The 288,358-nt window shown below is 41.7% G+C and overlaps 3 protein-coding genes across 4 annotated transcripts in view; 2 read left to right on the forward strand and 1 right to left on the reverse strand.

Moving 5' to 3' along the window:
• Window positions 1-23,723: 23,723 nt before the first annotated feature.
• On the reverse strand, window positions 23,724-157,298 carry LOC126236055 (protein O-mannosyl-transferase TMTC4-like). Its single transcript, XM_049945095.1, has 13 exons — window positions 156,707-157,298; window positions 144,541-144,772; window positions 141,714-141,897; window positions 138,467-138,646; window positions 132,562-132,867; window positions 115,189-115,397; window positions 101,623-101,800; window positions 80,011-80,210; window positions 79,601-79,708; window positions 72,310-72,451; window positions 44,725-44,839; window positions 26,190-26,372; window positions 23,724-24,247 (listed from the first exon to the last, which is right to left on the reverse strand). Exons 1-13 carry the CDS (start codon window positions 156,834-156,836, stop codon window positions 24,054-24,056), a joined length of 2,361 nt encoding a protein of 786 aa, XP_049801052.1. The 5' UTR covers window positions 156,837-157,298; the 3' UTR covers window positions 23,724-24,053.
• Window positions 157,299-158,219: 921 nt separating this feature from the next.
• Window positions 158,220-165,820, forward strand: LOC126236056 (uncharacterized). Of its 2 annotated transcripts, none has more exons than XM_049945097.1 (2): window positions 158,220-159,591; window positions 159,836-165,820. In XM_049945097.1, the coding sequence occupies exon 2, from the start codon at window positions 160,516-160,518 to the stop codon at window positions 162,490-162,492; it is 1,977 nt and encodes a 658-aa protein (XP_049801054.1). In that variant the 5' UTR covers window positions 158,220-159,591; window positions 159,836-160,515; the 3' UTR covers window positions 162,493-165,820. The 2 variants fall into 2 exon arrangements, with proteins under 2 accessions (XP_049801054.1, XP_049801053.1); XM_049945096.1 differs by having other exon boundaries at window positions 158,220-158,504.
• A 76,911-nt stretch (window positions 165,821-242,731) lies between these two features.
• The window catches only part of LOC126234996 (uncharacterized), a 557,903-nt gene continuing 512,276 nt past the window's right edge, over window positions 242,732-288,358 (forward strand). Inside the window, exons 1-2 of the mRNA XM_049943733.1 lie at window positions 242,732-242,881; window positions 263,369-263,670. Coding sequence (XP_049799690.1) covers window positions 242,732-242,881; window positions 263,369-263,670 — 452 coding nt within the window. The remainder of the gene's footprint in view (window positions 242,882-263,368; window positions 263,671-288,358) is intronic.

The raw sequence follows: 288,358 nt of genomic DNA on the forward strand, positions 1-288,358 counted from the left end.
GCTGTTCCACTCGCGGATGGTGCATGGGAAGAACTATTGTCGGTAAGCCTCTGTATTGGTTCTAATTTGTCGAATTTTCTCGTCGTGGTCATTACGCGAGATGTATGTGGGAGAAAGTAATATGTTGTTAGACTCTTCCCGGAAAGTACTCTCTCGAAATTTCACTAGTAAACCTCTACGTTACACACAATGCCTCTGGAGGACGATGGTTCAAGCCCGGGTCCGGCCATCCAGAATTAGGTTTTCCGCGGTTTCCGTAAATCGCTCCAAGCCATTGCCAGAATGGTTCCATTGAAACGGCATGGCCGATTTCATATTAATGACCTCGTTGTCGACGGGATGTTAAACCCAATCTTCCCTCCTTTCTTCCTTCCTTCCTTCCTTCCATAACGCCTCTCTTGTTCCGTCTGCCACTGGAGTTTGTTGAGCACCTTGGTAACGCTCTCGTGCCGACTAATCGATCCCGTGACGAAACGCGCCGATCATCGTTGGCTCTTCTCTGTCTCATCTATCAGTCCTACCTGGTAAGGATGGCAGATAGATGAACACTACTGAAGAATCGGTCGAATACGAGCCTTATACACTACTTCCTTCGTGGTGAGCTACATTTGTTATTCCAAAGTCACAGTTCACACAGAAAATTCGGAATTTCGCGCATTCGTCTTTATCACTCGACCGCGATTACTTTACGGTGCCGCGCGGCCTCGTTCCAAGAGGCAGTGACCTCGAAGGACCAGCAGATGCCCGATCAGCAACAGCTGATTGAGGGGGAGGGGGAGGGGGGGGAGGTGAACACGCACACAGACACACGCTCCACACACCAACGCCTGCCGCAAACACGAGAGATATGCCATTGCTCTCACCTCTGGCGGTTCAGGCACCGACCGAAACGGAGCCAGAGTCGACAGAAGACACTAACAACTCCGAAGACGGACTGTGGCAGCAAGTCGGTCCACGACGCAAACCGCTTCAAAACACACAAACAAGTGAGTCCACAAACTCACGAGGCAACCGCCGAGTGCTGCTGCCAACTCCATCTACATAGCTAAATAGCAGCACCAGCAACACAGGGAACAATACGAACAACCCTGCAACTGCAGCACACACAAACACACAAGCAGCTAAGCAGATTCCGAACAAGTCCTCAGCTGGCTTCCCGCCAGTCATTATACACAACTACGGAGACCTTAGTCTCCTAAACAAAGAATTTAATAAGAAAACCAAGCCCACAACATTCTACTCCAAACTCACCATGGACCACGCCACACCGTACGTGGCGAACAAATCACACTACACGAATCTGCTGGACTTTCTGAAAGAAAGAAAGGTAGAACATTTCACGTCAGTCCTGGAAAAGACACAGCAGTACTTGATCAAGGGGATAGACTCACGAACCCCGATAAAGACAGTACACGAGGAACTCACTGCCCTCGGATTGGAGTGCATTTGTGTAAACCAAATGACAGAGTTCGGCACAGCGAGACCAGCTCATAACTACATGGCGGAGATGGCCGACAAGGCCAAGACCGCCGACCTGCTGAAGTTAAAATTTTATTTCTTCACATGGTCATCAATGTAGAAATTTGCAACACGCCGTGCATCCCCCTACAATGCCACAACTGCCAGCGTTTTGCACACGCAGGTATCCGATGCGGTCTCGCTCCCCACTGCCGCAAATGTGCTGGTCGTCACACGACACAACAGTGCCAACTCCCCAACACAGCACAACGCAAATGTGCCAACTGTGGTGTGGCCCATTCGGCCAACTACAGGGGGTGTACTGCGTACAAAGAAGCTTTGAGGCGCAAAATAGCGAAACATACCAAAACTACCGCCATCACAGCTCCGAAACCGCCCCCGCGTCCAGTAAGGATTGGAATATCCTTTGCTGGAGTGGTTGCTGGCAGCACCAGCAGCGCGGGACGATCAGAGGAGCCTCAGAGCTCAGTACACGCATAAGAAACACCCCGAGCAACAGACACACAACCAATACACACGACACCCAACACCACACCCGCACCGGATACACCACACAATACCAATGACAACAACACCCTACCCCCTGAGATGGCGGACTGCAGCCCACCACAGGCTACAGAAGACACACCAACACAGGGACAACCACAACGCCAGAGAAGGAGAAACAACCAAAACAGGAAGTACACGAGCACACCACCACAAGCACGCAAACAACAGGACACCAATCCCCACGAACACAATTCGGACACCAGCACTACGTCCCACACAACACGCCCACTCACCACAGAGAACACACAGGCGCCCACAACCGTCACTCAAACAGCTGACACACAAGCCAGCCGTCACCAGATGCCAATACAAGTACCAGCGGCCGCCAACACAACCAACAACACACAGAACAACACGTCCAGCATTACCTCAACATTCCGAAGAATAATGGAGATATTATTCCCCAGACTCACGACAACCGAAGTAGTCATGAAGATTATGAAGTGTGTCTCACAACTCTTCACGCAGTTGATGTCGGGCTCGCTCAACTGGACTAGCTTACAAGCCACCATCACGCCACTATTTTACACCAATCCATGAGTAACACGCCACACCAGCCCCGAAACGCAGTCGCCAACACAAACTCACAGATCCTGTTTCGGAATGCCAACGGGATCGCAAATAAAAGAGCTGAAATGGTTGCGTTCATGGAGCGAAAGGGTATCCGAATTGCCCTAGCGAACGAAACCCTGCTCACGCCTCGCAAACAGCTAAACATCCCAGGCTATTGCGTTTATCGTACCGACCGAGCGGATGGCAGGAGGGGAGACTGCACTGCAATCATCATACACAAAGACATAGAACACACGAACATTGAGCTTCAAATGGTTCAAATGGCTCTGAGCACTATGGGACTCAACTGCTGAGGTCATTAGTCCCCTAGAACTTAGAACTAGTTAAACCTAACTAACCTAAGGACATCACACACATCCATGCCCGAGGCAGGATTCGAACCTGCGACCGTAGCGGTCTCGCGGCTCCAGACTGCAGCGCCAGAACCGCGCGGCCACTTCGGTCGGCGAACATTGAGCTCCCGGCGCTCGAGAGACGAGACGCCACGGCCGTCAGGGTCAAGTTCAATGGAGCCAACACTGCACTGGTATCGCTGTACAATCCTCCTAGAAACATAGTAACACGCGGTATCAGCACAAACATAGCACCGCGGGTAATTACCACTGGAGATCTAAAAGCAAAACACCCCGACTGGAACTCACGAATACGTACCTCCAACGGCAAGAAACTATACGAACACGCACTAAGCCGAAACTACATTATACTTGGGCCGGACGTCCCCACGTTCGTGCCTACACACGCCAGACGTGCTAGACATAGTCCTTATCAAGGGCATCACATGCATTCTCAACCTTATGGTTGAAAACGATCTGGACCACATGCCTGTAATACTGCACACGGAAGAAACACTGCAGGACACAGAACCACGCAGGATACTGAATTACAAACGCGCGAATTGGACACTGTTCAAGGAAAGGATTGATAGTCGTATTCTGGACATCCATGAAATTAACAACACGCAACAAATTGATGAAGCTGTGGAGGCTCTTACTATTGCCGTCCAAGAAGTAATGACTGACGCCATTCCACGTACAACACCAAAACAACACTCGATGGCCCTGCCCCAGGAAATCTTGGGCCTTATCTCAATGAGGAACCGCCTCAGGAGATACTGGCAGCGTACCAAGGGCCCATTCTATAAACTGCACCTCAACAGACTCCAGGGTATAATACAGGACAAAATACAAACATTTCGAAACGAACAATGGGGACAGAAACTTGCAGGGCTAGATACCACACGTCCTGGCGTATGGAAGCTAGCCAGACACTTCACCAGGGAGAAACATTACATTCCCACTCTACAAGGACCAGACGGCTCAGCTTACTCCACGATGGAGAAGGCGGAAATTATGACCACAACACTTGCAGCGCCTTTCATGCCGAATATAGCTCCTTCAGATCCAGTATTCACACTTGAAACAGACCTGGAGGTTACACGACTTTAGCCCAGCCCACGCGTGACGAAATTAGACGCCTTAGTACAAATGAAATTTCATGGGTTATCAAGCATACCAGCGCTAGGAAAGCCCCTGGGACTGATGACATTCAAAACCGTGCCCTCCAGGAGTTCACGGTTAGAGCCATAGAATAACTTGCACACATAACGAATTCCATCCTAAAACACCAACACTTCCCTGACTTTTGGAAGGCGGCCAAGGTCCTGATGTTCAGGAAGCCAGGGAAAGACCACTCCATCTCACAAAATTACCGACCCATCAGTCTGCTGTGCTCTCTCAGCAAGATTTTTGAGAAGGTAATATTAAAACGCATCACTAGGCACTGCACCGCCAATGGCACCCTAAGACCGGAGCAATTCGGTTTTAGGGATCACCACTCAACAACACAACAACTCCTTCACGTAATCGAACATATAACACACGGCTACATCATGAAGAAAGCCATAGGGACCGTGTTCCTGGACATCGAAAAAGCTTTTTGACGATCTTTGGCACAACGGCCTTATACACAAACTAGGCGAAGCTGGTTTCTCGGACGGACTCGTACGTCTGATACACTCATATCTCATGAACAGATGTTTCAACACTGACGTGCAGGGCAAACAATCGACACAACAGGGTATCCAAGCTGGAGTACCCCAGGGAAGCATCCTACGGCCTATCTTGTTCAACCTGTACATTAACGACTTCCCAACAACACAAAACACGACGTTAGCCATCTACGCAGATGACACAGCCATCCTTGCGCAAGACTGGAAACTATCGAACATTAATTCAAGAATGCAGACGGCACTCAGAACTGCCAAGCCTTGGTTGGAACGTTGGCTTATTAAAGTAAACGTCGGCAATTGCGAAGCAGTTCTGTTCACACGCAGACCGAAACTACTGTGCAAACATCAGTACTGTAGACAGATAACACTACATACACGCCCAATTCGTTTCTGAGAGAAAGCCAGATATCTCGGTGTCTGGCTGGACCGGAAACTTACATGGGGAGACCACATCGAATACATTGCCAACAGAGTGCATGCAAGGCTCAAACAACACTACCCATGCTCAACAGAGAAAGTACACTGAATAGGAGGGTGTCAAGGTCCATATACATGACTCTGATTAGACCTCTGATGACGTATGCAACTCCCGTCTGGGGATATGCAACTCCTATACGCCTGCGCCACCTGCAGATCATACAGACAAAGTGCTACGCGTAATTAGCAACGCCCCACGCTACACGTGTACCGTGGATCTTTACAATGAGTACCGCCTTGAAACCCTCAAGGAAGTATTCAAAAAACACGCCACATGACTGTAGAGAAACTCGAGACACTCAAACAAACCTTTCATCCTTACTCTGGGAAACTATGATCACAACCATAGATGGAAGCACAAGCGGCCAAAGACACTACTAGCTAGGGCATAACCACCTATGGCAAGCTAACATACACAAACAAGCGACTAACGTCGGCAAGCCCCTGCATATCAGCAATGTTGACTGGATATGCCACGTGCTATAAAAGCCGACCGACAGAGCCATGAGCTCGCCCACTAACACACAAACAAATTGCAAACATCACCCTTCACTGTGCATCTGATATATGACCTATCAGACACAAAACGATGGTGAACCTATTAGAGATATGCTGACACTGACCGAGAAATCAACACCGGCACCCAGCGACAGCCGCCAAGTAACAGCACTGCACAACGTCGAAGGTATCGACATGCATGATACCCACTACTAACAAAGCCTGCCCTTGCATGACCTGTCGCAGGCAGCAAGACATTTACTAATTCTCTTACTACCCGACCTAATTATCGCAGAGGTTTATTTTCCCTTGGCTCTTGCCTTGGCACTTTTTTTCCTCTGCCCTTCAAACCGCTACCCTTCGTTCGACTTTCGACCCAATATATCTCCAGATGAGCGCTTATTAATGGTTAACCTTAACCAGACATACGCAACATCGCAGTACCCATGTCGTACAACACCTCACATTAGTGAAAACCAACCCTTATGCAGAGATGGCAGCAGACCTTTTGAGTTGGCCATCATGCCGGTGTCGGTGTGGAGGGGCTCCACCTCTATCTAAAGGTGCCGCGCGGTTTGAGGCGCCACGCCATGGATTGCGCAGCCCCACCCACTGGAGGTTCGAGTCCTCCCTCGGGCATGGGTGTGTATGTTATTCTTAGCGTAAGTTGGTTTAAGATAGCTTAAGTAGTGTGTAAGTCTAGTGACCGATGACCTCAGCAGTTTGGTTCCACAGGAATTCACACACATTTGAATATTTTTGAACTCCACGGTCAAGTTTAACTCCTAATCCCGCAAATTTACAACCACATTGGAGAACTCTTACTAGACCTACATGTATGTGAACATTATGATGGTGGAGTTCTGAATCTTTTCTAGAGTTCACAAAGCAATTCTCCTAGCTCGAAAAATACGCGTGAAACTTCTGACTGACTGAGAAACATCATACCAGTGATCATTATTAAGCGGCGAGAGAGCTGTGATACACAAGTAAAGACTGTTCTCCAATAGCTAACACAATCGATGTTCCTGATCCCAAAATAAAATTATTAAGCTCCTTCCTCAACACTTGAAAATAATCACAACACCCTCCACAGCGAGAAAATCTTGAGAGCTTAAATAACGGTAAATTTAACCTAAAGTAAATTCTGCAGTTCTGGGCGTTGAAAACGAAGTTGCATTGAAGTTTTATTAACGAAAACAAAAACTTTTAAAGTATCTTATAGCTGGACTACACAGGAAAGTACCAGATGATCAAACGCACAGAAAAATTTCTAATCCTGACAAGGATACAGTGATGTGGCATGACTCATGGTATAGCGAGATGCACATATACAGATGGCGATAGTACCATGTGCACAAGGTATAAAAGGGCAGTACACTGGCGGAGTTGTCATTCGTACTCACATGAGTCAAGTGAAAAGGCTTCTGCCGGCCGGGGTAGCCGAGCGGTTCTAGGCGCTACAGTCCGGAACCGCGCGACCGCTACGGTCGCAAAATGGCTCTGAGCACTATGCGACTTAACTTCTGAGGTCATCAGTCGCCTAGAACTTAGAACTAATTAAACCTAACTAACCTAAGGACATCACACACATCCATGCTCGAGGCAGGATTCGAACCTGCGACCGTAGCGGTGACGCGGTTCCAGACTGAAGCGCCTTTAACCGCACGGCCACATCGGCCGGCTCTACGGTCGCAGGTTCGAATCCTGCCTCGGGCATGGGTGTGCGTGATGTCCTTAGGTTGGTTAGGTTTAAGTAGTTCTAAGTTCTAGGGGACTGATGACCTCAGAAGTTAAGTCCCATAGTGCTCAGAGCCATTTGAACCATTTTGAAAAGGCTTCCGACGTGATTATGGCCGCACGAGGAGAATTAACAGACTCTGAACACGGAATGATAATTGGAGTTAGACACTTTGGACGTTCCATTTCGGAAATAATTTAGGAATTGAATATTCCGAGATCCATAGAAACAAGAGTGTTCTGAGATTATACATCGAAGCGTCAAAGAAACTGTGTAGGCATACGTATTCAAATACAGAGGTATGTAAACAGGCAGAATACGACGCTGTGGTCGGCAATGCCCACATAAGACGACAAGTGTCAGGTCCAGTTATTAGATCGGTTACTGCTTCTACAATAATAAGTTATCAAGATTTAAGTGAGTTTGAACGTGGTGTTATAGTCAGCGCATGAGCGATGGGACACAGCATCTTCGAGGAAGAGATGAAATGGGGATTTTCTCATACGACCATTTCACGAGTGTATCGTTGATATCACGAATCCAGTAAAACATCAAATCTTGCGGCCGGAAAAAGATCCTGCAAGAACGAGACCAACGACGTCTGAAGAGAATCGTTCAGCATGTCAGAAGTGCAAATTCAAATGGTTCAAATGGCTCTGAGCACTATGCGACTTAACTTTCTGAGGTCATCAGTCGCCTAGAACTTAGAACTAATTAAACCTAACTAACCTAAGGACATCACACACATCCATGCCCGAGGCAGGATTCGAACCTGCGACCGTAGCAGCAGCGCGGTTCCAGACTGTAGCGCCTAGAACCGCACGGCCACTCCGGCCGGCGTGTCAGAAGTGCAACCCTTCCGCAAATTGCTGCAGATTTCAATGCTGGACCATCAACGAGTGTCAGTGTGTGAACCATTTAACGAAAAAACATCGATATCGGCTTTCGGAGCCGAAGGCCCAATCGTGTACCCTTGATCACTGCATGACACAAAGCTTTACACCTCGCTGGGCCCATCAGCACCGACATTGGGCTGGAAACATGTTGCCTAGTCGGACGAGTTTCGTTTCAAATTGTATCAGGCGGATGGACGTGTATGGGTATCGAGACAACCTCATGAATCCATGGACGTTGCATTTCAGCAAGGGACTGTTCCAGCTGGTGGAGGCTCTGTAACAGTGTGGGACGTGTAAGCAGGGGACTGTTCAAGCTCGTGGAGGCTCAGTAACGTTATGGGGCGTGTGTAGTTAGAGTGATGTGGGTCGCCTGACACGTCTAGATACGACTCTGACATGTGACACATACGTGAGCATCCTTTCTGATCACCTGCATCCATTCATGTCCCTTGTGCATTCCGACGGACTTGGGCAATTACAGCAGAACAATGCAACACTCCACACGTCCAGAATTGCTACAGAGTGGCTCAAGAAACACTCTTCTGAGTTTAAACACTTCCGCTGGCCACCAAATTCCCCAGACATGAACATTATTGAGCATATCTGGGATGCCTTGTAACGAACTGATCAGATGAGATCTCCACCCTCTCGCGCTCTCACGAACTTATGGACAGCCCTGCAGGACTGATGGTATCATTTCCCTCCAGCACTACTTCAGACATTAGTCGGGTCCATGCCACGTCCTGTTGCGGCACGGCAGGTGTGCCAGTTTCTTTGGCTCTTCAGTGTAAAATTTCAGGCAATACCTCTCAAAACGGACAACACAGTGGCCGAAGACCTTACGTAACGACGGTTACATGAAGCGGTGTACCGTAGGTATCTAGAAGAGCGCAGCGTTCCAAAGGATTGGAAAATGGCACGGGTCATCCCCGTTTTCAAGAAGGGACGTCGAACAGATGTGCAGAACTATAGACCTATATCTCTAACGTCGATCAGTTGTAGAATTTTGGAACACGTATTATGTTCGAGTATAATGACTTTTCTGGAGACTAGAAATCTACTCTGTAGGAATCAGCATGGGTTTCGAAAAAGACGATCGTGTGAAACCCAGCTCGCGCTATTCGTCCACGAGACTCAGAGGGCCATAGGCACGGGTTCCCAGGTAGATGTCGCGTTTCTTGACTTCCGCAAGGCGTTCGATACAGTTCCCCACATTCGTTTAATGAACAAAGTAAGAGCATATGGACTATCAGACCAATTATGTGATTGGATTGAAAAGTTGCTAGATAACAGAACGCAGCATGTCATTCTCAATGGAGAGAAGTCCTCCGAAGTAAGAGTGATTTCAGGTGTGCCGCAGGGGAGTGTCATAGGACCGTTGCTATTCACAATATACATAAATGACCTTGTGGATGACATCGGAAGTTCACTGAGGCTTTTTGCGGATGATGCTGTGGTATGTCGAGAGGTTATAACAATGGAAAATTGTACTGAAATGCAGGAGGATCTGCAGCGAATTGACGCATGGTGCAGGGAATGGCAACTGAATCTCAACGTAGACAACTGTAATGTGCTGCGAATACATAGAAAGAAAGATCCTTTATCATTTAGCTACAATATAGCAGGTCAGCAACTGGAAGCAGTTAATTCCATATATTATCTGGGAGTACGCATTAGGAGTGATTTAAAATGGAATGATCATAAAAGTTGATCGTCGGTAAAGCAGATGCCAGACTGAGATTCATTGGAAGAATCCTAAGGAAATGCAATCCGAAAACAAAGGAAGTAGGTCACAGTACACTTGTTCGCCCACTGCTTGAGTATTGCTCACCAGTGTGGGATCTGTACCAGATAGGGTTGATAGAAGAGATAGAGAAGATTTAACGGAGAGCAGCACGCTTCGTAACAGGATCATTTAGTAATCACGAAAGTGTTATGGAGATGATAGATAAACTCCAGTGCAAGACTTTGCAGGAGAGACGCTCAGTAGCTCGGTACGGACTTTTGTTGAAGTTTCGAGAACATACCTTCACCGAGGAGTCAAGCAGTATATTGCTCCCTCCTGAGTATATCTCGCGAAGAGACCATGAGGATAAAATCAGAGAGATTAGAGCCCACACAGAGGCATACCGACAATCCTTCTTTCCACGAACAATACGAGACTGGGATAGAAGGGAGAACCGATAGAGGTACTCAAGGTACCCTCCGCCACACACCGTCAGGTGGCTGGCGGAGTATGAATGTAGATGTAGATGTAGGAGGGGCGTTTGTGCAGAGTTGACAGTGCTATCAGAGAGGCAACATTGCGTGAAATAACGGCAGAAATCAATGTGGGACGTATGACGAACGTATCTGTTAGGACAGTGCGGCGAAATTTGGTGTTAATAGGCTATGGGGGCAGACCAACTCGAGTGCCTTTGTTAACAGCACGACACTGCCGGCAGTGCCTCTTCTGGGCTCGTGAGCATATCGGTTGGACCCTAGACGACTGAAAAACCGTGGCCTGGTCAGATAAGTCCAGATTTCAGTTGGTAAGAGCTGATGGTAGGGTTCGAGCGTGGCGCAGACCCCACGAAGCCGTGCACCCATGTTGTCAACAAGGCACGGTGCAAGCTGGTGGTGGTTCCATAATGGTGTGGGCTGTGTTTACATGGAAGGGACTGGGTCCTCTAGTCCAACTGAACCAACCCATTGACTCGAAATGAGTATGTTTAGCTACTTGGAGACTTAATGTTCCCAAACAAGAACGGAATTTTTATGGATAACAATGCTACATGTCACCAGGCCACAATTGTTCATGACTGGTTTGAAGATGTTCTGGACAATTCGAGCGAATGATTTGGCTGCATAGATCGCCAGACATAAATCCTGTCACACACCTATAGGACATAATCGAGATGTCAGTTTGCACACAAAATCCTGCACTGGCAACACTTTCACAATTATGAATGGCTGTAGAGGCTGCATGGGTTAACGTTTCTGCAGGGGACTTTCAACAACTTGTGGAGTCCATGCCATACCGAGTTGCTGCACTACGCCAGGCAAAAGGTCTGATATGGTATCAGGATGTATCCCATGACTTTTTTCATCTCAGTGTAAAAGCACCATGTAAAGTCTTGGCATAATCTTGTTAGTGAGGGAAACAGAACAGTAAAATTATACCAAGTCCCAGTGCCAGCAAACACATCACCGATCACTCTGAATCCCAGCAAAGGAGGTGGCGGACTTTAGTGGACGATGGTGACTGTGTCCATGATGCAGTGTGGTGGAGACCTTCTGCTCGTTTGTTCACTGTGACAGAAGTGCTGTCTGGAGCTCATGTAATGGCCTAAATAGCTGCCTTGCAGACATTATATAGGTCTTATTTTCGGCACGTGACCTATGGATTCAGGAAATGGTGCTGTCTATCAACATCCTGCATTGCCGCCATGTGTGCTGCATTGTGGCCCGGCCGGAATGATGTTGTCACCCTCTGTTGGTCTAGCTTCGGTGTTGCGGCATTCTGAGGTCCTGTGGCGTCTGCTTCAAAGGGTTTTAAAAATGAATTAAAACAGTCTTGACTTCAATAAAATATTTATTGGCAATGTTACAGATTTAGGGCAGAATGTGACCATTTTCAGATCATTTATACCATGATGGTAGGCAGTTGACGTTCGTGGGGCCATAATGCTTGCTCTATTCACCACCACAGTCTACCGTCATGGTGACAAAAACTGGTAACCATTCGAAATAAATATTTTATTGTGATCAAGACTTTTTAACCCATTTTAAACTATTTTAGCCATACTGCTGTTTTCGTCCATGAGAAATGTTCTCAAAAGTTACTGCTTCAAAGGGGCTGAACTTGCAGCAACACAAATGACACAGAAGGTGTGCATGATGCTATTGGTTCATCATTTCTAGGGTAGCAAGGTATTCTCCTGGCCCCCTCCTCAACCCCCCCCCCCACCAATGCCCCAGGCAATGGAAGACGGGAGGAGGAAGATGTCGATGCCCAACATCTTGCTGATGTATGTCAGTCAGCAGAGACACTGGGGAGGTGGCGCCTGTGGGAGGGTCCGCGTTGGGATGCATTTCTGGAACAGACTGTGGTGTATGATTTCCAGCAGGAGACGTGAGACCTCGATGTGACCAAACCCAATTGCCATGTTTTCTGGACTGGGTGCCATCCTATAAACCAATTTCGAGCATGGCGCGGCCAGAGAGACGTGTGATGGTAGCAGGGAGCTACGGGGGATGACCCTGGGAGAAGATGAGCGCCCTAAAGAAATTTTGTAAGGAAAAACGGTGTCAGGAAGCATGCTGGGGCTGTGGTGAGGCCGACTGACGACAGAGCACGACCTAACGAACAACACGCAAATAGCAACGGGGTCACAAGCAAAACCTTATGAGTTCACAACGTTCACTTGCACATGGAAACCAAGTAAACACACTGTCTGTAGGCGAGATGCCGATAGACTAACGCGAATATCAGACTGCCTGCTGAGCGCGAGGCAGGCACTTAAATATCTGATAAGAGTACATTGCTATTGGCCGCTGGGACCATGTGCTCCACTGTGGCGCCCTCACATTATACGAGGGCCAGGAGTACTATAGCGCCCCCAGCCGTTTCGAACACGCGTTACTTTAAAGCAGGGTGTAAGGATGAGCATGGGATACTGCACCCATTTATTGTTTGTGCAGGCGAAACTGGAAGGGAGATAATTTGTCGGCGCTGGCAAGTGTTCAGCGCGACCTGCCAAAAATAATTAAATACGGCCCGGAAGCTCCGTGGCCGGCTGCAAAGAGTAATGTAGCTTTGTATTGTTGAAAAACAAATGGAGTGACTCGAGATGTTGTTGTTGTGGTCTTCAGTGCTGAGACTGGTTTGATGCAGCTCTCCATGCTACTCTATCCTGTGCAAGCTTCTTCATCTCCCAGTACGTACTGCAGCCTACATCCTTCTGAATCTGCTTAGTGTATTCATCTCTTGGTCTCCCTCTACGATTTTTACCCTCCACGCTGCCCTCCAATACTAAATTGGTGATCCCTCGATGTCTCAGAACATGTCCTACCAACCGATCCCTTCTTCTAGTCAAGTTGTGCCACAAGCTCCTCTTCTCCCCAATTCTATTCAATACCTCCTCATTAGTTATGTGATCTACCCATCTAATCTTCAGCATTCTTCTGTAGCACCACATTTCGAAAGCTTCTATTCTCTACTTGTCTAAACTATTTATCGTCCACGTTTCACTTCCATACATGGCTACACTGCATACAAATACTTTCAGAAACGACTTCCTGACATTTAAATCTATACTCGATGTTAACAAATTTTTCTTCTTCAGAAACGATTTCCTTGCCATTGCCAGTCTACATTTTATATCCTCTCTACTTCGACCATCATCAGTTATTTTGCTTCCCAAATAGCAAAATTCCTTTACTACTTTAAGTGTCTCATTTCCTAATCTAATCCCCTCAGCATCACCCGATTTAATTTGACTACATTCCATTATCCTCGTTTTGCTTTTGTTGATGTTCATCTTATACCCTCTTTTCAAGACACTGTCCATTCCGTTCAACTGCTCTTCCAAGTCCTTTGCTGTCTCTGACAGAATTACAATGTCATCGACGAACCTCAAAGTTTTTATTTCTTCTCCATGGATTTTAATACCTACTCCGAATTTTTCTTTTGTTTCCATTATTGCTTGCTCAATATATAGATTGAATAACATCAGGGAGAGGCTACAACCCTGTCTCACTCCCTTCCCAATGACTGCTTCCCTTTCATACCCCTCGACTCTTATAACTGCCATCTGGTTTCTGTACAAATTGTAAATAGCCTTTCGCTCCCTGTATTTTACCCAGCCACCTTCAGAATTTGAAAGAGAGTATTCCAATCAACATTCTCAAAAGCTTTCTCTAAGTCTACAAATGCTAGAAACGTAGGTTTGTCTTTCCTTAATCTTTCTTCTAAGATAAGTCGTAGGGTCAGTATAGTGACTGTTTATTAGACGTTGAACTGCTGTTGAGAGTACGTGCGTGGACTGGACGTGGATAGTCAGCCACGATAAAAGCTTATGTATTAATTGTGTTCAAAAATGTGTAATTAACTGATTCTGGGTGCCCGGCAATGTGTGGGCTTACGTCATAAACTTTAGTTGTTTTTTTTGTACATTGTGGAAATAATCATGTTCTGGTGCATTGAATATTCCCAGAGTAGCGTATCTTTTAAATAAAAACAGAGAGGGCGAGAGAGTGAAAATTTCCCCTTCCTAGCAGTGAAACCTTCGGAGAAGCGTCCGGTGCTAGCAGAAGACAATAAAGCAGAACCAGCATTCTTCAACAAGTAAGTCCACGAAAACGCTTAACATTACACCGGGCCACCGCAGTACGCGCGCAGCATCAAGGTCCTTGCTGTCTGGCGCGGATTAGAAACCCGCGGCACTCGGCACCAGAGCTTCCTCCTCTACTATCAAATTGGCAATTATCTCTCGTCAGCCAAATTCTCGAACAACTCTAACAATTCCGGGTTGAAAATTACCTAACTACCAACCCAAAGAACCTTCAAGCAATCTGTCATGAAGCGACAGTTCGCACATATGCTCAACTTCTGTCCATTCAGCACGAAATTCGAGGAGCTCAACTTCTCCGCCATTTAACCTTTAGGGTTGTCCATGTTGCTTATCTCCATCAAATTTGAACAAAAAAACGTCACTCTCTCGCTCTTCACTGCTGACACCTTCCTCTAATGGTTCTGCTATTGCAACATTAACATTTCTATCCGTACTGCCAGATTCCACATTTACTCTTGGATGCCATCGCTCCCACACTCTTGACTAAACGAGATATTACTATTTTTATTGCCCTCAGGTCTTCAAACAATCAAGCTATTCCATAAGTTCGCTCGCCTCCTGCACTTAACATGGTGTTTTCATTATCTCTGGCATGCTCCTGGTGCTGCTGATGGCCTGTCCGCTGCTTGTATTCTTCCCTGTGCAAGGGACCCCCTATTACTGTTCTTCTCTCACTCTCTCCTCCTGTATTCGCTGCGCACGCATCCACTGTCACCTGTGTCCAGCCAGCACCAGCTGACTCTCGCCCCTCCAGTGCACCTTGCCAAGTGTCGAGGTCATCTCTTACAGCCTCAAAAATGGCTCTGAGCACTATGGGACTTAACTTCTAAGGTCATCAGTCCCCTAGAACTTAGAACTACTTAAACCTTACTACCCTAAGGACATCACACACATTCATGGTCGAGGCAGGATTCGAACCTGCGACCGTAGCGGTCACGCGGTTCCAGACTGTAGCGCCTAGAACCGCACGGCCACCCTGGCCGTGCTCTTACAGCCTCCTTTGTCTTTCCTTCCACTTCTCCCCCCACCAGCTCGCATAAGAACACCCGTTTCTGTATGGGCCCTTCTTGTGAGCTGTCTCCAGTCGGCCCACCACTGAGACACTATTTAGTTTAAACTCTCTCCTCTCTCTTCCCTGTGCCTGTCTCTCGCATTCTGAGCATGAACACCTCTCCTAACAAATCTTATCATTTGTACATCTTCTTGCATCGAAAGCCACTGCGACTGAGCTGATTACCGTTGCACAAATGTAAATGCTCGAGTCTGTCTAAGAAACTCACATATTTTTCATAGCTGACCTGTGGTGCTGCTACCGGTTCCTTCCTCACATAAAAAGGCAGCATCCGCTCTATCCCTGCGGCAAACAACTCGACTGCCATACCTCCATCTATGTGCTTTATGCGGCGCCACCGCCAGTCACAAAACTGTTTCATAGTAGCACACTTTGCTTGGTACATCCTGCCTCACCAAAACTCCACTAACAATTGTTGCTCAATTTCTCCAGACCAATATTCTTCTAAAAACCTTTTCTTAAAATCTGTGAGATCTTTGCAGTCCAGAACTACCTCATCAGCCCACTGAAAGGCATCACCCTTTAAGTGACCCACTAAATACGAAATTTGCTCTCATTCTGTCCAGTACTCTGGCACTACCCCATCAAATTCCTTAAGGAATACTTTAGGATTAATGGTTCCCTGTGGCTCAAAGGCACTAAACTTATGACACTGAATACAAGCTGCTTCCGCTGAATTGCTCGACGAAACCTGGTCTTCCCTTGTGTCCAGTTTAGCAATTGCTTGCTCATTTTGCATTATTCGAGCATCCATCTGCTGATTATGTACCTCTTGATGTTTCCCAAATGAGTCACATGTTGCTCGACTAGCTGCCAACGCCTGAATCATATCCTTAACATGCAACTTAAAACTAGTATCTTATTCAGATCTTATCTTACCACTTATATTACCCACTTCCATATTCATTTTCGTTTTAAAATCCCCCTGTTTAACTCCCGACTCAGTTGTAAAGTTTTGATATGCAGTAGCATGCTCAACCAATGTTTTGATTACTTGATCTAACCCTGCTTGTGCCCTTTAGCACATTCCTTCTTCACTTGGTCCAGTTCAGTACCCACTTTAGATACTATTTGTTGTAGTTTAATGTCTACTTGCTGCTCCAATTTCAATTTACACCGGGTGAACTGCTCCGCGATGTATTTCTTCACCTCCTTATGCAAATTCGACACTTCCAATGCAATACTGGAGTTTACTTGTTCATTACCTTGCTTAATATCTTTACTGATTTCTTCCTGAAATTGCGTCAAGGCTGCAAGAAGTGACAGCAAGAAGACATTTTTCTCTTCCCTTGGTACTGCCGAAATCATCTGGTCTACTACTGATTTTGACCTGCCTTGAGTCGCCTCAACCCCTTCAGAGATTGAATCACTGAAGTTAATAACGGCACCTCTTTTCTCTGTTCGGTCTCTACTTTCCTATCAACCACCAATAAAATTCTCGTTCAATGCAGATCGGGGCTAAACACCTCTGCACTGTCTAATTCCCTAATTTTAACAACCTCCTCAGTATCACCTTTGGCTTTCCCTGCTATGCTACTTTTATCCTGCACAGCCATTCTCTTTTCTAAAGTGAACACGCTGTTCAACAGTTGGTATAGCTTTTGGTTTCTTAGCTTTCGACAATTTTTCCGACGTACTGCCTGTTTGCTGCATGCCCCGCCGTCCTCTTTGTGCGGAGCTTCTGCACCGTCTTCACCCTCATGTGGTCTGTTGTCCACTGGTCTTCTGCTTCCACCATGCGCTGGCGCCATTCCTCTTTGCGCGGCTGTTCATCATTCCCAGCAAAGCTTAACAGACTGCGGGCGCCTGCTTACGCAAAGTGCGCCCAATTCAAGGCTACTACGCAACCCTTTTCGACCGGTATTGTCACCATGTACTAAGCGCGCAAGCCAAACTACCGAGCCACTCTGCTGCTGCAATTACTTACAGTGCAATATCCTCCTATAACGCTTATACTTTTGCATAAAATACTTCGTACTAGTAGGTGATGCATCTCCGTTTACTCGTTTCAAGGCCGATCACACAATTTTGTAACACTTCCCTAGGCCTATGCACCACTTTGTAACATCCTCTGGAGAATGACAAGCCCTAACTTCTACATCTACATCTACATCCATACTCCGCAAGCGACCTGATGGTGTGTGGCGGAGGGTACCCTGAGTACCTCTATCGGTTCTCCCTTCTATTCCAGTCTCGTATTGTTCGTGGAAAGAAGGATTGTCGGTATGCCTCTGTGTGGGCTCTAATCTCTCTGCTTTTATCCTCATGGTCTCTTCGTGAGATATACGTAGGAGGGAGCAATATACTGCTTGACTCCTCGGTGAAGGTATGTTCTCGGAACTTCAACAAAAGTCCGTACCGAGCTACTGAGCGTCTCTCCTGCAAACTAAATGATCCTGTAACGAAGCGTGCTGCTCTCCATTGGATCTTCTCTATCTCTTCTATCAACCCTATCTGGTACGGATCCCACACTGGTAAGCAATACTCAAGCAGTGGGCGAACAAGTGTACTGTAACCTACTTCCTTTGTTTTCGGATTGCATTTCCTTAGGGTTCTTCCAGTGAATCTCAGTTTGGCATCTGCTTTACAGACGATCAACTTTTATGATCATTCCATTTTAAATCACTCCTAATGGCTACTCCCAGTCCCAGATAATTTATGGAATTAACTGCTTCCAGTTGCTGACCTGCTATATTGTAGCTAAATGATAAAGGATCTTTCTTCCTATGTATTCGCAGCACATTACACTTGTCTACGTTGAGATTCAATTGCCATTCCCTGCACCAAGCGTCAATTCGTTGCAGATCCTCCTGCATTTCAGTACAATTTTCCATTGTTGCAATTTTTCGATATACCACAGCATCATCCGCAAAAAGCCTCAGTGAACTTCCGATGTTATCCACAAGGTCATTTTCGTATATTGTGAATAGCAACGGTCCTACGATACTCCACTGCAGCACATCTGAAATCACTCTTACTTCGGAGGACTTCTCTCCATTGAGAATGACATGCTGCGTTCTGTTATCTAGCAACTCTTCAATCCAATCACATAATTGGTCTGATAGTCCATATGCTCTTACTTTGTTCATTAAACGACTGTGGAGAACTGTATCGAACGCCTTGCAGAAGTCAAGAAACACGGCATCTACCTGGGAACCCGTGTCTATGGCCCTCTGAGTCTCGTGGACGAATAGCGCGAGCTGGGTTTCACATGATCGTCTTTTCCGAAACCCATGCTGATTCCTACAGAGTAGATTTCTAGTTTCCAGAAAAGTCATTATACTCGAAGTGTGTTCCAAAATTCTACAACTGATCGACGTTAGAGATATAGGTCTATAGTTCTGCACATCTGTTCGACGTCCCTTCTTGAAAACGGGGATGACCTGTGCCCTTTTCCAATCCTTTGATACGTTACGCTCTTCTAGAGACCTACGGTACACCGCTGCAAGAAGGGGGGCCAAGTTCCTTCGTGTATTCTGTGTAAAATCATATATCGTACTGGACCTCTTGGACTGTCTGTTATGGTAAGTAGTAGATTTACAGGGGTGTGTGGCAGGTCCTCTTTTTGACTTACCTGTGCGGTGGCAGCGTAGTCAGTCTCCGCACTTTCTCGACCTGTAATCTTACCTGCACTTACCTGCAGTTCAGCCGCTCATACGTTATTCAGCACCCAGTAGATTCTGGACTTAGCAAATTCACTACTGGCCATTAAAATTGCTACAACACGAAGATGATGTGTTACAGACGCGAAATTTAACCGACAGGATGAAGACGCCGTGATATGCAAATGATTAGCTTTTCAGAGCATTCACACAAGGTTGGCGCCGATGGCGACACATACAACATGCTGACATGACGAAAGTTTCCTACCGATTTCTCATACACAAACAGCAGTTGACCAGCGTTGCCTGGTGAAACGTTGTTGTGATTCCTCGTGTAAGGAGGAGACGTGCGTACCATCATGTTTCCGACTTTGATAAAGGTCGAATTGTAGCCTATCGCGATTGCAGTTTATCGTATCACGACACTGCTGCTCGCGTTGGTCGAGATCCAATGACTGGCAGCAGAATATGGAATCGGTGGGTTCAGGAGGGTAATACGGAATGCCGTGCTGGATCCCAATGGCCTCGTATCACTAGCAGTCGAGATGACAGGCATCTTATCCACATGGCTGTAATGGATCGTGCAGCCACGTCTCGATCCCTGAGTCAACAGATGGGGACGTTTGCAAGACAACAACCATCTGCACGAACAGTTCGACGACGTTTGCAGCAGCATGGACTATCAGCTCGGAGACCATGGCCGCGGTTACCCTTGACGCTGCATCACAGACAGAAGCACCTGCGATGGTGTACTCAACGACAAACCTGGGTGCACGAATGGCAAAACGTCATTTTTTCGGATGAATCCAGGTTCTGTTTACAGCATCATGATGGTCGCATCCGTGTTTGGTGACCTCGCGGTGAACGCACATTGAAAGTGTGTATTCGTCATCGCAATCCTGGCGTATCACCAGGCGTGATGGTATGGGGTGCCATTGGTTACACGTCTTGGTCAGTCACCTCTTGTTCGTATTGACGGCACTTTGAACAGTGGATGTTACATTTCAGATGTGTTACGACCCGTGGCTCTACCCTTCATTCAATCCCTGCGAAACCCTGCATTTCAGTAGGATAATGATGACCGCATGTTGCAGTTCCTGTACGGGCTTTCTGAATACAGAAAATGTTCGACTGCTGCCCTAGCGAGCACATTCTCCAGATCTCTCACCAATTGAAAACGTCTGGTCAATGGTGGCCGAGCAACTGGCTCATCACAATACGCCAGTCACTACTCTTGATGAACTGTAGTATCGTGTTGAAGCTGCATGGGCAGCTGTACCTGTACACGCCATACAACCTCTGTTTGACTCAATGCCCAGGCGTATAAAGGCCGTTATTACGGCCAGAGGTGGTTGTTCTGGGTACTGATTTCTCAGGATCTATGCACCCAAATTGCGTGAAAATGTAATCACACGTCAGTTCTAGTATAATATATTTGTCCAATGAATACCCGTTTTTCACCTGCATTTCTTCTTGGTGTAGCAATTTTAATGGCCTGTATTGTATGTACAATTAGGATTTTGGAGAGGAATTCCAGTGCTACTAAAGAATGCAATGCAGCTCTGATAAAAGCAATTTTATTCGAGAGACTCGATGGTCTCAAAATCCTTTGATACAATTTATTACAAACTAGTTGCAAAATCTTAGAGTGCATGCCAGAACCAACCAGATAGCAGTCAGATGGATATGCCCCTCAAAGTGGGTTTAAGACCATTGTCAGATACTGATTGCCTTTGGTTGTTGTCTCAGTCAGGCTAATCCCAATTTTGATCTTTTTAATATCATTCATTCAGCTGCCACACAGGTCTTTTAGTGTACAAGGCTAGGATCTTATATTATTAGATGCCATGGAACTCAGTCTTTACTTACACTTTATACCCCACATAAAAATAAGCATGATCATGACCGACTGGTCATAATGATCATTGGCAGAAAACAAAAACAGAATTTGCAACAGCAGGAGTGAGCACAGCAGTTGACTTACTGTGTTCAATGACTGTTGTGTTGTTGCATGCAATAAGCTTTGCTCTATTAACTATTTGCGTCTATACCTCAGTAACTGTCACATATCACATCATTCACAGTCAAAATAACAGCACCACCTATGCCAACATTACATTGTCACGGTCTTACGCAGATTTTGCCAAAAAGCAAAGCTTTGTTGGTAATCTTGCGGGAGTGCAGCTACCAGCCATCTGTACTGCTCCCCGGTCTAACCGCTAGTCCTCAACCATGGCGAGCTGTGCGCTCCTTCTCCCCCACTAAACCACTCGTGATGTCAGCCACCATCTCTGCCCTTAAAACAGACACCTTATACTTTCCCTATTACTTTCTGCAGAAATACACTTTTGATTTACACTCTTCTGCAAATTTTACTCAGGTCCTCTGCTCTAATTTAAAGTTTTCTCAAATGAAATACTTTTTTACCCTTTGGCAGCCTCTGGTTGGACCAGTCCACCTTCTCCATCCACAAGGAGATGGCTTTTCTGTGTCCTTCCACCTTCATGTTGTTGCTGGCCTACCATGCCCGTATCGACTCTTATTGTAACTCTTCAGCACGCTACCTCCGCTCTAGCTGTCCGTCTATCTGCCATCCTGCTGCATTCTAATCGGTGCTTGCTTAATTAAAAACTCCAGAACTTTAGTTCTTGTTTATTATTATTAAAACTATTGCTTATCTGGAGTGTGGTCATTCTTGCACAGCACATTGCCACGTTTCAATCTGAGTCGGAGGGTTGGTAAAAGGAACCAATTATTAATTTATTCCAGTTGTCAAGTAAAAATTCCACCCATACTAACTGACAGGAACTGTCTAATTTGATTTCACTACAAGGTAAACTACTACTGACAGCAGTAAACACTCCAGCACCAACTGTATTTAAAATCTATCTTTTATGAACATGGTTAGGTCCTTTGTAAAAATATCATCTGAATTTAGTTTTAGCTTCAGCCACCTTTCTGCATGTGTAACACCTATCAGCCATCTAAATTTCCATAGTGTTAATTTTTTGGGCTGCCAATTTCAGCAATATACAATGCCGTCTTCAGGCCCCCTGACTGACATGAAGGAAGACTCCCACCTTTGGTCCAGAATTCAACAACTGGTATCCATAGATTTCTACTTGAGGCAGTGATCAAGTGATTTTGGAAGTGAGCACTGTCTCAAGTAGAAATCTATAGATACCAGTCATTGAATGCTGACCCCCATTTTTGACTGGACCAAACGTGGGAATCTTCCTACACATTGGTCAGGGGGCCTGAAGATAGTATATTGTCAAAAACTGGTAGCCAAAAAAATAACAATATGGAAATTTAGATGGCAGATAGGTGTTTGATTTGACATTCTGTTTCACAAGATGGCCAAAAGCAACACTGGTAGCAGATGTCTCAGTGGAAACTGTGGGAAAAGTGTTAGCTGGTGACTGGTTCACACATTTCTGATTTCCACAATTGATCACGACAGATAACTTTATCACTTCGAGTCACAACTCTTCATGGAAGTAATGAATATCTGTGGCTGCAACCATCTACCTGCAACCAGTTACCATCTGTCAAGTAACGGGGTGCAGGAAAGGTTTCACTGTATGTTAAGGGCAGCAGTTACGTACTACAAGGTGACATGAACCAAGGCATTACCACTCGTAGTATTAGGCTTGCATGCAGCAGTGAAGGAAGATATACTAAATTCACTGGTACAATTGCTTTATGGTGAATGGTTGTGAATTCCTGGAAAACTAATAGCACCAGCGACACCCTCAGCTGCGCAAGAGCTGAGAACAGAATTTGAGCACATGAGACAGTTATAGGAAGTGTCACCCATAAGGCATGGGGACAGAAGGGACTTACAAACATGCCCCTTTGTCTGGCTGCCTGATGACACTGTGTGACTGCCACTACAACTGCCTTTTGTGGTTCATCATACAGTAAAAAGAAGGACACATTTTTACAGTAGACATAAATGGGAAGCAAGAGACATGGTTGAAACCATGTTACCAGTGTACGGATGGAACATTATGATGTGAACAGGCAAACACACCTACTGGCAACAACTTGCCGACAGCGCCAAGTGGAGGAGACAGTCACTTGGCAGAGAAAACCTCAGAACAGGAAGAAGACACTCTGGTGCAGCAACCACAGGTTTTTATCACCAGGGCAGGCTGTTGTATCAGCTCCAGTACCCCTACATACCTGTGGCACCAAGTATTTGTTTGTTTTTTTCATTTTTTTTAAAAGGGTGTAGAGGGCAGAGGGGGGAGAGGAGGGGTGTAATGATAGAAGCATATAAATGGCAAGTGTGTGATGCAGTAGATGATGATAGCTGGTTGCAGTATGGAATTATTATTGTCATTATTATGGAACTTTTGTCCTTGTTATTTTTTTTATGATGGAACTTTTGTCAAAATTTATGTGCCACTTTTTGGGTTGTTAGCTCTGAGTGAGTGTTAAAATATACAATATTAGGATGAATGGAAGGGGAAATACATTACAACTGGTTAACACAATCCCAGCCTTTATTTCTAGTAACCAAACACTCGTTCTCCAGGAAGATTTGGATCCACAGCACAACAAAGCAAGCCACAGCTGTAACTATTTATAAAAACAGATAAAAAAGACTAATACTATCACTGACAATCTTGTATTATCACATTTGGTTACTGCATGAAACATCTACAAGGGCAGTGACAACAGATATGTTTCATTGTTATAACAAACTGTGAGGACTCCAGTAATAATCACTTTTCTGATTCCACAAATAATTCAGTTACAATGAGAACATAATTAATTAATCCAGTCTTTTCTTGATATTAAAAAAAATGACATTGTCAAGCATTACAGGTATTTACCTCTTTCTTTCCCTTTTTTGTCTGTTTAGCAAGTGAATAATCTTGTTTTGAACGAAATGTACGGACCACATTCAGATTATCTATTGTACTTTGCATTGTAGGGTCTATGGCCAGCGCTATTTTATACAACGTTTCTGCCTTTGGGTACTTCTTCCAGCGATGGTATAAAACTCCTGAGGAGAAATATGTATGTGAATACAAAATGAAAATGAATTCATGGAGTACATTCAAGTATCACAGTTTCATAATGGAATAAATTAGCATCAAATAACATGGAAATATATTAAACACAACTGTCAAATATAGCTACAAAGCTACACTTAAAAGTTTGTGAGCAAAAATATTTCGTTCCCTCTCCTACCACTGCCACGCTACACTGTTGTTGTTGTTGTCATCACTGTGGTCTTCAGTCCAAATATTAGTTTGATGCAACTCTCCATACTGATCTATTCTGTGCAAGCCTCTTCATCTCCAAATTACCACTGCAACCTACATCCATTTGAACTTGATTATTGTGCTCCTCCTAACCACAATTTTTACCCCCCACACCTCCAACTATTACCATACTGATTAGTTCAAAAATGGCTCTGAGCACTATGGGACTTAACATCTGAGGTCATCAGTCCCCTAGAACTTAGAACTACTTAAACCTAACTAACCTAAGGACATCACGCACATCCATGCCCGAGGCAGGATTTGAACCTGCGACCGTAGCGGTCACGCAGTTCCAGACTGAAGCGCCTAGAACCGCACGGCCACACCGGTCGGCATACTGATTAGTCCTTGATACCTTATTTTTGATTATTTAATATTCCAGATTCTATTCAGTACCTCCTTTATTACACTATCCACCCATCTAATCTTCAGAATTCTTCAGTAGCAACATATTTCAAAGGCTTCTATATTGTTCTGGTGTAAACTGCTTATCATCCACATTTCACTTCTGTACAATGCTACACTCCAAATAAATACTTCCAGAAAAGGCTTCCTAACATTTACATTTATATTAGATGTTAACAAATTCCTGTTTTTCAGAAATGCTTTCCTTGCTATAGCCAGTCTGTGGTTTACATCTTTTCTGCTTTGGCCATCATTAGTTATTTTGTTGCCTAAATAGCAAAACTCATCTACTTCTTTTAGTGTCTCATTTGCTAATCTAAATCCTCAGCAATGCCCGATTTAATTAGACTACATTTCATTACCCCCCCCCCCCCCTTCTTTTTTACTTTTGTTCACCTTATAACCTTTCAAGACCCTATCCATTCTGTTCAGCTGCTCTTCCAAGTCCTTTGCTGTCTCTGGCAGAATTACAGTGCTATGAATATACAGATGAAAAGTAATGCAGCAGTGATTAAAAAAAAATGGATAAATAATCAGTTGACACATGTCAAGCTTGAACAGAAAATTTAAAAAATTTAAACAGAGCTACAGCATAATAATCTACAGATACCATGATGATGATACAAGTTCTGAAAACTGATAAAAGAAATTTTAAAAAAATATAGTTCTACTATTTCACCAAATTTTACTTCCAAGGCTCTTCTGGGTGTAAAATTGAAAAATCTTCTACATGTCAATCAACACTGCCAACTTAAAAGTGAGAGTTATATTAGCACAGATGATTCTCTATTTTATGCTTAACAATTTTGTTTCTAAAAAGATTCTCAAAATTATTCTCATTTTTTGTCATTTACAAAAGTGAGTCATTCTCAGTTTTATGATGAGATAAAAGACATCTTTTTTAATGCAGTGTCATATGGAATTTGTAACATCATTCTTTAACTTATAATCACCTTACAATCACTTTAATAAATTTGGCAAAATGTATAAGAATGAACTCTCTTTGAAACTATATTCAGAACACAATGTTTGTTGAACACATCAGATGTAGGGAATTTCTCACTTACTATATTTTTTCTAGCCTCTAAGAGACTTTTTACATCTTTATAAGTTTCACCTTGCTGTTGCTCATTTCTAAACCGTAAAACTGAACTAGAAAAACTGATGGAGTTAATGAATGAGGGCAAGTCCATGTAATAATTTAATAATAACAGATGGAACAAGTGTGAAAACTGTAGCAATGATTATATAATAAGGGAAGACATTAGCACTTACCTAAATTTGAGTAATATAAAGCATTAGTTGTATCAAAATGAATTGCCAGCTGGAAATGTTTTTCAGCTTCCTCATATTTGCCAGACTTGCCCAGGGTATTTGCCAGACTAAAATGCAAAGACGGCTCTTGTGGAAGATGTGAAAGGGCTGACTGCCCCACAACTTCAGCTTCAGTAATATTGCCTAGTAAAAGGAAACCACGAATGTAACCAGGCCATGAGTAATTCAGTCTCAACATTATTTTTAAAAAGTTCAATTTTCAGCTAATTATCAAGAATGGAAGTCAGTGGTGCAATTATTTTATCTCAGACAAACATTTGAATTCCATCCATATATTCCATTACAAACTGCATTTTTCTTTCAACTTCACAAACTAAAATTAGCCACAAACTGTTCTAATTAAACTTGACACAGGCACGCCTATGTATACAGAGCACCAACCGCAAATTACATTGCCTTGTACTGTTCCATTGTTATTTCACCATTGTGAGCAAGTACCTATTAATTCATTATTTCTTGAGCTAACATAGTGGTTAGTTGTATTGTCATACATCCAAACGATCAGCAGTAATATAAAATAAACAGCGAACTAGCTCAGAAAAAATTTGTGATCTGTGCTAGAAAATGACTCAGATTAGAAGGTAGCAGCACAATCCCACAATGAGGGTGTTGTCTACGAGATAATTAGTAAGCAAATAAACAGTTGACTGGGGTCTGAAACAAATGCTCTGTTTAATGCATTAGGTGGGTCACTACTGTGGGGTAACTCTCATACATGGGAACTGAGCGATATAATGAAGAATCATTTTATTATATTTGAATTAAACAGTGATTTAGCTCATATAATGTAAGTTTATTTTATCATTCTTTAATTAAACTAAGATTAAACTGTGATTTTGTTCAGATATTTACCTTGGTAACATAAAGACAGGTATTCTTTCTACGTGTAGAAAGTACGCCACACGCCCTTTCGTGTTATGAAAGAGGGTACCCGCTAGAGGACTCCCTGAAACTACTTGAGAGCCATTTCGATGAAGACACAGTGGGAATTGTTCCAGCATGTGCTCACAACCATGTATTCCCAGTGCGGGGGTAAGTTTTATGAACAGGTGGATGGAGTTGCTATGGGATCCCCACTGGCACCATGTATCGCTAACCTGTACACGGCATACTTCGCGGATATCATCTTGGAAACAGCACGCTTAAACCCAAGGTCTTTTATCAGTGCGTGGACAATACTTCCATGTTCTAGCCACACGGTGAGGACACTCTAAAAAAAATTCTCTACCATCTGAACAGCATACATGAGAACATCAAGTTCACAATGGAATTAGAAGAAAATGGGTGCTTACCCTTCCTCTATGTCATAATAAAGGAAAAAACATATGGAATACTGTGACACTCGACTACCGAAAGAAAACACACACAGTCCTGTACCTCAACACCAACAGCTGCCACTACCCAGCACAACAGAAATCTGTGTTCACAACACTTGTCTGCAGAGATCATGACATTCGCAACAAGGACAGTTTACCTACTGGTATGCAGCACCTGAACAAAACCTTGCAGAAAAATGGCTACACTGAAACACAGACTACATGCACTCTCAAGTTGGCCAAGAAGAAGAAGGAGGACCTTCAGGAAGGAAGAAGAGGACAATAAGGGCCTGGCATTCCACTTGTACGTGGGCCCACTCACGGCAAAGATTTCCAGGATACTGGAGAAGAACAAGCCAAAACCATCTTCCATCCTCCAGCAAAAATCAGGAATATGCTGGGTCTAAGAACACTGGCTTTCTACAGCATTTGATGTGATGTAGAAAACGATATATCGGACAGACACAGCGTTGCTTCGCACAACACTTCCCTGAACACATGAGAAGCGTTCGCCTTGGACAAAAGGCAAAATCTGTGGTAGCAGAGCACAGCTTTAGTGAAGAACACATGTTTCAGTTGGAACAAACCAGGATGATGTGTAGAGTGAATGGTTTCTAGGAGTCTATTATTACAGAGACAGTGCAGCTGTGAGTCAATGATAACTTGGTCAACTGGGATAGTGGCTTCCAATTTAGCACCGTGTGAGACACAACATTAGCAAGAATAGGAAAGAGTGCACCAGTGGAGGTAGCACAGTGGCAATTGATGGAATAAACAGGCTGCACCAAGATGAGATGCTGAGACAAGACACCAAGACCCACTGGCCACGAGCTCCCCCTCCTTCCCCCCCCCCCCCCCCCATCTGCTGCCGCACTGATTCCACTTGTGCTTGATTGGTCCGACTGGCATCATGTATGCAGAGAAACCTGTGGTCCAGCAGCTATAAAGACCTGGATGAGACGTGAACCTGACACTTCGCCTGAAAATGGCAAGTAAGAAACTTGCTGAAACGTTGCCAGAGAATGATGCATTGGCACAGCTGTCAACCTGAGAAGATTTTATCATCGAGATTCACTGAAAAAGCCTGCATTCTCATATGTGCACTGTTCTTTCAAGGCTTCTCTATACTCAAAATTAAAACACAAAACTTTAGGCATCACAAGTGCTTGTAAAGATTAAAGCTAATTTTTAGGGTTCCATACCTCAATCAGTATAAACGGAACCGTTATTGGATTGCTTTGTTGTCAGGGCATCAGTCTGTCTATCCGACTGTTAACAAACCTTGTCCTCACAAATGGGTACACGTATCAAGCTGAAATTTATGTCACACACTCTGGTCTATAGTACCTTGTTAGTGTAAAAAATTGAAGCTTCTAAACTAGTGCAATCAAAAGATTCAGTAATTAATGTCACATATTTTAATACTCCAAAAGTCAATCATCAAAACTTCTAGGGTACTTCCTGTTGGCCTAGAATCATGAAATTTGACAAAACAGAAGATTTCACAGTGCACCCAAAGGAAAAAAAGTCTGAAAACAGTAAATTTGTAATTATATCACACATTTTTTTTGTAATTTCTTATCTGACTCTTGTCTGTTAGTCTGCTTGTTAAGGCCCTTTTTCTCAGCAATGAGTACATGAATCGAGTTGACATTTATGCCACATACTAAGGTCTATAGGCTCTTTGTGGTGTGATAAATATAAGCTTCTAAGTCAGTACTATCAAAAGTTATGACCATTTAGGTCACATATTTAGATACAAACTCCCTCATCAAACCATATAGGGTGCTTCCCATTGGCCTGGATCATGAAATTTGGCAAAAAGTACGGTTTCACAGTACCACCAAAGGAAAAAAGTCCAAAAACTGTAAGTTTGTAATTATTTCACACGGAAAAAAAAAAATTTCTGGCATGTTGTGTTATCAGACTGACTTGACTGTTCATCTGTCAGTTAAGACACCCTTTTTCTCAAGAACAGTATCAAGTTGAAATTTATGTCACATTAAGGTCTATGATCCCTTGACAGTATAATAAACATAAGCTTTTAAGTCAATGTAATCAAAAGGTACAGTCATTCATGTCACATAATTTGATACTCATAAATTCAGTCATCAAAAGCTATAAGAGTCTTCCTGTTGATCAACAATGATGAAATTTGGCAAGAAGTACCTTTTTTTAACAGTATAAGTAAAGGAAAACATCTGAAAATTTTTAATTTGTAATTATATCACATGAAAAAAGTATTTCTTTTGTCATTTGTTGTCTGATGCCCAACTTGAAATTAAAACAGTCAGTAGTTCTGCATTCAGGCTGACTGTGTCATAATGGTGAAAGTCAAACATCAGGCAAGGAATGACTTTATTGCTCGTGTGATACACTTCAGAATCTGTCCATCATCAGATGTCCATGAACACAGTCTATGAATGTTTGTTTCACATACAACTTGAAATGCCATATCTACGTGCAGCAATCACTTCTGGATACCTAATGATGGATAAATTCTGAAATGCATCATATGAGCAATAAAGTCATTTCTTGCCTGGTGTTTGACTTTTACCTTCCTCAATGCAGTCAGCCTGAATGGAAAACTACTGATTATAATAATAATGGTCACCTGCCTTTTGCATGACATTATGTCACATTTATATTATTGAAATTAAAACATTTTCGAAGTCATGGAATCCCTGGATCTTGCCAGTATCAGTGTCAATAACAGGCAAAAATGGTTGAGACTGTGAATTCCCAGAATGGATGAACTTTCTATACACATAATTAAGTTTGTACAGAACCCTCAGTGCACGAGCCCTACTCACCCCACGCCAATTATTTAATATCTGCATAAGAAGTAAATATTTTATTACACTACTGGCCATTAAAATTGCTACACCAAGAAGAAATGCAGATGATAAATGGGTATTCATTGGACAAATATATTATACTAGAACTGACGTGTGATTACATTTTCACGCAATTTGAGTGCATAGATCCTGAGAAATCAGTACCCAGAACAACCACCTCTGGCCGTAATAACGGCCTTGATACACCTGGGCTTTGAGTCTGAGAGCTTGGATGGCGTGTACTGGTACAGCTGCCCATGCAGCTTCTACGCAATACCACAGTTCATCAAGAGTAAAGACTGGCGTATTGTGACGAGCCAGTTGCTCGGCCACCATTGACCAGATGTTTTCAATTGGTGAGAGATCTGAAGAATGTGCTGGCCAGGACAGCAGTCGAACATTTTCTGTATCCAGAAAAGCCCATACGGGGCCTGCAACGTGCAGTCGTGCATTATCCTGCTGAAATGTAGGGTTTCGCAGGGATCGAATGAAGGGTAGAGCCACGGGTCGTAACACATCTGAAATGTAACGTCCACTGTTCAAAGTGCTGTCAATTCGAACAAGAGGTGACCGAGACGTGTAAACAATGGCACCCCATACCATCACACCGGGTGATATGCCAGTATGGCAATGATGAATACACACTTCCAATGTGCGTTTATTGCAATGTCGCCAAACATGGATGCGAGCATCATGATGCTGTAAACAGAACCTGGAGTCATCCGAAAAAATGATGTTTTGCCATTTGTGCACCCAGGTTTGTCGTTGAGTACACCATCGCAGGTGCTCCTGTCTGTGATGCACTGTCAAGGGTAACTGCAGCCATGGTCTACGAGCTGATAGTCCATGCTGCTGCAAACATCATCGAACTGTTCGTGCAGATGGTTGTTGTCTTGCAAACATCCCCATCTGTTGACTCAGGGATTGAGACATGGCTGCAAAATCCGTTACAGCCATGTGGATAAAATGCCTGTCATCTCGAGTGCTAGTGATACGAGGCCATTGGGATCCAGCACGGCGTTCCGTATTACCCTCCTGAACCCACCGCTTCCATATTCTGCTACCAGTCATTGGATCTCGACCAACGCGAACAGTAGTGTCGCGATACGATAAACTGCAATCGCGATAGGCTACAATCCGACCTTTATCAAAGTCAGAAACGTGATGGTATGCATTTCTCCTCCTTACACGAGGCATCACAACAACGTTTCACCAGGCAAAGCCGTCCAACTGCTGTTTGTGTATGAGAAATCAGTTGGAAACTTTCGTCATGTCAGCACGTTGTAGGTGTCGCCACCGGCACCAACCTTGTGTGAATGCTCTGAAAAGCTAATCATTTGTATATCACAGCATCTTCTCCCTGTCTGTTAAATTTTGCATCTGTAACACATCATATTCATGGTGTAGCAATTTTAATGGCCAGTAGTGTACATTATTTACAGAACACGTGATCAATTGTGATATGTTCACATATCTCCAATGCAAATTACATTCAAAATCTTGTTATGCCTTGTACTGTTAAACATAAAAAAAGGTCACAATATTTCTCTAAATAACTAAAACCATCTTTCACTGAAGGAAAGATTACTTCATTGTCCAATATAACGGAGTGAAATAGTAAGCTAATGTAATGGGTGTATTACACAAAAAAGAGTAATTATGAACTATATTATTACTTTATATTATACTCTAATTGTTAATTATATTTGCCTGATAATGGATACATAAATGTATGCTAATATAAGTTCTACACTCATTGCACTACACAGGTTCTCTCACCAGTGTGGTGTAAAAAAATTTCTGGCCACATATCATTTTGTACCAAAACTTCCTATCACTATGAGCAAAATCACCTTTAGACTTCTGCACAAAATTGTAGTAATTATATTTTATCTCTGTTTACAATAGAGAACTTCCCACCACTCTCATCCTTTTAACTAACCAGCTAACCCCATCCAGACAGACCTCAGAAGGCCCAACAATACTGACCAACAGCTGTATCGTCCTCAGCCGGTAGGCATCACTGGAAGCGGATATGGAGAGACACAGGGTCAACGGAGTCAACACACCACTCTCCCGACCGTTCTCAGGTTTCATGACCGGAGACGCTACTTCTCAACCAAGTAGCTCCTCAACTGGCCTCACAAGGACTGAGTGTGCCCTGCTTGACAAAAGCTCTTGACAAACCAGACAGAAATCCAACCAAGTGCTAACCAAGCCTGACAGAGTTTAACTTCAGTGATCTGATGGGAACTGGTGTTTCCACTGTGGCAAGACTGTTGGTCCCTCATCCTCTTGTAACAGTTAAATTATTTTCCATGTATGGAAGAAAATAAAGCTACTAATTCATCATCTACCTGTATTAACACAACATGATGTGCTGTGATGTGATGTAATGTAATGTGTATCTCACTTTGCGAAGATGGGCAGAAGAAGATACAATTGCCGAAACTTAAAAAAACCACATTCTATTTAAACCTTTAAATGCAGAAAATGACTTAAGCAACAACCTTTACGCAATCACATAATGTCAAAATACTGTCTACCTCTATAGCCAATGGCTTTACACTGCAGCAATGTGATGGCATGTAATCAGTAACTGACAAATTTTATACTCATAAAACAAAAAGTTCTGGCAGAATGTAAATAATTTTGGAGTCTAGGAGACCATTCACCAAATAGTAGAAATGTGGAGTTGCTGTCAGGTGCACATAAAAATAATTAAAACTGGCTACATACATTGTGCTGGCTGAACACACAATGTCAGGATTGCAGTTTAGCAATAAGACCGATGTGAGGCATTGTGTCGGGTGGGGTGGGTAGAGGGAGGAAGAGGCAGCTAGCAGGAGGAGGAGGTTAGGTGCAGTACCTGACAGCTCACAGGGAGGCAGCTAGCGTACAGGTTATCGATTAAGACACAGAGGCACCAGAACCAAAGATTTCATGCAGTGCACAATGATGAGCACTTGAAGGCGTGGATTGGGTGGTGGTGAAAGGACAGAAGAAAGGGAGACTGTTGGGTCGAGGGCCTGAGTGCATGAATGCAGTGAGTTAGCAGAGACTGTGTCCAGGAGGATTCAGGGAGCAAAGGGTAGGTTGCAAGAATAGCTCCTATCTCCACAGCTGGTGCTCTGGGTAGGTTCTAGATGCCATAGGTTGTGAAGTAACCATTGAACGTGAGCATGTTGAGCTCAGCAGTATGTCCTGCCACTGGTTTGTTAACTCTGTTCTTTGTTAAAGTGTGGCAGTGTCCACCCATTCTGGTGGATAGGTAGGCGGTGGCCATGCCCATATAAAATGCTGTGAAGAACTTGCAGTAGAGCCAGTGTACAACATGGCTACTTTCAAAAGTGTCCCTGCTACCAATGGGATAAGATACACCTGTGATAGGACTAAATTGGAATACGCTGAGCAGGCAAATTCGGCAGGTCTTGCTACTGGATCTTCCACAGGGATATGATTCGTATGGCAAGGGGGTAGGAGTGAGAATGGCATAAGTATGGACCAGGATGTTTTGTACATTGGGTGGGCAGCAGAATACCACTTTAGGATGGGTGAGATGTAGGATGCCCTTCATTTATGGAAACAGTGATTGAAAGTCAAAGCTCTCTTGAAGCATATGGTTCAGTTGCTCCAGCCTGGGGTGAAATTGTGTGATGAGGAGGACACTCCTTTGCAGCTCCTTCTTGGGCTGGTGGAACGATTAGGTGTAAGTGAGGATATGGTATGGAAAATCTGTTTGTGGACCAAGTGTGGAGAGTAGTACCTGCCTGGAAAGCCTCTGTGAGATCTTCAGCATAAAAATTACTGCAGATGGAAGGGGATGCAGTTGCCAAAATGCAGGTGCTGTTGATAGTTAGTTAGCTTGTTATGGACACAGGTACGGAATGAATCCATCAAGAGGTGAAGATCAAAGTCCAGGAAGGTGGCATTGGAAATGTGGATAGTTACTAGCCATAAGTTTTTTTTAGATATAATGAAGACTTCAACAAGAACTCTCTGCAGATATATACAAACGTGACGAGAATTTTCCCATGGTACCACAATAAATGATCAGGGCCATGGTAGATGCCAGAGCTTCTGTAAATGTGGTGTTGCCAAGTTTTCTTCAAAAAATAATGGAGCAGAAGAAGTTACCTATATTCCAGGTTAGCAATTGTAAGGTTATTGGAGCTAATGGCACAAAATCCAGGAGCATAAGAGTGCAGACAAAGATGATGAATTTCAGTAGGGAATGTAGTGGATGCATGCAAGTTCCTAGTTCTTAATGGATTAATTGTAAATTAGACGTTGGGACTGAGCTCTTTCTAGGAAAAGGAAACAAAGTTCAACTTTTCGGTGGGCCACATCTTATTCTGGATTCATAGAGCTACAATCTGAATGAATGAACGAAGCAAGATGAGAGTCACTGAAGATACCGTATATGAAACCAGCTTCATCTTGTCTATGATCAACACTCCAAAACCCGAAATGTTCCTGTCACAGAAATCACTGAGCTTAATACGTCACAGGGGCAGCAATTGGCAAATTTCCTAGTGCAAAATTCTAAAGTTTTTGAAGAACAGCCAGGCATAACTAAAGGCTGCATATACCATATAGAGGTGTTTTCTTACCAGACTTCCTGCCATACTTTATACTCAATTTCCTGGCCCCAATGGAAGCCTGTCAATGATGAGATTATGAGGATGTTACAATGGACCTTAAAAAAAAAAAAAAAAAAAAAAGACTTGCATGAATCTTATTCATGAGTTCATGAGTGGATGACAGAGATTTCTTCACAGACCTTTTGTGAACTTTTGTTTCAATAAATGAGGAATAACTGTGATATGTGTCAACCTACACACTAGTGATTTATACTTTTATATTACACAAGTTGTATTAATATGTGCAGTTTTTCAAATTTTGTCCTTCAGCTTAGAAAATAGATTCCTATTGTTGTGTAATGTCATTAATGAATGCTTTTCCCTGAAATGGATTTCCTAAGTAAAAATTAATACTCCGTGTTACATGAATTTTATTTGTGATAAGGAATCTCCAGGAGAGGAATTATCATTTTTTAAAGTAATTAAATAATTTTTTTTGCTTTTATTTGAGAATTTGTAGGCTCAGTAAACTGAGCAAATGTTAGTTTAATTTCATCCAATAGTTCACAGTTCCCTAATGTTACAGGAACTGATGATTTAATTACTCCATAACAAGAATAATTTAAGATTCTTAGATCTAGATTTTGCTCTAGTGTCTAAAAACATGGGATGGTACAAGTGAGCAGTTTGTCTTGACTGATGTGTAGTGTTATGCACACCATTCCATCTTCATTACTTGAAAGGATAAAACATGAGCAGAATGTAGTTTGCTTCAGAATTATTATTATTATTATTATTATTATTTTCTCTTCTCCAGCTATGTAAAGATTGGCTGAAAGCAAGGGGAAACTACAGCCGTAAATTTTCCCGAGGACATGCAGCTTTACTGCATGATTAAATGATGATGGCGTCCTCTTGGGTAAAATATTCCGGAGGTAAAATATCCCCCATTCGGATCTCCGGGCGGGGACTACTCAAGAGGATATCGTTATCAGGAGAAAGAAAACTGGCGTTCTACGGATCAGAGCGTGGAATGTCAGATCCCTTAATCAGGCAGGTAGGTTAGAAAATTTAAAAAGGGAAATGGATAGATTAAAGTTAGATATAGTGGGAATTAGTGAAGTACGGTGGCAGGAGGAACAAGACTTTTGGTCAGGTCATTACAGGGTTATAAATACAAAATCAAATAGGGGTAATGCAGGAGTAGGTTTAATAATGAATAAAAAAATAGGAGTGCGGGTTAGCTACTACAAACAGCATAGTGAACGCATTATTGTGGCCAAGATAGACACGAAGCCCACGCCTACTACAGTAGTACAAGTTTATATGCCAACTAGCTCTGCAGATGATGAAGAAATTGATGAAATGTATGACGAGATAAAAGAAATTATTCAGGTAGTGAAGGGAGACGAAAATTTAATAGTCATGGGTGACTGGAATTCATCAGTAGGAAAAGGGAGAGAAGGAAACATAGTAGGTGAATATGGATTGGGGGGGAAGAAATGAAAGAGGAAGCCGCCTTGTAGAATTTTGCACAGAGCATAACTTAATCATAGCTAACACTTGGTTCAAGAATCATAAAAGAAGGTTGTATACATGGAAGAATCCTGGAGATACAAAAAGGTATCAGATAGATTATATAATGGTAAGACAGAGATTTAGGAACCAGGTTTTAAATTGTAAGACATTTCCAGGGGCAGATGTGGATTCTGACCACAATGTATTGGTTATGAACTGCAGATTGAAACTGAAGAAACTGCAAAAAGGTGGGAATTTAAGGAGATGGGACCTGGATAAACTGAAAAAACCAGAGGTTGTAGAGAGTTTCAGGAAGAGCATAAGGGAACAATTGACAGGAATGGGGGAAAGAAATACAGTAGAAGAAGAATGGGTAGCTCTGAGGGATGAAGTAGTGAAGGCAGCAGAGGATCAAGTAGGTAAAAAGATGAGGGCTAATAGAAATCCTTGGGTAACAGAAGAAATATTGAATTTAATTGATGAAAGGAGAAAATATAAAAATGCAGTAAATGAAGCAGGCAAAAAGGAATACAAACGTCTCAAAAATGAGATCAACAGGAAGTGCAAAATGGCTAAGCAGGGTGGCTAGAGGACAAATGTAAGGATGTAGAGGCTTGTCTCACTAGGGGTAAGATAGATACTGCCTACAGGAAAATTAAAGAGACCTTTGGAGAGAAGAGAACCACTTGTATGAATATCAAGAAGGGAAGGCAGAAAGGTGGAAGGAGTATATAGAGGGTTTATACAAGGGCGATGTACTTGAGGACAATATTATGGAAATGGAAGAGGATGTAGATGAAGATGAAATGGGAGATAAGATACTGCGTGAAGAAGAGTTTGACAGAGCACTGAAAGACCTGTGTCGAAACAAGGCCCCGGGAGTAGACAACATTCCATTAGAACTACTGATGGCCTTGGGAGAACCAGTCATGACAAAACTCTACCATCTGGTGAGCAAGATGTATGAGACAGGCGAAATACCCACAGACTTCAAGAAGAATATAATAATTCCAATCCCAAAGAAAGCAGGTGTTGACAGATGTGAAAATTACCGAACTATCAGTTTAATAAGTCACAGCTGCAAAATACTAACGTGAATTCTTTACAGATGAATGGAAAAACTGGTTGAAGCGGACCTCGGGGAAGATCAGTTTGGATTCCGTAGAAATGTTGGAACACGTGAGGCAATACTAACCTTACGACTTATCTTAGAAGAAAGATTAAGAAAAGGCAAACCTACGTTTCTAGCATTTGTAGACTTAGAGAAAGCTTTTGACAACGTTAACTGGAATACTCTCTTTCAAATTCTGAAGGTGGCAGGGGTAAAATACAGGGAGCGAAAGGATATTTACAATTTGTACAGAAACCAGATGGCAGTTATAAGAGTCGAGGGGCATGAAAGGGAAGCAGTGGTTGGAAAGGGAGTGAGACAGGGTTGTAGCCTCTCCCCGATGTTATTCGATCTGTATATTGAGCAAGCAGTAAAGGAAACAAAAGAAAAATTCGGAGTAGGTATTAAAATTCATGGAGAAGAAGTAAAAACTTTGAGGTTCGCCAATGACATTGTAATTCTGTCAGAGACAGCAAAGGACTCAGAAGAGCAGTTGAACGGAATGGACAGTGTCTTGAAAGGAGGATATAAGATGAACATCAACAAAAGCAAAACGAGGATAATGGAATGTAGTCAAATTAAATCGGGTGATGCTGAGGGGATTAGATTAGGAAATGTGACACTTAAAGTAGTAAAGGAGTTTTGCTATTTAGGGAGTAAAAGAACTGATGATGGTCGAAGTAGAGAGGATATAAAATGTAGACTGGCAATGGCAAGGAAATCGTTTCTGAAGAAGAAAAATTTGTTAACATCGAGTATAGATTTAAATGTCAGGAAGTCGTTTCTGAAAGTATTTGTATGGAGTGTAGCCATGTATGGAAGTGAAACATGGACGATAACCAGTTTGGACAAGAAGAGAATAGAAGCTTTCGAAATGTGGTGCTACAGAAGAATGCTGAAGATACGGTGGGTAGATCTCGTAACTAATGAGGAGGTATTGAATAGGATTGGGGAGAAGAGAAGTTTGTGGCACAACTTGACTAGAAGAAGGGATCGGTTGGTAGGACATGTTTTGAGGCATCAAGGGATCACAAATTTAGCATTGGAGGGCAGTGTGGAGGGTAAAAATCGTAGAGGGAGACCAAGAGATGAATACACTAAGCAGATTCAGAAGGATGTAGGTAGCAGTAGGTACTGGGAGATGAAGAAGCTTGCACAGGATAGAGTAGCATGGAGAGCTGCATCAAACCAGTCTCAGGACTGAAGACCACAACAACAACAACAACATGTAAAGATTAAAATGATACTATGGAACTGTTATTTAGAGAAGTGAGGGAGTGAGTGGTTTTCTGTGTGTGTGTGTGTGTGTGTGTGTGTGTGTGTGTAAAAACATTTTTAATTGAACATGAATATTTAGCTTATGGTTTGTGATAATTTGTGGAACTCTTTTAAGTATCAGTGGAAACATATCGCCCCTTTAATCTGTGTGAGACACCAAACCAATGTGTACATTGGATTATTGGATTAAATGCAACATGATAATCAGCCAGAATAACTGAGAGCTTATGTAGTTATGAACATTGAATGTGACAAAGGTATATTTCAACATCGGAACTATCAGTGACTGTGATTCTTGAGTTTCTCCCGGCGTATTTGATAATCAAAATATCCACGGGTGTGCTGCCGGTCTACAGTGTACAGGCAGTACACCCGTGGATATTTTGATTATCAGTGACTGATCATTCTTTCACTTGTAAGACTGGTGAATTTGACATCTGTAAGACAAGCACATTTGCATGTTTTGAAAGAAAATCTTCATAATTGTAAACATACCATTTCCAAAACAAACAAATTCAGATCAACATAATTAAGTAAAAGTCCATATTTATGTTTAGACAGTTTCTTTCCAGCTCTAAAAAGGGTAGGTATTACGAAGTGTTTCTGAATGTTTTCCATGTATCTACACCACCGCTACTAGCATGGCACTGTGAGGGTTATGGCCATCCTGAGGGTGGTGTTCATTCCTGACCATACCACCATCAGCCAATCCACTCACGGATGACTACTACAATTATGTTCCAGATCCACTTTGCCAAGATCTACTTCCATCGTGTTACGGTACACTGAAATCATTGTGGTGTTTTTCTGTTCCAACTCTCATACCACAAATTTTCCATCCATAGCTTCTGGTTATAATCAGTATCCACTAGAATATTACATGAGTTTCCTTGACATTTAGTTCTCACAATATGAGAATGCACATTCATACAAAAGCAATTCACTTAACACAATTTCTTTGTTGAATTCATGTAGTAAACTGAGGTTGACCAGGTTATGGTCAAGGTTTTGCCATGGTTCCCTTCGAACCAGTGCTGAATGGAAAACCCAGAATTCATTAGTTACTTTGACAGATGTGCTAACAGCTAAGGTGAAAAGTTTTGTGCTAACAGCTAAGGTGAAAAGTTTTGTGCTAGCTGCATTTTCAGAACTTCAATCTTGGTGCCTATTTGGTAGCTTGTTATCATATGCTACCCTAAAAATAATCAATGAAAACAATCAATTATTGATAAAATTATTTAATTGGACAGATTAAAAAACCTACTCACCAAGTGGCAGCAGAACACACACATAAAAGACTGTTGTGATTGGCAAGCTTTTAGAGTCAGTGGCTCACTCTTTAGACAGAAGGGTTCAAGGGGAAGGAAGAAGGGTGAAGGAAAAGGATTGGAGAAGTCTAGGAAAAGGGGCAGATTTTGGGAATGTCACCCAGAACTGCGGGTCAGCAGAGACTTACCGTACGGGATGAGAAAGAAAGACTGATTGTTGGGGACTTCATGGACGAGATTTGAAAACCTGAGAGCTTAAAGGTGGAAGACAGGGTAATACGCAAGACTTTAAGCTCTCAGGTTTTCAAATCTCATCTGATGTAGTCCCCAACAATCAGTCTTTCCTTCTCATCCCATACAGTAAGTCTCCCCTGACCTGCAGTTCTGGGTGACTTTCCCAAAATCTACTCTTTTTCCTAGACCTCTCCAGTCCTTTTCCTTCACCCTTCTTCCTTCACCTTCAACCATTCTGCCTGAAGAAGGAGTCACTGGCTCTGAACGCTTGCAAATCACAACAGTCTTTTATGTGTGTGTTCTTCTGCTGCTTGGTGCCTAAAAAGAATCAGCTGCATTTATTCACTTAAGCATCCAGGAAAGAATAACAGTTGTTAACCTACTGAACTGAACAGTTACAAATGTTAATATGAATTCCGATAATGATTCTCTATTTAGTGAGCACTTAGGTATATGTACACATGAACAAACAGTGACAGATGATGACAGTAGACAATTCTGTACTTAACTACTCATCCCTTACCATGGAGCCTTGCACTGTCACCATATCCGAGTAAACTTTATTCCAAATGTATCTGGGTATATGCTTGAACTGAGGATACAGAAACTGTGACTTCATTAAGAACCTTTCATTTTTTTCATATTTTATGGAAGCATATCCTATATGCTATAGCATGTCCAGGGATGTTATAACAATGTTTTGAACATGGCTTGGAATTCTCTGGGTACTGAATGAAGGTTACTCTCTGAATTATGAAAAACTTTTTTGCTGGGACTTCTAATTGAATTTAAGTATGAGACGCATTAGAAATAAATGTATTAAAGAGATCAATATTAATTCTTCATTGTGTTGTAGAAAGCCATTGTACAAGAAATTGTAATGTAGTTAATTATATGCAATGTGTCTGAGTATACTATAATGAATGTTAAGGACATTGTTTAGGAGTGTGAACTAATAATTAAAACACACACACACACACACACACACACACACACACACACACACACACACACACACACACACAGGTATGTTTAACTAATTTGTTTTGTTCTTGTTGATGTCTTCAGTCCTGAGAGTGGTTTGATGCAGCTCTCCATGCTACTCTATCCTGTGCAAGCTGCTTCATCTCCCAGTACCTACTGCAGCCTACATCCTTCTGAATTTGCTTAGTGTATTCATCTCTCGGTCTCCCTCTATGATTTTTACCCTCCACACTGCCCTCCAATACTAAATTGGTGATCCCTTGATGCCTCAGAACATGTCCTACCAACCGATCCCTTCTTCTAGTCAAGTTGTGCCACAAACTCCTCTTCTCCCCAATTCTATTCAATACCTCCTCATTAGTTATGTGATCTACCCATCTAATCTTCAGCATTCTTCTGTAGCACCGCATTTCAAAAGCTTCTATTCTCTACTTTCTAAACTATTTATCGTCCACGTTTCACTTCCATACATGGCTACACTCCATACAAATACTTTCAGAAACGACTTCCTGACATTTAAATCTATACTCGATGTTAACAAATTTTTCTTCTTCAGAAACGATTTCCTTGCCATTGCCAGTCTACATTTTATATCCTCTCTACTTCGACCATCATCAGTTATTTTGCTTCCCAAATAGCAAAACTCCTTTACTACTTTAAGTGTCTCATTTCCTAATCTAATCCCCTCAGCATCACCCGATTTAATTTGACTACATTCCATTATCCTCGTTTTGCTTTTGTTGATGTTCATCTTATACCCTCTTTTCAAGACACTGTCCATTCCGTTCAACTGCTCTTCCAAGTCCTTTGCTGTCTCTGACAGAATTACAATGTCATTGACGAACCTCAAAGTTTTTATTTCTTCTCCATGGATTTTAATACCTACTCCGAATTTTTCTTTTGTTTCCTTTACTGCTTGCTCAATATACAGATTGAATAACATCGGGGAGAGGCTACAACCCTGTCTCACTCCCTTTCCAACCACTGCTTCCCTTTCATGCCCCTCGACTCTTATAACTGCCATCTAGTTTATGTACAAATTGTAAATAGCCTTTCGCTCCCTGTGTTTTATCCCTGCCACCTTCAGAATTTGAAAGAGAGTATTCCAGTCAACATTGTTAAAAGATTTCTCTAAGTCTACAAATGCTAGATATGTAGGATTGTCTTTTCTTAATCTAGCTTCTAAGATAAGTCATAGGGTCAGTATTGCCTCACGTGTTCCAACATTTCTAAGGAATCCAAACTGATCTTCCCCAAGGTCGGCATCTACCAGTTTTTCCATTCATCTGTAAAGAATTCGCGTTAGTATTTTGCAGCTGTGACTTATTAAACTGATAGTTCGGTAATTTTCACATCTGCCAACACCCGCTTTCTTTGGGATTGGAATTATTATATTCTTCTTGAAGTCTGAGGGTATTTCGCCTGTCTCATATATTTTGCTCACCAGACGGTAGAATTTTGTCAGGACTGGCTCTCCCAAGACTGTCAGTAGTTCTAATGGAATGTTGTCTACCCCCGGGACCTTGTTTCAGCTCAGGTCTTTCAGTGCTCTGTCAAACTCTTCACGCAGTATCATATCTCCCATTTCATCTTTATCTGTATCCTCTTCCATTTCCATAATTTGCCCTCAAGTACATTTCCCTTGTATAGACCCTCTATATACTCCTTCCACCTTTCTGCTTTCCCTTCTTTGCTTAGAACTGGGTTTCCATCTGAGCTCTTGATATTCACACAATTGGTTCTCTTTTCTCCAAAGGTCTCTCTAATTTTTCTGTAGGCAGTATCTATCTTACCCGTAGTGAGATAAGCCTCTACATCCTTACATTTGTCCTCTAGCCATCCCTGCTTAGCTATTTTGCACTTCCTGTCGATCTCATTTTTGAGATGTTTGTATTCCTTTTTGCCTGCTTCATTTACTGCATTTTTATATTTTCTCCTTTCACCAATTAAATTCAATATTTCTTCTGTTACCCAAGAATTTCTACTAGCCCTTGTCTTTTTACCTACTTGATCCTCTGCTACCTTCACTACTTCATCCCTCAAAGCTACCCATCCTTCTTCTACTGTATTTCTTTCCCCCATTCTTGTCAATTGTTCCCTTATGCTCTCCCTGAAACTCTGTACAACCTCTGGTTTATTCAGTTTATCCAGGTCCCATCTCCTTAAATTCCCACCTTTTTGCAGTTTCTTTAGTTTTAATCTGCAGGTCATAAACAATAGATTGTGGTCAGAGTCCATATCCGCCTATGGAAATGTCTTACAATTTAAAACCTGGTTGCTAAATCTCTGTCTTACCGTTATATAATTGCCTTTATCTTTCCTTAATTCCATATTTCGTACATAACGACTCTTGTCAGCGTAGGTTACAGGCATGTGTGAAGGATGACGAGTTAGTAAAATACTGCTCCACAGTCCCTGGAATTCTACGTGAGTTTATAATTCATGTAATTGCACATCATGGTACAACACAGTGCTCCATACTGGCACAAATCTACAGACACCCTGTTTCTTTATTAAGATGCAGCAAATAAAATCCAGAGATCATCACTTCACTAACAAGCAGTATTAGGCACAATTTCAGCCTTTATATAGTATAGATATGCAGTACTGGTGAATGCAGACTCCTCAAGGTAATGATATGTAAAAACCTGGAATTTACAGAGAGAGATTTAGTGAGCCTTCTTGATATGACAGATTAAATTATTCACACTTATTTTACAATCTTACATGTATGATATTGTAATTGCTGCATTTCATGTAGAGATACAATAACATCAGAAGAGTTAATCATAAACATGATCTCCATTGAAATATTTCTGAGAACACAATGTGTGGTGATTGTGGTGGTGGTGGTCGGTGTCACAGTCTGATATACGATTATCATCATCTTGCTCTTTAGCAATGAAAGATGCAGTGCAGGACTCCTTCTGAACCACTCATTTAAATGGAAGTCTTAGAGTATCTACTTCCACAAAATCTAAATTGTGCATTATCTGATCACCTATTTTCATCAAAATTAAATTACTTAACATTAGACACATATTCACATAATTTCACATGTGGGCCACACTAGACATGAATGCCGACATTTATTCTTTCTGGGCAGCTTTCACCAGGTAATTTCTTTTCCATCACCTTGACCCATTTCTTCTATCAGTGGTACTCTCTCATCAGGTAAAACATCTGTTGAACAGGCTACTAAGCTTGAAGTCTGCCTTTCAAGAGCAGTGCTCTACCAAAATAATACAGAATGTTCTTGTGGGACAATGTCTTTAAACTGTTCCAAGTATTTAGATCCTCTGTTTTATACCAACATTAAATAAACAATACGAAAAAGTCAACATACCTATGTTGTCCAACATAATTATCATATTATTCCATGCCAGACTGTGCAGTGGCTTAAGAGTTGTAGCATTCTTCCAAGCTTCATATGCTGCATTGTATTTTTTTAACTCCAAATACTGTAAAGGAAACAAATTCCTTCTTCTGATATGTTACAGAGGTAACAAACATTAATGATATTGCACAATATTTCTACTCAGTAGGCCTAACTACAACATAATTATCAAAAAATTACTCATAGAATTCACCTGAGGAAGCTATAAAAATATGAGACAGAATTAATTGTCAGTATTTATCCTCAGGAGATGAAAAATTGAGCATTTGTAATAGGCACATATTAAGTATACTATCCTAGATTTCATAATAGTTAGCTACTTTTTTGGGGGAAGAGAGAGAGGGATGGGTTGGGGAAGGTCAGAAAGGCAGAGCAGACACCATGATGAGATGGAGCCATCTGTTATGAAGACGAGGAGAGGCAAAGGATAATTTGTGTTTGTGTGTGTGTGTGTGTGTGTGTGTGTGTGTAAGGATATTTCACTTTGTATTAACTTTGTAGGGAAGATGTGTATGCAATGCCAACAGACAACAGGACATTCATTGCAACAATAAAAAATTTACAAGAATGTGTCATTTAAAAATATGCAAGCATTATTGTGGCAGTCACGAGAAAGTCATAATGCATATACACATATCACTTTACTAGCTCTGCGACTATGAATAAACAGACATGAATAACACAGTAGAGAAAGAGACAGGAATAATATTAAGATCAAGTTCCTTGATAAGCTTACATTTAAAATTCAAAATGCAGAGTTAAAATAAAAACTTTGAGAATAAAACAGATGAAAAGAGAACTTGCACAAGAAAATACAGGAAGAATAAAACAGAAAAGAAAAGGCACACATCATTTGTCTCTCACATTGTATCATAATAATGAAACCTTCCTCTTGCACAGATGAAAATAACAATAGAAAACAGAGGATAACATTAGCAAATGAAACAACATGAATAAAATTAAATCCACAGCAGGACACATTAAATATGGTGTGCCACAAAGTTTGGTGTTTGGCCCACTTCTATTCTTGGTGTACATAAATGACATACCGGGGACACTGGATGACTCATCAAAAACTGTACTATTTCCTGATGACACAAGGATATTGATATAAAGTCCAAAAACACCCATACCTTACACACTGACAAGAAAAATGATACAGCTTTTCAGCTGGTTCACAGCCAACATCCAAACCCCCAATGTTATAAAAACTCATATTATGCATTTTCAAAATAAATATATACATAAATAAATTACAGGTACCACATGGACATGCAAGGGATGAGGTTCCATGTGTAAAGGTCTTGAGTACCCACGTGGCTAATGAACTGAGGTGATACTGGCATGTCAAGAAGTTAACCAAAAAGCTCAGTCCTGCCTGTTTTGCACTCATAAATCTGTGCAAAGAGAGTTGCTAATACACTTGCACTCAGTTCCATCCTACAGCATAATCTTCTTGGGCACTGCTGCTAATGTTAAAAAAAGGGCTTATTCTACAGAAGCATGCAATAAGAATATTGCATAACATTGTAACCAAACATCTTGCAGATGTCTCTTCAGGTACCTGGTGAGTCTTACACTTACATGCCAATGTGTATACTTCCTAATGGCATTTATGGTTAATAACAGGAGTGAGTTTAGGATAAACTCAACAATTCACAACCACAATACCAGAAGTAGAAATAATTTCCATATGGACTATGCATGACTCTAAGGCTCAGAATGGAGTTTTACAATCTCGTGCAAATGCCTTTTAACAGGCTGCCAGTGGACATCAGGTGGTAAATTGAAAAGTTCCAAATATTTCAACACAAAGTAAAAGTATATTTCACTAGGCAATCCTTCTACAATACATCTCAATACTTTCACTCACCAATGTAACATCTGTGTAACTCTAATACGTGTCTGAGATAAATCCTGGTTTTATCAGTACATAAATAGCTAATAATAGTGTGTATAAAGTAAAAATTCTTTGCTTGATGTATCAAAAAATAATAGCAGCTGAATAGTATAGGAGGAGGAGCAGTGCTTTTTCAGAGTAGTTGTTTTCTTCCTAACATTAATGTTACATAATCTACAAATTATTACCATAAATATCAGTCTGAGTAGACTGATGCTAGTAATAATATGTTGTTACCGTACTTTACAGAAGTGGTCTCCATTGGTAGCTTCTGCCTGTTAATGGATAGCTGGATTTGTTCCACGTCCCTGAAGGGCCTCCTTCATGATGGGACTGACAGAACATGATGTGTGACTGAATGAATAAATAATTTGGTGACTACTTAATGTGTTATATTTAATATCTATCCTGATTTTAATATCTTGACCAGAAACTGTAAGAAACATTTCCTTTAATTTATGAACAGGTCCAATTTGCTTGGTCTTTTCTTCATTTGACAGAGTAAGGAAACACCAGTTTCCAAATTCTTGCATTTTTGTCATTCATTCAATTAATTAAAATGTTTTATGGGTTGGAGAGTTGAATGTTAGATCCTTTATTTGGCTAGGTAGTATAGAGAATTTAAAAATGGAAATGGATAGGTGGAAGTTAGATATAGTGGGAATTAATGAAGTTTGGTGGCAGAAACAACAGCACTTCTAGTGAGGTGAGTACAGGTTTATCAACACAAAATCAATTAAGGTTATTGCAGGAGTAGGTCTGATAATGACTAAGAAAATAGCAATACAACTGAGTTACTATGAACAGCGTAATGAATTAAATATATATACACCTACTAGCTCTGCAGATGAAGAGATTGAAAGAATTTGTGATCAGATAAAAATAAAAAAAAATATGTTGTTAAGAGAGACTAAAATTTAATTGTGATGGAGCACTAAAATTCAATGTTAGAAAAGGGAAGAGAAGGAAAAATAGTAAGAGAACATGAACTAGGGAAATGGCTGAAAGGGGAATCCATCAGGTAGAATTTTACACACAGCACATTTAATCATTGCTAAAACTTGGTTTGAGAGAAGGTTGTATACGTGGAAGAGACCTGGAAATACTGGAAGGTTTCAGATAAGTTACATGATGGTAACATGTATACTTCAGAAACAGATTTTAAATTGTGTATCATTTCTGGGAGTGGATGCGGACTGGGATGATAATTTATTGGTTGCACTCTGAAGATTAAGACTGAAGGAAGTGCAGAAAGGAAGGAACTTAAAGAGACAGGACCTGGACATATTGAAAGAACTTCCAGTTATTGAGAGTTTCAGTGTAAGCATTAGGTAGCAATTGACTGAAAACGGGGTGCAAGAAATACAACAGCAGAGGAGTGTGTTGCATTGAGAGATGAAACAGTGAAGACAGTAGAGGATCATATAGTCAAAAAGACAAGGCCCACTACAATTCCTTGTGTAACACATGATGAATTAGATTGACGAAATGAGAAAAACACAAACAAAAATTGTAGCAAATTAAATAGAGAAAAGGGAACACAAACATACAGAAATGGGATCAATTGAAAGTGCAAAATGGGAAAGCAGGAATGGCTTGAGGAGAAATACAAAATTGTAGAAGCATGCATGACTATGGGAAAGATAGATGCAGCCTATAGAAAAATTGAAGACCTCTAGAGTAAAAAGAAGCAGCTGGATAAATATCCATAGCTTAGATCGCCAACCTGTAAGCAAAAGGTACAAGTTATACACAAAAAGGCTGTACAAAGGAAACAAACTTGAAGATAATATTATGGAAAGGAAAATGGAGGATATAATAGAAGAATCTGAAAGACCTAAGTCCCAACAAGACACTAGGAATAGAAGATATTCTTCAAAATTATTGAGATCCTTGGAAGAACATACCATGATAAATCTATTCCACATACTGTGGGACAGATGAAATACTTTTGGACACTAATTCCAAAGAAAGTAGGATGTGGCACATGTGAATATTACAGAACAATCAGTTTAGTAAGTCATGTTTGCAAGATTCCAACTTGAATTACTTAGCAAAGAATGGAAACAGGGTAGATGCTAACTTCGGGAAGGATCAGTTTGGTTTCCCAAGAAATGTAGGAACTGAGCTTATGACTTTTATTACAACACTATCTAGATGCCCGTGCTTCTCAAAGGAAGTTAAAGAAGGGCCTGTGCATATCATTACTTTTTACGGGATGTGACAAAGCAAGCTGGGATATTTTTACTTCCCCTCTTGTTTTGCCATCTGCCTCCTTAAAATTCATTTTTTCAATTTTAACTAATTACCATAACATACGTGAATATTATCTGCATTTCCATAAAAGAGAAAGTTTGACCCTCAGTTTTGAAGAACATAACACTGGATCTAATTTTGTGCTTAGTTTTATGTAAGTAATTGATTTTCTAATTTATTTTGACTATTCCTAGTTAGTATCTTTCATTAGAGGGTGAAAGCAGCAATTGTTTCATATCTTAAATTCTATTGTTGACTTCTTGTATATACACGTGTAGATGCTGGTACTTAAATATACATCTGTATCAAAATATAAAGTGGAAGTGTTTGATTTCAGGATAGTAACCCATCACATTTCCACATTGGTGACCTCGTTATGAATTTCGAGTACATTCCATGTCTCCCGTGCCTGTTCATTGTGCTACAAGTGATTGTTCGCTGCCATGTCTTCTCTGTGCAATGCTTTCCTCGTGGACTTGGAAGCTCAAACCAGCTCTCTGGATGTATTTATCATGTCTCCTGTGAATGGAGTTTCTCCTGCTGACTACAATCCATGTTCTACACCCACATCACATGAGATGTTGGTCTTGCCACAACAGCTGTTAGCTGCACCTCCAGCAAGAACAATGGACTCAGGATTTCTATCTCTGGATTGTGTTCGTCACCATGTGCATTTCAACTAAGACGATAGTCAGAATAGTGTTTCACGTGATCGTAATCCGAATGCACAGGTTAGGTTGCCTCCACAGCGGAATGTTCATTCATAGTGTGCTCCCGTGACCATTACTGTGGTGCCATGTGCAGTACTGCGATTACCGCAACATGTAACACGTTTCAGTCAGCTGTCCTCCACACCTGTTATGACTTCTGTGAATACTAGCCAAGGACATATCATCACTAATAGTGCACCATGGGTATTCCCCAGGACTTCTTCACAGGCAGTTGACCATAATAGTGCGAGATCAGTTTACGGGCCAACACCTGCTGCTAGTATTGTGCAACCAAGGGACGCATACCCCCACCCCCATCCAGCGACATACATCACTGTACAACAAAATTTGCCACCATCATATGTCGTGGACTTTAATTCATGTCGCGCATGTTCACAATCTGGCCTCCCCTCTACCACTCCTGCCTGCACAGAGGGTTCTGGTTCCTGCCATAAGCCTGCTCGCTGTTTCCACAGCACCGGCTGTGCCTACTGTGACAGCCTTCCGCATTTTCTCCGGAGTTGGACAGTTCAGTGTGACATCCCTGGCTGATGCATCAGTTTCGGGGACCCCAGCTCCTGGTGCCCTTCTGCCTGTTCATTCCACGGTACCAACCGTACCTGCCACAATGGCCTTCCACGACGCAACAGGTATGCTCAGTGATCACACACATGGCAACTGTGACAAACATTTTTTTGGACCTATACCCCATCCACCATTACACATGCCATGCAGAACTGTCATGCTACCATTCTGTGGCCAGAATGGGATTTCGCAGCTCACATAAACAATTCATTGTTCCCAGAGGTTCCTAATTCTCCTCCATCTCCTCCTCCTGGATGGCTAAAGAAGTTACCACTGCTGTCAGAAGACAACCTTGTGTCGTGGTTCACTTTCGTAGAGCACATTTTCGAGCAACATCTTATTGCTGATGACAACTCCAGGTTCATGTGCCTCATGTCACACCTTCATGACCACTCAGACCTGATCTGTGACCTGCTCCTCTCTCTGCCACCGGCTCCGAAGTATGACTTCGCCAAGAACACGATTATTGAGTGCCTCGCCTGCCCCCCCCCCCACCCCCCCCCAACCCTCCAGGAGCTCATCCTAAAAAATTTATACAAAGAACACCTTGGGGACTGGACTCCATCGCAACTCTGGCACCACCTATGGTTGCTGGTCAGCAAACAAACTATGCCAGGTATAACTCTCTGGTCAGTGTGGTCTGCTAAGCTACCAACCAATCTCCAGATACATGTGCTACCACATTCCTTCCAGTCGATTTGATTGCACTTATGGATCGCCGATCAGTTGTACTCTCTCCTGCGACACTGCCAACCCCTGTGTTCTCTGCCACAGGTTGGTACACCTCCAATGGAGATTCACCCGTTTGTTGGTAGGGTGGTAGGGGCAGGGCCCGCTCCAGCACTCCATCCTTCACGACACCTGATGGCCTGTGCTCACACTCCCCGCTCTCTGGAAATTCCCGGATCCTGCACACCCCGTACGTGCCATTATACCTACCCGAAGCAATCGATGGCGACAAGCTACTCCCTCTTGCTAAGTCTCTGCCTCCACCACATCCAGTTCACCCATACTGCTGGTATCACAAGATCTTCAACGATGCAGCACAGAAGTGTAGATCATCCTGCCAGCACCCAAATGCCATCCACATGGCACAGTAGATGCTGAACCCTGCAGGGGGATCAGACAGGCGTCCCCCAACACATGTCACTTTCGCACTGCCATTCTCTACATGCTTCAATATTCATATTTAGACCTGTGGGCATACTCCTCACACGATGGACACATTTGTTAACCAGGAACCCCCTCATGTGCACCATTCAGTATTCTCCATCACCAATGGGTCAATGCACAAGATAGTTACTACTGATGGCCCTCCTATCTGGCATAAAGTCAGACGCCTCAACCATATTAAATTACGTGTGGCACAACAGCACGCAAATTAATGATCTATTAGCCGTAGGTATACTACAACCATCGGACAGTAACTGGTCATTGCCCGTTCACCTCGCTATCAAACACACGGCTTATTTCGCATGTGTAGGGACTACAGGCATGTAAATGCGAGGACCATAATAGACAATTACCCAGTGCCAAACATCAACAACTTCACCCATGTTATCAGGCACTTCCATCTTCAGTGTAATTGACTGTGAACGTGCCTACCACCAGATACCCGTGGCACGAGGATATACCCAAGACTGCAGTTATCATGCTGCTAGGTTTGTTCCAGTACCATTACATGTTGTTTTGCCTTGAAAATGCTGCCCAGACATGGTAATGATTTATTGACTCCATCCTATGAAAATTCGAGCTTTGTTTCGGGTATCTGGATGACAGACTCATTTTCAGTAAGACAGCTGAGGAGACAAGTGTCACTTATCCACAGCATTGAAGACCTTAGAGTCGAGCAGTGTAGAAATCAACAAAGATAAATTACAAATACGGCAGACGTCTGTAACCTTCCTCATCTACACAGTATCTGTCAATGGTATACAATATCCAAAAGCTCATGTGTACAGGCCATCTCATCTGTGCCACCCACTTACATTCAGAAAGAACTGTGCCAATTCCTCAGCACCATCAACTACTACCACTGTCACATGCTCTCATTGGCTGCAGTACAAGTTCCTCTTATGGTTGCACTGTCAGCAAGCAAACCTAGGGACTCTGACCCATCCACTGGACGCAGCAGTGGGAGCTGTCCTTCAACAATGCTCCACAGTGACAACATCTCACCCCTGCACTTCTTCTCTAAAAAACTGTCTGCTGCACAGAAGAAATACTCTGCATTCGACACGGAGCTCCTGGCCACCAACGAGGCTGTTAAACATTTCCACCCTGATGTTGAAGGATGCACGTTCTATATCCTCACAGATCACATACCACTCATGGATGCCTTCTGAAACCCTCCGGAGGACTCTACCCCTTGTTGTTTCTCCCATTTCAACTTGGTGTCTCAGTTTATGACAGACGTCCAATATATCAATGGTGCAGATAATATCACTGCCAATTTTTTCTCACGTGTCAATGCAGTGTCCAACATCATCGATTTGTCTAATCTAGCTACTCTTCAGGCAACAGACGAGGGCACCCAAGCACTCCTTGTGGACCCAACCACCTTGTTCATGTCCACCAAGATATGATTCTCCGACATCACCGACGAAGTTTGGTGTGATTCTTCGACTGGGGTTTATGCCCAGTGTTACCGGCTTTCTTACGCTGTCAAGTTTTCGATGCTTTACACAACCTTGCACACCTGTGCATTCATGCCTCTACCCAGCTCATTATGAAGCACTTTATCTGGAAAGATACCAAAAGAGACTGCCAGATGTGGACTTACAATTGAATCTCTTGCCAAAGCAATAAAGTCAGCCACCATACAGTCCCTCTGCTGGGTAATTTCAGATTCCTCCAGGACATCCGAGGCACGTCCATATCAATCTCACTGGCCCTCTTCCACCATCAGAAGGTTTTAGATATGTCGTGTTTTCTATTGACTGCTTGCCCAATGGGTGGAAGCCGTATCTTTGCCGAACATCATGGCCGAGACGGTTGACAAAGGTTTCGTCTCCTCTTGAATCACCCAGTTCGGCTGCCCAGCCACAATCACAACCAACCAAGGCCGGCAATTTGAGTCATCCCTGTTCGCCTTGCTGTGTCGCATGTGTGGTATCCACAAAATCCACACCACCTTGTAACCCCCCCCCCCCCCTCCCCGGAGCAACGGTTTGGTGGAATGGTGGCACCACACTTTAAAGACCACCCTCAGATGCTATAACTGCCTTTGGTTGGAAGATCTACCTTGGGTCTTTTTAGGGTTGAGATCAACACACAAACCAGACATCCAGGGCACCATTTGAGAGGTGGTTTATGGGGAGAACCCCGTCCTGTCAGGTGAACTAGTCCAGCCCATGGCTCAGGAGGATTTCTCCCCACCCCACCCTCCCAGACTTCATTAGCCACTTGTGTATGCATTTCGAGCACATGCGCCTCTATCCACTGGTTAGCCATACCCAGCCACTCTCCTACATGCCCGCTTCTCTTCGAGACTGTTCCCATGCCATGTTGCGGGACGACACAGTACGCCAACCTTTACAACTCCCTACCAGGGCCCCTTAAAGGTTCTGCAATGTGGGGATTCAACATGAGACCATTCTCTTCAAGGACACCACATAGACAGTTTCACTGCGTCGGGTCAAACCTGCATTTGTGGACTACGATTCTCTGGCACCAGGCTCTCCCAATATGGCTGATGACCAAGGCCCCCGCCATGTTTCAGACTCCTTGAATGATACACCACAAGTCACTCAGAACCATGGTCTCTCACCGGTGTCCAGCCCTAGCGATGAACCTTTCTCTGGTTTCCCAAACAGTTTAAGCGACTCTGCATTCATGGGTTTTCCAACCCATGCTACCCATGCTGAGGTCAACCCTCCTATGATCACGTTCTATGCCTCAGTTCTGCCAAACCACGTGGAAGACGTCTTGCTGGTAGTAGATCACGACCATGTTCTCATCCTTCTTATGGACACAAACCCTCCATTATCAGATGAGCGTCTCGAAGTCAAGATACTACATTGTTTTGCCCTCCCTCAACACTGTGACCCCACCCTCCTAAGCACCTTCATCTATCCACTCGGTGAGATTTGAATCGTCTATCCACACTTTAGTTCTTCTCCATGCTTCGGCCCATCGGCTTTCTCTCAAGCCGTCGCCTCACCTGACCATGCCATCTGCAGGACTTCATGATGGACCTACCACTTCTTGTTCCACCACAGACTTCATCGCCAGATGACATGGAGGCACCAATTGTCCAGCCCCCGGACCCCAGGATGTCCTTCAGTATGAAGCAGACGCTACCCCGCCCCCTCCCCCAGGACCAATCACAAGTATTCTGTACTGCACGGAGGGGAGGGGGCTGTGTGATGTCGATATAAACATTGACCTGTAAATGAGAACACTCTCTCTGCTTGTGAGTTTTTTGGACAAAAAGTTTGAGATGATTCAGTTTGTTTATGTGACTTCTTGTATACACACGTGTAGATGCTGGTACTTAAATATACATCTACATCGAAATATAAAGTGGAAATGTTTGATTTTGGGATAGTAATTCATCACATTCCCATAAGCCTGTTCAAACAAATAAACAGAAAGACACGAGTTTACAGTTTTATTATTGTCTTAAGAGGGACAAATCTACATTTATAGTGTTTGCAGATTTAAAGGAAAGCTGTTGACGATGTTGACTGGTATGTGCTCTTTGAAATTCTGAAGGCAGCAAGAATAAAATAGAGGAACAAAAGATTATTTGCAACTTATAGAGAAACCAGACTGCAATTATAAGAATTGAAGGACATGAAAGGGCAGCAGTAGATGGAATGGAGTAAAAAGGTTTGTAGCATACACAAAATGTCATTCAGTCTGTACATTGAGGAAGCAATAAAGGAAACAGAGTAGACATTTGATGAGGGCATTAAAAATCCAGGGAGAAGAAATAAAAACTATGGGGTTCATTGATAACATTCTAACTCTGTCAGGGATAGAAAAAGACTTGAAAGATAAGCTGAACAGAATCACAGTGTCTTGGAAGGACGCTGTTAGATGCATTTCAACAAAAGTAAAACAAGGGTAGTGGAATGTAGGTTGACTCAGTCAGATGATGCAGAAATAATTATATTAGAGAATGAGACAATAAAAGCAGTAAACGTGTTTTGCTATATGAGCAACAAAATAACTGACACTCACTGAAGTAAAGAGGATGTAAAACACAGAACGGCAATAGCAAGAAACTCATTTCTGGAAAGAGATGTTTGTTAACACTGTTAACAGTTAGGAAGTCTTTTCTAAAGATATTTATGTGGAATGTAGCCTTGTACAGAAATGAAACACTGACAACAGTTGAGACAAGAAGAGAATTGAAGCTTTTGAAATAAGATGAGAATATATTAGATTATACATAATTTTCATTCCAATTGATACATAATGAGGAGATGCTACAGGATGTTGAACGTGCCAGAAAACAACAATACACACTAAATACTTATGAAGGAAAAAAACAGATAAGCTAATGTACCTTCCACAGATTCCAAGTGAAATAGTCCTTATGGATGTGGAACACATAAAAAACTCTTAAACTTATTTACATTTAAAAAATAATAACATTTGTTGCAAATCATGAAAATATTCAATAAACAGAAGGGCATATGATAATTCTTAGGCTATTGTAGCCATGCATCATCAGATAGAAGAATTATTTTACAACACTTATTTACAATGATCACATTATGGCACTGAATTGGTACAGAAGTCAGAGTGTTCATAATACTAGCATTATTTGATGTATTAATAACATATATACATCAGTTGGTCATGCTAAGAAATTCGTCAGTACAGTAGAAGTAGTTGGCCACCGAATAAATCCTTCAAGTTCCTTTTAAACTGAACTTTGTTACTGGTTAAATTTTTCATGACTGCCGGCAAGTTATTGAAAATGTGTGTTCCTGAACAATGGACACCTTTCTGGACCAAAGTAAGAGACTGTAAATCTTTGTGAAAATTATTCTTATTTCTGTTACAAGTTCCACGAACTGAACTGTTGGTTTGAAAAAGATATGTATTTTTAATGACAAATTCCATTGAGAAATAAAATTATTGGGAAGCAGTAGTCAGAACTGCCCTCTACAGAAAATTCTTTAGTTCACATCACAAATAATTCATATTACATGTTTCTGGGCTCAGAAAACTTTTGTTTGGCTTGATGTGTTACCCCAAAACATAATCCCATATAACAATATGGAATGAAGTTAGCAAAGTATGCTAAGTTTATTTTTATATCACCTATGTCCGATGACATTCACATTTCAATAGAGATTTGTTAGGTGCTCCTCCTTGCTATATTTATTATCAAGCAGTAATCTCAAGAATTTAACACTGTCAACTTCTTCCATCTACTTGTCATCATATTTTATGCATATACTCTTGGCGAACCTCTTACAAGTTCTGAATTGCATATTGTGTGTTCCTTCAAAGTTTAGTGACAAAAAGTTGGCTAGGAACCATTTATTAATGTCCATAAAAATTTCATTGGAGAAGAATGCTGAGTATCAGATGGGCGGACTGAATAACTAATGAAAAGGCCCTGAATAAAACTGGGGAAAAAGAAATTTATGGACAAATTCAAAATGAGAAGGTATCAGTTGATAGGCCACAGCATGGGGCATCATGGAATCGTCAATTTGGTAATTGAAGAAAGTGTGAGGGGGCAAAAAAACTGTAGAGGTAGACCAAGGCTAAAGAGAATTTCTTCAACAGCATACCCCATCAACTGATATTGGACGTAAACAAACGGCTATATCACCTGTGTTCGAAATTCAAAAATACCACAATCATTAAAGCTAGCGAGTTTGACAGTGAGTGCTACACACGACAAGGATTCCACCTCAACAACCAAGGAAGAAGATTAATCTCAAAACTGATTACCAAAACTGTGAGTAAAGAAATGGCCACATTTACAGTAATACCGTTGGACCAGGGAAACCTGTAAAGCCTGCTGGTCTGTCTGGCAAAATATTAACAGATATGCTCCAGCAGGATCAAAATAACCTTCAAACCATTCACTCTGAGTCCAGGAAACTAGATGTGTCCAAACGTTGTCAAAATGGGGCCTGGCTACCAGCAGTAGACTTACAAACTACTCAAGATAGCAGCTGTATAGAAGTGCCCTTAAGAAGACAATCTGAACCCTCATCTTTATTGCCAGGGTTAGCAAAAATAGTCTTCTGTTCTTACATATTAATATACAGTCTTTAAGAAAGAAGTTGGAAGAATTGCAGTACTGGTTAGAAACTTCCAACTGTGGTATACTCAGTGTAAATGAGCACTGGCTATATTCATCAGAAATTGACCTCAATATTCCATTTGGTTACTCCTTAGCTAGTAGTTACTGCAGATCAACAATTGGACATGGGGGTGTTGCAATATATATTAAGAATGGACTAAATCTACAATATTTTACTATTGATGTCACAGACCTGTGTACAGACACCATCTTTGAGGCTGCAGTTGTACATACACCTAAACATAATATTATTGTTGCATCTGTATATCGCGCACCATCTTCTAGTGAATATGAATTTATGGTAAATTTAAAAAAAACTGTTAGTCTTACTAACTAAGACTAAATATAAATACCAAAGAATCTTAATTTTTGGTGATATTAATATGGATATCAGGGTACAGAGTCATATCATATTGGGATTCTTGGATAGCCTAAGATCTTTTGATTGCTATTGTCTAAATGATAAGCCTACAAGATATAATGCATGCTTAGACAATATAATAAGTAATATCCATGAAAATAATGTTGAAATTGGAGTAGTCAAGCTAGGCCTAGCTGACCACGATGGCCTATGGATTACAGTTCCAGTCAGCATTCCAGATGAACAACACAAAACTGTTAGACCTATGAATGAATGCAACATAAGAGAGTTTAGAACTAGATTAAGGTCAGTTGACTGGAATGACATCTTATACAAAGATATGTGTGTGAATAACACAAGCAAATTATTTATAGAGGAAATTGCAAGAATATTTGATGAGTGTTGTCCCAGATTAGTAAAAAGACAGAATAATAACCAAGCTCATAAACCACAGAGACTAAATAATTGGTTTACACCATACCTCAACAGCATCAGGATTATGCTTCTTATGTTTAAGGACAGGTCTCATAACAGCAACAAGTACAAAGAGATGTACATTAGAATAAGAAAAATTTATAGATCTGAAATAAGTTTGGCAAAATGTAGGGCGAATGATAACTATATTCTTAAATCCAGAAACAGCTGTAAAGCTGCCTGGGAAGTAATTAAAAGTGAAATAAATAGACCAACAACTCAACTAGCTATACCCATAGCCCCAGATATCTTAAACTCACACTTTGTTAACTTCGGTTTACAACAAGATTTGTCTCCCCTCAATGCCATGCTTGATGCTAAAACTCTTTTAGGTTCATATAAGTATGTAGTCCATAAATTCTGCTGGGAAACAGTAACTGAAAATGATGTTAGCAAAGCAATAGGCAAACTAAGTAGTTCCAGAGCAGAGGACTTCTATGGTCTGTCAAACTTTGTCATAAAGAAGATATCAAGTGATCTTCTGCCCCCTCTAACAACTCTCATTAACCGTATATTACAGCAAGGGATTTTCCCCGACTGTCTGAAAATAGCAGTAACTATTCCCATATTTAAGAAAGGAGATAAATCAAATCCAAGTAACTATCGCCCTATCTCATTAATCCCAATAATATCTAAAATAATCGAAGACTGTGTTCACCAACAAATGAATCAATATTTTGAGAGAATTAATTTGTTAAGTAACTCACAGTATGGATTCAGGTCTAAACTATCCACAGTTAAAGCAGTTGAAAATATTGTTAGTGATATATATGATGGCTTTGAAAATAAATTAATCTCCTGTGCTACTCTCCTAGACCTGAGTAAAGCATTTGACACTGTATCTCATAGTACTTTGATCATGAAATTAAGACACTGCGGCATGGAAGAGGACACCCTGAAATTATTAGAATCCTACTTAAGCAACAGAGTACAATTTGTTAGTGTAAATGGGCAGCTGTCAAACCCACAAACAATAAAAAGAGGTGTGCCACGGGGCTCCATACTTGGGCCCTTCCTGTTTGTAATGTATGTTAACGATATGCCACAGTATTTACCCTGTAAAACAGTCCTCTATGCAGACGATACAACTTTTATCAATTCAGGACAGACTCTTGAATCTGTACGAGAAAAAAATAATATAATATTTGAAAAATCGGTTCATTGGTTTAGTGCAAACTCCCTATTCATAAATGAAACAAAAACTGAGGAAATATTCTTTAATTTGAAGGTATCAAACAAAGGAAATAAGTCCGTTAAACTGCTAGGAATGATGACTGAGCAGAAACTTAGCTGGGATAAACATATCACATACGTCTGTTCTAAACTTGCACGTACTATGTTCCAACTTTATAAGCTTAGGAGTAATGTCAGCCAAAACTTACTGCTGCATTCATATTTTGCTTATATCCACCCCCATCTTTCATATGGTATTCTGCTCTGAGGAAATTCTCCCAATTCAATATCAATTTTCAGATGGCAAAAAAAAAGCTCTTCAATGTATAGTGGGTTTATCTCCTAGGGATACATGCAGGGAACATTTCAAAAAAATTAACATCATGACAGTTCCTTGTTTGTACATCTATTATTGCTTACTACACGTAAAAGAAAACATAGCTCAATATCCCCTTAGGTCATCTGTCCACACCCACAATACAAGACGAAACCACACAATTGATCTGCCATACTCTACACTGTCTAAGATACACAATAGTTATATGAATATAATAGAGGGAAACATTCCACGTGGAAAAAATATATCTAAAAACAAAGATGATGTGACTTACCAAACGAAAGTGCTGGCAGGTCGATAGACACACAAACAAACACAAACATACACACAAAATTCTAGCTTTCGCAACCAACGGTTGCTTCGTCAGGAAAGAGGGGAGGAAAGGGAAAGACGAAAGGATGTGGGTTTTAAGGCAGATGGTAAGGAGTCATTCCAATCCCGGGAGTGGAACGACTTACCTTAGGGGGAAAAAAGGACGGGTATACACTCACACACACACACATATCCATCAACACATATACAGACACAAGCAGACATATTCAAAGACGAAGAGTTTGGGCAGAGATGTCAGTCGAGGCGGAAGTGCCGTTGGTTGCGAAAGCTACAATTTTGTGTGTATGTTTGTGTTTGTTTGTGTGTCTATCATCCTGCCAGCGCTTTCGTTTGGTAAGTCACATCATCTTTGTTTTTAGATATACACAATAGTTATAAATATGTATGCCTCGAACTGTTTAATATGCTCCCTAAAATTGTACAAACAGTATCTAAAAGTAAATTTAAGAGAACATTGGGTCAATGGCTCAAAGGTAAAGCATTTTACTCAGTTGATGAATTTAAAGATTGTAATATGGCAGATTTGCTGTTTTAACATAGAGAAAGGTACCTCTGCCTGTAGTAGGACCTAAATTTGTATCAATAGCTTAGGATAATGACATAGTGTTATCGACATGTACGAGGGCAGTTCAATAAGTAATGCAACACATTTTTTTTCTCAGACAATTTTGGTTGAAAAAACCGGAAATTTCTTGTGGAATATTTTCAAACATTCCCGCATCGTCTCCTATAGTTTCATTGACTTCCAACAGGTGGCAGCCCTGTACGGAGCTGTTAAAATGGCGTCTGTAATGGATGTGCGTTGCAAACAACGGGCAGTGATCGAGTTTCTTTTGGAGGAAAACCAGGGCATCTCAGATATTCATAGGCGCTTGCAGAATGTCTACGGTGATCTGGCAGTGGACAAAATCACGGTGAGTCGTTGGGCAAAGCGTGTGTCATCATCGCCGCAAGGTCAAGCAAGACTGTCTGATCTCCCGCGTGCGGGCCGGCTGTGCACAGCTGTGACTCCTGCAATGGCGGAGCGTGCGAACACACTCGTTCGAGATGATCGACGGATCACCATCAAACAACTCAGTGCTCAACTTGACATCTCTGTTGGTAGTGCTGTCACAATTGTTCACCAGTTGGGATATTCAAAGGTTTGTTCCCGCTGGGTCCCTCGTTGTCTAACCGAACACCATAAAGAGCAAAGGACAACCATCTGTGCGGAATTGCTTGCTTGTCATGTGGCTGAGGGTGACAATTTCTTGTCAAAGATTGTTACAGGCGATGAAACATGGGTTCATCACTTCGAACCTGAAACGAAACGGCAATCAATGGAGTGGCGCCACACCCACTCCCCTACCAAGAAAAAGTTTAAAGCCATACCCTCAGCCGGTAAAGTCATGGTTACAGTCTTCTGGGACGCTGAAGGGGTTATTCTGTTCGATGTCCTTCCCCATGGTCAAACGATCAACTCTGAAGTGTATTGTGCTACTCTTCAGAAATTGAAGAAACGACTTCAGCGTGTTCGTAGGCACAAAAATCAGAACGAACTTCTCCTTCTTCATGACAACGCAAGACCTCACACAAGTCTTCGCACCCGAGAGGAGCTCACAAAACTTCAGTGGACTGTTCTTCCTCATGCACCCTACAGCCCCGATCTCGCACCGTCGGATTTCCATATGTTTGGCCCAATGAAGGACGCAATCCGTGGGATGCATTACGCGGATGATGAAGAAGTTATTGATGCAGTACGACGTTGGCTCCGACATCGACCAGTGGAATGGTACCGTGCAGGCGTACAGGCCCTCATTTCAAGGTGGCGTAAGGCCGTAGCATTGAATGGAGATTACGTTGAAAAATAGTGTTGTGTAGCTAAAAGATTGGGGAATAACCTGGTGTATTTCAATGCTGAATAAAACAACCCCTGTTTCAGAAAAAAAATGTGTTGCATTACTTATTGAACTGCCCTCGTATATGATAATGAAATAGTGTCATCAACATGAATACTCCCTGCTTAATATAAATCTGTATAATGTTTTCCTTTTTATTGTAAAATTAATAATATATAAAATTCCAAATGTGTGCTATTGTACTACACTAAATTTCATATGATTTATATATACATTGTTATGAGAATATAACCATCTTTACACTGTAATTGAACTTACTGACGAAGCCCATTGTATAAGAAAATACTGAACGGCTAATAAAGATTCTTATTCTTATTCTCGATAAATGACTTCAGAACTCAAGTATCATGTCAATAAGAAGTTTCTTCAGCGTCCAAAAGACATCATACATGATGGGAACATTTCAAAGATGCTCAAAGGCTATCTAGTGAAAACGGAATACTACAGTATTAACTGCAGCTTAATAAGTTAAATCTGCAAACATTGTTACATGTAATTAACAGTGCTCAAATATAAACTAAAATTGTAAAATTCTAGTAAAAGTATGTTACTGAATGTTTCATATGTGTGACTTGTCTTACATTCAACTAATATCTGCTGTATACAGCATCATCTCACAAGATCAATATATTAGTAATTTACTTGTGTGCATGTCTGCTGCAACCAGAAAGTATATGTTCTTTCTATTTTCACGTGTCAAAATTTATAACTGATGCATATTTACTTGAAGACAAAGGAGTAGTTATTGTTTGAATCAATATCTTCAATTACAAACAAAGTCCTTGACAAATGTTCTCCATCTGGACCACAGAAAAGTGTCTTTCTTGCAGTCTGTCTTGTGTTTTGTGAGATTCTGTGGGAATATATCCACCACAGTTCTAGATGGTGACAAATAATGTGGTTATCACTGAACTGAATCAGGCGACTGGATAAAATTCCATGTAGTATCTTGGACAATACTTTCACTGAGAATCCTCAATGAATCCTTTCTCTTGGAAAGCATCTCAGTGTCTACAAATATGGAGTTCAATCAGCTGCTTTGGGCAGGTACTGGGTCAGACATGGGTTTGGTTTCCACTGATGCAATTAGTAGGTGGAATTTCATTGGGCATGGCCTGCATCTCTATAGGAAAGAGAAAGGTAAATTGGCTGAGGTGATAGCAAAATCCTTAAGGTTGGTTGGTTGGTTTGTGGGATTGAAGGGACCAGACTGAAAATCCTTAAGTGTGGGGAGCGGGGGAGGGGGGAGTGTGGTAACTCATGGGAGAACCTCTTTCTTAGGCTAAGGTCAGTGATCAGTTATTCAACATAGAAAGGAATTAAGCCTAATGAGAAGGTCAGACAGGCAGGTACTAAAGGTATTAATATATCAAAATAGTCTCATAAAGGAACAGCAAAAAATAATGTTAGTATATTACATCAGAATATCAGGGGATTAAAATATGAAGTTGATGAACTACTTGTTCATTTCAAATAGTCTCATAAAGGAACAGCAAAAAATGATGTTAGTACATTACATCAGAATATCAGGGTATTAAAAAATGAAGTTGATGAACTTCTTGTTCGTTTCGAAGATTTGGAAACTGAGGATGTAATAGATGTAGTATGCCTATCTGAACATCTTATAGTCACAGATATAGAAAAGTGGATATAAGCATTTTGCACATGGAAGTAGAGACAATATGAAGAAAGGAGGAGTTGCTATATATGTTAAAAGTTATCATAACGAGAAAAATTTAGAAACTAAAAAATTTTGTGTAGAGCAATATATAGAAACATGTGCTTGTGAGTTCAAACTAAATAATAGTACTTTTAATTGTAAATGTGTATAGGTCCCACTGCAACAATTTCTGAAAAACTTGGATTCTTTCTTGTGCTATCTGTCAGAGAGAGGGAAGTAAATTATTATTTGTGGGGATTTTGATGTAGGTTTTTTGAAAGATTGTGGTAGGAAGAATGAGCCTGAAGCATTATTCAGTTCTTTCAATTTGACATCAGTTATTGATTTCCCAACTTGGGTAGGACAGGAAAGCAGCACACTTATAGATGATATTTTCATAAACCAAGATAAATTTTGATCCTGTTAGGAATGGTCTTTCTGGCCATGTAGCACAGCTAGTTATAGTACATGATATAGCTCCATGCAATAATGTAAAACAGTTCACCAAAATGGTGCATTTCATTTAACAATTTAACACGCACATTAGTGCAGTGTCTGCATTTAAAAGTGCCTGTAAAGTTTGATGCACAGTTACTTTGGAGATGCATGCATGTCCAAAGGAACAGACACGGCTGACAATATATAGCCATGTTAAATCATGAAACATATTCACAGACTGTGAATATGGTACCACCACAGCTATACAAATTGCTGGAATCTGTCAAATACAAATACTGCACTAATGTATTTCATGCCAAAGCAGTCTGATAAGAAAACTAAATAAGTCTCTCTCCCTGTGCAGGAATCACATAACTGTGCAAGCACTATCTGTAGCAGATACTGGGACATGTGGAAGTTTATGTCTGTCTGTGAAATGTGCTTGGATAACCAAAGTGGTTAAGGCAACCGTTTACATAAAATGGGAAATCTGGTTCAAGTCCTGGTCCAGCATAAATTTTCATTTGTTTCCATCAATTTGTATAGCTGTGGTTGTATTGTACTTGCAATTTGTGAATACATTTCATAACAATTTAACAATTGCACATTTTGCGGAAAGCTTGCAGCAGTCAGATTGGGATGAGGTCTGCCAGGGACCGGATGCTAAATTAAAGTATGACTGATTTCATGATGCGTTTGTGAGTATATTTGAAAACAGTTTCCCTGCAAAAACAGTGAAATACAATTGTTAGAAACTATTAAAAAGCTATGGCTTACTAAATGGATAAAAGTATCTTATAAACATAAAAGGTCTTTTATTTATGAAGCATTTTCAGTGGTCTGTAATATATTTTTATTTTTATATACACACATCAGAAAAGGCTTTGCATCATCCCAGTTCCCAGAGCTCCTGAAGATGGACGTTGATTGTGGATATTGTATCAGAGACACAGTCCCTTTGACTGTTCAGAGATGTCACTAAACCCACCCAAAGATGTAAACAACCATGCACGAGCAGCACCTATTAGACGGAGGGGATCCGACAGCCGATCAGTTCCAGTCATTCCACCAGCAAAGAGGTACACAGTTCGTGCTGCCTGTAGTTCAACCATGCCTAGATGGTCAATGCCATGGTTTGATCACATCTCGGAGTGAATCAAAGTGATGTTGTTTGGACATGGAGCAGATACAGAGACAGGAACTGTTGACAACATGCCTCACTCAGGCTGTCCAAGGGCTACTACTGCAGTGGATGACTACTACCTACAGATTATGGCTCAGAGGAACCCTAACAGTAACGCCACGATGTTGAATAATGCTTTTCATGCAGCCACAGAATGTCGTGTTACGACTCAAACTGTGTGCAATAGGCTGCATGATGCGCAACTTCACTCACAATGTCTATGGCGAGGTCCATCTTTGCAACCATTACACCATGCAGTGCGGTACAGATGGGCCCAACAACATGCTGAATGGACCGCTCAGGATTGGCATCATGTTCTCTTCACCGATGAGTGCCACATATGCCTTCATCCAGACAATTGTTGGAGCCGTGTTTGGAGGCAACCCAGTTAGGCTGAATGCCTTACACACACACTGTCCAGCGAATGCAGCAGGTGGAGATTCCCTGCTGTTTTGTGGTGGCAGAATGTGGGGCTGACGTACGCGGGGCTGACGTACGCCGCTGGTGGTCATGGAAGGCACTGTAACGGCTGAATGATAAGTGAATGCCTTCCTCTGACCGATAGTGCAACCATATCGGCAGCATATTGGCAAGGCATCTGTCTTCATAGACAACAATTCGCACCCCCATCATGCACATTTTGTGAATGACTTCCTTCAGGATAATGACATTACTCAACTAGAGTGGCCAGCATGTTCTCCAGACACGAACCCTACCGAACATGCCTGGGATAGATTGAAAAGGGCTGTTTATGGACAACGTGACCCACCAACCACTCTGAGAGATCTACGTCTAATCGTCACTGAGGAGTGGGACAATCTAGGCTAACAGTGCCTTGATAAACTTGTGGATAGTATAACACAATGAATACAGGCATGCATCAATGCAAGAGGACGTGGCACTGTGTATTAGAAGTAGCAGTGTGTACAGCAATCAGGACCACCACCTCTGACGGTCTCGCTGTATGGTGGTACAACATGCAATGTGTGTTTTTCTTGAGCAATAAACAGGGCAGACATGATGTTCATGTTGATCTCTATTCCAATTTTCTGTAAAGGTTCTGGAACTCTTGGAATTGAGGTGATGCAAAACATTTTTTGATATGTGTATAATAAATGCATTATGTAGTAGTTACAAGTATGTGACTATGCCACATTTTCTCATTTTTTCAGATTAGAAAAAACTTTTGCAGCACAAGTTTTGTGAGGTTAAATTACCATTTTGTGTTACTTATAATTTTCAAAGTTACTAGTCCATGTTTGTGGTCTTGGAGATGTGTTCATTCAGTCCCTATACTGCAGATGGGTGATTTCTAGTATTTTTCACCCACTTTCTCACGATAGCTCACTTACACTTTTCATTTGTGTTACAATGTGTATGTTTACAGTGTGTAGTGTTGCCAGCTGTCACTGTATGTTTGTCTTTTGTTTGTGTGGTTTGATATGTATTCATTTGTTTTGGTGTGTGTGTGTGTGTGTGTGTGTGTGTGTGTGTGTGTGATTAAATTAAATAGCTTGTCTGGAACCAAGGTACCATAGGGAACCTTCACCAGAAATCCTGTACTCTCCGCTATACTCCAAGTCTTCCAAGCCAAAATGTTTGCATCAGGGAATGCTTCAAGGCCACCATAACAATCTGCATGGTTCCCCCATACAACAGCCACGGTCATCCATGTACTGCTGCCAAAGACAGCACTAACATCACACGTGAACTGCATTCTCAATCCACGAAAGACATTTGGACCACCAATAAGCTGCTGCTTATTGAATTAGCCAGCGAGGTCAATGTCTATTGCTACCAAAGACTTGTACGCAGGAACACTGCGCTGCCAATGGCGATGACAACCACATCGTACAGGCATTGCAGTGGTATGTTAACACAAGTGAACATTGTAGCTGATGTGTTTTGTCTGGTGATGAGGCATTTGGCTACCTTAAGAGAAGGGCCTCTGCACTCAGGAACGTGGCGTTACTAGTTTTACTTAGTGCCGCTAAGTTGATAAGCAGGCTGCAGCTGCATAGCTCTTAAGAGGGGGAAGCGATAAACGTCATACATCCGGCCTGTCGGCACTGGCCTGCGCCGCAGCATGCCGCGTCATTCTCTCTGTGGCTGCTGACGCGTGCAGACGCTTTGTTCTTGGGTGTCACTGGGTGTTAGCTTGCAATTCACTTGTATTAATGTACCACTGCAATGCCTGTGCGACGTGGTTCTCGTCACCATCGGTGGCGCAGTGTTCCTGTCTACAAGTCTTTGAAAGCAATAGACATTGACTTTGCTGGCCAATTCAGTAAGAAGCAACTTATTGGTGGTCCAAATGTCTTTCATGGACGGAGAATGCAGTTCACATGTGATGTTAGTGCTGTCTTTGGTGGCAGTTCATGGTTGACATTGGCTGTTGTATGGGGGCACCATGCAGATTATGGTGGCCTTGAAGCATTCCCTGATGCAAACATTTTGGCTTGGAAGACTTGGAGTGTAGCGAAGAGTACAGGATTTCTGGTGAAGGTTTCCTATCGTACTCTGGTTCCAGACAAGCCATTTAATTTGTGTACAAGGAGAAAGAAGGAGCACAATGCAGATGAGTACCTGTTTATTTGGGCCAAAGTAGGCAACAATTGTAAAATAAAGATTACTGGTGACTGTATGTTGTATTATAGACAGCAAAAATTCCTTATCTCCTTTCCTAATTATTTATCTTTCAAGGCAATAGACACAGACATTGATCTTGTTGGCCAATTCAATGCCTTAAAAAATTGGTGTGTGTGTGTGCGCGCACGAGAGAGAGAGAGAGAGAGAGAGAGAGAGAGAGAGAGAGAGAGAGAGAGAGAGAGAGAGAGAGACCGGAAAAGGGGGGGGGGAGTGGAGGGGGGGGGGAGATTCATTAATTATTTATTCGGGTTACGTTTCACATTTTTGTTTGTTATTGTTTTAGTGGCTAAAATGATCAGTGAGTTACTGCTTATATTGATTTGGTCACTAATTATTTTCTTTTTCATTGCAAGGGCTCTTTTTATATGAAAGTTTTCCTGTTACATCAGGAGTTTTTTGTTGTAACTGTTCACTCTAATAATTTTTACATCCTGTTCTAACATGGAACAAGACACAAAAGCTGTTAGAGTGAAGAATTACACAAAAAAAAAATCCTGGCATGACACATGTGGCAAAAAACAAACTGCCTTTATTTAGTTGTGAAGAAGGAGCATACCTCTACCAATTTGGAATATTATTGAAAGGACAAGACCACGCAAAGCTTGTACTACCATCAAACTAAATGAAAACTTTATTAACAAATAGTCAGAAGTTGAAAATATTTTTAATAATGATTTTTTAAATGTTGCGGAGAAAGAAGAATCTAGATGCTCATCAGAAAAGGCACGGTTATGGATGGAAGATGCAATACCTATGCAGTTTGATAAAATTGAAATTCTATCCACCTCTTCTGAACAGGTAAGTAGAACTCTCAGCCACATATGTAGTAGCTCGGTGAAACAGGGCATTTTTCCTGATAGACTGAAATATGCTACTGTTAAACCACTTCATAAAAGAGGGGATATATGTCTGATGCTGACAACTACTGCCCAATCTCACTTCTGACAGATTTCTCCAAAATTCTCGAAAACGGAATGTTTTCAAGAGTAGCTTCACATACTGTAAAAATAAAGTACCAACAAAATGTCAGATTGGTTTCCAGAAACGCTTTTCAACAAATCATATTTAAATGCTCTGAACAACTGAACATTACCCAATGGGATTTTTTGTGATCTCTAAAAGGCTTTTTATTGTGTAAATCATGGAATTCCTCTACATAAGCTTAAGTAGTGCGGTATTAGTGGGACAATAGTCAAATGGTTTAGTTTATATTTAACTGGCAGAGTGCAGAAAATTGAAATAAACAATTCACATAACACACAAAAACTCAGCAGATTCCTCAAACTGTGGAGGTATCAAGAATGGGTCTCATGTGATTCAGTCTAGGATTCCTTATTGTTCTTAATATCATTAATTACATACCACTCTATACTTCTGAAGATGCAAAGCTAGTTCTTTTTGCTGATGATACAAGTATAGCAACTACACAACAAACACGAATTAGCCAAGGAAATTGTAAATAATGTCTTTCAGAAAATTATTAAGTAGTTCTCTGCAAATGGGCCCTCACTAAATTTTGATAAAACAACACAGTTTTGTACAACAAATGGCATAACATGATTAATGAATACAAATTTTGAAGAGAAGTCTGTAGCTAAGGCAGAATATTCAAAATTTTTAGGTGTGTGCACTGATGAGAGACTGAATTGGAAGAAACACATTGATGATCCACTGAAATGTTTGAGTTCCACTGCTTATGTTATTATTATGTAACGGGATAGACAAAAAAATCTACTCACCAAGCACTGGCAGGAGAACAGACATATAAAAAAAAAAATGTTTTACTCATGCAAGCTTTCGGAGCCAGTGGCTCCTTCTTCCACCTGAAGGGTTGAAGGGGAAGGGGGTGGGTTTAATGGAAAGGAACTGGAGAGTTTTAGGAAGGAAAGACTTATTTCATTCTCAACTCTACCCCTTTTCCTAAACCTCTCCAGTTCCTTCTCTTCAACCCTCTTCTTCCCATTCAACCCTTCTGCCAGAAGAAGGAACCACTGGCTCTGAAAGTTTGCATAAGTAATATATGTGTGTTCTCTTGCCGCTGCTTGGTGAGCATCATTTTTTATCTATCCAGTTACATTATATTGTCAAAAATTGATTACTTTAGTAGTTATGCTTACATTATTAGCATTATTAAAAATTTCTGGCAATAAACATATCAGTAAATTAGCTTACTATGCCCATCTTCATTCACTGCTTTCCTATGGTGTCATATTTTGGGATAATTTGTCATTAAGGGAAAAAAGTATTCATTTCAAAAATGTGTGTAATCAGAATAATAGCTGGAGCCCACCCAAGATCATCTTGCAGATTTTTATTTAAGAAACTAGGGATATTTACAGCTGCTTCAAAATGTGTGTGTGTGTGTGTGTGTGTGTGTGTGTGTGTGTGTGTGGGTGGGTGCGCACACGCGAGCGCGTGTGTGTGCCTCGCATGTGCGTGTGTATTTATACAGGATGGAGAAAAAATGTCACATAATTTTAACCCTGGATAGCTGATGCCAGTAGGAAACAAAATTACTAATGTTGTATAGGTCAACAACACACCATTTTTAAACTACAGAAACTTGATGCCACGTGCTCTGGTTGGCCATGGGATTGACCTGTTGTCGTTCGTCAGTTGACGGGCAGTGCTATGGTTATCGGTTCACACATACAGAAGTCCCTCGTCCCGTCACTGCCCCAATGTGATACGTGCACATGTCAAACAGGTCTTGCTGTTTGTCAGCACCTCACATCTGAGGCATTCACACATAAGCTTCACTTCGGAGCACACAAGTCACCTGCAATCCCTGGCAAGCAAAGCATTCATGGTCATGTGTTGTCCAGAGCATCCGGCAACCGGCCAATCCTGCAGAGCGTGTGGTGCCAAGTTTCCGTACTTTAAAAATTGCATGTTGTCAACCTATACAACATTAGTAATTTAGGTTCCTAATGGCATCAGCTATCCAGGGTTAAAATTTTGTGACACAATTTTTCTCCACCTTGTATGCATGTGCACATGCGCACACATGCACGAGCGCACGTGCGCGTACACACACACACACACACACACACACACACACACTCTTATGACATTTGTTATTAATAACACATCCCAATTCAAAAAAAAATAGCATTGTGCATAGCTACAACAGTAGCAGGAAGGCTGATCTTAACTATTCTTGGTTAAATCTAACTTTGGTACCAAAAGGGGTAAATTATGCCGCCACAAACATTTTTGGTCACTTTTCCAATAGCATCAAAAGTCTGACAGATAACCAACTAGTATTTAACAATAAATTAAAAGAATATCTGAATAAAAACTGCTTCTACTCAATAGATAAATTTTTAGATATAAATCAGCAATTTTACAATAAAAAAGGAAGAAAAAAGAAAGAAATTTAGGTATGTTATGTAAAGAGACTAACTGACGTGTTCCACATCATTATGATGTGTCATATTTGTGACCTAATATAATCTAATCTAGAACCAAAGAACAACAATATTAAGAAAAGGATAGATTGCTACTCACCATTAAGATTACCCATTCAGTTACTGACAGACACAACTAAAGACTCTCACACATTACAGATTTCGACCAAAGCTTTCTTCAGCAATAAAACACATACCACACAAGCAAGCACACTTCATACTCACATGACCGATGTCCCAAGCAAGTATTATCTGTCACAGATCGATCCGATACACATGATAAAACAGAAGGCAGAAAATGGAAGCAATATGAAGACAGTGAGGAACAAATAAATATCACTGCAAGTAAAGAAGTAAATCACACTACCCTATGATGATACAATAGTTGCTTCTGAAGAGAAGAGTGATTTTTGTTATGCTTGGCTTGTCCCCCCAATGTTTTATGTCAATGCAAGGTATTATTTAGGCAGGAACAGGAAATTATGTGCAATTAAACTTCTCCCAGAAAATACCTAAAAGCAGATCTAGACTTTGTCCCATTTCAACTCTGAATGTATTTGTGACTCACATACTCAAATTTCAACTTGTTCACATCCCTCTCAAATGAATCGAATATATAATTGGTACTGAGAACTGAGCTTAAGTTTGATGTTTGTTGTTAAAACATGATACAGTGGTTGTTATAGTTCCCCTACCACCGCAAAGAACACAACTACAAGATCAGAGTTCCAGTTTTGTCCCTTTTTACACCAAATACTTCTTCTCATCCCTTCAATACTTCAGTTACTTGATGATCAGTAGTTGTACAGTTTGTTTTTAATAAATTTTTTAAATGAAACAAATCCTTTTGAAATGGGAAATGGGAAGCAAAGCCATAATTGTACTAACCAAGTTTCCTAAATTGTAATAGCAGTCAGGGTATTTCCGTCTATGCTTAAGAGCTGTTATGTAGCATTCTTCTGCTTCTTGATAGCGTTTTTGTCCTGAAAGTACAATGCCCAAATTCATCCAGGCAGCAGCAAAATCATTTCTGTAAGAAACCAAATGTATCAGATTTATAATCGCACAACAGGGAGACTACTATTCCACAATGAAACGGAGAGGCACAAACGTAACAACAAAGCTAACATACAGCACACACTACAGTATTTAAAAATATATTAATGTAATTTTTATTAAATTATTACTGGCTGACGAATACTGGCTTAAATCAATTTATGGATCAACACTCACCTTTTTGCATGTTTTACCTTTTATAGGAGAGAGACAATACATAGTCTGATAGTACACCAACCTACACAAGTATCAGTTTATCTCCCCTAATCTTACTGTTGAAATAAAAATAACTTTCACACTTATTGCTGTTCTCCACTCATTGTAAAGCCACTGTGGCATATTTGGCACTAATGCTATATGGTTATTATAAATGCTTCCTGACAGAATGTGGTAAAGGAGATGTTATGTTTGTGGTGGTGTCTGTGGTGACAGTGGACACTGCAGGATTTTTTAGGCACACTGTATGTTTAATACAGCAATCATGCACTAAATTATGGAAGTACTTTACTATGAATGTGATTAAAAGAAGTAAAAATCACACACTCATGAAAAACTTCCTTATCAAAATCTGATTAACATCCTCTTTCTTGGTTTTTCTTGTTAACATCTGAGTCTTCAATATTTAAAACTTTTTGTAATACAAACAGCGTAAAATCTGTCCCCAAAATATAACAAAAACAACACATGAAAAATAAATCTATATGCTGTGGCTGGGTGTTTGATTATTAAGGGAATTAGCCATTCACCTCCACTGCCACATTTATGTTTTTGTAAGTTCATGTGATGTTTGCTCAACAGGATATGAAATACAATGAGTTAAAATAGAATGTGTTGTAATTAGAATACTATATGAATTGGCATGAAGCCCCAGTCATACAAGTTTATATGCCATCTAGCTCCACAGATAATTAAGAGACTGGAGAAATATATGATGAAACGAAAGAAATTAAACAATGGTGGTGGTGGTGGTGGTGGTTAGTGTTTAACGTCCCGTCGACAACGAGGTCATTAGAGACGGAGCGCAAGCTCGGGGTAGGGAAGGGTTGGGAAGGAAATCGGCCGTGCCCTTTCAAAGGAACCATCCCGGCATTTGCCTGAAACGATTTAGGGAAATCACGGAAAACCTAAATCAGGATGGCTGGAGACGGGATTGAACCGTCGTCCTCCCGAATGCGAGTCCAGTGTGCTAACCACTGCGCCACCTCGCTCGGTTTAAACAATGGAAAATCCAGGATGGAATAATGACAATATTATGAAAAGGATAGATTGCTACTCACCATATAGCAAAGATGTTGAGTTCCAGACAGGCACAACAAAGAAACTACCAAACACACAGGCTTTAGATCAGAAGAACTTCTTCTGAAATAGACAACACACACACGCACATTCAAGCAAATGCAACTCACACACACACACACACACACACACACACACACACAGGATCACTGTCTCTGGCTGCTGAGGCCAGCCTGCGAGCAATAGCACATGATGCGAGCAACAGCCTGGGTGGTGGGGGTAAGGAGGAATCTAGGACAGGAAGAGGGAGGGATAGAAGGGTACAGGTGGGGGACAGTAAAGTGCTGTTTGTGGGAGCACACAGGGATGAGGTGGAGAGAGAGGGTAGGGCGTAGGGCAGCTAGGTGCTGTCAGGGGGTTAGACAGACGAGGCATGGGGGGATGAGGGGGGGAGGGTGGGAGGGAGGCTGCGGAGGAGAGGATGGAGCAGAAAAGGAGAGTAAAAAGACTGTGGGTATGTTTGTGGAATAGAAGGCTGTGGGGTGGGAACAGGGAAGGGAATAGATGGATAATGGAGAATAACAAACAAAGGTTGAGGGTGGAAGGGTTACGGGAACATAGGATATATTGCAGGGAGAGCTGACACCTGCACAATTCAGAAGAGCTGGTGTTGGTAGGAAGGATACAGATGACACAGGCTCTGAAGCAGTCATTAAAATGAAGGACACTGTGCTGTGCAATGCACACAGCCACTAGGTGTTCCAGCTGTTTTCAAAAGCCCCTTCCATACAGCCTAGCCATCCGTGGTTGTCACATCTGTAGTGACAAGTGGTCCCTCTCAAAATATATCGAAGGTCTCACTGAAGCCTTCACAGACCGTAATTATCCTCCCAACCTTGTACAAAAACAAATCTCCCGTGCCTTGTCTTTTCAGTCTCTCACCACCTCCAAAAGTCTCACCATGTAGCCACAGAAGAGCATTCCCCTCATAACTCAGTACCACCCAGGACTGCAGCAATTGAATTACATTCTCCACCAGGGTTTTGACTACCTCTCATCGTGCCCTGAAATGAGAAATGTCCTGCCCACTATCCTTCCCACCCCTCCCACAGTGGTATTCTGCTGTCCATGAAACCTACAAAATATACTCGTCCATCAACAACCCCTGCTCCCAATTCCTTACCTCATGGCTCATGCTCCTGTAATAGACCTAGATGCAAGACCTGTCCCATACATCCTCCCACCACCACCTACTCCAGTCCAGTCACAAACATCACCTATCCCATCAAAGGTAGGGCTACCTGTGAAACCAGCCATGTAATCTACAAGCTAAGCTGCAGCCACTGTGCTGCATTCTATGTGGGCCTGATGACCAATAAGCTGTCTGTCCACATGAATGGCCACCAACAAACTGTGGCCAAGAAACAAGCAGACCACCCTGTTACTGAACATGTTGCCAAACATGACATCCTTCATTTCAATGACTGCTTCACAGCCTGTGCCATACAGATCTTTCCCACCAACACCAGCTTTTCTGAATTGTGCAGGTGGGAACTCTCCCTGCAATAAATCCCACATTCCCAAAACTCTCCTGGCCTCAACCTTCATTAGTCACTATCCTCACCCATCCAGCCCCTTCCCTGTTCCCATTCCAGCACTACATAGCCATCATTCCACCACCACACTCAGTATTTTTACTTATCTCCTTTTCCACGACTTCTGCGCCTCCCTCCCCACCCCTCCCCTACACTCCGTCTAAGCCACCTCTCCCCTGCCCTCTGTCTAACCTGCAGCGCATCACTGTCTGTCACCCCCCCATACTATCCCTCCCTCTTCCCACCTCCTCCTTACCCCCACTCAGTCGACACTCCCATCATGCACTGGTGCTAGCTACTGCTCGCAACGCGGTTTCAGTTGCCCGAGTCTGCGGTCATGTGTGTGAGCTGGATTTGCTTGTGTGTGTGTGTGTGTGTGTGTGTGTGTGTGTGTGTGTGTGTAATGCTGTTACATTCCATCCTGTATTTTCCATTGCTTGATGTACTTTTATGATTCTTTTTTGACTGATAACAAAATATCAGTATTGTACAGTTCATTGATCAGTATAATACAATACTATGATTTTGATCAAAAATAATCTTGTATATGACTGAAGTGTAATGAGTTATTATTGAATAAGTATGTGCATATGTTATATGGGTGAGTTTTATAAATGGAAGGGAATGTCAAAACTTCTCTCAGTTTAGAATGAGATCATGTCAGAGTTAGAACTGAAGCTACATTCTTGTTCTTGTGTCTTCCTATTGAAGATGCATTTGTGTAAGAGTTGGAAATGAGGACATATGCCTAGAAATTACCAAGTGGTTTAAACAGATTAGTCGAGAAACAAACAATCAAGTCATCAGCCAAACGAAAATTACGAAATAGTTTGAACCGAAGAGGACAGATGTGGATGAAGCAAAACTTATAAAAGCTCCAGAAGTTAACTCACCTGCTGATTGCCACCAGCAAACAGAAGGCACACACAAGAAAGATACCGAAATTTTTTTAGCGTAAGTGCTGTATTAGAAATGCCATTAGATAAAGAATCAGAAACCGTTTCAACTAAAGTTACTAAATACCCAGATTTTGCTATACTACACCATAACGTTCAGTCACTCACAAATAAAATTTCCATGTTGGAAGCACTACTCCAGTATGCACTAAATATAGACATATTTGCATTACTGAACATTGGCTATGAAATGACGAAGTAAAATCAACTTCAATCTCAGGATATGGATTAGCCCAAATCATTTTAGCTGAGAATTTTCCAAACATGGTGGCTCTGCTATCTTTGTGAAAGAACAAATAAAGTTCTGTGATGTCAGTAAAAGTTATATTGACTCAATTGAAAAAGACTTTGAACTTTTCATTACTAAACTGCCAGAGCTTAATTTCATAGTTATTAACATATATAGAGCACCAAGTGGAAACCTGCTAGTCTTCATGAATAAACTAGAGGTTCTGCTGAACAGGATCAGTACACTAAATATGAAGATAGTTTTTTGTGGGGATTTCAATATTGATTTTTCAAAAGACAGCAGCACCAGAGATGCTTTGATAAATATGACCAACACATTCAATATGATCCCCACAATACATTACCCATACAAGATTAACAGAATGCAGAGATTCCATTATTGACCAAATATTCATCTCAGAAACAAATTACAGATTCACAAGCAGAGCACTGAACATGGGTTATAGTGATCATGAGGCACAGCTGCTGTGTATAGAAATGCCAACAAGTAGAAGCAGTTCCAAAAAAGTAGTTAACCTTTTCTGAAGATAACATTAGAATTTTTAATCTCTTACTGGTGAAGGAAAACTGGGAAAGCATCACCACTCAGAACAATGTTAATAACATGTACATGAGTTTTCGGAGCACCTTTCTTCACTATTTTAATACAGCATTTCCAAAAGTAGTAAAAACAGTAAAACCTAACAATAATAAGCAATGGGTAACTAAAGGCATAAAAATTTCCAGTGAGAGAAACAGATTTCTGCAGTACTGTTGTAAGAAATATAGAGTAACCCAAGAATTCGCAGATTATTCAAAAGCCTACAAAAGAATCTATGGTAGAGTAGTCAAAGAGGCAAAAATCATGTGAAATGACAATTTGATAAGAAACTCATGTAACAAAATGAGATCCACGTGGAGAGTTATAAAGAAAGAAACTTGTAGTTCAGAGCCAAAGAAAAAGAATGTATCATTAACACTAGAAGGCTCAAAAGTGACAGACCCAAATTCAGTTGTGGAAAAATCCAATGAATACTTCAATTCACTAGCTGAAGACCTTATTCAAGTACACTGTCAAGGAGCAGTCTCAAGTTTCTCCAGCAAGTCAGTGGTCTCGACTGCTTCTATGTATGTTTATGAAACAAACCCCAATGAAATTATAAGTAAAATTAAATCATTAAGCAATAAAATGTCAAGTGGTCTTGATGAAGTACCTGATTTCATATTAAAAGCATGTGCTCACCACATAGCAAACCCCTTGGTAAACATTCTCAACTTCTCTTTAAAAACTGGTGTATTTCCAGATATTTTTAAAATAGCAAAAGTTTCACCACTGCTAAAAAAAGGTTCTTCTGAAAAAATATCAAACTACCAACCCGTGTCACAGTTAAGTTCCTTCTAGAAAAACTCTTCTATGACAGGCTTTTAAGTTTCATAAATAAATATGCACCTCTTACAGTACGCAACATGGTTTCAGAAAGTCTAAATCTACACAGACAGCAATTTTCGAATTCTCAGTCTGCATTTTAAAATCCCTTGATTAACATAAATTAGCTGCAGGTATATTTCTAGATCTATTAGAAAGACAAGGAGTAAGTGGTGTAGCACATAGTTGGTTGTGTTCATACCTAAAAAACCACAGGCAGAAAGTATCACTTCAGTATGAATTCAACAAAATGAATAAAACAAGAAACAACTCCTTTCTTTCTAGTGAATTACCAATAAAATATGGTGTACCACAGGGCTCAATCTTAGGTCCACTACTCTTCTTGATTTATGTGGACGACTTAGTTGAATATATGAGTCCCACAGAAACTGTTTGCTGATGACACCAGCATATTGCTCACTGGATCCAGTCCAGAAACTTTGCAGTCCACGGCAGAAAGTTCTATGAAAAGACTTTCTGAGTGGTTCACAAAAAACAAACTCATTATAAATACTGAAAAAACTGTGTGAGTCGATTTTCATTTAATTCCTCCAACTAATCAAATGTCTATTCAAGCACAATTAAAAAATGATACCCTACAAAATGTGTCACAAAATTTTTGGGTCTATGGGTTCAGCAAGACTTAAAGTGGGACACACATATAAATAATTTGTCTAGAAAACTATCATCTGTGTGCTATGGCCTAAGAATTTTAAAGGCTACAGCAAGCTAAACAACAGTATTGCAGGCATACTATGCACAGTTCCGCTCACTAATCCGATATGGGATTATTTTCTGGGGACACTCAACTCACAGTGTAAAGGTTTTTAGAATGCATAAAAGAGCGCTAAGAATAATTTGTGGCCTTAAAAAGATGGAGTCCTGTAAATCCCATTTTACTGAGCTTGGTGTTCTAAATGTTCCAAGTTTATTCATTTATGAAACTATCTTGTTCACTAGGGACTACCTCCTGAAACAGGCAAATTGCTACAGAACAAAAATGTACACAGCTATAGTACCAGAGGGAAATCAAATATACATCAAAAATATCACAGAAAAAGCACTTATCAGAGGAATATAATTAACATTGATGTAATACTACACAATAAGATACCAGAGGAAATAAAAAATGCTACTCATCCAAAATTTAAAGCTAAACTAAAGGCATCTCTAATAAAGCACTGTTTCTATTCTGTCAGAGAATTTCTGAATACGTAACAAAATTAATTGTAATAGGCACCTACTTTTAATTTGCCTACTATTCTGCTAATACTATGTATTATTATAACTTATCTTTGATCTGTCCAATATCAATCGTACAATTTATGCTGTATGATAAAACTGGACCAATAAAAAATCAAATCAAATCAAATCAAATCAAATCAAAAAGGCAACTTAAGGACTACCTTACTTGAAACTTCCTTTAGTATTTTAGTTATGCACATGAAGTCTGGTTCTTTAGCACATGTCACATTATACAGTTCACAAGATCTTTACTGTTAGTTGTGAAATAGCTTTGGGTTGTATTCAGTAACAAGTGCACAAATATTGAGCAACTGGAAGTTACTTCTTTTGCTTCCTTCATAACTTTATTATTGTTGATATATAAACTATTTTTTCAAATTTTTCAAAATATTTCAGTACTTCAATTTACATTTTAGGAATCAAAAGTTTCAATTCACCTCAACGATATGGCTTTTCGGAGGAGGCTTTCTGCTTCATTCAACTGTCCTTCATCTCTGAGCATATTGGCCAAGTTGTTCATTGCCTGATCATATTCTTCATTTAACCTGCAAAAAGAAAAAGAAAAAAGAATTTAGTATTAATGCAGGGAAACAATATAGTCTACAAAGTTGTTCATCATAAATATTATGTATTCTGTTTTGGACCTTAACACTAAAAAATATTACAAGTGGCTGAAAACATTATAAATTTATGAAATACACATAAAAGATTCTCTTTTCATTTATATAAAAAATTTTGATGGGGTGAGAGCAATACAAAAATTCACCTATTACTTCAAGTACAGAGGATTCCCATATAACTGTCAAATGAAATTAAAATAAAACATAAGAAGTTTTGAGCATGTTACCTGAGAGCCGTCCTGTAGCCAGCAATGGCTGAAAGTTTATTCCCAGCATCACCTGCCTTTTTGGCAATGTTGTAATGAATTTTGGCATTAAGGGGGCAGACATTAAGACCACTCTCAAAAAGAACCTCCTCTGTCTTCCACTGTGCACTCCTTCGAGTTGCACGGCTACCAAAGGCAATCAGCAGGTAAAGAAAACCTACCTGTACATAAATGAGAGTAAATAACAATGTAAGTAGCAGAGTACAAGCAAATGACTACTGTATTCAAAAAAATATGTGACACATGCAGATGCACAGCAATAAAAGGGTGGTGGCAAAGGAAAACGGCTGCAACTTGTTCTTAGTTGCTCATACACCGAGACAATGTCTGAGCTTATGCTTATTATGCGCTGTTTATGTGGTGTCACTGCCAGACACCACACTTGCTAGGTGGTAGCCTTTAAATTGGCCGCGGTCTGTTAGTATACGTCGGACCCATGTGTCGGCACTATCAGTGATTGCAGACCGAGCGCCACCACATGGCAGGTCTAGAGAGACTTCCTAGCACTCGCCCAGTTGTACAACTGACTTTGCTAGCGATGGTTCACTGACAAAATAAGCTCTCATTTGCCGAGACGATAGTTTAACATAGCCTTCAGCTACGTCATTTGCTACGACATAGCAAGGCGCCATTATCAGTTACCACTGATAGTGTGAATCATGTACCGGCAAGACCGACATTCTTCATTAACGGATTAAAGTTAAGTATTCCACCAGCTACGTCCGTTTTTCTAAATTCTAATTTCCTTATCCTGTTCCAGACCTCACGCCAGCCTGCGTGAGCTAAAACGCGTGCCTTTCGGCCTCCTCTAGTAACACGGTGTTGGCTCTCCTGCCAACCAAAACAGTTTAGGTGTTCACCTAAAGCATCCTTGCACAGCACCTGCTTTCAAACACAGAGCTCCAATATACACTCCTGGAAATTGAAATAAGAACACCGTGAATTCATTGTCCCAGGAAGGGGAAACTTTATTGACACATTCCTGGGGTCAGATACATCACATGATCACACTGACAGAACCACAGGCACATAGACACAGGCAACAGAGCATGCACAATGTCGGCACTAGTACAGTGTATATCCACCTTTCACAGCAATGCAGGCTGCTATTCTCCCATGGAGACGATCGTAGAGATGCTGGATGTAGTCCTGTGGAACGGCTTGCCATGCCATTTCCACCTGGCGCCTCAGTTGGACCAGCGTTCGTGCTGGACGTGCAGACCGCGTGAGACGACGCTTCATCCAGTCCCAAACATGCTCAATGGGGGACAGATCCGGAGATCTTGCTCGCCAGGTTAGTTGACTTACACCTCCTAGAGCACGTTGGGTGGCACGGGATACATGCGGACGTGCATTGTCCTGTTGGAACAGCAAGTTCCCTTGCCGGTCTAGGAATGGTAGAACGATGGGTTCGATGACGGTTTGGATGTACCGTGCACTATTCAGTGTCCCCTCGACGATCACCAGTGGTGTACGGCCAGTGTAGGAGATCGCTCCCCACACCATGATGCCGGGTGTTGGCCCTGTGTGCCTCGGTCGTATGCAGTCCTGATTGTGGCGCTCACCTGCACGGCGACAAACACGCATACGACCATCATTGGCACCAAGGCAGAAGCAACTCTCATCGCTGAAGATGACACGTCTCCATTCGTCCCTCCATTCACGCCTGTCGCGACACCACTGGAGGCGGGCTGCACGATGTTGGGGCGTGAGCGGAAGACAGCCTAACGGTGTGCGGGACCGTAGCCCAGCTTCATGGAGACGGTTGTGAATGGTCCTCGCCGATACCCCAGGAGCAACAGTGTCCCTAATTTGCTGGGAAGTGGCGGTGCGGTCCCCTACGGCACTGCGTAGGATCCTACGGTCTTGGCGTGCATCCGTGCGTCGCTGTGGTCCGGTCCCAGGTCGACGGGCACGTGCACCTTCCGCCGACCACTGGCGACAACATCGATGTACTGTGGAGACCTCACGCCCCACGTGTTGAGCAATTCGGCGGTACGTCCACCCGGCCTCCCGCAAGCCCACTATATGCCCTCGCTCAAAGTCCGTCAACTGCACATATGGTTCACGTCCACGCTGTCGCGGCATGCTACCAGTGTTAAAGACTGCGATGGAGCTCCGTATGCCACGGCAAACTGGCTGACACTGACGGCTGCGGTGCACAAATGCTGCGCAGCTAGCGCCATTCGACGGCCAACACCGCGGTTCCTAGTGTGTCCGCCGTGCCGTGCGTGTGATCATTGCTTGTACAGCCCTCTCGCAGTGTCCGGAGCAAGTATGGTGGGTCTGACACACCGGTGTCAATGTGTTCTTTTTTCCATTTCCAGGAGTGTATATTACACGTAACAGCTGCAATGCCAATACATAGGAGGCTCACACAGGCACTTTAATATTCTCCTCTGTGCTTACAACACTCATCTCCATGACATTTATGTCCCTTGTATTGATTGATGATCTTTAACCTTCTTTTACCTAGCTAAATAAATTGACCATTTTTTACACATTTTGAAACACGTTATTAAAAAACACACACACATTTTGGTTGTTGTTTCCTAACATGCTAGTGGCCAAGTTACCTGCTGGAGGACAACTGTCCCAGCAGTGTGGGTTCCTATACAACTGTTTCTTTGAAGAACTAGCTATAACCTAACTCTGACAGTGTGGATTTCATACACTTGTTCCCTCTAAGAACTAGCTATAACCTTACTATTGTTAACTTTTCAATTACAGCTACCCATTAAAACTACCGTCCACCTAATATTACAGAAAAAACTAATACTAATACTAATAACAATAATGATGATGATGATGATTATGATGATGATGAGAGAAGTAATAAAAATACGAAGAGGAGGTGGAGGAGGGAGGGAGGGAGAGAGAGGGAGGGAGGGGAGGGAGAGGGGAAAAGAGGGAGAGGGGCGGGGGGGAGAGAGAGAGAGAGAGAGAGAGAGAGAGAGAGAGAGAGAGAGGGAGGGAGGGAGAGGGAGAGAGAGAGAGAGAGAGAGAGAGAGAGAATAGAAAGGAGAAAAATGTTGTCATCATAATAAAATCATGTTGATGTAGTGTTGTTTCTAATTTTTTTACTTTTTTTTATTAGTAATCTGAGGTAATTTCTCTGGTTAGGGTATGATACATCCAGTTTCCTTTTCACACTGGCTTTAGGAACCTTATAATCTGAAAGCTAGACGATGATGTACTGGAATACTTCACAACTGAATATCTGTATTACAGATAAGGGACTGAAGATCAAGTCTCTCTCTTTCACACTTGACTTCAGATCAGATGACAACTCAGCTTTGGATATGGGGTTGGGTTGTTTTGAGGGAGGAGATCAGACAGTGAGATCATCGATCTCATCAGATTAGGGAAGGACGGGGAAGGAAGTCGGCTGTGCCCTTTTAAAGGAACCATCCTGGCATTTGCTTGGAGTGATTTAGGGAAATCACAGAAAACCTAAATCAGGATGGCCAGATGTGGGATTAAACCGTCATCCTCCCAAATGCGAGTCCAGTGTGCTAACCACTGCACCACCTCACTTGGTGCTTTGGAAATGAAGACAAGCTAATGGTCTACTTCACCTAGATGCAGAACACACTGTCTGTGACAACACATTCAACTTCATCTGTTGCCTTGCAACTCATGTCACATTGGTTGCTCCCAGAAAAATCTCTTCTGAGCTGCTCATAAGATAAGTGCTCTTCCAGCATATTCTACTCCCCTGCAATGTTCCTAGACTTAAATCTTGCTAGTCTTTGTGTTGGCCTGTCCCTTCTTCTCTTCCTTTCAAACTTCTAGTTTTTCCCAGTCCTTTCTATTTGTTTTCCTTGCTATTTTATCTTTCTTAGGCTACACACTGTACTTCCCTTTCCAGTTCTCTGGGCATTTTCGTGGCAGGCTCCAACTTTCTTGCTTGGCACATCTCCCTTCATATGTGTATCCTGTCTGAGGACATAACTCATTGCTGGAATCCACCATGTTGTTGCTTTCTGTCTACTCCATCACCTCTCTTTGCAATCTTTTGAAGTCTCCCCTCTTCCACCTCTTCGGCCTTCCCACCCTTTTCAACTTCTACTACCATCTACACCAGTTATGCTGCAACATGAAAAGTATGTATGCACATCTACATATCCAGAACAACAACAAGTTTCCCAAAGATAAGCAATTAATCACTTTTCTTTTATGTTTTGCCCACACTGTTACTTCATATTTACAGTGTGTAATGGCCTGTCCTTGCTATATTTATTTTTATTATTCACAAGGTGGACATAAAAATGCAATAATTCTTGGTGGAATCACACCATTAAATTCCTTTTGTATTAAATACATTATCAGGTGGTACATGTCGTTTGAACGTACCTGTCTGCAACTTACTCTGAAGATAATTTTAAGTAGCCGATGAGATGTGCAGAAATAGATTTAAAGTTCTCCAAAATTTCAGATGAACTGCTGCATTTCTTCAACTTGCTGCCACAATATTTTGGCACACAGTCTTCTGGCCATTGTCAGGCGAATACACACAAAAATGCACTGAGCTCCCATATTTAAGACCCTGCCGGCAAATGCATGGTGTATTGAGCTGGTATTGTGCAAGTGCTGCTTGAGTGAATGCATTTCTGCTCCAAGACTGTGCACTGTGGCGTGCGCCCTCCATGGTGAAATTGGGTCAATCTTTGCAGTCTGCCTTGTTATAGCCTTGTTGTCACCTATGTCACACTATCAATGGAGAGCAATGATCTGTTGGTCAGTTTTGATGTAGTTTTGCTTTTTACAAATGTGCCTCTGATGGACTCAATACATCTCATCAGCAGTAGGTTTGGGGTTGACATTAGTGTTGTTCGAGCACACTCTACCCTCAGCATACTTTTTATTTAACAATGATGTTTTTTGACCAATTGGATGATGTCGCCATGGGGAATCCTTTGTCTTCCCTGGTGGCCATCCTTTTATGGAAGATTTTGGGGAGCAAACATCCCTCCAGTATATGTTGATGACACTTTTGTAGCTTGGCTTCATGATTTGGACATTCTCCAAGAGCTCCTTTAACACTTGAACTCTATGCATGAAAACATAAAATGTACTATGGAGATTGAGAAAGATGGTTGGTTGCTTGCTGCCTATGGTAGACCACTGCATCTGCATGGCAAAATCGCAGGAGTAGTGTTTGTCTACATCACTCGCTATGCATGCTCATGTGGCATCATGCAGCTGGCACTTCACTCACTCGGTATCATGCAACGCTTGACAGTTAACAGCCAAGTGGCCTTGCCGTGTGGGTAAGGAAACACAGGCTCTACCAATACAGCTCTGACACAAATAGTGGCCCTAAAGGAGCTGGCAAGCATTCAAATGCATTTAGAATTATAATTTCTTTTTAGTGGTTGATTTTCCATGTTTTCTTTGGAGGAGGTGTGTTTTGTATACCTGAGATTCACCAAGTATTACCACACTATAATGAGAATTAAACTGATAACCAAATATTGAATGTTATTGAAGATTATTGTTTCAGTTATGGAACTATATATTTCTGTGAAATAATACTTGATAAATTAATGCTCAGTTTCAGTCAGCTGCTAAAATTGCACTGACATTTAGACTTTTCTTTGAACAGGGCAAATTAAAAGGATTTACATTGAGGGGTGTGACAACAGATTATAATTATCAGCTTAGTTTATAATTACCAAAAATCTTAAATCTGGCTACACCATAGGCTTTCATGAGTAAACTGAGTAAGTGAGCAACTAGGACTCATTTGCATTTGATAATATGAACAGAAAATCATTCAAACAAATTTATTCACCTGTGACTTATCTGTAAATTAAATAATGAATAACATACAATGCCACCATATTTTCTGTGTTTACTTCTTGCACAGAATTAGTATTTGTTCCCTTGGCTCAATGCAATTTCTGTTTGATAAATAAACTTATTAATGGTTTGTCTAGAAATGCACCTTTGTGGTTCAGTGGTTAAGTTCCACACTACAAAACTTAGGCTTATATTTCAAACCCCAGCTATCCAATTATTTTCTCTGTTCTTATCAATTCTTTCACCTACAATAATGACAATAATGCCAAGTCAAGTTACAATGTACACTCCTGGAAATTGAAATAAGAACACCGTGAATTCATTGTCCCAGGAAGGGGAAACTTTATTGACACATTCCTGGGGTCAGATACATCACATGATCACACTGACAGAACCACAGGCACATAGACACAGGCAACAGAGCATGCACAATGTCGGCACTAGTACAGTGTATATCCACCTTTCGCAGCAATGCAGGCTGCTATTCTCCCATGGAGACGATCGTAGAGATGCTGGATGTAGTCCTGTGGAACGGCTTGCCATGCCATTTCCACCTGGCACCTCAGTTGGACCAGCGTTCGTGCCGGACGTGCAGACCGCGTGAGACGACGCTTCATCCAGTCCCAAACATGCTCAATGGGGGACAGATCCGGAGATCTTGCTGGCCAGGGTAGTTGACTTACACCTTCTAGAGCACGTTGGGTGGCACGGGATACATGCGGACGTGCATTGTCCTGTTGGAACTGCACGTTCCCTTGACGGTCTAGGAATGGTAGAACGATGGGTTCGATGACGGTTTGGATGTACCGTGCACTATTCAGTGTCCCCTCGACGATCACCAGTGGTGTGCGGCCAGTGTAGGAGATCGCTCCCCACACCATGATGCCGGGTGTTGGCCCTGTGTGCCTCGGTCGTATGCAGTCCTGATTGTGACGCTCACCTGCACGGCGCCAAACACGCATACGACCATCATTGGCACCAAGGCAGAAGAGACTCTCATCGCTGAAGACGACACGTCTCCATTCATCCCTCCATTCACGCCTGTCGCGACACCACTGGAGGCGGGCTGCACGATGTTGGGGCGTGAGCGGAAGACGGCCTAACGGTGTGCAGGACCGTAGCCCAGCTTCATGGAGACAGTTGCGAATGGTCCTCGCCGATACCCCAGGAGCAACAGTGTCCCTCATTTGCTGGGAAGTGGCGGTGCGGTCCCCTACGGCACTGCGTAGGATCCTACGGTCTTGGCGTGCATCCGTGCGTTGCTGCGGTCCGGTCCCAGGTCGACGGGCACGTGCACCTTCCGCCGACCACTGGCGACAACATCGATGTACTGTGGAGACCTCACGCCCCACGTGTTGAGCAATTCGGCGGTACGTCCACCCGGCCTCCCGCATGCCCACTATACGCCCTCGCTCAAAGTCCGTCAACTGCACATACGGTTCACGTCCACGCTGTCGCGGCATGCTACCAGTGTTAAAGACTGCGATGGAGCTCCGTATGCCACGGCAAACTGGCTGACACTGACGGCGGCGGTGCACAAATGCTGCGCAGCTAGCGCCATTCGACGGCCAACACCGCGGTTCCTGGTGTGTCCGCTGTGCCGTGCATGTGATCATTGCTTGTACAGCCCTCTCGCAGTGTCCGGAGCAAGTATGGTGGGTCTGACACACCGGTGTCAATGTGTTCTTTTTTCCATTTCCAGGAGTGTATTTTGGAGTACATGTTTAAACATAGACTCCCCTCTAACTGGATGTATAAGTCTGTTCAGAGGTGTTGGTCAATTGGTTGGTTGATTTGGGAGCAGGGGACCAACCAGCAAGATCATCAGTCCCACTGGATTAGGTAAGGATGGGGAAGGAAGTCAGCCATGCCCATTCAAAGGAACCATCCCAGCATTTGCCTGGAAATCATGGAAAACCTAAATCTGGATGGCCGGACATGGGTTTGAACCATTGTCCTCCTCAATGAGAGTCCCGTGTGGTAACCACTACACCACCTCACTCAGTTTCAGAGGTGTGAGGAAGTCAAGAACACACCACTATGCCCAGTAAAGTGCTGCAATGCTGAAACCATCCTTCAAGTTGAGCACAGATTTACTAGATTTAAATGAAATATAAAAATGCTTATATGTGGATGGCCTATAATGTGCCAGGGCTATAAAGCACTAGGCAGCCACAATGCTTAACACCCAATTTAGTCACCCATCTGACGGTCAGTCATGAATGATCAGCCGAGCGAGATGTACATAGAATATGTTATGCTTTTCCTCATAACAAACACACTTTACTATAACTATAAAAATTATTTTTCCATCATTTTATGTAATTTATGCACTGTGGATTATAAGTTCACTTAAGAAATGTTGGAGCTACGGAAAATATAGTAATTTGTCTATAGGAGGAGGAATTCTGCCTTATGCAAGACACCTTTTCAGTTTTGCTTTACCTAGACATGTTTCAGCACTTTTTTGTGGTATCTTCAGTGGGTTGTTTGGTCCCATAGAAACTTACCATCTTTAGTGAGTTGCTTTATTTTCTTACTTACTACTTGTCATGGCTATGATGTCGTAATGTTTTCTCTTGTGTTTTGGTGAGGTGAATGTGGTGTCACCGCTAGACACCACACTTGCTAGGTGGTAGCTTTAAATCGGCCGCGGTCCATTAGTACATGTCGGACCCGCGTGTCGCCACTGTGTGATCGTAGACCGAGCGCCACCACACGGCAGGTCTAGAGAGACGGACTAGCACTCGCCCCAGTTGTACGACGACGTTGCTAACAACTACACTGACGAAGCCTTTCTCTCATTTGCCGAGAGACAGTTAGAATAGCCTTCAGCTAAGTTAATGGCTACGACCTAGCAAGGCGCCATTAACCATTTGTACCATTACATGTACCTCAAGATAGAGTCTCACTTGTATCATCCAGAATGCTGTATACCAAAGGACAATATAAAAGTTAAGTGTTCTAGTAGCTACGTTCTTTTCTTTATCATATTCATTACAAATCCTGTTCCAGACTTAACGCCAGACGGCGTGAGTTGATGCGTGCCCTTTCGGCTACTTCACTGTGGACTGGCTGCCTTAACAGTCCACTACAGTGAATATGCTGATTTCTGTCTCACCTCACCATAACATACGAGGAAACACTACAACATCAAAGCCATGACAAGCTGTAGATTGTGTAGCAGACCAGCTACCAACATAAACACAGAATAGCTTCATGTAAGTAAGAAAATAGAACAACCCACTGAAGATAGAAAAAGTGCTGAAATATGTCCAGGAAAACTAAACTGAAAAGGTGTCTCACGTAAGGCAGAATTCCTTGTCCTATTTTCATAGCAAGCACAGACATATGAAGAACTGCAACACCACAAGATGATGACTCATCTATTTTTATGCAATCAATTTTGCATGAAAATCTCATCAGTAAAAATTTATGAATATTGGAGGAAACCCCATATCAAGCAAGGGAGTACCAATGCCTTGTGTCATTGTCAGAGATGATGCATTTTGTGTATCTGAAATTTAATGCGTCCTTACACTCTTGCAAGTACATGGAGAAGGGAGACTTTTTCATCGCCCAATGGATGTTTGAGAAGAAATTGCAACTGCCATAATAAATGTATGCTGTGTGTCACAAAATAATGTGCCCAAAGGAGATGGAAATTCCCCCAGGTCCTACAAGATGTTGAAAGTTATCATGAAATTTGTTTCAGGATGCAAAAAAGGTCTGGCTGCTTCAACAAGGGAACAGATACTCCTCTCCACGAAATCACAGTGGCCCAGCACACAGGCTACAATGCACATATATTTTTAGTTAGCTGCCACAGATGGCCTGCTAAGTGCTTTACAGCACTTATACTACAGTCTCAGCCCCATTCAACTGTCTCTGCAGTGCCAATATGTCTCCCCCTCCTCCTGCTAATATGGTGCAAAAACTCTACATAAGCAGCCAACAATGAGAATGCAGCCAACAAAAGCTCTAAATCTTCAATGCCTTTCTTACACTGCTAACACCATCAGATAAGCATGTCTCCTTGATACAATGACACAATTCATTGTAGAGTGAATGATGCAAGAACTCACTGGTTCCTAATGATTATTATCACCAGAATTTTAATTAAAATCTCCTAAGATACTTATGGAATGCTGCTGGATGTCCAAAGTCATCCAAAGTGTTTTAGGATTAATTCTGACTAACCTTGCTGTTTGAATATGGAAAAGAATATTTTCCTTGGAATGTAATTTGAGAAGTGAAGTTAAAGTTGAATCACAATAAATTATTAGCCACAAACTGCAGTGGAATAGATAATTTCTCAGTTTTTTGCTGAAGAAGATTGTGAGCTGAAAGTCATACATTGAATTCATGACTGAAGATGAATTCAGCAGTGCATTGCATGTGTAGAACATATTTTCTTTAGTGTACAATGGGAAATCTCCATAAATCAAATAGGTTTATGAGGAAATCGACAATGGAAAATCCAGGATAGACTATGACAATATTACGAAAATGACAGATTGCTACTCACCATGCAGCAGAGATGCTGAGTTGCGGATAGGCACAACAGAAGGATTGTCAAACGAGTGGTTTGACAGTCTTTCTGTTGCTTTCTGTTGTACCTATCTACAACTCAGCATCTACACTGTATGGTGAGTAGCAATATATCCTTTTCATAATATTGTCATATTCAAGCCTGGATTTTCCATTGTTTGTTGAAGTCGAAGTCATTTAGATGTTTTTCGTGCTGCTGGAGGGGGGGGGGGGGGGTTCACACAGCTAAAGCTAAGACTTTAAGATTTTGTGAGTATTTTGCAATTCATCCATTTGTTTGAGGTATGTTCTCATCAATAAATATGGAGTTTTGAAATCAGGTCATTCCTTTTGAAACACTCTGTATTAGTGGAAAATCTGCCATCAGAGGTACATACAGTAGCTTGTCATGAGTTTAACAAAAAATTTAAAGACATGAATGAAAATTTTAAATCAGTACACAGTGAAATTTTGAACATGAATGAGAGAGTAGAATTAATTAAATGTCTATAACAATTCATTACTAGTGGTTAAGAAGGCTGCAGGCAGGATTCACCTTGTGTTGGATGCAAGCACACAAAATGGGCACACAGAAATGGAATGTGATAGACCTGTTGGTATCGATGAATTATTGAAATGATTTGAACAGCAAGATAGTTTAGCTTGATGGACTTGATGGTTGGCTATTGGCAGGTAAAATTAAATGAGGACTCTAAACTATATACATAAATACAGTGCTTTTATACAATGGAAAATTTTATCAATTTAGGATATTACCTTTCTCATTGAATAGTTCTGTTTCAGTATTTATTAGAGCCCTTGATCAAGCTCTTGGGAAAGAATTATTGCAAGAACTTTCAATTTATGTAGATGATATTTTATTGGTATCCAAGACATGGGAACTGTCTTTGATATCTCTTTTCTTCTTAGATTTTAAGAAATCCATGCTTAATTTCCTTTCTTTAATCTCCTTTAGGAGGTTGTTGTGTACATAGTTCCGCATAGTCAGCGCATACACAACTTTCCCACTAGAGCACACCCCGCTAAGCACAACAGCGCAGGTGCAGCGCTCGTCTGTCTCCGCTCTACGAGATGGCGCTGCCATAAAGACGGACCAAATTCTGCTTCCGCCGATCCGCGTATGAATATGTAATGCAGCCAATGAGATCGCTGCTAACGTAGAACCTTTTCTCCTCACGGATCACACTCGGGCAGTGATACCTGAACGCTTGAGGTAATATAACGAGTGTACAGACCTCCGATTAGTCAGTCTGCATTAGTCTGCATCAGTCTGCATTAGTCTGCATCAGTCTGCATTAGTCTGTAGTCAAGTTTCAGTCTGCGCCTAATAAGATTATCATATTCCTGTACATATCCATGAAGAGAAATGTATAGACACTTTGTCAAGAATCAGAGATATGTGAGAATAAGATTAACGTACCAAGACCAAAGGAACTTCAGATTGTCAATTGTAAATAGCATCCAGAATCAAGTTCAGTAATGTTTATTATTTTAATAAATGGGTGTGAAAATTAATCAAGTTCTGTTTAAAGTTGGTCACCGTCACTCTGCTACTCTAAGCGTGCAAGTGGCATTTCTATTGTCTGACTTAACGGCAGAAGATAAACATGCCACGATAAGACCACGAGACATATTGCTGACACTCGCCTATTTCGTTAGAGCGACAAGTCAAATAATCTGATGGTGTGTGTACCGAAGGTCTTACAGTACGCACACCACAGAGGTCCAGTTATATCTTTTCTTCTTATTTCTGCTTAGTTTCAACCTGTTTTCACAGGATTGATGAGATTGATCTGCACGCATGAGACATGAGATGATGACAATACAACAAATATTCAAGTGTAGAGATGTTCCCGGGTATCAAAAATTTTTGGTGGTGATAGCCATGCATGAAGCAACAGCTGCATTGAAGAAGACGCACTACACTTGTTCAAACAGCAGATGCATGGGCATAATAAAACAAGATTGATTTCTTAAAGATAAGAGTGTGCCAAGGGCAAATCGAATTCATAACCAGGAAAACTGGATATTATTGATGCATGACAACATATTACAAGTATGTACGGATATGAATACCAGCAAATTGGTGTAATGTAAGTACTGATATAAATTTGTCTATGAATATAGATTAGTTAAGAACTCAAGATAAAATTATCTCACAGGTACTAATGAGTAATGTTGCCGAGTTAATTACATGCATAAAATAGTGAAAAGTGAGGAAAATATTAAGAAATAAGGCACAAAGTCTGGCTGAACGTAAGTGCATGAGCCGTGGTAGGTAATGCAAAAGTGGATATGAAGCTTTCAACTTTAAGTAAACTGATAGGCCTGGGAATTATTGTATAAAATATTATAAGTATGAGGATTTGCTAAATGGAAGTAATTAGAGTATAAAGAAATGTTAAGCTATAAGCTGAAGAGTAACACAGGTTGACATCTCAGTACAGTCAAATATTAAGTGAAGAAATCTCTTCAAACTGATGTAAGGAGAGAAGTAGAAAATAAGCTGATAGATGCTGTGTGACTGGTTTGTAATATAAGGAGAAGTGTACTCAGATTAGGAGAAGGTGGAAATGGGAGACAGATGGACAGATACATGAGAGACTGAGGTATGCTGTGGTTCAGGGAATGGTGGTAGTATATATTTGTAGAGAATTTAAATGGGGCATTTTCACATGAGGTTGTGCAGTATCTACCCACAGAAGGCAATGAGCAGTTATTTTATTAAACAATTTACACAGTTACAGTGGCAAATGATCATGTCAAGGAAGAGGTTTCTTAACTAGTTTAGATAGATGTTTTTCCTAATCACAATGTAAGGGGACCTTTAAAATCTCCATGCATATTAACATAAAGGTATTTGAAATTTTGATGTGTACTCATAAGGAACGATGTACCGTCAGCATAAGACCCCTCTAGAAAAGGCAAACATAATAAAAATTTGTATAGGTGGACTGAGAAGTAAATGAGTTAAATGTTAAATAAGTTAATGCAAACTGATCTCTTTATTGAGAAACAGACTAAGGAAACAAACAATACCCAACAACAGAAAAAAGTCATAAGTATTTTAAAAGAAATAAGGGTATATGCACTGTAAAAAAAGGTGTGACACAGTATAAAGTTTAAATATAACACAACAATTATATGAACAAAGCATTTTCTACAAATTTTGTTAAACATGAGCTGGAGTAATAGTCACTAACGATATATATAAATGATGTACCTGTTGAGGAAATGAAAGTATTGATGCATATGAAAAGCAATTATGCACATCTTTAGCTTGATTGTGGGGTGTGTAATGCAACAGCATGTTTCATCAAATACCCTGGCCCACTACCACACCAGCTTAAGATGATTGTGGTAGTAGATATTTGTTAAGTTGTGTATAAGAAAGGAGCAAATACTGTGTATCTCTGGCTGTGTCTGTACAGACGGTGCAAGCACAGTAACAAGGGCAGTGGCAGTGATGCACAGTGTTCACTTGCTGTCCGAGGCTGTAAGTATGCATTGGCACTTGGTGTCGTGGACTACTCAGAGTAAGATGGCTGCCGAGATTGTCAGTGGGGACCCAAAACAAATTAATCTCTTTTATATTATAAATAACTTTGATGTATGGCCTAAGAGTCAGATGTTACGTATAAGGATGTGTTAATGTTTCATTAAAGTATCTTGAGTTACTTTCACTGGGATGTGTCATTATGTGACTCAAAAATTTTACATATAGAGAAAAGGAAATGAGGGTTTGGGGTTTATTTAGTAGCTCAAAGCAGTCATCATGCTCTAAAATTTCAGCATCAACCAGCAAGGAGCGAAGCCCAGAAGAAAAGGAAGTTTGTACACAGCAATGCGATGGAGTAGCTGGACCACCAGAACAATTTCTGAAGGTGGCTGTTCACCAGCAAGATTTATAACAGGTAACTGACAGATCCGACATGGTGAAAATGTACCAAGCGCAGACAGCAGTTGAAGTGCACCATTGCTAACCTATCTTCTTCACCATGCAAACTCTCACCACAGATGGCACACACCACAGCGCATGGACTTGCAGCAGAAATGCATATGCCTATGCATCATTTGTGCAACACCAACTGGATATACCACACATGTGCTGCCTGAGTCTTAAATACAGAAGCTCAGCACATTTCTGTCTGTTTTCACCTGAAGATGGCCATAAGTCTCTGTGCCAAAATATCATGGCAGCAAGTTGCAAACATCCAGCAGTTCACTCAAAATTTTATGAAACAATCTGTACACCAGAAAGTTTTAAATTTCACAATAGATATAATGTTTCTAGTGTCAAAATTGTGAGGGTACAAAGTAACAATACCTTGCACAGCCCAAAGAAGTGGATAATTTGGGCATGAGAAGAAACTTGAACTCCTTGCTAAAAACACGTGGCCTGCCTGATTTTCTCCAGTTGGCTATTCAATACAATGTATAAAGTTATTACATTTTCTGTGACACCTCACAGACACCCCATAGATGTTATTCTATACAACAAGCATTTAACATTTACTTTATCAAAATACAATGAGTGGGAATAGAAGTAACCAACAGGTTTTAAGTACTAAATGTATGTTTTTATTTAAGCAATGGTGGCTAAACATAAACCTTTGTACTCACTAGAAGGTAGAATAAGAAGAGAACTCTATGTTCATGTTATCATAATAAAGGTAATTGTTGGGTTCAAATTAATGATATGAATATAATAGAGGGAAACATTCCACGTGGGAAAAATATATCTAAAAACAAAGATGATGAGACTTACCAAACAAAAGTGCTGGCAGGTCGATAGACACACAAACAAACACAAACATACACACAAAATTCAAGCTTTCGCAACAAACGGCTGCTTCATCAGGAAAGAGGGAAGGAGAGGGAAAGACGAAAGGATGTGGGTTTTAAGGGAGAGGGTAAGGAGTCATTCCAATCCCGGGAGCGGAAAGAGTTAGGGGGAAAAAAAGGACAGGTATACACTCACACACACAAGCATATCCATCCGCACATACACAGGCACAAGCAGACGTTTGTAAAGGCAAAGAGTTTGGGCAGAGATGTCAGTCAAGGCGGAAGTAAAGAGGCAAAGATGTTGTTGAAAGACAGGTGAGGTATGAGCGGCGGCAACTTGAAATTAGTGGAGGTTGAGGCCTGGCAGATAACGAGAAGAGAGGATATACTGAAGGACAAGTTCCCATCTCCGGAGTTCTGACAGGTTGATGTTAGTGGGAAGTATCCGGATAACCCGGACGGTGTAACACTGTGCCAAGATGTGCTGGCCGCGCACCAAGGCATGTTTAGCCACAGGGTGATCCTCATTACCAACAAACACTGTCTGCCTGTGTCCATTCATGCAAATGGACAGTTTGTTGCTGGTCATTCCCACATAGAAAGCTTCACAGTGTAGGCAGGTCAGTTGGTAAATCACATGGGTGCTTTCACACGTGGCTCTGCCTTTGATCGTGTACACCTTCCGGGTTACAGGACTGGAGTAGGTGGTGGTGGGAGGGTGCATGGGACAGGTTTTACACCGGGGGCGGTTACAAGGGTAGGAGCCAGAGGGTAGGGAAGGTGGTTTGGGGATTTCATAGGGATGAACTAAGAGGTTACGAAGGTTAGGTGGACGGCGGAAAGACACTCTTGGTGGAGTGGGAAGGATTTCGTGAAGGATGGATCTCATTTCAGGGCAGGATTTGAGGAAGTCGTATCCCTGCTGGAGAGCCACATTCAGAGTCTGATCCAGTCCCAGAAAGTATCCTGTCACAAGTGGGGCACTTTTGTGGTTCTTCTGTGGGAGGTTCTGGGTTTGAGGGGATGAGGAAGTGGCTCTGGTTATTTGCTTCTGTACCAGGTCGGGAGGGTAGTTGCGGGATGCGAAGCTGTTTTCAGGTTGTTGGTGTAATGGTTCAGGGATTCCGGACTGGAGCAGATTCGTTTGCCACGTAGACCTAGGCTGTAGGGAAGGGACCGTTTGATGTGGAATGGGTGGCAGCTGTCATAATGGAGGTACTGTTGCTTGTTGGTGGGTTTGATGTGGACGGTCGTGTGAAGCTGGCCATTGGACAGATGGAGGTCAACGTCAAGGAAAGTGGCATGGGATTTGGAGTAGGACCAGGTGAATCTGATGGAACCAAAGGAGTTGAGGTTGGAGAGGAAATTCTGGAGTTGTTCTTCACTGTGAGTCCAGATCATAAAGATGTCATCAATAAATCTGTACCAAACTTTGGGTTGGCAGGCCTGGGTAACCAAGAAGGCTTCCTCTAAGCGACCCATGAATAGGTTGGCGTATGAGGGGGCCATCCTGGTACCCATGGCTGTTCCCTTTAATTGTTGGTATGTCTGGCCTTCAAAAGTGAAGAAGTTGTGGGTCAGGATGAAGCTGGCTAAGGTAATGAGGAAAGAGGTTTCAGGTAGGGTGGCAGGTGATTGGCATGAAAGGAAGTGCTCCATCGCAGCGAGGCCCTGGCCGTGCGGAATATTTGTGTATAAGAAAGTGGCATCAATGGTTACAAGGATGGTTTCTGGGGGTAACAGACTCGGTAAGGATTCCAGGTGTTCAAGAAAGTGGTTGCTGTCTTTGATGAAGGATGGGAGACTGCATGTAATGGGTTGAAGGTGTTGATCGACATAGGCAGAGATACGTTCTGTGGGGGCTTGGTAACCAGCTACAATGGGGCGGCCGGGATGATTGGGTTTGTGAATTTTAGGAAGAAGGTAGAAGGTAGGGGTGCGGGGTGTTGGTGGGGTCAGGAGGTTGATGGAGTCAGGTGAAAGGTTTTGTAGGGGGCCTAAGATCCTGAGGATTCCTTGAAGCTCCGCCTGGACATCAGGAATGGGATTACCTTGGCAAACTTTGTATGTGGTGTTGTCTGAAAGCTGACGCAGTCCCTCAGTCACATACTCCCGACGATCAAGTACCATGGTCGTGGAACCCTTGTCCGCCGGAAGTATGACAATGGAACGGTCAGCCTTCAGATCACGGATAGCTTGGGCTTCAGCAGTGGTGATGTTGGGAGTAGGATTAAGGTTTTTTAAGAAGGATTGAGAGGCAAGGCTGGAAGTCAGAAATTCCTGGAAGGTTTGGAGAGGGTGATTTTGAGGAAGAAGAGGTGGGTCCCGCTGTGACGGAGGACGGAACTGTTCCAGGCAGGGTTCAATTTGGATAGTATCTTGGGGAGTTGGATCATTAGGAGTAGGATTAGGATCATTTTTCTTCATGGCAAAGTGATATTTCCAGCCCCACACCCAGATTCAACCGAACAGCCCTCGTCAAAGATTTACTGTCCTACACTCATACTCTCTGCTGGAAATATCACTTTGCCATGAAGAAAAATGATCCTAATCCTACTCCTAATGATCCAACTCCCCAAGACACTATCCAAATTGAACCCTGCCTGGAACAGTTCCGTCCTCCGTCACTGCGGGAACCACCTCCTCTTCCTCAAAATCACCCTCCCCAAACCTTCCAGGAATTTCTGACTTCCAGCCTTGCCTCTCAATCCTTCTTAAAAAACCTTAATCCTACTCCCAACATCATCACTGCTGAAGCCCAAGCTATCCGTGATCTGAAGGGTGACCGTTCCATTGTCATACTTCCGGCGGACAAGGGTTCCACGACCGTGGTACTTGATCGTCGAGAATATGTGACTGAGGGACTGCGTCAGCTTTCAGACAACACCACATACAAAGTTTGTCAAGGTAATCCCATTCCTGATGTCCAGGCAGAGCTTCGAGGAATCCTCAGAACCTTAGGCCCCCTACAAAACCTTTCACCTGACTCCATCAACCTCCTGACCCCACCAACACCCCGCACCCCTACCTTCTACCTTCTTCCTAAAATTCACAAACCCAATCATCCCGGCCGCCCCATTGTAGCTGGTTACCAAGCCCCCACAGAACGTATCTCTGCCTACGTAGATCAACACCTTCAACCCATTACATGCAGTCTCCCATCCTTCATCAAAGACAGCAACCACTTTCTTGAACGCCTGGAATCCTTACCGAGTCTGTTACCCCCAGAAACCATCCTTGTAACCATTGATGCCACTTCCTTATACACAAATATTCCACACGTCCAGGGCCTCGCTGCGATGGAGCACTTCCTTTCACGCCAATCACCTGCCACCCTACCTGAAACTTCTTTCCTCATTACCTTAGCCAGCTTCATCCTGACCCACAACTTCTTCACTTTTGAAGGTCAGACATACCAACAATTAAAGGGAACAGCCATGGATACCAGGATGGGCCCCTCATACGCCAACCTATTCATGGGTCGCTTAGAGGAAGCTTTCTTGGTTACCCAGGCCTGCCAACCCAAAGTTTGGTACAGATTTATTGATGACATCTTCATGATCTGGACTCACAGTGAAGAACAACTCCAGAATTTCCTCTCCAACCTCAACTCCTTTGGTTCCATCAGATTCACCTGGTCCTACTCCAAATCCCATGTCACTTTCCTTGACGTTGACCTCCATCTGTCCAATGGCCAGCTTCACACGACCGTCCACATCAAACCCACCAACAAGCAACAGTACCTTCATTATGACAGCTGCCACCCATTCCACATCAAACGGTCCCTTCCCTACAGCCTAGGTCTTCGTGGCAAACGAATCTGCTCTAGTCTGGTATCCCTGAACCATTACACCAACAACCTGAAAACAGCTTTCGCATCCTGCAACTACCCTCCCGACCTGGTACAGAAGCAAATAACCAGAGCCACTTCCTCAGCCCCTCAAACCCAGAACCTCCCACAGAAGAACCACAAAAGTGCCCCACTTGTGACAGGATACTTTCTGGGACTGGATCAGACTCTGAATGTGGCTCTCCAGCAGGGATACGACTTCCTCAAATCCTGCCCTGAAATGAGTTCCATCCTTCATGAAATCCTCCCCACTCCACCAAGAGTGTCTTTCCGCCGTCCACCTAACCTTCGTAACCTCTTAGTTCATCCCTATGAAATCCCCAAACCACCTTCCCTACCCTCTGGCTCCTACCCTTGTAACCGCCCCCGGTGTAAAACCTGTCCCATGCACCCTCCCACCACCACCTACTCCAGTCCTGTAACCCGGAAGGTGTACACGATCAAAGGCAGAGCCACGTGTGAAAGCACCCATGTGATTTACCAACTGACCTGCCTACACTGTGAAGCTTTCTATGTGGGAATGACCAGCAACAAACTGTCCATTTGCATGAATGGACACAGGCAGACAGTGTTTGTTGGTAATGAGGATCACCCTGTGGCTAAACATGCCTTGGTGCACGGCCAGCACATCTTGGCACAGTGTTACACCGTCCGGGTTATCCGGATACTTCCCACTAACATCAACCTGTCAGAACTCCGGAGATGGGAACTTGCCCTTCAGTATATCCTCTCTTCTCATTATCTGCCAGGCCTCAACCTCCACTAATTTCAAGTTGCTGCCGCTCATACCTCACCTGTCTTTCAACAACATCTTTGCCTCTTTACTTCCGCCTTGACTGACATCTCTGCCCAAACTCTTTGCCTTTACAAATGTCTGCTTGTGTCCGTGTATGTGCAGATGGATATGCGTGTGTGTGTGAGTGTATACCTGTCCTTTTTTCCCCCTAAGTCTTTCCGCTCCCGGGATTGGAATGACTCCTTACCCTCTCCCTTAAAACCCACATCCTTTCGTCTTTCCCAATCCTTCCCTCTTTCCTGATGAAGCAACCGTTTGTTGCGAAAGCTTGAATTTTGTGTGTATGTTTGTGTTTGTTTGTGTGTCTATCGACCTGCCAGCGCTTTTGTTTGGTAAGTCTCACCATATTTGTTTTTAGATTTATCATAATAAAGGTTTGACAACAAAACTAGATTTTTTCCATACTTTTCTGAAACTAATGAAAGTTGCAGAGACAAATAAAATTTAGTTTATATGAGGCTTGTTCAAAAAATGCCTGAACTTTGTCCACAAATTTTTTCATTGCTTACCTTTCACTTATTTTGTATGATCTCCTTCGAAATACTCTCCTCCACAACTAATACACCACTCCCAACACCATTTCCCCTTCCAGAAGCAGTCTTGGTACACCTCTTGCTGGATCACGTGAAGTGCCAACTACAATTTTTCTATTAACTTGTCTATTGTTATAAATCTCTGTCCTTTTAAAGGGGCTTTCAACTTTGGAAATAAAAAAAGTTTGCAGAGCCAGATCTGGACAGTACAGAGGATGAGGCAGCACAGTGGTTTTGTCTTTTGTGCAATAGTCATGCACCAACAGGGATGAATGTGCGGGTGTGTTATCATGATGCAAGAGCCATGAACTGTCTCGCCACATTGCAAAACCATTTCCTGCTCACATTCTCTCACAGGCATCGCAAGACGTTCTGACAGTACCATCAATTATCAATTTGTCTCTGTGGCACAAATTCATGATGAACTAATCCTTTAAAGTAAATTATCAGCATGGCTTTGAGATTTGACCTGACCTGACGAGCTTCTTTTAGCCATGGAGAAACTTCCCCGACCCATTGTGAAGACTGAACCTTGGTTTTAACATTATATCCATAGACCCACGTCCCATCAACACTCTGATTCTTTTAAGGAACATCTTGTTCTCATTTGCTCAATCCAAAAGATCTTCACAGACTGCGAGGGGAAAATCTTTCCAGTCTTGACTCATGAGCCGTGGGACGAGATGCTGTATCAGGATTTCATGACATGATCCAACTGAAACGTTACATTCTTCTGAAATCTCTTGGACAGTCAGTCTTCTACTGGCACGTACAATTTTGTTGACGTTCCTGACATGAGCATCGTCAGTAGATACTGAAGGGCATCCTGAACAAGGGTCATCTTTAACTTCCAACTGGCCACTTTTAAACCATGTGAACCACTTGCAACACTGAGTATGGCTTAAGCACTCATCACCGTAACCTTTCTGCACCATTTGGTGTCTCTCTGTAGAGATTTTCTTGAGTTTCATGCAAAATTTATTACAGATGTGTTGCTCCTCTAGCTCTGCCATCTCAAAGTTTGAAACCTGTGTAACACAATGTTCTGCGCACTATAGCACTGATCAATAACTAACAGACATACGACAATGAAACTGCTGGCAGTTACACTTTAAATAAAAGCATGTGAAGGGATGACAACTGCATTTTGCTCCAACATACCACTGGTGAGAAATTACGAACATTCCGGCATTTTTGAACAGACCTCGTAAGAAACAGAGACAATTAATAGCATTAGTAGTACATATTACCCGTGCTAGTGATCTATCAACTTGGGCCAGCTGTCGAAGGCCTATCACAATAAGCATGCAATAGCCAGCACTTGGGAGGTAAAGAACACGCTCAGCCACAACAAAACCCACACGGAAGAATATATTTGAAGCTGGAAGGAATGGAATCACTAGCAGTCCCAGACTCAAGATCATGCACCTGTAAAAAACAATATTCAAGTAAATCAATGAGATAGGTCAAGTGCTGCTTTAATGGGGTATTAGTGCATGTTCAATAAATGGGCAACAATCCTCTTTGTCGGTTGTGTATATAGTAACTGCATTCTGTATCTACAGCCTGCACCAACATTCACTTACTATATTGTTTATTTTATGTTTTTGTTGCTGATCATTTGTATTGTGAGCCAATGTGTGAGAGGTAAACATAGTGTACTGAGTAAGCAGATAACGTAATAGTCTATGAAGGCTTCTGTGGAGTACTGGGAGACTGCAAAGCATTTTGTCTAAAATGAGACCCATGGCGAAAATGTGAAGACCTAAAAATTATATAAAACATGTCTGTAAGTAAATGTATATGATGAAGTTCTGAAATCATTTCTGCATGGACCATGGGCGGTGACGTGTTTTCATTTTGAAGTAAATTGTGAACATCCAGGAGAGAGAAAGAAAACAACAGTTTCTGGGGCTTTCCTGTGGTGAATAAGATATGGGTTCCAATATCATTTTCCATTGTGTTGCTCCATATTTCTGGTAAATGTAAAATAACAATAATATCATAATGTGAATCAGTGCTACGTAGGCAGAAGAGGAGCACTTTGACTGCTGATGCAGGAAGAATCTGAGTTAAAGTCTTCTATACACAATCAAATAAAAGTAGGTTAAGGGACATGGAATCTCTTGCTTTAGAAACATCTGGAATAGGTTGTTCATCAAGAAAACAAGGCAGACATGACACTGGAAAACATATGGATATACTGGAAAACATATGTACCAGTATGTGATGTATAAGAGCTGTGTTGAAAAGGAGTCAGTCAGAACTCTTTATTAGTGGAAGAACTGAGGCTAGTGTGTATGGTACAGGAAAGGAACATTTTACAGTCACTCTTATTAGCTATTCCATTTGTGCACTGTGTGCCTCTCTTGATACAAATTCTGCATAATATTTCCTTCCCTACAGTGTCATCTGTGTATTATATTTTACCTTCTCCATTGCTAAGTGCACCTCTTTTCTTTGCTAAAAGAACAACACTTAAGCTATGTGGCCTAAAATCTAAATCCCTGTTAGAGATGTTATTTAATTGGATAGATAAAAAATCTACACACCCAGAAGCAGCAGCACCCACACATAAAATACTGTTGTGATTGGCAAGCTTTCGGAGCCAGTGGCTTCTTCTTCAGACAGAAGTGGTGAAGGGGAAGGAAGAAGGATGAAGGAAAAGGACTGGAGAGGTCTAGGAAAAGGGGTAGATTTAGGGAAAGTCACCCAGGACCATGGGTCAGAAGACTTTAAGCTCTCAGGTTTCCAAATCTCATCTGATGCAGTCCCCAACAATCAGTCTTTCCTTCTCATCCCGCACAGTAACTCTCCTCTGACCTGCAGTTCTGGGTTACTTTCCCAAAATATACCCCTTTTCCTAGACCTCTCCAGTCCTTTTCCTTCACCCTTCTTCCTCCCCCTTCAACCCTTCTGCTGGATGAAGGAGCCACTGGCTCCAAAAGCTTGCCAATCACAACAGTCTTTTATGTGTGTGTTCTGCTACCACTTGGTGAGTAGATCTTTTATCTATCCAATTAAATAATTTTATCAATAATTGACTGTTAGAGATGTGATATAATGATGCAAGTAAATGAAAGGTCGTTTGTTTTGTGTCTTGTAACATCTTCAATGGCTTATAGTAAAAGTTTGCTTTATGAATATAATAATGGTGTTGTATAATAATTCACATAATAATTCATATAGTACGTTTTTTTTTTTTTTTATTCTCATATTTTCAAGTTTTTGGAGCACAATTTTCATAAGGTTAACCAAATGTTAATTTAACCTTATGAAAATTGTGCCCACAAATTGCTTCCTTCCCAAAAATTGAAGAATAACAAAAAACTGTAAGGTAGCAACATATCTGAATCATTACATAATGCAATTATTATATACATCATACACACATGTATCACAGGGCACTGAAGATGCTTCATAAACAGATACAACTGAAAAGTGTATAGCATAAAACAAACCACATTTTATTAAGTTGCATAGATGGACAACATCTTCAAGAATATAGTAGCAACTAACGAACAACAGAAAATGTAAAAAAAATGACAAGTTATTAGCTTCCAATTACAGTAGGAACGTTCTGGTGCAATGAATGAGGGCATGGTGGAAATTAATATTTTTGTATTTTTTATGTGAAAACTCTTAAAGCCTTTTAAATAAAGTAAATGTTATTAACATTCTACATCTTTTTTCTTCATGTCTACATATTTGCAGCCCTGTGCTGCTACAGGGCTCCCAACTGTAGCACCTAACATTGCTGTTGTATCGTAACTATGTAGGGGCATAAGAAACAGTGTGCTGCAATCAAGTTTCAAATTTGAAGAGTTCATCCACACATGTAGAAACATCTCCTTGAAGTCCAGAGTGAGATTCTAACTTTACAGCGGGTTGTGTGCTGATACGAAACTTCCTATCAGATTAAAAGTGTGTGATGGACCAAGACTCAAACTCAACACCTTTGCCTTTTGCAGGCAAGTGCTCTAGCACTTGGCAAAGTGCAGCACATAGTTTTAATCTGTCAGGAAGTTTCTCTCCTTGAAGTGTTTCTGTAGAGTACCTAGTTATGGGCTGTATCTAAGTTCTCAATTGATCTGTCACTTCGATGTTGTTCAAGAGTACTTTTAGCTTACTGAAGATTTTAGGTTGCCTTCTCATTCTTTCTTGAAGCAGTGGACCTGCTATTCAGTGCCACTGATTGTGCCATGGGACTTTGTTCCCAGCTGCAAAAGGTCGAGGGCTATAAGAGAGCCCACAACTACACCAACTCATTATGAAATGGTGTAACTGTCTTTTAGAGAATTCCCCTGTACTTAGTTGTTCTTGTATTCAATAATTATGAGTGGTAACAAATCTGTCATTACTCAGAACAATGTATCTGAAGTGTATCGCTGAACAGTACATAAGAGAGTGACATTTTTCCGCAGCTTCTATCAGATGTTTTTGGGTGTTCATATTGTCAGCAAAAGTGTTTCCTCCGTGCTTTCTAAAACACTGCCAAGCCATGACACCAAAGCATAAATATCAGATCCAGAGCAAGCAGAGACTCTTAACAGCATCACACCTCACTGATATCCCATGCTCATGCTTCTCGAATCTTCTCTGCACAAACCAAAATCGAAGCACGCACAGTGGATATTTCTTACGTGCTAACCACCTAAACAACGTTTTTAAACCAACAACTTTCATAAGATTGAGTTGAAGAGGCAGAAGAACATGTTATACCAAATCCTTCAGCTTAACAATGCCAGATCATACACGAGTGCTACGACACCTGCAACAATCCAACACCTTGGGTTCACTGTCACTGAACATCCTCCATACAGTCCCGACTTGGCTCTATCAGATTTTTAGATTTTCATCAGTTTCAAATACTTAAAACAATGAATTAGTGCAAGCAAATGTAATGTTGTGGCTCTGTCAACTAAGTCAAACATTCTACAGTGATGTACAACAAACTGGTCTCTCATTGGGAGAAACGTGTTTGTCGGCAGGGTGACTAAGTTGAGAGATAAATCTGTAGACATAAAGATTTAAGATGTACAATGTTAATAACATTTGTTTTATTTACAAAGATTTAAGAGTTAACACATAAAATATTCGGAGTTATTGGTTTTTAGCCCGCCTTGTTACCTACTTTGGAGACTGCTCACCAAATAGCAAAAGCATTGAGTATTGAGTCGTCAACAGGCACACACACACACACACACACACACACACACACACACACACACACACACAAAAATATTCCAGTACTGCAGTTCAGCAGGTGGACTATGTTCAGGTGGGATTTGTGTCAGGTTAGATAACGGGGGAGGGGGGGGGGGGGAAGCAAGGAGGGTTTGGGGTGGGCGGCTTGCAGCTCGAAGGGAGGCAGCTGCTCTGCTGGCTAGGAACATGGAAGGAGGGGTGGCAGTTGCACAGGTTAGGTATGTAATGCACAGGTGTCAGAGCCAGCGGAGAGTGGCACATGCTGAAGGTGACATTTGGATGTGAATTGAGAGAGGGCAATAGGACCGAGGAAGGGGAAACTATTGTGTGGCAGATGTGGGAATTGCAGGTATCTGGAGCTGAGGCCAGGGTGACTATGGGAGCAAAGGGTGTGCTGGAAGTTCAGAGAAGTTGGGGTGGAGGAAAGGATCCAGATGGCCCGGATTGTGAAACAGCTACTGAAATTGAGCATGTAGGCTCAGCTGCATGTTGAACTGCTGAGTAGTCAACTTTCTTCTTGGCCACAGTTTGTTGCTGGTCATTCATCCTGCTGGACAGTTGGCTGTTAGTCATGCTGACATAAAAAGCTGTGCAGTATTTGCAGCAGAGTTGGCATATAACATGTTTGCTTTCACAGGTGGTCCAGGGTAGGATAAACCTGTGACAGTACTGTAGTTGGATGTGCTGCATGGGTGGATTTTCCATGTCTTGCATCTGGGTCTCCCATGAGGATATGATCCGTGTGGCAGAGGTTGAGAGTGGGAATGGCACAGGGATGGACTAGGATGTTGTGTATGATGCATGGGGGAGTCAACACAACTTTAGGACGACTGGTAAGGATTTTTTTTTTTTTTTTCCATCTAACCAGGCATTCTACTTATTTTACATTCATATGTTTTAGTAGGCATGTTAAACTACATCTAGTATAAAAAGTGAAATAAACAATTTGAAAGGCACACCTGGAAAAATACATACATATAGAGTTTATATTCTTAGATCACAAGTACTGTTATAATTAGACATTATTGAAGAGACAGATTTTAGATAGGAGTGCTGGCAGCAGGGAGTATGAGGGAGACTCATGGTGAAAGGAGGAGAGGAATTGAGAGACATGATTAAACATAATTAAGGAAATATAAAGGAAAAGAAGATTGCGTGGCTAATAGAGATAGATGAAGAGGAAGGCATCTCAGGAGCAAGATAGGAGACGCTAGCTTTGCTATTTGACAGATGAGAGGATTGGCCTTGTACATTAATTTTGTGGAGAACTTTATGAGGATGATAGTAGGGAATGATTCAACTTCTTCTTAAAAGCAGCAGGAGATTGAATTTTGCGGAAGGTAAGGGGCAGTTTGTTCCAGAGGCGGACAGCGGCAACTGAGAAGGAGTTTGCAAAAGATCTTGGGTAGGATGTCTCTCATTGCAGTGTGTGACGATAGATAATCAAAATTCTGGTGAAGGATGTGGTTCAGTAGTTCTAGTCCAGGGTGATACTGGATGACGAGGGGGTGCTACTTTGTAGCTGATTCGTGGGGTTGGGGGGAGGCTTGGGGATGTGTGAAAATGTTGTTGTTGTTGTTGTTGTTGTTCTTGTCATGGTCTTCAATCCAGAGACTGGTTTGATGCAGCTCTCCATGCTACTCTATCCTGTGCAAGCTTCATCATCTCCCAGTACCTACCTCAACCTACATCCTTCTGAATCTGTTTAGTGTATTCATCTCTTGCTCTCCCTCTATAATTTTTACCCTCCACTCTGCCCTCCAATACTAAATTGGTGATCCCTTGATGCCTCAGAATATACCCTACCAACCGATCCCTTCTTCTAGTCAAGATGTGCCACAAATTTCTCTTCTCTCCAATTCTATTCAATACCTCCTCATTAGTTATGTGATCTACCCATCTAATGTTCAGCATTCTTCTGTAGCACCACATGTCAAAAGCTTCAATTCTATTCTTGTCTAAACTATTTATCGTCAACATTTCACTTCCGTACAAGGCTACGCTCCATACAAATACCTTCAGAAACAACTTCCTGACACTTAAATCTATACTCGATGTTAACAAATTTCTCTTCTTCAGAAACGCTTTCCTTGCCATTACCAGTCTACATTTTATATCCTCTCTACTTCGACTATAATCAGTTATTTTGCTCCCCAAATAGCAAAACTCCTTTACTACTTTAAGCGTCTCATTTCCTAATGTAATTCCCTCAGCATCACCCAATTTAATTCGACTACATTCCATTATCCTCCGTTTTGCTTTTGTTGATGCTCATCTTATATCCTCCTTTCAAGACACTGTCCATTCCGTTCAGCTGCTCTTCCAGGTCCTTTGCTGTCTCTGACAGAATTAAAATGTTATCAGCGAACCTCAAAGTTTTTATTTCTTCTCCATGGATTTTAATACCTACTCCGAGTTTTTCTTTTGCTTCCTTTACTGCTTGCTCAATATACAGATTGAATAACATTGGGGATAGGCTACAACCCTGTCCCTCTCCCTTCCCAACTACTGCTTCCCTTTCATGCCCCTCGACTCTTGTAACTGCCATCTGGTTTCTGTACAAATTGTAAATAGCCTTTCGCTCCTTGTATTTTACCCCTGCCACCTTCAGAATTAGAAAGAGAGTATTCCAGTTCTTCCATTTCTATAATATTGTCCTCAAGAACATCTCCCTTGTATAGACCCTCTATATACTCCTTCCACCTTTCTGCTTTCCCTTCTTTGCTTAGAACTGGGTTTCCATCTGAGCTCTTGATATTCATGCAAGTGGTTATCTTTTCTCCAAAGGTCTCTTTAATTTTGCTGTAGGCAATATCTATCTTACCCCTAGTGATATGTGTCTCTACATCCTTACATTTGTCCTCTAGCCATCCCTGCTTAGCCATTTTGCACTTCCTGTTGATCTCATTTTTGAGACGTTTGTATTCCTTTTTGCCTGCTTCATTTACTGCATTTTTATATTTTCTCCTTTCACCAATTAAATTCAATATTTCTTCTATTACCCAAGAATTTCTACTAGCCCTCGTCTTTTTACCTACTTGATCCTCTGCTACCTTCACTATTTCATCTCTCAAAGCTACCCATTCTTCTTCTACTGCATTTCTTTCCCCCATTCTTCTCAATTGTTCCCTAATGCTCTCCCTGAAGCTCTCTACAATCTCTGGTTCTTTCAGTTTATCCAGGTCCCATCTCCTCAAATTCCCACCTTTTTGCAGTTTCTTCAGTTTTAATCTACAGTTCATAACCAATAGATTGTGGTCAGAGTCTACATCTGCCCCTGGAAATGTCTTACAATTTAAAACCTGGTTCCTAAATCTCTGTCTTACCATTATATAATCTATCTGAAACCTGTCAGTACCTCCAGGCTTCTTCCATGTATACAACCTTCCTTCATGACTCTTGAACCAAGTGTTAGCTATGATTAAGTTATGCTCTGTGCAAAATTTTACCAGGCGGCTTCCTCTTTCATTCCTTACTCCCATTCCACATTCACCTACTACATTTCCTTCTCTTCCTTTTCCTCCAGTCACCCATGACTATTAAATTTTCGTCTCCCTTCACTATCTGAATAATTTCTTTTATCTCATCATACATTTCATCAATCTCTTCATCATCTGCAGAGCTAGGTGGCATATAAACTGGCCACAATAATGCATTCACTACGCTGTTTGTAGTAGCTCACCCGCATTCCTATTTTCCTATTCATTATTAAACCTACTCCTGCATTACCCCTATTTGATTTTGTATTTATAACCCTGTATTCAACTGTCCAGAAGTCTTGTTCATCCTGCCACCGAACTTCACTAATTCCCACTATATCTAACTTGAACCTATCCTTTTCCCTTTTTAAATTTTCTAACCTACCTGCTTGATTAAGGGGTCTGACATTCCACGCTCTGATCCGTAGAATGCCAGTTTTCTTTCTCCTGATAACAATGTCCTCCTGAGTAGTCCCTGCCCGGAGATCCGAATGGGGGACTATTTTACCTCCAGAATATTTTACCCAAGAGGACACCATCATCATTTAACCATACAGTAAAGCTGCATGCCCTCGGGAAAAATTACAGCTGTAGTTTCCCCTTGCTTTCAGCCATTCACAGTACCAGCACAGCAAGGCTGTTTTGGTTAGTGGTACAAGGTCGGATCAGTCAATCATCCAGATTGTTGCCCCTGCAACTACTGAAAAGGCTGCTGCCCCTCTTCAGGAACCACATGTTTGTCTGGCCTCTCAACAGATACCCCTCCGTTGTGGTTGCACCTACAGTAAGGCTATCTGTATCACTAAGGCACGCAAGGGGTGAACATATGGGATGGGAAATCTGTTTGTGGACTAGTGTGGGGAGGGGGATAGTTCCTGTCTTAGGTCTTTGTGAGATCTTCAGCATACTTGGCAAGAAAGTTCTCATTACAGCAGATATGTTGTATATGGGTGGCTAGTCTGTATGTGAGGGTTTTTTTTTATGTGGAAAGGATGCTGCTAAATGTTGAAATGCTGGTACTGTTTGTAGTTAGTGGGTTTAATGTGGACAGAGTTGTGGACCAGAGCTGTCTGAGAGGTGAAGGTCAACATCCAGGAACGTGGCACATTGAGTTGAGGAGGATCTGGTAAAGAAGATGGAACAGAAGAGAAGGTGTTGAGGTTGTGAAGGATTGAGAATAGAGTGTCCTGGCCCTGAGTCTAGATGATGAACATATCATCAGTCAACCCAAACCAGTCTAGGTTTATTTTCCAGGAAGCTAGGAAGGTTTCCTTTAGATGGGCCATAAACAGGTTGTAATGGAAGGATGCCTGCTGGGTGCCCAGGGCTGGGCCATGGATTTGTTTGTATACCTTCCCCTCATAGGAAATGTTGTTGTGTGTCAGGATATAGTTGGCAAGGTGTGTAAGGAATCATGTAGTGGGTTTGGAGTCTGAAGGACACAGGGAGAGATAGTGTTCAATAGCAGCAATGTCATGAGCATGAGGGATGCTGGGGTGCATAGAGGTGGCTTCAGCAGTGACAAGTAGGGATCGAGGAGTTAAATGGAGTGGGGTTAGTGGAGATTCGGTGAAGGAATTGGTTAGTGTATTTGATGAGGGAGGCTAGCCTGCAACGACTCTCCACCATCACTACTGCTTTACCTTCTGGGTCCCTACTCATCACTGTTGATGCCACTTCCACATACACCGACATCCCTCATGCCCACAGCCTTGCCGTTATTGAACACTACTTCTCCCAATGTCCTTCAGACTCCAAACCCCACTACCTTATTTCCCATACATATTACTTACCTTATCCTAACACACAACCATTTCTCCTTTGAAAGGAAGCTATATACACAAATCTGTGGCACAGCAACATGCATCCACATGGCACCCTCCAATGACAACCTGTTTATGGGCCTTCTAGAGGAAACTTTCCTAGCCTCCCACAACTTCCAACCCCTAGTCTTGTTCAGGTTCACTGATGACATCTTCATCAATCTGTACTGATACTAATTAATACTTTTGTTGAGTAACATTATCAGATGTGGAAGTTTTGCTGAATAATTTATTTTTTACTGAAAAAAATAATAGTGAATAATAGTTTTGTGGAGTAAAATTACTACGAGATATACTGTGTAATTCAAGAAATTCCACCTGACTGTATTTGTGAACACGTACCGATTATGATGAAAAGTAAAAAAGGTATAGATAACTAGAAGGAACATGTGTAACCTTTCTTCCTTATTGAGTGTAAAATTGTGATTGTTTGGCTTAAGACATTCCATATTTTGCAGGTATAGACTATTTATGTAAACCTGATACAAGGCTCACCAATATCTGATCAAGGACAGAGGATCAGACACTGTAACGAAAAAATGCTCTTGGCACAAACATTGTGTAAGTGAGAGAAAGAAAGGAATTCCCCCCACCCCAGTTCCACTTCATAATAAAGTAGGTATTGTAATGTTATAAAATTTCTCATAAACTTTCTCCATAGCAAATTTTATGAATTATCCAGTTTATGGAGAGTGCATTTAGTATAGATGTGAGAAAAAGAAACAGCTCCTACATTATCTCTTTGTAACATAGGCTTTGTGAAAATTATTTTTAATACATGCTCCTCATAATAATTTTAGCAATGTACACACACACACACACACACATATTCACGTAAGCACAACTCAAGTGACCACTGTCTCTGGCCACTGACAGAAGGCCGGACTCAGAGACAAGTGGTCATGTGCGTCAGTTGTACCTGTGTGAATATATGTGTGTGTGTGTGTGTGTGTGTGTGTGTGTGTGTGTGTGTGTGTGTGTGTGTGTGTGAAGAAGGCCTCTTGGCAAAGTATAGCAGTATTTTTGCTGTGTCCTCCATATGATAAGTCTCAATCCACCATAGTGACTTTGGGAATAGCTAATAACTGTAAAGAGTATGTTTAATATAAAAAGAGAGATGCCAAACATAGTGCCTCTTCATGTTGGAAGTGTTCTAATATTTCTCAATAGATACTCACAATAGCAATTTTATTGAACAGCTTACATTGTTATAGAAATTTATTTGTTGTGATAAAGAAAAAATGACAGAATGTTTGCAATGGGAAAAGTTAAAAGGAAATCTATGCTGGAGGAAATTTAAAAATTTCAAATGTTATTTATTTGTGATGTGGACATTCATTTTGTTGAAAAGAATCTCAATATTATTATTTTGTTGGAAATATATTTCTCACAAAAGTTTGTAAAATAATTTTGATGTATTACTATCGAGTCCAAGGTGTAGAAATTTGATAATACTGTAGAAGAATTTCATGTTTTCATTAATATGTAATTCACTACTGAATTTTTTGATGGTTAGACTCGGTTAAAAAAGTCTGCAGTTAATTTGTTTGACTTTCTTCAGGTAAAAAAGTACTTTATAATAATCATGCTCTTATATGAACCTCTAACATACTTGAAAGTAATTTTCAGTTCATAGGATGTGTGTAACGTAGCAGAGTATACCGAGTATTTATTCCTTGCAGTGAAGTATGTGATCTTAGAGTATGTCTATTCTGGAGCCAGAAGGGAGAGCAATTTTCTTTGTTCTCAGCTGCAAGGAGCTAATATTGAGCACCCAAATTGTCAGCCAATAGGAATTAAACATTTCCTGCACTTAGGATACGGCTTTGTGTGCTGCAGTTCTGTTAGCTTTGGAACCATCTTACTGTGCAGGTCATGTGCCCCACAGTTTTCGGCTAAGATGGAAAGTATCATTTATTCTTTTGCTTCTGTTACCATAATTATGAAGCAACTATAGTTCTAAACAGTTTAGTGGAAGTCTGGAAATTTAGAGTAACTTAGCCTGGAAGTTATTTGCATGTGAACTTCCCCCAAAACAACTTCACATGGTGTGTTTCATGAACATTCTTGCAAGTTTTGGGTGAGCACTTCTTCTTAAGAAGACAACTGAATGACATGATACAGTAACTCGTAAACAGCTGTGGGTCAGTGGCTGTATAGACCATAGAAATTATTCGGGTTGGACTGATAGATTTCTGGCTCCTTCCACATGTGAAATCTTGTTGTAAAATAGTGACCAACTTGCATGATAATTGTTTCAGTACTAAGTACAGATTTGGTAGCCACTTACAACTTCTTTCAGAGGCAATAAACCTTAATTAACTGAAATTTAAAAGCTTTTATGCCAGTTATTAAAAACCCAAAAGCCCAATATTTTTTTACAAAACTTACACATGCTGCCTCCAAGCTTGAGTTATACGTCTTTTGCCGGTACATATTTAGTGAGTCTTTCATCAGCTGAGACAGTACCTATCAACACAGAGTGAAGGGGGTGTACATCACAAAGCATTTTGAGGTAGGTGGACTAAAATTTCTGCACTGAAACTCCAGGCACAGACTTTTATGTCGAATTGTTATCTGAAGTAGATGTAGAAGGGTGTTGGAGGTATGAATGTGCCCTGCTGATTGTTGGAGGCTGGAACATGCCACATTGAATGCTGGAGGTCTCACAGAGGCGTTCACAAACAAGCACCCTCCCTGCCCCCTCCCAACCCTAGCTCACAAACAGTTTCCCCATGCCATATCCTTGCACATTCCAAATCCTCCCTCCAACCCCAAGAATCATCTACAAAGTAGTGCCTCCCTCATCACCCAGTACCATCCTGGAACAGAACAACTGAACCATAACTTTTATCAGGGTTTGACCCTACCCAAGATCCTACCCACCCCTCCTAAAGTGGTGTTCCGTCACCCTCCCACCTACACAAAATTCTAGTCCATCCCTGTGCCACTCTCACTCTCAACCCTTTGTCACTGGGACCATTTCACTGTGGAAGATCCTGGTGCAAGACCTGCCCGACCAACCACCACTTATTAATCCAGTCCTGTCAGAGGCTTATCCCACCCCGTCAGATGGCTGGGCCACCTATGAAAGCAGTCATGCCATACACCAACTCTGCTGCAAACACTGCACAGCTTTTTGTGTTGGTATGACTAACAATGAACTATCCACCAGGATGAATGGCCAACACCGAACTGTTGCCAAACTTGACCACCCAGTGCCATAGCATGCAACTGAGCATAACATGCTCTATTTCAATAGCTGCTTCATAGGCTGGGCCCTTTGTGTCCTTACCTCCACTTCCAGTCTCTCTGAATTATGGAGATGGGAATTATCCTTGTAGCACACCAATAATCTCCAGTCCCCACACCTGCCACACAACAGTTTCCCCTTCCTTAGTCCTATCACCCCCTCCCAGGTTCACATCCCCATGTTATCTTCAGTGCGCACCTCTCACCGTCGCCTCCGATATCTATACATCACACGCCTAGCCTGTGCATCTGCCAACCTTCCCTCCCAAATTCCCAGCCAGCAAACCAGCTGCCCAAGAGCCACTAGCCACATAGCCCCATAACTTCCTGCCTCTTTCTCTCTCCTCCTACCAACCCCATCCAATACAACCTGCACCCCAACCTCATCCACCTACCATGCAGCAGCAATGGCATTGTGTGTGTCCAGCTGGTGCCATGCAAGGATGTAAGTGTGTGTATGTGTGTGTGTGTGTGTGTGGGGGGGGGGGGGGGTTGCACTTGCATGCTTCTGCATGTGTGTATATTTGTACTTTAGCATGAAAAATAATTATTTTGGAAGCCAGGAACTTTTCTTTCATTTTTTGTGTTTGGCAGTGAATATCTGATTACAGAGTGAAATTTTTTCATTCTGGAAATAAATCAGTTTTATCAGCTCTTACAATACAGTTGAGTTTCCTACTTAATAAAGAAATAACAGGCACCACACATTTAATTTATAAAAGTGATATGTTGTATTCTTGACAATGGAATCATTGTAATTCAGTCAACATTAAACCAGTATCTACTAATAGTACGTACGACCAATGCTGCCTTCCTCAGTTAGTTTCACTGACAAAATTTTCTTCGATTGTGGTGAATAACAACAGTGTCTAGCAAAAAAACATCAACAAGCTCTGTATTTGTCAAGAAAATCTGACTGAACTGAAGAGTCAGAAAATTGTTGATATATTATTTCATGATGCTGCTGTTATTTGAATCTTATCTAGATAGCTGATGAAGTCATATACATTACGAATACAATAGGAAATGTCTCAAGATTATCAGGAGAACATACCTCACATTTCTTGAGTTTCTGCTTGAGAAACACTTCTGCAAAAGCACTGCCAATGAAGTCCAGAAGATAACAATGGTCACAATACGACAGTCAAACGGATTCTTCATGGAGAAAAGGGGTATGCAACCCATGGACCAATCAAAGCACAGCCATTCAGGGCACAATAGTAACCAGGCATTGAGAGCATAGATGTAGTTGTAAGTAAGAAACTAAATGAACAAAAAAAGAGTTTTTGTTAGCTATAAATCTTGAATTGTTTCCTTAGAGTAAATATTTAAAAAAACTAAAAATGAATAAATAAAGCTCAAATGTGAATCAACAACAAATAGCTACATCCATCAGAAGGAGGTCCAGTAGAGCATCAATTATCCAAATACCAATTACCTGAAACAGTAGCTAAATGAAAACACTCCAATCAGTAAATTCAAATTTGCACTCAGTAAATTCAAATTTGCACACACGCCATGGAGAAGTTTCAGTGGCACTGGGCTGGCCAGTGTAGCAGTAACCACCTCCCTGCTAAATGTCATTTTTGATGTTCTGTGTTGATGCCTAAACCTTCCATATGGCTGATCATGCTGTTGAGACATTCACAAAACATATTGTTCCTAATATTTTCAATGAACTATGGATAATAGACCAGTTGAAGAAGGCTGCCAGCGGATCAAGCTTATCTCAGGAAGACGGTTCAGAAATGCAGTAATGCTGGGTCTTACAAGGGACAGAGACGTCACTACAAAATTTGCAAGTGTACTTCACAGTGTAATGGTACAAAACTCTGCCACAGTCCACAGCCATAATTGCACCATGGTCACCTCCAGCAGCCACAAAGACCTGTCGACACAGCAACCCTCTGCTGTCAGGCCACTTTCACGTCAACCTCCTTCCGACTGATGACATCTGCATCTGTAACACTGGCCCTGTTTGAGACTTTTGACATGATCCAGAAACACACCTTCTTCTGTACTGGTCAGCATTTTACAGCAGCACTTAAACATCAAGGACCAGCCCATCATCACTGAACAGCTTGCTAGTAGTATGAATTCCAATCTGTTCTGCCTGTGCCATACTTACATCGCAGCTGCTACTGCCGTCAATGAGACGTGAACGGTCGTCTGCTAACTGGCTGTGTGGGTTGCTCACAGCCAGCCACCCCACTGCCAACACTACCACGTGGTCTGAGACTCACAGTGAGCTACAGTCACTTTGGCACTACTACTACATGGTCTCCAAGGTCTGTGTTTGACACCCAGGATAGTTTTACTGGACGAGCCCATCTACCCCTGGGCAGTTGTTGCTCCACCACTCCCGCTGTCCTACATAGCCATCGTCACTTGTCACAATGTGGCAGGAGTAGTAATCAGTTACAGCATTCAAGTAACTGGTGATCAAGTTTTTGGACCTGTCTGGTTGTGTTTTTTCCTTTCCTTTCCTTTCTGTTTGGGTATATTGTACTTGTGTGGCAGTAATAGTAAGCAAAATATCTGTCAGTAAGAGACTGATAACCCTGGAGATGATTCGGCATTTGGTGGATAAGGTAGCTAAAGTTCAAACAGATAATAAAGCTTTGCATAGAGAAACAGATCGTTTAAAGCGTGAAAACAAGGAATGGTCAACTTCAAACATGTCCCCACACATCTTTGATGCTAGTACTGCCTAGTTAGTAGCCCCATTTTCTGGTAAAAGAGGGGAAGATCTTTTTATCTGTTTTGATAGTTTGCACATGAGTTATGGAACTGGTGTACTGAGCAGTTTCAAATTTAAAATTAGTGGGACACTAGAAAATAAGTAATATACAATGAGAAGTTGTGGGATGCTCAGTCCTTCACAGACTTTCAGGAAGAGTTAGTGGATCATTACAGGAAAAAGGATGCTTCTAGGAATTATCAGGAAAACTTAATGGTGTAATTAAAAACAAGGGGAATCAGTAGAAAGTATTGTAGACCGTTTCAGGAAAATCAATATTTATATACATGAAATGATGGAAGGTGATAGTGTCAATAAGCCCATCCTGTAGGAAGCAGAACGATGGACACTTGATGCATTTTTGTGGGGACTATTGGCTGAAATGTCATGAAAAGTTGCATGGATTTCCCAAAAACCTTGGAATATGTGGTAGAAACTGCAGCAGCTTCAGCTGAAATTTACAGTGACTAGGTGGAGGGGGCAGCAATTAGTTTTTACATCAGTGCACAATGCTCCCAGTAAGTCTGACCACTTGGCTACCCAAGTGCAAAACCAATGACAGGCATCTAACTGGCTATGTAAAGGGAAGATTGTGTAAGTTTTTGTTGGGTACAGGATTACAGGTATCCATGACAAGCAAGTGTTTATTTGGTGCCATAAATTTGAACCACCACATTTCAGACTAAGTGGTGGGGTGGTAATACTGTTCACTCCCTCTGTTCAGTGTTACTGAATTTCTGAGTAAGAGGGTTGAGGGGGTGGAGGGAGGGATTTTCAGGTGTATGTTGAACTTCTCACAAGCTACGACATCATTCTTGGGCTAGATTTCCTAGCAAAACTTCACACCAAAGTCGATCTATAACAACAAATAGTGGAGCTGGGTGGCACATTGTTCAATCTTCATTTTACTTCTGAAAGAAATGAACTGCCATAAGGAATATCTCCGACATCAAGCAGGTAATTTAAAACTTCATACATTATCTCTCTTAACTTGTGGTATGTAACAGTGAAAGGTAAGGGAAGGCTGCTCTGGATGAACACAGGAGCTGATCTGCTGATTAATATTTATGTGTGAGAGAGTACCTGTCAGAAAATGGGAAGTTGGAACAGGCAATATGTTTATCCTTAGTGCTGGAAATTGACAAAAGTTGAGGGACGCCTTTCAGTGTAGACAGTATTAGTTTGGAAGAGGTGAGGTTATCATCAAGAGGTGCACTGACAGGTAACTTAGAGGTGTTATAAGAGGATGACTTGAATACGGATTTCAGTGCAGAATACCCACTATAGGTGTCACATCCAGAAGGATGGGGTGCTGTGGGGTCCAAAACTGAAGTAATGCATGCACCACCTCAATGATATCATTCTATTCTGTAAGGACAACCAAGAGCACATGGTGCATCTATCAGAAGTCTTTGGTCGATTAAATGTGGCACAACTGACCCTTAGCTTACAAAGTGTCACTTTGTATTACGTGTGGTCCACTGTGTTCAGGTCATGTTACAAACTGACCTATGATTTGTATAAGTTGTAAAGGATTTCCCAGTGCCTAACACAGTAAAGGACTTACAGTCATATTTTGTGATCACTAATTTTTATAGAGAATTTATTCCAAAATTTGCAAATGTAATGAGATATCTTATGCATTTGCTAAAGAGTATGTAAAGTTTCAGTAGACTCTAGATTGTGAAGCATCACATAAACAATTAAAAGATTTATTAAGCATGGTCCTATCCTTGCATTTCCTGACTATGAAAAACAGTTATACTGTTGTGTGACTTAGGCAACCACCATATTCTAGGCTCTGTTTTGAGGCAAGAGGTAGATGGGAGGGAACACATAACAGCTTATGCTTCTAGACTGTTCAATAAGGCAGAGAACAACTATTCATCTAAAAAAATTTGCACTAACTTTTAGCATTGCCCATTTCCATTGTTATCTGTATGGGCGACAAAAAATTTGCACTAACTTATAGCATCAACTATTTCCACTGTTATTTGTATGGGTGACCTTTTTAGGTCATAAGGGATCATGCAGTACTGAAATGGCATCTGGGACTAAAAGATAGAACCAGTTGTTTGACACACTGAGCTTTATGGCTAAATTAATTTGATTTTGAGGTTGTACATCATCCAAGGAAATCTCATGGAAATGGATGAACTTAGTAGCAAAATCTCTGCAGTAGAATGTATTGGGGTAAGCACAGAAGAATGGTGCAGACTCAGGCCACTGACCCAATTTGTCAAAAGTCTGCGAAGCAAGCCCAACTCAGTTCTGATGATAGAGTGCTGTACATGCAACCAAGGTCCGGCTGCCACATAGATGCACCAGTAAGTTTACAAAAAAAGTTCTGAGGCAGGCTCAGAATTTCATTTTGGCAGGACATTGTGGATGATGTGCCACAGAATGTCCTATTTCCGGAAATTACTGGTGGCCAACAAGAGGCAAGATGTAGAGTGTTTCATATAGAACTGCATTCACTGTGCTCGAAGAGACAAGTTGAGTCATCAGTGAATCCCATTACAAAGGTTACCTGAGGTGGATAGACCATTCTAAATGACTGGAAGGGACATTCTTGGTCCCTTGGCACAAACACTACCAGGGAACTGATATGGATTAACTATAAGTGATCATTTCTCACATTTATTGACTGTGATAACCATGCCAAATCAACAGGCAGAAATGGTGGCACAAGCTATGGTCAGTCAATGTTTACACAATTTGGAGCACCAGAGACTGTGTTAATTGACCAAGCCACTAACTTTATGTCTGAGTTACTGAAGTAACTGTGTCTACTATTATGCATAAAGATGTCACTATACCCGTAAACAAACAACAGGACTGAAAGGATACACTGAACAATACAGAAATGTTATGTTATCATGTAAATAGTAGTCATAATGATTGGGACACTCTAATACCAAATGTAGTAGCAGAATGTAACTTGGAATTCCATGAGGATATGGTCTTACCACTGTATGAGGTTGTTCTGGCCAAAAAATGCCCTCCCCTTTTGAATTATGCAAACCTACCCCAGGAGAAAAGATATTGTTTGTTTGAAACTTTGCTGAAAAGTTTTAAAATATCTGGTACCAGATTACAAAGATCAGTGCAATGGCTCTAGAATAAGAGGGGGACTCACAACAAAAAGGAAAAATTGTCCAAGTACCAAATCAGGCAATGGGTAATGTTATCTAACCCTTGATGGTGAAAGAAAAAATTAAAAAGTTCATTTTGTGTTACCAAAGACCTTATCAGGTAGTCGAGACGATGTGTCTTGTTAATGTCAAACTGCAACTTCTGATCTTAAGCACAGTGGTGTTACGTAAGAAGAATTCTGAACTGAAAGTACTATCTCAAATTGCTGGCAGTTCCTTACGAAGGAAAGGGTTGGTGATAATATGAGAAAGAATGTAAAATTATGCAAGTAAAGCATGGTGTACCTACAGTTGTTCCAATGCATCAAAACACCTTGGCACGAGATGGCTTTGCGAGCTAATTTTTCATATTTTCCTATCAGCTATTAGAGATATTTGTGATTATACATTACTGTTATGTCTGTGTTTGCATTGCTTTTCTGAAAGAGGCTTGTGTGTGAGTGTGAAGAAAAATTTTGTTTTGGTAATAGATTAAAATAATTTTCACATAAAATTTTATTTGCGATGTTGGTAGAACATTAAGTGCCTTATTTAGCATAAGATCGTGCAGCACATTTATACATTTATTGTTTGGTTAAGTATGTGGTTTGTGTAGAAGCAGCTGTGCAGACTTGCAGCGTGAAATAGGTTGGCAGTAAATAAAGAGAGAGAGAGAGAGAGAGAGAGAGAGAGAGAGAGTACACCTTTTACTAAACTGTTGACCTATTTTAGTGACCATTTTGAACTTTTCAAACAGGGATGTGTGGTTAACAGTCTGCATTATTTGCAAGACATATGATACAAGACATAAATGTACATTTTTGTGTTTCTTTGTTTCATATTCCTATGACCAAAGGTACAAAATGTTTATTAAATGACTGATTATCTTTAAAAAAAATCAGTTATCTGAACATCATCCACCCTCAACTGTTTTAGATAACTGGTGCTCCATTGGAAAAACTATTAAAGTCATGATACTAAACAGGCAATAAAATCATCACCATTCATATATTACAGACACTAATCACCTAACCATATTCTGATCAAAACCTGTAGTCATATCATTCCTACACTACAGCTTGGCCATCATCTGTGGTTCGATTTCTCTCCACAGGGTCATTTTCCACATGCACAGCTGGCCTACCACTGAACACTTCCACAACCTGTGATATCCTTCCCACAAATCTTAAATTCATATTCAATAATAACTGTTTTGACTTTGAGTGACAGGTATTCAAAGCTCCCTCTTATGCTAAACTTCTCATTCCCATTTTGAGAGTTTCACTAAAGTCCAAGAACAATAAGCCACTAAATTTATTCAAATTATGTTGTTGATATTTACACTATCTAGATCTAAGCTGTCTTACAACACATCACTTTGTTTATAAAGTTCAGCTGATTTAAACCTAGAGTGCTGTCACCCTCTGTGGGTTAAACACTTTCTTCTTTTGGAACTCAGCAGTTGTAGTAAATTATCTATTCAGACACTGACTTGGCTCATAAATATACTATTTAACATCGCCAATGAACTATTTAACCATCTAACAACAAAGCAGTGTATTTCTCTGGTATGGATATAAATTTCTTATGTCATGACACAGTGTTGTCACCTCCCAAACCTCCATACAAGCTACTCACAGCCTTTATGTATCTTTGACTCACGCCACTGCTATATACTCCACAGGTTTAGGATAGCATCCACAGCCAAGCTTTCTTATACATTTTCTTGTCACTACTTTCTCCAGCCCTTTACTAGTAAGAACTCTTTCAAAGGCACACAGTATACATCCAATAATATGCAACCAAAGTTTGTCCTTTTCTTGGGAATAACTATTTCAACAATGACATATCTACAACATTCTCTCAGTACTTCTACTTCCTTACAAATTCTGGCACAAATATCTAATAAAGAATAGCATGAAATTTGAAATCAAATTTCTATGACAACTACACAATACCCTTTCACTGTTCCTACAATACTACATAATAGCTGTAACCTTATTGTTGCTAGTGGTTGTTTACTGTTTTCCAGCACGTGGAAAGTTCTCAGTGAAAGTCAGATTGTCGTGACAGCCATTTACAACACAGCAAGTTGTCATTATGACTAACGTACTAACACTGATGAATGTGTGGCTCTTGGTCGAAAGTGAATATCCATTGCCATTACGCTCTTCTCATTTGGACCTTCTTGCAATGTCATCAATAATCAACCATGATAAAGCAACAGTCAATCACAGCACAGATGCTGCACACCGAAACAGCATATACAGGTGCCAATCAGGAAGAAGCAGTAAGCAGCACCTCTCATAGTTACAAGGCACTACTGCCAAGGCACACTCTTCAAATACTGCCATATAGAACAAGACTGGCCAGTTCTATTCTGCTCTGTCTTCAAGTTGTGTATCCCGAGTGCAGTCACACCCTAATGTACTGCTTCTGGCTCCAGAGGACAGTGGTGTTGTATCATTGCTGAGTCAAATCTAGTTCCGTCTTAAATGCATTGAGTGTCATCAATGGACACATATTCATCACAGCTGCAGCAAATATTCAGAATTCATTATCTGTAGACCTGTACTTTGACTCAGCTCAGTGTTTACGGCTGCCTTTTGTGTATTTGAACAGCAAGTCATTTAACTGCATAACTAATTCCAGACACGTTCACATAGCCACGGTAGTGGGGAGCTACAGATAAGAGTATTTGTTTGCTTCAATGATGTGTTGGGTATTTGACTGTTCATTTAACTGACTGTTTCATTTGTTCAGAGCAGAACACAACACTTCCAATCACAGAAAATTTCAATGATTCCACTTCTATCATTCCCTTGTCATCCTCCAGTATTCCTGCATTCTCTCACTGCATACCTTCTTCATTACATAGCACCATTTGTGCCTGTCTTCTTCTATTCCTAACATGGATCCCTTCATTTTTCAAAATTCTTCTTAATCTCCATTTTTACCACATCTTATTCTCTTATGTTGTGTCTTTCATAATGTCTCTTCCTAGAAAAACATTTGAAAATCTGTTAATTTCGTATCAGTCATTCTGCACAGGTATTAAAATAACATCACACCACATATTGTTTCTTTGTTTCTGTTTCATTTTGTATGTTCTATTCTACAGGAACTTCTTACTATCCATATCTCTTGTTGTTGGTGTATATAGCACCTTAATCAAAAATTCTCATTTCAAGTATAGCACTTCTAATTCAATATTAGACATCTGCTCAACTATAAGCACCATGACTCTGTTAGTTTAGTTTGGTCATGAAGGAGATTGCAGCTGACAAGAGGACTGCCAAGGAAGTAAACAAAGACAACTTTTTTTACCTATATATAGCCACTATTCAGTGCAATGAGGTATTGTGATTATGTGTGCCTGTAGATGAAACTTGTTGATCTGACATATATCAGTTTTAATGTGACCTAATTTTAAGGTAATTAATGTTCTAGGTGTGGTCCGGTCAAAAGATATGTTTAAATTGTTAACTTCCGACTTTTTCAGAGATCTCACAATTAATTAGACTGATTCCACTACAATCATCTCTGAATATTTGGTGCTCAGTGGCCTTTAACATCATTCTTTAATGGTCATTGTTGAATGTCAGAGAGAAGTTACACAAATTATTCTTTATAGCAATGAAAAAAATCAGATTTTTAAAATGTAATGTGATTGTATGTATAAAACATCTACTCAGCAAGTGGTGACAGGGGAAGATACACATACAAATTTCAAAGTCTGCAAGCTTTCGGAGCCAGTGGCTCCTTCATCTGGCAAAAAGGTTGAAGGGGAAGAAAGAGGAGTGAAGGAAAAGGAGTGGTGAGGTTTAGGAAATGGGGAGAGTTTGGAAAAGGTGCTCAGAACCCTGAGCCAGGGGAAACTTACTAGACAGGATGAGAAGAAAAGACTGACTGTTGAGGAGACATTTAAAACCTCAAGAGTTTAAAGATGAAAGAGGGTTAGGGTAAGAGACAGATTATTGACACATAATCATGCACATGTTAATAAGAACAGGAAGCTAAGTGCATTTTATGTGCTAGAGGTGGGGGACAAGGAAAAATGGACAAGTCAGAAAATGAAGGATATAGAAAACTAAAAGGGAGTGAAGAAAGGAACAGTTACTGAGAAGAAATGCTGGGACTGAAGAAATTAAAGTAAATTAAGGCCAGGTGGGTGGCAAGAACCAACGAAATGTTGTAATGCCAGTTCTCGTCTGCAAAATTCTGAGAAACTGGTGGCTGGGGGAATAATCCAAATGCCACGTGTGGTGAAACACACACTGATGTCACAACTGTCATACTGTAAAGCATGCTCTGCAACAGGATACTGTGTTATGGCAGTATACGCCCTCTACCTATGCCCATTCATCCTAACTGATAACTTGGTGGTATTCATGCAAATGTAAAAGCTAAACAGTGTTTACTTAACAGCCGGTACACAACATATGTCATTTCACAAGCAGCTCTCCCTTTGACAGTATATGTTTTGCCAGTACAGGGCTGATATAGGTGATGGTAGGTGGGTGTATAGAGTAAGTTTTGCAGCAGGAATGGACATATGGATAGAAGCCATAGAATAGGTCTGGCAAGGATGTTGCAGAGATTGGAAGGGTGATGAAAAGTTATTCCAGCTGCAGTGAGCAAAATGTCAGACAGAATGGACCTCATTTCAAGACATGATTTTAGGAAGTCTTAACCTTGTCAAAGTAGCTGGTTAACACATTCAAGACGAGGATAATATTAAGTGACAGGAGGCGTACGCCTAAGCTGTTTTTTGGAGGGATCAGCAGTACCAGGAATGGATATGATGGCCCAGGAAATCTGCTTTTGAACTAGGCTGGTGGGGTTATTATGTCCTGTAAAGACAAGGGTGAGAACGGTGGTGTGTTTCTGTAAGGAATCTGCATCTGAACAAATACGCTTGCCTCAAATTCCAAGGCTGTATGGGAGGGAACGGTTGATGTGGAAAGGATGGCAAGTGTCAGTATGTAAGTACTGTTGTCTGCTAGTAGGTTTAATGTGAACTGAAGTGAGTAGCTGACCCTTGGTGAGGGCGAGGTCAGCACCAAGGAAAGTGGCATGGGATTCAGAATAGGACTATGTGAAATTTAGGTGGAAAAATGTATTTAGAGATTCCAAGAATTTTAACAGGTCTGCCAGACTATGAGTCCATATTGCAAAGTTGTCATCAATGTATCTAAAGCAAACCAGGGGCCCTCAAGTGACACATTAAAAGGTTGACTTAAAAGGAGCCATCCTGGTTCCTATTGCCAAGTTGTCCCTCATCTATTTATATGTCTGCCCATAAAAGGTAAAGTAGTTGTTGGTAAGTATAAAGTCATTTAAGGTGAGCAGGATGGGTATCATACATTTGGAATCAGGTGGGTGAGTAAATGCTCAGCTGACTGACCAGGCACTTGGGGGTGTTTGTGTAGAGGGAGGTGTCTTCAGTGGCCAAGACAAAGTGTGTTGTGGGACTGGGGCAGGCTCAGATTTCAGGTGATCCAGAAAATTAATGTGTCTTTAATGTAGGAGGGAAGTATATATACGAAGACAGTAACTTGTTCTCGAAAGAACAGTTACTGTTGATGACCGTGCAGCTTTTCCCTGGAAGAAATGATGACTAACTGACATCCTCAGCTGCCGACAGGTGTTGTTGATATACCTCGATGTGGACAGCTGAAAATGTGTACCCCGACCGGGACTCGAACCCGGGATCTCCTGCTTACATGGCAGACGCTCTATCCCTCTGAGCCACCGAGGACACAGATGAATAGCGCGACTGCAGGGACTTATCCCTTGCACGCTTCCCATGAGACTCACATTCCCAACTGTCCACAATTCTATATATGTATTGTACCTTATAGACATAAGCAGGAGATCCCGGGTTCGAGTTCCGGTTGGGGCACACATTTTCAGCTGTCCACATCGAGGTACATCAACAACACCTGTTGGCAGCTGAGGTTGTCAGTTAGTCATCATTTATAGGAGGGAAGTCTTTGTACTATAGGTTGCAGGCATTGAGCAACTAATGCAGATATACTTTTGATGGGTGCTTTGAAGCCAGAAATTGTGGGACAACCAGAGTGTCTGGGTAGTGGATCTTAGGAAGAAAGTGAAAGGTGGGAGTGCATGGTTTGCATGGGGTAAGAAGTTCTGTGGATTGAGGTGTTAGTCCTTGTGAGGGGTCTGAGGTTTTTTGAAAGGACTGCAGGTTAGTTTGTACCACAGGGATGGGATCTTGATGGCAGATACTGTACATAGAGGTGGCAGACAGCTGGTGTAAACCCTCACTTACATACTCCCATTGGTCAATTACCACAGTGATACATCTCTTGGCCACCAGGAGGATAATGATAGAGTCATGAGCTTTTAGGGAATGAAGAGCCTGGAGTTTTGCAAAGCACACTTTAGAGTCACATTTTAGGGACCTGAAGAAGGGTTGTGAAGGAATGCTGGAGGTTAGGAATTCTTGCAAGGCTTGTAAGGGATGATTTTGAGGCAGTGACTGTGGATCAAGTTGGGACCACTGTCTGAACTGTTCAAGCCAATGTTCAATTTCAGCTGCATAATTAAATACGGGTTTAGGACTGAAAGTGAGACCCTCATATAATACGGATAATTCAGGAGAGGAGAGGCCTTAGATGAGAGGTTGAGAAGACTGTAATGTTGTGGTCAGTTTTTATGATCATGAGTTATCATTCTTCAATAAAATTCTTCAGGGTATCAGACCGCATCGTCATAATTTAAAATGCGCCAACGTTTCGGCCAGCGTTGCAGCTAGCCTTCATCAGGGCCTTACGTTAACTGCTAAATGAACACGCTTGGTTCCTTAAATAGCTGCACGAGAAAACCATGTCGTTACTTGATTGGCTGTAAAAGGAGGAGGAGGAGGGGTGAAAGGTATGCTTTATTGGTGTTTCCTTTATTATCTGTCATTGGCTGAAATAGCTGTTTTCTATTGGTCTTTATATTAATCCACCCCATTGGAGGAGACGGACGAATAGCGAACAGGTGATGGCTGTGACGTCACACTGTTTCCATGCTGTCCAGAAGCCGGCTGCGGCGTGCCATTGCTTTGTGTGCTCACGACCACTACTGCGGCTCTCCGCGTGTCTGCATGGGCCGCCACGGCTCTGCCGCCGCTCCGTAGCCCTGCTATTGCAGGCAGCCAAGACCTCGGAAGCTTGTACCCGTCCTCTCTATTCATGTTGGCGGGTCTTTTGGCTATTTCTATCGCCTCTCTAATCTTTTTTTTGAAAGTGAGAGGCTGTTTCGCCAGGACGCGGGCTTCTTGAAAAAATATTGGTTTCCCGCACTCGTCTCGGTGTTCCGCCACTGCTGACTTAGTGTGTTGTTTCAGGCGGATATATCTTTCATGTTCCGAGAGCCTTGTGCTAATCGGACGACCCGTCTCACCTATGTAGACTAATCCACACAGGACTAATCCACATAGGTGAGACGGGTCGTCCGATTAGCACAAGGCTCTCGGAACATGAAAGATATATCCGCCTGAAACAACACACTAAGTCAGCAGTGGCGGAACACCGAGACGAGTGTGGGAAACCAATATTTTTTCAAGAAGCCCACGTCCTGGCGAAACAGCCTCTCACTTTCAGAAGAAAGATTAGAGAGGCAATAGAAATAGCCAAAAGACCCACCAACATGAATAGAGAGGACGGGTACAAGCTTCCGAGGTCTTGGCTGCCTGCAATAGCAGGGCTACGGAGCGGCGGCAGAGCCGTGGCGGCCCATGCAGACACGCGGAGAGCCGCAGTAGTGGTCGCGAGCACACAAAGCAATGGCACGCCGCAGCCGGCTTCTGGACAGCATGGAAACAGTGTGACGTCACAGCCATCACCTGTTCGCTATTCGTCCGTCTCCTCCAATGGGGTGGATTAATATAAAGACCAATAGAAAACAGCTATTTCAGCCAATGACAGATAATAAAGGAAACACCAATAAAGCATACCTTTCACCCCTCCTCCTCTTCCTTTTACAGCCAATCAAGTAACGACACGGTTTTCTCGTGCAGCTATTTAAGGAACCAAGTGTGTTCATTTAGCAGTTAACGTAAGGCCCTGATGAAGGCTAGCTGCAACGCTGGCCGAAACGTTGGCGCATTTTAAATTATGACGATGCGGTCTGATACCCTGAAGAATTTTATTGAAGAAGACAACGGCCGCGGAAGTCTATGCTTACATGAGTTATCATTGTTCTGGTAAGCAGTGGTGAAGGTTGGGGGATTTTAAGAAGATTGGCCAAGCTCGGTTTGTAGGAGAGGAATGGTGGTTGACGGTGTGGTCCTTTATAGGAAGGTCGTGAGTGAGGAAGGCAAACACCACTGTTGAGTTAGTTTAGGAGAAGATGGGAAAGCATTATGAGGCGAAGTCTGGCCTGTTTTTGCAGTTGGAAGTTGGCTTGACAGATGATACCATCCAAGGAAACTTGAGAGGCAGATAACTTCAGCTAACATTACTTCTTGTTAACCTTTGTCTGTCCTCATGACTTCCATATGATTTTTTCTGATTTTTTCCTTGCTTTTCTCTCTGTTTCCTCCTCTGCTTCTTCTTTGCTGCTCCCACCATCTCTAGCACTCCAAACCCTCATCTCTTGCTATGATGAATCCCATCACATATTACATATGGTCCTTTCAAAAAACTGCTTTTGAACAATCAAAAATAAGGCCCAATATTTTGTTCCTTGAAACTTGCTTGTCCCTGTGTATTACCCTCAAAGGCCTAAAATTGAAAGTTTCTGTTTCTGCATGTAATTCTTCTTGACAAAGCCCCTTTTACAGTTTCAAATAAAGCACTCTCTTGCACTTACCTAACTAATCTGTCCATATAGAACCTCATTTGTCAGTTTCCACGCCACGAGACTTTTCGTCTTTACAAAATCCTGCAGTTATCTATCCCTCATATTTCCTTGGATGTTATCCATCAATCAGGCCAACTTCAGACTGCAAAAACAGGCTAGACTTCATCTCAAAAAGCTTTCCCACCTTCTGCTAAACTAATTCAACATGGTGTTTCCCTCCTGTCCCTCTCTAGCTCCCTAAACAGCCACACCATCAACCACCAGTCATCTCCAACAAACTGGGCTTGCCCAACCTTCTTAACATCGCCCAGCCACCACCACTGCCTCCCAGAGCAATAGCCCACAATCACAAGAACCAGCCACAACATTACAGTCTTCTCAACCTCTCATCTTAAGCCTTCTCCCCTCCTGAATAACCAGTGTTATCCAAGGTTCTCATTTTCAGCCCTAACCCTGGATTTAATGGTGCTCCTTTGGTGAAGGACCTACTTTCCTTCACATGTAAAGTCAACTGGAAATATCACTTTGCAACCCAATCACAAAACCTTTCAAACAGCAAACCGGACATTAAACCCTGCCTTGAACAGTCTGATTATGATCCCAAATTAATCCACCATCACTACCTCAAAATCATCCCTTACAAGCCTTGCAAGAATTCCTTTTATCTAGCATGGCTTTACAACTGTTCCTAATCTATCCTCTGCAAAACTCCAAGCTCTTCATTCCCTAAAAACTGATGGCTCTATCTTTATCCTTCTGGTGAACAAGGGATTCACCACTGTGGTACTGATGAACAGGAGTATGTAAGCAAGGGTCTATACCAGCTGTCAGCCATCACTACGTGCAGCATGTGCCATCACGATCTCATCCATGTGGTACAAACTGATCTACAGTCCCTTCTGAAAACCTCTGGCCCCTTACAAGGACTAACGTGTCAATCCATAGAACTTCTTACACCCACAAAAGCCATGCACTCCCACCTTTTACTTTTTTCCTAAGATCCACAGACCCAGTGACACTGCCTGTCCCAAAATTGCTGGCTTCAAAGCACCCACCAAAGACATATCTGCATTAGTTGATCAATGCCTGCAACCTATAGAACAAAGACATCCCTCCTAGATTAAAGACACAATCATTTTCTAGATCATCTGAAATCTGTGCCTGTCCCAGTCTCACCACACATTTTGCTTGTCACCACTGATGCCCAACTTCTTTCCCTTTGAGGGGCAGACATATTGACAGATCAGGGGAACAGCCATGGGAACTAGGATGGCTCCTTGTTACACCAACCTTTTCAGGGGTCATTTGGAGGGGGCTTACCTAGGACCCATAAGCCTTCAGCCCCTGGTCTGATTTAGATACATTGATGGCATCTTTGCCATATGGGTTCACACTCACTCTGGCCTGTTAAAATTCTTGGAATCTCTAAATACATTCTCCCACCTAAATTGCACATGGTCCTATTCCAAATCCTATGCCACACACTATGCTACACACTTATCTTCACATTAAACCTACTAACAGACAACAATACTTACATACTGACAGTTGCCAGCCTTTCCATGTCAAGCATTTCCTCCCATACAGCCTTGGCATTTGAGGCAAACATATTTGCTCAGATGCAGACTCTTTACAACACCACACCATCATTCTCACCCCAGCCTTCACTGGACATAATAACCCACCAGCCTAGTTCAAAAGCAGATATCCTGGGATATCACATTCATTGCTGGTACTGCTGATCCCTCCAAAAATACAACTTAGGAGAACTACTCTTGTTACTTACTATTATCCTGGCCTTGAATGTATAAACCACCTACTTTGACAATGCTAAGACTTGCTAAAATCATGTCTTGAAATGAGATCCATTCTGTCCGACAGTTTTCCCACCACACCTAAAATAGTTTTTCGTTACCCTTCCAATCTCTGCAGTATCCTTGTCAGACCCTATTCTATAGCTCCTTCCCCTGTGTCCATCCCTGCTGTAAGACTTACCCTATGCTACCCACCTACCACTGCCTATACCAGTAATTGGCAAAACATAGTCTCAAATGGAAGGCTACATGTGAAACAACACACCATGTACCAGCTGTTATGTACACACTGTTCAGCTTTTACACTAGCATGACTACCACCAAGTTATCAGTTAGGATGAATGGGTATAGGTAGAGGGTGTATACTAGCAACATACAATATCCTGTTGCAGAGCATGCTCTACAACATGTTAGTCATGATCTCAGTGCCTGTTTCCCAACATATGGCATACCCAGATACCAGTGCTCAGAACTTCACAGGTGGGAACTGGCATTGTAACATGTCCTTGATTATTGCCCCCAACATGGCCTTAATTTATGTTAATTTCTTCAGTCTCAGCATTTCTTCTTAGGAACTATTTTCATTTCCTATATCTTTTACTTTATAACCTGTCTATTTTTTCTCATCCCCCACTTCTACCACATACAATGCATTTAGCTTTACGCTTTTATTACTCATTTACGATGTTTTGTAAGTAACCTCTGTCTTTCCTTCCTTCCCACTCAACTCCTCTGCCAGAAGAAGAAGCCACTGGCTCCGAAAACTTGTAAATTTCAATACATTTATGGATGTATTCTCCTGTTGCCTCCTGGTCAGTAGATTTTCTTTTTATATGCAATTACATTACAATTTATTCTTTAAAACATTGTCCTCAATTTCAACACATTGTGATTATGCAGAAGTCCTCTTTATTAATTTGGTTACAATTCTTCTTGTATTGACTGCAGTGTCCACTTTTTCTGGAAATTTATATTTACTTCACAGTATCATTTTTTCTTTTACTGTTCCTCAGTTTCATTTCTTTTTAATTTTGGCTTGGCTGAAAACCATCTTTGGTGCCATACTGATTGTGTGTCGATAATCTTTGCAAGTTTCATAGTTCAATCACTAGAATTTCTTCCCAAAAATGTTTGGTTTCTGTGTGATGCTTAGCTTCTGTTATATTACATGTTTTCTTTTGCCTTATATGTTCTTACTGGGGTATCCCCTGTAGCTTGACTTTGCAGGAATAGTGGTATGAATTTTACTTCTTACTACTTTGTCAACCATGATTTCTTTAAAATAACCTTGAGAAATAAGCGAACTGCGTTAAGAACTGTGGAAAACATCAGGTTTGGCAGCATCTATGTTTTAGCTTTCCTGGGGAGTTTCTTGAAGGTGGACATAAACTTCAGCTGGCTTTAATGAGATTAATTAGTGTCATACCATTAGTCCTTTGGAAAGCAGCTTATTTTCTTAAACGATTTTTCCTTATCTATTTGTGCACTACCTAGAGCCTTGTAGCTGCATTCTTTTCACGACTTGGTAGCTGATGTCTCTAAAAAAACTGTATAGTTTTTTTGTTTCTGACACGTTCTTGTCAAGCAAAATGGTTGCTTCCACTGCTGAGATTTGTATTTACACTTACTCAAGAGGATTTTAAGTTCTTGACTAGGTTTTTCCTGTAACCCATGACACAGTCTCAGAGCGATTGGTACCATTCAGCACCACATGATCTCATAATTATTAATATTCACTGAACCTTAAAAATGGCATTTCTCTCTTTGTATCCAAATGATTTGGTAAAAATGCAAACTTTTACAAAGAGTTACAGAATATTTACTTCACAATACACAATGCAAGTAACGATTTGAAAATTATCTTCATTTCATCTTAACTTTGCACAAATTAACATTCACAATCAAAGTTCTATCATCCTTACCCTGGCTGTAAAACTTTCAGCAAATGAGGCCGGATTATCTGACTTCTGAAATGTTGGAAGAGTGGAGCCCATTACTTTCCAGCGGAGCAGTAACAACAAAATTCCTGTGAGAAACAGTATAGCATGTCTCTTTAACAAATGCTTGCTTCTTCCATTAGAGATAGTTTTTCTTTCATCTAAACCAATTGTCTCCACTTGTACCTCTTGACTTTTCTGAAAATCACTGATTTTACATGCCAAGCTTGATATGACATCCACAGGAAGAATTTTAGCTGTTTCTATTACATCGTACAAGCTGCACAGACCCTGTAAAACCAGTGATCCTGAGTATGATATGTAACAAATATTGAAATAAAACACATAATAGTACACAAAGGCATGGCTTATATTGATATGATGCACAATATAGAAATATTTTGTACATGGTTTTGTAAATATTTACTACAACTATTTTAATTTTTTTGTAATGTGAACTGTAATTAAATATTTTATTAGAGGAAGAGAGTCAATGGAGTTTTACTATCACTACATTCTTAGCCCATATTATCCACATTCTAGTTTTGGATACTACTTGCTCCCTTCCTGTTTGATGAAGATTTCTCAGGTTAGCTGCAAAGGAATCCCATGGTCATTGCCCTACCTTGCTTTACAGAGGCAAAGGAAACATGTGGCATGTTTTTTGGTATTAGAAAATCTTTTATTGTGTTGTTTCAAAGCTGATTTCCACTTCCATAATTACACTTATTTTTTGTAAATAGCAACATGTGTGATTCAATGAATGTGACAAGTATCACAAAGCTGCCTTTCTGATTTGTTCAGCAGTGGGAATGAAGAAAAAAAAAAGTCTAGCTCTTATCAGTTTTTACTGCAGTTTATGTAATTTCTGTGAATGTGATTTGTGTCTTTGGAAATGGGTACATTCATGAACTGATGAGGTAGTTGAAAGTTTTCCCATTGAGCTCAAAGCCTTTCCTGTAACCTTTATATTCACATGTCACCATTTGCAAGGGGACCAGTCCAAACAGTCACCAGAGACTGAGTGACTGTTGAACTGGTTGTGGAAATTATGAGGAAAAGATGGCCAAACGACAGTTCTTTACCTGAAAACAACCTGCTTCTTTGAGAGCCACCCTAAGATTCATCACACCCACTGTCCCTTACTCATCCTGACTGCACCCTAAAGTGTCAGGTAACCCGCACATGTAGGATGAGTCTTATGCTGCTTTCTAATCTTGGAGAGAAATGTGAGTGAAAATATAGTTATTGTTAGTGTTTATTACAGCTGAAATTGGTATAAAAATAATAATTCAGTGAAGAGAACAAATGATAATATCAGGTTTCTTTGCAAAAATCTGTGTACACATACTTATAGCTCTAGTTGATCTGCATGTGATGCAACAACTTGACACACACTGCTCCTTCTCACAAAAACATGGCAAATGGATGGAAAGCACATAATTCCACAATTATTAACATCCAAACAATAATATAAGTGTTAGAAAAGCACTCCCTAAATAATGAAGCAATCAATTTAGCTGTTAACACTGACACAAGAAAATATTGCATTAAAAATCTAAAATATTCAAATAAAGTGACTGGCAAATACACACAAAAAGATTACCCAATCACTTTCACATATACAAACCCTCCTCTTTTTAATGTTTTGGAGAGAAATTCAGACACACCAGAAAACTAAAACCTCATGGTAGACTCTAATCATCATCCCATGGTCCATCTGCATAACTAGGGAAAACAGATTCCAGTAGGTTAGAGAGAAGATAAACAAGCAAAAGGCTTCACTGAAAGAGCTCCAGTTGCTTATATTTACACTGTCAGGTCACATTCTTGTGACATGGTCCAAATTTTCTGCAGTACGTAACTATTGATTTGTAACATATCACGTGCCATGACAAAATACACTGACAGAAAGAAAAACGCAGCACCAACAAGGAATTTTGAAACATAAACAAAAGTTGGCATGCATTATTTCTACATCGGACATATGATGTCTATACTAATTTCATGCCAGTCACATAAGAGTGGTGCTAGCAGTGCCACTATGAGGGTGCCAATCAGGTTTGCTTTAAACACATACTGTAATGGTTGTGAGTGTTACTTCCTTTGAGATGGGACATGGTATGTTGATATTAGTCAAAAATGCCGTTAAGGTGACATAAAGATGGCAGAGTTTCACCGAGGTTGTGTAATTGGAGTATGAGAAGCTGGATGTTCCTTCTGTGATACTGCAGAGAGATTTGGCAGGAATGTAGCCACTGTACATGAGCACTGGCAGCAGTGGTCATGAAAATGTATAGTTGCAAGAGTGCCGAGCTCTTGACAGCCACGTGGCACTACTGAGAGGGAAGAGCACTGCATTCAGTGTATGGCTCTGGTTCATTGCACTGCATGTGCAGCAGCAATTTCAGTAGCAGCTGACACTGCAGTGACACAACAAACTGTTTCAGCTCTGAGCCAGACAGAGCCAGATGCCCTGTTGCATGCATTCCACTGTTGCATGCATTTTCGACTTTAGTGGTGTCAAGCGAGAACTTATTGGAGGGTAGGGCGGTGGTCTATCTCCTTTTCTGATGAAACCTGGTTCTGCCTCAGTACCAGTGATGGCTGTGTCTTGGTTACAAGAAGACCAGTTGAGGGCCTGCAACTACCCTGTCTGCTTACTGGACACTCTTTACCTACACCTGGAGTTATGGTCTGGGGTGTGATTTCGTATGACAGTGGGAGCACTCTCGTGGTTATCTCACACAGCATGACTGCAAATTTTTATGTCGATCTGGTGATTCGACCTATTGTGAACAGCATTCCAAGAAGTGTTTTCCAATAGGATAACACTTGGGCACACACTACTGTTGTAACCGAACATGCTCTTCAGAGTGTCAACATGTTGCCTTGGCCTGCTCAATTACTAGATCTGTCTCCGATTGAGCACATATGGGATATCATTGGACGACAACTCCAGCATCATCCACAAACAACACTAACTGTCCCAGTATTGACCAACCAAGTGCAACAGGCATGGAACTCCATCCCACATCCAGTACCTGTACAACACATTGCATGCACATTTGCATGCATGCATTCAACATTCTCGAGGTTATAGCAGTTATTAATGTGCCAGCATTTCACATTTAAAATGGTTTGTCTTGTGCTTACATTAACCTGTGATCTTGCAATGTTAACCACTTAAATATGTTACCAAGACAATTCTATTCCAAAAATTTTACTACTGTACATTAATTATTTTTTTGGTGTTGTGATTTTTTTTTTCACCAGTGTCTATATGGTGACCGGAAAGCTATTTGTAAGTATACAGCTCACAGTGGATTGCACAGTATAGATGTAGATGGTAGATAGGTACAGACAGGAAATGATTTGTCCGAGTTACAAAAAGGGGCTATAATCGGCTTTCAGACAAATGAGAGCATAAGAGGCAGCTTTGTTTAAAGGCTTCAAGAAGGGCCATCATAGTGGGCCAAAATAGCTTTGTTGTAATGATATTCACGAGAATTACAAAATAGCTAGTATATCAACACTACAGCTTCTTTAAAAAAACTTTAGATTTGACAAATCATCTTTCATAGCTGAGTGGTCAGCACAGCTGACTGCCACGAAGGGGGCTGCGGTTCGATTCCTTGCCAGGTCGGAGATTTTATGCACTCGAGGATTGACTGTTGTGTTATCATCATCGTTTAGGTGCAAGTCACCAAAGTGACATCAGATGAAAAGACTTGCACCGGCGGTTGAACAGCCCCAGATGGGGTTTCCTAGCCAATAACGCCATATGAACATTTCATTTCATTTATCCCGAAAAGAACTGCTATCTTTTTATAATGTAGGAAAAGATAGATTGCTATTTACCATATAGAAGACATGCTAAGTTGCAAACAGGCACAATTAAAAGGCACTTACACAAAGCTTTCGACCAAAGCCTTCATTAGCAACAGAGAAACACACCATTCATACACACTCACAAGCACACTTAACAAGCACATGACTGCCAGTTCCAGCAGCTCAGATCAACATTTGGGAGTACACTGTATTCATCTTTATAGCTTTGTTATTGCCTCTTTGTTATTATCCAATTTGTTTATGAGAATTTCTTTTGGTCTTTGATGATGTCATTAACTTGATTTGCTATCAATTTTCTGATCAGCCCTTCATTTATACTATGGTTTTTGTTTCTTCCCTCAAATGCTCTGCTACAAGATTTTGCAAGAGGTAACATTTATTCTTTGTACCTGGCTCCAAATATTAACAATATGAACAAATTCATTTTATGTATACCAGTATTGCTACAAATTCAGGCTTCGTTGATGAATTTTACTGATAAATTCTTCCTGGGAAATCATCAGAAACTTTATTATTTTATGTGTGATTTTCATCCTGAAATTCCAGAGTTCCATGTTTCATTAACGCACTCAGTATTCTTTCAGACTCAACATTGTGTTTGGTTGAGTAGAAATTGAATAATTAAACATGAATACTAAAGTTTCAACTAGAGTAAGGGAAAGCATCAACTGTGCAGCTATTTGAGAGAAAAACCAAAGGCATATGGTGATGTAGGTTAAAGTCCCAGGTATGACATCCTGCAGCCCTTCATCCTGGTGGGCCCTCCTTTGCAAGTTATCAACACAAAAATTGAGGAATGTAGTGTGATTTTGTACCTTTGTGAAAAAAGGATATGTATCAGATTGGTTGCTCAGCATAACAATTAATGTTCTGGCTTTCCGCATAATAGGTTTTTGACTCAAAACTCACGGGGGGCTATCTAATTTTTTATTTTTAAACCTTCATTGGAATGCATTTTCTCATTACTTTTATTCAATTATTTGGGTAAAATGTATTTTTTTTATTTCAGTTCCTTTTTCACATCACTTTAACCACTATATTATCCTTTTCAACTGCTCTAATTTTTTCTTCCTATCATTCTTTTTCCACTTGGAATCTTTGCTCGTGTGAATTTAATTCTTTCTTATTTATCTGTCATAATATTTAAACATATGGAAATGCCAATGCATAGGTTAAAAAACAAAAGACGCAATATTCTCTTTATAATGACTGTGCAGTGGCATCAAGAATGTATTTTTCCTTGAGATATGTACATTTTTTTGCATGGTAATCTTCAAACAAACATTAGATCTTATTTCACTATGGGCAAAGTGATGCAGATGAAGAGTTAATGAAAGAAAGATTTATAAATGAAACGAAATTCAAGCAAAATGATGACTAGAAAAAATGAATGCAATAGCATGGGCAAAATATACGATGATAAAATGCTAGAGATCTAATCGAAGTTAATAAATAAAAATAATTATAATCACATGAACAAAGATTCCAAGTGGACAAAAATTTTCTTAACAAAAATAAGAGCAATTGAAAAAGTTAATTGACATGATGTGGCAAAGAAACACAAATAAAAAAATACATTTAACCCAATTAATTGAATAAAAATAATGGCCAAAGTCCTTTCAACAAAGATTTAGAGATAAAAATCCAGACAGCACCCCACGAGTTTCAAAATGACAGCCTTCTGCATAGGAGGCAAGAACTTTAACCATTACACTGCGCTACTGATCTGCCACATATCACTTATTCGCAGCTGCATAACATCAATCGAAATTCAGAAATTTCTTATGCCGATTATTTGCAAAGGAGGGCCCACCAGGGTAAATGGTGGCATGGTTTGATCCCTGGGGTCTTAAACTACGTCACTGTATAGATGATTTAAAAAAAATTGATCCCACCATTGTGGACCTCACCTTGTATGATTATTACTGTTACATAAATAGATTTGTACAATACACTATACAGAAACAGAGAAAGCATGTGGGATTTTTTTTTACCACACCAGTTCCAAAAAATATTCTCCGATGTACTGCATACTTACAAGCACTGTGATGCCTTGTTCCTTACAGAGCATCGATATACAGCAAAGAACCATACTGACAAAGAGGGCCCAGAGCTTTTCAGTCTCACTCTTATAGTGAATTGCTCTGCAGTACATCAGAAATGATAGAAGGAAGAAGACAGCACATAGTAAATCAGCTCTTCCCACAACACCTGCAACCTGAAAAGTTCATAATTTAGCAACTGAAGAAATAGTAAACAAGGTTTTTAACATTATGGCAAAAGTGGGAGTTATGCAATGATTGCTGATTTTCAGTGACTAAATCCTGAAATGGTTTTCTATCAATTACAGGCCATTTCGCTATGGTCAGATGAATTTCTTGTCAAAACTCAATATTCCCCCCCCCCCCCTTCCCTGCGGATGACATCCTCATTGGGGGGAGGGGGGGGGGCTCTGACTTTTCTGAAGGTCTGATGGTTGGGCTGGCTCGCTGCTATTGAAATTTTTCTTCCTACTTTTGTAAGAGATGCTGATAGGTAAAACAGATCATTAGTTGTCCCGTAGAATTTTAGTAGGTTAATTCTTCAAAGTACTTGCAATATATTTATCAGGTGATGTATTTCTTGTGCTGAAAGGATCCTGCTAATCAGTGCTCATTTAACCATGGATCAGCTCTTCTTAATGGACTACTTCTCCTTTTGTGTTGAAAGATGCTGAAAGAGATTTTTGTTGTTCAGTGTACTCACTGGAGTAACCCACTAAGATAGTCTGAACTCAATGTATTGTCTATAATACACAATTCTAGATGATGACACATGACTATATCTGTATGTATTCCAGTCAGACAAGAGAATGTACGAGTATCAGAGTCCATCGAAAAAATAATAATTGGTACAAATATACTTCAGCATCATTTGTTCACTGGCAAGCACTTCTTTGACATCGTGGATATCATATTCTCTCCCTTCACCTGTGGCACCACAGAGCAGGCAACACCATCCAGCAGGTAGAAGTGCCCTTTCACAGCCCTGCCCCCTCGCTGATAGCACAGGATTGGTACAACTCTCATCTGCACAGACTACAAAAAACACCTCCCAAAAGTGGGGTGCTTCCTTCTTATTAACCACCTTAACTCAATATCTTTTGTCAGCCGATCAAGAGCAAGGAAGTGTGACATCTCATTCCCAGAATGACATCTCACATTTCACTATCTGAAATAAAATTCTGTTTCTGCATGCTCTTGCACAGAGGCACGACATCACATTTGAGCACAATTGGCTGTTGTCAGTTGCTGTTGTCCACCATGGTGGAAGACTGACACATTCTTCAACACCAGTATCCAGATAACATTTAGCTGTCACACCCTTCTTCTACTGATTAAAATTACTGGTGTGTTTAATAATCTCTATGGCCTTCCATATTACCCACTTGTAGCTGCCAGTAACTGACTCTTATCAAATCGAATTGTTGGGTATCAAAAAGAAACTCATCCAACCATGGCATAATAGTCAGGAATATTTTAATAAGTGTGTAAATTCTGACCATTAAAGTTTATATTTTCCAATTTCCTTCAAATGTGGGAAAAGCAACTTTTTTATAATGGAGGGCTGTCTTGAAATACTAGTCATAGTGCAAGCAAATAGTAGACATCATCTGGTTAAGAGCTTGTCATTGGCTACTTCTGACCAGACATATAGGTGCATTGCCATCATAATTTATGTGCACAGGCGTGGTGTGTGGATGAGTTTTTAGCCAAGCTTATTTATAGAGGACCCATCAGTCACCGGAAAGAACACTGTTCCACTATGTTCACCTACGGTAATTTACATACATTGTTGCTTATCTATGTAACAAACTGCTGAATGTAAGTTCTGCACCACCCTCATGATTTTCACTGTATGTGCATGAAGTTTTTTAATTACTTTTTTTTTTAAATCAGTAACATCTTTCTGAATACTCTTTGTAACCACAGTAAATATATACACACAGCCACCTGTGTAATGGAGAAAAAAGAGTAAATCTGCAGTCTTGGTGCAGTATAGTAGGAAGCATGTAATCTCCAAATGTGAACAAGACTTTGTGCCTAGGGTTGACTTGAAGGTTCATTTCAAAATAAGATCAAGTGTGTATTGTCACTTTACTGTAAAAAGGGCTGTTGCACAAGAATTTATATGTTGAACTGCTATCATGAGATACAGAACACTGAAGCTGTGAAGGTGTCATAACACCAGCTGAAGAAAGCTACCAAGAAATTATAGCTCGTGCAAACTTTAAGGAGAACAGGAGAAAACTGTGCAATACTTTTTGGAGGTGACTCAGAAGGCTGTGCTGACTCAGACAGTATGCAACTGTCTCCACATCATCAGTTTGACCTCTGCGTGTCCATTAAAAATAGCAGTACAAACTCAGCAGTGCTGTGGTGCGAGAAGGAGGTGGCCAAGGAAACTACTGGGATGGAATCTGGATCAATGGCATTGAGCTTTTTTCATTGTCAAGTGAAGAATTTGTCTGATACCTGACAACTGTCATAAAAGAATGTATGGGTGGTTAAATAACAATGCATACTTTAGGCAAAGAAGTCCCACAGTTTCGAACGGGATTTAGGTCAGTCATGTTTTCAATTGCTACCATGTTTGGATGCTGGACACCTCTCATCACTATTTTTTTTTGTATCACGACACAATCCTACATCCCATTATACAGGAATGCAGTCAACATTTCAGTGATGGATTCACATCTTAAGACAATAAAGCATGACCATTCAACATTCACCTTGTGAAAACCTATTGGTGTTGAACAAAAAAAATGTAAAGACCACAGGAAATACTTGACCACAAATAGCACCTCTGCAATGCCTTCAACTGGCTGCAAGTGTCAACCATGGTCAGAACAGGTTCTGTGTAGCTGTAAGTGCATTATGTTGGTGCAAAGTGAATTCAACTGTGGGCAAATTTTTGGTACTCTTATGGTGGGTGTTTCCATAGCCAAGGTAGCCAAAGTGTTTAGTGTTTTAAGAGAAACCATATCAAAGTTTATTTTTCTAACAACAGCATCTCAATCTGTGTTTGCCAGTCAACAATTTTAAGGTCTTCACCATAAGTAGTATATTACAGCTTAGGATCCAATAATAATGTAGCACATTATAATGAAATAATTTTGTTTTGAAGGATTTAACATGCACTTACTACATATGAAACTGTTCACATATGAAGGGTAACACAAAAAGCACAAAAACAAATTTTAACCAACTGGGCATCTGCAGAAATAAAAGTACTTGATAACTCACAGCCTCTGAATGCACAGGATGGACAGCAAAAAGCAATGCAGTCAGGAACGATGCTCTTGGACATCCGCCACCATAAAGTATGTCGCAGAATGGTAAAAGTAGTACAGATGCAAGAGCATGCAGCCATATGTTGGTCACATGAAATCCCCATGGCTTCAGTCCTCCAGATAACCAGTAATTCCACCTACAAAATCAGCAAGCAATCAATAAAAGGAATAAAAAACAAAAATTAAAAAATACAGATTCCAGCTGGGGCCAACTGAAGAAGCTGATAATGTTTGTGTCATGAACAAGTATGGCAGTAAAATGATTATGACTTTAAACTGCGAAAGGGATTATGCAAATTCCTGTTCCATCACATGGACTGATTTTTTCCTCATTTCAGGCAAATTGTAAAATATTTCCTTCAAATATGTGTAGTTTAAGTTTGTTGGGGGACATTTATGAAAGTGTGGGGCATCTGTAAAGGAAACTGTATGCACAATGCTAGCTCAATCAATTTTACAGTACTGCTCCAGTGTCTTGAGTCATCATTAAGTACCTGTCACAGCAGACATGAGATTAAATTCAGACATGTGACACTAGGATCATAAGTGTTTAAGTTTACTAGAAAAATTAAATGGAATTTTTTGGAAGAAAGGACAAAGTGTTCTTGTGAAAACTTGTTGGATAAATTTGAGGATTCTACATCAGAGGAAGACTGTGCAGTAGCTACATTGTCTCCACCATACATGTGACATACCTGGCCACACATCAGCTTTTAGTTTTTCGGAGGCAGCGATCATGGCGAAAAATATACAAAAATCAGACCCCCTCACTGAATTAGTTATGGCCAGTCCATGTCTTAATTATGCAATTAAGTTGCATTTATCTGGTATGCACGTACTGTGCCTTCTAATTAGACAATAGTCACTGTCCAGTATAACCTAACCTAACCATCCAACAACAGTCTCACTCAGATGACCAATGTGTATGGCATTTTTATATTCAAATTGATCAGCAACCATTGTTAACTGTCCTACTTCACTGTACACTGTCTTATGCATGACAACATATCATTGCACCATTACATTATTACAGTTCAGATTGACATGGATTTCGTGCTCACAATCTAGGCACTGACTGTCTTTCATATTCAAGTTAATTCACATATGTTATTAACAGTTCTGATACACAGTCCAGTTTCATATTAAGTTAAACACATTATTGCATAAGTACATTATGGCTCTTTTGACTGATGCGAGTTCACACTAAAATCTCGTAACAGACTGACTTAAAATGGCATTAGGCCCAGTGTCTATATTAGCTCTGCAAACATGGCTACTAAAGTTTCACATTGTTAAACATGTAATTTTGATGATTTACAATTAGAATTTTACATCTCAAATTAATTGAATAGTGCAGAAAAATTGGTTTTGGTCTGAACTTCATGTTACAATAAGAGTTAAAATTGAAATAAGCCTTCTTGACGATGAAACTGGATAAACAGCTAATTAAATGATGCCATACACAAAAGTGTTAATTAACTGGACACTAATTAAGTGCTGATGTTCCTACAATGTTATGGAAATTAGCTTCTTGAATACTTTAATGATGTCTATGGGTTGTTTTCCTAACTTGATCAGTAATATAGTGATTTCATATGTTTACATGTCAACAATGTGACTGGAATAGGAAATAGTGACTGTTAGCTTAGTGAACTGAACTTTAGCAAAACTTTTTTCTTGAAATTGTTCAAATTAATTAGGAAATTGTTCTGACTAATGTAATTTAGTAAAGTTGGGCCTGATGTTATACTCAGAATTAAAGAATGAGAGCTATATCTTATGGCACATCTCTCAGTAACACTAATGATAATTAAGAAGAAAAAAAATTCAATCATTAAAGGATGCAAATAACAAAACAAAATGGGAATGGGTCCTAGCTTGCTTTGCTACAAAATCTTTGTAGCACCATGAGCATAAGATAGGAGAATTTAGTACATGTAAAAATGCATTTTCCCCTTGTTCTGTATGCAAGTGGAATTGCTCAGAGTGCCATTAATATTTGCTTGTCAAGTATAAATGTAGACAGAATATTGAACTCTAACCTTCTTTCTTTTTTTCACTCTATACTTTGATCAATGACATCAAAATTATCTCTTCATTTACCGCTTTGCGTGCCTCTTATGACAACATTTGAGTGTGTCTGAAGCTTTACTTTTAAATTTTGTTTGATTCTTTAAAGCCCCCTTCACTTTCTCCCCAGAGATTTACTGAACACCATTATACTAAATATTGAACATAGACTGAGGTATAAATCAAACTGAAATGTGATACCCTGATCATTCTCATTGGACTGTGAGCATAATACATGGCAAGTTACCAAACCTCTTGACAATTTGTTTGATACTTCCTAGTACCGTATACTGAATTTTCTTGCACAGCCCACTTAGGTTATCTGAAAATATGGTGGCTGACCATTTTATAAATTACTGAAGGTGTAGATTAGTAGGGCATCCTGGCACTTAGAAATCACGGGGCACGAGTATTATAAAATAAATTTGCATCCTCTTTAACTTGCAATATAATCTCATATATTTACAGTTAGATGGTATTTTGTGTGTGTGTGTGTGTGTGTGTGTGTGTGTGTGTGTGAATGCAATGTGTATGGATAAGCAATAAGCAATAACAAATCATTAAAAAGGAAATGTACATGAAAACTTATGCCAGTCTATAGTTGTTTCATATCTACAAATTATACAGAATCTCTAATACATAAGTATATATAGATATAGAATGACACATATAAACAAATGAAGAGTATTTTTTTTTTTTTTTTTTTGTACCTGAAAGAAAGGACAGTCAGTGGTCTGTATGACTTGTGGCTAGTCTTGTCTGTAAGTCTCGTCCCCCAAAAATCATTGAAAAATAAATTCCAAACTGGAGTCTCAGGCCGCAAATCTTCATTATTCACAATGGCTTCAGTGTCGTCAAATACAAATTCACCATCAACTGAGTTTTTGTAGCAAAGTATTGCCACCAGGCCAACAATAACTGCTGAAAATGGTCCTGAGAGTTCTGAAAAAGATGGAGAAACTGATTAAGATGTCTGAAATAACAATATTGAACCAAATTTCACTCTCCTATACTGCAACATAATATATACTGAAAAGAAACTTTCCTATGGATTTGAATTGTGATTTGTGGCTTGTGCAGATTGTGTCCTATGGAATAAGCTAACCAAGCATGACTCATGACAAAGTACAACTTCTGTCAACACAAAGATTGATTTTAGCACCACAGTGAATTATTAGGTATGGTCCTAGTGTAGGCAGTATGCCCATCCTTTTCTCCAAACTTGAAATGACTTTCTAAGGCATTTATGGGGGAACCACACTTTAATGTGTGGACTCTATCATGGTACAACTTGGTATTTATCACATTAATAAATCAATGTCCAAGATGAGGTAAAAAATGTTTTACCTGAGACCATAATGCAGTTAGTTAAGTTCAATTTTCTTAGGGATTTTCTGTGCTGACCTATTACTTCCTAAAACAGTGAAAATGACATGGTTATACACTAACATTAATTCCAGGGGTATGAGAGTGTTCAAAAGCTAAAATAATCTTTATTTTTCATATGATACTGTAAGGTCAGTAACAGCAATATGGATAAACATCTCATCTTTCTATATGTCAAAAACAAAGCAACCTTCCATCTTTTTTACGTACTTCTCCACACGTCAGTCCTCCTATATAAAGCAACTAGTAGCAGCATAATCAAGGTTTGAAGAAGGTACTATCCGATCACTTCTTTAACAGGGCCTATCTAATTTAGAATTAGCACAAGTCTGAAGCTTTTTGGCGGTGCAGTAGAAAGCACTGCTTCATTTTCCCTTCTTTGCCAATGTTGTGTGGGGAAAAACAGATCCCTGTTGCTGCTCATCTATACCTGCAGAAGGCCAGTTCTGTGCAGTAAATGGGATAACACCATTGACTAATACAGACTTTGAACAGAATTCTGTTGCTAAGGCAGAAACATTTATGATCTGCTGAAATGTTCAGATTCGGCTGCTTATGCTGTTAGGGTTATTGCAAATAACAGTGACAAACATATCAGTAAATTATCCTACTATGCCTATTTTCATCCACTGCTTTCATGTGGTATCACATTTTGCAGTAACTAATCATTAAGAAAAAAAGTATTCATTGCAGAATAATAGCTGGAGCCCATCCAAGATCACCTTACAGACATTTATTTAAGGAACTCAGGATATTCACTGTACCTTTGCAATACATATATTCACCTATGAAATCTGATATTAATAACCCATACAAGTTCAAAAATAATAGTGAAGTGCATAGCTATAACACTAGAAGAAAGAATGATCTTCTCTATTCTGGGTTAAATCTGACTTTGGTACAAAAAGGGGTTAATTATGTGGCCACAAAAATCTTCGGTCATTTGCCAAATAGCATTAAAAGTCTGACAGATAGCCAACCAGCATTTAAAAACAAATTAAAAGAATTCCTGAATAACAACTCCTCCTTAATTTTCTCTGTGAGCTGAACTACTTTAGGACAAGGCTACAGATTCTATTAACGAACAATACTGGTGTTTGCACATAGGGATACACCCTAAAAGGGTGGGAAAAGATTAAGGTTTAATGTCTCATCAGTGATGACATTGTCACAGAGGAAGTACAAGGGCCTTTGAATAAGTAATGCAACATATGATTTTTCTCAAGGCAGGATAGTTTTATTCATGATTTAAATACACAGTATTTTCCCCCAGTTCTTTGGCTACAAAATGTTACTTTTCAACTTAATCTTTGTTCAGTTCTATGGCCACCTTAATGTGAAAGCACATATGCCATCAAGATACTATCCTACTGGTTTGATCTCTGCCAAGTTCTAGCTGCAACAGTAACTTTTCCGTAACTGTTCTCGAGCTTCCCACACAGTCCGTTCTTCAGTGGGCCAATGAGATGGAAGTCAGAATGTGAAAGATCTGGGCTGTAAGGCAGATGGAGAAGAATAGCCAATCAAATTTTGATCTCTGCTCGAGTGTACAGACTTCTGCTTGGCCTTATGTTATCATAGAGAAAGAGAAGTGTGTTCACATTTTTTGCAGCCATGAACACGTAATAATTTCTTCAGTTTCTGAAGAGTCTTGTGATAGACTACAAAGTTTATAATTTGATAGTGAAGGAGCACATCGAACAGAATAACCCATTCAAAGTTCCAGATGACTAAAGAGCTGACTTCACCAGCTGAAGGTACTGTTTTGAACTGATTCTATGAAGGAAATCCAGAAAAAAAATGGGGAATTCATGTTGCATCATTTGTGACAATGTTTGATAAGAAAACCTCTCTTTCAGCTTCATAACAATCAAGCAATTTGGTACAGACGTCCCTTCTTTAATCTTTATGCACTTCAGATTGGTTTTGGGGAACACAGCAGGCACAAACGTTTGAATATAATGACTGGTGCACAAGTGAGTCAGCACTACCAACAGAGATGTTAAGTCGAGCACTGTGCTGCGCAACTGTCTTTCATCAGTCACTTCAAATAAGTGTTTCCACACACTGCAACATTGCAGGCATCATAGCTGTATGTGGCTGGCCTGCGCATGTCGATAAGACAGATTTCCTTCTCCTTGTTCTGTTGACGACAGACACTTTGCCTGGTGACACTGTGCTTCTATCCAGCGCCCACTATCCCTAGTCATTCTCAAAAAGCCTGTGAATATTTGTGATGGCTTCATTTTCCGCTAAAAGAGTAGCTGCTCTTTGTTTAGAATGCACTTTAGTTGCAAATATAATTTTGAAGACATAGTAGTATAGCCACCTACCGAGAGTTACTAGAAATATACGAGATGATGCAGGAATGTTTAAGGATGCTGCAAACAAACTTACAATTTTTCTGAACCAAAATTGGCTGAGACAAACAATTTGTTGCGTTACTTGTTGAATGCCCCTCATACAGGCTTGTATTGTGGAAGAAAATCAGCTGTATTATTATTTTCTTTCCAAAAGAAGCAGTAGATGGGCAGTCACTGGGAAAACGGTGCAGGTACGTGTGCACAGAAAAATAACTGCAACTATTAAGACATGGAGAAAATTTATTGGCCTCACATGGAACTGATATTAATGAGATTTTCTTCTTGGTATACTGGTGAATGTTGTAGCATGCAGTTATGTCTCCTTGCCTCCTCTAGCTGCTCCTGGGAGTTATGTGTGTTCTTCACTTTTCTGGCAACAGCCACAGCACCACCACTCAGTTAACCAAACACTGAAAGACCTGTGGGGTCAGGAATGACAACGGGGGTAATTCCACCTGATGGCTTGGGTATAAGCAGAACCTGCAGTGCTTTAACTGGTCCTTTATGGTTTGGGGTGCTTTTAGCCTCATACATCGCTGTCGGGACTAAGTTTTTTAAACATCCCTGCTCTGACTTCTTCTTCTTCAGTGCACAATGTGTGGCATTCATAACTTGCTGGAAATTCACACCCATGTCCAACTTAATTTTACCACACATGATTTTCTCAATTACAAATGCTGAAATCATGTGATGCTTTGATCTGCATGCAAATTTTGTTTGGACAGCTTTTAAAGTATGTCTGTCAATTTTATTCAAATGGATAAGCTGAACTAACAAAAATTTATTATTAATCGAAATTCATCCAAAGTTGATATTGGTTTCTAAGGAATCTGTTCCTACACAAGCTGCTGAATTTGTGTGTGATCCTGCTCTTAAAGACAATTCACCTGGGACATGTGAGAACTGCAACAACTGAGGAAGTGCACCATCTGATACGCAAAAATTATCAACTAAAAGTGCAATGAAATCACTGTTGCCATAAGAACATTTACACAAAAAAGTGGCTATGGAACACATTTGTGCAAGATGGGTGCCAAATCTACTGAATTTTGGCAAAAAGCAAAAATAAAGGGTAAATGTCTAAAAATTAAGAAAAAAGACCTATTGCTTTAGTATGCTGATTTGAACTTCAATCCTGTACATCAAATTTGACAATGCCACCACTCGGCTGATCACCTGAGAAGACTTTATCACTGGAATATGCTGAGAAAGCCTGCAGCCACATATGTCCAATGACTAGCCTACTGTAGTAGTGAGTGAGTATTTTCAGAGAGGTTTTGGCAGTGCACTTCGGATTAGGAGGCTGTTCACTGGAAAAACACTGGAGAGCGTGAAATGATCTGATAGTGAGTTACATATTCCACAGATCATTTGAAAGATTCTTTTATTGAAATGATGTGGAACAACTCAGTTTACAGGTTATGTACACATGATTAATGTTAAGATTAGTGAACACACATTATTTTTAGTCCTACATTTAATTTAATTTTCTTTTTTCTCTTTCATTTTTACAGTCGAGCAATTTCGAAGTAGAACTTTGTCAATGGAATAGGGGTTGTCCACGAGAAATGATTTTAAACTTGCTTCGCTACATGTCAGACATTTTATGTTATTGGGCAAATTATCAAAAATTTTTATTGTTTCATGTTGAACTCCTTTCTGAGCCACCGACAGCTTTAAGAGTGAGTAATGAAGGTTATTTTTCCCTCTAGTGTTGTAGGTATATATATCACTGTTCTTCTCAAATTATGATGGATTATTTAAGATGAATTTCATTAGCTAATATGTGTTTGTGATGGCACAGTTAAAATGGCTACTCCCCTTCTCCCCTTAAGAGGTCCATGGGTGAACACCACATATTATTCTTACTACTCACTTTTGTGCAATCAATATTTTCTTCCTAAGTGATGAGTTGCCCCAGAAAATTATTCCGTGTGACATTATTGAGTGGAAACATGCAAAATATGTCACAAGGTTCATATGTTTGTTTCCAAGATTAGCAATTATGCGAAGAGAAACAGTAGCTGCACTTAATTGTTTGTGAAGCTCAGGAATATGCTTCCACCAGTTAAAGTTTTCATCAGTCTATATGACTGTTGCATAGAAATAAATGTAGTGTGTGCTTTTTTTTCTTTTTTTCAATATTTAAGGAGAGCACATTTTGAGTACCACGTTTGCTCAATGAATGTTAAGTATGGGCTACTCTTGAGTAGATCACTTTCTCAAATACTTTGGAAAAAGATGTCAGTAAGGAAATTGGATGATAATTATTGAAATCCATCTTGTTATCTTTCTTATGAGGTGGTTTAATAATTGTATATTTTAACCAATCTGGAAAAATTCTCTGTGCCAATGAAAAATTGCGAATATCAATAAGGACATTGCTTATTATGTTGGAACAACTTTTCAAAATTTTGTTTGAAATTTCATCAACTGCACAAGAGCTTTTGTATTTTAGTATTTTTATAATTGTATTAATTTCAGTGACGGATGTTGGTGCTACTTCTAGATGCTTAAAGTTTTATGGAGTGACATTTTTAATACATTCTCTTGCTTTTTCAACTAAACCGTTTAATCCCACATTTACTGCTAAAACATAGCAGTGAAAGTGATTGTTAAATGTACTTGTAACTGATGAATTATCAGCCACAAAATTGTCATTTAGTTTATTGTTATGGAATTTTGTACTCCTGTTCTGTCTCCTGTTTGACAATGTCCCATATAGTTCTAATCAAGTTATCTACACTGTTTACTTCTGTCAGAACATGCATACTTCTGGACATTTTAATGATTTTCCTTAAAATATTACATTACTTTTTGTAGTATGCAAGTCATGTCAGATCTTGACTTACTCTGGCCTCTACATAAATTTCCCTTTTCCTGTTACACGAGATTTTAATTTCCTTAGTTATCCACAGCTTACCCCCCCCCCCCCCTCCTTTCATAGATGCTCTGAATAATTTTTTAGGGAAGTGACTTCCAAATATTGAGACAAATTTACTAAGGAATATACTGAATTTGACATTGGCATCTCTTTCTACACATTCCTCACCCCCCACAGCCCCTTTCAGTTTACTCTTAAAACACTGCATTCTGTTCTCATTATGAAGTCTCACTGCTTTGTATGAGCTTGCTTCAGGGTTATAAAGTGTCATACTATTTATTTCCATTACTTGTGCATCATGATCAGATAGTCCATTACCAATATGGTACACATTAATTGTTTCAGTCTGAGCACTGTCTATAAAAAATGTTATCAGTCAGTGTCCTATTTTGCTGCACAGGAGTTGGCAAAGTGACTACTGAAATTATTCTGAAACACCCAAATAATAATTCTGGTTCATTTTTCCTGTCTGTGTCTTTTCAGAAATCTGCAATGAAATCTCCACAAACTACTAACTGTTTCTTCTTGTCTGACTGGTTGCTCAGTAATGCATCTAATAGCTGAAAGTAATGCAGCAAATAGCTAAAAGTTGCCTAGAGGGGATCTGTACATTGTTACAGTTATCAGAGAAGTCTTCTGCAGTGACAACCCACAAGCACATGCTTCTAGGTTCCGATCAACACAAAAATTATTTGTTTTAGAATTTTTCACTTTGTGTCCAACTTTTATATATGTTGCAACTCCTGCTCTTTTTCCATGTTGACTCTACATGAAAAATGATGCAGATCTATAATCCCTGGTATGTAATATCTCCATCACTGTGGTTACATGATGTTCAGAGATTGATGGAACAATTTTCCACATCTTCTAGGCATACAATAAGCTGATCTATCTTGATTTTCAGACTTCTAATGTTCTGATGAAACAAATTAACTTTATTTTCCTGGAAACTGTTAAATGTATTATTGTCTCACATCCCTTTAATTTATTTCAGTACTGTCAATCTGCAACGTGACTCTAACCTAAAGAATGTGTCCCTTTGATTCCAACAATTAGAGATTTTCTACATGCTTGCAGCCCCCCTTACACTTTCTGCGAGGTGCACAGCTAATCTTTATCTTTCCTCTCCTATTCAAGTGGTAGCCATGATTAGTGTATCCCCAACTACCAATCACAGCAACAGGCAAGGAACAGATATGTGACTTTGTTTCAGTCAAAAACAACTAGCCCAGCTCTTTTTCCACACAGCTAACAACCGTGTTAAACCAGGACTGGTTGTGTTGCTGCAAAATCTCAATAAAGCCCACATGAGTATGTGCTGTTGCTACTCCTACTTCCTCCAGGTCATCCTTAATGCTATATTCTAAGTTGCTAGCTAAGCTGTACCCTGCTCCTTCAACTAGGAGTACCTTATGCTTGCCATCAAAATCCGTGCACAAGGCCACTATGTTCTCTGTCACCTGGCTAAGTTTGGCACTAGGTTTCACAGTGCTTGTGACCTGGTGTTCTACACCTTGCTCTCCCTGTAGCAATTGGCCTTCACCTCTTCTGTAACTGCTCCCAAGTAGACAGATTCTTTTTTTCTACGTGATTTTTCTACTGAGCTAGCATTAAAGTCATTCCTACAAGTCCACTGCATCCTATTAAGCCGAAAAACTGGTTTAGGCCCATCCCCTACTTACAGTAACAAGTTAAACTGATTGCTAACCAGAATTTGAAATGTTATTTCTTAAGTTTTCTCCTTTTGCCTATTACTTGTCACCTTCTCCCAGCTCCCATTGTCTCTTTCCCCCTTCAACCTATCAAATTCAAAATGTGCCATGTCTAATTATGCCTGGAGGACACAAATCTTTCTTTCATTCCACAATTTTCTTGTCTCGGCTACATAATCTACAACCCCAAGGAACAGACTGATCTGTCACTTTCGTAGCTTCCCCAGTGCATTCTCCCTAGTGAAACACCAAAACAAAGCTGAGGATTAAATTGATAAATAAATGTATTGTTAACCTCACCGCCACATCAAGATCATTTCTCACTAGTGATGTAAAATGGGGTAGGCATGGGTGTCGTTCTGGTGGATTAATACACTGAGGGTAGTGAAGCACCCATTGTAGGCTAGTATGCTCTGTGACTGGATGGGCAGTTTGGTTCTTTACCAAAGTCTGTCAGTGACCAATGATACAGGTGGGTAGTGGGCAGCTTATAAGTAGTTATCTCACATGACAAGTTGTACAGTAGTTGAGAAAAAATGAAACTCTGTCAGTGGATATTGTGACTGACTTATTATTTTACTCTGCTGTTTACAAAATAACAAAAACATTTCATTATATAACTAGTTACACTGGAAATTGTTCTCATGATTGTGGCAATAACAGAGTAAAATAATGTTTGAAGCATTTGTAGTGAATTGACATACAACATGACTGTCTTTAGAGATGTGGTTCTGCCTCTGCAAATGAAGGATATGCCAGTGACAGACTGGAATAAGATGTGCAGGCATTCCTCAGCTCAATAAACACGCTTGTCTATTTATATTTGTATATATGACCTGTAAGAGTTTTTCTTTTTATTAAGCTGATCCATCCTATACAACTGTCAAATGATTCTTGGACAAATAAATTAACAATTCTAATGGATAAGCATATATGCTCATATTGCATAGAAATGACATATGTGGTGAAGAATTTAAAACACAAAAGATAAAAATGTGAACAGGGAAATAACTTCTTTACTCAACCAATTTCCTGTAAACCATCACAATACACCATTATCGTATTAATTTCCCATTTATTCCATTCGCTAATGGCATTTAAAAGAATCTGTTTTGAGTGTGACACATAAAAACATTTCTTTTTTGTTTTGTTTTGGCAACTCTTCTGCCATATGTAGGTAAAATAAAGCAAATTACTTTCAGATTCTTACTTTTTCTAACAGACAACCTCATCCACTTTCAACATGGTATATCATATTGTTTCAATAAAGCCTCTACCCGTATACGCTAAACTGAACTCTGTTGTACTGTCATCCTGTAAGACATTGGCCTGCTGACAGATCACTGCTTCATTCTCTGTCATAAGAGAGCAGTATTGCTGATTTGCCAGCTATAATTGTGTATTCCTATCACCCTGCCAGAGTTCTGGCATTACACAAATAATTGTTTAGTTTTTGTTTCATATAATGCTGGTGTTCATTAGGTATATGAATGTGGCTTCGATTATTTATAGACATGGCTTCTTGGCGGAGAATAGCTAAACAAAAATCACTCCAGGAATTCCTACCACAAAGTTGCTATGAAGCTGAGATAGAGAAGAGATGCTATGTCACCTACCTAATTACTAAGAAATGCAATATTGTTAAATAGTTACCGGCAAGAGAAACCACGGAAATACGGAAGCGTCCGATCCCGCCCGTCTGCTTTGACCCATGACGTCACAAATATGGCGGAAACAAAAACAAACACACACTTTCCACAAGAAGCCTAATGACACTAACGGGACAAGCGGGGGAAATGGGGTGTTTTGGGTAGCTACAACGTGTAAGTGAAGACAGCCATGCATGAATACCCACCCACCTCCCCAGGGGTCGTAACCTCTGCAACCCATAGAGGATAAAGATGCTTCAGTAGCTGATTAGTGTTTTTTGTCTTTAAAAAAAAAAATCTCACAGGATAGAACGAACAGATCAGAAAGATAAATGTTGTTGTTGTGGTCTTCAGTCCTGAGACTGGTTTGATGCAGCTCTCCATGCTACTCTATCCTGTGCAAGCTGCTTCATCTCCCAGTACCTACTGCAACCTACATCCTTCTGAATCTGCTTAGTGTATTGATCTCTTGGTCTCCCTCTACGATTTTTACCCTCCACGCTGCCCTCCAATGCTAAATTTGTGATCCCTTGATGCCTCAAAACATGTCCTACCAACCGATCCCTTCTTCTAGTCAAGTTGTGCCACAAACTTCTCTTCTCCCCAATCCTATTCAATACCTCCTCATTAGTTACGTGATCTACCCACTTTATCTTCAGCATTCTTCTGTAGCACCACATTTCGAAAGCTTCTATTCTCTTCTTGTCCAAACTGGTTATCGTCCATGTTTCACTTCCATACATGGCTACACTCCATACAAATACTTTCAGAAACGACTTCCTGACACTTAAATCTATACTCGATGTTAACAAATTTCTCTTCTTCAGAAACGATTTCCTTGCCATTGCCAGTCTACATTTTATATCCTCTCTACTTCGACCATCATCAGTTATTTTACTCCCTAAATAGCAAAACTCCTTTACTACTTTAAGTGTCTCATTTCCTAATCTAATCCCCTCAGCATCACCCGATTTAATTTGACTACATTCCATTATCCTCGTTTTGCTTTTGTTGATGTTCATCTTATATCCTCCTTTCAAGACACTGTCCATTCCGTTCAACTGCTCTTCCAAGTCCTTTGCTGTCTCTGACAGAATTACAATGTCATCGGCGAACCTCAAAGTTTTTACTTCTTTTCCATGAATTTTAATACCTACTCCGAATTTTTCTTTTGTTTCCTTTACTGCTTGCTCAATATACAGATTGAATAACATCGGGGAGAGGCTACAACCCTGTCTCACTCCTTTCCCAACCACTGCTTCCCTTTCATGCCCCTCGACTCTTATAACCGCCATCTGGTTTCTGTACAAATTGTAAATAGCCTTTCGCTCCCTGTATTTTACCCCTGCCACCTTCAGAATTTGAAAGAGAGTATTCCAGTTAATGTTGTCAAAAGCTTTCTCTAAGTCTACACATGCTAGAAACGTAGGTTTGCCTTTTCTTAATCTTTCTTCTAAGATAAGTCGTAAGGTTAGTATTGCCTCACATGTTCCAACATTTCTACGGAATCCAAACTGATCTTCCCCGAGGTCCGCTTCTACCACTTTTTTCCATTCGTCTGTAAAGAATTCGTGTTAGTATTTTGCAGCTGTGACTTATTAAACTGATAGTTCGGTAATTTTCACATCTGTCAACACCTGCTTTCTTTGGTATTGGAATTATTATATTCTTCTTGAAGTCTGTGGGTATTTCGCCTGTCTCATACATCTTGCTCACCAGATGGTAGAGTTTTGTCATGACTGGTTCTCCCAAGGCCATCAGTAGTTCTAATGGAGTGTTGTCTACTCCCGGGGCCTTGTTTCGACACAGGTCTTTCAGTGCTCTGTCAAACTCTTCACGCAATATCTTATCTCCCATTTCATCTTCATCTACATCCTCTTCCATTTCCATAATACTGTCCTCAAGTACATCGCCCTTGTATAAACCCTCTATATACGCCTTCCACCTTTCTGCCTTCCCTTCTTTGCTTAGAACTGGGTTGCCATCTGAGCTCTTGATATTCATACAAATGGTTCTCTTCTCTCCAAAGGTCTCTTTAATTTTCCTGTAGGCAGTATCTATCTTACCCCTAGTGAGACAAGCCTCTACATCCTTACATTTGTCCTCTAGCCATCCCTGCTTAGCCATTTTGCACTTCCTGTCGATCTCATTTTTGAGACGTTTGTATTCCCTTTTGCCTGCTTCATTTACTGCATTTTTATATTTTCTCCTTTCATCAATTAAATTCAATATTTCTTCTGTTACAGAAAGATAAATATAATAAACTAAAACAGAAATTGGAGGAAACAGATAATTAAAATAAGTAATAAGTGTTTTTCAATTTAAAAAAAAATCTCACGAGATAGAACGAACAGATCAGAAAAGTAAATAAAATAAAACAGAACTGGAGACAGCCACACTCAAACCAAACTCCGCGCCGTCATGACGTCACACACGACAACACCCTTACGTCACGGGTCAAAGCCGACGCGTGGGATCGGACGCTTCTGTCGACCCGAAACGACACAACAGCACATTAACCACAAAACATTCGATGGCAATGCACTAACAACAACTTGTTACCTATTCCTGTGATTTCAAAGAGCAATCAATTCAACATACACCATGCTTACGAGCAGCCAATATCACTATTCAATACAGCACACAAGTTGCTTTACACAACAGGCGAAACACAGAACATTTAAAAAAAAACGATATTAGGTTTTGGCAGTAGCTTCATTATGATACAAAAATGAGACAATTGGTACATTAATTTCAAAATAACTTGTGGAGCATTAAATTGGAATTCCTCTTGAAACTAGTTATACTGTTACAATAGCTAGTTCCCTATATACAATACATATAGAGGAATTTTCGTCACATTACAACTGCAATTTACGCACTCGGGAATGGTAATCCTGAGTCCCAGGAGACTTCTCTGAGTCTTGAGCCGCGTTTAGGCCTATAGTCATCTGAGTCATCTGACCATCTGTCACCTATTCTCTCAAACAACTTTTGATTCACATTTCTCATTTTGGTTGGTTCTGTTCTCGTTAGAATACTATTTGGTGGGCCTCAAATGTGAAGATTTTTTCCAATATTTACGTTATTTATGTTTTGCAGGAATAAAAACATAAAATTTCCCGTAGCGACAACATGATATAGTTTTAGAAGTACAGCTTTCTCCAAAGGATTAACGTTATTCACGAAAAAACTGCATCCAAATACATTATTCCAAAAATTTCAGTCTTTCGTTTGCTTTAACAAAAAACACTGAGGAATTTAGCTGACAGTTACGTCAAGTGAGCACATCTAGTTAAAACAGCCATTTTAACTTGCTGATTTATTTCAGTCCCTCGAATGACTCGTGGAATTACTATCATTTTCGATTATTTGAAGCGCGTTTCATTATGCCAAAAAAGCAACTACTCCACCCACGACGTGAGCAAGCATACCGGCTTCTTAATTACGTAAGTGCAGATGATCACTGATAAGACACACGACGCAGTCGACTTTTTCGGCACTTCGATACTTGATTCTACTCTGCAATCGACTAACTTTGCCCTATCAATCCTGGGGGCGTATGATATAGGCGGCCGTGGATTACTGGTGATCTTAATTAGTATCAAAGGCGAGAAATCTACAGCTGTAGATAATATTATTAGCTGATAATGTACAATATTATTGAAACTGTCAGTAGACGTCGGTCTCAAGAAAATTGCGCAGTTATTTATTTTGGTTTGTTACGACGCTGCCGTTGACACACATTGCTGTAAGAGACTGAAAACTATACGAAAAATTGTTACATGGAGCAGCAGTAAGCCAGGTTTCCACAGGCATGAATTTCTTACACGTGCATCCCTCTAATCGTATGCTTACACACACATTAAAAGCCGGGTTCACACACGCTTGTGGCTTTCTGTACTGATGCCTAGATAGCCTAGGTATGACACAAGACGCCACAAATTACCTGTTGTTGCACAGCTTTCGATATTTTTACAACTGAAAACATACGGGCAAGCATTAATGTTATATAGTGCAAGTTACGGCATTAAAACAGTGAGAAGCGTCAACTACAAGGAAGACGAAACCCAAATGTTATGCCTGAAAATATATTTCGCGCAGCGATAAATCAGGGATCGCAACACATTTACAAAAGAAATAAACACTCGAAGACGAAAATGCTGTCTGCTATGGCAAACTAACCGACAGCTGGCATTTCAGAATCACCTGCAGACACGTAACTCTTCCAACAAATGTATTCGTTTCTGTAGGCATTTCTAAATACCTAATTTTTAGTTTAGAAAAAAAAAAACAGCTGCCACGTCACATTCTGGGGCTATTTCCCCGCATATGATCACCACCACCTATAGACAAGGCCGCGGCGCGAAATTCATAGCAGCTCGTGACGTCACTCCAAGCGGGCCACCATGTTGTGTTTCGAAGCATTTATCTACACGTTTGTTACTTTGTTGGATCGCGTGCTATATTCGTGCTTTAAACTAGCGATTACAGAGTTTACGTGTAGTGAAGCTACTGTGAACATGGTTTACAAATGTTGTGTGCCAAGGTGTCGTGGAAATTACGGAACTGGACCGAAAGTAATGTTGTTTTCCTTTCCGAAAGATGCGAATCTGCGTTGGAAATGGCTTTCAGCGATTCATCGGGACAATTTCCAACCCACTGAGCACACTAATGCATGTAAAAACTATATACCTAGTACAATTATTATTATTTTCTGGTGGAATATCTTGCATTTTGGATACATTTGACTAAAATTGTGAGCAAAATTTCGCAGTAAATAGGTCTAGTATTCGTTTTCAAGTGGCTTTATTTTGATTTTGAAAACGAAATATAAATTTGTGCCTCGTGTTACTTTTTATTCGTGTTTAAATTTCCCTGCAGTTCGTATTTTGTTACGTATTACCGATACGTTTTATTCTCTATTTGTGAGGGGGTGTTCTTTTTCACTCTCGCATTAGTTAGCATGAGTGCTAACGAATGTTGAAACTGCTGTTTTCATTTTTAAAAAGCGATCTCTCTGTATGAAGCATATCTGTGTTGTTTTTCTGTGTGTTAGTTTTTCCTGTTAGACATTCGCCAACCCACGATCAAATAATTATCTTTCAACCTAACCTAACTTCAGGTTATGATGCAGAATAGGTGTCTTCACAAACAGATTTCAATGGCGTTCTGTATCACTTGAGCCGCCTCATAACGACATTCTCGTTAATAACTCATCCAGTCCGGTATTTTAAATGTTTCAGATGGTTAATTGAAATGACAAGTGCCATTTAGTTCATACAGCACAGCTTGGCACGGAATGTTTAGTTGATATCTTCTTAACATACTTCCAGTTGGATAGTCATGACTGTCTTACTGAGGTGTGTCATTTATGTTGGCATCTTTTCAACTTTGTGTTTTGTATGCGTTTGCTTTGGAGTTGTTGTTCTATCCAAACATGAAATATTTGCTAGGCATATATCAAGACCCTCATTCAGTGTTACCTGCAATGACACAGTTTTAATATGTGCTGGCATAAAAACACCCACAGTGAAATAGTATTCTGCAGCTGTTGATATCTCTTATACCATGACAATGAAGAAACTGTAAAGTCAAAATTAAAAAATAATTGCTATGTTAACATGCAGAATCCAACAGATTTCTGAAATTTGGTGCCACTTAATCCATAATAGGAACTACACTCTTATAGTTCCATAAATATCATAGTACTGCTGTAACACAAGAAGTTCACAGGTATATTCATCATATACTGATGCCTGGTGAGGTATGCTCCTAGTGCTTATGGTACTAATTAATAAAAGAATATTAAAATGGAACATGCATGTTGTTGTAGAACATGGTATATTACTGTTAGGCCTAAATAATTTGTGTACTTCCACTAAGGTGTGACCTGTCAAGCTGATATTGGTGGAAAATGAATGAGTGTCCAGTGTTTTTTACTTTCACATACACACACACATCTGTAGATCATGCTGTATATTGTACTGACTCACACTACTTTGTTTTAGGTTTGTGAACTTCACTTCACCGAATCTGACATCTGCCGTCATATGGAATGTTATGATGAAGTGAAAGGCACAAAGCTTACTGTCGAGCTTTCAAGACCAAGGCTTAGAGAGGGTGCTGTCCCATCAGTGTTACCAGGCTGCCCAAGCTATTTGTCTACTCCATCCACCAGCTCTCGAGAAAGTGCAGAGGAAAGGAGAGCTAGATTGGACAATGAACATCTTCTACAACGCATTGTTAAATAATTACATTAAGAAAAAGAATGACACCTTTACTGCTTCTTTTAAGAAACGGAAGCTTAGCACATTTTAATTTGTGTACAGTTTACATGTTAGGACATTTATCAGGTGTCACAGGAAATTTCTGTTATGTCTCACACATTCAGTTACACTGTATTTGATCCACTGAAAGCAGTATAGTAACCAAAACAGAGTATGATTTGAGGAAGTTATTTTCTACTTTTGAAGCATTTCTGCAGTGCCTAGAAAGAGAAACCATTCCCAGTGAATGGACCATTGTTAGGAGAAGTGACTGTGTCCTATTTCTATTGCTTACTGTATTGCCTGCTCCATCTGCGTCTGTATCTGTTGTAGTGACAAATGATTTGCAGTTGTCTGCCTATCGAAGTAACACTGAGATAAGAAAGATAGGCAGTAGAAAAATATCACACAAACTTTCAAATATGAATGATTTATTTACAGTACTAGACAAAGTGAAAGAATTAGTCAGTGCAAAAGAAAATTCATTAAAAAGCCAGTTCCTTCTTATACAGGACATTTTAAATGACATGTGCAGTTCTGTAGATGAAGAAAAACAGAAACAAATTCAAATCTTAAGTGAGCAAGTTAAGTTGCTATGTAGCTGTGAGGAAAACTATAGGTTTAATCCTCACTTTTCTGTATTTTGTTGTATCCTGCATTCTATCTTCCCTCATGCCTATAAATTTTTGAGGTCATCTGGCAATCTTATTCTTCCTCATCCAAGAACTTTACAGAAAATATGTTCCTCATATACTAATGGTCCTCATAATGAACCAAATGCAGGTGCTATGCTCCTGTATATTAAGGAAAGATTTAAATCTTTGCAGGAAAGTGATTGTACCATTTCTTTAATGATGGATGAAATTCATATTAAACCTTATTTTGATTACAAGGGAGGAAACATTGTGGGGGCAGCATTTGATAGTGACAAGGCTGCTACTACAGCATATGTATTTATGATACAATCATTGCTGTCTTCTTTTAAAGAAGTGGTGCATGTCCTTCCAGTGAGAAACCTTGTAGCTGAACAGTTATTTTTGTATGTGAAGAAAATATTATGTGGCCTTTATTACATTGGTTTCAAAGTTATTTGTGTAGTTAGTGACAACAATGCTATAAATAGGAAATCTATGGCACTTTGTAGCTCACCTCCAAAACTCAGTATAGTTTACCCACATCCAACTAAGCCACTATTTGTTATAATTGATTCTGTCCACATCCTTAAGTGTATATGTAATAATTGGGTTAATCAAAAGCACTCTCAAGTTTTGCTCAAATATCTACAATTTGATGGAAGCAGTGATGATTGTCAGGTGTTAATGGCATCTTTTGAAGCATTGAGGCAGCTTCATAAGATTGAATGTAATGGTCTACTTAAGCACTCTTATGGTCTTTATTTGAAGTCTCTTTATCCATATTCACTTGAGAAACAGAATGTGAGCCTTGTTTTGCAGGTATTCAATGAATATACAGCTGAAGCCGTTTCAACTGTAGGAGAACAGAAAAACTTGTTACATTACCATACCACTGCAGAATTTATTAAAATTATACTTACATGGTGGAAAATTGTAAATGTTAAGACAGTTCACAAAGGTGTTCGACTAAATGATCTCTTCCAGTGCCCTCTGTCTTTAAGTAATAATGATGAAAAATTAGTTTTTTTGGAAAAGTTTCTTGTGTGGCTCGATAAGTGGAAGGACTTACGCCTGAAAAATAATACCCTTTCAGAAGATACACATACAGCTCTGACACACACAACCTATGGTTTGATTGAGATGGCAAGGTACTGTACTAAAGAGCTCGGTTTCACTTATTTTTTGCCTGGAAAAATTCAAACTGATTCTCTGGAAGCAAGGTTTAGCAGTTACCGATCAATGGCTGGCTCTCAGTATCTCATATCTGTGAGACAGATTTTTGAAGTGGAAGCGAAGATGAGGATGCAGAACATGTTACCACTCATGTTGAATTCAAGTACTTTTGCTAAACTGCCTGTTGCAGAAGGGTTCATCTTTAATTGTAATGATGACACAAAAGAGACTATACAAACAGACTCTGAGTTTATGGTTGACATTATGTATTTGGAGGAAGATTTCAGGCAGGCAGAAACATACATTCCAATATTAACATATTTAGCAGGGTATTGTGTTCGCAATGTACTGAAGAAACAGCAGTGTGAGGTGTGCAGCAAATACCTTCTCTTAGACAAAGAAATGTGTCTGCATGGTGAACAACATCTTAGTTTAATCAAAAATTTGGACAGGGGTGGTCTGTTTTTCCCTCAGCCTGATGTTGTGAATGATGTTATTTACAATTACATTACTGTACAGAAATTAATATCTGCCCCTAATGAAAAAAATTTTTGTCATCCAACAGTCAAAGGGTGCTTGTTCAAAATGTAACCATAAATGCTGTTCAGAAGAAAAGTTTCTTCTTAACAGACTTTATTTGCAGTAATGGTAATTCTGCAGATAAAATACTGAAGTTGTTAGTCAAAGCATCCACCAACGCATTGTTAAATAATTACATTAAGAAAAAGAATGACACCTTTACTGCTTCTTTTAAGAAACGGAAGCTTAGCACATTTTAATTTGTGTACAGTTTACATGTTAGGACATTTATCAGGTGTCACAGGAAATTTCTGTTATGTCTTACACATTCAGTTACACTGTATTTGATCCACTGAAAGCAGAGGCAGGTTCCATAATCCATATTGGTGTAGTACCTTCAACTGAATGCACACTAACAATCATTTGGTCCATATAGCCTGTAAGTTTTGGATAATTTGCTTCCAACAGTTTCAAATGTCAGAAGGTCACAACTGTTCCCATGCAGACTATTCAGCTGAAGTAAATACTTTGTCCAGCACTAATGGCTAGTTTCAATCTCATCATTGTAAAATTTTATCAGTTTGTGTACACATCCATCTGTGCACCTGATACTGGCCTAAGGTTGAAACTGGGCCAGTTTTTCCTAGTAAAGTTTTTATGTCTTTCAGCTATTCTGTGCAGAAATATTTACATCTTCCTTTCAATTTGTTGAGCATGTGCTGCCCAACAAGAAGAAATCTGTTAAAGTAATTCTGTATTAAACCTCATGTAATTCATTATAACTATGTATGTAATTAGAGGCTATTATTTTGGCATGCAGGCATATAAAACTTAAAGTAGAATATTACAATACTACAAAAGGGAAAGCCAAAAATGGATTTCTTCCATTTCCCTGAATCAGAATGACACCAGGGTGTTTCCTAATGTAGTTACTTCTCATAACAGCTGTTCATCTAAATTTTGATACAAGCTGTCAGTATTGTTGCATATGGGTAACAATTAGTTATTGCTTTGCATATATTATTTTACTGAGACATAGTTACATTCTAGTAGTTGCTTATTCCACTCACAGTTTGGAATAGTTTAATATCAGACACAGTAGTTGGTCTCCATTCCCAAACTTGCATCTCATCCAGACTGTGACCCTTAATTTGTTACTAATCTTATTGCGTTCCCCCCCCCCCCCCCTTATGAAACCCCTTGGTAGCGTGACGCTGTGTGTCAGGCTTGGACCGCACATGTGTTTAATATGCTAGAAAATTTCATAACAGCACACACTTTGGTACTGACAAGGGAACCTCGCCATCGCACTCCCCTCAGTTTTAGTTATAAGTTGGCACAGTGGATAGGCCCTGAAAAACTGAGCATATATCAATCGAGAAAACAGGAAGAAGTTGTATGGAACTATGAAAAAAATAAGCAAAATATACAAACTGAGTAGTCCATGCGCAAGATAGGCAACATCAAAGATAGTGTGAGGTCAGGAGTGCCGTGGTCCCGTGGTTAGCATGAGCAGCTGCGGAATGAGGGGTCCTTGGTTCAAGTCTTCCCTCGAATGAGGGAAGACATAAGCAACTCATTTCTCCAAAATTCCAGGACATATTCATATTTGCTTGGACATACGCAGGATTTTAACGGTCTACACACGGAAAAATTTGAGAACGTTAAAAACATGTTTTGACAGAGCACAGGGAAAACTGTGCGGCTGTGAAACTGTTGTATTCATTTGTTGCAGTTTATGTGACAAACTCTTTATGTTTTCATCACTTTTTTCGGAGTGATTATCACATCCACAAGAAACCCTTAATCGGGCAAGGTAGAAGAATCTTTTTACCCATTCGCCAAGTGTACAAGTTAGGTAGGTCGGCAACATATTCCTGTCATGTGATGCACAAGCCGTCACCAGTGTCATATATAATATATCAGACGTTTTTTCCTGTGGAGGAATCGGTTGACCTATGACCTTGCGATCAAATGTTTTCGGATCCCATCGGAGAGGCACGTTCTTTCGTCTACTAATCGCACTGTTTTGTGGTGCAGTCGCAAAACACAGACACTAAACTTATTACAGTGAACAGAGACGTCAATGAATGAACGGACAGATCATAACTTTGTGAAAATAAAGAAAGTAAACTTTTCAGTCGAGGGAAGACTTGAACCGAGGACCTTTCGTTCCGCAGCTGCTCACGCTAACCATGGGACCACTGCGCACCTGAGCTCACATTGTCCTTGATGTTGCCTATCATGCGCATGGACTACTCAGTTTGTATATTTGCTTATTTTTTTCATAGTTCCACACAACTTCTTCCTGTTTTCTCGATTGATCTGTGTTCAGTTTTTCAAGGCCTATCCACTGTGCCAGCTTATAACTAAATCTGAGGGGGGTGCGATGGGGAGGTTCCCTTGTGAGTGAAAAGTGTGTTCTTGAACTGTTTCTGCCAGTAGCTGTAGAATCTTGTGTTACAGAAAATCACTTCACAGCATTAAAATACAGCTTCGGTGTTCCATACAGTCAGTTTAATTGAAACAGTTTATTCTAAAAGGAATAATGTGAAAGGTGGTGTTTATATAGTAATTAAGGAAAAGTTCTTCCCACCTATATAGAGGGAGAGTATCCTTACAAACATTAAGGAGTGTCATGTTGCTGCATTTTATTTGAATGTGTAGGACATTATATCCTACACCATTCAGTTTAATTTGGAATCAGTGTAAAATTGTTACAGTTTTGATTTATGTTGTACATCTTTAGTTATCCCAGAGTTAGTTCCTCTGATTTATTTTGTTTACACCTAAGTTCATTACAAGGAAATTGGCCTACTTCTAGCTTATGGCAGGGTTTTCAACAAATGTTGCATAGCTGTGCAGTAACAATATAAAAGAATTCTTTCAGTTGTGGATCAGGTATTCAACTGTAATGTGAGGTTGGTCTGATATGTTGTCATACTCAGTATTACCATTACTTATTAGTTTCCAACGACTAGCTACATTTTCACTTCGTTGAATGTTCTTCAGTAGTGCCTCATCCCAGTACACCTTTATATCATGGTGCATACATTCCAACAAATGTTTGTTGCTCTATTAATCTGTCTGAGTTAATACTTTCGTCAGCAACATAAGTCATTGTTAGTCACAATTATTAAATTTGATAGACAGTAAGACTGGTAATGTAACCTGTTATACGCATCTGACATGTTTTGCAACTGTCATTTTTCACAAAATACAAAATATCAAATGTGTACAACTAATCAATCATTCTGAAAGAAGAAAAGGCTTGCTGCCTTTTAAGATGGAAATAGTGATCTATTTCTGTAATGGAACCATGTTGTGCCCTGGATTTTGTAACAGTATTTTCAGGAAGTAGATGTACATATGACTGACTTAAATAAATTATAGTTCATTACTTCTAGTGTTTTATAATCCTACACTAACATAAACTATTAATAATTACATTATTTTAAGCATGCTGAATACTACTGTTCTCATGTTACAGTAATCTGTCTACATATTACAAATAATTTAACTTGCTGTAGTCACCAGTAGTGATTTCTGATCTATCCCTGGAGTTACTAAAGTGCAAATGTGAATTGTAGTGTCCCTTGTTCTGAAGTTTAATACAATTCATAGTATTGTATACAGCATTTCCCCCCCCCCCCTTTTTTTTTTTTACAGGATAGCTTGATTCCCTTAATGAGTCACTGTCTCCTGCAGTCACGTAGGTAGACACTTAATGAAAATCTATTACAAAATGCAGCTTCAAACAATGGAACAAATTAATCTAGAAGTAGGTTAAATTTATTATTGACATTTTTAGCGTGACACATTGTCTCATTCCAACTGCTGCTGAAGGTTTGTAGATTTTCACTGTTGACTTATATAAAGGTCCTGTTGATAAAACTACTGTTGTTTGCAGTTGTCAGCATGCATTTTGAACAGCTGACCATTATGGTCAGGAATACATCTAAAATTTCACTTAAACATTTGTTGCTAATTCTTTTATCTGCAGAGTATTGTCAATCAGGCTTGCAAAGTTCTTTGCAACTCTTGTGAGAAAGTCAACACCTGCACACGGCTCATTAAATGCTCAAAATCTGCCATATTTTTACAGGAAAGAAAATTTACATTACAATAACAACGCATAATTGTTTTTGTTTCTGAGAAAAGGTGAGTTAAAAGTGATTGTTTGCTTGGGGAATGTACTCAGCTTTTCTAGAGGGCGCTCTATAAACAGTTACAGAATATTTATTTGGGGTACTGAAGGCAGAGGAGTTTAATATTATACACTGTATTAGTGCAGAATTTTTCAAGTGAGTGTAAATAATAGTCGTCTGGTTCAGAAAATCACAGTGCATTTTTCACAAGTGTACCTTGTTTTATCGTGTATATCGCAATATTATTTACATCCCGCACTCGTACGTTTTCACTGGCTATTGATAAGTCTTAAGCAATTACATTACCGGCAAAAAAGAATTATAAACTATAGCTTCTGCTATATAGCGATTGATAAAGTTACGTATTTTAACCATACGGCAAAGTACTCTCCTCTTCGCGTGGTATCATTTGCCAAGATCTCGTTTCGTTATCTCCAGCGGTTTACGAGATATGAGAGGCGTTATGAATATTTCATTCCCGCGCGTTGCGATCGGAAGTGAAGTTGCTGCAGATGCTCAATTTTTTCGAGATTGGAAGCAGATATTGATCCAAAGTTTTACGAAAATTTCCAAACCTCATCTGTATTTCACACTCAGCAATAGAATGTATAATATGCATCAAACACAGATTCATAGCGCCCCCTATTTTTGATGGCAACGTTCTCAAATTTGATACTCATCTGTGAAATACCACAATAGTTATGACCATTATCGAAATGATTGGCACTTCATCATGAAGCTGCCATATAAAGTTAGAAGTATTTCAGAAATTAATTATTTTTTACGGAACAGGTTCTGTATAACCGTTTGACAAAGATTTGCAGGCCGTGCGTCTCGAATTTCTATTTCACCGCAATATTTACTCACAATTACTAATGCTGCAATGATACAAGCCATCTGACTTTTCTCCTCACATTTATACTAAATTTGTCCGCTCCTTATCACGACTGCTGATAGGCAGGACGCTTTAGCTGCATATACGTAAAGTCTCATTACTTTGATTTATTATGGGGAAATGCATTTTATATTATTTCAGCGGTCATCGATAAATGGGCTAACAGTCCCAGTCTGTGAATACGTGAGAAATGCACAGCCTGCACACTGCTCTGAATGTGGCAGATGTATCATGAGCACTCAAAGCTTTGTGCTGTTTTGCTCGTGTCAATTGGCCACTGACGTAAGGTCACGGAACCTATCGGTCCTTTGCACTAAGTCAGTCTGCGGCCTTTGTCACAACTCACTTCTTGATATGGTCTAGCGTAAGAATTTCAAGTGCTTGCTCGGACACATTTATGGCGGAAAAGTACAAGCCTTGGAACGTTCGGCGAACTGAGGTGAGAACAGGGACCTCACAGAGTGCACGACATGTTGGTTTGCCCTCAGGAAATTCAGAAGCATTAAACAACATTCTGATTCGCTCATCTCCGGCTGACATCAAATGAGAATTTCTAGGGCAAACTAGTTAGAAAGATGTACTCTGGTCCATGACTGACGACATTCCAGGCTGGGGATTTGTTAAATGTGGCATTAACACTCTACTGGCGGAAAATAGTTACATTTTTGCTGATTGGCGTTTGCGACCAGATGGACGCAAACTGCCGAGTTGGGAGCTGGTGAATGAGAAAAGGACAATTGTTTTGGTGGTGGATGGAAAAAGATTGCTGGTTGGAGATGTCATGGCACCTGGACGGGTCCGAGTCCCGACGAGCAAGATTCTAATTCCCCACTATGACCATGGCACTCCGAGTCACCGCCACAGCAGATTGGTGAGAGTACACAACAGCACAGTTCACTAGATGGGGGTTGTTAGGAAGCGTAATGTTGCCGCAGCTTGGCTAAACCGGATTCATGTATTTGTATCGTTTGGTGTGGTATTCAGTTGACCACAGGAGTTTCTAAATAAATCTAACTGCTGACGACAATTAACATGGTAGGCAAACGGAAGAATGGCTACCATATCGTAGCTGTACATTAAATAATTAATCCAGTACGGATTAATTATTTAATGTACAGCTACGATATGGTAGCCATTCTTCCGTTTGCCTACCATGTTAATTGTCGTCAGCAGTTAACTTTGTGTTTCGTAGAGTTTTGATGCCAATACTCTGTAGTTGTTTAAAACAATAAATAATCTGTTTACATTTCATTTGCATTTTTGTTTGAAAGAGCACATAGTTCCCTTCAGTTCACTGATTTATTCTGTTGACTGAACGGATAGTTATAGAATGGGATTATTTTAATTTCCCACCTTATGATACTGTGTTATGGCATATCAAGATAGCGATTCCTTTATATAATTTACAGTTTATGTGGAGTCTTAAAGGCAGTGTGATGGAGTCTGGGTAGGTCCATTACTCTGGTAGGTTTCACAGTCTCACTGTAGGGTACTACAGAGCAAAAAATTATCATCATTGTACTGACATAAAAAATTTCTTCACAGAATTGACTGTTCTGCAGTTCTCAGTAAGTTCACACTCTCAGTTACATCATTTCAAAAGATTCTGTGTTATTCCATTACAAATAAGTGACTATGAAGATGTCCTTATTCCATTGTTTAAGAATATTTTGCCGCTTTAGAGAGTATGTATTTATCTAGCTGAAGGCTAAGCCCATTTTTTTTTTTGGCGTGACGCTAACATTCCATGCTCATAAACAAAGAATTCTATATCTGTGCAGGCGAATGAACCAGAACAGAATGAGAGCATATTCACCTAGTGGCAGTTGATGAAGCTCGTAGGTGATAGTGATGGAAGCAACATCATGCAAGAAAGTAGAATGCCTTCCAACTTTCGTAACTTAAGCGTAAGCTGGCGTGACACAGTGCAAGAAGGGTGTTTCCACATGTAAGCTTACTTATGCGAGTGGTGGTGCGGGGTCGCATGTGTATGAAAATTATGTCTGTGAAAACCCAGATGTAGAGTATCTCTACCATAGAGTAGGCCTATATATATCTATGAAGTGAGCATAGCCTATTGCACATGTTCTTAACATCAAACCGAGCCAGTCATCTGGTTTTGGGATGACGCTGCTTGTCTACATTTTGTGGTAATAGCGAAACTTGGATATTACAGTATTCCCCTTGTTTTATATGTTTCTGCACACATGAGTAACAGCTATGGTGCAGTATTGTTGTTGCTGCAGATGTAAAGAGAAGTAGACTATGTGGAAGGAGGACAGTTACTTTTCATAGGCATGTACAAAAGATGTATAATTGTAAATGTCACATTAATATGAGGCACTTTATATGTTGGAACAGTAGCGAGACATGGTATTTTAGAACATGTTTTTTGCTCGAGTATCATGTTGTTTTTGGAAACCCAGAATCTACTATGTAGGAATCAACATGGATTCCGGAAACAGCGATCGTGTGAGACCCAACTCGCGTTATTTGTTCATGAGACCCAGAAAATATTAGATACAGGCTCCCAGGTAGATGCTATTTTTCTTGACTTCCGGAAGGCGTTCGATACAGTTCCGCACTGTCGCCTGATAAACAAAGTAAGAGCCTACGGAATATCAGACTAGCTGTGTGGCTGGATTGAAGAGTTTTTAGCAAACAGAACACAGCATGTTGTTATCAATGGAGAGACATCTACAGACGTTAAAGTAACCTCTGGCGTGCCACAGGGGAGTGTTATGGGAGCATTGCTTTTCACAATATATATATAAATGACCTAGTAGATAGTGTCGGAAGTTCCATGCGGCTTTTCGCGGATGATGCTGTAGTATACAGAGAAGTTGCAGCATTAGAAAATTGTAGCGAAATGCAGGAAGATCTGCAGCGGATAGGCACTTGGTGCAGGGAGTGGCAACTGTCCCTTAACATAGACAAATGTAATGTATTGCGAATACATAGAAAGAAAGATCCTTTATTGTATGATTATATGATAGCGGAACAAACACTGGTAGCAGTTACTTCTGTAAAATATCTGGGAGTATGCGTGCGGAACGATTTGAAGTGGAATGATCATATAAAATTAATTGTTGGTAAGGCGGGTGCCAGGTTGAGATTCATTGGGAGAGTGCTTAGAAAATGTAGTCCATCAACAAAGGAGGTGGCTTACAAAACACTCGTTCGACCTATACTTGAGTATTGCTCATCAGTGTGGGATCCGTACCAGATCGGGTTGACGGAGGAGATAGAGAAGATCCAAAGAAGAGCGGCGCGTTTCGTCACAGGATTATTTGGTAACCGTGATAGCGTTACGGAGATGTTTAGCAAACTCAAGTGGCAGACTCTGGAAGAGAGGCGCTCTGCATCGCGGTGTAGCTTGCTCGCCAGGTTTCGAGAGGGTGCGTTTCTGGATGAGGTATCGAGTATATTGCTTCCCCCTACTTATACCTCCCGAGGAGATCACGAATGTAAAATTAGAGAGATTAGAGCGCGCACGGAGGCTTTCAGACAGTCGTTCTTCCCGCGAACCATACGCGACTGGAACAGGAAAGGGAGGTAATGACAGTGGCACGTAAAGTGCCCTCCGCCACACACCGTTGGGTGGCTTGCGGAGTATGAATGTAGATGTAGATGTAGATGAAAGTCATGTACCGCAGAACCAATGTCTGTGATTTCTTGGCCATGTGCTTACGAGACAAGTTCTAGATAAGTTTGCAAGTGTGTTTGAGTAAATTGCCAGACAGTGTATACAGATTCACGCTATGCTCATAGGCAGATAAAATTTATACATGACAGTCTGATTAATTTCCTCCAATTTATGAAGGTTCTCAAACCATTGTTTGTCTCTAAACACGTCTGCATGAGACAGTTTTCTCCTTTAGGTGATTTAATATTTTGCTTCCTAAAAGATGAACAAAGAATCAATATATGATTGCACAAAATAAAAAGGAATAATTTCACCCCTAAAAAATATTTAAAAGTGTAAACATAAACAAAGCGGAAACTGAGCTCCACATTGTGACGAAAAAGCGCAATCTACATCTACATTTATGCTCCGCAAGCCACCCAACGGTGTGTGGCGGAGGGCACTTTACGTGCCACTGTCATTACCTCCCTTTCCTGTTCCAGTCGCGTATGGTTCGCGGGAAGAACGACTGTCTGAAAGCCTCCGTGCGCGCTCTAATCTCTCTAATTTTACATTCGTGATCTCCTCGGGAGGTATAAGTAGGGGGAAGCAATATATTCAATACCTCAGCCAGAAACGCACTCTCTCGAAACCTGGCGAGCAAGCTACACCGCGATGCAGAGCGCCTCTCTTCCAGAGTCTGCCACTCGAGTTTGCTAAACATCTCCGTAACGCTGTCACGCTTTCCAAATAACCCTGTGACGAAACACGGCGCTCTTCTTTGGATCTTCTCTATCTCCTCTGTCAACCCGATCTGGTACGGATCCCACACTGATGAGCAATACTCAAGTATAGGTCGAACGAGTGTTTTGTAAGCCACCTCCTTTGTTGATGGACTACATTTTCTAAGCACTCTCCCAATGAATCTCAACCTGGTACCCGCCTTACCAACAATTAATTTTATATGATCATTCCACTTCAAATCGTTCCGCACGCATACTCCCAGATATTTTACAGAAGTAACTGCTACCAGTGTTTGTTCCGCTATCATATAATCATACAATAAAGGATCCTTCTTTCTATGTATTCGCAATACATTACATTTGTCTATGTTAAGGGACAGTAGCCACTCCCTGCACCAAGTGCCTATCCGCTGCAGATCTTCCTGCATTTCGCTACAATTTTCTAATGCTGCAACTTCTCTGTATACTACAGCATCATCCGCGAAAAGCCGCATGGAACTTCCGACACTATCTACTAGGTCATTTATATATATTGTGAAAAGCAATGCTCCCATAACACTCCCCTGTGGCACGCCAGAGGTTACTTTAACGTCTGTAGACGTCTCTCCATTGATAACAACATGCTGTGTTCTGTTTGCTAAAAACTCTTCAATCCAGCCACACAGCTGGTCTGATAATCCGTAGGCTCTTACTTTATCAGGCGACAGTGCGGAACTGTATCGAACGCCTTCCGGAAGTCAAGAAAAATAGCATCTACCTGGGAGCCTGTATCTAATATTTTCTGGGTCTCATGAACAAATAACGCGAGTTGGGTCTCACACGATCGCTGTTTCCGGAATCCATGTTGATTCCTACATAGTAGATTCTGGGTTTCCAAAAACGACATGATACTCGAGCAAAAAACATGTTCTAAAATTCTACAACAGATGGACGTCAGAGATATAGGTCTATAGTTTTGCGCATCTGCTCGACGACCCTTCTTGAAGACTGGGACTATCTGTGCTCTTTTCCAATCATTTGGAACCCTCCGTTCCTCTAGAGACTTGCGGTACACGGCTGTTAGAAGGGGGGGCAAGTTCTTTCGCGTACTCTGTGTAGAATCGAATTGGTATCCCGTCAGGTCCAGTGGACTTTCCTCTGTTGAGTGATTCCAGTTGCTTTTCTATTCCTTGGACACTTATTTCGATGTCAGCCATTTTTTCGTTTGTGCGAGGATTTAGAGAAGGAACTGCAGTGCGGTCTTCCTTTGTGAAACAGCTTTGGAAAAAGGTGTTTAGTATTTCAGCTTTACGCTTTTCTTCCTCTGTTTCAATGCCATCATCATCCCGGAGTGTCTGGATATGCTGTTTCGAGCCACTTACTGATTTAACGTAAGACCAGAACTTCCTAGGATTTTCTGTCAAGTCGGTACATAGAATTTTACTTTCGAATTCACTGAACGCTTCACGCATAGCCCTCCTTACGCTAACTTTGACATCGCTTAGCTTCTGTTTGTCTGAGAGATTTTGGCTGCGTTTAAACTTGGAGTGAAGCTCTCTTTGTTTTCGCAGTAGTTTCCTAACTTCGTTGTTGTACCACGGTGGGTTTTTCCCGTCCCTCACAGTTTTACTCGGCACGTGCCTGTCTAAAACGCATTTTACGATTGCCTTGAACTTTTTCCATAAACACTCAACATTGTCAGTGTCGGAACAGAAATTTTCGTTTTGATCTGTTAGGTAGTCTGAAATCTGCCTTCTATTACTCTTGCTAAACAGATAAACCTTCCTCCCTTTTTTTATACTCCTATTAACTTCCATATACAGGGATGCTGCAACGGCCTTATGATCACTGATTCCCTGTTCTGCACATACAGAGTCGAAAAGTTCGGGTCTGTTTGTTATCAGTAGGTCCAAGATGTTATCTCCACGAGTCGGTTCTCTGTTTAATTGCTCGAGGTAATTTTCGGATAGTGCACTCAGTATAATGTCACTCGATGCTCTGTCCCTACCACCCGTCCTAAACATCTGAGTGTCCCAGTCTATATCTGGTAAATTGAAATCTCCACCTAAGACTATAACATGCTGAGGAGATTTATGTGAAATGTATTCCAAATTTTCTCTCAGTTGTTCTGCCACTAACGCTGCTGAGTCGGGAGGTCGGTAAAAGGAGCCAATTATTAACCTAGCTCGGTTGTTGAGTGTAACCTCCACCCATAATAATTCACAGGAACTATCCACTTCTACTTCACTACAGGATAAACTACTACTAACAGCGACGAACACTCCACCACCGGTTGCATGCAATCTATCCTTCCTAAACACCGTCTGTACCTTTGTAAAAATTTCGGCAGAATTTATCTCTGGCTTAAGCCAGCTTTCTGTACCTATAACGATTTCAGCTTCGGTGCTTTCTATCAGCGCTTGAAGTTCCGGTACTTTACCAACGCAGCTTCGACAGTTGACAATTACAATACCGATTGCTGCTTGGTCCCCGCATGTCCTGACTTTGCCCCGCATCCTCCCATCGTTGAGCTGATTTCACTTCCAGGTATGAAATTGTAAAGGCGTCTATAAAACACATATACCAAGTTTCGAAGCACAATTGAAGATGATCTATCTGTACCAGTGAAGTAATAACGCTCAAAATACGCTAAGCGCTAAGTGGGCTAAAATGTGCCGTCCCAAGATCACGTAACTTGAACGGCAAGAGATGTTGCAGACAGAATTCTCATTCCAAGCATCTGAATGCTCACTCCATAAAGATTTATAATCTATGATTTCAACAGGGAACACATCAATATTCGCAGAGAGAAATTTTTTAACAGCAGTAAGGGTAATAAAAAAGTACATTATTTTACATCTATTCTTATGATACAACTCACTATAGTTTCCACAAACCATAGAAAAAAATGTATTGTTGCCTTGTTCAAACTACGAAATTGTCATCCATTAATTCTTCAGTAGAATAATACCACTTTTCCACTAGAGGAGTCAAAAGCAATCTTCTTGGTGAAAATAGACACAAGTTGAATGTATTCCTATTTATTAGTTTATTATAAATTTTAATTAAATATACTCTGAGTTCTGGAAATTGAACTACTGACAGCACGTACAAACTTTAAAATTTCCTCTATGATGTAATTTTCCTAGAAGCTGTTTATTGATTTTTGTACTAGAAATTCAGGATCTTGCAAATGTACAGGAAAGAAACTATTTTAGGGGATGCCAATATCGCATCCATTAACGCACAAGCTTGTTAATACAAACACTTTACTACGTCCTTTCACATCACACAGCAACATGAGACTCAGAAAACATTACTATAACAAAACAGAGAGAGGGAAAAGAACATCATAATCAACAAAGCATAAAAGACAAAGATCTTAGGTCAAGGATTGTTTCTACCTTAATGACTGTCCTTAACTTCATCGATTCTCAATGCCTCCCCCAACCCCGACACTCATTTTAGAGACTTGTACCTAAGTCGCAACTGCCAAATGTTACCTTTATGTTGATCACTATGGTGAAAGTTGACCAGCTACATTGACTGTAAAAAAACCACATGCACTGTGATCCCATGAAAGCCTGCACATCATCATTCAGCCAGATTACGTCTCCACAACTTGTGGGGTAGACTGTGTATGAGGAGGTACCCATAGGCACACATCCAAATGACCCTGATGTCCATGAACAGTTCCTCACCTGGACCTACATGACGGGATAGGTTGGTTGTCATCAGTAAAAGCAGGCTTAAGATGATCCACCATTACCATGTCCCATCTTCTTATCCTATCGATAATGAATGTTTTGTCATTCATATCAATTACTCGAAAGTGATCAGCATACTGAGGAGCAAGTGGTGATCTGACTGCATTGTCTCTCAACCAAACTAAACTACATGCAGAGAGATTTTTGTGGTGGAAGATTGGCCTGGTACCATGCTGCACAGGATTCATAGGTTGGAGACAGTCCATGTGCATTTGGAAGTCCACAAAAACTCAGCACACTCCACAACTGATAAACTGGGAGGAGGCAGGAGGGAAAAGAACTCATCCAGTATTTTTAAAGCTTTGCCATACACCAGCTTGGTGGCAGAACATCCAAAGTCCTTTTTAACTATGGTTCTCTACCCATGTAGCACTAATGGAAGTGCACCAGCAGTGCATAGCAAGATAAAACAGCTTTGAAGAAGATGTGTATTTGCACCACCATCCTTTTATTGTGATCCTAACATGGTTACAACCTCACAAGCTCAAAATTTCCTCAAATAGTTGGCAATAAATTTGCCTGCCTCTGTCTGATCTTATCACCTGAGGATTAATAAATTGGGAAAACCAAGACGAAACCGCAGCAATAGCTGAGATGTCAAGGACAGGAACCACATCAGGCCATCTAGTAAATCTGTCCACCATTGTAACCATGAAACCAAAGCTCTCAGATTGTGGTAGGGGATCGAAAATATAAGAATGAAGATGAGCCAACTTCCCAGATGGCGAAGGAAAAACTTCCACAGGGGACGATGCATGTCGAGATACTTTACACTTTTAACAATGAATGCAGCTCCGAGACCACCGACAACAATCTTTCTGCACCCCCAGCCACACAGCTTTGCCTGACACCAACTTTGTGGATGCCTTCATCCCCAAGTGTGATAAATTGTGGAATGCATCGAAAACAGTTCGATGGCACCTCGTCAGGATGAATAGATGGACCCCGTTGTCCTCTGCGTTGCACCATATCGATTGCACAAAGCCCTGCAGCAGCATGTCAAAGCACGTTCTGGGTGGCAGTGCAAGAGGAATGGGTCTGCCCCCAGCTTGGTAGCCACCATCACCCAGTCAATAATGGAGATAGCTTCATAGTTGTGATACAAACTGTCAGCTACCACATTCAGCTGCTCTGCAGTGCGATTGTTATCTGTAAAAAACTGTGCAATTTCAGCATCAGACACCTGCTGGGGATAACTGAACTCAGTCACACATATGTGATTTCAGTCTTTCTCGGTGTATTCCACTGATGAATTCTTCTCGGGTTATCAGTCGAGTGGTGGCATCGTCTTGTCGCAACGTTTCAATGAGTTTTGTACCCATCATCTTCTAGTGAAGAAAGCAGTGGAGGCATTTAAAAGTCACAGGCAGTGAAATCTTCGCCAGAAGATGATGGGTACGAAACTCATTGGAACGTTGCGACAAGACGACGCCACCACTCGGCTGGTAACCCGAGAAGAATTCATCAGACAGTCACACATTTAACAATAGAAATCTCTGATTTGTGATCTGTGTAACTTTTAAACATTTGGATGTCTAGCCACGGCTAAAACTGTTTAACTACCAAATAAATCTCCAACAGCTCTCTGTCGACAGTTCTCCAATTTTTTTGTTGCTCTGACATGTACGTTGAGAAATATGCCAACAGGTGCCATGTTGAGGAAATCATTTGCTGCAACACTGCACCCACAGCTGTCTGACTTGCATCCATTACCAAGGCAATGGGTACACTGGGAACAGGATGGATTAAGAGAGTAGCGTTTGCTAAAGCTTTTCTGAGGGCCGTGTATGCTTCAGTGGCCTCAGAATTCCACAGGACTTTCTAACTTCCCGATGTGTTCGTCTCCTTAAGCAAATCATTGATTGGCCCTTGCGTCTGTGCAAAGTGGGGCACAGGCCTATGATAGTAATTCAGAATTTCAAGAAAGCAGTGGAAGCATTTAAGAGTCACAGGCAGTGGAATCTGCATTATTATGCAGATTACTTTATCACGATTAGAAGAAATACCAGCCTGGGAGACAATATAATCAAGGAATTTAACCTCTTGTTCATCGAACACACATTTGTCTCTGTTAATCTTAACCCCATAACTGTCCAGTCTCTTTGAGTCATGCTCATGGCTGCTTGATCTGCTCCTCTTTTGTGTGAGAAAATACCAGTACATCACCAGTGTAACAGGAAACAAGAGGTAGTCCATGCAGCACCTCATCCATGAAATGCACCATTTAAATTGCTACTGAAATTCGATTGGGCACAGGGCATCTATCAGGGGTGGTATCAGAGTTGAGGCCTCAACATTTCTCACAAATTCACCATGATCCATCTTTTATCTTCACCGCCTGTAGTGGTGACTCGTATAAACTATGTGATCTTGACACCACTCCATCAGCAATCATGTCATCAAATATGGCTTTAGTTGTGTGCAGTTTCTCAGAAGGCAAAAGTCTCAGCCGACTAGCCGCAAATTGAGCAGGAGTAGGTCTTCTGTAATGTGTGATAGAATGCCTCAGTTTACCCTTAGCTGCAATGGGATATGTCAGCGCTGGGAACTCCCTGCAGGAACAGGTAACTGAGATTATCATCCACCAGCAGCACACCTCTAGAGGGGAGTGAAGGGGAAGGGGGGGGAGAGTTCAGCCCCCTCATACACGCAGCATCAAGCAGGCATCATAACTCCTTGAGTGCCTTGCAGCCGATTTTCACTAGCTACCACACTCAGTCTCAAACAAACAATTCACATCTTACTGCCCTTCCCTTCCTTCATGTATAATACGTTGATCTTGCAAATTTTTTTGTCAGGCAACGTCTATTTTTCATGTAACTAAGTAAGCTCACAACACTAATAGGGCGAGGAGAATTCTGGCGCACTTTGTTTGTTCATGTGGCATACATTCAGGGGCAAGTTATTACCTTCCCCCTCCCATTAACCTATTGTTATGCTAATTGATTTATGTCCCCCTCAGGGTTGATTTATGAACCCCTGGGGATAATCTGTCCTTCTGAGAAACCCACCATCACTCCTCTGCTCCTTCTATACCACTCCTCTGGGAACCCTATCTGGAAATTGGTGGGAAGAAAGACTCAGTCTGCACTGGAGAAGATGGATCCCACAACATGAAATTCAAATCAATGTCAATAATAATAACTTATTGATGCACATTCTTTATTTAATCAGTTTGCAGAACACGGGGCTGTTCCACTTGGGAGAGCTCATATCTGCCCCCACTTCCCATGATATAAAAGCTGCAAGCCATGAAATGAAGTGTGTTATATTAGCTACTATTTTGGGCTGCTTGTGTGTGTGTATCTGTCGTCCGGGCGTCGCCACAGAGGTCAGAAAACGCACAATATCAAAATTACAGATTACAGTACCAAATACCGCCGACTATGGATCAGATGTCTGTCTCATTTGATCTCGTTACACCGAACAGACCATCAGGTGGTGGCATTCTGTTGATCGGGAAATTCCAGATTTGCTTCCTGTCTCTGTCTCTATCTCTTATTTGTGTGTGAACCAACATCTCCAAAACATGTAGCGGAGATTTTCATCCATCCTTAGAATACTGTGTTCCTATTGACTAATGCTAGGGCCAAAGGAAGAGCTGGTGGAGTTACAATACCTAAAGTGGTGGGAAATGGTCCATTTGCACTGCCCTATTAAATTAATTGTTTAACATTTTACAGGAGTCAAATAGATTACTTAAAACACTGTCCACCACCTTATGATTATCCTTTCTCATAATAAAAACATATTTTCAACGTGTGAGAATCACACGCAAATATTATGCAAACCACATAATCAAAATTTCTGTCACAAATAGATCAGATAACTAAATATATTCGAGTTTCTGTATCGATCCATGTTTGAGAACATAAACACCCTCTTCCACTATTACAACACATATATGGCGAAAAAATCCTTCTAATTGCCTCTTAACACTTACCACAGGGCAGACATGCAGGGAACTGCAGATTCGCACGTGCACTGGTTGGGAGAGAGATCTGCACACAGGAGATTAGCTTAGATTAGATTATAGTTCCATAGACTCAGGAAATGAAATTATTCTCATGAGTGTGGAACATGTCAGAAAGCATAACATAAAGCATTTGAATATAGTACTTACTACCCTTATCATTTGTCAGGAGATTGTCAAAATAGGTGAATTCATTAGAGTAAACTGGAACTGCTAATATTTATAGAAGTAATACGCTGTCAGAATGAAACATTGTTATGCACTTTTAATAAATTTATCATATACAAGATACCTAATCTTGACCATTGTGACCAAGTGCTGTCAAAACTGAAATCTAACAGACATTTTTACCAAAGCTGGTCTAACAGTCCCTGTTAAGATATTCATCTATAGAATAGAAAAAGTTGCCTATCAAAAAGTCTTTCAACTTCTGTTTAAACAGTGCTTTATCTGAAACCAAGTTTTTAATGGTTGCTGGCAGTTTATTGAAAATATGTTTTCCTGTATATTGGACCCCTTTTTGGACCATAGTAAGTGATTTTATGTCTTTATGTAGATTGTTTTTACTCCTAGTATTGGTGCTATATATTGAGCTATTTGTTGGAGACAGAGACATATTACTTGCAACAAATTTCATTGAGGAATAATCATAGTGAGAAGCAGTGGTTAGAGTACAAAGTTCCTTGTACAGGTTTCTCCAAGATGTTCTTGAATTTACATCACAAATGATTCTTATTACATGGTTTTGCACACAAAAAACTTTTGCACGACAGAATATGATCCTGTATGACACAACAGATTGACAGTAAGCAAATTATGCAAGTTTTTTTATATTTATATCTCCTACATCTGACATCATTCTCACTGCAAATACAGACTTGTTTAGGCGCTTAAGCAGTTCTGTGGTATGCCCTCCCCAACTGAATTTACTATCGAGTTGTAAACCCGGAAATTTAACAGTCATCCACAGTCATCCTCTTCAATCTACATGTCTTCATATGTTATAAACATGCAGGAAGGAAATCTCTTACATGTTCTGAAGTGCATATAGTGGGTCTTTTCGAAATTTAATGACAGTGAATTTGTATCATCTGCAAACAAAACAAACTTAGCATCTGGCAGGGTAACAGATGAGAGGTCATTAATGTTCACAAGAAAAAGCAATGGACACAAGATGGAACCTTGAGTGACACCAAATTTAATTAATTCCCTTTCAGATGAAGACTGAGTGCTTACTTCACAGGTATTTCACAACGACAACCCTTGTTTCCTGTTATTCAGATAAGACTCAAACCATTTCGCAGTATTGCTGGTGACACCATCTAAAGTGTAAAGGAATGACATTTCATTCTTAAGTGCGATCGTTCTAGTGATATTTTCTTTTGTTTATGTACACGAATTTTGGTTGTGCTGTTTACTTTTGCTGTAGATGTTTTATTTCTGACAATTGACTTTACATTTTCTATCAAATCAAATTCGAAAATGTCTCTGTGTGAACGCTGTCAGAAGGAAAGATTGGAAACCAACTAAGCATAGTTAGGTATGTTCTCAGCATTGTTGGGAAGACGACATAGACTGAACCTCAGTTTCGTCAGTCCGTATTAAGGTTAGTAAAACAGCCTTCTCATACCATATACCTCTCTCTTGGCTATTCGATGCATATAAAGGAAAATGAAAGTTACATCAACGAGGCGAAATTCGTCGTATTACTGGTTCAAAGATGCATTTAAGCCCAGAAAATAGTCTGAAAATTCTTTCCTGACGATATTTAAAACAACTGTTGCGTGCACACAACAGAATTTAAGAACAAGAAGAAGCTGTAACAGAAGTGTACTATGTTTCAGAGCATCTAATATGGCGGTGCCGGCTTGAAAGCAATGCACAGTGTAAGTCTGCGCCATCTTCACGTATTATAAGTCCATGCCCCGACTAAAACCGCTAGACCTGTGTGGCCGGCGACCTCAATGTATATTCATAGAGGCAAAGATATAGAGCTTACATCCTTTGCAAATTGGCGATATTACGATATGTTGCTAGCCGAGTGGAATAACTACTATTACCATTAATAGAAGAGAAGAAGTGGTGATAAACATGACTTCAATATATAAATGTCAGTCCTTTCTCCATTTATCTGTCGTATTTACTCTTTTAAAGCAAAGAGAGACTTAATACATCTCTATATACAAAAATTGTCTGCCCGATATTCAGCCCCTGCGTTTCAACTTTACATGTGGAACTTCATTCCATTATTTCCAAAAATATAGTCTTGTCAACCGCTATTTCAGCAGACAAATTGTTAGTCCATCCCTGAAACATGCAGGGGGAATCGTTGTTTAGATTATTTACTCCGATCTCTGGTGAACTGTAAACCCAATACATTATTCCGCCTCGAATCAAAATGAATTGTAACTTTTTCTAGTGAGCGTTTTTAACTGCCACCAAACCATCCACGAACACTTTGGTAGCACGATGCTTTTCTTAAATTTCAGATCTCTTGGGCCCAAATGACTACTGACCTTTTGCTAGAAAGGTGATTGCACACTACCAATGCAACGTTTGTCGCGCTGCAGTGGCTCCGAATATATTGTTCTTGGATGTGAGACACATTTCTTGTTTATATCCCATTACTCGCCACCCATTGTTTCAGTGATATGTTGCCAAGAGGATTTTTATATGCAATCTCCGCTGCTGTTTGCATACAATGAGGCACTTATGCAGGATGCAGTATCTCTGCTCTTCACCGTGAGAAGTGAAGTTCCTCGTCTTGATTCGGTTTCACCATCTCGCCGACAGGAAGATTATTACAGACGGAGTACTAATTCAGTTTGTGCAGGATGAGCAGAAGAGATTACGGCAGTATTTCCATACGAAGGATTCAACCAGAATGACTGTAGTTAGGATTTTAACTCTTCTCGACTGTGACTGGAGTGTGGTTCAGGAGAAAGCCTTTTACGGTTTTTCTTGGCACTTAATTTACTTACTGTAAGAATTATTAGTTTCTCCATGTCTGGATAGTGCTGTTACGATGCAGCTGTATTTCCATTTAAGGAAAGCACACCCCAGTGGCTGATATCCATTTTATTGAAGCGCACGAGCGATTTCGGACTTCACTTACAGGCCATCTTCAGGTGGATTTGAAACTACCGTTGTTAATACATAATATTATGGATGCCCAAATCTTTTACGTAATAGAAGATGAAAAACGACACTTACGCATGTACAGTATAAGTGCGATATCAAATGATTAAAAAGGTAAACCTCCGGAGAATTTAAAAGCTATACGCTCATTGATATCATGACAAAAATGTGCGTCTCATATAACAGAAACTGTTCAATTCGATATACTGGAAATACTGGCATGCCTTAGCTTTTAAAGGTGTTATGTTCTGACGGTTCTATGGCCAGGTCTCACACGTAGACTGAGCAACCTTTTTTAAAAAAAAAAAACATAACGTACACATCATGTATAAATCTCAACCTTCACTGTTACGTCTCGTAATACACGACGTTAACACAGTGCAAACCTTAAACCAAAACGGTGGCATATACAAAATGTACGTCTCTGACTAATGCTAGTTATGAGGTTCATTCAAATGAAACCTGGTTAGTGCGTCTACCTTTGCCTTAAGGGTAAGGTGGCACAACGTAACTGCAGGTATGGTGGCGCCGTCTGTTGGTAGAGAGACTGATGCGTGCGCACCGTTTGATGTTGCATAGCGCCAGTGTGGTTTCACGCCGAAGAGAAGGTGGTCACACAAGTTACTGTCCGCTACCGAACATGCAGGCGACTAAGCAGGAACAAATAGGAATGATTCGATTTTTGGCGGCGGAGAGAGTTGGAGGCCGTGAAATGTATTGACGGATAGAGGCTGTGTACATTGAGTACAGTCGGAGCCGTTCGAGTGTCGTGAAATGGCGCAAACGAATCTCTGAGGGGTGCGAGTCCTGGACAGACTCATCGTGTCATCACACCGGAAATGGTTGCGGAAGTGAATGCTTTAGTCTCGGACAACTGACCGCCGAACATCGCAATACTGTAATGGCGCTGTCTTTGAGTCATGTGCCACGTTATCATGAGGAGGAATACGGCTTTCTGTCGCGTATTGTCACAGGTGACGAAATATTGTGTCACCATTTTGAACAGGAAAGCAAGCGTCCAGGGAAATGAAAGGCCGTGTACGTCAGTTCTGGTAAGGTCATGATGTCTTCCTTTTTTGACCACAAGGACCGAATGCTTGTCGAGTTGCTGGAATGGGGAACCACAATAAATGCACAGCATTATCAAACCACGTTACAGAATCTTAGTCGAGCCATCAAGTCGAAACGCCGAGGCATGTTCTCCAATGGCGTTATCCTCCTGCTTGATAACACGGCCAATGCGGTGAAGACGACGTTGCAGCAGGTTCGGTGGGAAACGCTGGAACATCCACCGAACAATCCCGACCTCTCACGGTGTGACTTTCATGTGTTTGGACCTCTAAAACAAGCTATTCGCAACGGACGACGAAGTGTGTGACTGGGTGCAGGCCTGGATCCGACAGCAGCCTACTAGCTTCTTCAAGGATGGAATCGACTGGCTACTGTCGCAATGGGATAAATGTCCAACAGTTTTGGCAACTATTTTTGAGTGTATGTGTATAACTATATTTTTTGTTAATAAAGTCGTTACCGTCACTTTATACTAGTACCCCTTAATTTATACATTGGACAAACCGGAAGGAATTTTAAATCGCGATACCAGGAATGCACAAAACTAAAAAGAAAGAAACAGGAATTAAATCCACCTCTGCGGTTCACCTCATAGATGACAGTTAAAAAAAAATGGTTCAAATGGCTCTGAGCACTATGCGACTTAACTTCTGAGGTCATTAGTCGCCTAGAACTTAGAACTAATTAAACCTAACTAACCTAAGGACATCACACACATCCATGCCCGAGGCAGGATTCGAACCTGCGACCGTAGCGGTCACGCGGTTCCAGACTGAAGCGCCTTTAACCGCACGGCCACACCGGCCGGCGATGACAGTTACATTACATTAGTACCTGCTCCATAGATCACGAATATGACATCTCGTTATGATGCAGAATGTGCAGTTTAACATAAGTTTCCTTTACACGATTTTTAAAATATAGTTACCACTTCATATCTAAAAATTCATCTATTGAGTACATCCACATCTACATGGGTATTCTCCGAATCACATCTCAGTGACTTGCAGAGGGTTTATCAAACAGCCTTCACAATAATTCTCTATTATTCCAATCTCGTACAGCGCGCGGAAAAAAACGAACACCTATATCTTTCGGTGCGAGCTCAGAATTCCCTTTTTTTATTATGGTGAGCGTTTCTCCCTGTATAGGTCGGCGTCAAAAAAATGTTTTCACATTCGGAGAATTTCGTGAGGAGATACCAATGCATCGAAAAACGCCTTTGTTTTAATGATGTCCACCCCAAATACTGTATCAGTTCAGTGACCCTCTCTCCCCTATTCCGCGTTAATACAAAACGTGCTCAATTCTTTGAACTTGTTCGAAGTACTTCGTCAATCCTGTCTGGTAAGGATCCCACACCGCGCAGCAGTATTCTAAAAGAGGGCGGACAAGCATAGAGTAGGCAGCCTCTTTAGTAGATCTGTTACATTTTCTGAGTATTCTGCCAATAAAACGCAGTATTTGGTTAGCGTTCCCTACATTCTTTACATGTTCCTTCCAAATGAAGTTGTTCGTAGTTGTAACCGAAAGTTGAACTCTTTTCTTTTAGAACTCATGTGGATGACATTACACTTTTCGTTATTCAGGGTCAATTGCCAATTTTCGCACCATGCAGATATCTTTTCTAAATCGTTTTGCAAATCGTATTTATCTTGATGACTGTACTAGTCGAGAAACGACAGCGTCATATGCAAACAATCTAAGACGGCTGCTCAGATTGTGTCCTAAATCGTTTATATAGATGAGGAAGAGCAGAGTAGAAGGAGTTGTCATTCAGAAAGTCTTTTAATTTGTTTTTTAATGATGGTTGGCTATCTGTCAAACTTTGAATGTTATTTGGAAAATGACCAAAGATTTTTGTGCAGCATAATTCATTCCTTTTTGTGCAAAGTCAGATTTAACCCAGAATATTGAAGAACATCTTTTCTTCTAGTGTTGTAGCTATGCACATTGCTACTATTTTTGAACTGGGATGGATAATTAATAACAAATTTTCATAAGTGAATTTATGTATTGTGTAGGTATTTGTGTATCCCACAATCCCTAAGCAAATGTCTGCAAAGTGATCTTGGGTGAGTTCCAGCTGTTATTCTGATTACACGCTTTTGTGCAATGAATACTTACTCTCTTATGATGATTTACCCCAGAATTTGATGCTATAAAAAGCAGTGAATGAAAATAAGCATAGTAGGTTAATTTACTGATACGTTTATCACCAAAATTTGCAATAACCCTATTAGCATAAGTAGGTGAACCTGTTTCAGCAGATGATCAATGCGTTTCTTCAAATTTAATTTCTTATCAGTGCACACTCCCAGAAATTTTGAATATTATACCTTACCAACAAACTTCGGTTCAAAGTCCATATTTATCAATGGCTTATGTCATTTACTGTGCAGAACTGTATCTACTGTGTTTTCTCAAAATTTAGCGAGAATCCATTTGCAGAGAACCACTTAATAATTTTCTGAAAGGCATTATTTACAATTCCCTCAGATAATTCTTGTTTGTTGGGTGTGATTAAATATACTTTTATCATCAAGGAACACAATTAGCCTTGTATCTTCATAGATATAGAATGGCAAGTCATTAATATAGATTAAGAGCAATAAGGGACCCAAGACTGAACCCTGGGGCACACCATTCTTGGTACCTCCCCAGTTAGAGGACTCTGCTGATTTTTGCAGACTATTTCTACTGTTAATTTCAAACTTTCATATTCTTCCAGTTAAATATGAATCAAACCATTTGTGCCCTGTCCCACGTATAGCATAATACTTAAGCTTATCTAGAAGAATTTCATGATTCACACAGTAAAAAGTCTTTGAGATGTCACAAAATATCCCAGTGGGTGACGTCCAATTATTCAGAGCATTTAATATTTGGTCAGAGGAAGCATATATAGCATTTTCAGTTGAAAAGCCTTTCTGAAAACCAAATCGACATTTTCTTAAACCTCTTCAATTCCTTTGCCTTCACCTCTCTTCCCTCCCCTTCAACCCTTCTGCTGGAGAAGGAGCCACTGGCTCAGAACACTTGTATAAATAAAACCTTCTTTTTATATGTGTGTTTTCCTGCCACCACTTGGTGAGTAGATGTTTTACCTATCCAGTTACATTATAATAATATAATTAGCTAAACTCAAATGTTTCAGTGGGTCATCAATGTGTTTCTTCCAACTCAGTCTCTCATCAATGCACACACCCAAAAACTTTGAATATTCTACCTTGCTACAGACTTCTCTTCAAAACCTATGTTTATTAATGGTGTCATGCCATTCCCTGTACAAAAATGAGTGTACTGTGTTTTATCAAAACTTAGTGAGAGCCCATTTGCAGAGAACTACTTAATAATTTTCTGAAAGATATTATTTACAATATCCTCAGCTAATTCTTGTTTGTTGTGTGTGATTACTGTACTTGTGTCGTCAGCAAAATGAACTGGCTTTGCATCTTCATAAATACAGAGTGGCACATCATTAATATATATTAAGAACAATAAGGGACCTCATTCTTGATACTTCCCCATTTTGGGTATCTGCTGAGTTTTTGTTCATTATGTCAGCTGTTTATTTCAACCTTGTGAACACTTCCAATTAAATATGAATTAAACCATTTGACCACTGTCCCAGTCATAACACAATACTCGAGCTCATCTAGAGGAATTCCATGATTTACACAATAAAAAGCCTTTGAGAGATCACAAAAAATCCCAGTGGGTGATGTTCAGTTATTCAGAGCATTTAATATATGATATGTTGAATAGCCATTCTGGAAACCAAATTGACATTTTGTTAGTACTTCGTTTTTACAAATATGTGAAGCTAATCTTCAATACATTACATTTTTAAGTATTATGGATAAAGCTGTTACAAGTGAGATTGGGTGGTAGTTGTTAGCATCAGACGTATCTCCTTTTTTATACAACGGTTTAAGAATAGTATATTACAGTCTACCTGGAAAAATGCCCTGTTTCAATGAGCTACTACATATATGGCCGAGAATCCTACTTATCTGTTGGGAACAAGCGTTTAGCGCTCAGTTGGAAACGCCATCAATTTTTTGCGAGCTTTTGCTTTTGAGTGAATTTATTATTTTCGTAGTTTCTGTCGGAGAGGTGGGCTGAATTTCAATTTTATCAAATTGCGTAGATTGCCTCTTCCACATACAGCCTTGCATTTTCTAATGACTTGATGGATCCTATTTTCTCCAAGACAGTTAAAAATGATTTTTAAAATATTTTCTATTTCTGACATTTTGTTAACAAATTTTTCATGGATTTTGAGAGGAATACAGTCTTCCTATGGTCTTTGTTGCCCTGCTTGTCTTTTAACAGTACTCGAAATTGTTTTAATTTTGTTATCAGAGGTGCTAATTTCATACAAAATGCACACACCTCTGGCCCTTTTAATAACGTTTCGTAATCCAGTGCAGTAGTTTTTATAATGTTTCACTGTTTCTGAATCATTACTTCTTCTAGCTATAACATACAATTTCCATTTCTGTTTACAAGACAAATTTATCCAATTAGGAATCCAAGGCATTTTAGATGGTTTCTGTTTTCCTACAATTATGTTTCACTGTTTTCCTAGGGAAAATGTTTTCAAATATAATCACAAAGGGATCACGAAATAGGTTAAATTTTAAATAGGTTAAATTTTTCCGTGAACACCTCAACCCAGTCTGTTGCAAGGTTTCCCTAAAATTTGCTTTTGTTAAATTGTTAATTGAATGCACTATTTTGGAGGACTGTTTTGCATAATTGTATGGAGATATATTATACACTGTAACGGGCTGTGTATCATTATCAGAAAGACCATTCTCAATAGGAAAAATTTTTATTTGATTAAATTTATCTTGGTCTATAAGAACATTTCATATCAGTGTGCTGCTTTCCCATACTACCCAAGAGGGAAAATCAATAACTGATGTCAAATTGAAAGAACCAAGTAATACTTCAAGGTTAAGCTTTCTACCAGAATCTTTCAGAAAATCTACACTGAAGGCCCCACAAACAATATTTCGCTTTCCTGTGTCTGACAGAGAGCGAAACAAAGAATCAAAATTTTTCAAAAATAGCTGTAAATTTCCTAATGAGGACGTGTACACATCTACAATTATAAAAGTACCATTACTTAGTTTAAGCTCACACGTACGTCCTTTTGTATATTGCTCTACACAAATTTTTTTAGTTTCTAAATTTTTCATACTGTGATAAATTTTAACACAAATGGCAACCCTTCCTCTCTCCATAGTGTCTCCACTTACATGTGCTGAAAGTTTATATCCAGCTACATTTACCTTTTCCATATCCGTCACTACATGATGTTCATACAGGTATAGTACATCAGTTCCACTGTATACTGTGCACAGTATCGGAAACAACGTCGTAATTCTGATACAATGTAGAAAAGATAGTTAATGATCATATATGAACAATTATAAAGCTGCATTTACGTGAAAAAAAGTAAAGACGTTGAATCACCAGTGCACAGTAATGAACACCTGTTCATTGCACATATGTCGTCCTCCTATTGACAACTTCCTTTGAAAAAAGTCCGCAGGTTGGTAACTACATCTAGACGTTAGTAAAATTTTTTTTGTAAGAGCGTGAGGTGTTTACCTTGCGCGTAAGACAAGCCAGCGCCCTCTGCAGTTCCCTGTTTTAACTCCTGCGCTCACACTCAAGAGTACAGGGCATTACGCTCGACCTCGACGCACCGTTAACTGTAACTGTTTTAGATTTTTATTAAATCTAAAAAGAGCTTTTACTTTTTTATTGGTAAGCATGTAATTTCAAACATGTCAGAATGTAGCTTCTTTTAAAGGTAAAGCGTGCGAGTACTCAGATTGTATCGAATTGTACAGTTTTTTCAATCATGACACGCCCATTCTTTTTTAAGATATCGTTAGGCATATCGCTACTGTACTCATACCTCGCATTATGCTGGTGACAGAAAGGTAGGGTCAAGTGTCTCGTATAGCGCTTGGGCTAGAGACCATTTGTATACCCAACAGAAGGATCGCCTTAGTGTCACTATTCTACAGTATAGGGTCAATGTATGAACATTACACAGTGCCTCCTGCTTAGGCAAATGGAGTAAGTCGTTTGGTTCTTTTTGCGTTTCATGTGGTCTACGGTGGGCCTCAAGGGGTTTATGGAGGTACCACTATCTCATGGGCGGTTGCATAGAAAACCCGATAAAAACGGTTTTTACCGTAGCCGGTCGCGGTGGCCGAGCGGTGCTTGGCGCTTCAGTCCGGAACCGCGCGACTGCTAAGATCGCAGGTTCGAATCCTGCCTCCGGCATGGATGTGTGTGATGTCGTTAGGTTAGTTAGGTTTAAGTAGTTCTAAGTTCTAGGGGACTGATGACCTGAGATGTTAAGTCCCATAGTGCTCAGAGCCATTTGAACCATTTTATCGTACCAAAACCGAGACGCAGATTCCAAGACGGCTGTGTACAGTAAATGGATGTAATTTTTACGATATATTCCTAAGGTCACGATCTAGAAGAGCGTTGAACATTTTCTTCATATCTCTATCCGTTTCCGAGGTACAGAAGTTCAAAGTTACCCTACTTATACACGTAAAACACGCTTGAAAATCCGGCGAGAGGCGAAAAGGTAGTTTATAAAGTGAAGCAGCACAGAGAAAAATGCTGTAAAAAGCCTCAGTTACCATCAGAAGAGTACTGGGAATCCCATGTTGTAGCACTGAAGCACAGGCAAAACTTTTGCGCACGTGAAATCTGGTCTGAGATGTAAAATTAGTTTTGCGTTATTTCAATTTCACATAAGTAAACTATCAAAATTTTACTGACCCCTGAAGTTCCTTTCATGTGAGTGACCTCCTCTGATGTGGCATAGAAAACGAGGGAACCAGCTCCTACCGGAGCACAAAAATGGAGAATATGCTCCTGTTTAAAGGGCTCTGAACAAAAAGTATGTTGTCAGCTGCCGCATAAGTCAGCGGTTGTGGTATGCCAGTGTGAGAGAGAGGGACACAGTGGCAATGGAAGATAGTTGACAGTGACAGAACAGTGCTAGGAAAAGAGTGTAGAAGACAGTGCCACTGGGACAGGAATAAAGAGAAGGAGGAAGTGGAAGTGCATGACAGCCAGTGATAATGGGAGACAGAGTATATGACAATGACGACGAAGAAGAGAAATAGTGATAGTGAGAAGAGACAGCAGCAGTGGGAAGGAATGAGTGATATACTAGCAGTAAGGGAGAAGAAGAGGAAGACAGAGACAGTGAGAAGACACAGTAGTGGCAGGACAGAACGAAGGAGACTTTGGCTGTGAGACAGGAGACGGTGACAGAGAGAGACAATGAGATAAAGAGGTGGTGAATGAGTGGATGAGTGAGTGAGAATGGCCAAGTGGGAGTGAATGGAAACGAATGATTTCCAGCAGTGGATTAGTGGTTATGAGCGGCTTACAGTTATGGGAGTTCATGGGAGTGAGAGGTGAGTTGCATGTTAAAAAGACCGTGAAAATGCTCGCATTCCAAAATTTTGGGGAAAATTTTTAAAGGCGGTGAGGAAGGCAGAAAAAGGCAGCTGATATCCCACCATGCAGTCAGTGTCTTTTAATAAACATTAGCATATTCGCCTTTTTGGTGCTGCTACGGGAGCATTTTTCCGCTGGTAGCTTGTACCCTTTTTTTTATCATTTCATGTCGTTTCACGACAGCAACAAATCGAAATTTCGCGCCGTTATCCTGTAAGTTGGTAAGCGCGCTACAAACAGCGTGCAGAATGGCCTGTAGGTGGCAGCATAGTACAGATGCACACATACCGTCGCAGTATCAGTATAAAGATGGCCGCCCCGTTTGTGACTTGCACCAGGGAAGAACAGCGCTCTGTTATTCGGTTTTTGCGTAGTAAAGGTGTGAAACCTATTGAAATTCATCGACGAGTGACGGGTTCAGTACGGTGATGCATGTCTGTGACAGCAGCAAGTCTACGAATGGAGTAGGAAGTTCGCAAATGGTGTGACTTCAGTGGAAGATGTTCCTCGTCCATGTCAGGCACAACGAGTTGTGACTGCACAGAACATTGCAGCAGTTGATGCCATAGTAAAGGAAAACCGCCGAGTGACACTGAATAACATTTCAGCATGTTAACAGATTAGTCATGGGTCAGCACACCACATTGTGCATGATGTGCTCCAGTTTCACAAAGTGTCTGAAAGATGGGTACCATGACAGCTGACTCCTGAAATGAGAGAACGACGTATTGATGCTTGTGAAGAACTTCTTCGGCGCTTTGCAAGAATCGTTACTGGGGACGAAACCTGGGTTGGCTTCCACCAGCCGGAAACGAAGAGAGCGAGCAAGGAATGGCCCCATTCCTCATCACCAAAACCAAAGAAGTTTCGAACAGAACCATCAGCAGGGAAGGTTATGCTGACTCTCTTTTGGGACGAAAAAGGCGTCATTTTGGAGCATTACATGCCTAGAGGGGGGACCACTGTCACCAGTGCATCATTTTTCTGTCAGAGTCTTGTGGAGAGGTACATATTCGCTTTTTTTTTTTTTTTGTACTCAGACAGAAAAATTTTTCCGTTGGTTCCTTTCTTTTCCCTGTTATAGTAGGGTGTTCTGGATATAAAAAACGAATTCTATAGGTCAGTAAAGTTAGACTGTTTATTTATGTACTTCGACACAGTTACATACTTTTACACGTATAAACAAGAAATAAGTACGCATAATATAATGTTAATACATAAACGTTTGCTTTACATCTTTTTTTCTGGATACTTCGCTCATCGACTGCAGTTCATCGAAGACGCCCGACTTATGATGTATATCTTAAAAGCGTCAAAGTGTTTTATAAATATTTTATTGAATTTTCAACCTTTCCAGTTTTTCATAATTTTTGGCACTTATTTTAAGTTCTTTTCAGGCATGTTAAGATTCATTTTTGCCAATTTTTTGTTACTGCGGGCATGTTTGTGTAAATGTAAAATTGTCCTTGTACAAAGACAGCGCTCAGAGAGTTTTATTGGTGCAAAAATGCCGACTAAAAACATGAGGTGACCCTAGAACCCTTGCCCTGTGTTCAATACACCACTTAAAGCTATAATTACACCTCAGACCGAATATTATATGCGTATTTTACATACATAAGTACTGTAACTTTGAACCTTTGGATCTCGGTAACGGATAATGATTTCGAAAAATGTTTCACGATCTCCCGGGAACATCATTTTAAGAACATATGGTAAAAATTTAGATTATTTACCACGAATAGAAATCACAGAAATGGCCATCCGCCAATTAGTAGCTTTGGTACCCAAAAATCATGGTTTTCGGGTGTAGCTTGATAAAAAATACATTATTTTCGAACATGGGAAAATAGCGTTTTTGGCTGAATTTCTTAAGACTGCACAGTTAAAACTTGAGTCATTTGCTATGGTAGTTGTTTAAATGATTGCCGCCGACGGTGAAAAAACGGCTAAAAACCGATTTTTCCGGTTTTCTCCATAAATGCGGTAACTTTGAACGTCTAGCTCTCGGTAATGGATAATGGTATCGAAAAAATTTTCGAAGGTCCTCGAGAATATTATCGAAACAACACACAGTAAAAATTTCGACGATGTATCCTGAATACAAATTATATAATTGACCATTCCCACAATGGTTTTTGGGGTTTCCTCATGAACCACCCATGAAAAAACGGTGCTTCTGTAGCCCGCCTAAGGTCCACTTTAGACCATACCAAGTGCAAAATAACTAACCGACTAACCGATTTGCTCAATTTGCCTGGGTTGGAAGAAGAGTGTAATGTTTAAATTTTAACTCTGTACTGTAGGAGAGTTGCGGTTACCCACCTTCTTACGATGGGAATACAAATGGTGGCTAGGCTAAGAACTGCTCAAAACGCTTACCCAAAACACTCTCTGTGATTAACAGAACCCGAGATATGAACGCCTGAAAAATGGAATTTTCACTCGCAGCTTTTTGGAACATAGTGGTATACCGTGCTCTGTCGTGCACGGACCGAAGTATCACGGTCCTTGCAGTGGACACACAGAAAAATTTTTGTTACTTCTTACACATATGTTGAAAATTATGATTAAATATTGTACTGCTTACATACGTTCCTTTCACCAGCTCAGTACCCAGACCTCGGTCAGCATACCATACTGATCTTAGAATATGTGATACATGATTGACAGGTGTTCTTGCTTAATTCTTTGTTACACGTCTCGTTATTTCGTTATATTTCAGTACATATTCAAAATCAATTTTACTGGTATTTAGCTGTTACTACGTGTACTACTCGTGTACTTACCATTGCAAATTTTCTTAAAGAATACATGCATCACGATACGTCAGCAACTCATCACAAGTTATCTCAGTCATATATCTTAAGTAAAGGATAGACAACTTTGCTCGCTGTTACAGCTACTCATCCTTAACTGTCTCTACACATGTGGTTCTCGGGCTACATGCTGCTTGAACGTTAAATGACTCAGAATAGTCTCAGCAGTTACGTCACATTATCGGCTAATGTAAAACTTACGAACTCATTTATAATGATATTAATTCTAAACTAATACGTCATGCATAAAAATATATGTTATATATAAAAATAGTTTCCATCCCAAGTATATTATGATTCTGTTGTCGATATGCAAGGTCTTCGGAAATTCCCGTTACAAACTTCTAGGACTTGTAGAGGGGAGTGAGTACACTATATTTTGATTACGAACTCATTTCTGGAAACGTAGCGTTTCCGTTCTAGGACGGTTTCAGTTGAGATGCGTAACGCGTCAACGTCTGCTGGAGAAAAGAGAAAAGTCTCAGAGCTGCTTGTTCCGGTGTCCAACAGAGCAGAGTTTAATTTACGATACTCCGGTAGAAATAGAGGAAGATCAGCTGACACGTGTTCTGGCCACTGCACTGGGAATTGAAGAGACACCAGGTGCGATGGAGAGTGTGTACCAGAACATGTACCGGAACACGCTACGTAGGTACAGTTGTCTGTAACAATTTGGTGGTCACCAAAACGAAGCCGCCCCTGTAATGCATCAGTACTGTTGTCTACGTACAGTATGCTGGGTCCTTTTTTGTTTTGGAATAATGTAAACACTTAATGTTTAAGTGTTAATACAAATCTGTGTGCTTAAGTGTTAATGCATATTCCGTTATGTTTCCTTTCGAACTGTAACCTTATAACTGTGCTGCGTACCGCCTAATTCAATTCGTCAAGCGGAAGTGGATGAGTTTAAACACCTGAATTGAAACCGTCGTAGAACGGACGTGGGTTCCTATTCAAAATGTTATCTACTCACTATCCTCTACAAGTCTTAGGAATTTGTAGCGGGAATTTCCAAACAATCTGTATATGGCTAGCTGATTTCTGTGTCGGCGGGCATTATTTTTCACCCTTCATTACTTATTAAGTACGAATAAGTTTCACAAGATTACAGGAGTTTTTTTCTTACTAAAGTGTTATTTTGCACTCTGTTTCTTAGAATACTGATGTGAAAGTCGCGGCATGTTTCTGAACGGTTTCTAGAATTCTCTTACTATGGGATCAGTAGCTATAGATTTCATGAGAATTTTAACTTTTCCTTGTTTCTGTAATTTTCTGTAATTGTAATGATGCTGATTTATGTTTCATCAAATAATGACATTTATAACAGATATGTTATGTCCTTTGTAATGTAATATACCGCTGTGTGGCACTTAGGTAATTGATTCTGACTGTACATCATTCAAAAAATATTTTTTTATTTATTACTATACTTCGTAAAATAATGACATATGTAGTTAATACATCACTTCCACTTTCAGTGTACTTATAGGCCTCTTTCTGGCATTTAGGAAATTAATTTTAATTATTTATAGTTTTTATGTTACCTGTACATTCGAGTTATCTTACTCGTATTACTAGAGTTTGTGAATCGTTCAGTGGTTTCTGCTATGATCAGCGGCACCATCTGGTGGAACTTTATTCCTGGTAAGCCCTGACGCAAGGCACTGGTTAGTTTTCTGCCTGTAGCGATACGGTCACTTCCTTGTTTACAGATACTGCGTGTCATGAGCGGCCTTTGATGTTTATGTTCACATGCGGAGCTTACTTAGTAATAGATCTACATAGTGAACACGCAAGTCTCGTATAACGGAGTCAACGGTATACATTAGTTCTGGAGCCACTTCTCTAGATTAGAATAACATAGCGTGTCTGTTATGTTCTTACTATGCACACGTGGATAACGTTCGATTCTGTTATTACACATGCCACGCAACGATCTAGTAAACGTGGATAAGAATTGTAGTGTCAACTTATACTTTTTATGATGTGTTCATGCACTACAATATATATATCGTCATGATTTAAATATATATTGTAGATTATTTTACACTGTCGTTGTTGTTACAGGTTGTATAATAACCGACGCAGTTTAAACAAAATTATGACGATGTGTACCGCCATTCGGAGAGTTTTTTGTTAAGTACTTTGTGCCAGAACTATTTTATATGAATAATTTATATAATATTACTTATTTAGTTGCGATTTTATGTGTATTACAGATCTGAAGATATCTAATCAATGTAGCCGAAGCTAGTTATCAATAAAGAAATTATACTTGCGATCGTGACTAATAAAGGATTTTTGTGAATCCATAATTTTTTATCTTAACTCATCCAGTGTAAATCAGTACAGTAACGACAATATCGTCGAGAACATTTCAGGTGTAAGTCTATAATTCTTTCTGAGACAATAAAAGAACGAAGTTTTACTTTGGCAAGATAGAGTCCGATTTTTAAATTCCACTGCTATTCACTATCACGTACTGCACTCAGCCGTGTTCGTTTTCATGGTGTAACTCACTACACAAATAAAAGTCTGCTGTATCGCGACATATCCACTGTAATCCGCAGTTTCAGTGCATAAAAGGATGAGGAAATGACTCTGATACGTTGCGCGTCTGTACAATGTTCTAACGTATGTAGCTAAGCGTAAAGCGTAATTCCGCGTATTAAGGCGCGAAGTGAAGTTAATGTTGAATATTATTTGTCTGCAGTATGGGATTTCAGGATTTCTAGGCGAATTTCACTGATAAAATCTTCATAGATTGTCAGTCGAGTCGTCGCCTGGAAATAACGTTCCAAGTTTCCTATTCTTTATCTTCAGGTGAAGTTGACGTACTTGCTCGGCAAATAATCTGAGAGGCTTCTGTTTGAAAAGTGAAAATCAAGAACTGCTGATTAAGGTGTCTAGTCACAAAATAAATAGGAATAGGTGGAAACTGCAGATAAGACTTACTTTACAAGAATAAGTAATTGTGGAGAAAGGATTTGTGACAAATATGGGGTAGTCAGACAATGATTAAAGTAAATGACAGATAGTATGGGGGACGCCAGTGAAAAACAAACATTCCAATCGATAGATCCGTGAAGACGACGCTTGACACCAACTCCAATCGAGGATATCCAAGTTCTGGCCTTAATAGCACCACCCGACATAAGACAGAGAGTTAACAGCCAAATCCGAAAGGAGCGAAGTCAACAATGATGACAGATGACACCCACTTCAGGGGCATTAATCTGTTGCTTCTCGTCTTAGTAGCAGGAAATGCTTTCTCTCAAGTATCATCCACTTAGTGGAGTCAGAGGTAGTGGAGAGACTTCAACGCTAGCAGGAAGAGCTAAACGAGATTGGATACCGCCAAAAGAGGATCTGCAGCCTAGCAGCCTACCATGGGCAACGTGGAGATTACTTAACCGTCTTAGCGTGGGAATTTGCCGAAATAAGACTGACACGTTAAAATGGGGCCTCTGCGATAACCAAGATGTGTCCTGAACGTGTGACGTTGAGCCATTTCCTTCAATGCCCCAAACACACCATCTCGTCAGGCATCGTGGCGCAAGAGGATCTGGCATCAGGTTCTTCATGGAAACGATGAAAACTGCGGTAACAGTTATTTCTAAAGGAAGTAGATCATCGGCCGCTGTAGCAGTAGCTTACGGTGTATCGTTCTCGCGTGTCACGATGTGGGTAATAGGTTTCATCAAAATAAGTTACTGCTTTTCACGTGAAAATCATGCTGATAACGTAAAGGGTGTTTCACAATTAATGTTACACATTTCTGGAGGTTGCAGAGGGGCTTAGTAAATCAAGTGTGTCATAGGACCCCATGTCTGGAAACGTCAACCAACGATGCTATAGAGCGTCAAAGTTACAGATGACGGCGCCTGTCAATGTATGTATTTAGACAGTGATTCCGTGATGATGAAACTTTCAAGGATGGCGGAGAAGGATAAATGTTTCAGTTTGAGGTAAGGGTCCCTTTACTGGAAACGAACGAGTCGAAAGTTATAAGCGAAAACTATTCTGATTCCTAGAATACATCTACGGTACTGTTGTTGATATGATTACATGGTAGGAAATTTTCAGAGGTGGGAGTATGGGCCAAAACAAGAAAAATATGTCCAGTAAACATGGGATCTAAAATGCGTGCCTCAAGAACTATGAGCACTTGTTCAATACAGATGTGTTTCACAGTACGGATGGTGAACAAGTGCTCCTAGCTCCTCAGGTAAGCCTCTAAGAGCCCATGTTTACTGGACATTTTTTCCTTGTTTTGGTGCATACTACCACCTCGCCTACCCTACAATCTTAGCAATAACAGAAGTGGGACATGTGTTCCGCTGTCGGAGGTATCAGAATGATTTTCCCTTGTAACTTTCGTAACGTTCGTTTCCGAACCAAGGACCCTTACCTCAGATTGGTACATTTATCCGTCTCCATCATCCTCGGATGTTTGTAACACCATCACGGAATCTTCCTATGTACAAGTATTTTATATATATTTACGGGCTACGGCACCTATAACTTTGAAGCTCTGTAGCATCGTTGGATGACGTTTCCGAACATGGGTTCCTATGCCAAACTTGATCTACTGTCCCCTCTATAACTTCTAGAAGTGTGTAACATGAATTGTGAAACACCCTGTATAGTCCAGTTCTGATAATAACTTATGACCAGGAATAAAAAGCGTGAATAAACTAAGATTAGTTCTGCAACAACATAAGCGATGTTAATCTTCTGTTTTGAAATTTTTAACAGTATGTAATTTAACTTTATAATTATGTATAAACATATAAAAATGATTTTACTTTTATTAGTGGTGTGCATATTTTGAAAACCGTAAAGCAGAAACTTGAATTTTCACTTTTTTTTTTTTTTGAGAGGGAAATGGCTGTCTGGATACTTATCAATCCATAGATTACAATCGGTGCAGTTTTGAGCCTGCTTAACGGGTATAAATAGATTTTAAAATGTGATTCATTACCGTACCGCAACAAAGCGAGACCAAACAGTTAGTAATGAAATATTCATTTGAGTTTTTGGTACGCATGCCCTTCCACCATAGAACGCCGTACATCGTCGCAACCTGACATTTTGTGATCTTAACTGAACTTGACCTATTGCTGACATTATACTCTCGCTCCTACAACACGACAACACGCTATATATAGTTGGTGAACTAGCAGATTCTTCTGCGCGACATGATCCGTGCTGAACGAAGGCCTATGTAGGCTTTCGCTGAGCCAAAGCGGAATGACTCATATAAAATGCGTTATATTATCAAGATTGCTACACCGCACAGTAATCGTTTTGATATTTCAGTCATCTAATTTCTCATAATATGAAGTTTAACATTTTAGAAGGAAACGTTATGAGTTAGGCTTTCCCATCGATTGAAACTACAAATTTACTATTACTGGCCAAAATTTGCTTTATTTAGACTACGCGTTTCAGAAGCTTAAACCCACATCCTCACGTGTATTTGTTGTGTCACAACTTTGGGGTAATCTACGGCACTGTCTAGTAGAAAATGACAATGACAAAATACTATTTTAGCATATGGCTTGTAGTTTCATAGAGGTCTTGATTGAAGAGATGGCCAGAAATATAAATGTAAAGAAATAGGTGAAAGTTTAACATTGTGCACCTCTGACATAATCAAAGTTGTGTTTTCTCTCATTCCTTTTCACCCTCCATTCTTTAACCCTTGCCCTTCCCTTTTCCTCCGCCTCGCCAACCCCCTTCGCGCGCGCATGCGCCCACCACACACACACATTACCAATGTAACATCAAGATAATAAGTAAAATTTTAACAACATTTTTCCACTGTTGGCAAACTAATAATTTTATATATTTTTTCACTTAATGTTTATAACACGGAGCCTTTATCTGTTTAAACGTATGCAAATTATTAAGTCATGTAAACATGGAAGATAAAAATACATGACCACTGGAGGTATTTACGTTTATATTGCTGTCTGTCTGTGGTTTCAAGGACCACAATGCTTTGAGACTTGTCCAAAACTGTGTTTTGTTTCACGACTGTTGGCAACATTGTTATTTTATATGTTCTTTAAACTTATCAGATTCTAGATCCACTCGTTGCTTACTTCGATATTTACAAAGTGCGTGTGATGTAATACGAGAGAAAAAGGAACCTGTGATAACTGGTGGTAGTTTAACATATATATTTTTGTTCATCTTTTCAATCAAAGAACTCCTCAAAACTATGAGCCATGTACTTTAACAGTTTTCTGTTTTGTCTTCCTCTAGTAAATAGTGCCACAAGTTTCCGCGATGTCGTGGACGCAACTCATAAGTTACAAGTCGTATTAATTCACATAAATCCATATGATGACGGAGATTTAAAACTCTGATATGCGTTGTGGAAATAATATAAATATGCATTATGTGTTGTTTCAATCGAAGGTTATCATTCTGTGTTATGTTTCAAAGTGAATGTTATTATCCAGAAAGGCGATTTCGTAGGTAACAAATGATAGAATATCCCATAATAATGTTAACAAAATATGTAAACTTCAAGAAACTTAATCATTTGTGCCAAAAATTAGAGACGACCCAGTAATTTTAGGTATAACATCCGGACATTAAAAAATGATCAGTGACGGTAAGATTGTGACAATGTGGGTGACAAAATACACAACTTAGCAAAACCATTGATGCACTCTTCTTGTTGTTCCTTGCGCAAACTTTTTCGGAAAAATACCTTCGTTGCACCAACATTGTTACTACCTTCAAGTCATTACATTTCAAGTACAAAATATTGCATTTCATGGCGTTGTGAATATAAGCGAGAGCCACGACTTGTGGAATGCAGTAAGTTCGCAGTTGAAGAGTTATACTGAAAGGGTAAGTTCGCAACTAAAGAGTTATCATGCTAAAGGGGCTAAGTAGCAAAATGTATTTTCTAAGTTATTCAGAATAAATTTTATTGAAATAACAAGAACATAAATATGCATTAATTTCATATTAACATTCGCTCACCGACTTCATTAAAAGTTGGCATTGATTCAAAAATTTACATATAAACTCTTGACTTTTGTAAATAAATTTTCACTGAAATGCTAAACAGTCTGAGCCCACCAAACAGGTTTTGTAATATTTCTGCCTTTAGTTATCATTTTACTATTATGTCTCGCACAATTCACTGTAAAACTGTTTGTGCACTTCAGGTTGGTATACCATCACACTTCTGAGGTCTCTCTTCTTCTCTGAAGACAATCCTTTTGCACCAATGACCTCACTGAACGTGACCGTTTTCAAACTTTCACTTCGCCATCCTTTTTTCAACACTTACCATTTCTATTCATCTATTTCAACAAATGTCTTTTTTATCTGAATTAGCCCAGGCGTGGTGGTTTTAATCCATGAGGCAGAACTTTTATTAACTTTAGTTGTGTTAGTGATCATTTTCGCCTGCTTGCTGAAAGTCCAGAAAATAACTGCCTTTCATCTGAACAATTCTAAATGGTTGCTTATTACGATCTGTTGCTATAGAGTTCATTACATCATCAGGAACAAAATGTGTATATCTCTAAGTGGAGTATAGTGAACTCGTGTAACACATCTGCAATTACCACATTTAGTTTGTAAAAGTCATAGAAGTTGTCTCTAAACTACTGGCCTTTGTAGTTCCTGCATCAGCCAAAAGTGGAGATAGCCCTTTTAGTACATACAAGTCCTATTGACTTACCATAAAACACAATTCATGGATAACCCTTGAATTGCCATTATACAGAACTAATTGGAGGTGCAACAAAAAGTCGTACAGGAAGCTTGGGACCATATTGTATGACTGGAACAGAGCTGCACTAATGCTGAATAAGTCACTTAGAACGTCATCTGCTGGTGAATGAATGATGTCAATTTTACACGTTTCAGAATAACCGATCATCTGATATCTGTGAAACTGAGGATACAAATTCGTGTAGTGAAAGCAACAGCTCTGCCATGGGGTATCACAAAAATATCCAAAAGAACACGTACAAGATATATCGAGTTGTATAGATAAATTTACGTTATATGATACATAACTGTCAGAGGTAGACTGACTGTTACACAGTGATAACAGCTCCAGTAAAGAAAATTCTACCGGAAGGGAGTTATAGTGGCGCTACCCGTTGTCATGTGACATACAACTATTTATGTACTAAAGTTTTTTCAAGAATTCCATAAAGTCATATAGAGAGAAAGATCCAGCCTACAATAAGGTATACACATAACTGAATTGGTGGCTTATAGCCCTAACATGCCAGACAAAAATTTTTTAAATAATTTTATGTAGGTCAAATTAGAATTTTTTAGTTACTGTAAAGATGCCTGCAATGTCCCCCTTGCACGCTGACAAAAACTGCGACTGCTCTACAGAACGCATCACATGTGATAAGCTTATCCAGTAGTCTATATAGCGATTAAATTTTTATCCAAGTTTAGGGTGATTTTTTAAATCGTAATTTCATTGCACGTGATGCAGGATTTGCAAATTAATCATACACAGGATGAAGGTAAGCAACCCGATAATAAACTGAGATCACCTTAGGGGATGTTGTACCGAACAAAACCCTAATAGTGGCCATAAGTCGGAAAAGCGCCGTTGTGGATCTACAGCCAATCAGCGAGAAGCGCGCAGAAGTGTGTGTATTTAGACTAACTTGCCCCAGCTAATACCTGTTATGCTAAAGAGCGCAGCTACCGATTAAATCAACCGAAGGTAGTGGTTTCAGCTGACCAGTCAAAGCTAGGCAAAATTTAAATTAATATCCATGGCTGGTTACGTTAGAAGCGAATTTTCGGTGACGTTAATCGGGTAAAGTCTGACTAATAAATCAATTACGCTAAAAGTACTGCAATGCCATTAATTTATTAGATAATTAAGCTGTACTGGCAAAACAGCACTGCAGAGGCATAGTGCACGTGTGGTAGCAAATTGCAATGTTATTAACAATGGAATCTAAAGGCCAGGTGTTTTAACGTTTGCTTCTGTACAGAGATCATAAATGAACTTAATTCTAACAGGAGCAGTATATCAGAAAATGTGAGCTAAGGCAACTGTGCAGAAGACAACAAAAATTAAATTTTAAATGCTCTTTTAATTGAAATCAAACATTTCTTACAGCGAATGCTTGAAATTCCTTCCTTCAACATCTCTTCAAAGTTGACATCACATCATACGAACTTTAATTCAACGCTGTAATTATTATCTGTGTTTTTTTATTGTCTTATGTTTACAAAATACGAAGGGCGCATAGTTATCTTCTGCCTTCTTATTGCTTGAGCCTTGCAGTATATCATGTATTAAACGAGCTCTGTGTTTCGTTGTGAAATAATAATTAGTTTTACCTTAGGTATGTTCTTATTTAGTAGTACTGAGTTTATTCCTGCTCTTTACTAATGATTCACCTTTCTGTATATTTCCCAGCCTTTGTGATCCGTGTGAGTGCGCGTTGGTTATTACGCTCACCTATCTTTGCTCAGAGAATTGTATGACTTTCCTGGACGGTAGTGATCTCTATACATCCTGGGTTAGAACACTGTTGCAGAAACAACGAAACAAACATGTCAAATTTAAACAGATGCAAAATCCCCAAGATTGGCGATCCTTTACAGAAACTCGAAACTTAGCGCGGAGTTCAATGCGAGACGTCTATAACAGTTTCCACAACGAAACTTTGTCTCGGAACCTGGCAGAAAATCCAAAGCGATTCTGGTCGTATGTGACGTATGTGAGCAGCAAAGAACAATCAACGCCTTCTCTGCGAGATAAGAATGGAGATACTATCGAAGACAGTGCTGCCAAAACAGATTTACTAAACACAGCCTTCCGAAATGCCTTCACAAAAGAAGAAGAAGTAAATATTCCAGAATTCGAATCGAGAACAGCTGCCAACATGAGTAACGTAGAAGTAAATATCCTCGGAGTAGTGAAGCAACTCAAATCACTTAATAAAAACAAGTCTTCTGGTACAGACTGCATCCAATTAGATTCCTTTCGGAGTATGCTGGTGAACTAGCTCTATACTTAACAATCATATACAACCGTTCGCTCGACGAAAGATCCGTACCCAAAGACTGGAAAGTTGCACAGGTCACACCAATATTCAAGAAAGGTGGTAGGAGTAATCCACTAAATTACAGGCCCATATCATTAACGTCGATATGCAGCAGGATTTTAGAACATATATTGTGTTCGAACATTAGGAATTACCTCGAAGGAAACGGTCTATTGACACACAGTCAACATGGATTTAGAAAACATCGTTCATGTGAAACACAACTAGCTCTTTATTCACGTGAAGTGCTGAGTGCTATTAACAAGGGATTTCAGATCGATTCCGTGTTTCTGGATTTCCTGAAGGCTTTTGACACTGTGCCACACAAGCGGCTAGTAGTCAAATTGCGTGCTTATGGAATATCGTCTCAGTTATGTGACTGGATTTGTGATTTCCTGTCAGAGAGGTCACAGTTCGTAGTAATTGACGGAAAGTCATAGAGTAAAACAGAAGTGATTTCAGGCGTTCCCCAAGGTAGTGTTATAGGCCCCTTGCTGTTCCTTGTCTATATAAACGATTTGCGAGACAATCTGAGCAGCCGTCTTCGGTTGTTTGCAGATGACGCTATCGTAGTCCGGAACCGCGGGGCTGCTACGGTCGCAGGTTCGAATCCTGCCTCGGGCATGGATGTGTGTTATGTCCTTCGGTTAGTTAGGTTTAAGTAGTTCTAAGTCTAGAGGACTGATGACCTCAGATGTTAAGTCCCATAGTGCTCAGAGCCATTTGAACCATTTGACGCTATCGTTTATCGACTAATAAATTCATCAGAAGATCAAAACAAACTGCAGAACGATTTAGAAAAAATATCTTAATGGTGCGAAAATAGGCAGTTGACCCTAAATAACGAAAAGTGTGATATCATCCACATGAGTACTAAAAGGAACTCGTTAAATTTCGGCTACATGATAAATCAGTCTAATCTAAAAGCTGTAAATTCAACTAAATACCTGGGTATTACAATTACGAACAACTTAAATTGCAAAGAACACATAGAAAATGTTGTGGGGAAGGCTAACAAAAGACTGCGTTTTACTGGCGGGACACGTAGAAAATCTAACAGACCTACTAAGGAGACTGCCTACACTGCGCTTGTCCGTCCTCTTTCAGAATACTGCTGCGCGGTGTAGGATCCTTACCAGGTAGGACTGACGGAGTACATCGAAAAAGTTCAAAGAAAGGCAGAACTTTTTGTATTATCGCGAATTATGGGAGAGAGTGTCACAGAAATGATACAGGATTTGGACTGGAAATCATTAAAAGAAAGGCGTTTTTCGTTGCGACGTAATCTTCTCACGAAATTCCATCACCAACTTTCTCCTCCGCCATGTTGAAGTTTGGCAAACAAATTTCCATCGGACTGCACGTGACAAAGAATTGCAGACTGATTTATTATTTTGAACTTTATGTCGATATGTGATGTAAGAGGCTAATGTGGGAGCGGAATCGAAAAGTATTTTCTTTTCGTGTTCTTGTGACATATCCTACCAGCCATGTTGTAATTTGGCAAGAAACGAAGTATGAGCATCTATGACTGGCACGATCAGACAACCGAAGTTCAGCATCCAGGTAGTATAGAGATCACTGCTGGCCGGCCAAGAGAGGGCGCGGCCGGGAAAGGCGATTTAGAGCGACTTCGTCGGCGAGGAGAAGGAAGTTGCCGACGGCGGTGTCTACGGACAGCTTTCCTCGCACAAGCTGGCTGATCACTACACCTGAAGTGAGGCCGCACAGCGGACTTGGAGCTACGTTGGTGTTGATATTCAAGCGGCACCGGTTATGGGGAATCGTCTCTCAAAAAGGAAGGCGGCTTGGACTTGTTAATATTGGTCAACATCTGTAACGAATGTAGACTGGTTGTGTGGTGTCACCGCAAGGCACCACACTTGTTCGGTTGTAGGCTTCAGATCGGCCGCGGTCCGTCAGTACACATCGGACCCACGAGTCGCCACTGTCGACGCTAGCAGACCGAGCGCCGCCACTCGGCTGGTCTTACGAGATAAGCTAGCGCACTGGCCAGTTCTACAGCCGACTTTAATAGGAATGGTTCACTTGTTATAGCTTCAGAGATCTCATTTGCAGAGACGCTAGTTAGCATAACCTTCAGCTAAGTCAGTAGCTACGACCTAGCCAGGTGCCACATACAGTTTATGCATTGACAATTGATCTGTATGAGTGAAGCAATCAGAATTGTAAAGAAGTATTCGCTGTTGAATCTATAACTGCACTTGTAAATATTATTGTGCAAAGTCAAGATCGACGTTCACCGCTGATTCTGAATTAAAGCTAAGTATTTAATTGTATTCCTGGCTACTTACTTTCTAATCACTTAAGATGTTCCTGAGACATCCCGTCAAGTATAGTTCATTGATCCTCACGTCAGCCTACGTGATCAATGCGTGCAATTAATGGCCACACCTCGTGATCAGACTAAGAGTCAAACTGCGTGACTGAGCCGGGTCACCATTTTTCCATGAGGTCCATAGTTCCGCCTCATACATAACAGGTTGTCATCGGGAAAAGATTTCATGGTGAGCAATTAGTGAATCTATACTTCCTATGTTGTCGAAGGTGGCTAACGAAGCTGATTTTTAATATTCAGCGTTGTAGTTGCCGTCACCGGAATAATAGTTGATTCACCCTCAAAAGTGAGTTAATAAGTTGTTAAAGCAAAAGAATAATACTGCAGTTCTGCTATCCTGATAGTACTATTTCTTCTCGGTCGAGTTAATAAGACTAACGGCTCTAACTGGACATATGTGCTTCCCCGGATTTCCTGACTTAATTCTACAGAGTTTAACAGTCTAGAATTTAAGCCTGTGTTTTATCTGTTGTAGTACTGGTCACTGTTGTCTGGCCTGCAATTACTGTTGCTCTGCGTGTTTTGCTGGCCATTCAACCCCAGTTAATCTGACGTTATTAGAGGAGGTAATCTCGTGAAAGGCAGTTGGCTGGGACTCTGGTAGTTCACTGTAAATTTGAATTATGACCAGCAAGCGGAAGCAGTCTATAGCGACTGGAATTTAAACGTCCTTGCAGTCGAAATAAAATTAATTTTACTGTTTTCCCTTGTTTATGTAAGGCATTTAAACATTCATTTCGCCGAAACTTGGCATTTCCCCAGATTTGGTATTTCTGTTTTATTCCTTATGTTCATGCCATAATATCTTTATGCTGTAAGTTGGCTTCTACACAATTTGAGTAATCTCGCATTTCAGTGAAGTTGCCTTGCATGTATATTCCCTTTAAAATAGTATTTATTGCACAGTTGTAATTCAATAACAGTGCCTTTCATTTAATTAAGAGCCTTCAGCTGATCAGTCGTCGTGTTTTGTTTTAATCTGCGTACGTGTTAGTTAAATGGTTTGGTTGTTATGGATGCACTTGGACCAAATATTTTATAAGTGCGTTATTCTATAAATGCAGTAAGTCACCCTCTGCGCCATCTTGGCAAATAGTGATTGTTATATTAACTGCACTGACTTCTGGTTCCCCAACCTAAGGACATAACACACATCCATGCCCGAGGCAGGATTCGAACCTGCGACCGTAGCGGTCGCGCCGTTCCAGACTGTAGCGCCTAGAACCGCTCGGCCACCCCGGCCGGCTTTAAAAATTCCACACCTGTATGAAGGAGGTAGTGTTACAGCAGACTTCACAGCAGCAGCTTTGTCAGCTGAAACTGTAGCGCTTGACTCACCCAAACACGTTCGCTTACTGGACGTACTTCTACGCGCCCGTCGCTGATTGGCCGTCGCTTTATGGCTGTAATTGCACGACGATGCATTCCGTCCTTTGCTATCATGAATGTTTTGCTCGAGTCCTCGTCAGCTACTCTGCTCTGCCGCTATTATCAGGGTCTTTTTTTCTCCACCAGATTAGGCGTGCCTGCTGCTGAATGTAAATACAGTGTCGGTCATTAAAACTGCAGTATCATAAGAACTACGTGCAACAAACGTCAACTACACTGTCCACTGACTTTAACGTGACCACCTGTCAAAACCTTGAGTAACCACCTTTTTCAGGACGAAACGTGGAAGGTACTGAGAAGGTTGAAATGGTTCAAATGGCTCTGAGCACTATGGGACTTAACTTCTAAGGTCATCAGTCCCCTAGAACTTAGAACTACTTAAACCTAACTAACCTAAGGACATCACACACATCCATGCCCGAGGCAGGATTCAAACCTGCGACCGTAGCGGTCGCGCGGTTCCAGACTGTAGCGCCTTTAACCGCTTGGCCACCACGGCCGGCGTACTGAGAAGGACGTGGAGCCATGCCGACACCAGCGTCGTGGCCAGCTGCGCTGTTCCTCGGTTTATGATCCCTGGTGCGAACAGCCCGGTAAATGGAAATGAGCGTTTGGCGTCATAGGCCGGGAGGCCCCTTGCGGGGCAGGTCCGGCCGCCTTGGTGCAGGTCTTATTACATTCGACGCCACACTGGGCGACCTGTGCGCCGGATGGGGAGAAAATCCCCGACCCAGCCGGAAATCGAACCTGGGCCTGTAGGACGGCAATCCGTCACGCTGACCACTCAGCTATCGGGGCGGACAACGGTGAAGGCGGCCCAACAGAATCTCAATTCGGTTTAAGTCCGGGGAGTTTAGTGGCCAATGTACGATTAACTTATCCCAGTGCTCTTCAAACCACGCACGTACAATGTGGGTTGTGTGACACGTTGCATTGTCCTGCTGGTAGATGCCGTCGTGCCAAAGAGGAACAAACTGTGTGTAGGGATGGACATGGTCCCCAAGGGATAGCTGCCTTCCAGAATGGCGATATCACATAGGGAATTCTCTCCGGCCTGGTTCTTTCCGGCAACTGTTGCAGAGTGTTTGCTTTCAGACGTTTCAAGTTATACACGCCAACGGACATCTGTTCGATGGGACATAAAACGTGATTCATCTAAAAAGGTAACCAGTCGGCGCTCAGTGGACGTCCAGCTGCGATACTGGCGTGCAAATTCCAGCCTTCGTAGCCGATGAGCAGCAGTCAGCATGTGTGCATGAACCAGGCACTTTCTGCGGAGGTCCGTACGCTGCAACTTTCGATGAATGATCTTTGAGGAGACACTGTTCACTACATCCTAGCCGCACCAGGTCGTCTTCAGCGGGAATTACAAAGTCCGAGCAGAAAAATCAATCAAGACCAGAAGCCAGAACGTCAACCGTGCATATAAACAAGATATAAAACAAGAATAGATTCCCCTAAACACGCAAACGTCTAGCTAGTAAATACAGAGCTGACTCGAGTCGACGCGCGCCTTAACTTGGCGCCTCAGAAACCAGAGGTTCCCTCCAGTTAGTCCAGTACACAGGGTGCCGGACCGCCCCCTGTCGACGGCCGTCGTACTCAGTTCACTGGCTGCAAACATCGTCTGTTCCGCGTTCTCTGTTGCCATGGCCTTGTCGAGAGGTGCGGATACTAAACTGTTGGTAGCTCCTTGGTTCACCTGGGTGGTCATTTGCTCAACAATTGCACATCTATGAGCGTACACATCCCCGCAGCCGTCGTTCACCCCTGTCGTCTACGGCCCATGGTGCACCACAGTTGCCTCAGCATCAGTTTTGGATAGCGCCATTTTGCCATGCACGGGGTATTTTAACCATAGTGACACCCGAACAGTTTCCTGACTTAACCGTTTCGGAAATGCTTCCACCTTTGGCCCGAAAGCCAAAGATCATGGCCTTTCGAACGTCAGTTAAATCGCTATCTTTCCGGAATACTACGACAACGGGACTGTACTCCGTGATTCCCCCCCCCCCCCCTCGATACACTTTATATATCCTTCACTGCTAGTGCTGCAAGTAGCAATCTGTAATCGAATACAGGCGGTGCTCACATTAATGCGACTGAACTGTGTAGAATCAAGTGTACTACGTGTTTGGACATGCAGATGATGAGCATTTGAGGACGACTGTAAAAACAGGTAGAAATAAAACCGTCTACGTTCTGGATTTAAGGAAAAATAGCACAGCGATTTTCATATTCAGAAACAGTATTTGAGTCTTGGTCACTAGTGAGAAGATCGTGTAATGTGCCGTGCCCAGATGATCAAAGTCTACCAACACCTGTCGGAATTTAACAGTAGCAGCATGGTGGAATATCGAGACTGCTGTTTATGATTTCACGATGTAACTCATCAAGTTGCTCAGCATCCCAGGACTGTCGATGGGTTCAGGAGGGTCCTACTCAACGACAGCCAGGATGACAACGTCCCTGACAGGCTAGCGCCCGACAGCACAGCACAGACAGCATGGCTTGACAAAAAAGTGAAAAACTTGCAAGTGGAGGGTTGAGACGATATGTCGAGCTGTTTCAATGATTACAACATGGAGTGAAATTTATAAAGAACTCGGAAATATAAACCCACCAGTCAGTAAGAAGTTGCACTCCCTCTGGCCAGAATGAAAGCTCTGATTTGGCTGGGAGTGATCATGAAGTCGCTGTATCCTCCCCTGAAGCGAGATGGCCGACAACTGTTGTAACTGTTCCTCGACAGCCCGGATACTGGTGCTGAAACGGAGTTGACGTCTGATCTGCTCTGACACATGTTCTGTCCTGACATACTTGGGAATTTTGCCGAAAACTGGAGTACTTCAACATCACGCAGGCAATTCATAGAAACACGTGCCATGTGTGCATTGCCCTGTTGGCAATTGGCACCATGATATTGATCGCATGGTCCATGACATACTGTTGAGCTGTCAGAGTCTCCTCAGTCACCACCAGCTATGACCTGAGGTCGCACCCGATGGCTCCCCACACCATGACGCCACGAGTAACACTGCTGCGTCCAACCAAAACATTGAAAGAATGGAATGTCTCCCAAGGTCGCTAGCATACTCGCCGATGATGGTCATCTAAGGTAGTGCAGAACTGCGATTCATCACTGAACACAATGTGGTGACATTCATCGGCAGTCCATGCTTCTGCGTCACGGCACCTCTCCAAACGCAACTGTTTGTGTTGTGGTGTTAATGGCAGCCTGCAAATGTAATGGTAACTCCCTAGCCTGGCTGCTGCTAGTCTTTGACCAATGATTCAGGATGTTGTAGGGGGTGCGCTACTTGTTCTCAGAGATCAGGCGCAGATGAGAATGGGTCATGATGTGCTTTGTCCACAGTATGCCGATGTTCCCTTGTGGTGGCCAGATGTGGTCGACTGGTACCTTGACGACGAGTGGGTCTGCAATTAGATTCCCGTGCAGTCCAACAGTAGGCCAATGTCGTACTCCAATGGCCCAGAAATCTGGTTACTGCACGATTCGACCAGGTGGGCAGTTAGAGACCAACAATAAGACCAATTTCAAACTCTGTCAGGTGCTGGTAACACTGTGTCACACGAATACGTGGTATTTCCGTGTCCTTCATTATGATCACTCAATATCTGACGCTGTTCACGCCCCTTGCAAGTCCAATCATTTACGGACCCACCTATGGTGTTTATCTGTACGAAGTTCCATTGACATCCGACCATGTGTTCTAGGTGATTCATTGTTTTCGTCAGTCAGTTTATATTATCCAGTCGAGCGCGAAAGAAGACGTGCCTTGGACCAGGAAATGGGCTTCTTTGCGGCGAGACACATGGGCAGTGGTACGACCGACATCTGAAGCAGCGCAGATAGAATGGAGACCTTTGTGTTGTCGCGGCCGCAGAGGTGCCTCTGATGTCCTGACCTACCTCGATACAGATGGTGTCCAACTATTGCGTTGCCCAACGCTAGATTCCTTACCCCCAGCCATGGGTTGCACAGAGACTGCTGCACCACCACTCGTCAACTTCAATAGTCGATGAATTTGATGTATTGAACCAGCATGCAAAAAAAAAAAAATGGCTCTGAGCACTATGGGACTCAACTGCTGAGGTCATTAGTCCCCTAGAACTTAGAACTAGTTAAACCTAACTAACCTAAGGACATCACAAACATCCATGCCCGAGGCAGGATTCGAACCTGCGACCGTAGCGGTCTTGCGGTTCCAGACTGCAGCGCCTTTAACCGCACGGCCACTTCGGCCGGCAACCAGCATGCAAGATCGCACTCATATCTGTCATTAAAACTCAGTTCTACTCGTTTTACTTCTGGGTTAGAGTGGTCGTTGCTACCAGAGGTTAGCAGCTCAATGTACGAAAATCTGCGCAACGTACAACTAACACACTTGCAAATTCAGCCATGCGTTCTTCCTACGATTCCATATGCACATTATACACTACTGGCCATTAAAATTGCTACACCACGAAGGTGACGTGCTACGCAAAATTTAACCGACAGGAAGAAGATGCTGTGATATGCAAATGATTAGCTTTTCAGAGCTTTCACACAAGGTTGGCGCCGGTGGCGACACCTACAACGTGCTGACATGAGGAAAGTCTCCAACCGATTTCTCATACACAAACAACAGTTGACCGGCGTTGCCTGCTGAAATGTTGTTGTGATGCCTCTTGTAAGGAGGAGAAATGCGTACTATCACGTTCCCGACTTCGATAAAGGTCGGTTTGTAGGCTATCGCGATTGCGGTTTATCGTATCGCGACATTGCTGCTCGCGTTGGTCGAGATCCAATGACTGTTAGCAGAATATGGAATCGGTGGGTTCAGGAGGGTAATACTGAACGCCGTGCTAGATCCCAACGGCCTCATATCACTAGCAGTCGAGATGACATGGCTGTAACGGATCGTGCAGCCACGTCTCGATCCCTTACCCTTGACGCTGCATCACAGACAGGACCACCTGCGATGGTGTACTCAACGACGAACCTGGGTGCACGAATTGCAAAACGTCATTTTTTCGGATGGATCCAGGTTCTGTTTACAGCATCACGATGGTCGCATCTGTGTTTGGCGACATCGCGGTGAACGCACTTTAGAAGCGTGTATTCGTCATCGCCATACTGGCGTATCACCCGGCGTGATGGTATGGGGTGCCATTGGTTACACGTCTCGGTCACCTCTTGTTCGCATTGGCGGCACTTTGAACAGTGGACGTTACATTTCAGATGTGTTACGACCCGTGGCTCTACCCTTCATTCGATCCCTGCGAAACCCTACATTTCAGCAGGATAATGCACGACCGCATGTTGCAGGTCCTATACTGGCCTTTCTGGATACAGAAAATGTTCGACTGCTGCCCTGGCCAGCACATTCTCAGATCTCTCACCAATTGAAAACATCTGGTCAATGGTGGCCGAGCAACTTGCTCGTCACAATACGCCAGGCACTTCTCTTGACGAACTGTGGTATCGCATTGAAGCTGCATGGGCAGCTGTACCTGTACACACCATCCAAGCTCTGTTTGACTCAATGCCCAGGCGTATCAAGGCCGTTATTACGGCCAGAGGTGGTTGTTCTGGGTACTGATTTCTCAGGATCTATGCACCCAAAGTGCGTGAAAATGTAATCACACGTCAGTTCTAGTATAAAATATTTGTCCAATGAATACCCGTTTATCATCTGCATTTCTTCTTGGTGTAGCAATTTTAATGGCCAGTAGTGTAAGTAACATTTCATCATTTGCTGTACTTTTTGCTGCTACGACTATGATGGCCAGTAAAATAGATTACGCTACAATAACTGAATTTCACAAAATGTGTTTGGACCACGGCCACTGACGCCAGTAAACCTTTAAAAAACAATATGACAAAAATGTTGTATTAGTCGTCAGCTCTCCACGCTACTCTGCCCTATGCAAGCTTCTTTATCTCTATGTAACTAGTGCAGCATACGTTCATTTGTACCTGATTAGTGTGTTCAACTCTTGGTCTCGCTCTACTTTTCCCCCCTCGCGCCACCCCCTCCTAACTTCCTTGTGTTACCAAATTGGTGATTCCTCAGGATATTCACCATCAACCAACGCTTTTTTACTCAAGCTGTGCCACAAGTTTCTTTTCCCCAATTCTGTTCAGTGCCTCCCCATTGATTATTAGATCTACCCATTAACTTTCAGCATTCTCCTGTAGCACGACATTTCAAAAGCTTCTTCCTCTCCTTGTCTGCGTTGTTTATCGCTCGTGTTTCACATCTGAACAAAGCCAGACTCCAGACAAATACTTCCCGAACAGTTTTCCTAACTCTCAAATTTAATTATGTTTTACCATATACCGGGTGATCAAAAAGTCAGTATAAATTTGAAAACTGAATAAATCACGGAATAATGTAGATAGAGAGGTACAAATTGACAGACATGCTTGGAATGACATGGGGTTTTACTAGAACCAAAAAAATCCAAAAGTTAAAAAAATGTCCGACAGATGGCGCCTCATCTGATCAGAATAGCAATAATTAGCATAACAAAGTAAGACAAAGCGAAGATGATGTTCTTTACAGGAAATGCTCAATATGTCTACCATCATTCCTCAACAATAGCTGTAGTCCTGCATAAACATCGTACGTTTCAGCAGGTGTTTATCAGCCAGGCTGGAGATGATGCGATTCTGTAACATATCGGCGTACCTCTCACCCGTCACGGTAGCAGTTACAAAACCAGAATCACGCATTTCCTCGAAGAAAAAAGGCCCGATAACGGTAGATGTGGTAAATCCAACCCATACCGTGACTCTCTCGTCGTGCAATGGAGTTTCCACGACAGTTATAGGATTTTCGGTAGCCCAAATTCTGCAATTGTGGCCGTTGACAGACCGCGCAGTTGGCAAGGATAGTAAACATGTCGATACAAGGGCATAAAGTATTTGTGAGTTTCATTTCGTGTACTCAGTTGGACAGCAACTATGCCTCGCAAACAGACGTGTGAACACTTTACGCAGAGGTCAGAATTTGAGAGAGGACGGGTAGTTGGACTCAAAGAAAACACAAAAACAAAACTCCTCCCGAACAGGCCATGAAGGCACAACGGTACCGACCTGCTGCCGTGTCATCCTCAGCCCACAGGCGTAATTGGTTGCGAATATGAAGGGGCATGTGGTCAGCACACCGCTCTCCTGGCTTTGTAAGTCAGTTTACGAGACCGGAGCCGCTACTTCTCAGTCCAGTAGCTTCTCAGTTTGCCTCGCAAACAAAGACGCCAATTGAGTAATCGGCGAATAGCTCAACATTTGAATAGGATCGATGCAACTATTCAGTGTTGTTCGTAGCGATGGGTGAACTATGGCCGAACACAACAGTGCAACAAAATGCACATGTAGGAGAGCTATTTGGCCACTTATAATGGTAGGAAGTAAGGAGATGACTTTTGTTTGTCAGCTGTATGCTAAGTCAGCGGCCCCAGGGGCTGAGAGCATGGCTCGGTAGGACAAGCTGTAGCAAATATTGATTACCCCACGTACAAAGGCTGTCAGCCTAGCAAGGCGGGATGTGGGTAAATAGCGGTACGGGGAATTTGGGCGACGCGTCGATCGCTTAAGAGGATGGACAATGGTCCAAAAAATGGTAGAGTGTGGGACAATCTGAAATATGACTAAGTTACACCACTTTGAAATTCGACAATAAATCACAATTACACTATAAAGCAAATCTGAACACGTCAGAGATCTCAGAAAAATGAGGCGCATCTAATGACGCACCAATATTTTCAATATCTTTAAAACTGTAGAAGTTACTACTTCACAGTGAATAAACACTTTCACAATGAACGTGTGAATTAAGAAATTTTAAACACTTCGTGCGATGTGCTGTTTGAGGCTTTCCCGGCGCTGCATCTGCTTGATAGGTTCCCGGGAATTACGCCGGATAATATTGTAAAAACCGCACAATATTTCAGCGAGACAACTGCCCGCCATCTTCAGGTGCTACTGATGCGTCGCTGAGAAGCTCGCAAATTTGTGTGTTGGCTTTCTAGAACAGCGCAGGCGCCAGCGGGGCCATAACGTCATCGAAGACCAATCGTGGACGGCGTCGAATACCAGAGCCATCTGCTGGAGAAACGGTTCGCGGTCTGCGGAAGCGCTCCGCGGCGCGGCGCGGGAAAATGCGGCCGGGAGCGACAGATCCCGTTCGCGCGCGCGAGGTGTTGGCGCGCGATTTAAGCATCTGCGCTAAGGTTTCTCATCTGCGTTGACTCGGTGCAGTTGCTAATCTGCGGCTGACGATTCCTTAGTGCCACCAAGGCTGGCTCCCAGGCTTTGCTCAAGTGAAACCCCGTGTCTCTGTTTATTAGGTCATTGCTTATAAGTATTTCGACCGCCTCTTTGATGATGGAGTCCCAGTATGTGGAAGCATACGAGAGGATCTTGGTTTCTTCATAGTTCATGCCGTGTCTCGTGTCAAGGCAGTGTTCAGAAACCGCAGACTTCTCTGGTTGAACCAACCTCGTGCGATGTTTATGTTCGTCGCATCTGTCTTTAACCGTACGACACATCTGGCCAATATAAGACTTCCCACAGTGGCACGGGATTTTATATATTCCTGGTCTCCTCAGACCGAGGTTGTCTTTAACAGAGCCCAGCATTGATTGCACTCGTGCTGGAGGCCGGAAAACACATTTAATCCGGTATTTCTTGAAAATTCTGCCCATCTTAAAAGACACGCCACCGACATACGGTAGAAAAACCAACCCCGTGGTGTTCTCTGCTTCCTCAGACTGTTCTTGAGGTTTGGAGCGTGCCGGTCGAAATGAATTCCGGATCTGCTTCTCAGAGTACACGTTCTGGGCAAACACACAGAGCGGAGATGGCTAAGCTCTGCCGATAAGCTGTCCTGATCAGAGATGGCTCTAGCCCTATGCACTAGCGTCCGTAATACACCGCTGCGCTGTGAGGGATGATGACAGCTCGTAGCTTGTAAATACAAGTCTGTGTGCGTAGGCTAGATGGCGGGCAGTTGTCTAGCTGAAATATTGTGCGGTTTTTACAATATTATCCGGCGTAATTCCCGGGAACCTATCAAGCACCTCGTGCGATTTCATAAAACGATATCACAGATGATAGCACTGCATGATAGCTATCATCCCTGAAAGCCACTCATCTGTACCTATTTGTTTATTGATTTATTATGTTTTTATGTCTTTTCATTATGCAAATATTCTGGAGATTACAATGTTCTGACAAATAACACAGAATATGAACACAGTAGGAATATCTCATATTGTCTCATACTTGTGTGTTTACTTAATGAATATGTTCTGTGTTTGCCAGATGTTTATTTAATCTATTTTATCTAATAGAAAATCATGTTAATATAAAAAGTGGTCAATCGCATGTGTTAGCTGATACCACTATTGTAAAGAGTGCACTCGCATAAGAATACTAGTTTATTTATTTGTAAACAAACCTTTATTTGTAACTTATTGTAAATTATACGAGTGTAACTGAATGTTTATAACATTGCTTTTACTTAAATATTTTTGCAATGTATTAGTTTAGTCTGAGAAGTGGCCAAGTTGAGTCAAATCATGTCTGTAGAACGTAAGTACAGTGTATTTTTGGTAGGCACAGCCTTCAGCCAATGGAAAAGCAGACAATGCTGGAATACTATCGGAGTCAAGTGGAGACTGAGACTTTTCGAGTGAAGAGCTCAAGGGAGCTATTCTGGACACTTCACGTGGAGTTATGGAAAAAGGCAGACCTGCCTGTGGTAACAAGTGTTATTCGATTGTGTAGGTGATCGATTCTGGGTGGCGAATAACTTCTACCGTTCTTTAACATCTTAAGAGACCCTATATTTCGAGAGGTCTGAGTGTGCTCCAGTGTTGAACTCTAACCTTTTGCGCTTGAATTACGGAACTGAGAGTAGACAGAGTATAAATTACTATTCTTTGTATTGAGTGTGTTAATTTATGAATCACTCTGTTGAACTCTGAATTATTTTGAGCAGGTGGATATTTCGTGTATTGTGATCACAAAAAGGACATAGTTTTTGCGTCTCATGGGTGACTATTGAGCTTGGGGTTTAGCTGCTATTCTCATAACACTCAAAACGTAGCCTTACTGCATTTGAGAAGGGTACTTTTTGTCTGTATTTTTATTAGATATCGTATGACCACTTCCTGTTTATTTGAAATGTCCTGTCATTAATGAACACTACTGAACATAATTCTCTCTCCTCTGCACCAATTACAGAGGTTAGAATACGACCTTTTTTTATTAAATTATTCATTTATCTTTTATTTAATATCATATGTATCTTATTAAATCAGAACTCTGGCCAATGCACAGATTATTTGACTGCGTTATCGCAATATAGATCATTATTTGCATTGAGTTAGCTGCAGGACATGAAAGCAGATGTGCGCAACTTGACTATAACTACACTGCTGGCCACCGTAAATGCAACACCAAGAAACACAAGAGGTAGCACAACAAAATTCATTTTGTAGATAACATGTTGACCAAGTATCAAATGATTACGTTTACAGACGTCTGTGACATGTGGTTCCTGCCAGAATCAGTAGCCAGAGTAGCCGCCATTGTTGGAGATCACCGCTGCCACACGTCTCGGCATTGAGTCAAAGAGACGTTGGACGTGTTCCTGGGGTACAGCAGCCCAAGCAGCTTCCACACGTTGCCAAAGATCATCTGGTGTGGCAGCTGGGGATGTAATCTGGGTCACTCGTTGAGCAACCATGGACCACATGTTTTCTATCGGCGAAAGATCCGGAGAGCGAGCCGGCCAGGGAAGCAATTCAATCTGGTTATTGACGAAGAATCTTTGGACAATGCGTGCCACGTGTGGTCGCGCATTATCCTGTTGAAATATGGCTGTGGCCGAGCCCTGAAGGTAAGGAAGGACAACTGGCTCCAGCACCTCGGATATGTAGCGCCGGCTGTTTAAAGTACCTGCAATGCGTACTAGAGGCGTGCGAGAGTAATATCCAATACCGCCCCATACCATAATACCCGGTGCAAGACCAGTGTGGCGGTGCATAATGCAGCTGTCCAGCATGCTCTCTCCACGGTGTCTCCACACTCGAATCCGACCATCGTGGTGCTGCAGACAGAAGCGTGTCTCGTCAGTAAAGACAACGTCATTCCATTCTGCCGTCCACATCCGTCTGTCATCACACCATTGGCGACGGAGACGTCTGTGGTTCTGCGTCAATGGTAGACGAAGCAATGGACGTCTTGCGGACAGACCACTCTGCTGTAAACGGCGTCGAATGGTACGCGCAGACACTGGATGATGCGTTACAGACGCAATGTGCTGTGCTATGGTTCGGGATGTCACTGAGCGATCCGTCACTGCCATGCGCACAATTTGCCTATCAGCACGTGCAGTGGTGCACCGAGGTGAATGCGATCGACCACGTCGGTCCGTCGTACCCTCCTGCATCCAACGGTCACATATCCGCATTACAGTTGTTTGGTTTCGTCCAACACGACTAGCGATTTCTCTGTATGATAATCCACAATTTCGGTAAGCCACTATCCTTCCTCTGTCGAACTCGGATACTTGATCAAAAGATGTTCGCTGTTGTCTACGAGGCATAACTGACCGTCTTGTAAAACAACCACAAGGTAAACACACGTGCCGAACGTACACTCGTCGAAATCGCCAAGCCTTAAATGGCACTATGAGGTGGCGCCACAGGCGCGCGTGATGTGCGTCTGTGCTGAAATTATAATCAGTTGCATATCTCATCGCTGCAAACTCATGGTGCAAATTTCACTTGATTCGGATGCTTCCTTCAGGGTGTTGCATTTACGGTGGCCAGCAGTGTACATCGAGCTACTACTTTTAAACAGAGCCACGCATGGCCTAACTACCTAAAGCGTGAGTAACACCAGTTAAATTCGCAACTGGTTTCTTTGTGTGGACTGCTGGTCAGAGAGCAACTACTGCAGCAAGAGGTGGCCAGTGGTAGAGAGTTGCGAGCTGGACATATGGCAACAAATAAAAGACGTCAGCACGTCAGTGAGAGTAGAGCTACGTCAAGAACTGGGTGGGTGGCAGGCATCTACATCTACATCTACATGATTACTCCGCAATTCACATTTAAGTGCTTGGCAGAGGGTTCATCGAACCACAATCACATTATCTCTCTACCATTCCACTCCCGAACAGCGCGCGGGAAAAACGAACCCCTAAACCTTTCTGTTCGAGCTCTGATTTCTCTTATTTTATTTTGATGATCATTCCTACCTATGTAGGTTGGGCTCAACAAAATATTTTCGCATTCGGAAGAAAAAGTTGGTGACTGAAATTTCGTAAATAGATCTCTCCGCGACGAAAAACGTCTTTGCTTTAATGACTTCCATCCCAACTCGCGTATCATATCTGCCACACTCTCTCCCCTATTACGCATAACAACATGGCAACATGTTACGCATAACATGGCAACAAATAAAAGACGCCAGCACGTCAGTGAGAGTAGAGCTACGTCAAGGACTGGGTGGGTGGCAGGCATCTACATCTTCATCTACATGATTACTCCGCAATTCACATTTAAGTGCTTGGCTGAGGGTTCATCGAACCACAATCACATTATCTCTCTACCATTCCACTCCCGAACAGCGCGCGGGAAAAACGAACCCCTAAACCTTTCTGTTCGAGCTCTGATTTCTCTTATTTTATTTTGATGATCATTCCTACCTATGTAGGTTGGGCTCAACACAATATTTTCGCATTCGGAAGAAAAAGTTGGTGACTGAAATTTCGTAAATAGATCTCTCCGCGACGAAAAACGTCTTTGCTTTAATGACTTCCATCCCAACTCGCGTATCATATCTGCCACACTCTCTCCCCTATTACGCATAATACAAAACGAGCTGCCCTTCTTTGCATCCTTTCGATGTCCTCCGTCAATCCCACCTGGTAAGGATCCCACACCGCGCAGCAGTATTCTAACAGAGGACGAACGAGTGTAGTGTAAGCTGTCTCTTTAGTGGACTTGTTGCATCTTCTAAGTGTCCTGCCAATGAAACGCAACCTTTGGCTCGCCTTCCCCACAATATTATCTATGTGGTCTTTCCAACTGAAGTTGTTCGTAATTTTAACACCCAGGTACTTAGTTGAATTGACAGCCTTGATAATTGTACTATTTATCGAGTAATCGAATTACAACGGATTTCTTTTGGAACTCGTGTGGATCACCTCACACTTTTCGTTATTTAGCGTCAACTGCCACCTGCCACACCATACAGCAATCTTTTCTAAATCGCTTTGCGACTGATACTGGTCTTCGGATGACGTTACTAGACGGTAAATTACAGCATCATCTGCGAACAACCTAAGAGAACTGCTCAGATTGTCACCCAGGTCATTTATATAGATCAGGAACAGCAGAGGTCCCAGGACGCTTCCCTGGGGAACACCTGATATCACTTCAGTTTTACTCGATGATTTGCCGTCTATTACTACAACCTGTGGCAGCAAACTCTGATGTAAGCCAGTCACACTGTTTGGCGAAAATACGTGACCAGCTAATAAACTGTGGTGGGCCTGGTGCAGGAGACACACGAGTGTGTCAGTGAACCAAATATCCCTGATGCAAACGTAACCTTGCGGTAGCAGAGTGTGTACGTAGAAGGTAGGCAGCACCTCAGCAGTAGACATATGCGGATGGCACCTCAGAATGGGCTGCGGACTGTGGGTTCCCGAGTAGGTGCGCACACACTGGTTGAATTCAGCCAGCAACTGATCACCAGCTGGGAGTCAGCAGTTCAGCCCCCAGCAGCATCAGGACTAGGTGCAACCCATAGATCTGCAGCTGGTGGAGGCAGTGTCTAATAGTGGATGAGGCCCTTCAGTTCGACGACTGGTGTCGGGTACTTCTCTGAGCTGGCTGCGGACGATGACAGATACTGCAACCCTGAAGCGGGCGGTGTGTACGGCCACTGGATCCGAACCTTTTGTGACACGACATCATTTTTTATCTCGTAGACGCGAAAGTGGTACAGTTGCCACAGTGACTGCCTGGCTTCCTTTCTGTGCCTTTCCAGTCTTGCCGGCAGGCAGCGAGCCTGGCCGAGTGGCAACCAGACTAACTTTAATGCGAGTGACTCCCGTGACATCATCTCAGACCCTTTCAGCTTCTGGTCGAGAAATGCAGTGCCAGCTTTACGCTCACTTTGTTGCAGGGCGTGGATACCAATTTCAAAGGCAGTGGTGGAGCATTATCAAACGTTAAGTATATGTTATGACTATGTTATAGAATTAGTTAGGTTTTAAGTCTTTGATATATTTAGTTTGAATATTAAGCAGGAACTATTGAAGGTATGGTTACCATCAGTGGAAAGAGCTGAAAAACTCGTTTGCAAATGAATGGGCTCTTGCTTTGTCTTAATATCTTTTAAAGCAAAGGAAGAATAGTAAGTTACGATAATAGAAATAATGCTGAACCCAAACAATAATCGTGAACTCTGCGACTTTCAAAGCAGTACACTGTGGTGCCAATAATTGTCATGTAGGTATAACGTAGTGTTTATCTTCATTTTTCTGCATTTGAGCAGTAAAAGTATGGGATTTGCAGCCAGAGTGGTGTGCTATTGGCGCACACTTAGGGACAGTCCGACTGACAGTGTTTAACTGAGTGGGATTCGCGTGTGATACAAGTTAGAAAGTTTGGTGAAAGTTATCAAGACAGATTCTGGACGGCAGGAAAGCCACAGAGTTGAACTTTGTACAATTCAGCACAGAAGCATAAATTTCAGACTTAGAGAAAACGCAACTCTGATGTATTTGTGTGGTATATGGCGCCGAACTTAGCAGAATTTTCTGCAGTGGTGACTTTGGTATCTCTGCCTGCGGCGGGTATCGATAGCGACTCAGAGATGCTAAACATCGCTACGACAGCTCTATCTTTGGTTCCAAGAGACTGGACGGTCTGTCACGTGGACTGCACTTCTCACACTGACACAGGCTAACCGGGTTGCCAGAAATCTCTTGTTCTGTGCTCTTCACAACGCCAAGTATACAATAACCCTACTTCTGTCCCGTAGGTCTATTGTCTAGTCTTCACTATCGGATTGCGTTCAGTGCGCAGCTTACGTCGATACTTGTTTAGGCTTTCGTAACGGGAGTGGACGGAAAAGAACCAAGCTCTGAACTATGCTGGTTAATTGTTAATAGTCTTCAGTTTAGATTACAGTGGCGAAATCTGCAGAATGATTTGGCAAAAACCTGTAGCTTCGATCTGAAATGTAACCTTACTCTTGAGTAATCTTATGCTGGACTACCCACTCATGTGCCCACTCTTTGCAATAGACTACCGATTTTTATTGACGTGTGTTGTTAATCAAGCAGAATATCAAACAGATTCTCGTGTGTCGCCTATAGTTATCGATTACTCACTTCCTATACAGTATTTCAATAATAACGGGTATTAGAAGCAGAGACTTTGAACTTGAGTGTAACAGGGTAAGACCGAGTGCGTCTGCTCTCATGGAGAACCAACACCAAACCGATGTAGCGGTCACACATCGCTCCAGCAGCCTTGATGCTGAAAAGAAATGCTTTACGTCTGTAAGGTTCCAATAGTAGCAAATTACCCGCCAGTTCACAACTGGGCAGCAATGCCACAGCCAAGATATTCGAGGTGTTTCAGTTGTTCTATTTCTTATAGTTAGAGACAATTTCAATTTCAGTCGAGTTGGCTATTTTCCTGAAAAATCCATGGTTGTAGTTTTCTGAACTGTAAAATACTTTATTCAGTCACGAACAGCTATGTGCAAGTAATTTTCATTACTTGAAATCTGTGCAAGATTAGCACCGTCGATGCAGATATGAAGTGGGGTAGGACACGAACTACACTCATGCTCTTAAATTAAGGACTGCGGTCGTCGCACGGTGGCACTGGCAGCAGTCCACATACGCAGAGGTGTGTTGGTGCAGCCGGCCGCGGTGGTCTAGCGGTTCTAGGCGCTCAGTTCGGAACAGCGCGACCGCTACGGTCGCAGGTTCGAATCCTGCCTCGGGCATGGATGTGTGTGATGTCCTTAGGTTAGTTAGATTTAAGTAGTTCTAAGTTCTAGGGGACTGATGACCACAGATGTTAAGTCCCATAGTGCTCAGAGCCATTTGAACCATTTGTGTTGGTGCATGTCTGAGTAGGGTGCAGCGAGTAAGTGTGCAGACGTTGTCAGACGTGCTAATGGTGACTATGTGTTGAAAATTGCTCAAAGAACACATATTGATGACGTTATGAGGGGTAGATTATTAGGGCGAATAGAGGCTGGTCAAACACAGCAGGTCGTAGCACGGGCCTTCTGTGTGCCACATAGTGTGATCTCAAGATTATGGCAACTATTCCAGCAGACAGGAAACGTGTCCAGGCGCTACAGTACGGGACGTACACAATGTACAACACCACAAGAAGACCGATATTTCACCACCAGTGCCCGCAGATGGCCACGGAGTACTGCAGGTAGCCTTGCTCGGGACCTTACAGCAGCCACTGGAACAGTTGCCTCCAGACACACAGTCTACAAACGACTGAACAGACGTGGTTCATTGCCCGGAGACCTACAAGGTGTATTCCACTGACCCCTGGTCACAGGAGAGCCCTTAAAGCCTGGTGTCAAGAACAAAGTTCGTGGCCATTGGAACAGTGTCCCAGGTTATGTTCACCGACGAGTCCCGGCATAGTTTGAACAGTGATTCTCGCCGGGTTTTCATCTGGCGTGAACCAGGAACCAGATATCAACCCCTTAATGTCCTTCAAAGGGACCTATATGGAGGTCGTGGTTTGATGGCGTGGGGTGGGATTATGATTGGTGCACGTACACCTCTGCATGTCTTTGACAGAGGAACTGTAACAGGTCAGGTGTATAGGGACGTCATTTTTCACCAGTGTGTCCACCTTTTCAGGAGTGCAGTGGGGTCCCACCTTCCTCCTGATGGATGATAACGCACGACCCCACCGAGCTGCCATCGTGGAGGAGTACCTTGAAACAGAAGATATCAGGCGAATGGAGTAGCCTGCCTGTTCTCCAGACCTAAACCCCATCGAGCACGTCTGGGATGCTCACGGTCGACGTATCGCTGCACTTCTTTAAACCCCTCGGACACTTCAGGAGCTCCGACAGGCACTGGTGCAAGAATGGGAGGCTATACCCCAGCAGCTGCTCGACCACCTGATCCAGAGTATGCCAGCCCGTTGTACGGCCTGTGTGCATGTGCATGGTGATCATATCCCGTATTGATGTCGGGGTACATGCGCAGGAAATAGTGGCGTTTTGTAGCACGTGTGGTTCTGGATGGTTTTCTCAGCTTATCACCAATACCGTGGACTATACAGATCTGTGTCGTGTGTGTTCCCTATGTGCCTATGCTATTAGCGCCAGTTTTGTTTAGTGATACGTTGTTTGACACCACATTCTGCAATTATCCTTAATTTAAGAGCATGAGTGTACATCCTTGTCGTATTCCTTTGACAGTTTTCCACCGCCACCTAGCTGCAACATAAATGATCGATTTACTACATTCACTCAATCCTTGATATCACATGAAAAGGGTGTCCTCTAAACTTCATTATGCTCCGGAGCTTTTCTCTTAAGACGTTATCGGAGGTTTCCTCAGAATCTATAAATATTAAGACTATTTCTTGGTTAAACTATCGTTTCTTTTTTCAATGAATTGTTGTGAAACCAAATAGTTCAGTAGTTGAATATGTTTCTTTAAAACCCATTCGTTCTTTTGTAGACAAATATTCAGCTATTGGTTTGAGTCCCTTGTTTAAATACTGTTGTACAGTTTGTTTGTTGTTGTGAGCAAGCTTATTCCTCTGTAGTTATTGCAAACTGTTTTGTCGCCTTTCTTGTACAGTGACAGACCAATGGCCTCTTCCAATACATTTTAAGAAGAAGCGCTGTGTAAAATAAGGCAGCATTCTTCCGTTCTTAATTCCATCCATACCAGTCAATTTCCTATTGTTTGTGGCCTTTCGAGCTGCCATCAGTTCTTCTTATCTTCTGTATTCGGATGCAAAGGAGGACAGCGCAGATGGGCACAGTTTTGTTTGGTCCACGGGAGGGTATCTCGGTAACGCCGAAAACCTAGAAGCAGAACAGTCCACGGGTGTACTGCCGGTCCATAATGTCCAACGGGTACAATATTTGGGCGATCAGACATGTCGCCAACGTCAGGTGCGCTGACGAACTGAGCTCCTGAGGGTTTTTTTTTTTTTTTTTTTTTTTCATTCCCTTCTCGGATGGAGAAGGGCGGGCTGTTGTAGAGCATGCGTTGGGCTCTTTTCAGCCATGGGTTTTATTTATTCTGTTTTGTCACCGTTTATTATTTTTGTTGCTGGGGTGCGGGGAAAGGGGTGGATGTCTCCCAATTGGGAATTTATTTGCAGGAGTTTGTAGGGGACAGTTCCGGTATTTACCTTAGCGGCCAAGGAAAACCTGCAAAACCCGGCCAGAACTGCGTGTCATGGTTCTTCTCTTTATTTACCGAGACGGAGTCGCCATGAGCTCCTGAGGGCGGGCGGCCGTCCTAAATCCCCTTCCCCCGCGAGGCGTTCTCTCCGCGGTCCGCGCCCGCGGCCGCGTGTTGGCGGTCGCTGAGAGGCTGGCGTCGGCGTCTGTGGTGGCGTCGGTGTAACTGCATCGTCCGCCCTCGTCGCTCGTTCGAAGGGGATTTAGGACGGCCGCCCGCCCTCAGGAGCTCAGTTCGTCAGTGCACCTGACGATGGCGACATTTCTGATCGCCATAATATTGTGCCCGTTGGACACTATGGACCGGCAATACACCTGTGGACTGTTCGAGCAAGAAATACGCCGGGAGAAGTTGAAGAATCACAACCTAGAAGCAGATGCTTAATGATCAACGCTAAGTGTTCCGTGAAGATCAGCTCATATACGTTGTCTGGTCACATTAATGTGACCACCTGTCAAAAGCCGGAGCACGCCGGCCGTTTTGGCCGAGCTGTTCTAGGCGCTTCAGTCCGGAACCGCGCTGCTGCTACGGTCGACGGTTCGAATCTTGCCTCGGGCATGGATGTGTGTGATGTCTTTAGGTTAGTTAGGTTTAAGTACTTCTAAGTCTAAGTCTACGTACCATAGTGCTGATAGCCATTTGAGCCATTTTTGGACCATTTGAGCCAAAAGCCGGAATAACACATTTTACAGCGCAGACCGTTGCGAGACGTGCAGGAAAACAGTGAGGTTCTGCAAGATACCAACAGGGATGTGGAGACACGCTGACTCCTGCGCCGTGGCCAGCTGCGCTGCATTTCACGGCTGAGTATCCATGGCAGGAACAGCCCGATCGAAGTGGTCCCACAGATTCTCCATTGAATTTAAATCTCGGGAGTTTGGTGGCCAGGGAGGTACGGTAAACTCATCCTGCCGCTCTTCGAACCACAGACGTACTCTGCGAGCTGTGTGACACGTTGTATTGTCCTGCTGGTAGATGCGATCACGTCAAGCAAAAACAAACTTCATGTAGGAGTGGATATGATTTCCAAGGATAGATACACACTTGTGTTAGCCATTGTGACTTCCAAAATGACGACATCACCCAGGGAGTACCACGAAAACATTGGCCAGGCCATAATGCTCCCTCCCCCGACCCATATCCTTTCAACGAATGTGGCAGGGTGTTTCCTTTCAGCCCGATGGTGCATCAAACATGTTTCTTGTGAAAAGGCACCTGTCGCCTCACCAGTGGATGTCCAGTTACAATATTGTCATGCAAATTCCAGCCTTCACCAGAGATGAACAGCATTCAGCATGGGTGCATGAACCAGGCTCTGCCTCTGAGGTCCATACACAGCAACGTTCATCGTTTGCTGAACGGTCGTTGAGAAGACACTGTTGGTAGCACCTTGGTTCAGCTAGGCTGTCAGTTGTCAAAAGTTGCACGTCTATTCGCTCGTACATATCTCTACAGCCGTCGTTCACCCCTGTCGCCTATGGCCTGTGGTCTACATCTACATCTACATGGTTACTCTGCAATTCACACTTTTAAGTACCTGATAGAGGGTTCGTCGAACCATTTTCATACTACTTCTCTACCATTCCACTCTCGAATGGCGCGTGGGAAAAAGGAACACCTAAATCTTTCCGTTTGAGCTCTGATTTCTCTTATTGTATTATGCTTATCATTTCTCTCTACGTAGGTGGGTGTCAACAAAATATTTTCGCAATCGGAAGAGAAAATTGGTTATTGAAATTTCGTAAATAGATCTCACCGCAAAGAAAACCGCCTTTGTTTCAGTGACTGCCACCCCAACTCGCGTACCATATCAGTGACACTCTCACCCCTATTGCGTGATAACACGAAACGAGCTGCCCTTCTTTGCACTTTTTCGATGTCCTCCATCAAGTCTACCTGGAAAGGATCCCACATCGCGCAGCGATATTCCAGCAGAGGACGGACAAGTGTAATGTAGGCTGGCTCTTTAGTGGATTTGTCGCATCGTCTAAGTGTTCTGCTAACAAAGCGCAGTCTTTGTTTCGCCTTCCCCACAATTTACCTATGTGGCCTTTCCAATTTAAGTTGCTCGTAATTGTAATTCCTATGTATTTAGTCGAATTGACAGCCCTTACATTTGTGCGATTTATCGTATACCCAAAATTTATCGGATTTATTTTAGTACCCATGTGGATGACCTCGCATTTTTTAGTGCCAATTGCCACTTTTCGCACCATACAGAAATTCTCTCTAGATCATTTTGTAATTGGAATTGACCGTCTGATGATCTTACTAGACTGTAAATTACAGCGTCATCTGCAAACAATCTAAGGGGGCTGCTCAGATCATCATCATAGTAGCCTCAGCGCCGCTTTCGGATCGCGCCATTTGCCCATGCACGGTGTACTTTAACCAAGGAGCACGCGAACAGTTTGAGAAATTAGCCGTTTCGGAAATGCTTCCACACTTGGCTCGGAAGCCAAAGATCATGCCCTTTTGGACATCATATAATTCGCTCCTTTTCCACTTTACAACAACGATTACACTATTTTCCGCGTCTCCCTGACACGCTTCATATGCCTTCGACTGCTAGTGCTGCCAGTTCGTCTTTGAGTGTTTGCTGCACGTTGATGTCGAACATAGCGGTGTCACTTTACTGTGACTGCACCGTTTATAAAGCCAGGTCTGGTGTACGTAAATACATGTTACCCAACACAGATATTGCATCACTGACACAAAAAAGCAAAGGAATATTCAGAGAAACAAAATATTCTTCCGTCAATTTGACCGAGTGCGTAATTTTATAACTGAAAGTTATAATTAATCTGAACGTGCTAATCATTTCAGTGACACCTCATATTAACTTATTGAGTTTGCGGATAGCCTACACAGCATTTTGTGTGAACAACACTCAGTAATAGCTGTTTTCATTCAGTACAAAGGACGCCAAGAAAAGACAACGCCGATACAATGCCATTTCACTCAAGGCCAGAAAAACACGACTAGCATACATTTACATATAATGAATGCTCAATAGCAGTGTTTGTAAATATCAGTTCGTTATAGATTCACTGTTTCATTTACTAGAGTGACATACCTAGGACACTACTTCGGCCCTTACGTATTGCTCCTGAAGTGACGGGGAAGACTAATTACGGCGCGCATACACACAAACAGAAGCACTTCAGCAACCATTTTTCTGGTGCTCTGTACAGCAATGGAAAAAGGGAAGAAACGCTTATATGTCGAGCAATAGGAAAGATCCTCTGCTACCCATTTCACAGAGGTGCGCGGAGTATAGAACTACACGCACTGCACAAATTTCTTGGTGGCCCAGTCCCCTCTGCCTTCCAGTAGCGAAGTTACCTTTGTTTCCCCCCCACCCACCCCGGTTCTTGCTGTTTGACGTGCGACATTTTCCACCAGAATATCTTACAGGCATCATCAGGCATTTCAATAACGTTGCTAGAAATGTGAGTACATGAACTTATGTTATTAAACGCATCGGAATAATTCTCCTACGATTGCCCGAAGCCTCTGAACAGGTAGGCTACTGATTCCTGTTGTGATCGTAGCTCGGTTGCACACTTTCTTCTTAGTGAACCAGGATCCACTGAATGTTTTTCTGAAAGGTGTTGAGCCAGTTCGTAATATCACTGAAAAATCAAATTCGAGTGCTGTTTGGTGAAGGAGTCCTAAAAGCGAGAGAACTAGAGGATTAATTTAGACTCGTGAGCAGTTAAATTAGACGCAATTCCTGGCATGGACTCCACGAAACACAGCAAACGAAGAGGATCCGTTTTGTTCCATGACAGCTCAAAACAACGCACGAGGAAGGTTCGGGGCATATATATCTCGCTTGATGACGCCCCAAATGTGCGCAGTGTAGTTAAGACTAGGTGACCTGGTCGACCCCGCCAACGAAGAACCGCCGACGTGGCGTGCTTCTCAGACCATTCTGACGTTAAGTCTGGAGCTATGGCGAAATGCACCGTCCTGCAGAATGTGCAAGTCGATTTCAGGTTGCCTGTGATCGGAAGTGGCTGCTTGTACCTTTTTACTGGTGATACACAATGGCAAACGTGTTAGTAGCCCCATTTCATCCCTTGATAACATTCCCCTACAATAGAAGCCTAAACCGTTCGCTGCAGGCATGCAGAATGCACTGGCGTGCTGCCATGGACATGTTCAAACGTGCATCGCCACACATCAGTCAAAGCGACTTTTTTCTAGAGCCCAGTAGCTGTGCTCCTGCACCACTGCTGACCTATGTGCCATGCCCTGTGACGTGCGGTTAGCAGAGGCACACGTGTGGGACTATAGTTTGGTTTGTGGTCCCGGAACGAGGACAGCGTTCTCGACTAAACTTGACATTAACAATAAATAACAGAAGAAATGAAAGATCTCGAATATCTTGGATGTGACATATCATTTCGAGGCCATCCATGTTTGGTAACTCTGTTCGCTAAGTCCGCGGCCAATTGCCGTCCAGGAGAAAGGCTTTTTTTGTTCGGTCTGGAGAAGGCGGATCGGTCTTTCCCTAATACCGGTGGTCGGAGCCGCCTAGGCATAACGGCCAGTGCTTTCAGACACCTCTCGCAGAAGAAGTTGCAAATGTCCTGCCAGGAATCAGGAAATGGCCAATGAAAAAGCCTGCATTCTACTCCTCATTCGGATTGCCTGAAATGCCAAAACGTTTGATGATTCCGAGGAGCGGTTTGGAGCTCGGGAGAGGGAGGACTCGAACAGCGTCCCATGTGTGGTATAGAAGTCTTGTGCCCTCTGGGTGGGAGGCAGTGTTCTCGTTGTGTATTCCGGAAGTCCCGAGTAGGCGATCCTTCGAGAAGTGTGAGAGACTCTGGAGTGCCGGCCGGTGTGACCGATAGGTTCTAGGCGCTTCAGTTTGGAACCGCGTGACTGCTACCGTCGCAGGTTCGAATCCTGCCTCGGGCATGGATGTATGTGATGTCCTTAGGTTAGTTAGGTTTAAGTAGTTCTAAGTTCTAGGGGAATGATGACCTCGGATGTTAAGTCCCATAGAGCTCAGAGCCATTTGAACCATTTTCAGACTCTGGAGTGTTGCGAGGCAGTGATCGTGGTCTTGTCCAGTAAAAAAAGGCCTCAGAGCAGAGCGTTGGGCCGTCAGACGGACGGTCGTGGCTTTAGCTAAAAGTGGCCAATTTGGCTAGTGTTGATACATGTCAATAAATTTCATTTGTTTTCGTGCAAATCTGAAAGTGATGTGTGCATCTTCACATTTTCGCGGGGCAACGATTGCTCCATTAAATTTCGGGGCCGGCCGCTGTGGCCGAGCGGTTCCAGGCGCTTCAGTCCGGAGCCGCGCTGCTGCTACGGTCGCAAGTTCGAATCCTGGTTCGGGCATGGATGTTTGTGATGTCCTTATGTTAGTTAGGTTTAAGTAGTTCTAAGTTCTAGGGGACTGATGAGCTCAGATGTTAAGTCCAATAGTGCTCAGAGCCATTTGAACCATTTTTGAAATTTCAGGTCTGTAGCAGCATAAATTCCTCTTCTTTTACCAAAATTTCGGCTGTACATCGTTCGACCACCTTCAGAGTGAATCGAAACATTAGAAGAAGAAACGAAATTATGCGGCTGCTCACCCGAAATTTAATGGACTTGAGAGTGATGTTTTTGTGTGACTATTTTCCTACTGAACTGGACTGCTGTTTTGTTGTAGTGCTGACTTTCGGTGAGAGTTGCTGGTAGCCAGTTAAAGATAGTGTATGAGCTGTTGGCGGTATGCGCATTCCAGTCCCATGGTTGGACCTCGGGATCTTTCTGAAAGTAGCTGGACTGTTACAAGGCTTTTAATTATTGACACTGTGCAAGGTCAGAAGTTTAACCTTGTCTCGTGGGTAAAATCGAAGCTGGTGAACCTTATGTAGATTGAGTTTACATGAGTAGCCGTGCGGAGACTTAATTCGGCTCAGCCAACAAACGTTTCCGATTACATCTGTGGAGCAGCAAATCGCGTAACTGTCCTCATGCGTGGCCGAGCGGTTCTAGGCCCTACAGTCTGGAGCCGCGCGATCGCTACGGTCGCAGGTTCGAATCCTGCCTCGGGCATGGATGTGTGTGATGTCCTTAGGTTAGTTAGGTTTAAATAGTTCTACGTTCTAGGGGTCTGATGACCTCAGAAGTTAAGTCCCATAGTGCTCAGAGCCATTTGAACCATTTGTCCTCACGCGGCGAGCAATGCAAACCAAAAGGACAACCAGGTACTGGAAGTCCGAGGAGAAGACGGGGACCGACACAAACAGTAAGCAGCCTGATTCGGAAAATAAAAAATAACAAGCAGTAGGAGAGAAATAAAATTCTGGGATATTCTTCGTTCTTCCCAATAGCCCCTTATTTCGCGATTGGGTGTCTGCCACAAGTTCCTAAGGAGTGAATTAGTGTGATAGGTAACACGACAAGACAGAAGCGGGGCCTTTTATGCCACTGAAACCGGTTACATGTTTCTGCAGTTCTTGGATCATTCTGCAGCCGTATGGGGAAACGGGGGACGACGCGGAGAGATGAATGGGCTATAAAGTACTCTATCGTCGACGGGTTACGCACATTAAAAATGATTTATTTGTACGTTTGGAATCACCACAAATATTAAGCCATATGCGAACAACTTTTACACAGACGCTCCGGACAGCGCCATTGTTAGAGGCGGATATTATCATCTTTCCTACCTTAATGGCCAACCATAAATATACGCCATTAATCAAGGCACTCAGCACCTTCCAGACGTAATTCTTTCCAGCCTTTTTATATCACCCAAACGAAGTCGTACAGAGGCACAGAATGCCATGGCCTCATTGTTCTCTCGCTCCATTTGCGAATGAAACAGGGGACGATACCGAGTACCCTCTGCCGTCCAGTGTCCAGTGGCTTGCTGAGTACGTCTGTGTAGTTCTAGATCTAATTTTCATTACAGTCAGAAAAGTGCAAACCGATTTCCTGTAGAGTGTTCGCTGGCCGAATGTCGCAGTTACTTTTGAGTGGGTCATTATTAACCACAGTAAGAACTGCAATGGACCTGGAACGAATCCGCGTGGTACCAGCCGCTCTGCACCTCTCCAGTCTCATTCACATCTGTCGAGGACTCCCTTATGAAGTGTTTTGCGTCGTTTCATTATAAAATTTTATATTACGAAAATAAGCTATAGCTCAGACAATAACGAGGTTATGAAGTCTAACTTTATACTACCAGATACTACGTTGTATTTCAATTGCTGTCATGTGTTAAACCATTGACATTCCTTTCTGAAAAGCACTTCAATGTACGGACAAAAACTAAATTCACAACTCGAGTGAAACCGTGCAGTACATAGACTTACCAAATGTGTTACCATTACCAGTTGTCTCGTTAATATGAATATTTTCACATGTTTTTGTAGTTTTTACTACATTGTTCATAGTCAGAATTGTACATTAAATCAAATTTTGCGTTAATAGTAATTGTTATATGTGTACAAACATCTACATCTACATCTACATTTATACTCCGCAAGCAACCCTACGGTGTGTGGCGGAGGGCACTTTACGTGCCACTGTCATTACCTCCCTTTCCTGTTCCAGTCGCGTATGGTTCGCGGGAAGAACGACTGCTGGAAAGCCTCCGGCGCGCTCGAATCTCTCTAATTTTACATTCGTGATTTCCTCGGGAGGTATAAGTAGGGGGAAGCAATATATTCGGTACCTCATCCAGAAACGCACCCTCTCGAAACCTGGACAGCAAGCTACACCGCGATGCAGAGCGCCTCTCTTGCAGAGTCTGCCACTTGATTTTACTAAACATCTCCGTAACGCTATCACGCTTACCAAATAACCCCGTGACGAAAGGCGGCGCTCTTCTTTGGATCTTCTCTATCTATTGTCGAAATTGAAATGAATGGTACGTACGTTATACCCATTTTAATAACAATATGCAGATTTACCCCACCGAAAACGGGGATCGGGTAAGACTGTGAATTTACATAACCGTTTTTTCCTAGTGCGTATTACAGTTTAAATTTTAAGTACCTCTAACTACGTTACACAATCGTCAAAAGTCAGGCGAAATGCCAGTCAAATTTTTATTACAGTTCGTGACGTTTCTTTCAGAGCGTTACTAATCAGACTGTTAACAGTACAGCATTATACATATTTGCTCTACACGCAGTCAAATTATTTTCTTAAGTAGAAGAAGGCAAGTGCTGCCCTTAATTTATCGCTTAAACCCGGAAGTGTCTCGCCCACAAAAAATGAGTGGCAGTTTCTGTTGATGTTCATTTTTGAAATAACAAATTACATATGCTGAGTATGTTGCCTCTTTAAAAAATTACAAAGAGACAGCAGCGAAAAAAGAACGTAAATCGGCGTCTGCGCGGTTTTGTGCTTCATCGGCTGAAGATTCGCTTCTCGGACCATTCACACGAGCGTCCCTCGCAGAAACAGAAGACAAAGGCGCAACGGCAGTGCCTGTGAAAGCTGTTTCTGGTCCGGGAAAAGATGTTCTAAGCGTGCTGCAATACGCTCTCTTAGCCGCTAGCGTTCAGTTCCGCTAAGCCGCGCATGACGGCCCGCGTTTATAAGACACAAACGGCTGCAGCCACACGGCCACACGCCGTACTCAGGCTGTGGTGCACTTCCTCGCAACTGTTTGTACAGTTTGCGACCTGCTCTGGTCTATCCACTTGTATGTCCACGTCTATGGTCTACCGGCATCTTTGGCGAAAATAGTTGGCAAGGAAAGACAATGAAATCTCTATTAAGATCTCTGACGCCCATTCATCCACATCTGTAAACCGCGCACTACATTAATGTGTGCGGTGGAGGGTATTTCTACGAATGCCGGACATTTGCCACACCGGACATTTGCCACACTTGCCCCTTCGGCAGGTAGCTTGAGTAGCGATTCCTCAGGTAAGGGACGCCCTTCCCCGCACTACCTCTGTCCGCTTTCAAACCGCCGTCTCCACATCTTACTCGATACAACCAGTACGTAAGGGACCTGAGCTTCTTTTCCGAAATCGAAATATTTATAACATTTGGGAAACGAAAGCAATACCGACGAATATGTCAGTATGTAATTAGTTCTGCCAAGTATAAATATAGATTCCTCTGTCTGTACGGTAGCTTCCTTTCACGCTTACTGATTGCGATAGAAACAGTCCATCGGCAAGGGAGCAACAAGAAAGGAACGATGAAACGTGAATGCAAATGTACGCTAATCATTTCTTTTTTATCACTGCATTTGTGACTACTTTAATTACTACTACTGCATACCGAAAAGACAATAGCGAAAGAATAAATGGGTTTGTGAATGTTTAAAAAGAAGAACGACATACTCCATATTAATTTACTCTCTAAAAACAGTAGTTAATGAAGTGTAGCGGGACAATGTTCAAAACAACTGAAAATACGTTCACTAAATAGAGATATGAACATTTATGATTGACATGTCATCTAAAGTCGACTTACAATTTTAAAATGTTAGAAATAAGGAAATGAAGTAATACAGAATGCTACGCTTGTAACGTACGTTGTTGTTCTACATTGTTTAGCTCTGGTATTTACAGGGTCACAGAGAAAGCGTCTTAGGTTCTGGAGGGAAAAGCCGTAATTCTAATTATCTGCACTACAACAATAACAAGAAGGACAACTTAAGGAAAAATAATGTAAGCTCACAATCGACTTTGAAGCAGATAGTTCCTGTGACTTAGTATGGGCAGAGGTTATATTCGACAACCGGAATAAATTAATAACTGGCTCCTTTTACCGACCCCCTGTCTCAGATGAAACAGTTGCTGAACAGTTCAAAGAAAAGAAAACTTGAGTCTCATCACAAATAAGTACCCTACTCATACAATTATAGTTGGCAGTTACTTCAATCTACCTTCCGCATGTTGACAAAAATACATTTTCATACCCTATTGTAAATAGAAAACAACTTCTGTAATTGTTCTAAATGCTTTTTTAAAAATTATTTTTAACAATTAGTTGACGAGGCCATTCAAATTGTAAATGGTTACGAAAACACACTTGACCTCTTAGCCGCAAATAATCCTGAGCATCACGACGGATACAGGGATTAGTGAACACGCAGTCGTAGAGAGGCTCACTTCCGTAACAAAGAAATTCACCAAAACTAAATACGAAATATATCTATTTATAAAAGCAGCTAAAAATTCGGGTGACGTCTTTCTAAGAGATAGTCTCAAATCCTTCCAAACTATGTAAATGATGACCATATGTGGCTTAAGTTCAAAGAAATAGTGTCAAGAGCACTCGAGATATTCATACCAAATAAATCAATAAGAGACGGGACTGATCCCCCATGGTACACAAAACACGACAGAAAGCTGTTGCAGGAGCACCGCAAAAAGCACGTATAATTTACACGAACGCAAAATCTCCAAGATTGGTGAAGTTTAATTGAGGCTCGAAATTTGGTGCGGATTTCAATGCGAGATGCATTTAATAGTTTCCACAACGAAACTCGCTCTAGAAATGTGGCGGAAAATCCAAAGAGATACTGGTCCCATGTTAAGTAAACCAACGGAAAAGCTCAATAAGTACCTTTACTGCGCGACAGCGACGGTAATGTTACTGATGACAGTGCCACTAAAGTGGAGTTACTAAATGCATTTTCCGAAATTCCTCCGCCAAAGAAGACGAAGTAAATATTCCAGAATTCGAAATGAGAACAGCTGCAAACATAATTTAGAAGTAGATATCCCTGATGTTGCAAAGCAACTGAAATTACACTGTCAGTGACAGGGGAAATGATCAATTATCTTTTCAAAAAGTGTCTAATGTATAAGAAAAGTATGTGTAATACATTTGTTTCTGATGTTCTTTAGAAACAATTTTCAGTAGTAAGCTCCTTGCTTTTACTGACCTTTTTAAAGATAATCAACAATTTAGTAAGAAATTTTAATTTTCAAAGGACTATACCTAAATGTACTTAAGTAGATTTACATCTACTACAAATGTTTACAGCTAAACTTAAATAAAAAATATTTGAGGAGCCAAAATTGTCAACCTTAGCATCAGATCGGTTTTGGGATGTCAATTTTAGGTGCAATTCAAAGGTTCAGTTCCCATTTTCTTTTACGAAAGCGTATACTATCAGTTTAACAAACCATGATATTTTAGGTGATAGTTGCGATTCTGAAGCTTCAGAAAATTATTTTAGAACTCACAATTATTTAATAGTATGGCCATAATATTGGAAGGGAGAAAAAAGTTGTCTTAACGTGACAACAATAGGGATACTTTTGTGAGGCTTGAAACACTTTTTAATTTTTACATTAAAGGCTGATTCGCATCACACTTTCCACAGGCTTTGGACCGTGAAAATGATAAATGACCATCTACCATTCTGGCGTGTGTAAAATCAGCCTAAACACGCTGAACTAATGTACACTCTATTTACAATTAAAACTTAATATTAGCTTCGATAATGCTGCTTCAATGTTTTAATTTTATCTCAGTAACCTGCGAGGACTCAGTGGTCTTAATAGTTTTTAATACATTATTTTTAACGTATTTTAGTCCAGTTTCTGGGCAATGGCTTTCAAGCAAGGCCTAATGTTGCCAGTCTCTTCATAATTCTTTACGATTCTCTCTATCCTGTCGTCCAGCTTCAAGTACTTCTTCTTCCTCTTCTTACCTTCAAGATTCATTTCCAATTTCATGTACATGCAGTTTGTGAGCTCTGCTTCCTTTTTCAAGCACTCCACGAAATAGTTGATTTTAGGGTGAGAGTTTCCAATAATACTATTTATTTTGTTGTGCCACCCTTCAACAGCATTCGTCGTTCGGAGCCTTTTTCCATAACAGTCCCACATTTCTATTGCGATATCCTCATTCTCTAGCCAGTTATCCACAAAGCAGTAAAAAAATTGAGAGAACCTTCAGTTATCAGGAGCTTCTGCATGAATCTCAATCCATCCATTGCTTACGTCCTCCGGTTTTACAACTGCCAGCGCTGCACACATGATGACGTGAAGTCTTAAATCCTCGTTTTAGGGGTACTCCTCAGTTAGACCGACAACTCGAATTCTTCTCCATAAACTTTTCTTCATATGGAAATAGAATCCATTTATTTCAGTTGTGGGAAAAACTTGACGAATGGCCGATATCGCAGCTGCCTCAAAGTCCACCTTGACTTGTTTAGGACACCACCCAGAAACTGCCTATTTTATCAGACGAAACCGACGAACATATGTGTCTTTCGTCTTATTAGGTAGCAGTGCAAATACAGTTGGAAGAATGATTGTTTCTTAAATAGGGCCTCCTAAGTCTACGTGTATGGTGTAGATCTGTGCAATCTGCTTGCTGCATCTCTTAAATGTTCCATCCATAAAAAAAATGAGAACATGTTTTTAAACTTTCTTTTCCTTTGCTTCCTCTAAAAATAATTATTCTCACCCCTAATCTATCGTCTTCCAGAAGAAAACTGCTGCCATCTCCCATTTTTAATAGATCTTTACGAAGATCAATTTCATAAGAGTTCTAAGGCTCTTGTTGGTACCCCCACTCTTGACTCCATCGACGACGCATGGTTCTCTTCATAGATTCTGAATTAGGCATCACTGTAACAAAGTCATAAACTTTATTATGTAGATTTCCCATCTCATCCGCTTATATCTCCGATAACTGTGTAGTTTCTTCTCGAGACCTTCTGTTCGCTCTTTCCACTTGCTTTCTCACTTTCAGAGCTGCATCGTCAGGTGGTCCACAGAGATGTTCTAATACGCTCAACACTTCTCCGTTCCTCGAAAGCAGCTTTCCCTTGCAATGATCCACTTTTCGGCGTAAGCACATCCATGTAACAACACCTTCTTTAGATTTCCTCTGTTTAAGATACGCGTAACCTTTCTAATGAGCAGGAGGCCTACCCTTGTTCGTTGTAATAACTTCCATACTGATGGTCACGTTAGGAACTTCGAAAGCAAACTGGGCGGGCGGGTGAGGAGGTGGAGGAGGAGGAGGATGAGGGGGAGGGGGGAGCAGGTAAAACCGTGGCAAATGTCCGGCGTGGCAAATGTCCGAACACCATTTCTATTCTTTCTCCCCTTCTCTATTTCATTCACAAACCGTGCGCGGGAACGACTGTTGGTGAATCGCCACAGGAGTTATAATTTCTGTGATTTTCATTTCCTGGTCATTTCGCGAAACATATGTAGGAGAAAGTAATACGTTGCCCGATTCTTCTTCGAAAGCACGCTCTCGAAATTTCTGCAGATAAGTTCTCCGCGATGCACAACGCGTCATTCGTAGCGTGTACGTAACGGTCTCACACTTATTAAACCACTCCGTGATGAAACGTGCCGCTCTTTGTTGGATCTTCTCTGTTTCTTCTGTTAATAGTTCGTGAAGGTCCCAGAATGATGATAAATACTCAAGAATCGGCCGAACAGGTGTTTCGTAAGCTGCAATTTTGTTCACTAAACGCAGCTTCTCCCGTCGGAGGTTCGAGTCCTCCCTCGGGCATGGGTGTGTGTGTTGTTCTTAGAATATGTTAGTTTAAGTTAGTTTAAGTAGTGTGTAAGTCTAGGGACCGATGACATGACCAGTTTGGTCCCTAAGGAATTCACACACATTTGAACATTTGTTCACTAAACTACAGTGCGTAAAAGCATGTAATGCCTTGCAGAAATCAAAGAACATGGCTTCAGTCTTGTCCTCTTTGGCTCTGAATTTCATGGCTTCAATCTTGGCCTCTTTGTCTATAGTACTCTGAATTTCATGGACGAACAGAGCGAGCTGTATTTCGCGAGATCTCTGCTTATTGAATCCTTATCAGTTTTTATAGAAGAAGTTTTCATTTTCCAAAAACTTAATATCACGTGAGAACATAACATGTGCCACAGTTCTACTGCAAATTGACGGTGGCGCTATATATCTATATTTACGTGCACCTGATCCGACGGCCCTCCTTGAAAACGGGTACGACCTACACTCTTTTCAGTCGCTAGCTACCTTTCGTTCGTCCAGTGACCTACGACAAACTACTGCAAGAAGGGGTGACAGTTTTTCGCATATTCTCTGTAGCATCTCACAGGTGTCTCATACGGCCGCGCGGGGTAGCCGCGTGGTCTAAGGGCGCCATGTCACGGTTCGCGCGGCTCCCACCGTCAGAAGCTCGAGTCCTCCCTCGGGCATGGGTGTGTGTGTTGTCCTTAGCGTAAGTTATATTAAGTAGTGTGTAAGCCTAGGGACCGATGACCTCAGCAGTTTGGTCCCACAGGAACTTACCACAAATTTCCAAAAAAATTCCAAGTATCTCATACAGTCCAGGTGCCTTTCCAATATAGAGAGATTTCGTTGATTTTCTATTCCGCGATCACTTACCTTAATATTTGTCATTTGGCGGTTCGAGTGATTATTGAAAAGAGAAACCGTATTCCGATCTTCCTCGGTGAAACAGTTTTGGAAGACGAAATTCAGTATTTTGAACTTTTCTCTTTCATCTTCCGTTTCGGTGCCAGTATGGTCATAGAACGGCTGAGCAGATGATAAAGACTTTATGGATGACGAAAAGTTGTTACGATTTTTTATCAGAACTGTTCGCAAAATTTTCCTTTAGATTTTACTGATCGTTTCTTGCATTGCTCTCTATACGGTCATTTTCGCTTCGTTCAGGTTTTGTCAACTAAACTGCTGCTTTAACTCCACGATTTAAAATGTCAGATCTTTCATAAATCACTTTTGAGCGAATTTTGCGTTGAATTAGAAAACTTACATGCTGTTGACTGCAAGGTAATTTGAAGATGACAGTATGATGTAGCTCTGCCCGACTTGTACAACGTCTTATTACAAGAAGTGACAGTTCAGATTTTACACCATTATTTGAGTGAAACAAACACTTGAAAAATGCTACTGCGAATTCAGCGTGCCCCTTTCGTTCAACCTAGTGCTATAGCAGTATCCTAGACAACGAAAAGTTAGCACATCCTTGTCACCGCTTTCGGTCCAATTAGCTGTCAAGATATCTTTACTAACGCGTTTCGGTCATGGCCGATCATCGAATGTCAGAGGAACTCTTAATGCAGAGTACCACGTCAGGTAGTATCTATCATAGCACTGAGCATCGATGTTAATAAAAAGTTTGAACTGCAAGTGGACAGCCGACCTGTGTGGCCGAGCGGTTCTAGGCGCTACAGTCTGGAACCACGCGACCGCTACGGTCGCAGATTCGAATCCTGCCTAGGGCATGGATGTGTGTGATGTCCTTAGTTAGGTTTAAGTAGTTCTAAGTTCTAGGGGACTGATGACCTCATATGTTAAGTCCCATAGTGCTCAGAGCCATTTGAACCATTTTTTGCAAGTGGACACTTCTTACCGGCGGCGTAAAGCGGTGGTAAGGCGGCCGTTGCAGGCCTCCTGCGCGACTGTATGCCGCAAGGTGAACCTAGCGTGTGGTGTTCCAAGCATTTTAAAATAAACTGATTAGGTTTACAAACTTCGTCTTTCTGCTTGCCGCCAACGCAACGTGTTCCATTTTTTGTTACTCGCACCCATCGTGTGACTCCGGGTGTGTGTGACTCAGCGCTAATGTGGTCAGTCTGCAGTGCTTATCTGCCTTAGCAAGCACGTGAACGTTCGGGGCACCTAAATGTTAAAGTTTAACAAGTTGCTCTCGAAGAGATGGACGAATTTCAGTACCAGTCTGACAAAAATGTGGTCTACCCAGAACAGGAGGAGGGAACGAAACGAAAATTGATGGGTTGAGAGGCTATGTGATGTTACTGCCGTGATTACAAAATTGAGTCAGACTTACAAACCACTTGGCAGTATGAACCCACTTAGCAATATGACGTTGAGCCTTACTTGCCTGTAGGCAAACACTGATTACGTTGGGAAGAGTGTCATAAGGCCATTGTATCCTCTCCCCGGGGATCTTACTGCCCACGGCAGTAGGGCCTGCTCAACATCAACCAGGCAGTTCATAGAGACACGTGCCATGAGTGGACGAGCGTTGTCCTGTTGAAAAATGACACCATGATACTGTCGCATAAGACATAACACATGAGGAAGCGCGATATCCGTGGCTTACCGTTGTGCCGTCAGAGTTCCCATATTCACTAACAACCTTGACCTGAAGTCATACCCCATGGCTTTCCACACCGTGACGTCAGGAGTAACACCGATGAGCCTATCCAAAACACGAGAAGAATTGGAACTCTCCCCAGGTCGCCACGATGTTCATCTGGGGTAGTGCAGGATTAGTTAGTTAGCTAGTTACACGCTCCATACATCATTTGAACGATTCTTTTATTGTAATAATGAGCAATAAGTCGCTTTAGAGGATACGTAAACATGATTAGTGCTGTATCGGAGATCTACGCCAAAGGGAGCGGCAACCAATCGGGCACGCGTGCAGCCTACACGGCCCCTGCACTCCTCAGCGTCTCCGTGTCGCAGTCACACGACCGGATAACAGCGCTGCCAGAGGCCGACACTTCCGAGGTACGAATCCGCTACCGCCCAACACGTGACTAGGAAATAGTATCTCGAGTATACCGCCGCCGGCAGATAAAAAGACCGGCGCTCGGACTACACTAGCCAGTTCTTCTGGCTGCAGGAGCTTCTCCTGGCCTCCACGTGGCTGCTACCCCCTCACCACCTGCATCTACATCTACTCTCCAAGCCCATCGGAAAGACCGACACCACTGTTCTCAGCTTTCAGCGTTGTTTCCTCTGCGGACTTAGACTGCATTAAGCGTAGACTTTTCTTTGCTTGGTTTGGACCCAATCATGACGACATCCTGGTAACTTGGATTATTTACCTACAAGTGTATTTTCCTACGAAGCTCCTAGTGGTGGTACTCCATACTATACTGTGTTCATCATAAGAATAAACCTGATGTTAACATTACACCATGCATTCTTCCGCGTTTGCTTGAATCTCATTGGATTTCGTTTCACATGGAGCGGAAGCCAAGATATGTGCAGTACAGTCAAGTACGATCGTAAGGATACGTTCTATGCTGTGTTACACGCACGTAGACTGAGCGATAATGTGGGACAACAGTTTTACCGGCGCCTTTAAGTTTGATAGCACTCGCCAGCCAGCGGGTCTAACTAACCTGCATCTACATCTACATCTACATGGTTACTCTGCAATTCACACTTAAGTGCCTGGCAGAGGGTTCATCGAACCATTTCCATACTACTTCTCTACCATTCCACTCACGATTGGAGCGAGGGAAAATGGAACACCTAAATATTTCCGTTCGAGCTCTGATTTATCTTATTTTATTCTGATGATCATTTCTACCTACGTAGGAGGGCGTCAACAAAATATTTTCGCATTCGGAAGAGAAAGTTGGTGATTGAAATTTCGTAAATAGATCTCGCCGCAAAGTTGGTGATTGAAATTTCGTAAATAGATCTCGCCGCAAAGAGAACCGCCTTTGTTTCAGTGACTGCCACCCCAACTCGCGTATCATATCAGTGACACTCTCACCCCTATTGCGTGATAACACGAAACGAGCTGCCCTTCTTTGCACTTTTTCGATGTCCTCCGTCAATCCTACCTGGTATGGATCCCACACCGCGCAGCAATATCCCAGCAGAGGACGGAGAAGTGTAATGTAGGCTGTCTCTTTAGTGGGTTTTTCGCATCTTCTAAGTGTTCTGAAAACAAAGCGCTGCCTTTGTTTCGCGTTATCCACAATATTATCTATGTGGTCTTTCCAATGTAAGTTGCTCGTAATTGTAATTCCTAGGTATTTAGTCGAATTGTCAGCCCTTAGATTTTTGCGATTTATCGTATACCCTAAATTTATCGGATTTCTTTTAGTACCCATGTGGATGATGTCGCACTTTTCTTGGTTAGTGCCAATTGCCACTTTTCGCACCATACAGAAATTCTCTGTAGATCATTTTGTAATTGGAATTGATCGGCTGATGATTTTACTAGGCGGTAAATTACAGCGTCATCTGCGAACAATCTAAGGGGGCTGCTCAGATTATCATCTAGATCATTTATGTAAATCAGGAACAGCAGAGGGCCTATGACACTACCTTGCAGAACGCCATATATCACTTCTGTTCTACTACGAACTGTGATCTCTCAGAGAGGAAATCACGAATCCAGATAGACAACTGAGACGATACACCATATGCTTGCAATTTGATTAATTGTCGCTTGTGAGGAACGGTATCAAAAGCCTTCTGGACATCTAGGAATATGGAATCGAACTGAGATCCCTTGTCGACAGCACTCATTACTTCATGGTAATAAGGAGCTAGCTGTGTTACACAAGAACGATATTTTCTGAATCCGTGATGGTTATGTATCAATAAGTCATTTTCTACAAGGTGATTCATGATGTTCGAGTGCAGTATATGCTCCAAAATCCTACTACAAATTGAGGTCAGTGATATGGATCTGCAATGATTTTGTAATATCTCTTTATATTCGATGAATTATTCTGATACAATTCTACCCTTGAATGACGTTTACTAATTTTCTATATTCATACTCGCAGAATCGACGCGCAAAGTAGTTTCATACAATAGATATGCCATGAGCGCATAATTATTCTTTGTAGTACTCTCTCTGCTGGTTGTTAGAAAAAAAACTTCCGAGATTGTCTTCGTGCCGATTATCCTGAGCTTGGTTTGAAGAATTTTAATCTGAATATTGAGATTTATGACAAAAGATAACTGAGACGAACTGTACGATTAAAAGGGAAATATATATATATATATATATATATATATATATATATATATATATATATATATATATATATATTGCTCCTTCATACAAAAGGTGTGTATTTGACATTTGAGAATTAATGATATTCATCGATATATTGCGTAATTGTTAATCAGAAGGGAACTTCCGAAAGACTGGATACGAACCTGCATTTAATAATCCAAGAGCTCCATTACTTCTTCGGAAGGTTAAACTTCATCAAAGCCAAATATCCGCTTGATCTGAGGTTTCCCGAATGATTATACAACGCTCCCAAAATTACGAGGCATTTTATTTGTACAGATTAGCAGACTGCCGCAAAGCACGAGCCTGCAGAGAAGAAGAATCATCGCCTGATTTCATTCTAACAAGTAAAATTTCTGAATCATTTTGAGTGACTGAGCTATGACTGTGTTTCCTATCATGAATGATTGATTGCTTGAACGAATTGAGAGCTACATAGATAGGAGGAAAAATTACAATGTGAGCAGTTGCAGTTCACACGTAAGAAGAGATGAGCAGATAAACAATATAGCTTCGAATGTGATTTAATTTTTAAAGGGAATGAAATAACATTAGCAGAAACTCCAGCACTACCATACGCTTCTTAGGTGAGCAGATGGAAAGCATAAAATGCTCTCGTTCTCACGTAACACGGTTTTCTAATTACAAACAAGAGTGATGGAAATTCCTAACTGAAATACAGGGTAATTGTTCTGAGCGAGCTGTGTGTGATGCAAAAGCATACTGCAGAGATTTCACGGAATACTGAAGCCACTGAAGGTATTAATTACAGTCAGTCGTCTGGTAATCTCTTAACTCCTTCCTTTTCCGAATCCGAGAAATAACGTTTCAGTTCTGGAACTGTGATCTGCTATGTTAATAACGAGTCGATCAACAACAGAATCCAAGCCACCCAGGCGCCGCATTTTCTCCTCTTCTTTTATGACGAGCCGTTCTATATCCTGCCATATAAAGAACGTTACAGCATGTAAAACCTGGAGGCAACACAAAAATATCTAAGTCTCCATACGCTGCTTAAAAAATTATATCACGCGTAAAATTTCAAAGTGCTATAACGATGCAGCTGGATTGTCGCCCAGAGACTACATTATCTCATGCGAAGTATCTGGACACCTATTACTAAACATTAATATGGGGTGTGTCCACACTTTGCCTGTACGGTGGCTTGGACTCTGCTCGGGGCACTTTCAATGGGGTGTTTCAATCTATGAGGAGGATTGGCAGCCCAATCTTCATCAAACACCGAACCCAGAGAACGTAGTGATGTTCATACTGGTGTCTGGAGCGAAGTAGACGTTTTGCCTCATCCCAAAGGCGTTTCATCAGGATCAGGTCAGAACTCTAAGAAGGCCAGTCTATTTCAGAAATGTTATTGCCCATTAACCATTGCCTCACAGATGACACGTTATAACAGGATACGCTGTAATGCTGAAATAATCAATAGCCGTTTCCGAACTGTTCCTGTACTTGTAACGCCGGAAATGCATTCCTCCTATTTCCATCTATTGTACTATAAATTTTTTCCTTATTTTGTTACCTGAAGATATGACATTTCTGTGTCTTTGTATATTGTAATTGTTTCGAATGATTTCATCGATAGGTCGTGTGGAGAACCAAAGTGTTTAGGATCTTTGGTAGTGTTAACTCTGCCGCGTAGAGCGCGGGCAGAGCAGAGTCTGGCTGGATTAGGGCGGTGGAGCAGGTGTGTTGAGTGATGCTCCCGCGAGTTGCCGCGCTTTCGGGGTTTGGCAGCATGTAATTGCGCTCGACTTGTTATGATAGTTTCTGGCACGGTGTCGCGGACGGGAAACATTAACTGGCACACATCAAGAGCCCGTTTCGCCTGGTGACCGTGTCGAGAAGAAGGCGCGCCAACATCCAGCTTCTGCAACAGCGACGGCCGACAATAAGTGATTGTCGCTACCTCCTCGATCGACGACTTCAAACCTTCAATCAACCAACAAGGAAGACTGAAAGCACATAAAGTTTTAGAACTGTATGACAGACCTCAGCTTTTCAAACTGTTCCATTTGCATCACTAAAATACAGCAAGTTAGCATGAACCTTTGTTGCTCATTGTCCCAGATGCATTACCAAGTAGGGTCCCTTTCCTTTTCCGAAATGAACCCGTGTTTCGTTGCTATTCAAACGCCAGCATTAAAGTAATATCATTCCGTTTCACTGCTTTAATTTCAAAGTTCAGTTAAAGTATTCATAGTTCGCTACAATATTTAGATTACACAAGCACAAATTAAGAGTGCGAGTTTTGTTACTATATTTTAGCTTACCTGTGACTGCAGCTAAGCTTGGTACGTACTAAATTTTACTATTGTTAATTGTTCAAAATCATTTAATTCAAGTTCCAAGTTAAATCTCTTATTTCTAAATTGCGTAGATTCAAGTTGTTTTTGAGATGATTGTTGAGGTAGCCCAACACTAACCTTATTTAATTTAATTTCGTAGTGCTTCATAAACAAAGCTCACTATTAATTTCAGTCACTTAACTTTCATTTTTCCGGTTTTATTAATTCTTTTGCTAAATTAAGTCAGAGTGTAGCGAAATTTATTACTACTCACAAACATTCAGTTTTCACACACGTGTCAACCTTCAGTTGCCATGCTTTTAGTGCTAATTATATGTGCATTAACCTTTCTTTTTCAGTTATTATAGTAGTTGTCCATAGGACTGGCGACCGTAATTTTCCCTAAATCTCAAATATGTAATTAACGCCAGTTAATTGTTAACGTAACGACTGCACATTTACTTTCTTTATTAACTTTACCCTTATTCAAAATTAATTTCCACCAATGTCATTTGCATTTTTCCTTTCATTTAGATGTAATTCTTCGTCCCTCTTTACCGACGGATTAACTTTGGTGACGATTGCTTTTCCCAAATTTCCATTAGGTACACGCTGTTTAATTTTTCACTTTCATTAAGGTCGATAAGTGAGGGGGACGTTACATACTGTACGCAGTAGACTATGTTGTGAAATGTGTTCATATCCTTTCCCATTTTGCGTTTTCTTAAGCGCACTGAGGGACCATATCCTGATCACAACAAACACCCCCTACCGTATCACCACCTCCTCCGAACCACAGTGTTGGCACTGCACATAATGGCAGCTAACGTTCTTCAGGCAGCATTCGCCAAACATGAACCTTTCCATTGGACTATTAGAGGATGTAGTGTGATTCGTCACTCCACATCTTTCCTTTCGGCCAACCACTGTCCAGTGGCTTCACTCTTTACATCACATCAAGCGTCGCATAGCATTCACTACATAAATGTGTGGCTTATGAGGGGCTGCTCGACCATTCCACCCCGTTCTTGTTAGCTGCCCACGTATAGTCATTGTGCTAGATGGGTTGCTTGTAGCACTTTGGAGCTCACGAATGATTCCTGCTGCCCATTTCATGCGATTTTTTACAACCATCCTCTACAATGCTCGACGATTCCTGTTCTCCAGCACACGAAGTGTGCCTATTGTCGGTTTAGTAGTGGTTACTCCATGGAGTTTCCACTTCACAATCACGTCACCAAAAGTCGACATGTGCAGCTTTATAAGAGTTGAAATGTCAGTAATGGATTTATTACTCATGAAACATCCGAAATATTTAGCGATATTTCGGACGTATATCGAAAAGACAAATTAGACGCCATACGAGCGGAGTTCTCATAAGTGTCGAGAAGAACATTGTGGCTATCAAATGTTCAAATTTCTCTAAGCACTATGGGACTTAACATCTGAGGTCATCAGTCCTCTAGACTTAGAACTACTTAAACCTAACCTAAGGACATCACACACATCCATGCCTGAGGCAGGATTCGAACCTGCGACCGTAGCAGCAGCGCGTTTCCGGACTGAAGTGCCTAGAACTGCTCGGCCACAGCGACCGGCTTGTGGCTAGGAAGGTCGAAATTGAATCTGACTGTGAAGTTATGTGGACACGAGTAGCAGGCGTAGGTGAACTCAAGCTAATTAATGAATGTTTTTAATGGCCACCTGATTCCGACATAACAGCTGTAGAGTCTTTCAATGGAAGTCTACGCTCAGTAGCGCGGAAATATCCACATTACACAATATTTGTTGGAGGTGACTGTAACCCAGCGAGCGTAGAGTGGGACGTCTATATATTCGCTGCAGGGGTTACGGACAGGTCGTCTTTTGAAGCAGTTTTAATATATTTTCCTAAAACATGTTTTGAGCAGCTAGTTTGGCAGCCCACATTACAATGGAAATATTTTACAATCTGCAGCTACAAACAACTCTGACCTTATCGACGCTGTCAGTATAAAGAGACATATTAGTGATCATGACGTCGTTCAAAATGGTTGGCTCTGAGTACTAAGGGACTCAACTGCTGAGGTCATTAGTCCCCTAGAACTTAGAACTAGTTAAACCTAACTAACCTAAGGACATCACAAACATCCATGCCCGAGGCAGGATTAGAACCTGCGACCGTAGCGGTCTTGCGGATCCAGACTGCAGCGCCTTTAACCGCACGGCCACTTCGGCCGGCCATGACGTCGTCATAGCGACGCTAGTTACTAAAGTTAAAAAAAAAAAAAAAAAAAAAAAACAATCAACCAGGCTACACGAGTATTTTTGCTAGAAAGAGCAAATACGCAGTTGCTAACGTACTAATTATACAATTAACTGACATCATTTAGTTTCAGGATGATAGAAGCAGAGGAATTGTGGGCAATATTTGAACGGATTGTGAATCGCGCTCTGTAGAAGTGTGTGCTGAGAAAGTATACTGCTGGCCACCGTAAATGCAACACCCTGAAGGAAGCATCCGAATCAAGTGAAATTTACACCATGAGTTTGCAGCGATGAGATATGCAACTGATTAGAATTTCAGCGCAGACGCACATCACGCGCGCCGGTGGCGCCACCTCATAGCGCCATTTAAGGCTTGGCGATTTCGACGAGTGTACGTTCGGCACGTGTGTTTACCTTGTGGTTGTTTCACAAGACGATCAGTTATGCCTCGTAGACAACAGCGAACATCTTTTGATCAAGTATCCGAGTTCGACAGAGGAAGGATAGTGACTTACCGAGATTGTGGATTATCATACAGAGAAATCGCTAGTCGTGTTGGACGAAACCAAACAACTGTAATGCGGATATGTGACCGTTGGATGCAGGAGGGTACGACGGACCGACGTGGTCGATCGCATTCACCTCGGTGCACCACTGCACGTGCTGATAGGCAAATTGTGCGCATGGCAGTAACGGATCGCTCAGTGACATCCCGAACCATAGCACAGCACATTGCGTCTGTAACGCATCATCCAGTGTCTGCGCGTACCATTCGACGCCGTTTACAGCAGAGTGGTCTGTCCGCAAGACGTCCATTGCTTCGTCTACCATTGACGCAGATCCACAGACGTTTCCGTCGCCAATGGTGTGATGACAGACGGATGTAGACGGCAGAATGGAATGACGTTGTCTTTACTGACGAGGCACGCTTCTGTCTGCAGCACCACGATGGTCGGATTCGAGTGTAGAGACACCGTGGAGAGAGGATGCTGGACAGCTGCAGTATGCACCGCCACACTGGTCTTGCACCGGGTATTATGGTATGGCGCGGTATTGGATATTACTCTCGCACGCCTCTAGTACGCATTGCCGGTACTTTAAATAGCCGGCGCTACATATCCGAGGTGCTGGAGCCAGTTGTCCTTCCTTACCTTCAGGGCTCGGCCACAGCCATATTTCAACGGGATAATGCGCGACCACACGTGGCACGCATTGTCCAATGGTTCTTCGTCAGTAACCAGATTGAATTGCTTCCCTGGCCGGCTCGCTCTCCGGATCTTTCGCCGATAGAAAACATGTGATCCATGGTTGCTCAACGAGTGACCCAGATTACATCCCCAGCTGCCACACCAGATGATCTTTGGCAACGTGTTGAAGCTGCTTGGGCTGCTGTACCCCAGGAACACATCCAACGTCTCTTTGACTCAATGCCGAGACGTGTGGCAGCGGTGAACTCCAACAATGGCGGCTACTCTGGCTACTGATTCTGGCAGGAACCACATGTCACAGACGTCTGTAAACGTAATCATTTGATACTTGGTCAACATGTTATCTACAAAATAAATTTTGTTGTGCTACCTCTTGTTTTTCTTGGTGTTGCATTTACGGTGGCCAGCAGTGTAGATTAAGGAGGAAAAGACCAATCGTGATTTAATAACAGCACTCGAAAAATTCTGAGAAAGGAAAGACTGTTGCATTCTTGGTTCAAAAGAGGGTGTGCAAATGACGACAAACAGAAGTTAATGGAGGTTCGTGCATCTCTAAAAACATCCATGCGCGGAACATACAACTGCCATCGTCGTACCTTCGCAATGGTTCTGGACGAGAACCCGACGAAGTACTAGGTCCTACTAAAATCACTAAGCGAATCGAAGCCTTCTATTCAGTCACTCGTTGACCAGTCAGATGTGGCAATAGAAGATAGCAAAAGGAAAGCTGAAGTGTTAAATTTGATATTTATGAAATCGTTCACGCTGGAGGATCGTACGAACACACCGTCGTTTGACCATCGCACAGACTCCCGCACGGAGGACATAGCAACAGGCATCCCTTGCTTAGAGAAACAACTGAAAAAGTTGAAAACAAATTAGTCGCCAGGTCCGGATGGAATTACAGTTTGGTTTTATAGAGAGCACTCTACGGCACTGGTCGCTTACTTAGGTTGCATTTATCGCGAATCTCTTACCGGCGCAAAGCGCCAGGGGACTGGAAAAAAGCGCAGGTGACCCCTGTGTATAAGAAGAGTAAAAGAACGGAACCGAAAAATTACAAATATACTTAATATCGGTTTACTGCAGAATTCTTGAACTTATTCTCACTTCAAATATAATAAATGAGTGGCTTACCTGGCAAATCTAGCTAATTCAAGAATTCAGTTGGATGGCTGACAGCATCTATTGTAGTTGTGCACTGTGCCGGAACTGCAGCCTGCGAGTGTCCACGTAACTAGCTCTGTTAAAACGTTAAGGCACGAGAATGTCGAGAAAAAATATAAATTAAACAAAACTGATAATTACTCGTGGAGAGGCGCAACAGAATTCTGTTCAATCTCTCAGAGGAACACAGATTCCCAGAAACACTGTACAAACAAAGATGTGACCAATAAGCAATCGTATGCTTGATCGAATTGGTGGTTGTACCTCCCAACACTATAGCACACCTTTACTTAAATGAATCTTCTTTAGTAAATGGTTCAAATGGCTCTGAGCACTATGGGACTTAACATCTGAGGCCATCAGTCTCCTCGAACTTAGAACTACTTAAACCTAACTAACCTAAGGACATCACACACATCCATGCCCGAGGCAGGATTCGAACCTGCGACCGTAGCGGTCACGCGGTTCGAGACTGTAGCGCCTAGAACCGCACGGCCACACCGGCCGGTTTACACTTCTTTAGTACATGCATATTTACAAAAAAGAGCCATCAAAAGAGAACCATCAACATACTACGGAGAGAATGCACAAGTCAGCTCACGACTCATGAAGTATCTTTTTTGGGAAGAATTCTCAGTACATGTATGTATACGCGAATCACTGGGTTTCCCGATCGATTTCACTCACATCTGGGCGACCCTGGTCCAGATGTTGGCACCATTTCACTACCGGCTGGAGCCAACACTGCATCTGGTTCATATAGCGCCAGAATGTCACGGTGAATACGTGTGCAGTTTTGTTCACGAAAATCGTACTGTCCCGCCTACTATAACTTTGGTGTTCGTTTCGAGTTACCACGACATTTCAACCGCACACTTTGATCACCCATCATCTTTACAACAGAAGAGTCTGCAGGAAACCCTGAATATGTACTCTTTTTCTGGCAATGCGCCACTCTTCTTGCGCAATGGTTTTCGCGCGTGACGACGGGCGTAATATTTTGTCTGCGCTGCCTAAGTAAATTAGGATGTCCTGCAGCTGCTTTACCTTTTTTACGACGATGAAACTTATTCGGTGATGCATTCCATGCGTAGATGTAGCCACTTCAGAGTAAAGTAGCGTCTCGCCAAACATATCGACCGCGCACAAGGAGAAAAAAGCGGTGAACGCTGTTGGCTGCCGTGACAGGGCTCTTGTACGTGCGTTTTCTGTTCTCAAGTACACGCGCTGTCCATTTTTCAAGGTGCTCTGCCAAATGATCAATTCTTGGAACTCGTTCACGTATCGAGAATGAGAAACACTGTCATCCAGCTTCATTGCTACTAAAGTCGATACTGGTCGATTCCATTGAGAGCTGTCGTTGCATATTCCACTCCAAAAACAGCCACATCTCTTCCTTTGTTGACATCTTTGCACATATACCTGATACATTTCAATTAATTGGAATACTCGACATAGATGTGTGATTTGTAGGTTTTCGAGAGTAACGGTGAACGTGGTACAACCCAACGATTATCGACTTCAACATCATTGTTTCGTACTTTTAAAGTCATGGATTCCTTGTTATCTTCAGTTGATCGTCAACTATAGAGTGGATATGCGTCAATGCCGGAGACAGCCTCGCCAACTAAGTCTCTTGGGTATCTTTTCGTGCATTTCCCGTCGGAAACGCATGGTGAATTGTGGCTGGGTGACCTACATGGACCATAAATCGTAAGTAGGCTTGTAGAAAAATGTGTGCCTGTAGCAATCCTCTCTTTTGCCACTCAATGGAACATATCTGGCAGCTTGTCTCTTCAAAAACAAGATCCTGGATAACGAAATACGTTAAAGAAACAATTTTTTGTTTAAAGACACGGGCGGCAATATCGTGAGATCTGCTGATGATTGCCCAGTTTGCAAAAGTTCTTTTAATTCATATCATGTACGGTCGCATGTGAATGTAATAACAAAAATCTCGGCGGCCTTATGTGCGAACATGTCATGTCTTTGCATCTTGTTCGTATTCACGCATGTGCCGCGGATTCTCCATGAATGTGACTGAAAGTATGACCGTTTTCCCCAATTGCATAACGTAAATCAATGTACTCTTCGGAATACCACTTGGTTTTATTTACTGGAATATAGATAAGGCGTTCTGTATCAGTTTTCGCACTCATATCGACAATGTCCTTACAACAGACAACATTTCAAGATATGACTTTAGTGGTTTCACTAATCATCAATCGATATGCGTAATAATTGATGGCACTGACTGTATTATTTGTTTCCTTATCTATTTGTGGATTTCTCAATTTGATGTTATATCCATCTTCTCCCTGCCAGAATAAAATCTTGCAGTCCGTCCTATGAGCAATGAGTTTCTAATACTCGCCGAATATCACCATTTTTCGATGGAAAATGGTATCACGTGAGTTAAATTTTTTGCCAGTTATAACTGTCGCCTCTTCATCAGTTGTTCGTGCATTTGCACAGTATTTCATGTTGGCCGACAGGAGTTTCGTGTGCTCTAACAACAACTTTATAGACATCATCTGGCATTTGTTCAAGGCCAGTTCTGAACAATTGAATTAATTCGTTGTGCTGCTCGAATGAAGTTTGCAACGATTTGTGACGATTTCTAGTTTGGTGCCCGTACTGAACCGTCAACTTTGCTTTATTTGTTCATCAGCGTTTCCGGTAAAATAAATATGAACAATTTGTGATTTGTGTTCTGCAGTGGTATCACGGATCCTGCACGATGATACAGATTTGCCTTTGTAGTGTGAATGTTGTCCTGTAATTCTCGCGCACGATATTTATTGCGCCGAACTATGTCATCTGGAAATATGAATTGAACTTGCTTGGGTTTGACAAGGAATATTTCGTTTGGCTTGTATCACCTTATATAGACGTTGATAACGGTTGGGATTGTGAATGTAATTCTGGCGATTTTACTTTTCCACCTGCCTAGCACATTTCTGGTGTTTCATTCTTACACTACTGGCCATTAAAATTGCTACACCAAGAAGAAATGCAGATGATAAACGGGTATTCATTGGACAAATATATTATACTGGAGCTGACATGTGATTACATTTTCACGCAATTTTGGTGCATACATCCAGAGAAATCAGTACCCAGAACAACCACCTCTGGCCGTAATAACGTCATGGATACGCCTGGGCATTGAGTCAAACAGAGCTTGGATGGCGAGTACAGGTACAGGTGCCCATGCAGCTTCAACACGATACCACAGTTCATCAAGAGTAGTGACTGGCGTATTGTGACGAGCCAGTTGCTCGGCCACCATTGACCAGACGTTTTCAATTGGTGAGAGATCTGGAGAATGTGTTGGCCCGGGCAGCAGTCGAACATTTTCTGCATCCAGAAAGGCCCATACAGGACCTGAAACGTGCGGTCGTGCATTATCCTGTTGAAATGTAGGGTTTCGCAGGGATCGAATGAAGAGTAGAGCCACGGGTCGTAACACATCTGAAATGTAACGTCCACTGTTCAAAGTGCCGTGAATGCGAACAAGAGGTGACCGAGACGTGTAACCAATGGCACCCCATACCATCACGCCGGGTGATATGTCAGTATGGCGATGACGAATACATGCTTCCAATGTGCGTTCACCGCGATGTCGCCAAACACGGATGCGACCATCATGGTGCTGTAAATAGAACCTGGATTCATCCGAAAAAATGACGTTTTGCCATTCGTGCACCCAGGTTCGTCGTGGAGTGCACCATCGCAGGCGGTCCTGTCTGTGATGCAGCGTCAGGGTAAGCGCAGCAGTCGTCTCCGAGCTGATAGTCCATGCTGCTGCAAACGTCATCGAACTGTTCGTGCAGATGGTTGTTGTCTTCCAAACGCCCCCATCTGTTGACTCAGGGATCGTGACGTGGCTGCACAATCCGTTACAGCCATGTGGATAAGATGCCTGTCATCTCGACCGCTAGTGATACGAGGCCGTTGGGATCCGTCACGGCGTTCTGTATTACCCTCCTGAACCCACCGATTCCATATTCTGATAACAGTCATTGGATGTAGACCAACGCGAGCAGCAATGTCGCGATACGATAAACAGCAATCGCGATAGGCTACAATACGACCTTTATCAAAGTCGGAAACGTGATGGTAAGCATTTCTCCTCCTTACACGAGGCATCACAACAACATTTCACCAGGCAACGCCGGTCAACTGCTGTTTGTGTATGAGATATCGGTTGGAAACTTTCCTCACGTCAGCACGTTGTAGTTGTCGCCACCGGCGCCAACCTTGTGTGAATGCTCTGAAAAGCTAATGATTTCCTATCGGTTAAATTTCGCGTCTGTAGCACGTCGTGGTGTAGCTATTTTAATGGCCAGTAGTGTAAATTAGAGGCACTGCAGTACTTTATTCATTTTTACCAGCCACACTTGCATGCAGACCATAATCATAATTAGCATCGTAATTGAATGCCACAAGAGGTATGTGAAGCGTACAATAAGTAATACAAGACTTTTTTTTCTGAAAGCAGGTTGGCTTTATTGAGGATTACAATACACCATATTATTCCACACTCTTGGATACAAAACCCTATTTTTCAACATAATCTCCGTTCAGTGCGACGGTCTTACGCCACCGTTCCGAGACGGCCCGCACTCCACTCGTGGACGTCGGGGCCAACGTGTTGCTTCATCAATAACCTCCTCATCATCCACGTACTGCTTACTGCGGAAAGCTTCCTTCATTGGACCAAATAGATGGAAGTCGGAAGGTGCGAGATCCGGGCTGTAGGGTGGATGAGGAAGAACGGACCATTGAAGTTTTGTGAGCTCTCGGGTGTGCGACTTCTGTGAGGCCTCGCGTTGTCGTGAGGAAGGAGAAACCGGTTTGCATTTTTGTGGCGATGAACAAGTTAAAGTTGTTTTTTCAATTTCCACCACTACTTTTTCAAGTTGATCGTTGCTCCATGTGCGGCTCCCCCCGTCGGAGGTTTGAATCCTCCCTCGGGCATGGGTGTGTGTGTTGGCCATAGCGTAAGCTAGGCTTAGGGACCGACGATCTCAGCAGTTTGGTCCCATAAGACCTTACCACAAATTCCCAATTTCCGTTGCACCATGAGGGAGGTAATCAAAAAGAACAACCCCTTTACAGTCCTAGAAGACCGTCGCCATGACTTTATCGGCTGAGGGTACGGCTTTGACGTTTTTCTTCGGAGGAGAGCTGATGTGGTGTCAATCGATGGATTGCTGTTTTGCCGGCCGGTGTGGCCGAGCGGTTCTAGGCGCTGCAGTCTGGAACCGCGCGACCGCTACGGTCGCAGGTTCGAATCCTGCCTCCGGCATGGATGTGTGTGATGTCTTTAGGTTAGTTAGGTTTAAGTAGTTCCACGTTGTAGGGGACTGATGGCCTCAGACATTAAGTCCCATAGTGCTCAGAGCCATTTGAACCATTTGATTGCTGTTTTGCTTCCGGTTCGAAGTGATGATTCCATATTTCACCATCTGTGACGATGTTCGAAAGAAATTTTTTGATACGATCAGCCTCGTAGTAACGCGCAAGCAATTCCGCACAGATGGTCCTTCGTTGCTCTTTATGGCGTCCTGTTACGCGGCGAGAAACTGAGTGGGCACTCACTTTCGAGTATCCCAACTGGTGGATGGGTGAGGCACCACTGCCAAAAGAGACGCCCAGTTGAGCAACGAGGTGTTTGATGGTGATCCGCCGATCACCTCAAGTGAGAGTGTCCGCACGTTCTAACATTGCAGGAGTCACAGCTTTGTGCGGCCGGCTAGCACGCGGGACAGCGAACAGGTTTGTGCGACCTTGATGCGATGATCACAGACGCCTCGCCAAAGACTCGCCGTGCTTTTGTTCATTTCCAGATCTCCGTAGACATTCTGCAAGCGCCTATGAATATCTGTCATGCACTGATTTTCCCGCAAAAGAAACTTAATGACAGCTCTCAGCTTGGAACGCACCTCCGTTACAGACGCCATTTTGAAGGATGACTATAGCCCCGTCACATGTTTGAACTTCAAGTACCTACAGGGGCTGACAGAAATGTGTCGTATTACTTACTGAACGCCGCTAGCAGTGCGTACTCGAAGGTTCTGTTTCTGAAGCTCATCATGCCTTTTTGTTTCGTGCTTGAGGTGCAGATCGACCAATCGCTTGTCGATTGGGTGGCATAATTGTTTTGACAACGAAAGTAACGCTTTTGTGGCGACTATTGCAAATTCACTTGGAAACAGGAAAGAAAATGCGTGCAATGCCTGTTATCTATTGGCAGCTGGCAACTGGAATTTCACAATCTAACAACACTTTTTATGTCACACACGAATCGCAATGTCGCTGTCGGTATTTGATTGAATTCAGTTATATCATGCGCGCGCACTTATACACCGAAAACATAGGAACTTCCGCTAAGTTATATTAAACACAAACATCTGATGAAACGACTCGCGAACCACCTATCGTCAATTGGATGTACTAATTCAGAAACTTTCGCGAGCGTGCGCACAGCACACCAAACCTTCATCGCAGTTAGATGACAAAGAAGCAAAGACACTCATTTTTACATATACAGAATGCGACTAGTGAAACGTAGGTGGCTGCCATTTCCTAATTAGCGAAGAAACGAAACACCAGGATCTTTCGCTGGGAACATAGAATAGGGATATCTTCTCGAGGAAGCATAAGGTACACCGTGCTTCGTCAACATCAAACATGAATCTTGCGGGACACTGTCCATGGGTTACACCTCGTTGGGACCACACTTCCACGCCGCTGGCATCGACATCCGGTTCCCCTAACCATCCTAGAGGAATCGGATTCCGACCATGGCTAACAATAGGTCTGGCACGCCCACCACGGACGCATCCTTTGGCGGGACTAGCCCCCATTCTACGTCCAATACTTTCCAACCACACCTGCCCACGTTAGGCTAAATTTTTCTGCCAGACTCACGTAGTACTGTCACCGTCAGAGGGTGGTACGGGACTACAAGTCCCACCGCCACACCTCCAAAGTGAATTGCAGTGACGCAGTCACTGCCCTGTGGAAATTTACTGCCTCACCAACACAGTTAGACCGCAATAGACCGGTGATACTGCATTGTAACATATCACAAAAAAAAAAGTTACGAGATAGTTTTGCACTAAGACCGAAATTCTAATGCTACACGTACATGTATTTGCCCTGTCAGCACACATTTATTTATTGGTGACAGCAAAGGTGCTGAACTTTTGCTGCTACGCACACAAATAAAAATTCGTCAAAGGAAGAAAATTAACATTTCATAGGTAAGTACCACAAACGTTTAGTTATAGTTATAATACCAGTAAGAAGTCATTTATGTGTTGATTAATGTCGAGTCGCAGTGTAATAAAGAGCTATTAACGTAGGCTTTAGAAGCTACTAACTGCAGTAAGGGAACAAGTCCACTTTTATAAATTATACATGAGAGGCAAAAAACTGCTTTATACGAAAACACTAAAGCGAAATTATTCTATATTTTCTGCAAAAATATGCGGTTGTATGATGCTTTGGATTATGTAATTTTTATCCAATTTTGTGTTACTGGTAGCTAAACTTACCCTTTTTTTAAATAATCAATGTAGAACATAAATTGTAACCTTATGCTGTGAGGATACAAATTTATTTTACATATTTTCCTCAAACGAAATACATTTTAAACATTATTACATCAAAACGAGTTCCATGAACTTAACAAATTCTCTTCAGTTTCATCTGCCTTGATTGTCGGATATGTCAAAATTTCATTCCAAGTTTACATCTTTTCTTCCGGAATATAAACTAAATGTTTTTAATATCATCCATTTTTAAATGTTTAGTATTTTTTAAATAAAAGCTGTCAGCTCACACGCTATTGGTGTTGATCTTACATTGAACTACCTGTGGTGTATCTTTGCTAAATACCTGATCCTTTGATAGGGCAAAAGAAATCTTGTGCTCCTTTGGAACATCTTTTCCATAAGCATCAAACAATGAAAACTCCTGATTGGAAATCAACAACGTAGGAAAAGACAGATTGCTGCTTACCGTAAAGAAGACACGTTAAGTTGCAGACAGCCAAAATTGAATTACACTTACGCATAAATTTCCGACCACAGCCTTCTTCAGAAAAAGAAACACACACCATTCGTTCACACCCCATGCACACATGACCGTCAACTCCGCCACCTCAGACCATAAATATAATTAGTAAGACAAGTTTTTTCTAGGATCTTGGCCACCAAGCAGTGTACTCTGTTTTGTTTTTATAAGATCACCGCTAAATTTGTCTTTCTTCTGTGAAGAACCCAGTAAGAGGTCTATCGCCTCACTAACAGTTTAATATCGTTCTTGGTTCCTCAGTTTTGTCCTCATGATGTCGAAGTCCCTATATTGTTTACAAGCAGAAAGGTAACACGCCCAGAACATGTTCCCATTCCGTAGTAAGAGGTGAATTATGATCTGTTGCTAGAGGCGCTTCATCGATTGTGGATAAGTTCTGTATCTGCTGTAAAAGGCGCACCTATCCAGTTGGACTTCTCTGACGCAATAAAACGAATTTTGAAAATTTTGGACATGTTTCCTTTCTGGAGGTAGCGATTCAAAAAAAAAAAAATGGTTCAAATGGCTCTGAGCACTATGGGACTCAACATCTTAGGTCATAAGTCCCCTAGAACTTAGAACTACTTAAACCTAACTAACCTAAGGACATCACACACACCCATGCCCGAGGCAGGATTCGAACCTGCGACCGTAGCAGTCCCGCGGTTCCGGACTGCAGCGCCAGAACCGCTAGACCACCGCGGCCGGCTAGCGATTCAATTTATGTAACTGTATGACCATAGCTGGCAGGAGTGGCCGAGCGGTTCTAGGCGCTACAGTCTGGAACCGCGCGACCGCTATGGTCGCAGGTTCGAATCCTGCCTCGGGTATGGATGTGTGTGATGTTCTTAGGTTAGTTAGGTTCAATTAGTTCTAAGTTATAGGGGACTGATGACCTCAGAAGTAAAGTCCCATAGTGCTCAGAGCCATTTGAACCATTTTGTATGACCGTATTTTTACGACATTAGCACGAGGTCAAATTGCTAGTGTGAGCCTGTGCTCCCAGTCGATCTGCTGAACGTATACACATTTCGGGCAATTTTCTCCTGCAAATGAGATTTATGTACGACAGTGTGGGTCATTATCTCCGGATTATACAGTTCACCAAATCAATGCGATTGTTTTAAAAGTGGTCAAAATACGAAGCTATAGTGATAATATCTATGACGAGGTGACTATGTGCGATTAATTTTTAGTTTTCCTAAGAATGAATGAAGATTAACCATATGACACTCAAAAGTAAGAGGGGAAGAATTTCGTCTCTAAAAAAAATCATAGTGTGATAAATCGCTAATTCAGTACATGTGATAGCTCCGAATTCGATGTTTTTCTGAGCGCTTTCACTGCGGCGTAGTAGGAATCGACTTCGCAATACTACCAGGGCTGTTGTTGTTGTTGTTGTGGTCTTCAGTCCTGAGACTGGTTTGATGCAATTCTCCATGCTACTCTATCCTATGCAAGCTGCTTCATCTCCCAGTACGTACTGCAGCCTACATCCTTCTGAATCTCCTTAGTGTATTCATCTCTTGGTCTCCCTCTACGATTTTTACCCTCCACGCTGGCCTCCAATACTAAATTGGTGATCCCTTGATGCCTCAGAACATGTCCTACCAACCGGTCCCTTCTTCTAGTCAAGTTGTGCCACAAACTCCTCTTCTCCCCAATTCTATTCAATACCTCCTCATTAGTTATGTGATCTTCCCATCTAATCTTCAGCATTTTTCTGAAGCGCCACATTTCGAAAGCTTCTATTCTCTTCTTCCTAACTATTTATTGTCCATGTTTCACTTCCATATATGGCTACACTCCATACAAATACATTCAGAAAAGACTTCCTGACACCTAAATCTATACTCGATGTTAACAAATTTCTCTTCTTGAGAAACGCTTTCCTTGACATTGCCAGTGTACATTTTATATCCTCTCTACTTCGACCATCATCAGTTATTTTACTCCCCAAATAGCAAAACTCCTTTACTACTTTAAGTGTCTCATTTCCTAATCTAATTCCCTCAGCATCACCCGGCTTAATTCGACGACATTCCATTATCCTCGTTTTGCTTTTGTGGATGTTCATCTTAATATCCTCCTTTCAAAACACTGTCCATTCCGTTCAACTGCTCTTCCAAGTGCTTTGCTGTCTCTGACAGAATTACAATGTCATCGGCTTACCTTAAAGTTTTTATTTCTTCTCTACCAGGGCATAATTGGTTAAAAAATACACTCAGGAATTCGACCAGGTGCAGTGCAAACCTTAAAAAAACTGCAGTGGTTTTCACCTCTTTTCTCGTAAAGCAAAGACAAATTAAAATAGCGATGTTCGAGCTGTGACAGATGTTGCAAACGACCAAAATGCCCTTACGTTTATGTCTTCGTAGCTTTAGGCCAAGTTCTTTTCAGATATCAAGTGGAGATTATTAAGGTGCCTATGAAGCTCGTACACAATCCAAGGTGTTTTTTAAAAAAATGTTCAAATGTGTGTGAAATCTTATGGGACTTAACTGATAAGGTCATGTGTCCCTAATCTTACACACTACGTAACCTTAATTATCCTAAGAACAAACACACACACCGCCGGCCGGTGTGGCCGAGCGGCTCTAGGCGCTTCAGTCTGGAACCGCGCGATCGCTACGGTCGCAGGTTCGATTCCTGCCTCGGGCATGGATGTGTGTGATGTCCTTAGGTTAGTTAGGTTTAAGTAGTTCTAAGTTCTAGGGGACTGATGACCTCAGATGTTAAGTCCCACAGTGCTCAGAGCCATTTGAGCCAAACACACACACCCATGCCCGAGGGAGGACTCGAACCTCCGCCGGGACTAGCCGCACAGTCCATGACTGCAGCGCCTTGGACCGCTCGGTTAACAACGCGCGGCCAGGTGTTTTTAAACGGAGTCTGTCTGAAGTAGCTATGTAATAGTATTCAAACTCTGCAGAGCGCTTACCGGCAAATCTTGAGCCGCATCATGGTCACGGCACGTTTGGAGCAGTGAATGTTCGTGACAAAAATTCTGCTCAGCGCACTTTAATGTTCAGGCTGCTGATATTTGATCTCTACAGCAGGAAAGTACTACTACGACAGCAATTCGACATCCAGTTCACGCAGTCTCTGATCAAGGGAGTGCGTGCATGTATCTTTGGCCTGGCAAATTCATCACGCGAGCCGTCACTGCCGCCTACATAGGCTCCCGCGCGCGTGACGGGGAGTGCGGCAGTCCCTAGATCCTCAGACACGTGCGCGGGGGTCGAGCAACAGCAGCCAGTGCGCATGCGCGTGGGCTGTCAGCGTCCCGCGCGGGGTGCGGGGGCCGCGGCGCCATGCAGATCGCCACTCGTGTGCAGCGCGCTCACTGGCGCAGCAGCAGAAACGGCGGCGGCGCGTGTGTGGCGTGTGCTATCGCGCGTGTGTGACGTTGACGTTGCTGCCGACACCTGGCCGGCTGGTGAGACGCCGGCTGACAGGACCTACCGGCGTTGCTGCGTCCCGGGCCGCTGCTCCCGCGCCACCGTCGTTCCGGTACGTCTCACACAGATGCTCTAACTGCGTGTCGTCTCGCGTATAATTGCTTGCTCAGAAAGCTGTTTATGTTTGTGCTCGCGCACCAAACCAACTTCCCGCGCGACTTTCTGGACCAGACTCACTCACCGCAGAGCAGATTAGTGGTTCGGAAACAATGCTTAGCTCTGCTTGGATTGATTTCATATTCGACACTTCTGCCCCAAAATGAGGTGCTGTAAATAAAAAGTAACCTCTGCCTTGCTCTGCGCAAGATTTGAAGGTTACATATGTAAATGCAGAAATAGCTTTACAACCACAAAATCGCACGCTTTCGTCACATCTTACTTTATTTATGTATCAAACATTGCAGAATCCCCGGTGTCTCATCGTAGCTACAAATGATTCCAGGTGTGTAATTTTTTTACGTAAATTACTTGTGGATTTTATCCGCGTTCTGAGTTACGAGCTTCTAGCTGCTAGTCCGTGTATCGGACCTTGACACTGCCTCGGGAGTGGGACGCGAGTGTGATTACATCATCCGCTCATTTTACGTTTCTCTGGATTTCACTCTCGGAAGAGAATGCATATAAGGTTACAGGCGCGGCACTCTTTCGGTGGCGCAGATTTTATTTTATGGTTCAAAATATTAATGCTTAATCCGACACGCATACGAATTGATTGTAAACCTACGTCGCCACAGAAGAGAAAATTGCCGCCTTAAAAATGCACAAGTGACTCCAAAAATATACTTATTGCGTAACGTATTCAGAAAAAGACAGAACAGCTTTGCGAAGTATAGTGTATAGTATATCAATGCGATGAATAATATACTTCCGTTTTATTTGGAGAATATTACAGCTACTTAACCATTTACGAATGAAGCAACCCGTAAATCTACTGTGCGTGATTTTTTAAAATCCTAATACGAACTTGAAGTGAAACGAAAAGGAGAAAATCTCCCCTTTTTTTTATATTACACTATACGCCATTCTGTGTGCAGAAGAGTGTGTCTGTCAGCTTCCCGCGGTGAGCGGGAATAGCTGCTCTGTGACAGGATTTGCTAGTTATGATCAACTTCTCAATTTTACAGAAATTTTACAAACGAGCCAAAATATCGTTTTTATTTAAGTGTGTGCGTATATGTGTATTGTAGATACAAGCGTTTTTAATATCGATTTTGCTGTATTTTATTATCATTATTATTTGCACCACACCCGTGCAGTAAAAAAAAAAATTATTGGCACAAGCAACTTCGTAGTTACATAGAGAACACAGCCAGTAGAATCCAAACACCTTCCTAAAGCGTACATATCATTAATGGATACAAAAAAAAAAACATTCTGTCGGATTATTCGACAAACTTTTTGCGTACTCTTTCGAACTTTGTCAAAAACAAGAGATTTTAAGAGCGTACAGCTTATATTGTTGCTACACCCACAAGATTAATTTCTGCTAACTCGCTTAATTTTCTTCGCCTGTTGGTGTTTGAATGCTCTTCCACGACCGTGATAAACAGCGGGCAATGGTAAAAGGATGCCACACAGAAGCGAAATAGGCTGAGAGATCTGATATTTCAAGTACAGCTCTTCCTGTTAAGAGCCTTAGGTTTCGAACATTGCTGCAGTTTTGGCGGCAGAACTTAATACGACATGTAGCAATGAAAAGCCGCAAAACTATTCCGTTATTCGTTACTTTATTGTATGCAGGTTACGTCCCCGAGATTATCTCCTGCTAACATTTAGTAACATACACTTTTCTCGTTGCTAAATTGCTTGTGTTCTAATACAAGCGGGGCTTCATACAACCGTCCTCCCGGTTTCCATGGCAACCGATGGCGTCTCTGTTGCAGCCATGGTAACTGTCAAGCGTTCAGAGAAATATCTCTCCCTAGCGGATACGTTCGTTCTCTGTGATTCACTGTAGCGAGAGATGACGCTTGATAGAGCAGCTGCTAGTAAAGCAACGGGTTTAAATACTGCGCATCTGTGTTAGTGAGACTAACGAGGGGGGCGGGGTGGGGGGTGGGGGGGTGGAGGTGTATATTTCTTCTACACTACCATATAGACCTCATGACATTTTTATGTCGTAAGGTTGAAGCGGGTTTTCTAGCAATGATCGGTTGGGTCACAACGGATTGCGACAACTTGATGTTGCATTGGTTGGAGTTTTAGCTCCAAGCCAGAAATTGTTTCAAGTTTTCAGGGGTGTTTAATTGGAGAAACGAACCATAAACGCTGGCAGTGTGCAATGTAACCGTGCGACTGCTACGGTCGCAGGTTCGAATCCTGCCTCGGGCATGGATGTGTGTGATGTCCTTAGGTTAGTTAGGTTTAAGTAGTTCTAAGTTCTACCGGATTGATGATCACAGCAGTTGAGTCCCATAGTGCTCAGAGCCTGAGCCAGTGTGCAATGTAGAAATCGATTATTTGTAGATACCGGTACGAAAATCAATGAAGTTAAGTCTATTTCCACGAAATGTGCGTTGTTAAATGCTTCACCTTTGATACTATGACCTTGCATAGAGAAAATGCCTGCAGAAGAGAGCTCGACCCAAAATGTCAACTCCGCTGATGAGTGGAAAAATTTCATGACTTGTAATTTCTACTTTTTTACTTTCGAGTTAGGAACATGCTTCTGAGAACGGTGCAATCTCCTCATTTCTTCACTATCGCCTACATATAACGGAAATGTTTTGTTATTAGTTTCGTATCTTGATTCCTACTGCTTTAGCGGAAGATTGAAATGTATGTATAAAACTACGTCGAATAAAGTCATCGAAAGTCACAGCAAATCCCGATGAAAATGTTGGAGAATGTTTCCCGCGCATGAAAAACAGTCAGATAAAAGCATTACAAAATAATTGTTTGGTTTGGGACTAGAAGGTCCACATTTCTCACCGCGGAAGTGAACATCGTGCCACGCGGAGAGCCTGAAGTACAGAGAGTAAAACGTTGAACGTGTGGTGTCTTATTACGCCTACATGCGACACAACTTCCGGAAAACGAGCCGGCCGGTGTGGCCGAGCGGTTCTAGGCGCTTCAGTATGGAACCGCGCTGCCGCTACGGTCGCAGGTTCGAATCCTGCCTCGGGCATGGATGTGTGTGATGTCCTTAGGTTATTTAGGTTTAAGTAGTTCTAAGTTCTAGGGGACTGATGACCTCAGATGTTAAGTCCCATAGTGCTCAGAACCATTTGAACCATTTGAACCGGAAAACTAAAACAGAATTTTTGAAACCAATTATAGCTGTTGTGTTTACAGTGTTGACCTGTATCCTGATGAGATGTTTGTTTTCTGAACGTTAGTTTAACGCGAGTTGGTCAATACGATCGCAGTTTTGTAACTATGTTAATAACGAGAGGATGCAATTACGTTATGGGGGACTGACATTGACAAGAGGAGGAGACTGTTCAAGAGAAGATTTTTAATAATCGTATCTGTTCAAACCAATGAATGCGAAGCTGTTTTCGTACATTAACTTAGGCGATACTCGTTGTGGAAGATAGTGCGAACTCATCAGCACTGGAACGATATTGTACTGAATCGTTTCGTAAACTCTAAATGACTAGAAAAATTTATTTTGACAAAAGACGCAGTTCTGTTGCAGTGTATATAAATAGCGAATCTTTTGGCACTAGCTATTGATTGTGTGCGGGAAGCATAGCCAGTAAAGGAATGAGGGTATAGCAGTTTTCAGAATGGCGAGTCGTGCAAAATATAGGCGCCCGTCAGTTCGAATTCGGTAATTCATCAAAGACGATTATTTCCGTATCTTCTTCCATTAAATAAAAATAAAATAAGCTTCGCTACAAGTAAAAGAATAATTCCTTTGTCAGTTTTAATGCTTGTTTTTCCTCTCACAGCACACGAAGTCACTTCGTCCTAATTAGCCGACATTCTTAAAAGTAAGCAGAAATCTGACCACCACCTAGTTAAGACTCAAATGCGGCAGAGCCCTTACATGGAACTATTAGCGATTGTGGGAACAGCTGAAATCCGGAAGCCAACCCCCGCATTTCCAGAATCGATAATGCGGTGCAACGTGACCGATCATTCTGCGGTATTGAGGAAGAGGTTTACAGGAAACCGGATTTGGGAGCTCGTGTAAATGCAATGTGTGCAAGTAAGAGTAGAATGTGGAGTGAATATGTCTGCAACAGCAGGTACGGTGTACCGTACGCGGTACGATTCCACGAAGAACCTAATGCTCTGGAATGCTTGCTTGCCGTTTTGAAGCATGAAGACAGAGCAAAGTAGTGCTGGTGACAATACCTTACTCTGATGTTTGTATTAAGCCTGCTAAGACGCGAGAGTCTTTGAATCGTAGTCTGGAGAGCGCAGTGAAATGACACCAAACCTTTTTGTTTTATATTTTGAACAACACATTTCAAGGCGTCGCAGATCGTCGTTTTGTGAGACGACAGTATTAAAAATACGGCACTTTTTGGTGCGATATCGAAGTTAACCCAAGAACGCTAAAGGGAGGAAATGTTAAATTGTTACTAAACCATCGTAAATTTTACTACTCCGCATTTTATTGAAAGGAATTCACAATTTATAGTTTATGCAACAGTTAATAACAATTATAAGGTCTCCAGTGATGTGCCACATACGAAGTATTGTGTGTATTGAACCGGGGACCTAGAAACGACGGACAGGCTTCGTCCCGTCGTAGCCCTCAGTGCTTCACAACCTCACAACAGGCCACAGCAGTCCACCCACCTCACCGCCGCTCCAAACCGAACCCAGGGTTATACATAAAAAAGTGGAATAAGTACAAAATCTCTTGTTTCCACATTGTACTGACAACACCAGACTGGCGGGCACCGCGAATTGGTACGAACTGCAATCGTACTTTTACGATGGTTTAGTAACTATGGTTAATATTACTGGTTCGATGATTAGAACTACCTTGGAATACGCCCGGATATCAGGCGGATGCGGCAATTCATTTCGTTGTATGCTCAGTGCTCATAACTCTTCCACTGAGATTTTCAAAGGAGCATTTTTAAAGGACTATATACTTTTTAACGGTGTTCAAAAGCTCCCGAAAAGACGAGAACAGTGGTGCAATGCTTGCGCCGAAACTGTTCTCAAAACGCCGGCCGGTGTGGCCGTGCGGTTAAAGGCGCTTCAGTCTGGAACCGCGTGACCGCTACGGTCGCAGGTTCGAGTCCTGCCTCGGGCATGGATGTGTGTGATGTCCTTAGGTTAGTTAGGTTTAATTAGTTCTAAGTTCTAGGCGACTGATGACCTCAGAAGTTAAGTCGCATAGTGCTCAGAGCCATTTGAACCATTTGAACCTGTTCTCAAAAAGATCCGAGAAAAGTGCTAGATGTTAAAAGTTAAGGCTAGCGCACTCGACTGTTTGGTGTGAAATCCGCCAAGTCGGGCTCTCGCGTCAGACTCTACCGATACATGCAACAAGATCATAGGCCTACGCTACTGATATAAGACGTACAGTACTTCCTCTTTGCCCTGCTCTTTGCGACACAGACACAAGGTTGTAACATGTCCGGGGCTTAAAGTAACCAAATATTCGGTCTATCTCACTTACGAATGCTGTACAGGGTTACGTAATACGCAGGCAAGTGTATTAAATATTTTACGATCGATGTGCCTCGTTTGCCCACGGTGATTTTCCTCTTGCAGCTCCCACCAGTAGCCAAAGACAGAATCCCGCAAAGTTCATTAGTTGCGGCAGACTGTGGAAAAACACAATGATAGTCATGAATAACTTAATATCTTGAAGTATATTGTACCACAGACTCAAAAATGGGCTGCACTGTTCACACTGATATCATACGACCGACGTAATCATTTATGGACACGTCAGCCCCACAGCCAGTTGAAATTTATTGAACACTGTTGGCAAGGTGTTAATCACTTACTTAAATTACTTGGAGTACAAATCGTTTCAGGCAAATGACGGTATGGTTCCTTTCAAAGGGCACGGCCGATTTCCTTGCCCGTCCTTCCCTAACCCGAGCTTGCGCTCCGTCTCTAATGACCTCGTTGTCGACGGGACGTTAAACACTAATCTCCTCCTCCTCCTCCTCTTGGAGTACAAAGTACACAACATGCATGGTTCAAAATAGGCTGTCGCAAGTTTAGACGTGCGGCACAGTTCTTGCAATTAACATCAATCCTTTCTAGTGGCGTTACCGGTTAGTTTCACGAACGTACACGTCACGGTTCGCGACACGGTTGTTTGAAGATTTTGCGGTACGATGTCCGAACGAATTGTCTATGCTTGTGAGATTTAGTCCGACGCATCATACGCCTCTCTTTAACCTAGAATGTTCACTCAGATTTAATCCACTCAATGTTACTTGTCCCGTAATCCTCGCGACGCGGTTAATTGTTGTTCTCGCGATAGGACAGACGAAAAATCGGAATATCCATTTCTCAAACAAGTAACTAACACCGACCCACACCGACACTATTGAAAATTACACACTACTATGGTAGACACGTTACCGTGTCATCAAATTCTCGTTTAGCAGCCGCGAAGTCGGCACTGCAATTGACACATTGCATGGGAGCTGGAGCACGACTGCTTGACAATCGCGCCCTGCGTTCTTCCCAGAGGCGACAATCGGTACTGTCGCGAGATAGGTAGCAGTATTACAGTATACTGACAGTCTCAGCTACGATTGTTTTAACTGGAAGTATATGGAATCGTCCTGCATATCAGACGGGGCTTAGGGTAAATATTTTAAACGTGTTTACGTGGCCCCGCGGAGTGACCCCGCGGTTTGAGGCGCCATGTCACGGATTGCGCGGCCCTTCCCGCCAGAGGTTCGAGTCATCCCTCGGGCATGGGTGTGTATGTTCTTCTTAGCATAAGTCAGTTTCAGTAGTGTGTAAATCTAGGGACCGATTACCTAAGCAATTTGGTCCCTTAGGAATTCACACACATTTTACGTGTTTACGTGAACAGCTTTTGTGGAAGCGAGCGGACAGTGGAAAGATTTGATATAACGACAGAGCCTGGCACGAGGGCCCTACTTGGCCGTGTTTACACCGCTGTAACAGATCCCGGCCCATCTTGCCTTTCAATTTTAGCACATTTTTCGCATAGTTTGCTGTAAGTTTCAACGCTAAATTTAACAACCGTTGTTTCAATGCACTCGTCTTTCAAAGAGCTTTCGATATCGTTAAAATAAGTACAACGTTCCATTATATAAAAAAAACATACTTGCTTCAATATCTCTGTTGATACAAGCACTCCGTCTTCAGGCCACGAGTGGCCTACCGGGACCATCCGACCGCCGTGTCATCCTCAGTCGTTATGATGGTATTCTTGACAGAAGCCGCTAGTATTCGGTCGAGTAGCACTTCAATTGGCATCACGAGGCTGAGAGCGCACCGAAAAATGGCAACAGCGCATGGCGGCCTGGATGGTCACCCATCCAAGTGCCGACCACGCCCGACAGCGCTTAACTTCGGTGATATCACGGGAATCGGTGCAGCCAGTGCGGCAAGGCCGTTGCCCCCTGTTGATAAAAGGCATAAAGTATTACTCATATAAGAGAATTATGAGCTGCTTCGCGTCTTATCATTTTGCCGAAAATCTCGTTTCACGAAATAAAAGGGGTACCAGTTTTAGCTGTTTCGGTGTCTATACATGTACTAATGTATTGGGTTTTGGCCTTACGTCTTTACTACTATAAAGAAAAGCGTTCACTATACTATTCATAGTATCTTAATCGCATTCCTGTTCTCTTACTCGCCTTTAGACCTATCCCTGCACGGTCACTATTTGATTCTGTATTGATAATGCTGTCTGGCCTGAACAGAACTCTTTTTCATGCAGCCACGGAAGTTCACTAATTCCCACTATGTCTAACTTCAACCTATTCGATTTCCTTTTTAAATTCTGCAAGCCACCTACCTGTCGAACGATACATTTGTTTCTCCTGATGACAACTTCCTCCCGAGTATTTTCCCAGACCGCAGATACGAATGTAGGGCTGTTTCGAGTCTGGAATATTTCACCTACTATCAATCCATCATCATTAAGCCGTATAGTAGAGCTGATTGTATTGGGAAATGTAACAGTTGTAGTTTCGCCCTTGCTTTCAGCCATTCGCAGTTCCAACAAAGCGAGGCCATTTTGACTAACGTTAGAAGGTAGGTAAGTCAGTAGTTACTCAGACGGTTTACACTGTGCAACTACTCAAAAGCCTGCTGCCCCGCTTCAGGAACCACAGTATGTCTGGACTCCTGACATCAGCAAAGTCCACGGTTCAAGGGGGGCGGGGGGAAGGAAGGCACTAATGGTCGGAAACAAACATTTCGTTTTTCATTCCGTAAACAGCTTACACTTAAAGCAGCAACTTAAGCTTATAGGGACTACTGTGGAAGTCACAACCGTCAGTCTCATTTATGCATTACGACATACAGCTATTCATATCTGTTCTTTCGGACATGTCGAAAGAACAGATACCATCGGTGACCATGCAGCTCTTTAGAATGAAATTACAATGAAATGAATACCCCTAGCTGCATACAGGCATTGATATAAGTCAACGGGGACTGTTGAAAATGTGTGCCCCGACCGGGACTCGAACCCGCTCCATCCATCTGAGCCACCGAGTTATTGGCAAAAACGACGAGTAATGAGTATAATCGGCAGGGGCACTATGAATGTAGTGCGGGACAATAAGTTCGGAATGTGGGTCTCATGGGAGGCGTGCCAAAGATAAGTCCCTGCAGTCGCACAATGTGTCCTCGGTGGCTCAGATGGATAGAGCGTCTGCCACGTAAGCAGGAGATCCCGGATTCGAGTCCCGGTCGGGGCACACATTTTCAACTGTCCCCGTTGACTTATATCAACGCCTGTATGCAGCTAGGGGTATTCATTTCATTGTAAATACAGCTATTCATTGATAAGAACTGAACTCTTGTTTCACTATCATTTGGCCCCCTAACCTATACATGTTGTTTTTGATACAGGGTATTCTCTCCGCAACTATTTGCTTCCAAGCGTGAAATTTATGCTCAAGTTTACGGTGTTGAGGATGCAGTGCCATCTTAAATTCGGCATATGACACGAGATAGGTAACCAGAGTAAACAAGAGCTAAATTTTACCACCGGCCGGCTTGATCTGTTGTGGGGATCACGGCGCCAGAGAACTGGCAGCGCAGCAGCTCAGCTCTGTGGCTTCCGCCGGCGCTCGGCGTCGGCGCGTGTGTTGATACGCGGTGGGTGCAGTGCGGCCCAGCCGTCATGAGTCGCCGGGGCAGTGCGACCGGCTGCGCGCTTATCGCGGCCTCTCTCTGCAGCTGAGGCTCGCAGTTCCTCCAGGAACACTGTTCAACCGGAAGTCTAGAGCGACGGCGACTTTCACACAGCGGGACTCCACTTCAAAGGGAACACAGCGCTCCTTCGTCAGCAAATTAAAAAAAAAAAAAAAAATCGTTCAAATGGCCCTGAGCACTATGGGACTTAAGGTCATCAGTGCCCTAGAATTTAGAACTACTTAAACCTAACTAACCTAAGGACATCACACACATCCATGCCCGAGGCAGTATTCGAAACTGCGACCGTAGCGGTCTGGCGGTTCCAGACTGTAGCGACTAGTACCGCTCGGCCACCCCGGCCGGCAGCAAATTTCAATTTTGTTCTCTATATACACAAATGATTTCGCGGACAGGGTGGGCAGCAATCTGCGGTTGTCTGCTGACGATACCGTGGTGTACGGTTAGGTGTCGAAAACTACCTGTAGGAAGATACAAGACGACTTAGACAAAATTGCTGTGGTGAATGGCAGCTGCCCCTGAATGTGAAAAAAACTTAAGTTAATTCGGATTAGTAGGAAGAACAAACCTGTAATGTTCGGATGTAGTGTTACTAGTGTCCAGCTTGACACAGTCAGCTCGTTAAATATCTGCGCGTAACTTGCAAAGCGATATGAGGTGGAATGAGCATGTGAAAACTGTGGCAGGGAAGGCGAACGGTCGACTTCGGTTTATTGGGACAATTTTAGAACAGACTGGTTCATCTGCAAAGGAGACAGCATATAGGATGGTGGTGCAACCTATTCTTGCGTATTACTCAAGTATTTGGGATACGTACCAGGTCGGATTGAAAGAAAACGCCGAAGTAATTTAGGGGCAGGCTGCTAGATTTGTTACCGGTAGGTTCGAACAACACGTAAGTGTTACGGAGATGCTCCGGGAACTCAAATGGGAATCCCTGGAGGCAAAACGACGTTCTTTTCCAGAATCACTTTCTTTCTTTCGCTTGCATTTTGCGCAGGGTCGGCGTGGTTAAATCAGATTTGGCATGTTAATGTGAAGGGTTACAGCAAGTCACCTTTGTAGACCGACTACATTTTCCCAGTATCCTACCAATAAATCGACGTCTGCCGCCTGCTTTACCTACGACTGAGCCTCACTCTACTGCCGCAAATTGATGTACTCGAGTATTTGTTATGAGGTGACTCATGCTGGCTATGGCTCAGAGACATTATAACTACGTTTTAGTGTTTTGTGAAGTGCTCAATTTCACATTTACGAACATTTGAAGCAAGTTGCCGGACTTTGCATCATTTTGACTACCGGAACCAGTGACGCTATTAATCCCGGAAGACTAGAGAAATGTAGGGAGACCACGCAAAACGTGGGACGAACTGTGAAGCCGGAATCTGCCCGATCCGTGTCGCGCAGAAAAAGAAAAAGCATATTTACGGATTGCGTGTCAGCTACCCTCGTAAAACATTTCATTTTCAGAACACTGGATGGTTGTGGAAAGCTGTCTGTTGTGGTGCGGTACGTACACGCACGTGAGCCATGCCGGCGATTCAATTGGTCCGCTGCGGCTGTTAACCCCGACTGACCCCTCGGTGGTCCGGGGCGGACGTTTACGAACGCACAGACACACTACCCGACGCGGTAAACATATGCCTGCTTAACACATCACCATCCAAAACTGTACTGAAACCGCATCAGAAAACTGATCAAAAGAGGCACTGCATATGCATCTGAATACCAGAACGTCACTAAACATCACGAAGGTACTATCAAACATTGCAATCTCTCATTGTAATCAATGTATAAGTAACAAAAAAGTATTCAGCTTTGAAAAGGTTATATCGAAACTCAAGTTCCTTTTCCTCCTGTGTCTTTACGCGATAGTTACACCGTCATTGACAAAATGTCAACTTACTTGCACACATCACTGCTATGAATTTCTTAAGAGATATTTACGTCTCAACGAGAAGGCTGACCTACTTACCACCCCATCCCCCCACCCCCTTTCTTTCACAAATTTTAAACTGCAGGAGTTGTAAAATTTGTAGAAGAAAGGAGGGATAGGGCCTCCCCTTTATGTACTGGATGTTCCCACGATGAGGCAGGAGAAGAATAAGTGTATGAGTGACGTAGGGAACCTTGCTTCAGCAACATCTGAGTCAAAACTTCCTGGCAGATTAAAACTGTGTGCCAGACCGAGACTCGAACTCGGGACCTTTGCCTTTCGCGGGCAAGTGCTCTACCAGTTTTAATCTGCCAGGAAGTTTCATATCAGCGCACACTCCGCTGCAGAGTGAAAATCTCATTCTGGAAACTGAGTCGAAATTTATGAACACAAACGTGTGGGATAGTTCTGCCAGTGCCATGGGAGAACTAATTGTAGAATGCCATGAAATGACTCCTTAATCACATATACAATTGATCACATATATAATTGCTAACACTGTAGCGCTGGTGAACGCGACCGCCCCGTAAGTATACGTTGAGAGGCACGGCGACATTAACACACTGCTGCCTCTGTTCCCAAGTTGAAGTGTAATCTCGATCAGCTCCAGTGGGATAACTCTTTGCACTTTGACAGACATGACTTTCGTATAGGAAAAAGTAAATGAAAACTGTACGGTAGCTGAGATGTAATTTCGGGCCAGGTTACCACGTGGACAGCACCTGTTGCAACGGTTAAGGGAAATAGTCCAACGACCGAATTGAACAGCTATACTGTACTGCACTCGAAAGAAGAAATGGTTGCTCGTGTGGATCATAAGTCTTCAATCGGCATTCGATCAGTTGCACATGAAATGGATGTCGCGCGTAATACTGTGTGCAAAATAATACGGGGGAAGCAGCTGCAGCTCCTGCTGACTTCGGACTGCTTGTCGTGATGAGCCAGTGCGTGCTGCAGCGCTGTACGGTCAATACTCATTTTCCTGCTTGTGTACTTTTCTCTGATGAAGCCTGTTTTACTAGGGACGGAATACTCAAATAGTCGCAGTAGTCATGTGTGGGTAGTCATGTACGGGCCGTCAAGAATCTTCACAGCGGCGAAGGGCTCTCGGTTCAGAGTGAGGTTGTGAGTCGCCGTTTGTCAGTGATCGGTTAACAGGCCCGTATCTCCTTTCTCCTCGGGTGACTGCACCAGCGTATGCTGTGTTTTTCAAAGACGAACTCGCTACGTCTTTGAAAGATATCCCAACATCTACATATGAGGTTTCAAGACGGTGGCGCCAAAGCTCTCTTTGCATATTTGACTAGTAAACACTTACGCCAGACGTTGCCTAAAACATGGATAGGAAGAAGCGGTCATGTTTCGCTACGGAACTTTGTGCGACGATGTCATGCCGCGGAGAAACTGGGGGACGCCACTTTCAAATGGTTCAAATGGCTCTAAGCACTATGGGATTTAACATCTGCGGTCATCAGTCCCTTAGACTTAGAACTACTTAAACCTAACTAACCTAATGACATCACACACATCTATGCCGGAGGCAGGATTCGAACCTGCGACCGTATCAGCAGCGCGGTTCCGGACTGAAGCGCCTAGAACCATTCGGTCACACCGGCCGGCGACGCCACTTTGAATAACTGTTGTGCGGCAGTATGAAGTTAGTACAAACAAGTGTCTACTTTTTTTATCATCGTCAGTAGACACAAGATCAACTTTTACACTTATTATGCCTTGTTGCCTCCCTGACGCTAAACGGTAGGGACTTCAACCGTAACTTATTTTGTTTTCGAGCAAACGGGGCTTTTCCATAACAATTTCCGCGTCACCGGTCAATTTCAAAGCCTTTTATAGCTTCATTCTAGGCATTTGGGGACAGTAATCGAAATGAAACACCTCGCAAATACATTTTGTTGTTGTACCGCACTATCCTCTGATGTGGAAGATATAAGACTGTCAATACAATGTAATTTTGGTTTTGAGTGATCTAGCTGGCATTGTAGAAGAACTTGACAGTGTCACCATGTTAACACAACTGGGTTTGTCAGGCGGCAGCGAGGTCAAACACACACGTCCGTGTCGCACCAAATGTTCCACGGCTGTCGTTTCTGTACGACATCCGATAGTTTGCACACCCATAAGAACTACTTACAATTCAGTTACTCGTTTGTGTGCAGTTAGCAAATTTCAATTTCCATGCTAACACGAATACAGTTAGCTCTTTGTTTCTCTCAAATCGCTCAGTACCCGTCGTTAGATAAATAAAGAAATGTGCAGCTTTTCCACACATTGTGTGCACTAATTATACGATTCATAATTGACCACCAACAAAAAATATTAAAAATCTGGTATTGTTGCACAGCAGAAAAACCAGGACTTGTCAATGCTAGCTTTATTTGCTGCACAAGCTAAATTTTGCTCATGGTTCCTGTCTAAATTCACTGTTTCTTTTGAATGTTCCCAGTCGAATACGTCTGTTGACATCACACACACAGTTGGCAGTAAATGTTTCCAGATGCTTGTTGGTTCCCTATTAATAGGTTCGACGAAATCAGAGCAGGACCAGCCGAAAAATTTTCATAGCCTGCCCCACAGGTGGCGTAGATATCAAAAATATTTCGTATCGGTACACGTTTCGCAGTAAGGCAGATGTCAACTTGATTTACGGAACAGCTTCATTTGTACATCTTTTATAAGCTGTCGTGATGGGTGTGCGCTATTCAAATAAGTAGACTGGATTACAGTGCCGCATTAAAATTCTATGTTCTGGAGGGTTCACTGCCGACGGCAACTGAACTAAGATTCGTTAAGCTGTATGAATCTGCTCGTTCACTTTTACCAATTAAGAAATGCACTGTAATTGTGCTGAAGATTAACTTAATGAAGAGCGACAGAAAACTTCAGTAACGAATTAAAACCCAGAGGAAGTGCCAGCACGTGGTAGTTCCTTCCTTCCTGTTGCTCGACGCCAGTACTGCTGCTGGCTGCTGCAGTGCGATGGAGAGGCTGATCCTGAAATGTTCTCATTTTCGATGAAGCGTGGGTGCCTTTATGAGGGTAGTGTGGTTAAACACCGCGTAATACTGTGAACGTTGATGTCTCGGATTCTTCTGCATGAAACAAGCACAGGTCTTTTCGTTAGTTGTTGCACTACTTCTGAGGCGGACCTTGCGTCCGAGCCTCTGAACTTCCGTGACGTCGCTGCCACGGCCACAATCCACAACACTCTTGGCGATGTGCAACGTGTGAGATCAGTGACGCGACGTACGCCTGTGCTGATTTAATTGCAAACGTGTGATTAATATCTTACACTGCTACAATGTCTGCTGTGATTGTAGTAACTGAATGCTGCTATTAATTCAGCCCAATCAACCATAGAAGAAGGAAAGGATTTCCCTGCTGCTTTTCCGTAACAGCGGCTGATGTGCACACCTGTAGTTAAGCACTTGTTTTTGCCGCTCGGGGTAGCCGCGCGGTCTTAGGCGCCCGGTCACGCTTCGCGCGGCTCTCCTCGTCGGAGGTTCGAGTCCTCCCTCGCGCATGGGTGTGTGTGCTGTCCTTAGCGTAAGTTAGTTTAAGTTAGATTAAGTAGTGTGTAAGATTAGGGACCGATGACCTCAGCAGTTTGGACCCATAGAACTTACCACAAATTTCCAAATTTCCACACTTGTTTGACAGTGAGTTCTGCAACACAACACGAAATAACAAATGCCATTTATTAAGTGTATGCTACAAAACGCTACTTAACTTGTGACAATGATATCTGACTGACATTTCTGTCTCTTGGCAGACTTTGATATGTCACTATAGCTGATTGCAATTGAGCAGACACTCTGTAAGTAGGCTGTTTAGGTTTTTATGTTGGTAACGCCACGTAGCGCTCTGTATGAAAATCATTGACTGCTGTGCTGTGTGCAGTCTGTGGCTGGTTGGCATTGTTGGAAAAATGGTTCAAATGGCACTGAGCACTATGGGGCTTAACTTCTGAGGTCATCAGTCTCCTAGAAATTAGAACTACTTAAACCTAACTAACCTAAGGACATCACACACATCCATGCCAGAGGCATGATTCGAACCTGCGACCGTAGCGGTCGCGCGGTTCCAGACTGAAGCGCCTAGAACCGCTCGGCCACTCCAGCCGGCCATTGTTGGAATATTCGATATTGTAGTGTTGGGCAGCTGGATGGGAACAGTGCGTAGCGTTGCGCAGTTGGAGGTGAGCCGCCAGCAGTGGTGGATGTGGAGAGAGAGAGAAGCCAGAGTTTTGAGAGGTTGCTATAAGGGGACGATCTGAACGTGTGTCCGCCAGAAAATGGAAGTTTGTAAATATGGATGTCATGAATTGATAGAAATATATATGATGACTTTTGAACACTATTAAGGTAAATACCTTGTTTGTTTTCTATCAAAATCTTTCATTTGCTAACTATACCTATCAGTAGTTAGTGCCTTCAGCAGTTAGAATGTGTTATTTAGCTGGCAGTATTGGCGCTCGCTGAGGGAAATGTCTGAGTACCTTCAGTTTTGCTCAGCTATTTGAAAATCAAATAACGTAGAAGTTTACCAGCACAGTCATTCATAATTTTCTATGGGAACGTTACAACTCGATAGTCCAATTACTCCGTAAATACCGACTGTTAGGTCTGAAGGCAGCCGTCAGACTACGGTTCTGAGCTCACTGCAAACACTGGACGGTACTGTCTAAAAATAAATGTGTTGTTGTTGTGGTCATCAGTCCAGAGGCTGGTTTGATGGAGCTCTCCATGCTACTCCTGTGCAAGCCTCTTCATCTCCGAATAACTACTTCAACCTACGTCCCTCTGAATCTGCTTACTGTATTCGACTCTTTGCCTCCCTCTACGCTGGCCGGTGTGGCCGAGCGGCTCTAGGCGCTTCAGTCTGGAACCGCGCGACCGCTACGGTCGCAGGTTCGAAGCCTGCCTCGGGCATGGATGTGTGTGTTGTCCTTAGGTTAGTTAGGTTTAAGTAGTCCTAAGTTCTGGGGACTGATGACCTCAGATGTTAAGTCCCATAGTACTCAGAGCCATTTGAACCTCCCTCTACGATTTTCACTTCATTCCAGCTCTAAATTGGTGCGCCTGACGTCTCAGAATGTGTCCAGTCAACCGATCGCTTCTTTTGGTCAGGTTGTACCACAAATTTCTTTTCTCCCCTATTCTATTCAGGACCTCCTCATTAGTTGCGTGATCTACCCATCTAATTTTCAGCATACGTCTGTAGCACCACATTTCGAAGCCTTCTATTCTCTTCTCGTCTAAACTTTTTACCATCCAAGTTTCACTTCCATATATGGCTACACTCCGTACAAATACCTTCAGAGAAGACTTCCTGGCGCTTAAGTCTATTTTCGCTTAAGTCTATTTTCGATGTTAACTGATTTCTCCTCCTCAGAAACGCTTTTCTTGCCATTGGCAATCTACATCTTATATCCTCCCTACTTCGCCCATAATCAGTTATTTGGCTTCCCAAAAGCAAAACTCATTTACTACTTTAACTGTCTCATTTCCTACACTAGTTACCTCAGCATCACTTGATTTCATTCATCTACAGTCCATTACCCTTGTTTTGCTTTTGTTGATGCTCGTCTTACATGCTCCTTTCAAGACATTGTGCATGCCGTCCAACTGCTCTTCCAAGTCCTCTGCTGTCTGCTACAGAATTACAGTGTCATCTGCAAAGCTCAAAGCTTTTATTTCTTCTCCCTGAGCTTTGATTCATACCGTTCTTCTTCCAATTTCTGACCATTTTCTTGCCAAATCATTACATCGTCTGCATACGCTATGATTTTCGTATCATCCCCCACAGTCCCTTGGTGAACTTGCCTTATGATGGACTCGTGAGCACATTCGCTTGCCCAACCCCTCTTACCATTCTGATATTTTTGCTGTCTATTATAACACAATTCAAAAGTTTTTTGTACATGTTTGTGATTCTCAATTGCATTCCTTATGACAATTGCAGTCTATTCACACCTAGCCGTATCTCTTAACAGTGCCGAGAGCCTTTTTTATATCTACGAATGCAACAACCATGTCTTTACCAAATTCCCATTTCTTTTCTACGAGCAGTCTGGCTGTAAATATGGCATCTATAGTACACCTTCCAGGTCGAAGTCCTTGTTCTTCTTCTCATAATCGTGGTTCTATCTTATTCCTGAATTTCTGTAAGATCATGTTTTCATAAATCTTCATACAATGTTACATTAATGCTGTTCCTCTGAAATTCTCACAGAGCGCTATGTTGCCCTTCTTAAAGATAAATACAGTAACTGACTTTGTCCAAGCATCAGGAATCTCTCCATATGTCCATACTATGTCAGGCAGCAGTAGCCGGACGAGACACAAGCAGCAAGAGGGAAGTAACCGATTTTGTGACTTTTACGAGTTCCTAACCAGGAGCGAATTTTATATCATCATTTGTGTGCTTTAATAGTTTAGTTTCTTGAGTTTCTGCGTGTTTATTTAGTATCTAACAGCCACAGTTCTCGCGTTTTAGTTTGCATCGGTAAGTAAATTGATTTTTTGACATATTACAAGTTCCTAATCAGGGGCGAATTATTTAGTTTCACCTGAGTGCTTCGGTAGTTAGGTTTTTGAATCTCTGCGTATTAATCTGATTTATTGGACACAGTTCCTGCGTTTTCGTCAGGGTCTACAGTAGAGTTGCGCAGCACGTGCCGATAGTCCGTTTATCTGCATAGTTTAGTTTTCCACGGTCTTTAGTATGGACAGGGACTGCGACTGTTGTGTGCGGATGCGAGCCGAGTTGGTGACACTTCGCTTTCAGCTTCAAGCTGTGAGGGCTTCGGTTACACAGCTTGAGGCTGCAGTGGATGGGCACCATTGTTGTGGGCCGGCCGTGGGTATCCAACGGACGTCCAGTATGTCCGAGTCCTCTGACCGGTCCTCACCAGTGGCCGGCCCAGTTACTGCCCGCACTGAGTTTGACCCCTGACCTGTGGTCGAAGCTGTCTATGGCTGACACTGTCACTGAGCCAGATGATTTCGCCTGTCCTGTTTCAGAGGAAACCTCTTGGCCTGAAAGATCCGGACAGTCACAGAGGGTGGGATTATTGATAAGTGGGATCTCCAATGTTAGGCGCGTTGGGGCTCCCTAGGGACATGGCTGCCGAGAAGGGAAAGATAAACAATGAGCACTCCATGTGCATACCGGGTGGAGTCATTCCGGATGTGGAAAAGGTCCTCCCGGATGCCATTAAGAGCGCAGGGTGCAGCCAACTGCAGATGGTGGCTCACGTCGGTACCAATGATGTCTTCGGATCAGAAGACATTCTCTCTGGTTTCGAGCGGCTAACGGAAGTGGTAAAGGCTTGCTTGCAAGATGAAAGCAGAGCTGACCATTTGCAGCATTGTCGACATGAGCGATTGCAGACCTCTGGTACAGAGCCGAGTGGAGGATCTGAATCAGAGGCTCAGACGATTCTGCGACCGTGTAGGCTGCAGACTTCTCGACTTGTGCATAGAATGGTTGGGTTTCGGGTTCCACTGAATAGGTCACGAGGCCACTGTATGCAGGAGGCGGCTACACGGGTAGCAGTGGCTGTGTGGCGTGGATTGGGCGGTTTTTTAGGTTAGATGGTCTCCTGAAAACACAAAAAGGCCTTCAGTCACAAAGGGTGCAGGCCGAACACAGGAAGGACGTAGATACAGGAACCATCGGTATAACAGTCGTAAATTGTCGTAGCTGCGTTGGGAAAGTACCAGAGCTCCAAGCGCTAATAGAAAGCACTGATGCTCGAATCGTTATAGGTAATGGAAGCTGGCTAAAACCGGATATAAGCTCAGCCGAAATTTTTGCGAAGAACCTAACGGTGTTCCGAAAGGATAGGCTAAACACGGTTGGCGGTGGCGTATCTGTTGCTGTTAGAAGTAGTTTATCTTGTCGCGAAATTGGAGTAGATAGTTCCTGTGCGTTAGTATGGGCAGAGGTCAGTGTTGGCAACTGGAATAAAACAATAATTGGATCGCTCGAACAGTCCACTGGTGTACTGCCGGTCCATAGTGTCCAACGGGCACAATATTTCGGCGATCAGACATGTCGCCGTCGTCAGGTTCGCTTACGAACTGAGCTCCTGATGGCGGGCGGCCTTCCTAAATCCCCTTCCCCCGCGAGGCGTTCTCTCCGCGGTCCGCGCCCGCTCTCAGGAGCTCAGTTCGTCAGCGCACCTGACGATGGCGACATATCTGATGGCCGAAATATTGTGCCCGTTGGACACTATGGACCGGCAGTACACCCGTGGACTGTTCGAGCAAGAAATACGCCGGGAGAAGTTGAAGAATCGTAATAATTGGATCTTTTTACCGACCTCCCAATTCAGATGATACAATTGCTGAAAGGCTCAAAGAAAACTTGAGACTGATTTCAAACGCGTACCCGATTCATACTATTATACCTGGTGGTGACTTTAACTTGAAAGGGTACAGTACCGCCCGACATTGAAAATAGGTACAACATACTTCATTATTTTTGTCAGAACAACACATTTTTTTTGTAAAATAACTCAATTTCAATTAATACAGCGAAGCCGGATACCAGTGTGGGAAAGAATGACAATTTATTTATTTAATTGATCGCATGTGCACTCCCACAAAGTAAATCCCTACATCCAGTTTGGTGAGATCTGTGAAATGAATGAATGTATGGTCGTCTGCTAACTGTAGATAGTGAATGTGAATATATGATCATCTTTGAGACGATCCTTTGGCCACCTTTGGTGGGACCAAAGAGATGAAATTTACCTGAGCTTTGAGGGCCTGAAATGTGGCTGACCAATACGGTAGCAAGGTGCTCCCCCACTTCGGCAGAGGTGCGAGAGGACCTCGAGAACGGCCATGTTTCGGCACTCTGCCGCTGGATCTTGTGCTGTTAAGACCTGTTTTAGTTGTGCTCCTCGGCAGAGGTGCGAGAGGACCTCGAGAACGGCCATGTTTCGGCACTCTGCCGCTGGATCTTGTGCTGTTAAGACCTGTTTTAGTTGTGCTCCGTAATGACAAAAGAGTGGAGACATGATATGCATGTGGAATATTTAAGAGTAGTTTGAAATAATAATTTCTCTATTTCAGGAATTTTTGTGGGGAGAATTAAATGTCAGGCAGGTAATATTAATGGGATTGTAGTAATCTTCGGAAGTGACCAACGGTCACAATGAAACCATGTGTAGCAATAAGTTGAAATACTTCCGTGTGCTTAAGTTAAGCTGAATTACTAGCGTGTGTACAATAAATTGAAATATTTAAGAAATAGCGTGTGTACCATAAGTTGAAATATTTAAGAAATGGCGTGTGCAGGACTTGAAATTAGAGACGAGTACTTCCACATGGTGAGTACTGTGTGAGTCTCAAACTGTGTATGAGACAAAAGATAAAGAGAAGTACTCGTCCATGGTATCAGTTGAGGACTCGCGTGTGTGATGAATACGTTCTTCATATTACTTTGCGTGATATGATTCCGTGTGACGCTAGATTCAAACTCTGAGAGAGAAGCAAGGTGAGTCGGCCGTCTATCCAGCAACGCCACTTGGCTTGCATTGCACAGGAAGACGTGCATATATCTCCAGAGTTCATAGTAGGAAAGTAGAATTACGAAGTGGGGCAGTGTCGTGTGAAACTGGGATAAGTATTAATTGAAGTGGGAAAGCTGAAAGTGATAGTGTTGTGACTATTTAGTGTTTTGTATTTCATATTGTAGTGTGATGTATGTCATGTAATTTGGGTATGTGTGGTTTGCATGGGAGAGTAGCAAGGTAGTTTCAAAAGATTAGTGGGTTATGCTTGTTCCTTCTGTACTGCTCGGTCTGGAGGATAGTTTCGTGATGATGATTGTGAGAGTCGAAGTGTGAGAAATAATAAAAGATCCACCATCCTATCCAGAAAGTGCACTGTAGCGTTAAATAATTACGAGACCATAATATAGAGATTCACCAATGTAAAGCCATGCCCACTGGGCGGAATTTCTCATGTGTTATTGTTGTAGGTTATAGAATTTGTGTGTTTAGGTTAGAGAATTTATCGGAATTTATTTATATAGCGAAAAGAAAAAGATTGGTGGACTTTTCCTTCGAATTGTTTGTCGTCATAATGTCCCGAATTTATAATGTGTGCGCCATTCATATTCAGTGCGGTGGCCACGTGTTGACAAAAGCCGTTAAATAAAAGACAAAAAGAAAATGTGGTATTGCCAGTGCGTAGTGTACAGTCAGAGTTCTGTAAATTACTGATAGTCAGATGCGTGTTTCCGTTGCGTATTAATCATATAGGAGGATAACTTGTAACTTAAGTGTGAGTACTAGAGTTCATGTTACTCGATAAATAAGAATGAATCCACTCGCTTGGCAGACCACTCATCTTGCAGGCCTGACTGCTTGATGCCACAGTATGAGCAAGGCATGTGGGTGCCTCTCAAACTTACCCTCGATATGTTGGCGAAAATACATGTTTAATTCCGGAGGTACACATAAAGCATCATCCGAAATTATGCTAAACGCATTCTCTGAAAATTATTTCGAGCAGTTAGTTCATGAGCCCACGCGAATAGTAAACGGCTGTAAAAACACACTTGACCTCTTAGCTACAAATATTCCAGAGTTAATAACGAGTATCAAAACGGATATAGTGATTAGTGAACACAGGTTTGTCGCAGCGAGATTGAATATTGTAACCCCCAAATCCCACGAAAATAAACAAAAAATATACCTATTCAAAAAAGCAGATGAAAATTCACTTGACGCCTTCCTGAGAGACAATTTTCACTCCCTCCAAATTAACAATATACCGGGTGATCAAAAAGTCAGTATAAATTTGAAAACTTAATAAACCACGGAATAATGTTGCACAAACAACGAAACAAACATGCCAAATTTAAACATATGCAAATCCCCAATATTGGTAATCTTTTACAGACGCTCTAAATTTAGCGCTGTCTTCAATGCGAGATGCTTATAGCAGTTTCCACAATGAAACGTTGTATCGAAACTTGGCAGAAAATCCAAAGAGATTCTGGTCGTATGTGAAGTATGTTAGCGGCAAGAAACAATCAATGCCTTCTCTGCGCGATAGCAACGGAGATACTATCGAAGACAGTGCTGCCAAAGCAGAGTTACTAAACATAGCCTTCCGAAATGCCTTCACAAAAGAAGACGAAGTAAATATTCCAGAAGTCGAATCAAGAATAGGTGCCAACATGAGTCACGTAGAAGTAAATATCCTCGGAGTAGTGAAGCAACTTAAATCACTTAATAAAATCAAATCTTCTGGTCCAAACTGTATACCAATTAGGTTTCTTTCTGAGTATGCTGATGCATTAGCTCCATACTTAACAATCATATACAACCGTTCGCTCGACGAAAGATCCGTATGTAAGGTCTGGAAAGTTGCACAGGCCACACCAATATTTAAGAAAGGTAGTAGGAATAATCCACTTAATTACAGGCCCATATCATTAACGTCGACATACAACAGGATTCTGGAACATATATTGTGCTCGAACATTATGAATTATCTCGAAGAAAACGGTGTATTGACACATTGTCAACATGGATTTAGAAAACATCGTTCTTGTGAAATCCAACTAGCTCTTTATTAGCATGAAGTGTTGAGTGCTACTGACAAGGGATTTCAGATCGATTCCGTATTTCTGGATTTCCTTAAGGCTTTTGACACTGTACCACACAAGCGGCTAGTAGTGAAATTACGTGCGTATGGAATATTGCGTGCTTATGGAATATCGTCTCAGTTATGTGACTGAATTTGTGACTTCCTGTCAGAGAGGTCACAGTTCGTAGAAGTAATTTCTGGCGTTCCCCAAAGTAGTGTTATAGGTCCTTCGCTGTTCCTTATTTGTATAAACGATTTGGGAGACAATCTGAGCAGCCGTATTAGGTTGTTTGCAGATGACGCTGTTGTTTATCGACTAATAATGTCACCAGAAGAACAAAACAAATTGCAAAACGATTTAGAAAAGACATCTGAATGGTGCGAAAATTGGCAGTTGACACTGAATAACGAAAAGTGTGAGGTCATCCACGTGGGTGCTAAAAGGAATTCGTTAAATTTTGGTTACACGATAAATCTGTCAAATCTAAAGCCGTAAATTCAACTAAATACCTAGGAATTACAATTACGAACAATTTAAATTGAAAGGAACACACAGAAAATGTTGTGGGGAAGGCTAACCAAAGACTGCGTTTTGTTGGCAGGACACTTAGTAAATGTAGCAGATCTATTAAGGAGACTGCCTACACTACGCTTGTCCTTCCTCTTTCAGAATACTGCTGCGCGGCGTGGGATTCTTACCAGATAGGACTGACGGATTGCATCGAAAAGTTCAAGGATGGGAAGCACGTTTTGTCTTATCGCGAAATATGGGAGAGAGTATCACTGAAATGATACAGGATTTGGCTTGGACGTTATTTAAAGAAAGGCGTTTTCGTTGCGTCGGAATCTTCTCACGAAATTCCAATAATCAGCTTTTTCCTCCAAATACGAAAATATTTTGTTGACTCTGACCTACATACGGAGTAACTATCACCACGATAAAATAAGGGAAATCAGAGCTCGTACGGAAAAATATAGGTGTTCATTCTTTCCGCGCGCTATACGAGATTGGAATAATAGAGAATTGTGAAGGTGGTTCGATGAACCCTCTGCCAGGCACTTGAATGTGATTTGCAAATTATCCATGTAGATGTAGATCCTCATTATTCAATACAGCCATTGAATTCCGATAGATCCTGCGGCTTTGATCATTTCCACTGTGGTGTCATCTCCTCCAGCAGCTTTGCCACTGTTCATTTCTAATACAGTTTCTCTACGTCCAACATTTGCAGAGCCTCTCTTTCTCTGTCCTCTGTGATGGTGTTCTTTCTTTCGTCTCGTTCTGTCTCATAATGACGGTACTGTCAAGTATTTATTTCTACAGTCAATGACCGTAAAACATCTGCTATTACAATTCTCTCTTTCGCAAAGAAAGTTTCCAAATTTACCATAAACGTTCACTTTTCCCGACTATGACACATTTTTATGTGGTGGCCGAGGTCATTGGAACCTTACGAATACAATAAAATTTTTTTTGCGGGGACGGAATCGGGACTGACATCTCTGCCTTTCGGGGGGCGGGGGGGTGTAGAGGGGGCGACAGTGCACTTGGTGTGTCAAAACGTCGAGTTAGACTGTGAGAGACGATACTATGAAGAAATGTCCGCCTAAACGAGAACATTTGGCTTCGGGGGAAGATTACGGTATAATGTCTGTAGCCATTAGGTACGAAGCGGTAGTGTAAATGGACGAAGAAGGGAGAAGAAATGGTGGCCGCTTTGATGTTAGAATGGTTCCAGCATACACTGGAAAGAGTTGAGGGACATTAGAGAATCTTAATCAGGCTGACTGAATGATAATTTCAAAATCAATGCTCATTCTTGAGAAAGGCATAATTTCACTGGATCGTTTGTTTCAGTCCTGATATTTGT

The sequence above is a fragment of the Schistocerca nitens genome, chromosome 2, assembly GCF_023898315.1.
Source record: "Schistocerca nitens isolate TAMUIC-IGC-003100 chromosome 2, iqSchNite1.1, whole genome shotgun sequence".
In the NCBI taxonomy this organism is placed as follows: Eukaryota; Metazoa; Arthropoda; class Insecta; order Orthoptera; family Acrididae; genus Schistocerca; species Schistocerca nitens.

Coding starts and splice junctions, on each gene's coding strand:
- LOC126236055 (XM_049945095.1), bottom strand. CDS start 156,836: ATGAGAAATGTGAATCAAAAGTTGTTTGAGAGAATAGGTGACAGATGG. Junction 141,898..144,540: donor CTGACTGTCCTTTCTTTCAG/GTACAAAAAAAA, acceptor CTGATTTTGTAG/GTGGAATTACTGGTTATCTG. Junction 80,211..101,622: donor TTGATAGATCACTAGCACGG/GTAATATGTACT, acceptor ATTTATGTACAG/GTAGGTTTTCTTTACCTGCT.
- LOC126236056 (XM_049945097.1), top strand. CDS start 160,516: ATGAATGATTTATTTACAGTACTAGACAAAGTGAAAGAATTAGTCAGT.